Here is a 288,358-nt window from a genome sequence, read left to right as displayed (position 1 = left end):
CCTTACCCATATTCTCCTTTCTTTCTATCTTAGAAAATTAGCGACCAAAACATTAAACTACGGTATTCATTTTTCGTGATGTATCTACTACACTTTAAAACCATGCATACATACATCTTGGGACAATAGCAACTTCAATTCATTTATGCTTTTAATTCTACTGCAATTGTGGTTCAGATGCAAATTTATGTTGGAATGCATTTCTATTTGTTAGATACACGTCTCATTGAACTCAATGCTGGCGATCAAGTTTTCACTGATTTTTTTTCAATATTCAATTTATTTTTACACACAAATACAAGTTTAATACAGAGAATAACATAAAGAATACATTCAAACAACAACAACAATACACATTAAAACAAAATAAAAAGAAAGTGGTGCAAAAAAAAGGATGGAAGATTGAAGGGTTTTTCCAACTATGGATATTCTTGTACTAGGAAAACAAATTGGACTCAAATTCAAAAGTGAATGAAACATAACCTTCTTTTTGGACTAGTCTATGAATTGAAATTTGGGGAAGAAACAGTTTTGGGCTGTGTCTGTTGGTCCTTCTCCAATCATTTTAATGAATTATGTCTTGAGTATTATTGAATGAATAAATGAATAAGTAGTGTATTTGTTGTAAGTATAGTAGTTATTGTTCGACAACAACAATAAAGATTAATTGATTAAAGTCTTCCTATGCCAGCATTGCCATTTTGTAAAAAAATGATTTGTACAATTTATAAAATTTGTACTAGTGTTTTTGAGAATAAAAATTATCCTCATTCATGGGTTGAAATTGTAATTAATTGTGATTAATTCTTATTGTTTCAGGTGCAGATGTTGCAGCAGCAGATGAACGTCCTGGCCGATAACCAGACTCATAGCGATGAGAGGTACACCCGAGCCAAGCAGGACAATGCGGCCCTTCAGGCCAGGTCAGTTACACTAAAATATAAAATCAAAACTACTTCCAACTTGGTGCGATATGCGGAGCAGAGAAAAGTAGGGATCAGGGGCGGCCATGTTGGGAATCTGCAGATTGTGCTCAGTGGTCAGAATGTGTTTAGCCACTCACATATTGAACGTAACAGAGTGAACGTCCGTGACGTCATTTCGCTCTCACTAGCAGCCGACATTATGTTTCCCCATTGAAGGAGCGAAATTCAAATTCACTCCAGTATCCTAAGGAAGCATTCAAGTATAAAGCATTACTGTATTATGACAACATATTAATGAAATAAATATTTCTATCCTATAATTCCATTCTAATCTATATTAAAGATTGGACTAGAACCATGATTGTACGATCAATCATTCATTAAGATACAGTTATCTCGAATGAATGATCTCTGTCAAATTGGCTCTAGAAAACACATCGTCAATCTAGATATCAAATAAAGATATACTTTTTGAAAACTTGAAACCTTCAAACACTAACTTTGAACCTCCGTCACTCAGCATAGCAAACTTATTACCACTGTTTTTATTCTCACTCATGGCGACACACTGAAAGAGTCAATATGTGCTAATTATCGAAAGTTGATGGGGTGTTGTGGTTTTGACAAACAGTAATAATAATAATAATAATAATATCGAGTGACCTGGCTGGCACAGGTCTGGTGTCAGAGTTTTCAGGTCGCAACTGATCAATTTCAGGGCCTCTGACATGACCTAACGACTGCTTTTTAGGCAGCCGGGACCGACGGCTTAACGTGTCCATCCGAAACACGGGAGTGGCCCGAGATAAATATACCGTGACAAACAGTGGAATTCCCGGTCGTTAATCGGTTCAACATACTGTCAGAGCTGGAAAATCCATGTATTCATGATTTAAAAATTCGTTACAAGTCGAGATAAATCAATGGAACACTTTTAGATCCGAATAGGAAGGAATGGTGTTATAAAGCAGATGGTTAGCAGTATATAATGATACCGTTATCACATCGACAGAGAGAGCGGGACAAATAATGTGACTAGCAGTGATGACGTCACGGCGTAAACCGTGTACGTGTGTATAGGAGCCATGCATCACTCCCATTTGACCGCTGGGCGCAATCGGTGTATGTCCAAGAAAAGTAGGGACACAGAGGCGGTGATGTTGCCGTGCTAAAGTGGACAGCGTTCTGTAGTCTTTAATGGGTGTTCAACAACTCATGATACGCATACCTAGTTTCCTCACTGAAAGCACTGCATCGACTGAGTTTGATCGTCAACTTGGCAACCGCATTTTTCTTATATAACTCTATTCATTACTGTAATTGGCTGATCTGATTCTCCATCTCCTTCCATTTCTCTGCTCCATACCCCTCCAAGTAGGAGGTTGTTTCAATTTTACTATAATTTCTATTAATATAATTCATGTAATTTTTATTACATCAATTAATTCGATTCCACAATTGATTTTTCTCAATTCTACATCTTTTACTAACCTCAATGAACTGTAGATACAAAACTTGTATGGTACCGTGTTTCAGCGGGTCGCAACTCTCATAAAATATATATTTGAACCTATTTGAATTTAAAATGAAAGAACAGTGATCAAACGCCTCTTCCAAGAGCTGAAATTATTCATAAATCTTTTTTGTTGTCATGAGTTTTTGAACTCATTGTCATTTAATATTGTTTCAGATCCAGCATGCTTGATGCTTTCATTCTTTTTTTATCAGTTGTTTTTATAATTTCTGGGTGTGTATTTTTGTATAGTTTAGGTTATATAAAGGGAGACAATTTTATTATTCGGTTTTATTTTTTAGTGTTTATGTTTGTTTTAAGAATATTTTTTAATTATTATACCTGATATTATTTGTTTTTCATTCACCGTCTTTCGTTCATTTGTACTTTCTCATATAATATCAGGGACTTGCAATTTATTTTGTTACTTCTACTATAATTATTTTGTTTCAAGTGCAAATTGATGTTAGAATGTATTCATGGGTTGAAATTTTACTACAATATTGATCTACGAATTCTAGTCTAGAATTCATTTCCTCAACATTCTTTGCTACAGACTGAACTATGTAAGAGTTCTACTTATTCTACATTACTTTTCATATCAAACGGCTTGCGATAGAATAATATTGACAAGTGATTAATTACATATTAATTATCAAATTGAGAAGTGGTACGAATATACAGTAATCTATAGTGAGGTACACGTTATAATGGCAGTATTCGATTAACATTAGTGTTGCTATCCTTGTCTATCATTTGACAAAACAGATACCGCTATCCCTTTTTAGCTCCACGAGGTTGCCAGATCGTTTCATAACAATGTAGAAAAAATTAATTAGCAAAATATTTGATCTCAATTATTATTGAAGTTCATTATTCAATCACTTGGAAATATATATTATTTATTGATGAATAAAATAAAATTTATTATTTTAAATAAGAATGAACAGTCAATAACACCGGTATCACCTATCTTCTATAGAAAACAGTGGTAAGGCAGAGAATCAGCAATGATGTTTCCCCTTCTTTCTCCACTGCCATTATAACGTGGACTTCACTATAGAATTCAATTGTTTCACTTTTTCTTAACAGTTTTTGCTACAGACTGAACTTTGTAACAGTTCCATTAGGTACATTTTGTATGATTGATATGTTCATATCAAACGCGTAGCGCTAGAATAATATTGACAAGTAATTATTTACAATTTTACATATTTGTTATCAAACTGAACAATGGTAAATGATCATATAATAATCTAGGCATCCAGGCATTCATGCTCACTATAATAGTGTATTTATTACATGTTGTATTATTGTCCTTATCAAACGTCTAGCGCTAGAGATATATTGACAAGTGTCTATTCACAATTTGTTATCAGATTGAAATCAAATTCAATTGATATCAATTTGTTATCAAATTTTAAATGATCATACAGTAGTCTAGGCATCCAGGCATTTATGCTCACTATAATTGTGTACTAAGTTTTCATTGGTGTTAAGTTTTTGTATTGGTTTTTTAATATTGTGTTATGTTTTTGTTGTACAGGATTGTTATGCTTGAGGAGCAGCTGAGAGAGGTGGAACTGAGGTCTGAGGAGAAGTTGGCTGAGGAGGAGAGGAGGCATAGGGAGCTGGTGGCCCGTGTAGATAGGGAGAAGCAACTTCAAGTCGAGAACTGTGCCATAAGGTTTGTATTGCAACTCAACTTGATACTTTTTTGAATTTAATTCAAATATTTTTTTATTCATTCAAGTATTTACAATGTGAACATGAAAAAAACTCAATATTACGGAATTCCTCCACAAAGACTAAACGTCTGCGTGTGGAGGAAAGTTCCATAGACAACACAAGCAGTCAATTATTTCCGTAACTGGTAATTTCATGCTCTGTATATTGTAAAAAAACGGAAAATAAATTGATTTGATTTTTTTCACAACATGAAATAATTATAATAGAAAAGATAAGCTTCAGAATAAAATAATGATAATAATGGATTAAATACAAATTCATATAATAGTAAAATAACAAATAATACTTAATTAAGAAATAAAAAATAAAAGAATAATATTAATTAAATAATTTTAATTATAAGGATTGATCTTATTTCTGTACTATACTATAGTGAGGTCCACGTTATAATGGCAGTGGAGGAAGATAGAAGATCAACGTTGCCGATCCTCGGTCTTGCCAATGCCGTCTATAGACAATAGTTGATACATGTTTATTGCTGTAATATTAACTGTTCATTCTTATTTAAATAATCAATTATATTTTATTAAGCAAGATATTATATTCTTCAATTATTGCATAATTAATTTTTACAATAAATATGAAATATTTTGTTGATTGATTATTAATTCCACATTGTTGAAAGAGAAAGACGATCTGGCAGCAGAGCAAAGCGAGAAAGAGATAGCGCTATCCGCTTTGTTGAATGATAGACAGGGATAGCAATACCATTGCTAATCAAACACTGCCATTATAACGTGGACCTCACTATAGCTATATTGAAGCTTCGATCTAGTGATAAAAATTTTGAGGAGGATCTTTTACTATTTATCATTTGATAGCAGTCTGAAGGCAGCTTACTGGAATGTAAAAAATGAATGTTTCTTACTTGTATGGACTGGTGTGCGATAAATAAATAAATAATGGATTACGAATTATTCTTTATTGATTCATACAATAAATACATCATCAAAATGATAGGGAGAGAAAAAAATAAGGTAACCTTGTGCTATTCCTCTCCCAAATTTAGATAAGGTTACACATAGTCCAAAATAGATTAAGTCTTGTAGTTGTTCACTTCACAAAATTTTCAATCCTTAATAATTATTTTCACAGAGTAGATTTTCAAATTTAGATGCTTCAAAACCAAACATAGAAGAAATATTTCACAATAAAATAGGAAATATTCACATATTAAAGAAATAATTTTGCAGTGCCAAAATACAAACTGCGATTTGATCGCATATTGTTGATAGATCTTGTGCCAATTGGCAAGTCTAAGCGCATAATCGACATGCACTCAATATTCCTATTGGCACACTCTAAGCCTTTGTGTCTTCAGCTATTCATCATCTCTCCATTGATCCATGAAAGCATCACTATAATAAAGGAAAGAACTGGCTTATACACGTACGTGATTGGAAAATTATGTTTGACGCATCATCACGTCTGAACTACTGGACTGATTAACTTGAAATTCGGAATATACATTCTTAATTAACCTAGAATGATTATAGGCATATTTTCAATTCTTCAAGATTTCATTACGTTAAGTTTTGCTAGTCACAAATAAATAGAAATGTTTGTACTGTATTTTCATTCATCCTTTCTTTATCACCTAGGCTTAAAATACTTGTAGAATTTTGCCTTTGTAAAAAAATTATAATAAATACAGAGTAATATTATAATGTAAATTAGTTTAATCTATTGCTCTAAATTATTGTACTGATTTGGTTTAGGATAGTTAGTTTATTTTTGTTTGTATGTTGACAGTTTATGAATAAATTTCATTTATAAAATAGAATTATAGTACCCTTTGAAATTGATAAAATACTAGAATAGTATACAAATATTTATTTATTAATTTCAAAGGGTACTATAATTATATTTGACCGAGCGAAGTGAGGTCTAAGTCTCAAATCGACGGTTTGGCATTTCTCTTAATGTTTATATGTTATAATTATGTTGCGCATTTACGGCGAAACGCGGTAATAGATTTTCATGAAATTTGAAAGATATGTTCCTTTTTAAATTGCGCGTCGACGTATATACAAGGTTTTTGGAAATTTTACATTTCAAGGATAATATAAAAGGAAAAAGGAGCCTCCTTCATACGCCAATATTAGAGTAAAAATCAGACTATTATTCATCATAAATCAGCTGTTTAGTGGACCATAATACTACCCGTTCAAAAACATCGAACATCTTGAAAATTATCTTTCCATCAACGTTGAAGACAGTTGCAGCCAGACCTGATAACAGCGCTCACACTCACATTCCGGGACGACACTCACGGTACGATAGGACAGAAAGCTCTATGTTATTTAGGATTTTTCTAGACATTTTAAATTGATAATTCATTTATTATTTTTTGAAAAACATAACAACAGGTCAATGTAACTTACTGAGCGCGAGGTCTACTGTTCACAGAACTACTAGTTCATAAATAAAATAAAGTAGCCCTGCATTCATACATTTCAAGAATAGATTTCAATTTAAAATTTTTTGAAATAACATTTATTTTTGAATCAGGTTGCAGACGCTGGAGCTGGAGAACAACAGCCTGCGAGACGAGACAGGTCGCTGGCGCAATCAGCTGGAGAAGATGCGACTGGACAAGTCGCGAGTCGAGGATCAGCTGATTGAGGCGGAGGCCAGTGTGACGTCACTCAGAGACGAAATCGCCGCCGTTCGCGAACAAGAACGCAAACTGCGCGAGCAAGCTGCTGCTAGTCAAATAGTCAGTCAATCACTCACGAACAATATTAAATTTAGAATAGAATAGAATGACTTATTTGTTGAGGTGGCGAAGTTTGGACAGTAATGTCCACTCTACCACTTAACCACGTACATTCAATTACATTGAAAGTAGCCAGAGTGGGATCCACGTTATAAATGTATTGGAAATGATGGACGACAGGGTTGTCGATTCTCAGTACCACCACCGCATCTATATTAGATATATATATATATGATTTAAGTTAGTCCAGTATACTTGGAACATCTAATCATTCAAATAAAAGTAGGTATTAAAAATCAATTGATTCATTAAAGTGTATTCATTCAACTTCCAACGGTACGCACACTAGGTACCGTACTTTTACAAATATAAAAAGCAATACTTTCCTTACCTATGGTAGTAGGGCAAGGAAGTAAAAAAAACACACTATGCAATACTTTTATTGTTGATTCTTGTTAAAGATCAATTCCATTTCTAATATGTTTTTAATTTGTCAAAAAATCTAAGTTTTCAAGATCTAGTAGTACATTTTCATAATTGAAATAAAATATTTTGGTAGTTCATTATGTTTCTTCATAGTCAACAAACGTGTTGGCAAACTAAGGAGGTAGAAAAAGATGGAGCTATCTGCTTTGTTGAATGTCAGACAATGATAGCAAACCAATATGAGTCAGATGCTGACTTTATAACGTGAAAATCACTTTAGAACTATAACTGGGTATCTATAGCTATATCTATGATATGCGACCTAAGATATTGATCGTAGATTGCTCTCTCTGTGTAGAAGGGCCCTTACACTTCTAGTGTTTAGTCTGATTTTGTTGACGCACACTGTTTTTTAAAAAATAATACAAAATAATTTTCGAAAATAATACAATCAAAAACCCAATTTTTCCGTTTATCCGAAGAAAGATTTTTCACAGTTCGATAAAAGGGTTGTATGAAAAATTAATCGATTCATTCATGTGTATTTATTTATTCAACTTCCATCGGTACAAACTATTTTTACTAATAGATATTCAATAGTAAAATAATATAGTAGTATAATGCTATAATATAATAATATAATAATATACAATATAAGTTCTTGCTTAGTTCAACTATAGAGAAAGACAGCTTAAGAAGATATATCATTGTCACAGAAGAAGGAACTCTTTATGTTCTTTCCTTTGTGACCATGGTATAGAATAGGGCGTTTGTGTTGAAAATTTCATTGTCATTTCAAGCCGATTATTGTCGATTACTGTCGACTACTGCTGATCATATGAGAACGTCTCAGTATGGGAGACTACCTGCATCACATAGCTTCACGAAAAAGTGAACTAACTGCTTGAACAAACAATGAAATTTGGGACACAGACGCCCTCTATCATTTATTTATTTATTTATTCTTACAAAAATCTAGGAGTGCAACAGGCATAACAGCCCAAACGCACTCATGAATACAAGAAATACATTATTAAAAATTATTCATGGGATGTCTTCCTTTGACATTTGACGTGTCATATACTGCGGGATCGTTTGCTCCCTTAATGCAGTTCAGTAATTGTGACGAACAAGAAAAGTCTAGTAAAGTATAGTATTTTTCTGTGGTTCAACTTAGTTATTTGTTACCGTGGGATAGCTTCTTATTATATGTATTCTTTATTGCTCAACTTAGTTGCTTAGTTTTAAATGTGTTATGTTGGCAGCTTGTAGAAGAACTGAGCTCAGAAGTGGAAAGACTGCAAAGTGAGAAAGCGAATGCCGAGATGTTGGCAGAACTGAACAGGATACCCTCCAGCGAGCCGTCACCCCTCCAAGCGCAGTTGGAGGCCCTGCGCCATCAACACAAAAGTAATTGTCTCACTTATTTATTCATTAATTTATTCTCATTTCATAAACTGAGTTCTCTATTTAGCCTACTTTATAATTTTCATCACTTTCATCTCCAGTGTAGGTAGGACCTTCTTCTGTAATATTTAGAAGGTATCCACTTTCTTGGTAAGGGCTACTCAAAGTTAGTAGACAGACTGGCTACTAACGTTAAGGGCTACTCATATTTTACATAAAAATTGAAAATACCCTTTTCCAATTGTATTTTGTCTCTCACACTATGTTTCAACTTCTGTAATTTTCAAGTGATGAGTAAAATAAGGTTCAGAATGTTTCTGGTAAATAATTCACGAGACGATACAACCTGTTTAATTATTTGATTTGATTAAATTTTCTTCCTGGAGACTCTTGAAAGAGTATAGGAAATCGTCAAGAAGGACTATTTATCAAAAAATAAAAGAATACAAATAAACATATGTACATCACATTCTACAATGTACATTACAATTTAACCCACCCAAAAGCCTCATTCTCCATCCATAAATTCTTGAATACTGTAGTATACCCCGTTTGCTAGATATTTTTTCAATAGATTTTTGAAAATATCTTTATTCTCATTTTCTCTCAAAGCTGACGGCAGCTTAATATCATAAATTTGATACCCAATATAAGAAGGCTTTTTCTCATAATGAGCAGTCCTGTGGTATTGTGCAGAAAATTTACTTTTATTTCTTGTGTCATAATTATGTATGTCGCAGTTTCTTATAAATTCTTTATCTCTTATATACATAATTACTTCGAAAATGTACAGTACAGGCACAGTTAGTAGTCCTAGATCTTTAAAATACTCTCTGCAGGACTCTAATGGCTTAAGACCTTTTAATGCTCCCATAGCTCTCTTTTGCATTCTAAAAACTCTATCTAAATTTTTGAGACTGGAGCCTCCCCATACCATACCAGAAGAAACGGCTCAAACTTGATCAAAGTCCTGCTTTCTGCTCTGCTTGGCAATGATAGAATTCCATTCGTTCTATTCTAAGTCTTTAATGTGTGAAAACTATCATGAGAACAAATTGTATTTCTGCCGAGTAGAAATTGGAAAAAAGAAGGTTGCAGAAGCAAATTCCTTGGGAGTATGTGCTTCTTACAGCGACTCTTTAAATTCTTTGTAAAGCTGTAATAGTTTAGTGTTTGAAAAGTTGCTGTCTTCTCCACATTCTATTACTGGGTATTTATTAATGATTGATTTTATTGTCTTGCTTACCTAAAAATTATTCTTTGAATACTCTTTCACAATGTTCTGATTAGTTCTAAAGGTTCCAATTTTTTTATTTTCCATTTTCTTTCATTTTCAACTCTTCAAGAAGTTCGAGTCTTTGTAAAATTGATGTCTTTTCCACATACTGCTGTATTACTATTTATTGATGAATATCGGGGCACCGAGCTTCGCTCGTTATTTTTATTTATTGATAGACAGAATACAATTCTCTAAAATGATCGTGTTTATATTTCACAGATGGCTAATGTCATCTTATGAATTTCGGGGATGCGATATTTTGATTTTTCACATACTCACTCGCTCACTCACTTTTTTACCATCCACAGCTGTCTCAGCCAAGGATGAATTATCCTTTTAATGTCGTTCAGCGAGTTTTCCCAAGGATGAGACCTAGTGTAATCGAATTTTTATATCATAAACCTACTATGTTACAAATTTCGTGAGAATCGTTAGAACCGTTTTCGAGATCCTTGAACATAAATAACCAAATATGAATATAAAAATACAGAAGTTGCTCGCTTAATATGATAGGATTGATAGGTTTGATTCACTGAAAAAGGGTTCTTGGAATACTTTTTCACAAAGCTCTTATTGGCTCTAAAGGTTCTAATTTATTTATTTCTGATTTTCTTTTATTTCTAGCTCTTCAAGAAGCTCACGAAGAACTACAGGCACTTGTTATCACAAAGAGTGTGGAAGAAGGTCGTCATTTACTCACAAATGCCGGTCCAAATAGCTTAGCAGCCGAGCTACAATTCGAGGCCATGTCTCAGGATGCTGTGAGTTTTTCATTTCAAATTAATTCCAGTATTATGAAAAATTATTGCATTTAATTTGAATATGTGGTTGCACCGTATGTGTATTGAGATAAATGTTGTGTGTACATACAGTAATACACATTAATTGAATAATAAGAGAGCACGCTATAACATGATTGGCTGGAATTTGATTGTTGAACAAAATAATGCTTTAAATTGATAGTTTTGTTGGTTGTTTTATGAATAGTGTAAATTCATTTAGGCACTTCAATGTTAATTTAATTTAATTGCTGAATACATCATTATTATTCACCCCTCCCCAATGTTTTGTTACAAGCAGGGTACTATAATTCTATTTTATAAATAAAAATAAGTTGGTAGCCCTGAATTCATACATTTTAAGAAGATATGTTACAAACCGTATCTTTTCTGTCTTGTCTATGGTTATAATGTAATAGTATATTTCGCACCTAGAGCAGAAAATGAGATTTTTCCAGCTCGAAATCGGTTTTCAAGTCCGAGGCCGTAGGCCGAGGACTAGAAAAGATTGAGAGCTGGAAAAACATTTTTGCCCGTGGTGCGAACGATATTTTTCGCCACACCACAGGCATTGCTGACAAAATAAATAAAGAATACAAAATAAAGAATACTCGTTAAGCTATCGTACCTATCTCTTGATTTTAGTGGTAGAAGATTTGCAGTCAGGATTTCAGATTCTTTTAAAATTTCACTTGGAATACCACAGTCATCTTCAAGCATTTTTAAAAATTCGGAATGCACTAATCAACAATAAATAATTGAATAAAACTGGTTGCGAAGCGAATTAGTTTGATTCGAAACTGGAACTGAAATCATGGCAACTTCAGCTGATGATAAAAGTGGACACTCGCCCGATCTAGCGGATGACTTATTAACTACTTCCATGAGCGGCTGGAAAGAGACAACTTTCTGGCCTAGACCGGAAAAGAAACCCTTTTCTGACGTCGTCTGCAAACAAGGTCTTTCAGATCTACGTAGGGACTGGAAAACAGCTGCTTTCTGTGCAGTGTGGCGAAAAGTATATTACACATTATAGGTAATGGAGTTGATTTTTATATTTATAGGCTGCTATACTCCAGTTTTTTTGTTACTTTATATCTCAAGTCTAGATTCAATGACTTACATCTATTAGTTTGTCTAATGCGTGTTGGCACAGTTCAAACTGATTGCAGTGCGTATCTCAATTAAATACCAATTCTGAATACTTGATTCTTAATCACTCATCCATGCCATCTTATGTCTTTAAGGGTGTGCAAAGGCTGAAAATAAACTTTCTACTCGTGATATTTTTCAAAGTTTTTCGATTTGTATATCATTAAGCTATCAAAATGAAAAAGTTTTCTCAGGAAAACATTTTTTCCGATCATTACTTTTTGAGATATGAGCGCCTGAAGTTTGAATTCTGTAAGATATAAATCCATGAGACTTAGAGGATGGATTCTCCATGGTATTGTTGATCTAGTGAAACAAAAATTCTCCAAAAATATCAATTTTTGAAAAAGTTATTCAATTTACCAAAAATAATCAACAAGAAGTTATTTTCGGCTATTTTTAGTAAATTGAATAACTATCTTGAAAATGGATATTTCAGAAATTTTTTGTTTTACTAGATCAACAATACCATGAAGAATCCATCCTCTAAATCTCATGGATTTATCTCTCACCGAATTTGAAATGTTCTGTTCCAAAAATTCAAATTTCAGGCGCTCATATCTCAAAAAGTAGTGATCGGAAAAAAATGTTTTCCTTGGAAAACTTTTTCATTTTGATAGCTTAATGATATACAAATCGAAAAACTTTGAAAAATATCACGAGTAGAAAGTTTATTTTCAGCCTTTGCACATTCTTAAAAAGTACATGCCTTGAAATTATTAAAGTTCAATATACTTAATCCTAGTGTATTGTAGACTCGATCTATCATAGTAGATTATATTCCTGCGGATTCAGTATCTAATTTTACAGTTTTCAATTCCTCAAGAATTGAGGAGTTATTTCAAGTATCTCAATCATATTGCTCATGAATTTTATTATGGAAATATCCAGTTTTATTAATTAAGGAATTATTTCAAGTATGTCAATAATTATTTTTCATGAATTTTATAATGGAAATATCCAGTTTTATTAATTAAGGAATTATTTCAAGTATCTCAATAATTATTTTTCATGAATTCTATAAAGGAAATATCCAGTTTTATTACTGAAATGTATTCTCAGCTTCATTTCAATCAAACTAAAGATCCCTCAACTTATTATCAACAAAAAGTATTTTAATTAAATCATTCAATTTGTTTTTCATCAAGCTCATTCAATTCAATTTATTAGCCATTTTATAAAATAATATTTACAAGTTCATTACTTTGAGAATTCCACGGTTGAAACTAGTCATATTAGTGTAATTGCCTGAAGCATTGTGTATTAACATTTTTACTCAATGGCATATTTATTCCCATGTTTATAAGTACGTTTGTGTAATTAGTATTTTGCACCGTAATCCAAAAAGTATTTCATTTTATGTGTTTTATATTATTAATACATAATATCTTGCAATTTTATTATGTATCTACCTAATACCATAATTTATGAAAATTTCAAAACAACTTCCAACAAGAGACAATGCCCACTTAACTCACTTAGTGAAATTAATTCACTCCTACGCCGTAATAGAGAGTTAAAGTAGATAATTGGTTTAATATATGATTAGAATAATTTATTATAACTAATGAACTACTCAACTAATGAAACTAATAATGAAAGAACGGGAAGATTTTTATAGCAGAAATCTGTCACAAGATCTTTATATCACTAACCAGTAATTAAAATTGCATGATCATCTGCCTAGCCATGAATGGATTAGTTGAATTATTTCAAGTTTTAAATAGATGGTTTTGTCATGAAATTTTTTTAAATTGCAGCAACATTTCATCTTATGAAGATAGAGCTTTCCTCATGACTATGCTTTCTATTATGAAAACTTATTTTATTTATTAGTGTTTTATTAAATTTCTTAATTATTTATTCCAATGTCAATGAAAGAAACGTTAGCCTGAACCCTTATTTATTCTAATACAATAATTTACTCGTGTAATAATTATTTTATTGATTATTGTAAATCTGGTCTGAAATAGCGAAATCTCATCTTATAAGTGTCAAGGAACTTAAGGGGTGATAACTCCTCATATTCTTCTCATAGCAGGATTTAACAATCCATAATATTATAATAAAGGAAAGAATTGGCTTATACACGTACGGGATAGGAAATTCACGAATGACGCATCATCACGTCTGAACTACTGGACTGAATAACATGAAATTTTGCATATAGATTCTTAATTTACCGAGGATGTATATACAGGGTCTGTATAATAAGTAACCGGACTGACCTCAGGAAATTTTTTATTGGCAAAATATGTACAATTTTTCTTTAGATATCTTCATAGTAGTCCCCATTGAAGTCGATAACACGCTGATACCGGATTTTCCAATCGCTGAACGCTCCCTGGAAGTCGGCAACCTCTATGATGTCTAGAGCCCTCGTCGTAGCACATTGAACATTTTCCAGAGTCCCGAACCGCGTCCCCTTAAGTTGTCTCTTGATCTTAGGGAACAAAACAAAGTCTGGTGGTGCCATATCCGGGCTTTAAGGAGGATGTAGCAACGTTACCCTCGACTGTTTGGCCAACTGCTCGGTGACGAGCAGACAGGTGTGCGACGGAGCATTGTCGTGATGGAGGATCCACGAATCGGCAATCCCCGGACGGACTTGATGAACCCGGGCGGTTAGTCGACGGAGCACCTCTCTGTAGTACTGGCCGTTTACAGTTTGGCCGGGTGGATGAAAGCGTGAACTTACAGTCACGTGTCAAACCCTTTGTGAACGGCCAGTACAACAGAGAGGTGCTCCGTCGACTAGCCACCCGGGTTCATCGAGTCCGTGCGGGGATTGCCGATTCGTGGATCCTCCATCACGACAATGCTCCGTCGCACACCTGTCTGCTCGTCACCGAGCAGTTGTCCCAACAGCTGAAGGTAACGTTGCCACATCCTCCTTACAGCCCGGATATGGCACCACACCACCAGACTTCTTTTTGTTCCCCAAGATCAAGAGACAACTTAAGGGGACGCGGTTCGGGACTGTGGAAAACGTTCAACTTGCTACAACGAGGGCTCTAGACAGCATAGAGGTTGCCGACTTCCAGGGAGCGTTCAGGGATTGAAAAGTCCGGTATCAGCGTGTTATCGACTTCAATGGGGACTACTATGAAGATATCTAAAGAAAAATTGTACATATTTTGCCAATAAAAAATTTCCTGAGGTCAGTCCGGTTACTTATTATACAGACCCTGTAGGTCTATTTTAAATTCTTCAGGATTTCAGTAGGAAGGTTTTCAGTTTGTCAAGTTTTTAGTTAGACCAAGTTTCAAATTGATGAATCTGGATCCTATTACTTCAAATTCCACATTATTCATGTATTATTTGTAATTGACTGGGAAGAGCATGACTGAAAGAATTTTTATGACCCAGATTATGCAGTTCTGCACTATTTATGAACAATCTGTTCATTAAGATGTATTTTTTCAGCTTGGAGAAAGGGCTCATGATGATCAGAAGGTATGCCTAATATTGGTGCTCATTGGCTGGTAGAATAGCAATTATTTATTTAGTAATTTTAAATTGTCTTCTCTTTCTCCTCTACCTCAACTTCTTTCAATTCAAATCCAGTTATTTGTCACAGTATGATAAAATGGGCATGTTGGGTTACTATTCAATATTTTAACTGCTAGCTGTTTCTATCTTGAAACAACTTTTGAAAAATACTAAATTAAACGTTTCCGTTGAACTCTTTTCTCAATTTAATAGATTGTGAAAGATCTCCTTTTAATGGTGGCGGTGAACTTACTTGCTACATTATGGACAGGTTTCCGAGCTCGGGATTTAGGTAAGTTCTAGACTTTAAACAGATGGAGTCAGAAAATTGGCTTTCCAAAACGGGGCGTAGTCGCAGTTTTTATGATAATCTTTATTTTCTCATTTCTATAATTGGAAACGTTTTCCCTTGACGAAATGAAACATTCCTAATAATTCAAAATAGCTGAAACTCTACACTTTATTTTATTTTGTGTTCAATTTTCAAGTTTTTTGAAATTTAATTTAAACGTGACTTTGACTATGACTATGACTACGCCCCGTTTCGGAAAGCCAATTTTCTGACTCCAGCTGCTTAAAGTCTAGAACTCAGCTAAATCCTGAGCTCGGAAACCGGCCCTAAATTTTCCAAGCAGGATGAATTACATTTAAATAGTGCCTCACTAGGATATTCGTTACACTTGGGTAAAAGAACTAGACTACAGTATTGGGAATTCCTCTACCATCAAACTCCAATTTTGTAATAAACTTCTACTTTTAGGTATACTTTCTAAACGAATGTAACTTATTATTCATTTTTAGCCATTGTTGAACAAGTTTTTGTTAGAAGTTTTGTACTGCAAAACATTTTCTCTTTGAATGATTGGTTTGCATACTGGCTAATGAATGCAAATGTGAATTGGAGAACTCAATATGCTGAATTAAACTCTTTGGAATTCTCTCAGAATTAGTCATTTATGTAGTTCTCTATATAAAAAAATTTAAAGCTTCTATCACTTTCAAGCATGCTGTAATATCAATTGTTGATGCATGATTCTAGCACCAAGCCACCTGCTATACGCATGTTTTAATAATAAATTATGTATCTCCAATTCATACACCGAAGCGTTCATTTTGTGTTATGTATATCAAATGCAAAGTGTTTTCCGCATGCATTTATATATTAAAATCTTGAACATAATTCATTATCCTGCAATAAAATGCTACAGTAGTTGGAAGAACTTTCACTCTATTATTTTGATAATGAAGAATTTTGTTGGATTGTTAAGAATTTTATTTTGGAGATAGAATGTTCTTCAAGCCAATAATCCAAAATCAAATACGGTAGTATTATATCTAAATGTATATTTAGATAGCCTAGATATAAGAGAGCTTTATTAATGTCAAATAAATTTACAATAAATTGAAAGAAATACACTTGGCCTGATCTGTGACCGTCAGCCAAAAATCAAGCAGTGATTGTTACTTTTCCCCTTTATCAATTATTGATAAATTTATTTTCTCTAATCATACCATTATTTTTCATATTCTCTGGTTCTTATCCAAGACTTAGGTAACTTATCCATTTCTTTAGGTGACGACTCAATCATTTTCTTAGATTAAATTTAAGTCTTAAGTCTTAAATTTATCACAACCACCAATTTATTTTAATGTCATTGATTTATTTTATATGGATACTTGATAGATTCAATCAATCATTTTATTCAATTACAAAATTACAAAATTGGTCCCGCTAAACCTAAAAAGATTTTACAGCAGGTGCCTACAAATAATAAAATAGAATGATTTGCTAACTTTAAACAATAAACTAAGAAGAACATATTTTTATGATAAATGGGAGTATAGAGATTTGAAACGGAATAAGAGGTATTATGTAGTCTAAGGATTTTAATAGGGTTAATGGAAAAAGGGGGTATTATTTTCATCAGAATTACTAGAGCTACTTGATAAAATTACTAGTAGGCCTACCCTCTATTCTTTTTCCAAAGACACGACCGGTTTCAGCCAATTATGCCATTATCAAGAGTTATGTGTTTACATGAAATATGTTTAAATAGCTCAAACTTCAAGTATGTTTTCTCCAATTCAGATAACCACTACCACAATATAACCTCCACTACAATAAAAAACGATGACTCAATAGTATAGCTGAATACAATAAAACACCGAGATGCATTCTCAGATATTTATTAGACATCATGCTATTGTTATATTGGAGGAACTTGTCTATTCTCTAGTTTTTTCCATGAAGAACGGCAGAACGCAATTATGCACAGATATTTTTCTGAAATTGCACCGGCTGAAAAACCTACGGGTTTAGCAGGACTGTAGGACTGCAGGAGACCGTATTACTGTTGAACGTTTTCCAATAAATTGATTGATTGATGAGCCCAGGAAGCTAAGGCCAGCTAGTGTTTGACTCTACTGAGAAATCATATTTGACAGGATATTTTGTGTAGTAAAGAAATAAAAAATGAAAATCCAAGTACCCTTTTTTAAATTGTTTATCTACGGCATGCTTCGGCCTTGATGCCATTATCAAGTAACTTGATTGTTTTCATTTTTATTTCTATCCAAGTATAGCCCTAACGAAAAAAGATCATTTTCTGTAGTATGTATATCTCATCTTGTACTCGAATTTTGAGTTCAATTTTTGTTACTTGTGTTTGTAATTGTACGAATTTAGGTTGATGATATTTGTTGGTGATTTCAGATGCGCACCGCACTGAAAGAAGCGCAAGAAGTGAACACGCAGCTGCGGTCCTACATTGACGGAATTCTGCTGCTAATCGTTGACAACTGTCCGCGTCTTCTAGAAATCAAAACGCCCCCACCGCCCCCCGCTCATTGACCAACTGCTGCTGCAACACTATCATAGCCAACCGCACGACAATAGTCCGATGGTAATTGGAACAGATGAGTGCAACGTTGTCAAATAAGAGTTGATCAACGTTGGCCATAGCTGATTATAAATGAGAATTTATAAATATTTTCATAATAAATTATTCAAGAATAATACACCTGACGAACACCACATACGCCAGTTACATCACTACCTCCGTAAACAAAGCCATAGAGCATACTGGTGACGTCAGCACAGGTAGGGCTCCTACACAAATAAAAAAATGTTGATTTTAGCTAATCTATATCAGCTAGTGTTTTTATTGATGTAGGAGCCCCCTTCTACCTGTGCTGACTTTACCATAGCCACCTCTAATACAAGGCCGCAGCCTACGATATTGCAACGTCGCAGCGTAGGCCTACAATCTAATACATGATTGGATCTTTTTCACCGATCATGTATTAGAATCTAGGCCTACACTGCGACGTTGCAATATCGTAGGCTGCGGCCTTGTATTAGAGGTGGCTACGATGTTACCATCAACCACCTCTGGCTTTGCACTATGCACTATGGCTTTGTTTACGGAGGTAGTGATTACCCACACATCAATTTTTGGACGTTCGATTTTCTGCCGTCCTTGAATTCTACCTGATTAAACGGAACTTGACAAACATAGGCTGTTTGACATCATCTGTTTAATCTAAAAGGATTTATAGGGACGGCAAAAAATCGATGTGTGTGTCACTGGCTTCATACACATCGATTTTTGGACGTACGATGTTTTGCCGTCTTTATAGATTCCATTAGATTAAACAGATGGTGTTTGTCAATTATGTTCAATCTGGTAGATTTCATAAAGACGAATCGATATGTGTGTAACTGGCTTGATGGTGCGGGGTGAGGAGGTTCTCAGCCGTTCCAATATCCATCTGACTATTTTCGTGCGGTTGACTTCAGTGTCTTCTGTCAATATTGCATTTCGATTGAACACTTCTGACTGCAAGAGATTTATATTTTGTTTAAACAATCGTAACTTCCAAGCAATCGCTTACTATTAAGTCTATTAGTTATGTGGGATTCAATGTAGGATAATTTGTATGATTTATGAGAATGACTCTCAAATGAAATGAAAGGAGCTGCTCAATGGAAATAATACCATTCTGTTGAGGGGATTCAGTGTGGAATAATTTATAAGAATGACTCTAAAATCTTATGAAAAGAGTTAGGCCTACTCAATGTATTAATACCCTGAATAGGTACTCTGAGATTTGAAATCGAATATCATAGAATTGATACCGTAACATGAAAACGCTGTAGGAAATTGTTTTGAGATAATTAAGTTAGTACAGTAATATTGAATTGCCTATCTAAATTAGTAGAATTTTTTTTTAATCTGTCAGAGTTACAGGAAACATCTAAAAAACTATGAACATGAAATTTTAGAGAACAACTTGTAGGCTACCAGAATAGATTTGATTCATTGAATTTTTTAAATGAATAAACATCACAGAGAATTTTCGGCTTTGTGATAAAATCTTTTGTTTTGAATTTTGATTAGTCAAGGATGGTTTGAATTGTACGAAACTATTTACAGTACATTGATTTTTTGAACTACCTTACTATCCGTCGAAGTGAGAGAACGTGTAGTGAAAAGACTTTTACAGTCGCAAAAAAATATTAATTTGAAATTGTAATGATAAATTTAATATATCATTGAACTGATTGATGAGTAATTCAGTCTTCTGAAATTCGAAGCAGGAAATAAATCATGTTTTTTTTTTAAGGAATGTGAGAGAAATTTGGAAAATGTTTAAAGCTAGTTTGATAGATTTTCAAGGTACAAATAATACCTAAAAATATTACTTTTTCAACTAGAAATTGAAATGGTTAAATCAAAAGTGTTGAGCATGAAGTGTCTCTGTCGTGCAGAAATAATTTGATGCTATTCTAATTGAATGTACTTAGTAGTTTTCTTTTAAACACTGTACATCTCTCCCTTTTATTCAGATGATACTTATGTGCATTTAGCTTCATAAGGGGAGAATATTCTGCAAGTCTAATTGATTATACGTTTATCAATAAAAATAGAAGCACTTTTCCACCAGATATCAAAGAAAACGACTGCTATCTCAATTAATACAATTAGTTCAATTTTTGAACGATATCAGAAGTCGCTTCTTAAAATGAATGTGTTATATTGCCTGGAGAACAAATATATTGTGTATTTGTATTATGATTAGCATATTTTTATTTTATTTTTTGTACAAAGTAGATTTGAATGTATATATTAGATGAAATACATGTACATTAAACTGAAATTTTAGCTATTTTTAATATTTGAATTATCACAACTAATGCCTGAAACATATTGTTACCTAATTATTAAGGGTTGAATATCGAAGTGTAAGCTGATTTTGTCAGTTGAGAATTCGACAATGTGACTTTCACTGAGTTTATACAGATGTTGTATTCGTTTGAAATTATTCTATTTATTTTATAATATACAATAAATGTGTCCTGTTCGTATTTTTGTCTGCTTACCTTACCTTGAACAGTATAATGATTAGATTAACAGATTTGTTCTGTTTTAAATTAATATAATCAGGAGTTCATAATTATTATTATTATCGTTATTTCGGATTGAGAAAAATCTTCATACCAAATTGACTGCACTGCATTTTACATATAATTACAGGTCAAATCCTTTTCATGGGCTGAAGTGAGTTTTTCTGTCAAGTTCTGATCTCCATTTTCAATTTTAGAGCCTAGGTAAGGTAATAAATAATATTACTCACTACTCTAATATATTGAAACGTTGATAAATACCTTTTAAGTAAATACTAGTAGTTCTGTGAACAGTAGACCTCACGCAGTATTCTCATCCACAAGTACCAGATTTCAACTGTTTCAAATGTTAACAAACTCAGTTCACGTTTGAATTTGTATTTCATATGATATAATTCATCCAGTTCCGTGATGATCTTCGTATCTGATGAAAATTAATTTTTTAGAATCAAATATTATAATTTCTCCAGCATCATTTAGTTTATTTGTTTATTTTCATTCACCTATTAAATTAGTTTTTTCGAATGTGAGAATATTGATACTGATGGGCACGCATAATAATACCATGACTGCAAAACAAAATATTGAAACCAATGACCTTAAAGCTGCGATTAGACCAAATTTATTTAAAAAATGTTAATAACTCAATCCTTTTAGATTATATCAGATTGAACATAACTTATCATACACATGATGAACATATGTGTTTGTCAACTTCCGTTCAATCTAATAGAATCTATAAGGATTAAGTTATAACCATTTTGTTAACAACTTTGGTGTAAACCCAGCTTAAAGATGCATACCTCTTGATTGAAACTATAGACCTTATACAAATACAGTAATAGACTGGCTTCTCCACACATCTGTATAATCACTTGTCAGCTGATTTATGATGAATAATTATAGTCTGATTTTTACTCTAATATTGGCGTATGAAGGAGGCTCCTTTTTCCTTTTATATTATCCTTGAAATGCAAAATTTCCAAAAACCTTGTATATACGTCAACGCGCAATTTAAAAAGGAACATACCTGTCAAATTTCATGAAAATCTATGACCGCGTTTCGCCGTAAATGCGCAGCATAATTATAAACATATAAACATTAAGAGAAATGCCAAACCGTCGACTTGAATCTTAGACCTCACTTCGTTCGGTCAACAAGATTATCTGTCTAAAGGCCGTTTGCGCAGTAAAAGCGGATTTAATCCAGTTTGAATTGATATTTGGTTGAAGCTTGCACTGTGCAAACGTGCACAAATCTCAAAGATTTGGTTGATAGAGGCACTTCCTCCGAAAACAAAGCCTTAGTGCGTTCCGGTGACGTCAGCACAGGTATGAAGGGCTCCTACACCAATAAAAACACTAGCTTATATAGATCAGCTGCAATCAACAATTTTTCTGGGCTCCTACACCAAATAAAAATATGTTGATTTCAGCTGATCTATATCAGCTAGTGTTTTTATTGGTGTAGGAGCCCTACCTGTGCTGACGTTACCATCAACCACCTGACATGCATTATGGCTTTGTTTACGGAGGTAGTGATAGAGGTTGACCTAACAAGTGGTGTGCTATAATAAGAGACGTTTCGCTACAATACAGGGTGAGTTATTCACTGAAACATAAAATCATACCTCCACTCTCAGATCAGAAAAATCACTCATCTTCAAATGCTTATAACTCAAGAATAGGAGTGAATTTGGCCAATGTGATGACATATTATTGTTCCTCTCGTCAAATACTATCATTCCTGAGAGTTTGAGCTATTTTAATTTTTGACCACTTTTGCAAAATCCATGATGTATATTCATGGATTTCATGAAAAAAAAAAACAAATCTCCCATATTTGTTTGATATCCGGGCTATGGATAAAGGTTGACCTAACAAGTGTTGTGCTATATAATATGAGACGTTTCACTACAGTACAGGGTGAGTTAACAGATTCTTGAAAGGCTTCAACTTTGAACTTATCAAGTTTGGAGCATTGAAGCATTTATTGGCCGAGCGAAGTGAGGTCTAAGATTCAAGTCGATGGTTTGGCATTTCTCTTAATGTTTATATGTTGCGCATTTACGGCGAAACGCGGTAATAGATTTTCATGAAATTTGATAGGTATATGTTACTCTTTTAATTGCGCGTAGACGTATATACAAGTTTTTTAGAAATTTTGCATTTCAAGGGTAATATAATTGGAAAAAGGAGCCTCCTTCATACGCAAATATTAGAGTAAAAATCTGGTGTGGCGCACTCACACAACTTTCCTTGCCGTTATGAAAATTTATCACCTGACGCTAGTGTTCCCGCGCATCTCAAGTTTACTATTTAAAGATTTGAGCCAGCTGGTAACAGGGCAATAACGCTGGAGACACACATGAGGTCTGCTATCTCTTCATAGTGAATGATTTAATAGAATCAACAATGATTTGCAATTGCATAATCACATTTTCTCGAATTTAAAGCTTATTTTCAATTTTAGGTGAAAATGTTACTGAACATTAATTGTAGAGATTTTCATGCTCAATCTATTCCACTTGATTTTTTTCGTTTCAATTGTATCTGAAGCCTGATAATTGGGAATCTATCTGCATTGATGGGGCGAAGCTCCTGAAATTTTCACAGATATGGGACTTGTGGCAGTTGATAGAGCTTATCGATGACTATTTTAGGTATGAATTTAATCAAAATCGTTGGAGCCGTTTCCGAGAAAATTACGAAAACCCCTGTCTTTGACAACATTTTCGCCATTTTAGCCGCCATCTTGAATTGTATTTGATCGAAATTGTTCGTGTCGGATCCTTATAGTGAAAGGACCTTAAGTTCCAAATTTCAAGTCATTCCGTTAATTAGGAGATGAGATATCGTGTACACAGACGCACATACACTCACACATACACACACACACACACACACACACACACACACACACACACACACACATACAGACCAATACCCAAAAACCAGTTTTTTGGACTCAGGGGCCCTTGAAACGTATAGAAATTTAGAAATTGGGGTACCTTAATTTTTTTCAGAAAGCAATACTTTCCTTACCTATGGTAATAGGGCAAGGAAAGTAAAAATCAGACTTCAGAATTATTCATCATAAATCAGCTGACACGTGATTACACAGATGTGTGGAAAAGCCAGTCTATTGCTGTACTTCCATAAGGTCTATGTGGATGAGAATACTGCGTGAGGTCTACTGTTCACAGAACTACTAGTAAGAGTATATCACATTGGATAAACATATGTGCAAGTGCACGCGTGCAGTGAGAAACAAAATCTGGATAGAGCCATCGAAACACCCACACTGAGCGCGTGCACTTGCTGGTGGCGTTCAGTGTGAGCAGCAACATACAAATTACATCGTGTATCCATTGCTCTTTCCACATTTTTTCCTCATTATGCACGCGTGATCTCGCCTGCACTTGTACATACGAGCATCGAATTTGATCATACCCTCAAGTGTTATGCGGTTACCCTCAAAAAAAGTTCAGGATGGCTCTTATTTATTAGCAAGGCTACGAGATATGAAAGGAATAAGAAATTTACTGTTGCGGATTTTGGCGTAATCGATGGATGATAAATATAATATTGAGCTAATGTATCGCTTGGTATGCGAAAGTGGTATGAAAATTTGCACTCATTAGATGGAGTAGGAATTACCAATGAGAAGCTCTCTGTATGTAGGCTAAAATTTCGGCACCAAACATAATAAAGCAATCTCAGTTTTTCATTTGAAGGAAATACTGTTTGTAACATTATTATGTTTCTTTACAATAAAGTTTGATTGAATTCCTGTTATGGAATTGATTGTAATGTTAGTAAAAAGGAGGCGCTAGAACACTTATTTTATAGGTCCAGTTGTACAAAAGCCTAATGAATATTTAAAACATGATTAAATGCCACGAAAATTAATCTTTGAGAAGCATTTCAAAAAAGCTCTCTCTTTTTAAGCCCCAGCATTTTAATATATCATGAATATTAATTAACCTAACAAGTCTTTTTTGCAACCGGATTGACAGTAATCCGCCAAGGAATTTTTATTCTGTTATTAAGATACAGATACTACGTGATAGCAAGCCAACTTCTGCTAACAACTCAATAAAAAGTGAATATAGTTTTGATAAGCTCTATAAAAAATCTGGCGTGGCGCACTCACACAACTTTCCTTGCCATTATGAAAATTTATCACCTGACGCTAGTGTTCCCGCGCATCTCAAGTCTGCTATTCTAGATCCAAGCCAGCTGGTGACAGCACTATAACAATGGAGACACACGAGGTCTGCTATCTCTTCTTAGTGATTGATTTGATATAGAATCAACAGTTGCCAACAGTTTGCAATTAAAATAATAACATTTTCTCGAATTTCGAGCTTATTTTAAATTTTAGGTGAAACTGTTACTGAACATTAATTGTAGAGATTTTCATGCTCAATCTTTTCCAATCTTGAATTTTTCTGTTTAAATTGTATCTGAAGCCTGATAATTGGGAATCTAAAATCAAACTTTGCATAGATGGGGTGGAGCTCCTGGAATTTTTACAGATATGAGACTTGTGGCAGTTGATGGAGCTTATCAATGACTTTTCTAGGTATGAATTTGATCAAAATCGTTGGAGCCGTTTTCGAGAGAATTGCAAAAAACCCTGTTTTTGACAACATTTTCGTCATTTTAGCCGCCATTTCGAATTGCATCAAATCGAAATTGTTCGTGTCGAATACTTATATCGTAAGGATCTTGAGTTCCAAATTTCAAGTCATTCCGTTATTTGGGAAATGAGATATCGTGTACACAGACGCACATACACTCATACACACACACACACACATATAGAGTTATAGACCAATACCCAAAAACCACTTTTTTGGACTCACGGGACCTTGAAACGTATAGAAATTTAGAAGTTGGGGTACCTTCATTTTTCTCGGAAAGCAATACTTTCCTTACCTATGGTAATAGGGCAAGGAAAGTAAAATGCTTATTTTGAGATTTACACAGTCATGTTGAATACTGCAATATTATTTTCTTTGATAACTGAAGAATTTGAAATGTGGCGGGTACTAAGCTACTTTTCTTAAAAATCCAGTAGTGGCGCTAATGCTCTGTTTGTTACTCTGTCAGCAAACGAACAAATTCTGTATTATGAAACAAAGAATCAATTTCGAATTCGATAAAGATGAAAAAATTCTAATTTTATTAGTATTTAATTTAGAATTATTTACTGAATAATTTATTTTCCAAAAAGGTGAATATCATATGTTGCTGTTGGCCAACCTTTTTGCTGGAAGCCGCAAACTGATTCTATGTTTTTTGTTCGTTATCAGAGCAAGTTGAATTTTTCTCATGTTATTTTGAATTATTAATTTAAATAATCTTTAAAGCCAGTTAGTATTTTGCAAGTTAATAAAACTGTTTCCATAAGAGAACTTAGCAGGTAAATATATCTTACAATATAACCTCATTTATTAGACCAAATTTATCTAAGCTTGTGCTAACTTGAAAGTTAACCTGTTGAGTCTTGTTGAAATAATTTTGTAAACTTTTCGTAATTAATTATTTTTATTATAATAAATTATATAATATTACTTTTATCTGTAGCTTCATGAAATTTAACTGTTTAATTCATGCTTTATGAAAAATCATACCCGGACAAGATTTTGTCAACTATAAGACAGTATTAGCATTTTAGCTAAACTGTGGTGAACGTGGTAATTTGGTCTCAAAATAATTTTATTTTTGTTATCAATTCAGTACTGAAATTTGATAGTACTGATTAAATTTGCTCCACCTACTTTGATATGTGTAATTGAGTAGATAATATTCAATGGCCCGGTTGCACAAAAGTTATATTTTTACCGTGATTAATTCTCTACGAGAACCGATTAGAGAAGGCCTTAAATTTTCTCTAGCCGCTCGCACAGTTAGATATATACTGAAAAAATAGAAATGGAATATTAAAATTTTATTACTAGTGCTATTTTTTTTTGCATTTTTTCTAATCTCAATGAACTTTGTTTTTCTTCCAGGATAAGTTAATAGTAAGTACCTGTTTACTACACAGAGTATAGGCCTAATTTGAAAAATGACTGGTCTAATCAACACTGCTGCATTGAACACAATCAACTTGCTAGAAAGTGAACAATTGGCAACCATCAAGAACGCTTTGAGAAAATTGAATGAAGCTCATAAATCCTACTTGCTTTCGGAAAAAATCAATGAGGCTCTTGTCGATTTATTGGAAGGTAATGAATTGAATGAGGAAATTTCAAGCAAACTGAGGTCTGTTCTGTGTTCACCTTCAGATTTGTTAGCAGTTGATAGAGATGAAGAGAATGATACGTGTTCTATCCTAGGACTTTCAACAAATATTTCCCATGTAGAAAGAGATGAAGAGAGTGATACGCGTTGTATCCTAGGACTTTCAACAAATATTTCCCATGTAGAAAGTAATAGGCTCAATATTGCAGAAGACTCACAACTGTTCGAAAAAGTTCACAATAAACTTTTATCTTGGTGTTCGCATGGTCAGACTCTTGAAAAGGTTCTACGACAACGTGAGTATAATATTTTATATAACTATAAAAATGGCTTATTCACATAACTTAATCAGATTTTTAAGAAACTGTTACTTTGACTTGTATGGTTAAACTCAATTGGAATCAAATCAACTCAAGCAAACAATGAAATATAGAGTTTCCCAGCAACATTTTTCTTAAAAAACGTATTTCAATGACAACTTGCTGTTACAAAACAATACCTACTAAGAACTTAATAGTATTTCAATGACAACTGCTGTTACAAACCAATACCTACTTGTAAAATAATAGTAATAGTATTGTACAAACTCTGGTTTCAATTGTAAAAATTGAATTAAGATGAAGTTGTACATTCAATCTTATACTAATTCTATGGATTTTACCAAATCAATCCATCAAATACATTGCCCACACCTAATCTATTCATTAGAATTAAATTTATTCAAATCTTATTGTAACCTAAAATGCTGCCCAAATGTATTTTATATTTGCATGTGACATATGTATATGGTAGCCCACCTTATAAGTTTCAGAAGAGACTTTTCTCTAAATGGGTTGATGTGTTCAGACTTCTCCTATCTACTACATGTATAACATAATAAATTATACCATCAAATTACGTTTCATCTTCAAGTCGTTGGATAATTATAATTTAAAATTCATTGCATAAAAAGTTTAACTTGAAACTAAGCCAGCATTTTTTGTAATCTACAAAATTTGAGTCTGGCAAAATTTAATGTGGCATGGCGATTCAACCATAGCTTTAAAATTGCTCAGAGAAATCTAAAAACTTCAGAAATAATTTATGTAATAATAATTGGCTTATACTCGTAAGGGATAGGAAAAAATTACGAATGACGCATTATAACGTCTGAACTACTGGTCTGAGTGAATATAAACGCCCTATAGCATGGGATATCTTCTTCTGCTATCTTTTATCTGTGATAGTAAGCTGTGAAAGGGATTAGGGAAGTCCTTTTCATTAGCTTGATAAACGATTAAAATTGTCAAAATAAACAAAGATCCTTAGAAATTACTCCACATTAATTAATTAATTTATTTACTCCATACATGGAATAATAATGGTCGGAGAGACTTTGAAATCAAAGCACCAAATCAGTAGAGACCTATTTAAAAACATCGTAATGAACGAATCAGTCACAAAAGAGAACAACTCGGAGAATGAATAAACAATAATTTATTATTAATTTATGTAATCAATGAAATACTTCATACTTCTCTCCTTAGTCATGACCAGATAACTGGATTGACTGTGTCAGAAAATGGACCTGACTTAGTCCTTGTCGTAGAGTCCTTATCCTAATTGGCTTATACACGTAAGGGATAGGAAAAATTCACGAATGACGCATCATAAGGTCTAAACTACTGGACTGATTAACTTGACATTTTGCTTATAGTTTCTCAGTATGGTTATAGGTCTATTTCAAATTCTTCAAGATTAAAGTAGGTCAAGTTTTTAAATAGATCCTGGGTAGCACGGTTTACCTGCTAGTATTGTATAAACTTTGAAAATGTTGTCTTAGTAAAACTTAACTCTATAGGATTTGAATTTAATGCCATTTTCTTTAAAATAATTCTACATTCACTTACAAATCTAATCTAATTCTATACTCAGTTACAAATATAATCTATACTCTGTGCAGAATTACTTCAGACTTGGGATGGACATGCGCAGTAGAGAATGCATACAGCGGGAGGGATAGAGAGGCGCGATGTTGCCGTTTTGAAGCGGCCAGCGTTCTCCAACCTCTAGTGACTGTTCATGTGCTCATGCTACACATGCGAAGTGTCCTGTCTGAAAGCAGTCAGACAACTGACAAATTGGCAACTGCGATTCTACCTATGACTCTATTAATCACTGGAATAGGCTTATATCCCTCCATTTCTCTTTGCTGAATATTCATCCAGGTCTGAAGTAACTTTGTACGGACTTTAATAAGAAATGTAATCGAGTTGTTTGTTATTTGTAGTTGGCCTATCAGATTACCTGGACCAGCCAGGGGAAGCGTTGCTCAGCGACAATCAGTCCCAGGTGTTGAAATTGCGCCGCGATCTGAGTCAGCTGATCGATCGCAGAGTGGCGCTCACCCAAGAACTGCAGTCGATGATGCAGATCCAAGATGATGCCTTTGTCGATGATCTGCCGACAAGTGAAGACACGGCTCCTCCGTCCACAATGACTGTCAACCAAGTCATCGCTAGAGCAAGGTCAGCAAGATTAAATAATGTTCGTATTAGTTTAGCATAAGTACAGTGAGGTACACATTATAATGGCAGTGAAGAAAGATAGGAGAAAACGTTGCCGATCCTCTGTATTGTCAATGCCTTCTATAGACGGTAGTTGAAACAGGTTTATTGATGTAATATCAACGGTTCATTCTCGCTTAAAATAATCATTTATATTTTATTTATCAAGAAATTATATTTTTTAATGATTTCCTAATGAATTTTCATAAATAAGATAGTTGAAACTCTACATAGTTGAAACGATCTGGCAACAATGAGAAAGAGATAGCGCTATCCGCTTGTATGAAAGACAAGGATAGCAATACCATTGCTAATCAAACATTGCCATCATAACGTGGACTTCACTATAGTTATCCCATAAAATAGATCGTTTATGTTTCAATTTTGTAGCCGATTTTTTGCCAAATCAAGACGATTACTTTCCACTATCATAGAGAGAAAAGATAGCATTAGATATCCGATGGTAGTTAATGTTCCAATTTTAAAGCCGATTTTTGTCAACAAGCAGATTACTGTAGACGACTGTTTATTATTACTGTTTTGGCCGGGTGAGAGTGTAAGAACGGCACTGTATGAGAGATTACCAGCGTCACAAAACTACTAGGATTATCGGCTTGATTAATATCGAAATTTAGAACATAAAAGCCCTATACCATGGGATATCTTCTTTTCCTATCTTTTTTCTATGCTACTGTATACTGTTTTGGACGGGTGAGAGTGTTATGCCGCATCTATATTATTATTCGTCCAATTTACCACCCACAAAAGGGGAATTTGGATATGTCAATAATTTATTCAAATCAAGTCCTATTTCAATCATTTTTGATAGCAAAAATACTTGAAAATATACTTAATAATACTGAGCAACTCATCTCGTAATGTGCATCAAATTTATCAATATTGAGACTGCACAGATGCTCTAAGGGTAACCGTCCACTGGAACAGTATTCAACCGATCTGTTCGGCCGTTGGATCGGACGAATCTGCCGGCCGTTAATTTGGCCGAATATGGTCGCCCATTGGAACTGTTTACGTCAGTCTATTGAGTTAACTACTATCATAGCCACCAAACTTTTGTGCATAAACAATGATTATATTGAGATTTTGAAAATTGAATAAACAAATATCCACTAAATTAGTTATTCATCATTAAGCAATCGTTGTTCATAGATTCCTTTGAACATTACGACGATGATATCTTTGTCTCGCATATCCCACAATGGAACATGCTCTTGAACCAAACTTATCAACTTCTCATTGTCCATAGTTACAACTTTATAAAACAGAACAACTTGAAAAAACAAAGACAAACAAGACTGTGAAACAAATTCAGGTTAGTAACACTTTGTTGTCTCAGCTCGACTAGTTAGTCGGCCCGATAGAGTCGGAAAATCCCATTCAATTCGGATCGAAAAATTGATCGGCCGGAGACGGCCGTATGAACGTATTGCAATGGACGAGCATCTATTCCTTTCTTTGTTGGAGGATCATTCGGTCACGTTCGGTAGTTTTCGGCCGGTGCTAGTTCGGACGAAAACGGTTCACTAGTTCGGACTAGTGGACGGCCCACCTTAAGCTGCTCCTTCATCAATACTCTTGGCAATACTGTTGGCCAAGTAAGATTCCTTACTAAGGTCAGCCCTGGCAAACCACCCATCCACACACTGGCGCTGGTCGACATTGGCCTTCATTGGGCCAACATGAAGATACGGCATTAGAACGGCACAATATCAGAGACTACCAGCGTCACATAGCTTTACGAAAAAGAACTACTAGGATTATCGGCTTGAGTTAACATTGCAATTTGGAACACATAAACGCTCTTTACCATGTCTCTTTATCTTCTTATGCTATCTTTTCTCTTGGTTTTATTTCGTCAAAAAACACTACATAATCAAGCAATGCTTGGTCGTATATGACATGCCAGGAATTTGAGCTTGATCGATTGTAGATGGTTCAGAATAGATTTCAAATTAAGGAAGAATAAAGTTGAGCTGGGGGCCACACTTGTCATGCAGTGTCCTGATCCTACCCATGTCTGATATTTCTGACACATGACGGACATGTGTGACATCATAGAGAAAAGATAGCATAAGAAGATATCTCATGGTAAAGGTTGTTCGAAATTTCAAGGCGATTACTGTCGACTCACCTACTTAGGCCCGCCGCTAAGTACACCCACGACCCACGCTAATCCACGTTCAAGGTCAAGCGAAGCCACATGCTGGGTTGAAAGAAAGAATGGCTCAAAGCTAAGTCAATGGAAAAAGTGTCATTCTAGAAATGAATAATTCCAAAGCATAATATAAGAAGGAGAAGGGTTTTGGAAAGGGGGTCCCTTTTCGTCACCTCCTAAGACAAGCAAGGATACTGTGGGTGTATTCTGGTTTTCAACAAATTATTGAGTACGATGGTCGACTCAAAGCCCCAACCCATAGGGGGCTTATATTAGCTAAGAGTTTCACGCTGCGTTAAGCCGCTTTGAAACCACTTGAATAAATTTATAATTATTTTTTTATATAAAATAAAATATGAATCATAGGTAATGAAACCATAAACTTTACATTTTGCAGCAAATGAAAACATGAACAACTATAGGAAAATGAAACTATGAACATCACATTTTACTTCAAATAAAAACATGAACAATTATAGGAAATGAAACCATGAACATTACATTTTGCAGTGAACTTGAACGCAAAACCGAATCATGGGTAGCCGGCCTAGATGTGGACATGGGTGTGGCGTTGAAGAAGCTGCATCAAATGCTGGATGAGGAATTCGAAGCCAAGGAGTTGACACGCAAACGACTCGCCGCGAAATTGGCCGCCTACAAACAGCTGGAGGAGGAGACTGACTTCGCCAGCATTCTCAAAAACTACTTGAAAGCGAAGAGTGCTGCCTCAAGGTGGAAGTGGACCCTTGATGAACTGAAGACATCGTCTGAAATTAATATGTGATCATCCGCCAACATTCTCAAAAACTACGAGAAAGCGAAGAGTACCACCTTAAGATGGTAGTGGACCCTTTATGAATTGAAAACATCGTCTGAGTCTATTATGTGATCTTCGCTTAACTAATAGACTTTGTAAACTGAGATTGGATACAAACTGGGCTGGATTGTTGCATTGTAAACTGAGATTGGATTTAAACTGGGTTGGATTGTTGCATTGTAAACTGAGATTGGATTCAAACTGGGCTGGATTGTTGCATTGTAAACTGAGATTGGATTTAAACTGGGCTGGATTGTTGCACTGTAAGCAACTGGAGTTAGCATCATTACCTATTTATTTTAACTCGGCAGTCATAAGTCATATCTTAAGCATACCTTGATTACATAGTGGTGCATTGTTCTATAAATTAGATTGACCTGAAGTAAGCATAGTTAGCTATCTATTTATTTTAACTAGGCAGTCTATATCTTGATTAAGCAAACCTTAAGTAAATGCATTGTTCTAGAAATTACTTACAGAACAACTTGCGTTAGTTCAGTTGCATAATAATTTTTTCAAGCAATATAGGAATGATTGCTCTTCTGCAAAGTATACACTATTTTTAGCAATTCATAGAAGATTGCATTACTGCAAAGTCTACACAATTTTTGTTAAGCAATCTAGGAAGGAGGCTGGTGTAAATCTGCTATGCGGGAAAAAATCGTAGGGTAATATACCTTCCGTTAAAACCATAAACTGAGTAGAAAAATCCAATTTAAAATGATGAAAACTTGGAATTGATTAGATGAAATAAATATTTTTCGGGGGATTTTATAGCACCTAGTTTAAGAACTAATAAGCTATTCTTTTTTTGACTTACATTCATAAGAATATTGTTTGTGAAGGTAAAACCCATAGGTTATTATTATTATTTATTGTTTTTGAAGGGACGGATTCAAGTATCCAAAAGTTCAAAGTACCCCACACGTCAACCGAAGCTTATTGTGTTCCCAAGTAGTATGTTAGTTAGGCAAACCAATACCTGTGTCCTTTACAAGAACCAGGAGTTTTTCCCTATACTAACATCCCATTCATCACCTGGTTGCTTGTCGCAATCCAGTGTGATATGCTTGGTACTCTCTTCAGACTGATTAGTTCTCGTGACCTACGTGAGTTCCACTCCTGGCCTTCTTTCAAGGTCCTTCCGCTGAGGAAGGGGTGGCCAAGTTGCCTCTAGGGCGCCCGGCCACCGTTGACTCAGCCTCTTGACCAACATTTGTGCAAGGAGTTTCACCCATCTCTAGTTTCTTAGGTTTTTTTTTGCCCCTCCGAAACTTCGCAGGGTCAAAAGCCTCACCTCTCCCAATAAGTTTTGCCTAAATGGCCGCGCTTTTTTGAGCAGTGGTGAGTTTTGGCCTCTACACCCACAAACTCGGGACCTACGTGAGTTCCACTCCTAGCCTTTTCGTAGGCCCTTCCGCTGTGAGAGGGGACGCCAAACTGCCTCCAGGGCACCTAGTCACCCTCGAATCAGCCTCTTGACCCGCATTTGTGCCTGGATTTTCACCCATCTCTGGTCTCTTGGGTTTCTCTTTTTTCCCTCCGAAGCTGCTCTGATGGGGCAGATCCCTTGGGTTTGAAAGCAAGGCATCTTCTGGAGTTGCCTTGGAGCCCCTTTTAGTCGCCTCCTACGGATAATACTGTGGATGAATTCTGGTTTTCAACACATTCTTGAGTACGATGTTCGACTCCCCCAACCCACAGGGGGTAAACCCATTGGTTAAGTCTTCTATTTTGGTCAAGGATCAGATTAAAGGTTATTTTTCCCATAGAAAGATACAGTATTCTGCTTTTGCACTTCCATTTGAACACTTAAGCACTAAATTAATTCGTGTGGCTTTCTGCGTTGAAGTCTTCTTACATTCTTACATTGAGGAACCAATTTTGATGATACTAGTGTTTCATTTCATCAATTTTCTCAACATCTTCGTCGTTGTTGAATGATAAAATAATCATAATATCAGGTGGCTCCTTAGTTCTATATTCCAGTTTATTTATAGAATTCAATATTTCAAATCCTCTTAGGTCAGCTATATTGCTTTCTAGTTCACTAGTACTTGGCAGCTTCTTGGTCATCACGCTCATTGGTCTCGTTTGTTTGTTTTCATACGACACGAGTGTGACAAGGTTCATTCAACCATTCTGGTAGTATCTTTAAACTCTTTTTCCGCGGTAAAGTTAATTTTCAGTGAGTTTCCAGTCAATAATTTGAAGCTAAAATTTTCTTTTTTTGTAATTTTGTCCTATATCCCCGTATATTATCTGAAATGATTTAACATACTCAATTATGACTGAGGGAAGATGTAGAATCTTTTCATGTATAGTTCTCAATTTTTCTGTTTCATTCTGTTGACTGTTGGATTAAACCTCCACACTGTTTTTGAAGAGCAAAATATGAAGAATTCATTGGAGGAGAGTTTAAGAGTTTTAAAACTTGTTAAATAGTTACGGTATATAAAATATTCATATTTTATAAATTGTTTTTACTGTTTTCATGTGTAATGAACAGTCATAAACTGGCCACGAGCTGTTACAGTTACAATTTACAATGAGTGATTACAGATGAATGAGTGATTTTTTTTTTTCAATAAAACGTGCTAAGTTTGACACTTAATATAATTGAGCCAAAGTGTGGCATCACAATAACATTTCAAAACAGACCAAGATACGAATTTTCAATTCAAATCAGTCTGTCCTCCTTTACGGGTGCGAGACGTGGAAGGTTACAGCTGAAATCAGTAAAAGAATCCAGGTCTTCATCAACCGGTGCTTGCGAAAGATTGAACGTGTTTGGTGGCCAAATGTAATTTCAAATGAGGAGCTCTGGCACAATACAGGACAGACACCCATAGACATTGAGATCAGAAAGAGGAAATGGAGGTGGATAGGCCATACTTTGAGGAAAAGAGAGGGAGCAATTGAAAAGGATGCCTTGCAGTGGAATCCCCAGGGAAAGAGAGAAAAAGAGGAAGGCCAAGGATTTCATGGAGGCGAACAATAGACAGCGAGCTTGGGAAGGTGAAGAAGACATGGCGAGAGGTGAAAAGAATGGCGGAGGATAGAGATGGATGGCGGTTATTCGTGGATGCCCTATGCTCCAACCGGAGTTACAGGAAAGTGTGGCATCATCAAATTTAATCTTGAAACTAGTCAATTTCAGGACGACGAGAGAATTTGATTTAAGGATTAAAAACTGCGCTATAAAATCCGTTAAAGACATTAAAGTACTCGGAATAATTATAGATTCCGAGCTCTCCTGGAAGCCTCATTTGGCATACTTGAAAGGAAGACTGAATTTGGGCAATTTTTGCTATTAGAAATTTAAAATCACTTCTTAAAAGAGAAACTCTCAGAGAAGTATTTTTTGCAATATTTCAGTCCCTCTTGTCGTATTGGGTTGTTTTCTGGGGCAATTCGAGTGGTATTATCGAGATATTCAGACATCAGAAATGGGCGTTAAGAGTAGCCTAATAGCAGGAGAATCAATATGAAATAGTTGTTGGCCACTTTTTAAGGAATTTAAAATCCTACCATTGCCTAGCCTATACATCCTTGAAACTATATGTTTCATAAAAAAATAGAGATGTTTCATAAAAAAATAGATCTCATTCAATACGGGAGCATTATTTCATAATTATGAGACAAGATACAGGCGAAACTTGAGGGACGATGCCCATCATACGGCTCTATATGAGCGAGGTGTAAAAAACTCTGGTATAAGATTATATAATATATTACCATGTCGTCTGAAGGAAATCACAGGTAGGGAGTTTAGAGCTCAATTGAAAAGCGAATTACTGGATATATCTCAATATTCAAGGGGAGAATTAATTGCTCATTATGAGCAACGTTTGGGAAGTTGAGATAAAAAATATTAAAATATGATTAGTTAGATAATGGACTTGAATTTTGACGAATCCGCATGCCCCCTCCATGGGCGGTCAATGGACGATTGATAAATAATAATAATAATGGGCATGACTCAAGGATAGTCTGCACCTCGTCATAATCACAGAGTGGTGAATCAGCAAAGCCCTGACGGTGGATGTCAGACACCTAGTAGCAAAAAATAGAAAGAAAAATAAAAATCTCAGTACCCTTTTGATTAAATAATTCAAAAAGGGTACTGAGATTTTCATTTTTCTTTCTATTTTTATTACAAGTAGCCCTATACAGAAAAGAAATGAATACCTAGTAGCAATCTTGTTCATCAATCTCTATATTGTTCACCAATAATGAATCCCAAGCTTCTGACCATTTTTGATTGACTGCTGATAGAAAGTCCGGAAGTACATGGTCGTAGATTGGTAGAAAGTCCGAAAGTACGTGGTCGTAGATTGGTAGTTGTAGTTATCGTAGGGGGAGTAGCAGTTCATGTTGACTCTGAGGTACGCGACCCTCCGAACCCCGAGCCGGTCAGAGCCCCTTGCAATTGACAGGTCGCGGCAAGCTGCTGGCATCTTCTGTGATCTGTCAAAAGCATTTGATTGTGTAAATCACGAGCTCCTGCTAAAAAATAAGCTTTTATGGAGTAGCGGGTACTGCTCTTAAACGGATTGCATCTTATCTTCATAGTAGACAACAATGTGTAAGAGATAGATCATCTAAAAGAACATCTTCATTTAGAAAAGTCCCAAACGGAGTACCTCATGGTTCTGTCCTGGGACCCTTGCTTTTTTTAGTGTTTATTAATGATCTATCTAAGGCATCACCTGACAAAATTAATTACCGTATGTATGCTGATGATACAACTACCTTATCATCAGACTCTAATGAGATAACACTAGCAAACAAATTAAAGTAATGGCAGAATGGTTTGAAGCGAATGGCCTCACTTTGAACCATAATAAAACACATTTGATCCAATTCACAGCAACCCGTAGTTTAGCAGCTATAAATAGAACTCAACTTCCAACAATAGAAGACCGGTTAGCATCATCCTCATCAATTAAATTCTTAGGTCTAATTATAGATCAGAGTTTCTCTTAGAAAGAACATATTCAATACTTAACAAAAAAATTGAACCGTGCCTATTTTGTCATACTAACACTATCTCACTCTCTTGACAGAAACACCCTTTTGGCAGTTTATTATGCTTATGCCTATTCCCACTTGAGCTATGGGACAATTTTTTGGGGGAATTCAGTTGATAGCCACAAAATTATCATTATCCAGAAGAAGATATTAAGAGTGATTTGTGGATTATGAGCAAGAGACTCTTGTAAAATGTATTTTTAAAGACCTTGACATTCTTACACTGCCTTCTATACTTATATAGTTTTTGTTAAACTAAACATTCATCAATTTCACTTGTGCACAAATAACCATGAGTACAATACGCGTCATGGAAACCTGATTGCCTACCCAATTCATAGGCGCACATTCATGGAAAAAACTCCCTTTTACGCCGGAATGAGATTTTACAATAAACTACCAGCAGCCATCAGAGACATAAATTTTTCAAAAAAGCAGTCAGAAAATTTCTAATTGAAAAATCCGTGTACCGTACTCCATTTCACAATTTTAATTTAGTAGAATAGATATATAGACAATATAAACAATTATTTTGTATACATTAAGGCATTATATGTATAATCTTGCATTTTTTATTATTATTTTACTTGACAATACTGTATAGTAATTATATAATAATTTAGATTTAGTAGTATTGACCAGTCACCAGTCATATGAGTGAAACTCAAAAACTTGATGTAATGTGACAATGAATAAATAAATAAAAAGTGCTTCCCCTATCTTTCACCCCCTGCACTGACTGTCCCCTCCTTGCCTTCTTTCTTCTTCCCCTTACATTTTTCCAACTGCTTTGCTTCCCTCCCTTTTTCCTGAAGAATATCGTCCTTGGAATAATCTCGAACTTTGGTTGGTTGGGAGTTGAAACGCTCAGGAAGAATGTATTTCACTTTTTGTGTAGTTGAGAAGTTGATATTGTGGTAATTATTCATATTGAATGAAAAAGACTAAGAAATTGTCAAAAAACCGTTGATTTATTGATAATTAGAAAGACCGGTTTCGGTTATTACACCATTGTCAATCTCTGATAAACTCTGAAGAATGTATTTCGATGATCGGTTCCCTTATGAGTTATTACATGCCAGCTATTGCTTGCCAGTTTTGGTAGCAAATCTTGTCCGGTTTCGTTGATTTCTTCATAAATACTGTTGGATGCATCCTGATGGTTGGTGATCTGTTGGGCTATTAGGATGAACTCCTTTGCAGTAGCTCTAAATTTGGAATACCTTGCAATGGCTTGGAAGTTGAGTAATGCTCCGTTAATACCATTTGAAGTTTCGATAGTTTGTTTCTACATCAGTTTGTTCAGAATCTGAAATTGCAGTTTGTGCTGATTGTTGTTAACGATGAAATTGTTAATATCGATGCAAATGCTATTGATATGAGTTGTTAGTTTTTTACTGGAAATGGAGTTGTAGGTCGACATCAAGAAGTACTCTTGAGTTTGCTCATGCCGTTGGTTGGGATACTGTGAGCATTGATAAGGGTCAACGTGTGCCCAATTATTGCTCAGTCTACTGTCTGTGGGTGACGCAGTACTCTTTTGATGGTGGCTGATTGGGGTCAGTTGAATACCCCCTTTTAAGAGCATGCTTCATTTGTTGATGATCTTCTTCATTCTCTTTTGGCTGGCTCATAATCCACTTCTATCAATTACACGGTGCATCTCATTGAAGAATTGCTACTACTTTGAATGCTATCACTCTCTTCGACAAAAATCCTCTACATAAAGACACAACTTTAGATTCAACCTTGGTTGCTATTTTTGTTACTTGTGACGCTTTAAACTGCTGATAACAGATTGCAGGTTCCACTGATTCGGCCGATCATCGCCTTCGAGATTTACAGCACATGTCTGAACATTTGCTGCAAAGAATTTCGGTTCAGTGTTGATGTTCAAGTTGCTATTTTCATCTTCATTGTTAGAGCAGTCATCTCTTGATTACAATTGTATTGGATTTTTAGGATTTGTTTTTCACAATAGATGCATTCTGCTCCACTACAAATATCGACTAAAATGTCTCATTCAACCGGATTTGTAGAGCTAGTTTGGAAACTTTTCGTTTTCTGCCATCTCGTGCTGGTCTGTATCTATTCTTCTAACCTTTCTGGTTTCCTTCACTTCTGATAGAGCTTGTACCAATTCCTGTTGTTTTTCGAGGTTAACATCATTATATTCTGTTTTATTTTAGCCATTGGTCCCACTTCATGGTTATCCTATCTCCGCTGTGTTATCCTGTTCACAGATTCTGACTCTGTCATTTCTACTCATAAATTCATAGAAGCAGAGTACCTTTTCTCCCTCTTTAAATTTGTTCAAATTTCCACCAATGATCGATTCACACCTCCACTATCATTTTGATGTTTTGTTATCCTATCTAAGTGATGTATTATACATCATATCGACATGAGTTCTTTTCTGAAACAAATATTCAAGAAACGATTTTTCAATTTTTATCCTTGTTTTATCCAACTAACTTATTTTACCGCAGTTCCAACACTTGTCATAGTTTTGAATCGTTCTTAAAGTTTGCGCTACTCATCCCTTAGTAATAAAAATACATCAATAAATTTAACAATTCTAATTTCTCTATAAAATATTCTATGTACATAATATCTAGACTTGTAACTAAACAGTATAGCTTGAATATAAAGTGCTGGTTGCAAAAATGCTGGTTAAATTTTAATCGCGATTAATTTCACGAAAATCAATCAGAGAAGCCTACTTTTTGAAAAAACCTTCACTGATTGGTTCTCGTGAAATTAACCATGATTAAAATTTAACTGGCTTTTGTGCAACCGAGCCAAAATCTTACAGAAGCATGCGGATAGTTGATGAAATTTCAAGTGCTTGAGCAGTTGATAAAAATAATTAAATATTGTTGTAATAAATAATTATTTTTTATCAAACATGAAATAAATTAGAAAGTTAACCTCATTGTTTGGACATTAATTTAGACAAGTGTAATCAACAATTATTTCTAGATTCAATAATACAAAAGTATGGAAGTGCATAAATGTAACTTGAAGATCTTCATTAAACCAAAAACCTGTAAAAGGGTTATAATATAGTGATCGATCAATAGTTATTTGTATACCTAGTGGTACGTTGCTGCACCAAAAATAAAACAACAGAACCTTCTAAGAGCTAAATCACAAGTTAAGGAAAGAAGAAAAGTTAAGAGAAGAGGTACCAGCAAGGAACCGAGCAGCTCCCAAACTGGTTCTTCAAATCCAAGAAGACATTTTAAAGCCGATATTTGTAGTAGGGAAGAATGCACCTATTGATGAGAGACCTATCCTATAGATCCATTGTAATCGAGAGATGACTGTTCTAAGATTAATATTGAAAATAGCAATTTGAACATCAACATTGAACAAGAATTCTATGCAGAAAATGATCAAACATATTCTATAAATCTTGAAGGCGATATGCTGAAGCAACGGGCATCGTGCTGATCACAATAGAACCTGCACTCTGTTATCAGCAGTTGAAAAACAATACAAATAACAAAAATATGGCAATCAAGGTTAAATCTGGAGATGTGTCATCATGTGCTGGATTTCTGTCAGAGAAAGTGATATGGTAGCATTCACAGTAGAAGGAATTCTACAATGAAATGCACCGTGCAATTAACATAAATGGATGATATGCAAGCCAAAAGAGATCGAAGAAGAAAATCAGCAAATGAAGCATGCTCTTGAAAGGAGGTATCCTACCGACCCCAATCAGCCACCATCAAAAGAGTATGCATGAATGTCCAGCGTCACCCGCAGACCAATAATCGGGCACACTTTGTCCCTTGTCAATGCTCACAGTATCTCAATCAACGCCATGAGCAAACTTGAAGAGTACTTCTCGATGTCGATCTACTACTCCACTTACAGCAACAAGCCAACAACTCATATCAATAGCATTTTAATCGTTATTAGCAATTTCATCGTTATAACAATCAGGGGCCTGTTTCATAAAACCCTTGTAATACAGGACTTATAAATTTAAATTTACAATACTGTAAAATTATGTTTCATAAAAATAATTCTACACTTGTAAAATCACCTGTAATATTCGCTTGTATTACAGTTCCTTTATTTTGAATTAATGTTTTCATTGGCCAGCAAGCCTAATATAATATTTGAACAAAGTGCTACCTACTTAAAATGTTTTAGTGGAAAATCCACATTATCAAATTTCTGACGATGGACAGATTGCATTCATGCTGGAAAATAACTTTGTTAATGATAAATAGTTGAGAAATTATAATAACTACTTAACTTACATAACTTATTATAACAGTTATGTAAGTAGTAATGTTTCAAAAAAGTTAATTATCAAATGTTAATAATTAAATTAACGACATTAATTGAACTTGTTCAATAAAAAAAAAATTGAACATTATAGACGTACATTTTCTGAATATTTTCAATAACACTTTATTGAGGAAAGCTTAATCTAAACCGTTCATAATATTGATATGTTTCCTGCATCATTGTAAGAAATTCTGTCCTGGAAAATTCTTGGCCTACGAATAATAACATAGTCATCTTTACCAGAACTAGAACTACTACCTTCATCCATTTTAACACGTTGCCTTTTAAACAAAATGTCGCTTTTCAAGATTCTACCTACACTTGTAAAAGCTTTAGGATGGTTTAAACAATGATAAAATATTCAACATCTTACAGGTCCAGTAATACAGGAAGTTTCTTTTTATGATACACAACTATGATAAAGTCCTGTATTATTCACTTGTAATACAGGCAAATGTCTTGTAAATTGTTTTACAGGGGAAATTGTTTATGAAACACAAACTTCTAAATTCTACCTGTAATACAGGAACTTCTCCTGAATTGCAGGACTTGTAACTTTTATGAAACAGGCCCCAGCACAGAATGCAATATCAGATCCTTAACGAATCTTCAGATGGAATTACCGGAGCATTACCCAACTTCTAAGCCATTGAAAGCTATTCCAAATTTAGAGCTACTGTTAGAGAGTTCATACCAATAGCCTAACAAATCAACAACTTCCAGGATTCATTCAATAGTAATTATGAAGAAATCATTGGAACCGGAAAAGATATGCTACCAAAACTGGCACGCAATAGCTGGCATATAATAACACAAGGAAACGGATCATGGAATTACATCCTTCATGAGCGGTTCAACTCACTACCAACCAAAATTCGAGATTATTCTAAGGATGATGTTTTCCATCTCTTCATTATGAACAAATATCAAAAGTGGCGGCGCCACTGATACTGTATCAAATATAATATGGAATGTTACGCTATATTTTTTAAATATAAGTCTTGTTTTACAGTTTCTTTTTTATTTATTATCCCAACAAACTCTTATTTTTTATCATATTCCCCATCCACTTCTAACATTCCACAAACTCATGCTTTCCTTTTCTCCCTCTTGAAAGACCACTACTTTAGTTTGAGTAACATTTATCTCATAGAAAGTATCGACTTCTCATTTTTACTTTCCTTTCCCTATTACCATAGGTAAGGAAAGTATTGCTTTCCGAAAAAAATTAAGGTACCCCAATTTCTATACGTTTCAAGGTCCCCTGAGTCCGAAAAAGTGGTTTTTGGGTATTGGTCTGTATGTGTGTGTGTATGAGTGTATGTGCGTCTGTGTACTCGATATCTCATCTCCCAGTTAACGGACGAATGACTTGAAATTTGGAACGTAAGGTCCTATAAGGATCCGACACGAACCATTTCGATCAAATGCAATCCAAGATGGCGGCTAAAATGGCGAAAATGTTAGATTTTCTCGAAAACGGCTCCAACGATTTTGATCAAATTTAAACCTGGAATAGTCATTGATAAGCTCTATCAACTGCAACAAGTCCTATATTTGTAAAAAAATTCAGGAGCTTTGCCCCATCTATGCAAAGTTTGATTTTAGATTCTTCATTATTCATATACAATATAAACAAAAAATTTCAAGTGGAAAAGATTGAGCATGAAAATCTCTGCAATTAATGTCCAGTAACATTTCCACCTAGAATTGAAAATAAGCTTGAAATCCGAGAAAATGTGATTATTAAATTGCAAACTGTTGGCAACTGTTGGTTGTATTAAATCATTCACTACGAAGAGATAGCAGATATAGTGTGTTTCCAGCGTTATTGACCTATCACCAGCTGTCTCATATCTTTGAATAGTAGACTTGAGATGCGCGAGTACACTAGCGTCAGGTGATCAATTTTCTTAACGGCAAGGAAAGTTGTGTGAGTGTGCCACACCAGATTTTCAATTATAGAATAGGCCTCAAATTCAGAGTGACCATATTGCAATGTATTTTTGAATAATACAATGACAACTAAGCCCAATGCAACTGAACTTTAGCTGCTTCTTCCACTTTTATTATAGTAATTTCAACTAGCATAGGCCCACTCACAGGAGTATCATGTTACACCTTGCCAACTGAAGATTGGCTCAGCGTTCTGTAACGCATCTAGACTTTGAAAGAAAATTAAAATTACTATTGTTAAGTGAAAGAAGTGCTTCATAAAGTTAAGTAATTACTAATCGTTCAAGTTGGATGAAATGAGCCAATATGAGGAGACGTGTGTCAAATGGCTCCTCTTGAATAATGGTTCTCTGAAAATTAGAAAAAAACTACAAGTCAATATCTAACCTTGGAAGAAAATATAAAATTATTGGTGATTACTGATGAAATAAAATTTGAAAACAATGGGATTAAAAAGTTTTATTTAAAAAGCTTGAGAAGTAAAATTTCATATCATTGATCAAATAATCGCAAATAGATGTTTCCCAATGGTATATTGTTTACAAATGAATATTTCAAACACTTGAGTGTCATGAATGGTTTTTGGTAGTTCTACAGGGTGTCTGATAAGTCACTCCCAGCTATAATTTTTTTATCTATGAATCAATTTTGTTAGAACTACTTTTGTTAGATAGAGCACTCCTTGAGGTTGTGTTCAACACCAATTTTCATTTGTTTCAGTTTAAAAATGCCCCCTCTCTTGACTGTGGAAGAACGAATCAAAATAGCAGCTCGTCATGGGGATCTGTGGTGCGAGTACAAAGGTGGTGGAGGGCTGAACGAGGGATGCAAAAACACTGAGATCTTTCTTAATAATCGTTGCAACAGAGTTGTATGTAAAGACCACTTTCACGAGATCCTTGACGCAGTGATTCCTTAGGGCTCCTCATGAACTCTGTCAACATTCTCTGCTGTCCTTGACGTTCATGGTCTTCCTGATCGTCGTGCATCTGCGACACGCCCTGTTGTTAGTAATTTGGGATGGGAATTTTTAACTGTTTTTGCATCCAGTGTTGCTTGGATCCCTCGTTCAGCACTCCATCACCTTTGTACTCGCACCACAGATCCCCAGATCTCATGACGAGCTGCTATGTTGGCTCGTTCTTCCACAGTCAAGAGAGGGGGCATTTTTAAACTGAAACAAATGAAAATTGGTGTTAAACACAACCTCAAGGAGTTCTCTATCTAACAAGAGTAGTTCTAACAAATTGGTTCATAAATAAAGAAATTATAGCTGTATAAAAATAGGGAGTGACTTATCAGACACCCTGTATATGCTGTTTATTTACAGGCATATTTGATGAAGTAGAAAAGTTGGACTAAAATGTAACATTTTTGAGGAATAATTCAAGATGTACAATGTGACATTGTCCACGGTATTTAGAAGTATTCCTAGAAATTGAGGTGTTTGAAAAATCATGCACTGTAGCCATGTTGTTATTAAACTATAATTCGGAAATCAGAACAGTTTTTTTAATATATCAAATATTCAGCCGAACAATTAGCAATAAGTATTCATTTATGCGACAACACGACGACATCAGAATATCTTTGGTTGTCTAGTAACTAATAACAGGCAAACTTCTAGGATTGTTCTGAATGGTTCACCCAAAAGCGAGCTCATCTAAGAATGTTTTTTTTCTAAAATCATTGGTAGTTATTAGTGTATTCAAGTATATCCCTTATTAAAACCCCAAATGCTCTCTTCAAACTGTGAACTATAGTGAGGTCCACGTTATAATGGCAGTGAAAAAAGATAGAAGAACAGCGTTACCGATTATTTGCCTTGCCACTGTCTTCTATAGAGGAAGATGGCTGATATTTGATGTAATTAATATAACTCTTCAATAATCAATACATTTTATTCGTAAAGAAAAAGTATTTTTGGAAAAATATCTTCTTAATTGATATTTCTACATTGTTGACGTACGATCTGGCAACTTGACGGAGCTAGAAAAGGTTGGCTCTATCTGCTTTGTCAAATGATAAACAAGGATAGCAACACCAATGTTAATCAAATACTGTCATTATAAAGAACATCGCTATAGTTGATAGTTAATCATTCAACAATAATAATAATTATTAGTTTCCCCGATTTTTCGGTGAAATACAAAAAAAAATGTCCTTTATTGTTGAGGATTAAGTTGAATTATTATTATTTTCCCTGTTTTTTCGGTGAAATACAAAAAAATGTCCTTTATTATTAAGGGTTAATAGTTAAATTTGCCTGGTTATTCGATGAAATATAAAAAATACTAATTTTTAATAATAATTCAAATTTATTCCACACACATACATCGATCTATAGTAAAATAAAGGAAGGAACTTACGAACTAATGAATTAATTAACTTGCAATTTTACAAAAAGATTCTAAATTCATCGAGAATGGATACAGGCATATTGTTCATTCTTATTAATCAATAATTATAATATTTCAATCATCTAACACAGTTATTCAATTTGTGATACAACTATGCCCAATCAATTACTTTTTTCTATTGTAGATCATAAAAGTTGTCAATAACAATGTGTATATAAGTAGAACTATAAATCTCTATTCAATCTCTATATTAGTGCTTTCAACAGACCCTTGCGGGTAACACCCGATCGTCATATTATATAAAAATAAAAAATCAATAAACAATTTTATATGAATAATGTTACTTTTCTTGAAGTATAACGATTAATAATAATTATTAAACTAAAATCAAAATTAAATGCTGCGAATCACCCCAAAGATTTCTGCAACTGCAAATACTGATAACAGCTAGATGGAAATTCATTATTTTGAATATAAATTCATTAGCATTTGAATAATTGCAATATCTCAGTAATTACCATCTGTAGTACAAAGATTGTATAAAGATTGTTGACTATGGAATAATACATTTATTAGGTTTCCAGGAGAATGTCTACTGTTCTTGAAGAATATGACTGTACTAAAGATTGTTGATTATTGAATAATAAATAATTAGTTGTCCAGTAAAATGTGGCATATCGCTAGGGATTGGTGGCTGGGAGGGAGGTGGCAGACCCCTTATCAACTAGTTGCTTAGTAGTGAGTTGCTGCATTTCGAGCTGGCTCTGGGCGATATCTGCCAACGCTGACTGCACCTGAATAAAAAATTTCATTTGCTGTAAAACTTTTCAAAAAAGCGATAAGCATCGTCAACAATTACGAAAAAATACTTTAAAAACTAACATAATACAACTTATTTTGTAGATAAAGATTATAATAATTTCACATGTCTGATAAAAGGGAAAAACTCTTCAGTAGAATAGAAATGTAGATGTTTTGTTAGTGATATTTTAGTCCAGTCACTAAATACATTGGTGCTTGCAATTTATATTGTAGTACTGATTTTTTAATATATTATTTGGATACATGAGAGAAGTTCAGAACCTCAAGGATGAGGTGGTTTGGGCATGTACAGCGACGGGAGGAGGATTATGTTGGACGAAGAGTGCAGAATTTGGTTTTGGATGGTGTGAGAGGACGAGGTAGATCTAGGATGAGGTGGGGAGATAGAATAGCGGCTGACTTGCGGGAGAGTGGTTGGAGGAGAGAGGAAGCATTGGATAGGGCTTTGTGGAGAGGCAGACTAAGAGGAAGGAATGCCGACCCCATTTAAATGGTATGAGGCACAGCCAAAGAAGAAGAAGAAGAAGAAGAGAAGTTCAGAACCAATTTCTTCATGCAAAATTTCCTTGTGCTAGATACAGAGTGGCCCAAAAACCTCGTATTTTCGGTGCATTTTACAGTTTTCAGCTATTTCTGCCAAATCCAGTAATGGGAAATCTATATGAGATAGAGCACTATTCCTGATCTCAGATTGTAGAGCACAAAAATACGCCCAGAGGGATTTTGAATTATACATCTAAATGGTAACAATCGAAGATATTGTTGATCAAAAAATAAAATTTATTAGAATTATTTTTTTTTCAATTTTACTCATTTTTGAAAAATCATAACTCAGTACTCATTGGAGATAGAGAGTTCCGCATGATCTCATTTTATTCAGAATTTTATAAACTAAAAAAAGGGCTGGAGAAAATTTTTCTGTTCGATTACTGGATTTGGCTTAATTTGCTGGATTGGCCCAGAAGAAGAATTTGAATAATAATAAATTTTATTTCCATTAATATACAAATAACCAATCTAATCAATAAAAATGTACATAATATTCAAAAATACAATACATGAAATTTACTAGAAATATAAAAAATAAATTGCATTTTTTTCAGAAATTAGCCTACTCAACTATGGGAAGAAACCCATGTACTAGAGATGCGAATGTATAATTGCTTTTTTCCTACAGTTACCATTGAATATGAAAAGTGGGTAATTATGGGTAAAATTCTCTGAAATCCATAATTTATTTAAAATTGAATAATAATAATAATGTAGTAAATGAATGAAGGCGGCACTCATGTGGTGGCTGTCGCTGTCATCGTTGTCCACTGCCATATTATAACGTGCACCACAGTCACTGTTACCAACTTAATTTTGATTTTGCTGCACTGGTGCTCCATATAACCTACTAACTATTTTGCGTTGTCGTGCTGCAAATCTGGAGTACGCAAAGTATTACTTTGCGCACTAGAGCGGAAAAGTGATTCTTTGCGGCCTGCAATCAGTGCAGAAATGCTCACTTTTCAAGGTATCTGTAGGAAAAAGTAATGTGAAATACGTGCGCAAAGTTCCTCTGCTGCACTCAAGAAGCCATTCCGCCCTCGCCTACGGCTCGGGCGTAAACGTTTCTTTCGGTGCAGCAAACTGTCACTTTGCGCATTAGTTGCACAAATAACTATTATGGCAAATTAATTAATTACAATTCTGTTGGAGACCGACCTGTTCCAAGAGCACCTCTCCCCGCCTGACCACCTCCTCGAGGCGCTCGGCCGCCTCCTGGTTCTCCTGTTCCAGCAGACGCAGACTGGCAATCTGCAACTCGGTCGACGAATCGTCGTTCGGCAACGACTCAATGATCACATCGATGTCCTTCGCCGTGCGAGCGATCAGCGTCGCGAACAGAGTCGCGTAGTCGTCCTGCTGGTTGGATTGGCTGTTCTGATTGGATTGACTGTTCTGATTGGCGGTCGTAGCGCCGCCGCTGCTGGGCGTGCTGCCACCCGCGTTACCGCCACGATCGAAACCGGAGAATTTGCTCGGAGTCGAGAACTGCTGGAGGATTCCGATGCTGTTGCAAAAGTACTCGGCTTGCTGGTTGATCAGATCTTGTAGTTGGGTTAGTCGGTCAGCCATATTTTATCTGCAACAGAGAAATTGAATTCTCAACAATATAGGTCTACATAAAATACAAGTGCATAACATGCTTAAGCCAGTTACCCACACATCGATTTTTGGACGTACGATTTTTTGCCGTCTTTATAAATTCTATTAGATTAAACAGATGATGTTTGTCAAGTTCCTTTTAACCTGATAGAATTCATAAGGTCGGCTAAAAATCGAACGTCCAAAAATTGATGTGTGTGTGACTATAAAAATGTATGTACTATAAAAATGAAACACATTCATATGTTAAAGTAATAAAAGTAGCCTAAAGCCAGTTACACGCAGATCGATTTTTTCCGCCCTTATAAATTCTATTTTTTTTCAAGATTCAAGATTTCTTTATTGCAGAAAGCATTATTTGTACAAATGCATCGTCATAAATCAAACATGATAAATACAAAGTATTTGAATTGAATTTATTGCCAAAAATTTACAAATAAATTTTTCTACAATATAATTATTACTAGAACTAGAGTATACAATACAAATACAACTTGAGTATAACAATATTATCTATACTCAAGTTATTAGCTTATCCTATACTATTAAACGAAAAACTTCTGTTTATATGTTTGTATTTAACCGGATCTCGAAAACGGCTCTAATGATTCTCACAAAATTCAAAACATAGTAGGTTTATAATATAAAGATTCGATTGCACTAGGTCTCATCCCTCGGAAAACTCGCTGAAGGACATTAAAAGGATAATTATTATTCATCCTTGGAAAAACAGATAATAATTATTTCGTCGTCTGTTGGTGATGGAAGTGAGTGAGCGAGTTCATGTGTGTGGGACTGTGTCAAAATTATGACTCAGCTGTTGAACTTTTGTAATCATTCAATCAGGTACTTAGTGCCGGTTGCAAAAAAGCCGGGTTATTTTAAATCCTGATTAATTCCAGTAGATCAATCTTTTTTAAATGGTCTTCTCTGATTTGGTTCACGTGAAGTTTATCAGGATTAAAATTCAACCGGCTTTTGTGCAACTGGGCCTTCGTGAGGGAAATTCTTGCATTCCTCTGGGAATTAATCTAAATTTACTGTTATCAGATAGAACATTTCTGTATGAATGTTATTATAATTTCTTCTTTCGTAATAAATGTTTTATGCTCTTGTACTCCAAAGCGAAGCTCGGTCCCCGATATTTAATATAATATTATATTAAAAGATGATTTCAAACAGATGATGTGTGACAAGTCCCGTTTAATCTGATAGAATTCATAAGGACGGCAAAAAATCGATGTGTATGTAACTTGCTTAGGGTGTGATCGCATTGAATGCGTACAGTTTATGTGCAAGTGTACGTCAGATTCTAAGTGAGCCGAAAAACAAAATCTGGAAAGTGCGATACAAACATGTTGTGACGTGTATGCAGCTGCTTTGCGTGTTTTGGATGGACAAGTTATGCCGTCGGTCCCAGCTGCTTAAAAATAGTCGTTGTCATGTAAGGAGCCCTGAAATTGATCAGGTGCGACCTGAAAACTGTGACACCAGACCTGAGCCAGCCAGGTCACTCGATATTTGTATTATTATTAGCTGCTCACACTGAACGCAACCAGTATACGTTCAGTCTGTGAGTGTTCCTATCGTTTATTCCATAGTTTGATTCTCATCCAAGCATGCACTTGCACATACACGCATCGAATTTGATCACACTCCTACACTATATAAATGGAAAGATAACAAATTCCTTTGCTAAAGTTATTATAGTAGGTAGCCTAATAGTGAAATGCTTTATACACTCAAAAATAATTTATAATCGCCCAGAGTGTACCTATATAATGTAGGAAGTATAAATGTTGTGTTTTCTAGCTCCAAATTTTGAGAAATTAACTCAAACATTTACTAATTTCAGGTGATTTGAGTGTTATATTTTGTTCATCAAACATCAAAATTTAAAATTCTTCACAAATAATATATAATCGCCCAGAGTGTAGGCATACATAATTTTTATAATGTAGGTAGTATAAATGTTGTGTTTTCTAGCTCCAAATTTTGAGTAGTCAACTCAAACATTTACTAATTCGAGGTGATTTGAGTGTTATATTTTGTTCATCAAACATCAAAATTTAAAATTCTTCACAAATAATTTATAATCGCCCTGAGTGTAGGCCTACATAATGTGTATAATGTAGGTAGTATAAATGTTGTGTTTTCTAGCTCCAAATTTTGAGAAATTAACTCAAACATTTACTAATTTCAGGTGATTTGTTCATCAAACATCAAAATTTAAAATTCTTAGTTTATGTTGTTTTTTATTGAAAATGGACTAAATCTAGGAGAAGTTCTAGAAGATACCCATAAAGGTAGAAGAAGTTATAGGGAGGTACCCCTATTTTTGACTTTTTGTAATCTGGATTTGGGAGAGAAATTATACAAGGTATCCTTAGTTTTTCACACCCGATCTGTACTTTTTGTGAAAATAAAATAAATCAATAATATATATTAAAGCTGCAAATGACCAAAAAATGTGTTGCCAATACTTATTATTCCCTGGTAAAATTCACCTTAAAGTCAGTTATAGAGGGCACACTGGAGACCATAAGAAAGCCTTCAAACCTAGAAAACTCTACCACCCTGGAACTCCCTAAATTGTTAGGACTAATCTTGGGGAGCTGAACAAATTAGACTCTATTGAATTTTTTGTGCGAAGCTGATTTAAATGTGTACAAAAAAATAGGGACTCCCAGTGGGGTTTCCTGTGGCCTCCAGTGTGCCCTATAACTGATATTTCGGGAGGGGGTTTTTCCAGGGAACAAGCAGTATTGGCTGTGATTTTTTGATATTTGCAGTCCCCATCTCTAACCCTTGTGCTTAAGGTATAAGGGTGGTTTGAAAGCGGATTTTTTTGCTAACACGCTTATATCTTGGAAAAACAGAGTTCCACCGACATATGGCTACCCTACCCAAACCCATACAAAAATTAAGCTTGATAAATGCCTTAAAAGTTTTGTGGATTTTTGTGATGTCTCCAATATTTTTCAAGATGTCCGCCCTTGAAAGTATGATATTTTTTGATAATTTTTCCATTCAATTTCTTTCTCTTTCAGGGCTTATAACTACCCAATAATGTACTGAAAAATACTTCTCCTAGAAGTGAGACAGATGTTGGAGTGATTAATGACTTTTTAAGTATAATAATTACTGTAAAAGCTGAAGAGGTCAAGACTGTACTTGGCTCAAAGTTAGACAAGACAAGCACCCGAAGGAAATGAGTGGGCCTATAGTGAGGTCCTAATGGCAGTGTTTGATTAGAAATGGTATTGCTATCCTTGTCTATCATTCAACAAAGCGGATAGCGCTATCTCTTTCTCGCTTTGCTCTGTTGCCAGATCGTCTTTTAACAATGTAGAATTGATAATTAATTAACAAAATATTCCATTTCAATTATGTAAATTCATTATGAAATTATTAAAAAATATAATTTATTGCTTAATAAAATATAATTGATTATTTTAAACGAGAGGAACAGTTAATATTACATCAATAAACCTGTATCTGCTATACCGTCTATAGAAGCATCTATCTATCTTCTCGTCTATAAGAATCTCTAGACCGTCTATACTTAGCATTGACAAAAGACGGAGGATCGGCAACGTTTTTCTCCTATATTTCTCCACTGCCATTATAAAGTGGACCTCACTATAGGTGCAGAGGCTCCAACATTTTGGACAAAAAATATCATCTTATATTTTCTCATTACTTAGAAAGTATTCCACAGTTCTTGGCTTAATCATAACCAATCATAAGCTCGATATGCCACTTCATTGGCATTTTCATTTGCAATAATAATGTATGACACAGAAAATCGGTTATAGATGGTTCAGTCACGAGAAAATCTTCAAATTGCAGCGGCGTCATGGGAAACTATAGCCCGTACAAATTTACTTAAGACTTGGAGGAATATGCAGCGCAGAGAAGTGGAGGGAGATCAGCCAATTACAGTGATTAATAGAGTCATAGGTAGAAGCGCAGTTGCCAATTTGTCAGTTGTCTGACTGCTTTCGGACAGGAAACTTCGCATGTGTAGCATGAGCACATGAACAGTCACTAGAAGTTGGAGATCGCTGGCCGCTTCAAAACGGCAACATCGCGCCTCTGTATCCCTCCCGCTGTATGCTTTCTCTGCTGCGCATGTCCATCCCAAGTCTGAAGTAATTCTGCACAGAGTATAGCTTTTTCCCGTAACTGAACCATCTGCAGTAGACAGTGTACATTCTATTTATACTGTACTAATTGTAATTGTTATACTTATCAAACCTCACCGTTCAAGTTACCACTGTTCCTTCTGGTCCATAAACTGGAAATTTATATGATGTTGAGTAGCTTTGAAGCAGATTTCAAAGACCGAGTTGTATCCTCTTCCTGAAATGCCAATCGAACAAGCCACTATAAAAGGTCTACTGTAAATATTGTAGGCCCACTAGCTTATGTCATAGAGAAACATTAGCGTAAGTAGATATCCCATGGTATAAGGAATTTATGTCGCAACTTTTACTGTTATCTCAAGCCGATTACTCTTGATTATTGTCGAATTTTACTGGTTTTTTGGGGTGAGAGTGTATGAACGGCACAATATGAGAGACTACCAGCGTCATAAAGCTTCACAGGAAAGAACTACGTGGACTATCAGCTTGAGATAACAGTAAAAGTTGCGACATAAACGCCCTATACCATGGGATATCTACTTATGCTATTGTTTCTCTATGCTTATGTTAATATTATCAGATTTTCAGTATAAAAATACTGTGCTTAGTTTACCAAGTAAGTTTCTTGAGTGGAAATAACTCATACTATTTTTGTTATTACTGTAAATAGAACGACAAGCAATCGAATTTCTTCAATAAATTTAATCACCTACTGTGACGAGATCTTTCTGTAATTAATAAATTCATTCATTGGTGAAATTTGACTGCTGGTCGTTCAATTTAATAACAGAAAAGTGATTTAATAGTAAGCAGTTCGTGATGGAAAACAACATTGAAGGACTCAAATTGATTTGTCTCTTTAGTGGAAATGACTCGTATTCATTAGTCTCTTCAGTGGAAATAACTCATATTCATATTTGAAAACAAAAGAAGATTCAGGTGAATTTCAAAAAGATTGAAGGCTTTGAAATGAACAGCTCAGCTGCCTTAATCTTTTTGGAATTTTCATATAAAATTCAATCTGTTTTCAAATTTTAAAAAGGTAAATCCACATCAATCTCCTGTCAATATAATAACAAACAAAGATTGATTGATTGGCTCAGAAAAATGGAAAACGTTGAGTTGGGTGGACATTACATTGGGTGGATGATAAGGTGCGTACAGATATACGCGCCACGAAAATGAGCAATTCACTTTTAATCAGCTGATTATATCTGTATTTTTACAGAAACGGTAAGATACAGATATAAAAAGCTTGGCATCAGCTGATTAAAAGTGAATTGCTCATGTTCGCGGCGCCTAATTCGCACCTTTACATTGACGTTGTCGATACATGTATTTATTAATGGCAATAAAAAATATTTGATTTGACACATGGTGAAGCGGCAAAGGTAGCTTCAAGCTTGAGAGAGCTGCATTTAATGCGATGGTGTTAAATAGTGGACCACTATGTAAGCCACCATTTAAATACATGTATTACATTCAACACTCTCAATCTTGAAGCTACCTTCGCAGCTCCACCATGATACCTATCATCCATAACCAAATAGTCGGTCACGGTATTTAGATGAAAATAAAAATCTTCTTCTATATACCGTGGAGTCGGTTACATGAATGAGATTAAACAGCAGCTTGAAAAACAGAAACTTGGCTAATATTCATGTCTTAAAATAATTATAGAGGTTTGAATGTCTAATTTTTTTTTTTTTTAAACAGCAGCTTGAAAAACAGAAACTTGGCTAATTCATATCTTAAAATAATTATAGAGGTTTGAATGTCTCATATACGTTTTCATGATTCTTTTATGAGACATTTTTCAAATGCAGTATCAAGTTTATTTTGTTTGACATCTGTTCTTGATCCCATATACCAGAGTTGATTCAATGAGAATTGCAACATAATAAAAGTTATCAAGTACCCTTTTTATTTCATCAAATCACTAGTTTCAACTCATTAGGCCCAATTCACACTTGACTGACGTGGCGGTGGAGTGGCACTGATTTTTTGCCACTAACACGTCACTCGCATTTAAATATATATGGTCCACTTTAGCCACGCCACTTCTGTTTTCATTGAACCATACATGTTTACATGAGAGTTGAAAAAGTCATCCCCACGCCACCGCCATATGTCACTTCAGTGTGAATTGGGCCTCAAATCAGAGCCATTTTCAAGTATAAATGATAACTTTTAGGGCCGGTTTCCGAGCTCGGGATTTAGCTAAGTTCAAGACATTAAACAGTTGGAGTCAGAAAATTGGCTTTCCGAAACGGGGCGTAGTCGCAGTTTTTATGATAATCTTTATTTTCTCATTTCTATAATTGGAAACGTTTTTCCTTGACGAAATGAAACATTCCTAAATAATTCAAAATAGCTGAAACTTTACACTATTTTCTCTTTATTTGTGTTCAATTTTCTAGTTTTTCGAAATTTAATTTAAACGTGGACTGCGACTACGCCCCGTTTCGGAAAGCCAATTTTCTGGCTCCAGCTGTTTAAAGTCTAGAGCTTGGCTAAATCCCGAGCTCGGAAACCGGCCCTTAGGGCCGTTTGCACAGTCAAAGCTTAAACTGAATTTAATCAGCTGTTGGCTTAAACTCAAAATGAAACACATTATAACATACGATACTTGATACGGATTTAATCCAGTTTAAAATGGAATTTAGTTTAAACTGTCACTGTGCAAACGGCCCTTAGTGTTTCAATAATTTTAGTATCCCAGTAGAGAAAAGTGAATATTCAATTAGGATATATTTTATTTTGAAAAAAAAAACGATCAGGAGATATCGTATGTTACTTATTAATCTTGCAATGAATCTTCTAAGCATTGTTTAAAAATCTTCATATTTCAAAACTTTCAATATGAATCTTTGAAGCATTGTTTAAAAATCTTCATATTTCAAAAAATCAATTTTATGAGCGAAATCTACCACTTTTCTCTTGTTTGATGCAATTAATGTAATTTTCTTGACAGAAAAAGTTTATAACATTCAACAAAACTATGTAATGAGATAATTGAAGAATTTACTTGTGTTAATCAGAGATTATCAATAGAGTCTACAAAATATTATAAATTTATTGACTTTCTTGTAAAGTAAAAATCAAGTTATGGCGACATATTTTTAGTACCAGACTAAAAAAATAGCAAGTATTTTTCTACTAAAAAATACATTTGCTCACACAAGTAAATTCACCAATTCAAAATTACAGAGTTCTTTTGGATGAAACTTTTCTAAATATGTACACAACTAACTTTTCATTCATGGTTCAGAAAAACTTAACAAATTACTACTTTCAAACACAATCCCAGAAATAACGCATGCTAGTAAGTAGTGTACAATAATTCAACTTGTTTGTATATTACTGAAGGAGTGGAATGGCAATGCTTATCTAATCTGATATTAAGATGAAAAATGGAGTCACCTCTAAATTTTTTAAAATTTAATATTGAAGTTGGACTCGACTTATTTTTGTCTATTACCAAGCTTAGAAAAACGATAAGCTCTCTGACAAGAGTGAAAAAGATCCTGTTTTATGTTTCTGTAAGATTTTATTCTTAATTCCGTAATAAATGAAACACAAAACGCAACAATTCAGTGTACCAAGTTCATCTTTTTTATTGGACATTCTTTATAAAAACTACATCAGAAAGTACAAAAGTATTAAGAAAACTTACGATATTATTACATTTTGTACATCTAAGATTTTTGAATTATATGAAGTATCAAAATATTGGTGCTATCATTGAAATAGTGAATTTACGGTAGTTTTCCAGAATATTTTCACAAATAGAACTGTCCCTTGTGAACACAAATTATTTTAAAACACAATTTGAGAGCTAATCTAGATACAAGATATAAAATACTAAAAATCAAAGTAATCTAAAAAGTAATTTTTATTCTAAAAAATTAAAATATTTTAAAGCTTTATTGCTTGAAGCGCTTAGCTAAAAATAATAAATTTAATACCTAGAAGCACTAATTATTCACTAAATTAGATAGAAATTAAAAAATTGAACAAAATATTGGAAGAATTTTGATCAAAGATAATCTAACTGCAAAGAATGGATAGCTTACATTTGAATAGAACTAATTACTGAAACCTACAGAAAATAGGGAAAATTGTGGCCGATTGAATAGTTCATTGGAAATTTCAGGGAATTGAACACACTATTCGTGATTTCTTTAGAATTCATATTTTGAATAAAACCTGGTAAAAATTTAGATGGCACTTAAATTTCAAGTAAAAGTATCTTGGCATTGTAAAATTATATACTGCCCAAAGAGCATATTATTTTTAAATAAAAATGTGGATTTGATCCAATAAATTGATAAGATATTACTTATATAAGTTTCTCATAGAAATAGAGATCAAAATTCTAAAACAATTTATAAATATACATGACGATTCTAATCCAATAAGGCAGTGATTTTATTTTTTATATATATGGTGGGATTTGACACTAACAGAATAAGATGATAAAATTAAAATTAAGAGATAGATCAGTTACCTTACATTCTAAGTTATGATAAAATCAGGGTATGGTATTTACATTGGATGCACATATAATTTATGTGCAAGTGCTCGTGATATCATGCATTACCAAGCGCGCAGATTGCGCGTTCACATTGTACGCAACCAGCAATTGCACACATTCAATGTGAGTTCCTATAGTTCCTACAGCTCTTTAGGCCTACAGATTTTCCTACTCATCTGAGAGCCTTATCTTGCATGATCTCACATGCACTTGCGTGCATCCAATGTGATCATACCCAAAGTTTCAATATTGAACTTGGAGAAGTAAAGTATAGACACATATTATTGGCCTCTGCAACAAACTATTTTCTTGAATCTAAAAAATCTTGAATAAATCTTATTAAAAATTAAGCAAAGCTAACAAAAGAAAAATTTGCCAAAAATGAGTCTATTGAGTTTGACAATAATCATGGAGAAATTAAAAATTAGTTTACCTCTAAGGCATAAATGATTACATATTACATGTCATTTGAACACCTTTCAATCAGTTCTGATTACGACCGTGAGACTTAATAAGATAAAATATCAATGCCAAAAAATATTTATAGTAGAAAATTAATATCAAGTCTTAATAATCTTAGATATGGTACTTTGATAAAAAGTTTCTCCAGAATAGTAATTCATCTTAGCCTATTTATTTTAAAGGAAGTACATTTAGAAATAGCTTGAGGATTTAAAGTTGATTTTTCACATATTTCCTACAGAGATTTACATAGAAAATGTAACAGCTTATCTTCATTGATAATCCTAACATAACGTCCAACACCTGAGAAGGATAACACATTCAGTGAGTATGATTGATGATTGTATTTTCTAGTACAAATTATAGTGACAAAGCTTATTTAGATTCAATGGGTAAACTAAGATTCATTGTGAGTCAGGTTGTCTCGTCGACTTGCAAAATGTGAATCTGAAAAAATAATTAATTCATGTTGGGACTCTCTCAAAGTATCCTCTAGCATTTGGGCAATATTATCTCATCAGTACTTCTTCTAGTAATAGTTTAATATACCATGAAATAATAAAAAACTGATAAAGAAAGTAAACCATATATCATTCGACGTGAAGACCATTTATATTAACAAAAATTTATTGCTTTAGTTATGAAGTAGCTTTAGTTATGAAGTAGCAACGTGATTTATTGAGTTTCAGAGCTATACTAACTACAAATAATTCCAAGATATACCTATTTAGGAGTATGATTTGTGTTTTCAATACTTTGGATGATCATGAATTCTGGAAACATTGTACACAATTGAAACAGTACTTATTCTATGATGAAGTATTGCAATTTAGAATTGATTAAAACATTTATGCCATAAGTGTATTGCCTAATGCAAGCTTTCAGCTGCCGTGATACAAAAAAATAATTTATCAATCAAGACTCACGTCACTATCATCGTTCTGGTTGTCTGTAATGATTTTTGGCACAAAAGACTTGTCTAAGATCATTCCATGCTCGATCAAGAAGTTCTCAACATCACTTGCTTCAAACTCTTCTCCGAGGTCGTCAGTAACTCTGACAAAGTTGCCAACCATCTGCCCAGCCTTGTAGATTAACAACGCTGGAACTCCATCGGATTTGAAGTGACTGCTCATACCAGCTGAAGACCCCACCAGTTTGCAGAACTTGATCTGATTGTACTCATCGCTCAATGTAACCAAACACTTATTCATATTTTTACAGCTTCTTAGGCGGTCTTCGTAAATATGAACAATGACAGTTACCGATTTACTCTCGTTATCAACTGCTTCCAGAAATTCATCCCCGTTATTCAAATGGATCAATTTTCCGAAAATTGGAAGTTTTGCTTTTTCCGACAGCATTTCAGCCATTCTTTGCTTACGATACTGCGCGATGAATTCATCGTCGAGTAGCTCAGAAAGTTCCTTATCAGCGTCCTCTTCCTTTTGATTGTCAAGATCTGATTTGCAAGTGATTGAAAGTTTTTTCATTAGATTGAGCCGCGCCCTAGCATCTTCTTCCCTTTTTTCAGTTTCCATTTGCTTGAATCGTTGCCAATCCTTGATGACACCCTTGGGGCCCGTGTTGGAAGAGACTCCATCCCATTTCGTGAGATTCTTGCAAGCTTCATTAGACGCCGCAGACCCACCCGACGCTTCATCACAGACTCCCTCGGCATCCGATTCACCACCACCATCATCACTACTACTATCACAGTAATAATGTTTTTTCTCACCTAAAATCTTATCTTCCAAGCTGGCCATTACGATTTACAAAAATTAGATAACCAGACAAAATAACAGTAATATTGCAAACAAGTCAAATGTATTGTACACTATGCCATACCTAATCTAGTGATGTGGATTATATTTACTTTTGTCGATGTATTCGTGGTATTTAATGATCCTCCTTCAAAATGAAATGTTTAAAACTTGAGTCTTTTCATTAAAAATGTCTTAAATTTTCACAAAATAACCAAAAAACACAAAATTTATAAACAAACTGTGTCGAACAGCTGACTAAATTCAACGACGGCCATCTTGTGTAGGTTTGCCAACATCACGGAATAACGGTATAATTTTCATTATTTTTCTTATTTTCATATTTTATTTGAATTTAGATTGGATGTAAAAAATAATTCATTCTTCATGAGAACTAATAGGAAAGTTATTCATAAAAGAATTTCCTAGATGAAAGATTATTATTATTATTATTCTTGAAATATAAATTTTCTTGAACCTTTGTTACATTGATCATATGGACACAATCACATCAATTGGTGGCACTGGCATTGGCAGAACAACAGAATTGTGATATTGTGATAGTGGCCTGCTGGAAGAGGTTGATCTTCTTTATTCTCAATTATAGATATGGGAGACGATAAAGAAGAAAAGAAACCACTTTTAAGTCAAGAAACCAGGAGCTATGCACCTAGAGAAGGTAATATTTTAGAATAATAATTCTAACACTTTCCTCTGTATTTCTTTGACCGGCCAAACTTCATTGTCAGTTTCCTCAGAAACCTATTATGTAAAGCCCAGATGATCACTTCTAATTAACTTATTTACGTCTCTTCCTTTTCTTGAAGATTCATGAATTGAATTAAGAAATCTCTTTATTGAATTTTAATATTTAAAGGTTAATTATAATCTCTAGTTCATTGTACTAACTTACTAAACTATTTTTTCATGTAATTAAATTTCAAGTTCATAAAGACATCAAGTCATGTATTACAAAAAATTGACATCCATAACTGTAAAAACTAATAAGTATCCAATTATGTTTAACCCCAGGTGCCATAATAGTTGTAATTCCATTAAATTTGCCTTATTCAAATGAAAAACTCATATCAAAACAAACAGGATCATAATCTAATCCATTACTTGCGGACACAATGAAAAAGACCCCAAAAAATAAAGATCCCACTATCTGTACTAATCAACATTATAATTAACCAAGTACTCCAATATGTAATCAACCAAGAAGTTGAGCTAGTTTATCTTCTAGGATTAATAACTCTGGATATTCTAGACATAGGCTAAATATTGAAGTCATAATAAAGATATTCTATTCATAAACTGACAATAAAAGGAAAATGCCTATAGTTATATTATTGTTTGATGATGATTCACTTGTTTCTATAAGTGGTTTTATTAAATAATATTGGTACTCACAAATTGGTGGTAATCAAAAGTCGATAGTTTTATTATCTTTACGGTATTGACATTGTTTGAGTTACACAATCTTAACATTTTAACATGAACTTTGTTTTATATCTTACTGCCGTAGCAGTTCCATTTTCCGTATTATTCTAGTGAAATGTTTGTAAGAATTATGAATCTCAAAAAGTTGAATCCACTTCCAATATTTTTTGTGGAAAAAAAATGTTGCCTAGTATCATGAAGAGTTGTAGTTATACCATAATATAAATTGAAGAAGGAATTAAAAACCTCGTTAGTTATTAAACTATCATAAGTCCACTAATGTTGCCCTTCTCACGCTCTGAAATTTATTTAAACAGCTGATAAAGTTATGCAGCTTTGGCCACAATTTTTGCTTGTTGAAAGAACTTTTTATCAAAATGTGAAATAAAGTACCTATTAAAGCTGGATCTGCAGACAACAGAGACAGTAAAAATATAAAATTCACCATAACTTCGAATTAATATATTATTTCTACTCACTGAGAGAATAAGCCAATTGACACTTGTGGGAATTAATTTTACATGTCACTGTTGTGTGTGAATGCAACTCCAACCATTTTTATTATGCTATGAAACATCTTATGTTTTGAAGATCCAGGTATGCTGTTCTTGATAAAGATGTGGTACTGGTAAATAAGTAAAAAGGAGACCTTTTGCAGGTGACTTTGTGTTTGCTGGTCGACCAGTTGCTTTTCTGGCGATGCCTGTCCCCTCGTCCCTGCATTAAATGCAATAGTTACCCAATATGCAATTTCTCAATCAAGGACCAGATTCCTGGGTAGACCAAAGATCGCGTCTTACTTGATACTTGTAGTTATCCCACTGGAAACGTTGCAGCGTCGTGGTCGTCACTTTGTAGATACTCTTCTACCGAGTAGTATGGATTGGCTAACAGATAGCTCTTGAATGCTCTCTTGAATCTGTCCTCTCTCTTTATGCTACTAACTTACTTAAATTTTGTAATTTTTACCAGCCGTCCATTACTGTGTGAATTGCCTGTCCCATTTCTTGGGGGGGGGGGGGTGATTGGGGGCTGTGTACACTTCAATAATTATTGTGAAACGGTATCTATCATAGATACAGTTTTGAGCTCCAATAATGGTAGTTGTAATAAATATTTTTTTCGGTCCATCTTGAAGAAGAGGTATGGTTCATAATACCATATACTTGAATGCACCAGTCAAATTATAAACAGAGTGTCAGCAATTTTCAATGTCCCACTTTCTGGAGATTTTCTCCTAATTGAAACCGTTTTGGATTCGTATTTGATGTTAAAATCAGACAATAATGAAACCAGTTTGAGTACACCAATCACAGAGTAATGAATGTAATTACATTCTATAGTGAGGTCCACGTTATAATGGCAGTGTTTTATTAGCAATGGTATTGCTATCCTTGTCTATCATTCAACAAAACGGATAGCGCTATCTCTTTCTCGCTCTGCTCTGTTGCCAAATCGTCTTTCAACAATGTAGAATTAATAATTAATTAACAAAATATTTCATCTTAATTATGAAAATGCATTATGAAATTATTGAAAAATATAATTTCATGCTTAATAAAATATAATTGATTATTTTAAACTGGATTGAACAGTTAATATTACATCAATAAACCTGTATCAGCTAATAATTAATTAACAAAATATTTCATCTTAATCATGAAAATGCATTAAGAAATTATTGAAAAATATAATTTCTTGCTTAATAAAATATAATTGATTATTTTAAACTGGAATTAACAGTTAACATTACTAATATTATTATTATTTATTTAATAAATAATAATTATTGTTATTTGCCTATTATGTTATTTTGTGTAACAAAGTTTTTATTTATATGAATACTTTGATTGTCTATCTTGCTTAACTTTGTTTTGACATTTATCATTGTTTTGTATTATATTTGAAATGGCAAATAAAAATTTGATTTGATTTGATTTGATTACATCAATAAACCTGTATCAGCTACCGTCTATAGAAGGCAATCAATCAATCATTTATTTCTTTCCAAAACATACATGAAAAAGTCAAAAAGGCAATGACAAGACGGAGGTTCGGCAACTTTGTTCTATCTTCCCCTTACTGCCATTATAACGTGGACCTCACTATATACTCTCTGACAACAATCAGTAATGGGGCTTAGAGCCGAGGCCAAATTCAAATAATGATGAATGTATGTAAATAATAATAATTCGAGTATTTTGTTGGTAGTAGATAAGGCAAGATAAAGAACTATAAAATTCTTATTCGTTACGAATCAATTATATATGACTCATTGTCTCTTTTCTCTCATTAGCTATTAAATTTTTAGATTAGTTGATCAGTTGCCATTGTCATTGATTGAAAAATGTTGCTTCAGCGTGCTTTTTAATATAATTTTACATTTTTGTGTGAAGTTTTAGTTAATAAACAACTTGTTATTAAGTGAGTGTAGTGTCGAGTTTAATCGAGTGTTTGCGTGCTTAATGGATACTGCTCATGGTAAAGATTATTTTCTGTTCCAATACCTTTGTGGCTTGTAACCTAATTCTATCCTAACTCGTTGAAGTGATGGTATCCATCCAAAATACTACTTCAGAGATTTATTCTTCCTTACAGTACTAGTAAATCCAACATAATTTTCAATTTTTCAGTAGAAGTATTTGTATTAGTCTGTGACAATTGTTTTGCCTCGATGTTATGACGTCATCAGACTGATTAGATGCCTTGAAATCTATTTTCTCAGTGTGAACTGAGTGTTGTAAGGTTGATAAGGTTCCATTAAACTCTATCAAATCAACATATGAACTGATTAACAAGATTGTATGTTTCATTTATTTCATTTATTCATAGACAATAAATGCAGGTAAAAACAACAGTCATGTTTCTTTCCTTCGTCAATTTACTACCAATTTTAAACCCAACGCACAACCATCTACTCTCCAACCACACTCATCATAACTCTCAATTCAATTCATACCTTGAAGTAGGGTTTACTCTGTTTCTAGTGATGGAAGTCTGATGATGTCTTCACACTATAGTGAGGTCCACGTTATAATGGCAGTGTTTGATTAGCAACGGTATTGCTATCCTTGTCTATCATTTAACCAAGCGGATGGCGCTATCTCTCTCGCTTTGCTCTGTTGCCAGATTGTCTTTCAACAATGTAGAATTTTAAATATAAATTCTACAATTAATTGTAGTTGTTGCAATTGTAGTTACAGTTGTAATTGTTGCATTTAATTGTAGAATTAATAATTATAATTCTACATTGTTGAAAGACGATCTGGCAACAGAGCAATGTGAGAGAGATAGCGCTGTCCGCTTTGTGGAATGATAGATATGTTGAATGATTAATTATTGATCAACAAAATATTTTATCTTAATTATATGAATTCATTGACAAATATAATTTATTGCTTAATAAAATATAATTGATTATTTAAAACGAGAATGAACAGTTAATATCACACCAATAAACCTGTATCAGCTACCATCTATAGAAGGCATTGACAAGACAGAGGATCGCCAACGTTGTTCTCCTATCTTTCTCCACTGCCATTATAACGTGGACCTCACTATAGAAGGCGAAATGATGGTTACCCACATTGAGTAAAATACTTTAGTGAAATAAATTTTAACTCAAAAGTTTAAAATTATATGTTACATTTAATCTGATTTTCACCTTCTCCACACGTACAGTAGGTACAGTATTTCTTTGAAATTAATTTTAAAGATTGTTGTATTCTATAATAATTTCATGAGTCCTAAGCAAATCGATATTTTTTAAATTCAATGCATGATGAATTTAAGACTGTTCCCACGTAAAGTATATTTTGGGATTAGCCTATTGTCCTCCCCCGATCATTATAATCCTATTATATTAAGCGAGCAATTTCTGTATGTTTATATGTTTATATTTGGTTATTCATGTTCAACGGATCTCGTAAACGGCTTTAACAATTTTCACAAAATTTGGAACATAGTAGGTTTATGATATAAAATTAGATTGCACTGGGTCTCATCCCTGGAAAAACTCGATGAATGACATGAAAAGGATAACAATTATTCATCCTTGATTATTCATCCTTATTCATCCCTGGAAAAACTCGATGAAGGACATGAAAAGTATAACAATTATTCATCCTTGGAAAAACAGATGATAATTTCGTCGTCTGTCGAAACAGAAGATGCGTGTGTGGGAGAGAAACATAATTATTTCAGGCTGTGTAATCAATCAGCGAGAAATATAATCTATAAATTTTAATTAACTTGATCAAAATAATCTGATTTGTTGACTTGACATGATAATCATTCTAAACTAGAGTATATCATAATTTTCAAAGTTAATCATTATTTGACAATTTTAAGTGATTAGTGAGTTTGTAAATAATCTAAATTAGAACTTTTTTGTTTTTACATGTTTGGACTAGAAATTGAACCTGAATTCAAGTGTATAAAACGTAACCTACTTTCTGAACTATTTATATTGTATAAATCAAAATTCTGGGAAGAAACAGTTTTGGGCTGTGCCTGTTAGTCCTTCCCTATAATTTTAAAGAATTGTGTTTTGTTTATCAATAGTTTATAAATAAATTACGAGCAAAGCTTGGTGCCCCGATATTAGTAAATAATTTGTGGCTATATTATAAAAACAATCAGTGTTCTTGTAAAATGATAATGAGTTTATATTTAACCGTATATAAGCTTCGAATTGACATAAGTTTTCTTGAATGGAATAATTAAGATACATTAGATGACAGGAAATACTTCAAGGTCTTCGAAAAATTAATTTATTCATTAAAAGAATCAACCCTATAGAATGTGCATTGTACATGTACACCAAATTTTTATTAGGAAATATAAATTATGACGTGATAACTTTTATTTTATATCAATTATCCACTCTAGTATTCTTCTTCAATTTATATCATGATAATTATGATTGTTTTACGTATCCATTTGTGATAAATTCTTTAGTAGCATCAATAGAATAAGTTTCACATCTGTGCAATCAGACAGAGATCGAGCCAAGAAACGACAAAGAAGGTTTTTTACTGAGAGACTATGTTAAGACATTGATAATGGTTGTTATTCTTATATCAGAGTTGCTCGGAGTGTTTTGCTATGCCTTCAACAGGTATGCCAAAGCAGTACGTGGTCGTCTGTTATATTGCTATCAATTATGTGTTTTCGGTCGTTATTGTTATCTCCTTATTCTATTTTATTTTGGCTCGGAAATCGGTACCTATAACTTATAATAATGATGATGGTGAAGATGATAGCGAGGAGACATGCGAAGGTATGCAACAAATATAATAGACTTTGGTATCAAAGTTTCAGTTTCCATTGTGAATTTTGTAGGAAATGAAATAAGGTTGACAGCTTTTTAAAATGTGCTTCTCTCCCTCAGTAAATTATATTGCAAGTTGTTTTATTCAATTTGAATCTTATAATAGATGTCAAATTATTAATTGATAACCTAATAAAAGTAATAAATATCTGGAGTGTAAAAGCATAGAAAATTTGTAGCGAAAGATTGCAATTTATAGTTTATTTATTCATTTTTTCAGTCGTACAATTATTTTTACAGTTATATGAGGAGGCACAACAGGCTTATGCCCAAAACTGTTCTTTTTCAAATTTATAATACAGTCCAAATCAAAATCTAGCTTAAGCTACTATCACTCATCAAAACAACAATTTATTCACACTTCAAAAAACAAGCACATCATCAATAATTACAAATAGATATACTGTGAATTTGATTTAGAAGCTCTTGTAAAATGATAATGAGTTTATATTTAACCGTATATAAGCTTCGAATTGACATAAGTTTCTTGAATGGAATATTTAAGATACATTAGATGACAGGAAATACTTCAAGGTCTTCGTAAAATTAATTAATTCATTAAAAGAATCAACCCTATAGAATGTGCATTGTACATGTACACCAAATTTTTATTAGGAAATATAAATTATGACGTGATAACTTTTTTATATAAATTATCCACTCTAATAGTATTTATTCTCTTCAATTTATATGATGATAATTATGATTGTTTTACGGATCCGTTTGTGATAGATTCTTTAGTAGCATCAATAGAATAAGTTTCACATCTGTGCAATCAGACAGAGATCGAGCCAAGAAACGACAAAGAAGGTTTTTTACTGAGAGACTATGTTAAGACATTGATAATAATTGTTATTCTTATATCAGAGTTGCTCGGAGTGTTTTGCTATGCCTTCAACAGGTATGCCAAAGCAGTACGTGGTCGTCTGTTACATTGCTATCAATTATGTGTTTTCGGTCGTTATTGTTATCTCCTTATTCTATTTTATTTTGGCTCGGAAATCGGTACCTATAACTTATAATAATGATGGTGGTGAAGATAATAGCGAGGAGACATGCGAAGGTATGAAACAAATATAATAGACTTTGGTATCAAAGTTTCAGTTCCCATTGTGAATTTTGTAGGAAATGAAGTAAGGTTGACATAATTTTTAAATATGATTTTCTCCATCAGTAAATTATACTGCAAGTTGTTTTATTCAATCTTCTCATCACCAGTGTTGCAAGGAAGGCACTATACCAGAGACATTTCAATCATTTAGCACCAAAATTATATAATCTACTTCCTGCAAACTTTAAAAAGATTAATCATCCTAGAAAGTTGAAAACAATAGTACACAATTGGTTGATGAGCAAAGGAAGACAGTACATAGAAAACATTATTTCAAATAACAACTAACCACCTAATGACTTACTAAACACTAACTAATCATAATACGCACAAAAAACTAACAAAATCTACTCTAGAACATGGTACGCCATAGTGGAGTAGGTCAATTTCCACACAGAAAAAACTAACAAGTAGAGGACACATTATAAGAATTTTTTGTAACTAACTATTGTATGTAATATTGTAATGAATCTAATTTTTTGTGTAATTGATGTTGCAGTTTTAGTTTTTGGGAAATAAACATTTATTTATTTATTTGAATCTCATAATAGATGCCAAATTATTAATTGATAACCTAATATAAGTAATAAATATTGGGAGACCGAGCTTTGCTCTGGAGTGTAAAAGCATAGAAAATTTGTAACGAAAGATTGCAATTTATACTTTTTTATTCATTTTTTTCAGTCGTACAATTATTTTTACAGTTATATGAGGAGGCACAACAGGCTTATGCCCAAAACTGTCCTTTTTCAGATTTATACTACAGCCCAAATCAAAATCTAGGTTAAGCTAGTTTCACTCATCAAAATAACAATTTATTCACACTTCAAAAAACAAACGCATCATCAATTTCAAATAGGTATACTATGAATTTGATTTAGAATGATATACTATGTTTGCTACAATATTTGTTAATATACTATGTACTATTCTACACTAACAGCATCTAGTTACTATCTTGGACTTTCTGAAGTAAACATGTTTTCTAAAAAAAAGAGAAATAAACGAAAATAATTTTTTCTTGCTAAATTTTTATTCTCGTGAAATCAGCTGAATGATCCCACACATGCACTCGTTCACTCACGGTATCGACAGACGACAAAATTTCCAGCTGTTTTCCAAGGACGTTTTTATCCCTTTAATGTCCTTCAGCGAGTTATCCCAGGGTTGAGACCTCGTGTAATCGAATTTTCATATCATAAACCTACTATGTTCCAAATTTCGTGAGAATCGCTAGATCCGTTTTCGAGATCCGGTCACATTCAGATAATTATATATATAAACATAAAAACATCTAAACAGAAATTGCTCGTTTAATAGTATAGGATATAGGATAATGATTTATTATGAAGAATCATCTTTGAATTCTTTCAATAATGAATGAATAATTTCATAAGAAAAAACATTTCAAACTATTTTTTCTTTGTAGTAAAGGAGGATAGGCTACGTTGCGTGAATATTGTAGGCTTTCAAGTCTGTATAATATTTGTCTAATTATTATTTTTATCGCGTATTCAAATACTATATTTCAAATAATGTACGTTCATTGGCTTTGGAATGCGTTTTAACTTTTGGTAGGTTTCAAGAACGTTTTCAAAAAATGTATCTCAATATTTTAAAATGTCTGTTGCTAGTAACAGAGGAGATATACACAAGCCTCGTAACCTATTACGTAATTCTTGTTTATTAAAAAATGAATAGCATACCACTTTTTCTTATTTTTTTAATGGAAACCTGATTGCCTGATTATCGTGTACATTTATTTTGTTTTTCTTTTTGAATTTATCCGTTTTTCACGTTTGTGAATAATTGATAGTTGATGGATGCGTCGTTGAAAAGGAAATATTGTTTATTACTTTATTAAATTTCACATTTAAAGGAAGGTCTAAAAAATTTCTTCACTGTTCAATATTGTTTTGATTCCCTTTTGTAAAATGCCGAATATAGCTGAATTGAACATGATCAAGGCATTAGCATAAATTCAACCTAAGTTTGAAAATTACCATGTCCATCCATCGTTTAGCTTGCAAATTAATTAATTTATTGTTGAAATACGGAATCATCTACTTAATTTCCATAAAAGAGTCCTTCAATAATATGCAAGCTATCTCTCTTCTCTAGCTAAGGTGATTAGTAATGAATTATGTTTATTTTGTTTGCTCGTTCAGTAATTAAAGTGGACATTGACCTGTACAGATTTATATTGAAGATGCATTGAATTACTCTAATACTATTAGGCCTCTTTTAACAAATTATCAAGTTCCAAAACATTTATTCAAATTTCGTTGATATTTCAGCTTTCAATTTTAAATGTATTTAAAAGAATCCTTTCTTTGATTCAAATCGATTCTTTGAGTGATCTTATAGAACTTCATAAGTGTTAGTGTAGATTGAAATTGTTTCCATGTTTATCACATGAAACTGAAACGTTTATAGTAGTTTTACTAATCATGTTGCTTAAATTATACACTTGACATTACAATTATAAATATGTATGCTGCATAGTAATGTCATTAAATTAAACTGCATTTCCTAGTTTCCCTTCAAATCCTTGCCTTCGCAAGGATCCTTCAATCTTACAAATGGTTTTTAAAATTAAATCTGAGCAACAAATGTACTTCTGTTTTATTGCAAATTCAATGTGTTTATTATTGCACTTACATGTGCAACTTTTCAATTTGAATACCTTAGCTTGAGACATTGAGACAATTAATAAATACACTTTTCTACTGAGGATAATATTTAATAACATAAGTCCCAGATCTGGATGTGAGTGAAGTAATATCTCATAGGTAGTGTATTTATTTTACAGTTTTGAGTACTATACTAAGTAGAAGGAATTTTGTTATCAATTCGGATCTTAATCTTTCCAAATTCAAAATTAATTGTTTCAAGTGTTTGTGTTTTGTTTCAATGTGGAAATTAGTGAAGATTGGAAAGTCGCACATAACCTTTATGGACAATTTATTTTATGAAATTGGGATGAAAAGAAGTTTTGGACTGTAGTCTGTTTCTTTGTCCTTAAGTTGATTGTAAATGATAAATAAATAAGATAAATATGTCCAAGGTTTTAGGTGGGTTCCAAACCTCAGTGGTTTGTATGATACTTTAGCTGTGGTGAATTTTTAAGACTTTAATTTAGCCTATCCTATATAGGAGAAAAATTGATAAATTTTAAGGCTAACATTTCAAATATGAAGTATTAATGTGACTTATGCCAAGTATATTTGATATAGGCCTATAAGTGCAATACATTTATCATAGCCTATTCTATGTAGGAGAAAAATTGATAAATTTCAGGCTAACCTTTCAAATATGAAGTATTAATGTGACTTATCCAAGTATATTTGATATAGGCCTTTAAGTGCAAGACATTTATCAAGTGTTGACTTGAAGGTAATTCTATTTCATGGACGAAATAGACAAATATAGGCAATAAATTTATTTATAGACAAATTACAATCATCATACTACTAGTATCAAGCTATCAACACGTTTTAATAAGCGACTTTATGCTAATCTGACGGGAGATGCCATAAAATTGTTCAAATTGAAATTCAGAAATTTGCATCACTGTTTTATGAGGTAGATTATTACTGTAGCAGTCTCCATTGTTATGCTAACGACTCAGCAGCTATTTGATTCACTTTTTTCAAGTCTGAGTACCTAGTTGAGAATTTTTGGCTGGCAGTGAACATACGTTTGGGCCGGTATTTGTGACTACATGCTTTTGAAGATCAGTAAGTTATGTGCATAACTGTGTCGTTTACACTGTAGTTTATTATTACATGTATAATAATAATTAATTATTATTATTATTATTATTATTACATGTATGCTTATATTGAAGTCAATAATTTATTATTGAAAATTCTATTATTTACAAAGTGAACGAAAATAACGTCTATTTTTACTTTCCTTGCCCTATTACCATAGGTAAGGAAAGTATTGCTTTCCGAAAAAATTAAGGTACCCAAATTTCTATAAGTTTCAATGTCCCCTGAGTCCAAAAAAGTGGTTTTTGGGTATTGGTCTGTATGGTGTGTGTGTGTGTGTGTGTGTGTGTGTGTGTGTGTGTGTGTGTGTGTGTGTGTATGAGTGTATGTGCGTCTGTGTACACGCGATAACAAAAAAACGAATGCTTTCAGGAAATTAAAACCTTTGTAGTTCTGGCTAGGTTTTATTAGATACACTAAATAATCATGAGTTGAACGTCAATTGAAAAGCATATATTCAATGTAATTAATAATTTTAAAGACAATATAAAATAGGTAGTACAGTGAAATGAAACAGACACTGTATTCAAGAACGTAATTGACAATGGCTTAGACTAACTTTAAATGATAGATCAATAAGTCTGATATGATAAATGTAAAATACAAATACTTGCAATACTTCCAAAAATATTGGTAAAAAGTTGTGTCTACAAATGGGAATCGCGACTTTAGAATAAATAATTCCAAGTAAACCCTGAAAAGGTCAAATAATAATTAAACAAACAAGGCAATTGAACAAATAATGAAAAATGCTGATAATGATTCAAAATTGATACAGAATACTTATCAAATGCATGAAGAGCATGAGATCCAATCTTGAATTGGATGGGCAGTACATCGAGACCCCCTCGATGATACCGGACGATGGTGGAGACCTGGATGGACCCACGAAGTGGAGCGGACCAGAGCGAGCTACCGGAGCTGGACTGGACGGCGAGCCATGAAGAGCGGCGACTTGGATGACCCGCAAGCAGGACAAGAATCAATCCGAGCGACAGACTCCGGACTGGAATGGTGACGAATCAGGATAGCCAAACAGCGATGGCTCAGTGGTGATGACACAGGAACGGCGGCGACACAGCGATGAGTGGGTAATGTCAGGTTAACTAATGTCAGTGCAATACGGGCAAGACTGACACAATGACGGTGTGACACAGTTGAGATATGCAACACATAAACTTGAAAGTAACGTAGCTGAAGATTCACTGAATTTGAATTGAATGAACCGTCCAAAAGTTAGGCACGGTGAATGAAGTGCAAAGTTAATTGAGTTGGCTACGGCCAAAAATCACAACACTGATGCTAAGTGAATGTCTGAATAGACAACCATCCAATGCTTGGCATGGTGAATGAAATGTAACAAATGTTCGTAGATCACTAAAAGAACTGGTTGAAACTGATACACCATCTACGGGGTAGACATGAAAATTGCTAATACTTCGATCTAGCAATGAATGATTAGGTAGCTAGTTGACTAACCTAACAAAACGGATACAGAGCAGAACGTCTGACTGCACCGTGAAATGATGAGAGTGTGATCTTGGAATGCAAGCAACACACCAGTAATAATGTCCCGAGACCAGAATTACTTCAATGAAACGATGAATGCGAAATTGGGCCTCAAGCCTTACCACAAAATGCCTACCGCAAATGAATGTTCAGTTCAATCATATAACTTTTTGCTGAATGTTGAATGTTCTGGAAACTTGATTTTCATAATCAGTAATATGAAATGATTTGAGTTCTCACACTGAGAAGTGAATAAATTTAAATTGAAGATAAAAATTTGAAGCACTCGTGACGAATGAAACGTGTTGGAACATACCAAATACTGATGATTGAAGATATTCACAAACTACGAACCGAAAATACTGAAACTTTATCGAAGCACTGGAAGAAACATTCTACGTTGAATAAACATGAATTTAAAACTTGAGAATTGAAAATTTTGAATTGAAAGCGACGAAAATTGAAGAACGAAAAAGCTGATGTGAACTGTTACGCCATTGCTGTGTGAAGAAGGAAACAGGAAAATGCATGCACGAATCGCGCTGCAAGAAGCCACGCATAGCACGTCGATGAAAAATATGCTAAAAAACGTCTAGACACGGTAGGAAATACTCCAAAATAATATTAAATAATACCAAATGTACAATAAATTAATGTACAAATGTAGCATGACAAAAACTGATGTAATCCGTGAACTGCAGAAAACACAGTGAAAGTGGACCGATGACAAAGTGACTTGAGCACTAACGCGACAAGTTGGACAAGAACACAATGCATAGTGCGAAATCTGACATCCTTTAACAAATTATCAAGTTCCAAAACATTATTCAAATTCGTTGATATTCACTTTTCATTTTAAATGTATTTAAAAATTCCTTTCTTTGATCCAAATTGATTTAAGATCTTTAAGTGATCTTACAGACCTTCATATCAAGTGTTAGTGTAGATTGAAATTGGCTCCATTTTCTATCACATGAAACTGAAACGTTTTAGTAGTTGTACTAAGCACGTTGCTTAAATTATTTATACACTTGACATTACAATTATAAATAATATTTATGCTGTTTAGTAAAATCATTAAATTACATTAAACTGCATTTCCTAGTTTCCCTTCAAATCCTTGCGTTGGGAAGGATCCTTTAATCTTGCAAATGTTTTTTGTTTTTCTAATTAAATCTGAATAACAAATTTACTTCTATTTTATTGCAAATCCAATGTGTTTATTATTGCACTTACATGTGAAACTTTTGAATACCTTAGCTTGAGACATTGAACCAATTAATAAATACACTTTTCTACTGAGGATAATATTTAATAACATAAGTCCCAGATCTGGATGTGAGTGAAGTAATACTCCATAGGTAGTGCATTTATTTACAGTTTTGAGTACTTATACTAGTAGAAGGAATTTGTGTATCATTCGGATCTTAATATTTCCAAATTCAAAATTAATTGTTTCACGTGTTTTTTTGTTTTTTCAATGTGGAAGTTAGTGAAGAATTGGAAAGTCGCACATATTTGGACAATTTATTTTATGAAATTGGGATGAAAAGAAGTTTTGAACTGTAGTCTGTTTCTTTGCCTTTAAGTTGATTGTAAATGATGAATAAATAAATAAGATAGATATGTCCAAGGTTTTAGGTGGGTTCCAAACCTCAGTGGTTTGTATGATACTTTAGCTGTGGCAAATTTTTATGACTTGAATTTAGCCTATTCTATATAGGAGAAAAATTGATAAATTTCAGGCTAACCTTTCAAATATGAAGTATTAATGTGACTTATGCCAAGTATATTTGATATAGGCCTATAAGTGCAATAAATTTATCATAGCCTATTCTATATAGGAGAAAAATTGATAAATTTCAGGCTAACCTTTCAAATATGAAGTATTAATGTGACTTATGCCAAGTATATTTGATATAGGCCTTTAAGTGCAAGACATGTATCAAGTGTTGACTTGAAGGTAAATTCTATCTCATGGACGAAATAGACAAATATAGGCAATAAATTTAATTTATAGACAAATTACAATCATCATACTACTAGTCTCAAGCCATCAACACGTTTTAATAAGCGACTTTATGCTAATCTGACGGGAGATGCCATAAAATTGTTCAAATTAAAATTCAGAAATTTGCATCACTGTTTTATGAGGTAGATTATTACTGTAGCAGTCTCCATTGTTATGCTAACGACACAGCAGCTATTTGATTCACTTTTTCAAGTCTGAGTACCTAGTTGAGAATTTTTGACTGGCAGTGAACATACGTTTGGGCCGGTATTTGTGACTACATGCTTTTAAAGATCAGTAAGTTATGTGCATAACTGTGTCGTCTACACTGTAGTTTATTATTAAATTTATGCTTATATTGAAGTCAATAATTTATTATTGAAAATTCTATTATTTACAAAAGTGACCGAAAATAACGTCTATTTTTACTTTCCTTGCCCTATTACCATAGGTAAGGAAAGTATTGCTTTCCGAAAAAAATTAAGGTACCCAAATTTCTAAATGTTTCAAGGTCCCCTGAGTCCAAAAAGTGGTTTTTGGGTATTGGTCTGTGTGTGTGTGTGTGTGTGTGTGTGTGTGTGTGTGTGTGTGTGTGTATGAGTGTATGTGCGTCTGTGTACACGATATCTCATCTCCCAATTAACGGAATGACTTGAAATTTGGAACTTAAGGTCCTTTCACTATAAGGATCCGACACGAACAATTTCGATCAAATGCAATTCAAGATGGCGGCTAAAATGGCGAAAATGTTGTCAAAAACAGGGTTTTTCGTGATTTTCTCGGAAACGGCTACAACGATTTTGATCAAATTCATACCTAAAATAGTCATCGATAAGCTCTATCAACTGCCACAAGTCCCATATCTGTAAAAATTTCAGGAGCTCCGTCCCATCAATGCAGATAGATTCCCAATTATCAGGCTTCAGATACAATTGAAACAAAAAAAAATCAAGTGGAGTAGATTGAGCATGAAAATCTCTACAATTAATGTTCAGTAACATTTTCACCTAAAATTGAAAATAAGCTTTAAATTCGAGAAAATGTGATTATTCAATTGCAAATTAATGTTGATTCTATTAAATCATTCACTATGAAGAGATAGCAGACCTCATGTGTGTCTCCAGCGTTATTGCCCTGTCACCAGCTGGCTCAAATATTTGAATAGTAGACTTGAGATGCGCGGGAACACTAGCGTCAGGTGATCAATTTTCATAACGGCAAGGAAAGTTGTGTGAGTGCGCCACACCAGATTTTTACATCTATGTAAACAAACAAACCGAAGCTGCAATACAATATAATGATTTTTACTCTTTAAACTTTCACTTTTCTATTTGTAGAAAAGGTAAATTTCAAGAAAAGTTTAAAATTTTTAGAAAAATGCAATTTACTCTCATTTACTACTCGGCAACAAAAATGCCATTACTTTATTTATATTTATTTATACATTGATACATAGGTTACAATATCATTCTCAACTATGAATGATTGTGAAAGGAATAACAGGCCTATTTGATTTTATAGGAGCATTCCCATTCATTTTATAAGAGGAAATCACTTTACATGTTTGTTTAATACTCGAGAAAACTCGATTCTGTTGATTTCAATGCAGATTGTTGGGTTAAGTGAGTTCTGTTAGGCTATAGGAACATTATGTTCTATTGAAGTTCATGGGAACATCACTAGTGTTTATCAAATAGCCTAATCATTTTTCATAAATATAGTTGCAACTCGAGAAAATATTCTAACTCTATTCTCTGCTATTTGTGTTCATTCAACTTAACTTCAATGTATTGTATTTCTATATAGGTAACCTAATGTTTTTAGTTTTTTGTCTACTATCATTAATATAGTAATAGTGATAAGTATAGCTAATAAGTAAAATAGCTAATAGTGAAGTTGTGTTTCTTTTCTGGCTCAAAATTTTGCAAAATTACTCGAAAATTTCCAATTTATAGAGTAAAATATTTTTGTTTTTGATCAGTTTTTAAATGAGATAAATAAGATCAGTTTTTCAATGAGATAAAAAAATAAATGAATAAATAAATAAATCAACGATCTATAATACTAACTACATAATACTGTTAGTATAAAATATATAGATCGTTGACTATCATAGCTATATAATCACTTTGAACACTGAAAACTATTTTAAAATATAGAGAAAATATTTTATCTCTATTCTACTATTTGTGTACATTCCACTTCACTTCAATGTATTGTATTTCTATATAGGTAATGTTTTTCGTTTTTGTCTACTATCATAGCTATATAGTAACTTTGAACACTGAAAACTATATACAGTCACTTTATTAACACTGAAAACCCCCAATGGAATTTTTTTAAACCAAGCCCCTATTTAAAATTTACATCTGTTATCGTTCAAAAACCTTTGTTTCTTTAATACAAAAAATCTGGTGTAACGCACTCACACAACTTTCTTTGCCGTTATGAAAATTGATCACCTGACGCTAGTGTTCCCGTGCATCTCAAGTCTAATGTGCGAAATAAAATTACCTTTAACATGAAGAGGAGAAATCCATTTCTCCCTCCACAGTTTGTAACATAGTCACAGACGGACATCCTGAGCACAATTGGATGCGCCGTGTCATTTCGCTTCAGGTTCTTGTGATGAACACATCTCCATAACATACACAAACGTATCACTTTGGAACATTGCCAGTGGAGGGGAGCGAAGCGTTACAAAGCTCTCTCACACAGACACAAAAGAAGGAGAATGCTGTTAGGTAGTGGGAGAGATTAGTGGAGGATAGAGCATCGGACCTCTCCGTCTTTGAGAAAGAGCCGTGTTAAAAGAAATTTATCTCACACTTTAGTATTCAAAGATTTGAGCGAGCTGGTAACAGGGCAATAACGCTGGAGACACACGAGGTCTGCTATCTCTTCATAGTGAATCATTTAATAGAATCAACAGTTGCCAACAGTTTGCAATTGGATAATCACATTTTCTCGAATTTCGAGCTTATTTTTAATTTTAGGTGAAAATGTTACTGAACATTAATTGTAGAGATTCTCATGCTCAATCTAATCAAAATGTTTTGTTTAAATTGTATCTGAAGCCTGATAATTGAGAATCTAAAATCAAACTTTGCATAGATGGTGCGGAGCTCCTGAAAGTTTTACACATATGGGACTTGTGTCAGATGGTAGAGCTTATCGATGACTATTTCAGGCATAACTTAAATCAAAATCGTTGGAGCCGTTTTCGAGAAAATCGCGAAAAACCCTGTTTTTGACAACATTTTTACCATTTTAGACGCCATGTTGAATCGCATTTGATCGAAATTGTTCGTGTCGGATCCCTATTTTGTATGGACCTCACATTCCAAATTTCAAGTCATTCCGTCAATTGGGAGTTGAGATATCGGGTACACAGACGCACATACACTCATAAGGTGCGTACAGACTTTCGCTCTGCTCCGCAACCGAACTTCACTCCAGCAGAGCGATTGATGATCGACCGGGGAGCAACGTATAGAAATTTAGAAATTGGGGTACCTTAATTTTTTTCGGAAAGCAATACTTTCCTTACCTATGGTAATAGGGCAAGGAAAGTAAAAATTATTATCAACTTCAAACGAGTCGAGTAAAGTTACTTACTTACTGCCATGGCCATACAAATCTAAGTAGATATTTAGCCGCACCAACAAAGCCCCTCCACCTCTCTCGATTCTCCGCGCTCTTCTCGGTTGTTCCAATTCTCTCCATATCGGCCTTCATTTGACTCCATCATTTCCGTCGTGGTCTTCCTCTCGGTCGTCGTCCTTCTGGATTTCTTTTCAACACTTGATTGAGATTGCTGTCCTCTTTTCTTCTCAAAACATGCCCAGCCCATCTGATCATTCTAAACTTGAACTCGCATACTACATCTGGCTCCCTATAAAGGTCTCGAAGTTCGAGTAAAGTTAATGCTATAAAATGTTCAACAATAAACTATTTCGAGTTTGAAAGATTTTGAAAGGTTGATGTGATCTTGACGTTGTTTTCGATGTTTTTATCAATAAACTGTTTGAATTTAAAAGATTTTGTAAAGGTTAATGTGATTTTGACCTTGTTTTTGATGTTTTAACAATAAACTGTTTGAATTTAAAAGATTTTGTGAAGGTTAATGTGATTTTGACGTTGTTTTTGATGTTTTAACAATAAACTGTTTGAATTTAAAAGATTTTGTGAAGGTTAATGTGATTTTAACGTTGTTTTTGATGTTTTTAACAATAAACTGTTTGAATTTAAAAGATTTTGTGAAGGTTAATGTGATATTGACGTTGCTTTTGATGTTTTAACAATAAACTGTTTGAATTTAAAAGATTTTGTGAAGGTTAATGTGATTTTGACGTTGTTTTTGATGTTTTAACAATAAATTGTTTTGAATACAAATGATTTTGTGAAGGTTGATGTGATTTTGACTTTGTTTCTAACAATAAACTGTTTGGATTTGAAAGATTTTGTAAAGGTTGATGTGATTTTGACGTTGCTTTCGATGTTTTTAACTTTTTGTTCAACCTAACCTAACCTATTCCTGTTTAAGGTGGGGTGGCGACGGTGTCGCCAGTGGGCCCCGATGAGCTGCCTCCCCCCTACCAGGCGGCCACTGCCGGGGCGGGGCCCAAGGTCACGTGTCGTGTCTGCCAGAGCTGATCGACGTCACCAGCAAGAAAGACCAGCACGTGGTTAAGTGCAATCGCTGCAATGAGGCCACTGTATGTACACACTAATAACACTTCATTCACATACATTCATTCATCTATTTACTATAGTGAGGTCCACGTTATAATGGCAGTGTTTGATTAGCAATAGTATTGCTCAGGGTGTCCACGCGGCGGGAAAACGGGAAATCCGGGAATTGTACGTGAATTCATTTGGGCGGGAACTATCCTTGTCTATGATTCAAAAAAGCAGATAGCGCTATCTCTTTCTCGCTTTGTTCTGTTGCCAGATCGTCTTCTAACAATGTAGAATTAATAATTAATCAACAAAATATTTCATCTTAATAAATAATTAGAATTCATTATGAAATCATTGAAAAATATAATTGATTATTTTAAACGAGAATGAACAGTTAATATTACATCTATATACATGTATCAGCTACCGTCTATAGAAAGCATTGACAAGACAGAGGATCGGCAATGTTGTTCTGTTATCTTTCTCCACTGCCATTATAACGTGGACTTCACTATAGCAGGTAACCCAAGGGTCTAATTGAAAACTTGACCCACTGAAATCTTGAAGAATTTAAGTAGGCTTATAACCATCCTCGGTAAATTAAAAATTGATATGCAAAATTTCAAGTTAATCAGTCCAGTAGTTCAGACGTAAAGATGCGTCATTCGTGAATTTCCTATCCCGTACGTATATAAGCCAATTATTTCCTTTATCATATTAGGCCTATAAAGAGTGGGTGAAAAGTCCGAGAACGGCTTAATATCTTTCACAAAGTAATTTGATGGTGGGTGTGATTGGGGATCGTACTCAAATTAAAAATACTACTTTACTATGACTTCAAAAGATTTTGTGAAGGTTAATGTGATTTTGACGTTGTTTTTGATGTTTTAACAATAAACTGTTTGAATTTAAAAGATTTTGTGAAGGTTAATGTGATTTTAACGTTGTTTTTGATGTTTTAACAATAAACTGTTTGAATTTAAAAGATTTTGTGAAGGTTAATGTGATATTGACGTTGCTTTTGATGTTTTTAACAATAAACTGTTTGAATTTAAAAGATTTTGTGAAGGTTAATGTGATATTGACGTTGTTTTTGATGTTTTAACAATAAATTATTTTGAATACAAATGATTTTGTGAAGGTCGATGTGATTTTGACTTTGTTTCTAACAATGAACTGTTTGGATTTGAAAGTTTTTGTAAAGGTTGATGTGATTTTGACGTTGCTTTCGATGTTTTTAACTTTTTGTTCAACCTAACCTAACCTATTCCTGTTTAAGGTGGGGTGGCGACGGTGTCGCCAGTGGGCCCCGATGAGCTGCCTCCCCCCTACCAGGCGGCCACTGCCGGGGCGGGGCCCAAGGTCACGTGTCGTGTCTGCCAGGAGCTGATCGACGTCACCAGCAAGAAAGACCAGCACGTGGTTAAGTGCAATCGCTGCAATGAGGCCACTGTATGTACACACTAATAACACTTCATTCACATACATTCATTCATCTATTTACTATAGTGAGGTCCACGTTATAATGACAGTGTTTGATTAGCAATAGTATTGCTCAGGGTGTCCACGCGGCGGGAAAACCGGGAAATCCGGGAATTGTACGTGAATTTCATTTGGGCGGGAACTATCCTTGTCTATGATTCAAAAAAGCAGATAGCGCTATCTCTTTCTCGCTTTGTTCTCTTGCCATGTCGTCTTCTAACAATGTAGAATTAATAATTAATCAACATAATATTTCATCTTAATAAATAATTAGAATTCATTATGAAATTATTGAAAAATATAATTGATTATTTTAAACGAGAATGAAGAGTTAATATTACATCTATATACATGTATCAGCTACCGTCTGTAGAAAGCATTGACAAGACAGAGGATCGGCAATGTTGTTCTGTTATCTTTCTCTACTGCCATTATAACGTGGACCTCACTATAGCAGGTAACCCATGCTCCGCAATGGTCTAATTGAAAGCTTGACCCACTGAAATCTTGAAGAATTTATTTAGTCTTATAGCCATCCTCGGCAAATTAAGAATTAATATGCAAAGTTTCAAGTTAATCAGTCCAGTAGTTCAGACGTAAAGATGCGTCATTCGTGAATTTCCTATCCCGTAATAATAAGCCAATTATTTCATTTATCATATTAGGCCTATAAAGAGTGGGTGAAAAGTCCGAGAACGGCTTAATATCTTTCACAAAGTAATTTGATGGTGGGTGTGATTGGGGATCGTACTCAAATTAAAAATACTACTTTACTATGACTTCAAAAATCTGGTCCGCCATCTTGGATCCGCCATATTGAATGCAACTTTATTTTTTTAAATAGAAAGGAGGTCATGCGATATATGATTTCGATACGAAATTTCAAATGAGAATGAATGGTGAAAACCGGACATCGATATCTCAAACCGTTCAGAAGATATTCACATTATCAATCAATACTGTTCAAAGCAGAAAGGAGAGAAAAAGTCTGAGAACGGCTTAATATCTCATACACAAAGGTTATTTGACGGAGGGTGTGATTGAGGATCCTACTCAACTTGAAAATACTACTTTATTATTATATTACTTTTGTATACTTGTGACAATGACCAATGTTTATTGTAAACCAAATGGTAATAAATATATTATTTATTTATTTATGACTTCAATAATCTGGTCCGCCATCTTGGATCCGCCATATTGATATTAAGCCGTTTTCAGACTTTTCTCTCTCCTTTCTGCTTTGAATAGTATTTATTAATAATGTGAATATCTTCTAAACGGTTCGAGATATCGATATGCGGTTTTCGTCATTCATTTCCTCTTGAAATTTCGTATCGAAATCTTGTATCGCATGACTACCTTCCTATTTAAAAAAATAAAGTTGCATTCAATATGGCGGATCCAAGATGGCATACCAGATAATTGAAGTCATAATAAAGTAGTATTTTCAAGTTGAGGATCCTCAATCACACCCACCGTCAAATAACCTGTGTGTATGAGGTATTAAGCCGTTCTCAGACTTTTCACCCACTCTGTATACTTACAACAGCAACTTTCTAGACGTGTTTTAAGCGTAGGTGATGACGAGGGGATGAATGATTCATGATGATTTCATGAATATAGAAAAGAGATGAAGGTTATGTACTATGTGTCACATACATTTTCAAAAACCACTCACTAAAGTGAGGTCTACGTTATAATGGTAGTATTTTATTAACATCGGTGTTGCTATCCTTGTCTTTCATTCGACACAGCAGGTAGTGCTATCCTCCACCACCTCCGCACTGTTCTCAGATCGTGTTGCAACAATGTAGAAATATAATTAATTAACTGAATATTTAATTTCAATTATGAAAATTTATCATAAAATCATTGAAAAATATGTTCAAAATATAATTGATTATTTTAAACAAGAATTAACAGTCAATATTTCATCGGATATACCGGTATCAACTATTCTCTTGAGAAGGTAGCGGCAAGGCAGAGAATCGGCAACACTATCTTCATATCTTTCACCACTGCCATTATAACTCACTAAATCTATCCCTCCACAATATGAGGGGAAATATAAAGTTTAATATTACATTATCAAGTGTAAGGCTAGGGGCTCACCAGTTAGTCAAGACAAGACAAGACAAGACATGATCAGACACGTTTAGTCACAATACTTCACATTGTTGCTTATGACGCAACTCACACTGATTAGTCATTGCAATTAGACATGTATTCATAAGCAACTATGTGAAGTATTGTGACTAAACGTGTCTGATCATGTCTTGACTCGTCTCGTCTTGACTAACTGATGTGCGCCTAGCCGTTTCACTTTTCTAATTATTCAAGATTAGAAATTCTTGGGCCCGGTTGCACAAAAGCTGGCCAAATTTTTATTGTGATTAATTTCACAAGAACCAATCAGAGAACCTTATTTTTCGATTGACTCTCGTGAAATCAATCACAATTAAAACTCGACCAGCTTTTGTGCAACCGGCAGTTATTATAATAAACATTTGGGGTCTATAAATTCTCTTGGTTATAATGAGAACTGTTACCATAACCTCACTTGTACTATTATATCAAAAGAAATCGGGTGAGAAACAGTTTTGAGATAATCCTATTGATTCTCTCCCAATCATTTATATGATTATAATAATGCATGTGTTTACTTTCCTTGCCCTATTATCATAGGTAAGGAAAGTATTGCTTTCCGAAAAAAATATTATGGTACCCCAATTTCTAAATTTCTATACGTTTCAAGGTCCCCTGAGTCCAAAAAAGTTGTTTTTGGGTATTGGTCTGCATGTGTGTGTATGAGTGTATGTGCGTCTGTGTACACGAATGACTTGAAATTTGGAACTTAAGGTCCTTACAATATAAGGATCCGACACGAACAATTTCGATCTGATGCAATTCAAGATGGCGGATAAAATGGTGTCAAAAACCGGGTTTTTCGCGATTTTCTCGAAAACGGCTCCAACGATTTTGATCAAATTCATACCTAAAATAGTAATTGATAAGCTCTATTATAGAGAAACAATAGCGTAAGTAGATATCCCATGGTATAGGGAGTAATCGACTTGAGTTAACAGTAAAAGTTACGACATAAACTCCCTATACCAAGGGATATCTACTTACGCTATTGTTTCTCTATGGCTCTAACAACTGCCTAAAGTCCCATATCTGTAAAAATTTTAGGAGCTCCGCCCCATCTATGCAAAGTTTGATTTTAGATTCCCAATTATCAGGCTTTAGATACAATTTAAACAAAAAATTCCAAGTGGAAAAGATTGTGCATGAAAATCTCTTCAATTAATGTTCAGTAACATTTTCACCTAAAATTGAAAATAAGTTCGAAATTCGAGAAAATGTTATTATTTCAATTACAAACTGTTGGTAACTGTTGATTCTATTAAATCATTCACTATGAAGAGATAGCAAACTTCGTGTGTCTCCAGCGTTATTGTCCTGTCACCAGCTGGCTTGGATCTTTGAATAGTAGACTTGAAGATGCGCGGGAACACTAGCGTCAGGTGATACATTTTCATAACGGCAAGGAAAGTTGTGTGAGTGCGCCACACCAGATTTTTGTGAATAAATATCAGTTGAGAAAACAGTTTTTTTTGTCACATCCACATTTATTAGACTTGTATTCAGGACTGCAGTTTCGTATTGAAACCAACACATCTTCAGCTGTAGTGCAGTCCTGTGTAAGAGTCTAAGGGGCCCTACACACCTACAGATTTGGCTCGCGGATTTGGCCTGTCTTGGCTCGTGTCCTTGAACGACTCTGAACAAAATCACTACACACTATAGTATGGTCCACGTTATAATGGCAGTGGATAAAGATAGAAGAATAGCGATGCCAATTCTCTGCATTAATTGATTATATTTCTACACCGTCAAAAACATAATTGTCATCGTTGTGGACCTAGAAAAGGATAGTACCACCGGCGTTGTCGAATGATAGACAAGGATAGCAAAACCGAAGTTGATCAAATACTGTCATTATAACGTGGACCTCACCATAGTAGTAAGCAATGCGAGCCCGGCCTGCCGTATTTTTCAAGGTTATCCTCTCCACCAAAATCTAAATTGTCCAATAATGGAGATAGAGGAATTTTGATTTCAGATTTGAATCCAGCTACCCCAAATTCTTTAAAGCGTAAGTCCCATTTTCGAAAATACCCAAAAACAAGGGAGTTTAAATTAAAAACATGGCTGTTTTTAATATAGCTTTCTATTAAAGACTTTCTAATATGCCGTTCGGCAAGGACTCAGAGGAGTTATCCTTTCATTGCCTTCAAGATGTTTAATAAGCTGCCAGAGTGGGTCAAGGATAGTGGAAGTGATAGACAGTTCCGAGCAGTTTTGAAATCACTCTTGGTGGAGTATCCATTCTATAGCGTGAGTGAATCCATTCTAGAGTGAATTTCTTGATAGGTGAGATGACATTTTAAAACTTTTTTTTGTGACATGTTTTTTAAACCCTGACACAGTCAATCCAGCAGCGCTGGTCAATGACCTAGAATAAAACTAAACTAAACTAAAACTATTACCATAGTAAAAACGTACTAGGTTAATGAGATAATAATTTTTTTGCTCATAAAGGGAAAGTTTTTAGAAGTGTTTGAACACTCAAAAGTTTAGGTCTGAACATGAACATTTTTAAAACTTTTTTTTAAATTTTAAACTTTGAAAAGATGAATCCAAATATGAAATCAGAAAATCAATAATCAACTATGAATATGAAAAGAGTTGGATATGAATTCAACTCTGACCATTTTCACTTCCATTTCCTCCTTATTGTTATCTCTTATCTGTCTCTCTCTCTCTCTACACACACACACACACACACACACACACACACACACCCACACACCCACACTTACTCTCTCTGACGGATGACGAATGTGAATTCAGTAAGCTTTTTGAGGTCTGCTGAAGTGCAGTTTCATTAACAGATCTTTCAACGCAACTTAAAAGTAATTGTGCTTCATTTGTAGTTTCTTTTTATATATGTTTTACTTTTATTCTTCATCTCTTCTCCCTGTCGCCTTATTTTTCTCTATCCTCTCTTCCTCCTGGATAGAGCTTTCTGCTATCTTATAATTATAACAATTAATCTGTCATTTTCCAATTATCTACTAATTTCTGTTTTTCTTAATTGCATTAATACCATTTTGTTCATGTTACTATCGTTTATTTTGTTTAATTATCTGGATGTATATTTTGTAATGCTGTTTTTGTGCAATGGGTCTGTCGAGACCTAGCACACCATCAATAAAATCAATCAATCAATCTCTCTTTCCCACACAGACGCACACCAACTCTTAATTCACACAGCGTAGCAGTAGATAGAGAATTGAACCCTCTATACTTGAAATATTGTAAAGCCTCAACCAGCTCCCAATAAGTACGGTATAGAACTCTTTACATCTTATGTAGGATAGTATTTAAAATACTATGACAATTCATTGATCGAAAAAGGTTGTCATACTCAATATTAACCTGTTAAAAATAGAGTCAAAAAAGTTGTGATTGAATTTCAGCTTCCTCAATAAAATTTCCCACAAGTAAACAAAAATAATATTATAAAAAAAGTTCATTTTTATCATATTTTCTGAAACTTCGAAATTTTATCGTATACATCAATATGTGTATCATATGTTGAAAAATTTCAAGTATCAAGTGAAAAATTTCAACTATCTTGGTAGTTCATTTTTATTGAATAACAATTTGAAATATGTTTATTCTACAGCTAATAAAATTTTTTGGGAAACACTGGTATTATTATTTTACAGTACTAGTACTTTCTTGCTATAAGTTCAACCAAATTCTTTATAGAAATAGAATTCTTCATTAATAACATTAAAGTGCTCACAGAGTTTTCATTTTCGACTATTTTAGAGCTCCCGCGAACCATTTTACTAATTCGAGGGCGCTAAATCCGAATCTGAAATCAAAATTTTGCTATCTCGATTTTAAGGCGATTTAGATTTTTGGTAACTACACGCGCTCGGCCGGGAGAGCCTACACACTCACGGATTTCGCCCGAGCCGAGCCGAGCCAGTAGCCCTGGACGGATTTGGCTCGGCTCGGCTCGGCTCGGCCTGGCTCGGCTCGCAATTAATCGCCTGCACACTCACGGATTACGCTCGAGCCGAGCCAAGACAGGCCAAATCAGCGAGCCAAATCCGTAGGTGTGTAGGGCCCTTGATAATATGGATGTGACAAAAATAGAAATGTGGTTTTTTAATTATGGAAAAATTCCACAATATCAATTCTTATTCAACACATTTTATCATTAAATATCAGTTGTTTGAAGGCTTACAAAATAACATTGAAAATTGGAAAGCTTTGACATTCGAGGTTATATAATAAAACAATTGAAACACCATTATGTTTCAAACACCATAGTGTTTCAATTGTTTTATTATATATTCAATGTAATTGCCTGTTTTGTAATTGTCATCCAATAAATAAAGAAGATTTGTTGTGTGTGTGTTTCAGCCAATAAAGAACGCGCCACCGGGCAAGAAGTATGTACGCTGTCCGTGCAACTGTCTGCTGATCTGCAAGAGCACATCGCAGCGAATCGCGTGTCCCCGCCCCGACTGCAAGCAGATCATCAACCTGGCGCCCAGTCCGGTCACACCGCCTGTGCCCTCGCTGCCCGGCATGTGCCGCGTCTCCTGTGTGCACTGTCACGACACCTTCCTCTTCAACACACTGCAGAACGCGCTTGCTCGCTGTCCGCACTGTCAGAAAGTGTAAGTCGCCGAAATTAGCAACAAATAAGCTCAAGTTGTCACTCTCTCACACACTACATAACAGATTCCTCGTCCACACTGTCAGAAAGTGGAAGTCGCCGAAATTGTCGAAAAATAGGCTCAAGTTGTCACTCTTTCACACTGTATAACCGATTGCTCGTTGTCCGCACTATTAGAAAGTGTAAGTCGCCGAAATTGTCAGAAAATAATCTTATGTTTCCACTCAACTTACTGCAGAACGCGTTTGCCCTCTGTCCGCACTTTCAGAATGTGTATGTCGCCGAAATTAGCATCTAATAGGCTCAAGTTTTCACTCTTCCACACTTTACAGAACGCGCTTGCTCGCTGCCCGCACTGTCAGAAAGTGTAAGTCGCCGAAATTAGCAACAAATAAGCTCAAGTTGTAACTCTTTCACACACTGTGCTTGCTCGCTGTCGCACTGACAGAAAGTGTACGTCGCCGAAATTGTCAGAAAATAATCTTATGTTTTCACTCAACTTACTGCAGAACGCGCTTGCCCTCTGTCCGCACTTTCAGAAAGTGTATGTCGCCGAAATTAGCATCTAATAGGCTCAAGTTTTCACTCTTCCACACTTTACAGAACGCGCTTGCTCGCTGTCCGCACTGTCAGAAAGTGTAAGTCGCCGAAATTAGCAACAAATAAGCTCAAGTTGTCACTCTTTCACACACTGCGCTTGCTCGTTGTCCGCACTTTCAGAAAGTGTAAGTCGTCAATTCTCAATTCTTGAGGTATGAATCGTTTCTCCTTATATGTGACAATCACAAATTGCAATCTTTAAATATGAATCGTTTCTCTTAATAAGTGACATTTACAAATTGCAATTCTTGAATTATTAATCTTTCCTTCTGATATGTAACATTTACAAATTACAATTCTTGAAGTATGGATCGTTTCTCTTAATATGTGACATTTACAAATTGCAATTCTTGAAATATGAATAGCTTCTCCTAAATATGTGACATTTATAAATTACAATTCTTGAAGTATGAATCGTTTCTCTTGATATGTGACATTAAGGCTCAACTCACACTAGCTCGACTCAAATAGTTCGACTCCAGTCGAGGATACTCTCGACCTTACGACGTTTTTGCTCATTGTCACTACTTCAGTTCCATGCTACTCAATTTCTAAACTTACTTTATCATAAATATAAGATCCAATTCGTCACTACTTCGCATGTAACAAATGTTATATTATTATTAATATATTGTCTTATCTAATTCTTATTATTGTCTTATCTAAAATTATAAAACATCACTTTCATAAAACATAACCTCACTTTCATTAAAAATACATGGTACTAAGCAACTCAAGTCGAGGCTGGATCAACATGTCGAGTCGACGCTCGACTCAGTCTCACAGTCGTGAGGTCGCGGAGACTAGAATCGACTGGTCTGAGTGTGGCCATTTGAAACCACATGCTGCGTCGAGAAGGTGGAGTCTCAGTCTCTTCTCGACTTGAGTCGCGTAAGTGTGAGTTGAGCCTTTATTATTGTTTATTGTTTTTAAGGGACGGATTCAAGGATCCAAAGGTACAAGGAACCCCAAACGTCAACCGAAGCTTATTGTGTTCCCAAGTAGTATGTTAGTTAGGCAAACCAATACCTATATCCTTTACAAGAACCAGGAGTTTTTCCCTATACTAACATTCCATTCATCACCTGGTTGCAATCCTTGTCGCTATCCAGTGTGATATGCTTGGCAGTCTCTTCAGACTGATTAGTACTCGTGGTCTACGTGAGTTCCACTCCTGGCCTTCTTTGTAGGTCCTTCCGCTGAGGAAGGGGCGTCCAAGTTTCCTCCAGGGTGCCCGGCCATCCTTGACTCAGCCTCTTGACCCACATTTGTGTCTGGGTTTTCACCCATCACTGGTCTTTTGAGTTTTTTCTTTTTGCTCCTCCGAAACTTCGCAGGGTCAAAAGAGGAGGTCTCACCTCCTCCAATAAGTTTTGCCTAAATGGCCGCCCTTCTTTGAGCAGTGGTAAGTTTTGGCCTCTCCACCCACAAACTCGTGACCTCTGTGAGTTCCACTTCTGGCCTTTTTGTAGATCCTTCCGCTGAGAGAGGGGACGCCACACTGCCTCTAGGGCGCCCGGCCACCCTCGACTCAGTCTCTTGACCCACATTTGTGCCTGGAGTTTCGCCCATCTCTGGTCTCTTATATTTTTACAGATGGAATCAAATAGAGAATGCATTTATTCAAATGCTACTGGTTGGCCTCTATGGCTTCGTATAAAATGAGCGCTGCTATCCAGAGATTGTCAGTTTGGTGTAAGGGTAAGCATTCCTGACTGGCAACCGTGCCAGTTGCCAATTGTACCAATTGTGCCAATTGTGGGTACCGTGTACCCACATTAAATGTGGCACAAATTTTGTGCCTGGAGTTTCGCCCATCTCTGGTCTCTTGGGTTTATCTTTTTGCCGCTCCGAAACTGCCCTGATGAGGTTTGAAGTCAAGGCAACTTCTGGAGTTGCCTTGAGGTCCATTTTAGTCGCCTCCTACGACAAGCATGAATGTAGGTGAATTCTGGTTTTCAACACATTCTTGAGTACGATGATCGACTCAAAGCTCCCCCAACCCACAGGGGGTGACTGTTGAGCCTTACAAATTGCAATTCTTGAAGTATGAATCGTTTCTCCTAATATGTGACATTTATATAACACAAATTACTATTTTTACTATTACTATTTAACAGAAATTAATTCTTGAAGTATGAATCGTTTCTCCTAATATGTGACATTTATATTACACAAATTACTATTTTTACTATTACTATTTAACACAAATTAATTCTTGAAGTATGAATCGTTTCTCCTAATATGTGACATTTATACAACACAAATTACTACTTTTTAATTGCAGGTCATCGGTTGGGCCGGACTTCTCTCGAGGCCGCGGCATCGCTTTCCTGCTCGTTGCAATCGTCTTCTTGTTGATTGGAGCTGGCGTCACCATGCTAACGTATCGGTACGCAGCTCAGAAGGGAGGCACCTATTTCGTTTATATTGGTGAGTTGCACACAAGCTCTTTATTTATCATCTCTTCCCTAACAATTCTAATGTTTTTAAGTAATAATAATAAGTTTTTATTTCGACAAAATTTACAAATTTCTTTTACAAAAAATTGCAAGTGGAAAAGATTGAACATGAAAATCTGTACAATAATTAATGTCCAGTAACATTTTCACCTAAAATTCAAAATAAGCTCGAAATTCGAGAAAATAAGATTATTCAATTATTGCGAACTGTTGGCAACTGTTGATTCGATTAAATCATTCACTATGAAAAGATAGCAGACCTCGTGTGTCTCCAGCGTTATTGTGCTGTCACCAGCTGGCTCAGATCTTTCAATAGTAGACTTGAGATGCGCGTGAACACTAGCGTCAGTTGATCAATTTTCATAACGGCAAGGAAAGTTGTGTGAGTGCGCCACACCAGATTTTTTGTCATAAAGAATCCATAGGATGAAGGTAAGATGCATTGCGCATAAAGACAAGCGAACAGAATTTTGGGCGAGTCATTTAATAATCACCAGCCGTAAGATAGCTAAGTGTATTCCTGACCCCATTGCCGAAGAACGCGGAAGTTAGTGAAAATTCAGAACTCCGACTGGAATTATGCTTGTTGACCACCTCCTGCTCCCAAGACATGACAGTATTCATTAGGTACAGTAAAGTGTACCTTTTTATTAGGGGATTGGTCTTTTGATGTACGATTACAGTTCATTTTCAGGATTGAATTTCAAGTTACCTCTTCTACACTAAGGACGGAATTCAGTATGCCTTGAAACGCGTTTAGGTACAACAAAGACGTTGTAAACAACGAAATACTGTGGAAAAACTCTTATGTTTTCTAAAAATAGAAGCTGTATTCAATTTGAATATGTTCTCATCTTCATTATTTATATACTAGCTGTCAGGCTCGCTTCGCTCCTAGCCAGGGGGCGGCTCCGCCCCCTTGACCCCCGACTGGATCGTCCAAAATGAGATCCACTCCTGGCCTTTTTGTATTCCGGATTCTTCCGCTGAGAGAGGGGATGCAAACTGCCTCTAGGGCGCCCGACCACCCTCGTCTCTTGACCCACATTTGTGCCTGGAGTTTCGCCCATCTCTGCTCTCTTGGGTTTTTCTTTTTGCCGCTCCGAAACTGCCCTGATGAGGTTTGAAGGCAAGGCAACTTCTGGAGTTGCCTTGAGGTCCATTTTAGTTGCCTCCTACGACAAGCATGGATGTAGGTGAATTCTGGTTTTCAACACATTCTTGAGTACGATGATCGACTCAAAGCTCCCCCAACCCACAGGTGGTGACTGTTGAGCCTTACAAATTGCAATTCTTGAAGTATGAATCGTTTCTCCTAATATGTGACATTTATACAACACAAATTACTATTTTTTAATTGCAGGTCATCGGTTGGGCCGGACTTCTCTCGAGGCCGTGGCATCGCTTTCCTGCTCGTTGCAATCGTCTTTTTGTTGATTGGAGCTGGCGTGACCATGCTAACGTATCGGTACGCAGCTCAGAAGGGAGGCACCTATTTCGTTTATATTGGTGAGTTGCACACAAGCTCTTTATTTATCATCTCTTCCCTCACAATTATAATGTTTTTAAAGTAATAATAATAAGTTTTTATTTCGACAAAAAACAACAAAATTTACAGACTTCTTTAACGGTATATAATACAACATAGCATCAATATTGCGCATACAGTACAAAGTGGATATATCTATATCTTCTAGTCTGTAAAACATATAGCGATTGGAATACTATTTCGGATACAGCCATAATAATAACCTAAGCTACATTTCGTGATTGTTGAAAAACAATCAGGTAACATTGGGGAGCTAGAAAAACATAGCGTGAAAGCATAGCATAGTAAAGTGAAGATAGAATAAAATAAACAATACTAATGACAACTTTGTTAACAAATGAATACGAATATCTTACTTCTAACAATTGTAAGGTAATAATTTAGGGCCGGTTTCCGAGCTCGGGATTTAGCTAAGTTCTAGACTTTAACTGGCTTTAAACTCTGGAGTCAGAAAATTGGCTTTCCAAGTCAGAGCGTTAACGTAGTTGAGGACTTAAATAGACTCTGGAGTTTAGAGATCATGTTAGACCCTGGAGTTTATAATTATGCTTTCTGAGTGAAGAGCTTATAAGTCCAGGACTTGAATTAGATTCTCGCCTCTTTCTGAGTCAAGGATTTATCAAAAATCGTTAAGTCCAGGACTTGAAACAGCGTGATTTTAAACCCTCGACTGGGGTAGGGTTTAAATTCAAGTTCTAGACTTAACTGAGCAAACACAATTCAGTTATTGTTTTGGAGTAGATAAAAAGGCAAATAGATGTCATGGAATACCTAAATTATTTGGATTAGTCCATCTAAATTCATAATTTATAGTTTGCAAGTTTATTTTGGTATAAAGTTCTTCATTATATTATGCTTAAAAAACTAACCTTATTTTATGACTGTATGACATAACCTAGAAATGTTCAAGGAAAATAATACAAAGATTGCCTTGGAATGGCAATCATCACATCTCCTAATGTGAATATTATTAATCAATGGCATATTCAACATAATAATAATATAACAATAATAAATTATTATTCCAGTTTTTTCAAAACATACTAAAATTTTATTCCAAAATCAATGGCAAGGATCAATGATAACGTAAAATGAAATGCTTATTTTTTATTCATATTTCAAAAGGTTAGGTTTGCTTTGAATTTATAGATCTACACAATACAAAGAAATCGAAACGTATTTTGACAAAATGATTCACAAAACAGTTTGGAGAGCATTTCAATTATCCCGCTGCAATCAGCTGTTTTGCTAAAGGCCTAATGCCAACAATACAACAGCAAAATATTGAGAATTTCCCTCATGTTTACTGCCTTAAAGTCCTGGACTCAAGTAAGTCGAGAACTCAATAGACCCAGGAGTTTAAAACATAAACCCGTGACTCAGAAAGTTGATTTAAACCCGAGAGCTTATTTCAGTCCTGGACTCTGTAAGTCCAGAACTTATAGATCCCGAGCTCGGAAACCGGTCCTTAGAGTTGAATCTTGTTGTACTGTGCAGCAAAAGTACACCATGATAATTAATATACGAAATAATATACTGTATGCAAATAACCTTGATAGCAAGGTCACGTCGGCATTACAGGAGCATCATTGAACAGAAATAAATAAAGTTCTTCAATGTAAGCATAAAAGTAATAAAAAAGTTTTACAATCTAAAATCTGGTTTAGCAACCGGATAAAAATAGTATAAAAATAAAGGCATTTATCTACAGTGAGGTCCACGTTGTAATGGCATTATTGGATTAGCATTGGTGTTGCTTTCATGGTCTATCATCTGACAAAGCAGAGAGCGCTATGTTTTTCTAGCTCCCCAATGTTACCAGATTGTTTTTCAACAATCACGAAATGTAGCTTAGGTTATTATGGCTGTAACCGAAATAGTATTCCAATCGCAATATGTTTTTACACACTGGAAGATATAGATATATCCACGGTATTTAGATGAAAACGGTAGTGGTCATGAAATGTGTGCGCATGGCCAGCCAGCTAGATTGCGTTATCGCCACCAACCGAGGTTTTCAACACCTATTTGGCAATTTAAGAAACTTATTTGCTAAAAACAGATGATTAGATATAAAATGACGTCAGCTACACCGGAAATTTAGCACAAACATGCGCGTGACACCTACCGTCTTCTTCTATATACCGTGGATATATCCACTTCATTAGATTTCTGTTACAGTGAGGTTCACGTTATAATGGCAGAATTTGATCAACATTGGTGTTGCTATCCTTGACGAAAATTGAAATTGCTAGACTCTGATATCGTACGAAATTTGTAGTATTTTTTATCTCATTTCTAATTTTCCACGCCAGCCCCGTGAGTCGCAAATGCTCAAGGCGATTATATAAATTAAGTATCGGATATCATAGAAATGATTCAATTCAAACTCTGGACTATTTGAAATCAAATATCCAATTAAAGACTTTTAACAGAATTAAACGTTAAACTGTGATTTTCTGTGAAAATTGTTGATTTTTAGTGTGCAATATATTGCAATTTGTTATTAATTTCTAGCTATTTATTTTCCCGTGTTTTGGCAAACCCACAAGGTATAGTTATAAGTTGAGCAATGATCTCCTTGAATTATATAATATTCTTGGCTGTTGGAGTCTACCGAATTTTCTTGACCTTGTTGATGCATTTGCAAACGCTACAGCATACAATCACCTGTGATTGGAATTATTTTGGAATTTGTATTGAATTTTATGAGGTCTGTGTGATCGAGACACCTCACGCCGGTCTGTTGCATTAAATTAGTATTTGAATCTACAAGATCAGCCGACAGCAAGTTCAGGCGTGGAGTGACCCCTCCTCCCAGACTGATTACACCGATCTCACATTCAATTCATTTTTTACTTTCCTTGCCCTATTACCATAGGTAAGGAAAGTATTGCTTTCCCAAAAAAAATTAAGGTACCCCAATTTCTAAATTTCTATACGTTTCAAGGTCCCCTGAGTCCAAAAAAGTGGTTTTTGGGTATTGGTCTGTATGTGAGTGTGCGTGTGTGTGTGTGTGTGTGTGTGTGTGTGTGTGTGTGTGTGTATGTTTGTATATGTATAGGTGCGTACAGATATACGCGCCTCGAACATGATTAATTGACTTTTAATCATCTGACTATAGCTGTATTTTTACAGAAACGGTAAGATACAGATTTAAAAGCTTGGCATCAGCTAATTAAAAGTGAAGTGCTCATGTTCGCGGCGCGTAAATCTGTACGCACATTATGAGTATAATGTGAGTCTGTGTACACGATATCTCATCTCCCAATTAACGGATTTGAAATTTGGAACTTGAAGTCCTTACAATATAAGGATCCGACAATTCGAACAATTTCGATCAAATGCAATTCAAAATGGCGAAAATGTTGTCAAAACAGAGTTTTTTTGTTAAAATTGTATCTGAAGCCTGATAATTGGGAATCTAAAATCAAACTTTGCATAGATGGGGCGGAGCTCCTGAAATTTTTACAGATATGGGACTTGTGGCAGTTGATAGAGCTTATTAATGACTATTTTAGGTATAAATTTGATCAAAATCGTTGGAGCCGTTTTCGAGAAAATCGCGAAAAACTCTGTTTTTGACAACATTTTCGCCATTTTAGCCGCCTTTTTGAATTGCATTTGATCGAAATTGTTCGAATTGTCGGATCCTTATATTGTAAGGACTTCAAGTTCCAAATTTCAAATCCGTTAATTGGGAGATGAGATATGGTGTACACAGACACTTTCGCGATTTTCTCGAAAACGGCTCCAACGATTTTGATCAAATTTATACCTAAAATAGTCATTAATAAGCTCTATCAACTGCCACAAGTCCCATATCTGTAAAAATTTCAGGAGCTCCGCCCCATCTATGCAAATTTGATTTTAGATTCCCAATTATCAGGCTTCAGATACAATTTTAACAAAAAAATTCAAGTGGAGAAGATTGAGCATGAAAATCTCTACAATTAATGTTCAGTAACATTTTCACCTAAAATTGAAAATAAGCTCGAAATTCGAGAAAATAATATTATTCCATTTCAAACTGTTGGCAACTGTTGATTCTATTGAATCATTCACTATGAAAATATAGCAGACCTCGTGTGTCTCCAGCGTTATTGTGCTGTCACCAGCTGGCTCAGATCTTTCAATAGTAGACTTGAGATGCGCGTGTACACTAGCGTCAGTTGATCAATTTTCATAACGGCAAGGAAAGTTGTGTGCGTGCGCCACAACAGATTACATAAAGAGATCTCGTCATAAAGAATCCATAGGATGAAGGTAAGATGCATTGCGCATAAAGACAAGCGAACAGAATTTTGGGCGAGTCATTTAATCACCAGCCATAAGATAGCTAAGTGTATTCCTGACCATTGTTCCATTGCCGAATCGCGCGGAAGTTAGTGACAATTCAGAACTCCGACTGGAATTATGCGTGTTGACCTCTTGCTCCCAAGATATGACAATATTCATTAGGTACGGTAAAGTGTACCTTTTTATTTTAGGACGCAATCCAGTATGCCTTGAAACGCGTTTAGGTACAACAAAGACGTTGTAAACAACGAAATACTGTGGAAAAACTCTTATGTTCTCTAAAAATAATATGTTAGAAGCTGTATTCAATTTGAATATGTCCTCATTATTTATATACTAGCTGTCAGGCTCGCTTCGCACCTAGCCAGGGGGCTCCGCCCCCTTGACTCCCGACTGGATCGTCCAAAAATGAGATCAGCGGGCTCGCTTCGCTCGCCAAAAACGCTGGTAAAAACTCCTGTTACTATATCGGCGTATCTTTGGCGAACAAAATTCTTCCATCTCAACTAAACCTGTGGACTGAAATTTGTTTTAATATATTCCATCAATTATTGAAAAAGCTGAGAAAACGCATAAAAGCTGAGAAAAACGTTGATTTTGGTCGTATCTTTGATGGAATATTAAAGTCACCTCATCACAATATTTTTAGACCCTAGCTAAACCTCTGTACCAAATTTGAACTTTGGAAAAATAACTGAGAAAACGCAAAAAACTCTAATTTTGGGCGTATCTTTGGCGTTATTTCAAATTTCATTTTAACCCCCCTCCCCTCTTTTCGCCACCCGCTCTATTGCGTATCAAACGTGTGATATTATTATATCCTCATTTTTAGTATTATCAGTGAGGAATAGGTTAGATCTCTATTGCTATTATTAATTTTAATCGACATCACCCAATAACCTGTATGTACATTATGCGTTAGTATTTTATTGTAATCGATACATTATGCCTTATCTAGTGGTTTGTTGGATACAATGTAAAGAAAATATTTCAAAATAATAACATAAATTTTATCGAACTACGTTTATTTTTCTTGATCTATATTTTTTAGTGATAAACTCTGGGCAGCAACAAATTATTGTCTGGCATTATTATTCTGTTAGAATAGTAATTATTCTTTTAAACATCATTATCATTCAATGGTTATTCTGTTTCCAGATTTTTATATATGATTACTATTATTATGTTCTTTTTGAATATCAATTTATATTATTTTCATATTATAAAATGAAGTGTAATTAAATATTTTCTATATCTGTTTAAATATTCGAGTTTTAATGACTTAACTAGCCTCCTCCTTGGATGATAAGAGAGTGTCCAATTCAATTGAGTTGACATTAGAAATATTTATGAAGAATGGGAGTACTTTAGACTTGGGGATGCTTGTCAAAAACGGAATCCAGATAATTATATCATTCTGTTGTTTGAAATCTAAAATTTCTCAGCAAAAATATGGCACTACATTTGCTAATTTAATAACTAATTTATTACTATTTTTGTCAAACGGCAGTATATACCATCTGAGTATAAACTGAGTTGGATCAGCTAGTAGTTTGAACTATTTGAGTTACTGTATAAGCATTTGAAGATGAGTGATTTATCTGATCTGAGTCAAGGTAAGATTTTATGTTTCAGTGAATAAAACATCCTGTATTGTAGCGAATCGTCTCATATTATAGCACAACACTTGTTAGGTCAACCTCTATCCATAGCCCGGATATCAACCAAATCTGGGAGATTTGCATTTTTTATAAAATCCATGAATCATCATGGATTTTTGCAAAAATGGTGAAAAATTAAAATCGCTCAAACTCTCAGGAATAATAGTAATTGACGAGAGGAACAATAATATGTCATCACATTGGCGAAATTCACTCCTATTCTTGAGTTATAAGCATTTGAAAATGAGTGATTTTTCTGATCTGAGAGTGGAGGTGAGATTTTATGTTTCAGTGAATAACTCACCTGTATTGTAGCGAAACGTCTCATATTATTGCGCAACACTTGTTAGGTCAACCTCTATTCACAGCCCGAAAATCTGCCAAATCTGGGAGATTCGCATTTTTCATGATATCCATGAAATTGACCATGACATCCATTATTTTTTGTGAAAAATAAAAATCAGTCGAACTTCGTGACCTTATGCTCATTGATGTGAGAAACACGAATCTGAGTTAAGTCATGAGTAAATCATGAGAAATTTGAATTTCCTGCTCAAATAGTATAAATCATGAGAAATTTGAATTTCCCGCTCAAATAGTATAAATCATAAGAAATTTGAATTTCCCGCTCAAATAGTATAAATCATGAGAAATTTGAATTTCCCGCTAATCATAAGAAATTTGAATTTCCCGCTCAAATCGCTGCTCATTTGCATATTAGAAATGACCAGATTTCTACCAGGGCATCAGAAACATGCAAGAGGTACACAAACTAGATCAGTGTTGCGGGTTGCCTATGCTTGCATTGGAAGGCGTTGAAAAAACCCTGCTACCTCTTCAAGTGTTCTGAATCCCTGGTACAGAATTAAAACCAACTAAAATACTACCAGGGCAACAGAAACATGCAAGAGGTACTGACTGATTTGAGCGAATCATATTTGCAAAATTTCTTACAGTTCAGGAGATATGCCCATTTAAAAATTTCATGTTTGCAGCTTTATAACTCATCCTATATAGTCGCTGGGGGTGCCAAATTTGGCTTCGACATTTCTCAGGTCGAGCTTTATCTATGTTGCAAATATCAGCCAAATCTGAGATACTTCTTTTACTGTTTCAAAACGCACGATGTAGTCCATGGTTTTTATAAATTGTTTGTGGAAAATAAAAATCGCTCTTACTCAGTGTTCTTATGGCCTTTGATGTGAGAAACATGAATCTGGAATCAGATTTTCAAAATTCCTTACCGTTCAGGAGATATGACCATTTGAAAATTTTATGTTTGCAGCTTCATAACTCACTCTGTATAGTAGCTGGGGGTGCAAAATTTGGCTCCGACATTTCTGAGGTCCTTCTTCATCTATGTTGCAAATTTCAGCGAATGAAACATCATGGATTTTTGCAAAAATGGTACAAAATCAAACTCTTAGGAATGATAGTACTTGACGACAGGAACAATATAATAGGTCATAATATTGGCGAAATTCACTTCTATTCTTGAGTTACAAGCATTTGAAGGTGAGTGATTTTTCTGATCTGAGAGTGGAGGTAATATTTTATGTTTCAGTGAATAACTCACCCTGTATTGTAGTGAAACGTCTCACATTATATTTGCTCATAATAATAATGATCTTCAACACTTCTTGGATGACTTCAAATATATTATGTTGGCGTAAGTTATACCATAATGAAGAGGTATATAAATACAATGGAAAAATAAAAAGAAACAATGTAACCAGAAAATATACTTTATTTAGTAAATAATAAAAAATTATAATATTTGGATCATTTATTCACCTACAATGAAGGATACATAACCGTAAATACTACACAATTAAACACCAAAACACACAAGAATAATGCAAATTTTTATAATTAAAGCTGCGTTTACATTGGAGTTAATAACATTTTCTTTTGGCTACTAGTTTTGTTATCAACAAAGTTTGTAACTTTATACTCACCCTGTGTTCACGTGTTAGGCCCGCCGCAAAGTAGACCCACGCTAATCCACGAAAAGCAACCCACGCCGTGGGATGTTTTGTAAACCATTGCTAGGCTTCTCTAGACATCTGTGTAATACATGCAATGAATAATCCATTTGTCAGCTGATTGATTAAGAATAATTCTATAGCAATGGTTTACAAAACATATCCCACGGCGTGGGTTGCTTTTATTTATTTATTTATTATTTTACAAAGGCGACTTCCTAGAAGTATTTTAAGCCTAGGTGATGATGATGATTGTGATGAATAATAATACAATGAAGGTGGAGTTATGAATTATTAAAAATAATGGATTAACGTGGATTAACGTGGGTCTACTTTTTAGCCCAAGTCTGCTGCTTTAGTAGGAACACTGGCGCGCTCTTTGTTGCAGGATATTGGCGAGGGGGTTGCGGGGAAGATAGGAATCTGTTAGCTAATGCGCTAAAAGAGGCTATCAACTTTTGTTATTAACATAACACATTTCCTTTGATCTTTACCGACTCTCCATGGATAACATAAATCTTGTTAATAACAAGGAATTTGATGTTATTAACTTTTGTTAAGAGAAATTGTTGACGATTCAGTCAAATTTGACTTTTTGTTAATATCTCGTGTTATTAGCTCCGGTGTAAGCGCAGCTTAAGATGCTAATGCAAATAATTGAAAACCACACCACGTTTTTGACGATATTGAAGACGAGTGCTATATAAGTTACCTATTCTAATCATATTACTTATGAATATGTCTTTTTCATAAAGGATTGGCGAGCTAGCTTTAATAATTTTACTATTACTAAAAATAAAATAATAGCTTCAACATATTACAAAGATTTGGAGTGATATAATGAAGTGAATGCTAATACAGAATGGTGACTGCTCTTATAATATAGTAGTCATCAAAGTTTCTTCAACCGATTCTAAATATAATTCTCACAGGAAGAGAGTGGATCATAATATAAAGTGATTCTAATGTTGTGATGTTGAAATGTTATTCTGCACCGTAAGAGTCGTTTGACCTGTATGAAATAGGAAATAGCTAAAAGAGATAATAGCTCATCGAAACTGATTAATTGGAATTATAAAAATTTCTACAGTTATAGAAAAAGGTGTACAAGATTTTGAAAAGAGCAAGGTATTGGCTTATGAAGAATACATACAATGTAGTATAATAAATTGTCAGTAGGCCGGTAGACTCAGTTAAGAAACTGAGGCCCGGTTGTACAAAAGCCGGTTGAATTTTAATTGTGATTAATTTCACGAAAATCAATAAGAGAAGGTGTTCTTGAAAAGAAGGCTTCTCTGATTGGTTCTAAAGGAATTAATCACGGATAAATTTTAACCGGCTTTTGTGCAACCGGCACTGAGAGTCTTTAGATTAGATTTCTTTATTTATGTATGTTACAATATTGTAACAATATTGTAATATGTTCTCTTTATAGAGAAGTCTGGAATGTAGGAGAAAATGAATAATTCCGAACTTCAAGTACCGTACCGTAAGTTAACTATCAAAGTAATAGGCCTAGTAATTATAATAAAGTACAAAAACTATATTCAATCAGAAAGTCCTCAATATCAATAAGAGATTGGCTTTTAATATCAGTCTATTAATAATTTCAATGAGTTCGAAGATAGTTGTCTTTAAATTTTACTGTCTTTCATATTAATGAAGCCTAAAATAACATATATTCTTAGTACAAAATACATTATAATTAACAAAGTTTACACAAAAACATAATTAAAAGTGCCTATCTAACAAGGGGTTTACATGAATTCAATAACAATAAACTCAATCAAATCGCTATTAGGTCTCAAAAGGTGTCTTAAGTATCGAATTTATTTAGGCCATTTCTGAGGAATATTGCTATTTCCGTAGCAGTTAAGAGAAGACTGGTACCGAACGAATGAGAAAACAAGACTGATTTTTTGAAAACCAGCAATTTTCCAATATTTCTGCATAGAAAGTTTTTTTTTAGAATAGAATAGAATTTATTATTTCTCATAAACAAGTTGAAAGAAACTTTTCAAATGGGCAGCACCAGGCTTACAAATTATCTATCTTGTAAATCTATTTTATTTATAAATGATAAACAGGTAACATTGAATAGCAAGAGGAGCAAACGATGATGAGATATTCAAAGATTAATGTTGGTAATTGCACATTTTACAAAAATGTATTCTATTATTTATTCCATTTCATCCACTGCCTCCTACAAAAGGCTTTTTGTGTAGTTGAGAAGTTGATATTGTGGTAATTATTCAATCCTACAAAAGGGGTGTATAGATTTGTAAAAATGTATACCACAAGAAAATGTGTGCTATCCTCTCTTAAACCTCCAATTGAGGTTTGTAATATTCATTGAACTCCTCCACTGAATATGCACCAATAGCTCCCTTCTGAATTGAATTTAAATTTCCTCCATGATAATGCTTTCAAGTGAGATGGCAACAGGTTGTACATTCGAATACCTGAGCTCCGTACACCTCGTTCATACATGCTACTCCGGTGCGCATCCTCTCTCAAGTTACTTCTGTATCTGGTCGAGTATCTATGAAATGCTTCACTTGTGTTAAATTCGTGAATAAGTTTTCTTATGAAGCAGATTGTTTCAAAAATATATATGCTTGGGAGTGGAAGAATTTCAAGATCTCTGAAGTAGGGCCGACAACTTGTACGTATTGATTCCCTATAGTTTGTGTAAAATAAGTTGAGACTTGGCCCACCATCCCAAGAAATTACAGGGTTGCCAATTCGTGTAAAATTGCAACTTTCTCAAATTTCCAATTCAACGTCAGAATTGGATGTAGAATATCATCCCCGATATCCTAGTAGTGCTAGAAAAGTTTCAGGATTGAAGGATCAAAAGGAAATTTAACTTTTGTGATAAAATTGGAAACATCGCAAGAATTTACAAGTCTTGTTGCCAACCGTGGTTTTGGAGAACAGCTGATTACAAGCGTTTCACAATAGCAAAATTGTAAACTTGTAGTTACAATGAATTTCTACAAGTTTACAAGTGATTTGCTTGTTACGAACAAGTGATTTTGCCAGAATTTCCCCAGAAAATAATTCCGTAGGTTATGAATGAGTGGAACAGAGGGAAATAAACGTATCTAACAGCAGTCGAATCCAGGGAAGCTGTTAGGTTTCTAGCTACACTAATAAATAGCTAACCCAACAGAGCTTCAAGCAAATTCATTGAATACATATTCAGAAATTTGTTCTTATCATTTACGGTAACTTTGATAATACATATTGAAAAGATAACCGGAAGTCATTTCATGTAGGAAGAGTTTACATTTTAAAGAGAGATCAGTCTTTAGATTCTTTTATAGTACCGTAAGCAATATATATGGATAGAAATATAATTTAGAAAATGTTGATCAAGAATATACAGGTAGTACCTACATGAATTACATTACAATAGTATATCTATTGAAGACGAGCCAATAAAGTTCTATTTTCAAATATTGTATTACATTATAACTACCTACAAACTATTAGTTAATTTCCAAAATAATGTTTTACAATACTAGAAATAAGTATACTGAGTAGGTTCTGAATAATATGAAGAATATTATAAGGACGGAGTTGAATTGAAATATTTGCTATTATAATCGAATAAAATGTTCATGACACAGTAGGCCTAATCTAGGACAATCTATGAATTTTGTATTTCGTAGGATATAAGATGTAAAGGATATAATGCAATTTAAAAATATGTCATTTATAATAATTTAAGTATTGTATGAAATCTTCAAATAAAATGAAGAATAGGTACCAAGTGATGTGAGTAAAAGTAAGTAAGGCATGCCTGTTTTAATTATCAATGATAATAATTATAGATAAACATAAAAATATTCAACAAGTTGTAAACCAGTTTCAAGATAATTATTATTTTAATAATTCAGGATCAATTAACTTGAGGTGCGCTGATTCAAGATAGCTGATCCCGGTAATATGAAATCATAATTGTTTACACAATTCGGTTACATGTTTTTCGATGACAACGAATAATATAAAAATAAATTGTATGAAAAATCAATTAGATGCACTCAAATTAACAGATGCCAGTATATAATAGCACATAATTAAAGCGACATCACTGTTTTACAGTAATAAAACTCTACAGTAAAATGTTATTTGAAATAGTTGTTATTTCACAAAATGTAAATACTATTAAATATGAATCTTGAAAGACTAATAAGCTTGTGCTTTTTGAATAAAATTTCTAACACCCGAGATTATAATAGATAGAATATAAATATGATCAGATATATAAAATAGCATCCCATGTTGGCGTTAGTAAGCCATTATTATTAATTTCAAAGTGCAATACAAATATATAGTTTTAAAATAGAGGTGAATATTGAATACAAGTCTTTTTTTATTAGCAAGACAAGACAGCACATGAATTAAAATAATATTAAATTGTTTTAATATTATTATGACATACACACACTCCAACAATATTAACTGATATATGGATAGATTAACAATCCTTATTATCAATTCAAGTGATAGTAATAAGAATATAATAACGTTACCCTAAATAGCAAACCTCCTAACTCCACTTTTTTGTCAAGTTGACTTTTTGATGCCAACCTATGAAAGAAAAAAATCTCTCCAACATGCTTCAAACCTCTTAACTCAAATATTTTCTGTTAATTTGGTTTTCAATATAAAGCAAACCTCTCAACTCCCAGGTTTTTTTGTGCTCCTGAAAAATTTGTGATTTTGGAGTTATGAGTTATGCTAATCAGGGTAACGATAAACTACATGCAATTCATTTCTATATTGATTTGAATATGGCCCAAGTTTCAATGATAACGTTATGATCAATACAATGATCAAGAATAAAAAAGACTGCACATAGAAATATTACGGTATAAGTATATAATATCATTATTGGTTATAAGTTTCATAAAATGTGATGATCAATAGATAAATGTGATTAAACAAACAATTATAAAATATCAAGAAGTCAACAATTTAGATTATGTATTAGAAGAGAAATTTCTAGTATATTTGAAAAAGTTGGAGAATATTATTTTTTTGAACAACATCTGACTATTCCTAATCAATTCCTGAAGACAGAGGACGGTTATGATTTAAATATTGAAATATTATTATTTTAATGATTTAAATTATTTTTCAATTTCCAAGTCACAGCTAATGATAGGGTGATGGATGTAGAAATAAGAATTGAACTACAAATAGAATCATTACAAGATAATCCGTAGGAAAGATGCAATTTGCGGAGCAATCTTGAACTGTTTTTGGAATGTGTCACCAACAATTGAGGTAGTTTTAGCACTACTAGGATGATAGATGGACGACAGAAAGCATCAATAGATTATCTGCAAGAATGATTCAATTTGAAAAGCTGCCATTTGTAAACTGCCATTGGAATGAAGATATGTCTCCAAGAATCGAGATGGTTTTGACACTTTTACAATGATAGCTGGAGGAATGAAGATTACGACAGAAAAATGCAATTAGCAGGAACGTTTCAATTTGGAAAGCAATGTTGAACTGTTATTGGAATGTACCAAAATGAACGAGTATTCCGCCAACAGTAAATTAAGATGCTGTTGACAGGAATTCAATGAGATTACGACAAAATGATTCAATAAGCAGGAACGTTTGAATTTGGAAAGTATGGCAGTTAATGATTAACTTTTATTGGAATGTACAGAATATGTCAACAATTAAGGCTGTGCAAAGGCTAAAAATAAACTTTCTACTGGTGATATTTTTCAAAGTTTATCGATATGTATATTATCAAGCTATCAAAATAAAAAAGTTTTCTCAGAAAAACATTTTTATCCGATAATTACTTTTTGAGATACGAGCGCCCAAGGTTTAAATTTTTGGGACAAAACATTTCAAATTTGGTAAGAGATATATCCATGAGGATAAATTCTTCATGGTATTATTGATTGAATAAAATTTCTCTGAAAATATCATTTTTTGAGAAAGTTATTCAATTTACAAAAAATGAACAAAAATAAATTTTAGTTGAGAAATCGTTGTCCATTTTCAGTAAATTGAATAACTTTCTCAAAAATTGCTATTTTCAATTTTTTTGTTTTTTTTTACAATCAACAATACCATGAAGAATTTATCCTCTAAATCTCATGGATTTATCTCTTACCGAATTTGAAATGTTCTGTCCCAAAAATTTAAACTTTAGGCGTTCATATCTCAAAAATTAATGATTGGAAAAAAATGTTTTCCTGAGAAAACTCTTTCATTCTGATAGCTTGATAATATAAACCACTTCACTTTAGGCGTTCATATCTGAAAAAGTAATGATTGGAAAAAAATGTTTTCCTGAGAAAACTCTTTCTTTCTGATAGCTTGATAATATAAACCACTTCACTTTAGGCGTTCATATCTCAAAAAGTAATGATTGGAAAAAATTTTTCCTGAGAAAATTTTTTCATTTTGATAGCTTGATAATATACAAATTGAAAAACTTTAAAGAATATCACCAGTAGAAAGTTTATTTTTAGTCTTTGTACAGCCTTAAGATGCTGGTGTTGACACTAGTGCTAATATCAGCTGTTATTGGAATGTAACCGACTGAAAAAATATCTCGCCAACAATTAAGATGCTGGTGTTGACCTTAGACCATTTATAGAATAGACACGCTGGGAAGCCTAACCTCTGAAGCCAACATCTAACTGCCAAATCCGCCCACCTTGACGTCACAACCAAGCTAACAACAATGCATTGAATATCAACAATGTAAGTTAAACCCCACAAACACCTACACAACAAACTTTTGTGACGTCAAGGTGGGCGGATTTGGCAGTTAGATGTTGGCTTCATCGACTTTCAGTATGAATATACAATGGGCCGTGTCTAATCTATAACTGGTCTAAGGTGTTGACACTAGTGCTAATTTCAGCTGTTATTGCAATGTAACCGACTGAAAAAATATGTCTCCAACAATTAAGATACTGGTGTTGACACTAGTGCTAATATCAGCTGTTATTGCAATGTAACTGACTGAACAAATATGTCGCCAACAATTAAGATGGTGTTGACGCGACTGTAGTCGGCGCGATGCGTGAAGGCCATGATAGTGTTTCCGTTGTTGGAGAGCAGGAAGGCCTCGTCCTGGCACTTGATGGTGAGCCGGAAGTGTTGACCGGCGAAGAAGTAGGAGTCGCGACTTGCAAACTGCTCACTGCCCCACTCGTCACTGATCCACGAGTTGCTCAGAATGGTGCAGCAGCCTCGGTTCGGCTTCTCGCGGAAGCGTGCATTAACGTGCAGATTGATCACTGGATGCGGACAGTTCAGTTTGCCCCGCTGAAGATTCACGTAAAACCTGCCAATGCAAATAATACAGTGATACGACCCAAATGCATTGTGGGAATGTTAATTCTCCAAATATAATCCTATTATATTAAGCGAGCAATTTCTCTCTCTCTCTCTCTCTCTCTCTATATATATATATATATATATATATATATCTATATATATTTATTTATTAATGTATTTGGGTATTTGGTTATTTGGGTATGTATTTATGTCCAACGAATATCGAAAACGGCTCTAACGATTTTCACGAAATTTGGAACATAGTAGGTTTATAACATAAAAATTCGATTGCACTAGGTCTCATCCCTGGGAAAACTCGCTGAAGGACATGAAAAGGATAATAATTATTCATCCTTGGAAAAACAGCTGAGACTTTCGTTGTCTATCGGTAATGGAAGATGCAAGTGCGTGTGTGGGACTGAGGCAGAATTATTTTCAGCTGTTGAACTATTGCAATCAATCAGCTTATCTCACAAGAAATATTATCTGGCAAGAAATTTTTATCCACTTGATCAAAATATTTGATTTGTTGACATGACCAACGATATGATTTTATTAAATATCCATTATTTTTTCATTTATATTAACAAAATTGTAGATGCTTTATTCATAGTATATCATTCTAAATTAAAGTATATAAAAATTTTCAAAGTTAATTATTATTTTACAGTTTTATGTGATTTCTGTTTTCAAATGTTTGGACTGAAAATTCAGTTATTCTGATTTACCTGAATTCAAGTGTATGGAACATAACCTACTTTTTGGACTATGGTGTGTAAATCAAAATTCGGGGAAAAACAGTTTTAGGCTGTGTCTGTTTGTCCTTCCCCAATCATTTTAAAGAATTGCGTTCTGTTCATCAATTAAATAAATATAAACTAGTAGTTCTGTGAACAGTAGACCTCACGCAGTATTCTCATCCACAAGTACCTGATTTTTATTCTAATATTGGCTCCTTTTTCCTTTTATATTATCCTTGAAATGCAAAATTTCCAAAAACCTTTTATATACGTCGACGCGCAATTAAAAAAGAAACATACCTGTCAAATTTCATGAAAATCTATTACCGCGTTTCGCCGTAAATGCGCAAAATATAAACATTTAAACATTAAGAGAAATGCCAAACACGGTTTCTGATGCTGGCAGCAGCTTTCTGTTTGTCAAGTTTTCACTGAATCAAGTATCAAGTTTGTCAAGTTTTCGGTTCATCAAGTTTTCAGTAGGTACGTAAATAATTCAGTTTGTCAAGTTTTCAGTAGTCCAATTTAATATTTCGTTAGGTTTTCATTACAACATAATATTAGTTAATTTACAATTCACAAGTTTGTATTCACGCCTTAAGCACACCGGTATGAATAGCATGATGGCGACTGTTTCAACTGTATAAGACTGCAAACCTGCATCACTTAAGTCCGTGAGATATCACTTTCAACATGAAGAAGAGAAACCAATTTCTCCTTCCACAGTTTGTAGCATAGACAGAGATGGTCATCCTGCGCACATTTGGATGCGCCGTGTCATTTCACTTTACGTTCTTGTGATGAACACATCTCCATAATCACACACCCCAATATACCTGCTAACCAGCAAACAATTTTGGAACAATGCCAGGCAATGGAGGGGAAACACGTTAGAATGCTGCTAGATAGTGTGAGTGATTATTTGAGGATAGAGAATCGGACCTCTCAGTCTTTGAGAAAGAGCCATGTTAAAAGTAATATTTCACGGACTTTAATTAATGTCACTAACATTCCGGATTTCGCCGTAACTTGACCTTAGTAGCTGACCAGCTGGCCTTTTTCACCTGAAGCTGGGACATCAAATTCAAGGCCAACGCACACATCAATAGACAGACATACGGAGAAAAAATTGAACGTCTGCATGTAGACGTGAAAAGACAGAAGGACAACCTACAAAATTCGAGCAACATTCGAACACCTAAGGAGGGACTGTTCATGATCGTTCTCAAGAATTTGAAAATATAAAAATAAATGCCTCAGATTGTTAAACGGGTTGACGAATTTAGAAAAAATCGACATGATTTTGTTCACCTTAAAATAGAGGTGATTTATGTTTGAGAAATAGAACACCCAAAAAAACAAAACGTAAAAGCTGAAATACCAATCATCGCATTTCTAATTGTTCAACAAAATATTTATTCATTTAAAAAGCAGTTAATTTTTTCTTATTCTTTTTGTGTAGTTGAGAAGTTGATATTGTGGTAATTATTCATATTAAATAAAAAGACTAAGAAATTGTCAAAAACCACAGATTTTATTGAAAGTTAGAAAGACCGGTTTCGGTTGTTACACCATTTTATCTCTGATAAACTCTGATATCAGTTAATATTTTTATTCAACTTAGAGTTTAATAGTTATTTTAGTATTTATATCAAGTTGTTAAAGGTTAATGACTTGATAATATTTTTATGAATGTGTACTTGCCTTACGCTAATAGTTAATAGAAAAGAGATTGCTGACGGCTCCTGCTATTTATATATTGGATTTAGCAATCTTCGTTTTTAAAAATAGACGAATGTATGAGGAGAACCAGGTGAGTCATCCCCATAATACACGATTTAGAAGTTTTGTTTACCCACATCACAGACTAAGCCTGCTGGAGAGTGGCCCGTTTTATATGGGAATGAAAATATTTAATTCAATCCCATCTCACATAAGAGAAATTGATGGCTTGAAGGAGTTCAAAAAAACACGCAGGGAATTCCTTATTGTATTGTGTCCGTACAGGTTAGCAGACTTCATTGTTGAATAATGTTTGATTGATGTATGTTATGTGGGATCTGTTATGTTGAAATATGAGGGATGGTAGATATTAGATTACTTTGACGTGTCATATACTGCGGGATCGTTGCTCCCTTAATGCAGTTTAATAATTGTGACGAACAAGAAAAGTAAAGTAAAGTAAAGATAGTGTAATAATAAAACTCTAGTTGGACAGTTATGATAGTAAACGAGGCATGTCAGTCGAATCGTACTCATCACTGGTATTTAGAGTAAGACAGTCCAAGCTGTCCTATTCCTTCTAGTCGATATTCCTTCTATAGAATAACAATCTAATCATATTAATCAGTAGCACAGTATACATACAGTATGGAAACTCGGCTAGTACCCTGGCGCAAAAATCCGCCATCTTGTTAGGAAGTTCCGCATTGTAATAGTATTAATGGGAGGTTCGGATCACTTTACTGATCCGGATCAATTGATCTCGTTCACTGCCGCGAGCCAATCAGAAGACCAGGATTGGAACTTCCTAAGGTCACGTGACGTGTCATGTCAGTCGAATCGTACTCATCACTGGTATTTAGAGCAAGACAAGATTTGTTGACTAGTATTTGTGTCATGTAAAAAGCATTAGTTTGATTGACAGTTTCCATTCTGTACCTATTCTGTGTCAGTAGTCCAAGACTCAACTCACACTACCTCGAATCAAATCGTACGACTTCAGTCGAGGATACTCCAGTTTCTAGACCTTACGACTATTTTTCTCATTGTAACTACTTCAGTACCATGCTACTCCATTTATAACCTCACACTATTAAAAATATGAGATCCAATTCGTCACTTCAGCGCATGTAACACATTTTATAATAATCATTATGAATATATTGTCACATCTAATTCTTATTATTGTCTTTATCTAAAATGATAAATCATAACTTTCATAAAACATAACCTCACTTTCATTAAAAATGCACGGTACTATGCAACTCAAGTCGAGGCTCGACCAACATGTCGAGTCAACGCTCGACTCAGTCTCACAGTCGTGAGGTCGCGGGGACTAGAATCGACTGGTCTGAGTGTCACCATTTGAAAACACATGCTGCGTCGCGAAGAGACTAGAGTCGCAGTCTCTTCTCGACTTGAGTCGCGTAAGTGTGAGTTGAATCTAAATATAGTATTCAGATATAAATTAGAAAAATTCAACTCACGAATGTGGAAGGAGTTTCACTCTGCCAATGATTTCGATTTCAGTTCCGGCACTAATTTTATTATCTAATGATATAACCAGAGGAGTGACCTGAAACAAATATTTCAGAATTAATATAAAACAAGACTAAATAGTATTATTGTTGATATCATAGATAGCATTTTAAGTAGTCTATTTTACTACTGTAATATTATTTTGTGTCATGAACAGTTTGATGGCTATACAGGTCACTGTACTGTATTGTTCAATTATTAAACAATAATTTTATTTCAAATTATTTTGTAAATGTGCTTTAGTAATTTACACTTAATTACATTTAAATTTCACATTCATGAACAAGATAAAAATAAAATACTACATCGTGGCCAGCCGCGATGGATCGGATATGCCAGAAATCATATTCAAAATGTAATGCCACAAGATTATCTTTCCATTAAAAACAATTATGTCAATCAAATAATCCATTGTTGTTTTATTGCAATTTAAAAATCTATACCTATAAAAAACACCCGTTAGTTACCAACTTATAAAATTCTGATGAGATTTACTTACTGATCAACATTTCTGAAAAATTATTGTATAGATTACTAAAAAAAGATGGAATATAGCTTCCTCACAGGTTTAAGGTGTTCACTAATAAATATTTTGGTAATATTTCAACTTATTTGGTTCAAGGGTGGTTTTCAAGGATTTGAAGTTCAGCTTCTAGCGGAAGCTAATCTCTCAAGATAATCTTGTAATATTTTTGTGATATGAATATCAATACCAAAACAGTTAAAACTATAATCTAGGGTAGGTAGTGCACCTTTTTAATACAGAATCCTATTACTTGAATAGTGTATGTAATTTAGTGGTTTAGCGGTTTTGTGTTTTGTTTCAGTTTTTTATATGTTTGGACTTTTTAACATCAAAATGAACTTTATTCCGAAGTGAAAAGTTTAAATTTAGAGTATTGTGCTCACTATAACCTTAGTGTCCGGTTTCCCATTAGGGAACTTTGGAATATTATATACGGCGAGGTGGAACTACCATTGGGTCTCCCCACCATTCAAAGCCATACGCTAATAATAATAATAATAATAATAATAATAATAATAATGTAATTTAGTCTATAGTGAGGTCCTCGTTATAATGGCAGTGTTTGATTAGCAATGGTATTGCTATCCTTGTCTATCATTCAACAAAGCGGATAGCGCTATCTCTTTCTCGATTTGCCCTGTTGCCAGATCGTCTTTTAACAATGTAGAATTAATAATTAGTTAACAAAATATTTTATCTTAATTATGAAAATTCATTATGAAATTATTGAAAAATATAATTTTTTGCTTAATAAAATATAATTGATAGTTTCAAACAAGAATGAACCGTTAATATTACATCAATATCCTCTATCAGCTTCCGTCTATAGAAGGCATTGACAAGACAGAAGTTCGGCAACGTTGTTCTTCTTTCTTTCTCCACTGCCATTATAACGTGGACCTCACTATAGGATGACGACGGCACGCCAATTCTAACTTCAAGTAATATAATATTATTACTAGTGTCATTAATAATAGTCTTGAAAGATATTCTTTATTATCATATGCCGTACTGAGTGTTATCGAATTTCTCAACATAAAACATTAATTTCCTATCAACAGAGTAAGATAAACAATCATTCTCCTGCATGATAGTTACGGCAATAATATCAACTGATGTAATTTATCTCTCACAATGGTCATAAAACCTATACATTATTTACTCTCATTGTTAGAATCGCCTTATCAGATTCTTTTTAATCATACGAAACCAATATGCAACATTTTTCATGTGGGTAATAAATTTATAACTGTCACTTTTTATGTGCCTTAATTTTCTGAGAGCTCATGGGTTTGATAACTTGTACAGCATTATACATAAGAGACTATAGTGAGATCCACGTTATAATGGCAGTGGAGAAAGATACGAGAAGAAGGTTGCCGATCCTCTGTCCAGTCAATGCCTTCTATAGACGGTAGCTGATACAGGTTTATTGATGTGATATTAATTGTTCATTCTCGTTCAAAATATTCAATTATAATTTTATTAACCACGAAATTATATTTTTCAATAATTTTAAAATGAATTTTCATTACTAAAATGAAATCAAATCAAATCAAATCAAATCATTTATTTCGCCATTTAAAAAAAACAATCACAAACAAAGAGCAAATCAAATATGATGAACAATAAATTTAAACAAAATACAAGTGTTAACCTAAAAATAAGAAAATCATAATACAAAATCATAAATATCTCTTTACGTATGTATATATAATTTACGTATTATATATGGCATCACCAGCAAAAGAATAAACTTTGCCCGCTGGTGACCGTTGCAAATCGAAAATAGTATAATAATATTAAAAAAAACCTCATCATTGAGTCATTTCTGAGAATGAAGAAAAGAGAAAAGTAAATAAATTATAAGGGATACAATAAATTTTAATTTAAATAAGGTTCTCTATTGAAGTGAAATATTTTGTTTATTAATTCTAAATTGTTAACGGACGATCTGGCAGCAGATCAAAGCGAGAGAGAGATCGCGATATCCGCTTTGTTGAATGATAGACAATGGTAGGAATATCATTGCTAATCAAACACTGCCATTATAACGTGGATCTAACTATAGACTAAATTACATACACATCGGCTTCTATTTAAGTAACTTATCTTAATAAGCGGGTTTGTTTAATAAACTGTAGAAGCATAATATGTGCACTATTGAACTTATCTATTATTGAGTAACGATATCTGCAGTCATTTTTCTTACATAACAAGCTGAATTTACTTATTATTAATTCTACATTGTTAACGGACGATCTGGCAACAGATCAAAGCGAGAAAGAGATCGCGATATCCGCTTTGTTGAATGATAGACAAGGATAGCAATACCACTGCTAATTAAACACTGCCATTATAACGTGGACCTCACTATAGACTAAATTACATACACATCGGCTTCTATTTAAGTAACTCATCTGAATAAACGGGTTTGTTTAATAAACAGTAGAAGCATAATATGATTGTGCACTATTGAGCTTATCTATTATTGAATAACGATATCTGCAGTCATTTTTCTTACATAACAAGCTGAGTTTACTTACACAGTCCAATGGATCTGAGCTGAGCGATTTGGTTCTGCAGTTGGAAATTGACAAGAAATGTGATTTTGGCAGTAGAGTATTCGACAATTCAGATGGGTAAATTTTGCTCGAAACGCACACTATTTTTTGTAATGTTAAATTTCCAAAAATCTCAATTCTGTTCAGATCGAATAGGGGATATCGATATGAGAAGGCACAGTAATGTAAGCCGTTCACAGCAACCTGCAATGCAATCAATAGATGGTTATTATTTTTCTATTGAAATATAGTTATATTATTGGAATAGTATATTGAATGAAAAGATAAATACTGTTAACATGAAATCATAATTATATATGAATAGAAACTAGGCCTAGGCTTATATTAGTTTCTTGAAAGTGAATGATGAGCCTATAAAATTACAAACCTTTAAAAATAATAAGCTAGCTGAACCATCAATATTCAACCGTCTCAACCTTTCATAATTTTATATTTTATTTCTTTATCATTTCTACAAATATCGGGAGAGAGAAACTAAGTATACTCCTTGTACTATTTCTCTCCCCAAATTTAGATAACATTTTAAAAGTCCCAAATAGGGTTATGATTCCAGTCTTCTAAAATTTACGAGTAGTCCATTTTTACTCAAAAACAAAGAAAACTGAAAATTTTTAATTTTGACGGATGAAAAACTGGATAAAACGCACAAAAATTACACTCGAATGACCATTAATTGAAAAATGTTTAAATTTTGATAGAAGAATTATAGAATATCATATCTAATGGAATAGTTAGGTTGAACATTGAATTGTATTCCGATTTAAATAAAAAATAATGTTATCTACGAAATTAGATTCCCAAAAAAAACGTTAATTCCAATTACTTTGATCACTATAAATCTGCACCTGCAGAAAAAGCGAAAAAATAAAATAAAGAGAAAAGATAGTATATAAAGTATGTTAAAATGAAAATAAAGTTTGTTAGGAATTCGATAAACAAATTGATTGATTAACTATAAAAGAGTTTCTCAGGTCTGCAGCAACTCCTCCATGCGTACAGGGAAGATTCCCTTGCATGAGAGTATTTTTGTCAAAAGAACATAATTTGTATAATATTCATAATTGTATTATTAATTATTATTAGTTTAGACTTTGGATGATTGAGTATTATTTTGTATACGTTGTTTTTTGGCAATAAAGTTTATTATTATATAGGCCTAGAACTCTATATTTTTTGATTGGGTATAACATTTTTTAAACTGTTTGACTAGAGCTTAATTTCTATTGAATCTGTTTGATTTATATTAAATTTTCAAAAATATTCCTTCCAGGTTTCCATTTGAAGAATTATCAAGACAATTCCCTACAACCTATGCTACTAGCTACTATAGAATTAAGTATCCTGGAATATTTTGACTGAAGTCAACTTTTTTAATGGGTAATTTTTGATCGAAATCAGTGTAGCCTACAAATAAATAATCTGGGCACAAGAAAAATGTAAGAAATTGTGAATGCTGAATTTTTAAAAGCTGGTGATTAACTTACAAAGAAGAGTTTATAGATAAAAATATAATACCATGAATTCATTATGAGTTGCGAAAATTTCTACGCAGAATTTGTCTCCTCTTGAAAACGGAAATCGGCAGTAAGACTGAGCTTCTTCGATACCCCATTTTCCATCAATCTTGGAGTTCCTTGCAATATACTGTTGATCGAATCTTGGATTAAAGTGGAAGCCAATGTCCAATTGTTTTGAGATGATCCGGCATATATTCACCGTGAAACTGCAAAATAAAGCAACAAATAGTTATTAGTCATGCGCCCAGTATAAAAATATACAATATAAATGAATCACTCAGTACGTCAAAAAGTTTGTTATAAGTTTCAAAAACGTGATTGTCTCTACTTTGATGAACAAAGTGATCGTTTAGAATCGACACCATTATATGACATAAGTATAGTATATCTGAACAATACAACTAAAGATAGATAAATCGACACCATTATATGACATGAGTAGGCCTATCTTTGGGATAAAAATATATCTGAACAATACTAAAGATAGATAAATCGACACCATTATATGACCTGAGTAGGCCTATCTTTATGATAAAAATATATCTTAACAATACTAAAGATAGATAATTATGACTAATTTCAAGTTTCTCTTGTTGTACAAATAATCCATAAATCTTGCAATCATTTCATTACATCTTCATTCATTTATTGACAATAATTTATTACAAAATTCTTGATGAACCAGCAGGCATTTGCCCAAAACTGGTTCTATCCCTAATTTAAAATAATATAAGCAGTCTAGTATTATATTTCGTATATTATATTATTTATATCCATGTGATAACGTTGGTAGCCTTTTTAATGTATCGGTTTCTACATTAAACTCTTGGCGCAACAAATCCGGCCTTGTTGGCATTGGTGGAAGGTGAATAAAGGTCTTCAATGTTGTTTTCCATCACGAAATGCTTATTATTAAATCACATTTTGATATGAGAAAAAACGACTAGCAGTCAGATATTTTACAATAAATGAATTAATCACTCAATGTGACAAAGAGATCTTTCGGCAGGTCCACCGATCTTCTTGGTTGTCAACCAAGTAAATAAAGGTATTACATATTACCTTGATAGCGTCTTTAAACTACAAAAAGACAGTTTGATGGAGTAAGAGATGCATTCATGATAAATACAGCTGTGTTTCACAAATGCTTCTTAAAAACCCATGTTATATTTAATATGATGATGTCGACAAGCATTTCATCTATAATCTTTTAAAAATTAAATAAATAAAGCGAAAACATAATTTGAGGAGATCAATTGGAGAATATGCTGAGGCCCGCTTGCAATAATGGGGTACAGTAACATGAAAAGCGTTATTAACATTGAATGTTACTCTCTTTGAGATAGATGAATACATGAATTTAATCCTATAGTAGTGCGAATGAGGTTTAAAGATAGGGTTTGGATAATAATGTTCAATCAACTAGGGTACGATACAAGGCAAGGTGAAAACATCTCTACGCGCCACATCTATACTCTGTGCAAAATAACTTCTGACTTGGGATGGACATGCACAGCAGAGAAGGCATACAGCGGCAGGGATGTTGCCGTTGTGTACCGGCCAGAGTTCTCTAATTTCCAGTGAGTGTTCAAGCGCTCATGTTAAACTTGGGAAGCTTTCTCTCTGCAATCACAGACTCGACTGACTCTAATCGGCAAATTGACAACTGCGCTTCCATCGATGACTCTATCCATCACTGTAATTGGCTGATCTCCCTCAATTTCTCTGCGCCGTAAATTCCTCCAAGTCTGAAGTAATTCTGTACGGAGTATAAGCCAGTGAGCGGCCGGCCTTGCAATCAAAGGCGCCAACCAAGAAATACCAATCAACTACAGGCAAGAAGACAAACACAGCTGTTATTATTGAGAATATAGCATGCAGAATCAGATGCGTTTATTGCTGTATAAAGAGAAACAAAATAGAATATTATTTTTCTTAAAAAATATCTTGTTTTATATAAATGGCAAGGCTTTGAACAAACCTGAAGGCATCTGAGTGTTGATAGGAAATGACATTGGGTAATACGGCACGGCAGAACATCCGAAAGGATCTCTCTGCCGATAAAAGCCATAAGAATAAATAAATATATAAATAGTGAGTTCTTTATGTTGGACTCCACGCTGGTGAGTTCATATTTCTGAATTTTTTGTTGTGACTAGCTATTATTAGTTTTCTATTTATTCTTATTTTTTCATTTATCCTTGCTGCTTTTGTGATCACATTATGAACCTAAAATACTAAATAAATAAATATGAAGAATTATTCAAATCAGGTTAAAATGTTATGATTAAAACGTACGTTCACTCTGTTCAGCCTGAACCACGGTCTAGCTTCACAGGTCAGCATAATTGCTGGAGGAAGCCAGCTTGAGGCTCAGAATCTAACAGGATGTGCATGAACGAGGCTAAGACACAACATTTTCTGTGCACCTTGAAGCGTAGTCCACTTTCCTTTGGTGAGCCCGAAGTTAAACTTCTTGGATTTATGGTGGAAGCCTCCCTGTCATGGGATCAACATGTGGATATGGTCTGTAATCGACTCTCCAAGGTAATCTACCTGATGCAGAAGTTGAGAAACATTGTCACAGAATAGATACAGAATGGAAACTGTCAATCAAACGCCTATCTAACCAATGCTTTTTACATGGCACAAATACTAGACACGTTATCATGACAAGGAACAGTGTAGGCCCCAGCACCGATCCCTGAGGAACACCAAAAGTCACCGGAAGTGTCCGGGAGTCCGCACCACTGAGGGAGACAAGCTGCTTTCTAACAAGATGGCGGATTTTTGCGCCAGGGTACTAGCCAAGTTTCCATACTGTATGTATACTGTGACATTGTACCTAAAAGTTATCTGGTTACTGCATATCATGCCCTTTTCCATAGTCACGTCAATTATGGAATTGTAAACTGGGGTCACACAAGCAGTTGTGAGAGGATTCTCCTTCTTCAAAAAAGTAGTGCGCATCGTAATGTCATCTCTACCTCTGGAACATTGCCGGCCACTTTTTGTAAGTTTGAGGATTCTTAGTGTCTTCATCCAATACTTACTCAGTATCTTGACACTCCTGAAGGGTCGGATTCATACGCTGCAAGCAAGTGGTCAATTCCATGATCACAGCAGGAGGCGAAATGGCATTAACCTTTCTTACTCAAGACTGACTGAATCACATAGCAGTTATCCTATTTGCACACTGAAGATATTCAATAGACTTCCCCAGTGTATTTGTGAATTGGAAGAAAATTCATTCAGGAAAGTACTGCGAGATAAACTGATTAGCCTCCCAACCTACTCTACTTTGTGGGTCAAGTGGAAGAGGGGAATTTTGTCTCAACTACGCCCACATCACTTTTATTGTAAAGTGTAAAAATTTTAAAATGAATAAAAGATATTGTAAAAATGAATAAAAGTCACTTATCTATCTATCTATCTACTCATTAGGTGATGAGGAGATCACAAGAGTTTTATTTGGCATGCCATCTTCAGTGTTTATAACTTATTTTTTTAATGACGAAATCTATCCAGCACAATCTGATCAAGGATTGATGGAGAATATTGAATAGGTGTTTATCTTCCTTATTCGGAGTTGTCTGCAATAATTATTTATTTTATAACGTGTGGCTACAAATTTAAAAGAGGTAGCTATTTTTATGTGAAGTTCAGCTTTTGAAATCTTTAAAAACAATAACAAAAATGTGTTTTTATCATATCTTCTAAATAGGTATTGCACGGTTTGGATGTTTTAAGAAATACGGAATAATTCCAGTCCTCATTAGCCGCCACGGCAAGGGTAACTTCATAGTTGGCCTAATATTGAAATATTAGGGTAACTTCATAGTTGGCCTAATATTGAAATATCAAAACAGGGAATACATCGATACAGCCTATTAACCTTCCGGCAGTCGCGCTGTTGTAAAAAGTACAACAGTGTCAGGTTTATTGCTGCACAAAACTATTGAATGGGGTGGTGTCAGTGAATGAGTCACCTATGCATTCCAAAACTTTCCCCCCATCACTCCACTGAGTTGCAGTATCAACCGAGCAATGGTCTTTAGGTGCCATTTAGTCGTGACAGTGCATAAGTCGCACTGTGCATAAGATAGGGAAATACTGTATACGGGGACTGTAAACGAACCTATAGCACATAATTGATGGCTTTGCTAGATGTACCTTATTGGCCTATGAAGTAATCATCCAAATGTTCATAGGCGTGAAATAATCCAAGAAGATGAAAAAAGTAATTATACAATTAATTAATATGTTTTGACAGTATACAGAGTACCGTACATAACACTTTGAAAATTGGATGTTGTACAAAATACAACACGCGACTGCTCGTGTGATTAAGTAGGGCGCGACTACCGGAGTGTTAATGATATCGTCAATATATTTCTATACTGATTAAATTGGGTTAGGCTACATGAAAAAAGAATCATTCATCAACAAATGAACTTTTGAAGTATTCACCTTTTTAAGCTACATGCCAATTCAAAGTCTGACCAGTCTATATTATTACCGGTAATCAAATTAAAGTAAAAGTGTCAATGTCAACTTAAACATCTAACTGGCGAGTTATAAAAATGTATACCTTATCTGTAGTTTTATCGACAAAAATTATTTATTACACAACTTTTCTACATTTCTTAGACAAAAAAGGGTTTAGAAATGTTAAAAGTAAATAATAAGTTAATTGAAAAGATTATTACATAATCAAAAACTAACAGAGTGACTTACCGGATTATGCACAACCCATTCATCTTTTTCTCGCTTTTCAGTGTTGTTATCGGAAGCAGTACTTTCATTACCATCAAAAATTAATGTTTGTTTGTCAATATCTTCAGTAGACAAGTCTTCGCCGTACATTTTTAATTTGCTACGTTTTACATTGCTACTAGCTTCACATCCACAATAAAAATGAGGCGCTCGATCATCCTCATTGCCGCCACAGCAACACTTACATAAGTTCCAACGCGCAGACATTCTGCACATGATAAACAAAAGTGCAACTTATTCAAATGTATTCTGAAAACCTGTTTCAAGTTTGGACATTTTATTAATTTTTTGGGACAATACTCAAGCTTGAAAGAAAAATAAGATTGATTCTCAGTTCTAGGAACTAATTAATAAAACAGTTTAGATAAAGGATTGATAAGTTTTATAAAATACGGTAATTGAAAAGTTCAATTTCATAAAATTTGTTTCAAAAGCAATTTTCAAACGCTAATATTGATTCGTGATATCATTCAAGCCTGTATCATATGTCAATAAGGAAATGTGAAAGTTTATGTTTACGTAGGAAAGACAAATTACCGAACAGTTTCTAACCCAAATCTGTTTTTAGTGAACGCGGGATGCACAAAGACAAACTATTAATAAATCATGATAATGTGATAAGATATGCTAGATGATAACGCATCGATGTATCACACCCTTTTTTAATCCCCACCAATTGAGTTTCTGAAATATAACATCAAAAGTTACTACAACCTCACTAAACGTAATCGAAAGTCGAAGCACTCCACTGTCACTTCAAATAACAACAAACAGGCATTTCATGTCTGTTTCTCAGCTGGTTGTAGCAATCAGCTGATAGCAGCAGAAAGAAAGAAGAGAGATGGGTGTTGGCCGGATGACCGCCAACATTTCAATTTTTTCTTGACATTTCAGATTTAATAAAATGTTATGGAAATAAACAATCAATCCAAATTTATGGTAAGACGAATTCATTTCATATCTTGGCATAATTTTTTTAGTTTATATCATCTGTTGTCTGTTGTTAAAAAGTCAATAGGTATAATAGGTATACACTTATCTGGTGTTGATTACTGTGTTATATTTTTCTTGGTTATGGCCAATTATTGAGTACTAGGCCTACTCTATTTATTATGATTATCTTTAACTTTTCTTTTCTAACAACTTTTGGTACTTTTTTCTATTATCACACCATCAGCAAAATTTGCTACACTTGATACGAACTTTGACAACTTGGCAGACACACACACACCTGTGGCTTGCCTGATTGCAAAACTTGTTTAGTGGAAGAGCCTTTGAAGGCTAAAGTCCAGGTCTAATGCCATTATATGTGTACATTTTTGATTGGAATCGATTAAGTATGTTACTTTGATCACAAAAAAATATATGGCGGCCACGCCGGCCACTCATAAATTAAAAAAAAATAGTTTTACTAACCTTACTTTGTTGAAGACTACACACTTCTAGACCTACAATAACGCCGGTTAGGAATCAAGTTGAGTTATGTCTATTTGTGTTTCAATGGTAAAAGAGTAGGTTAGGGGGTTAAGTGTTTGGTTTGAGATTGAAATAATTATGCTGGAAAGGGGTTAGAGACCAGGTTGAGGAATGTTTATTAATGTTTCAAAGGTAAAGGGTAGGTTAGGGTTTTGCTTTTAAATGGCATTAGTATGCTGGAAGGGGTTAGGGACTATCAATAAGAACTGTATTGACTATCAATAGTTTAAAAATCAACATGGCTGACTCATTGTTGGTTAAATGCATGCAAAATTGTGCTGCTTTGTCCTTCATTTATTTTGGAAACAGTAGTGACTGCCGTTTAATTTTTGGGATCAAAAAACATAAAAAAATTTTGATGACAGGAATAATGGCACAGGACCTCGAGTTACGCCCATTTGATAATAATTATTATTAGAAACTTGGTGCCGGTTAAATTTTAACCGTGATTCTACGTGAACCAATCAGAGAAGCCGTCTTATCAAAAAGGCCTCTGATTGGTTCTCATGAATTTAATCACGGCTAAAATTTAACCAGCCTTTGTGCAACCAGGCATTACCTATTTAAAAAAAATATATTCCAAAAGAGGGTGAGTTGTGTGGGAGGCGTTGCATCTGATGGAACAAGTTCCCATAATTGTTTGCCCTAAAAGCTGTAATTATTGCCGTCAAGAGACTCTCTTCTTGTAGTCACCTAGTGTTCTAAACTCTAGAATCTAAAACATGCCTTCATGACAAACATAGACATATTGCAGAAATCCTGGCAGCCACATTTTGGCTGCTGGTTGGATGCCGAGTCCGACGACCACGCTGTTAGGTCTTGGGCAGGCGGCAGTGGCAGGTGACGGAGTGAGCGATTGCCTGTGTGACCTGGTTGTTGCCTGGCTGGCTGCCTAGTCTAAAAGTGGTTCAATGTATTTATTGTAAAAAGCTTTGAAATTTCATCTTCCCATTGCTATGAAAATTATTATTTATTAATTTTGAATGAGAAATAGGCCTAAACTCATTATTATAAAACGATTGGTAACGAAAAATCAGGCGTAGCTCTTAAGCTCAACTCACACTTACGCGACTCAGGTCGAGAAGAGACTCGACTCTAGTCGAGAGCATGTGTTTCCAAATGGTGACACTTAGATCAGACGATTCTAGTCTCCGCGACTGTCACCATTTGAAAATACATGCTCTCGACTAGAGTCGAGTCTCTTCTCAACCTGAGTTGCGTAAGTGCGAGTTGAGCCTTACCATTTCATTCTCGAATTTTTATTGAAAGAAAGGATTTGGTTCTTATATCAAGTTACGATATAGCTGAATTTTAACAAAAGCCAGTAAAATATGTATACACTAATAAGGCACAGCTAACTTATATAGTTCTAGATTAGTAGTTGACAGATAAGAACAACATTATTTTGCCTTTTGTCAGAAGTCATAAAACATTCATGACTCTGAAGCTTTGCTTTATCTTTTCTCAGATTGTGGCATGAATGTCATCGTCTGATGAGTGGAGAAAATTCAGTATTATAGATCTCCATGAAAAAAGTGCACAATGAGTTCGGATCGAATCAAATGGAAAATCAATACCAAAGATCACAAGTTAGTTCACTTCGATGAAGATTCCGAAAAAACATGGAAGGGGCCTTTCCATTTCATCCAAGGCGCAGATTCGCAATTTGGTTTGATTGATAGATACATTTTGAAACTCCCCAATCCTAAATGGGAGAAAGAAATTGCACTTTGCGAAGAAGCTGTCAGGAAAGTTAATGCAATTCGACCAAAACCAAAGTTCTTCGTCATTTGCGGAGATTTGTGTGATGCTGTACCAGGTATTTATTGTTCCATTTACTAATTTTTTTGTAGGCCAGCATCCTTTGTTTACTATTAAAACACCAAGATGTAGTTAGTCAACTCTCAAATTGTGTTTGGTACATCTCAAAAATGTTACCACACTAAACACAATGTCAGAAATCTTGTTACCATTGACCAAAATACAATATTTTAAAATCTGTGAGAGTATATTTCAAAAAACTATTGTTTTCTAGTGAGGTAAGTTGACATCATAATTACCTTTAGAATATTACTACAGTGAATTTAAAACATTAGAGCAATGGTCGCCAAACTGATGAGCCTGTGAGCTAGAATAGCATTTATAAATCATCTTCTAGTGAGCTACCAACGAATATTAGACTGAAGAAAGTAAGGTACGCACAATGAAATTTTCTCACTTTTATTGTCTATAAAGATACTTTTCTAGTAATATTGAAATCTACTTATATCATAGCAAAAAGTATAACAAAAGTTAAAATGTACATTTCAATGAGAGCAGTGGAACTCTTTTTGGTCATCAAGTATTTTCTTGATGTTTGGAGTGTATACGTTGTAGCCGCCATTCTGATGCAGTTGTGATCGATTTTTTATGAATTTCATACTTGAAAAAAATGCTTCACACAAGTAGGTAGAGCTGAACATAGCTTTCAACCTGAATGCAACTTGAATAATATTTGAAAACTTTTCTTTGGAGACTTGAGGCCAAATATTGATTGCCAACCCAAGCATTTCTGTCAGCTACCAAAAACTACCCCACGAGCTACCGGTAGCTTGCGATCGACTGTTTGGCGACCACTACATTAGAGGATACCAAAATCATATTTTGCCAAGAAAATTTGTGATACAAATTGGCGGACGTTCGTTCACATAAACAAAAACATGGCAAATTCTTAATGATTTCCTCTTCCAAGTTGTGATTCCATTGTGTTTTAATCATGTCCTTTTATATAAGAGATTCTCTGTGCCGGTTGCACAAAAGCCGAGAGATTGGTTAAGCGAGATAATGTGAGATTAGCGGTATGCAGAATCATGAAGCACGGCTCCACCAACACAACAACGTCGAGACAATCTAGCTGCTAGACAACGGAGGATTGGTGCGGAGGCTCAAAAGGAGGAAGCCATTTGAATTTATTAGTGTAGTGAAAGTGGTTTCAAGTGAAAAAGCAGAGCAGTGATTGAGTGTAACAATCATGACTATGTAAACGGAGGGGGTTTGTTTCTTCTCTTCTATATTTTTGCTAAAGTTTACTGCTATCAATTCATCTACCGGTATTTGAATCCTTGATTGATTGGGAGCTTTTAGTGGATTCGTTCATTCAAATGCACAGATTATCAACATTGTCACATATTCTAGCAAACATAGTAACTACGAGCCAGGAACTTCAATGAAAAATACTTTTTAAAATTCAACCTCAGGTTTATTGAACTCATTGACGAATCAATAGAAATCATGTCAAATTTTCAAACAGAGTTACTCAGAAAAAGAAGGAATATTCAATTTCAATCTATACATTTTGGGAACCTGCTAACTTGCTGCAACTAAATTCGGGCCTCGGTCATTCTATGTACTAAATTTCAAGTTAAATAAAAACAACAGTTTGGCACTCACCATTTCAACAATTTCAAATTTTACTTTTGAGACCACTTAATCCAAAACTCAATAAACTCAGACGTAATGAAACTCAATACACTCAACTTAAATTCACGCACACAACTAACCTTTTAATTTTACATCTACTGATTCTATCAATTTTAGATTACTATACAAACTACAACAAAAGTACTGATAATGAAAAACTTTTCAATTTGTCCCTCTGGATGGGCAACAGACCCATTCAGAGGACCGAGGTTCACGCAACGTTACATGATTTTCCGTTCACGTTTCTATACTAACTGTGGCCCTTTCACTGAAAATTGTTCCCCCACCACGAGCGTTGAGCATAACTTCCAGTGGAAAAGCCAAAGCTGCAAAAAGGTCAATGCTGGTACAACCTTCAAATACAGTGGCTTTTTCGACATGAAATTGAAACTGCATTTGAAAAATGCACGAAAATTGCTTTAGTTTTGACTACTAAGCAACAAGTTAGCAAATTCAAACAAGGCAGAGTCAATTCTCACACTAAAAACGCAGGGTTCAACATACAGTTAGAATCAAAGTTCATTTCAGTTCAAAAACCTGAAAAATAATATAAGATACACAAAAACAACTACAATAATACCCACTCAATATTCACACTATTACAACTAGATAGCAATAGTATGTTGAAAAAAAACTTAATTAGGGACTAAAAACAATACTAGATGATAATAATATTCATTATTTATTGTGATATGACTTTTGTGGATGGTAGAGGCCACAAGATATAACATGAACCTCAACTCCTCAAGCGGTGAAAGAGTGGCTGGCGTGGTAGGGGGATGATTGGTTCTCGTGTTGACCACGATTAAAATTTAACCGGCTTTTGTGCAACCGGCACAGAAAATCCGTCTTTTTAAAATCCTTCTCTGATTGGTTATCGTAAAATTAATCACGATTAAAATTTAACCAGCTTTTGTGCAACCGGCACAGAGAATCTCTGATATAGAAGGATGATTAAAACACTATTATGGTGGATAATACAGGCTCGAGATATAACATGAACCTTCGACTTTCACCACATGGGGATCAACTCTCACCTGCGCACAGGATTTTCCTTGTAGGTGTATTGGATTCTAATATTTTTGCTGAATTTTTTGTGTATATTTTTTGTTTTGAAGAACCAATAAAGAATTTTTGATTGATTGAAACTCTTATTTTTTTAGGGTGGGGGTAGAGTTTGATCAGTTTGTTCCCGGCAAACGGTACTTTCTTTTCGAACAGACTGTACACTGGCCATGTGCATGCAAAGTGAGAGAGGAAGATGTGTGAGAGAGACATTCCAACCCCTACATCCTTACCAAGCCAGCCACTCTTTCATCGTTTGAGTGGTTGAGGCTCATGTTACATCTCGTGGCCTCTACCAACCACAAAAGTCATATCACCAAATCACAATAAAAAAATATTATTATTATCATCTTAGTATTGTTTCTGAGGTCCACGTTATAATGGCAGTGTTTGATTAGCAATGGTATTGCTATCCTTGTCTATCATTCAACAAAGCGGATAGTACTATCTCTTTCTCGCTTTGCTCTGTTGCCAGATCGTCATTTAACAATGTAGAATTAATAATTAACAAAATATTTCATCTTAATTATGAAAATTCATTATCAAATTATTGAAAAATATAATGTCTTGCTTAATAAAATATGATTGATTATTTTAAATTCAAAGCTGATCATTATTTGACAATTTCAAGTGATTAGTGAGTGTTATTTTGTTATTCTATTTGGTTTGTATATAATCTAAATTATATATTTTTTTTCAAATGTTTGAACAGAAAATTGAACCTGAATTCAAGTGTATGGAACATAACCTACTTTCTGGACTATTTATAGTGTATAAATCAAAATTATTAGGGAAAGAAACAGTTTTGGGCTGTGCCTGTTAGTACTTCCCCGATCATTTTAAAGAATTGTGTTCGGTTTATCAAAAGTCAATAAATAAATAACGAGCAAAGCTCGGTGCCCCGATATTGATTATTTTAAACGAGAATGAACCGTTAATATTACATCAATAAACCTGTAACAGCTACCGTGTATAGAAGGCATTGACAAGACAGAGGATCGGCAACGTTTTTCTCCTATCTTTCTCCACTGCCATTATAACGTGGACCTCACTTTAGTCCCTTATTAAATTAGTGATAACACTATTGTTCACTTTCAATATTTTGTATATTCTATGAAAATGTATATTCAATGATAAATTAATTTCTATTAAAATTTTCAGTTGTTAGTCCAGAGCTGAGAAAACAACAAGAAGAGACCTTTGCCGAGATTTTTAGTAAAGTGGACAAGGAAATACCAGTTGTCTGCGTTTGTGGAAATCATGACTGCGGTGATCAGCCAACCGTACAAAGTGTGAATCAGTGAGTCTTCTTCAGTTTATTTGTATCAATAGAATTATTGACCTGATGCACACTGATCTCAGTTTGCTCCAATGGAAACAATGAGAAATTGTTTTAGCTTTAGATAATCACCGTCTATATAAAAAATATAGACTACTAGCAGGTAACCCGTGCTCCGCAAGGGTCTATTTTAAAACTTGACAAACTGAAAACTTGACCGAGTGGAATCTTGAAGAGATTGAAGTAGGCCTAGAATCTCGTACGTGTATGAGACAGTTCTTTCCTATATTATAGTATTTATAAAGTGTTCTTCAACTTGGTACTAACATAAAAATCTGGTGTGGCGCACTCACACAACTTTCCTTGCCGTTATGAAAATTGATCACTGACGCTAGTGTTCCCGCGCATCTCAAGTCTACTATTCGAATATTTGAGCCAGCTGGTGACAGGGCAATAACGCTGGAGACACACATGAGGTCTGCTATCTCTTCATAGTGAATGATTTAATAGAATCAACAATAATTTGCAATTGAATAATCACATTTTCTCGAATTTAAAGCTTATTTTCAATTTTAGGTGAAAATGTTACTGAACATTAATTGTAGAGATTTTCATGCTCAATCTACTCCAATCTACTCAATCTACTTGATTTTTTTTGTTTCAATTGTATCTGAAGCCTGATAATTGGGAATCTATCTGCATTGATGGGGCGGAGCTCCTGAAATTTTTACAGATCTGGGACTTGTGGCAGTTGATAGAGCTTATCGATGACTATTTTAGGTATGAATTTGATCAAAATCGTTGGAGCCGTTTCCGAGAAAATCACGAAAAACCCTGTTTTTGACAACATTTTCGCCATTTTAGCCGCCATCTTGAATTGCATTTGATCGAAATTGTTCGTGTCGGATCCTTATAGTGAAAGGACCTTGAGTTCCAAATTTCAAGTCATTCCGTTAATTGGGAGATGAGATATCGTGTACACAGACGCACATACACTCATACACACACACACACACATACAGACCAATACCCAAAAACCAGTTTTTTGGACTCAGGGGACCTTGAAACGTATAGAAATTTAGAAATTGGGGTACCTTAATTTTTTTCGGAAAGCAATACTTTCCTTACCTATGGTAATAGGGCAAGGAAAGTAATAAAGTGACCGAACTCAAATCTTGTTTAGAAACCATCCTCAACTTAACGCCAACCTGACAAAATTGGACTGGTTATTAATTTAGTTGCCAATTTTAACCATCTGTTTCGAAGAAGTAGTCTTTCTAGATTATAGTTCTATATAACATAAATGGTATGTACATTTCAATTATGGTTATATTCATGTCCCATCAATGAAATTTGAACATTAATTCTGAAAAATCTAGAAGAAAAATTGAAATTTGGGCTTCGAGGAGCACGAGATTGATATTTTTAGAATATGTGCAAAATTTGGAGATCCTGTTTTTCCGGTAGGCAATCCACAAGTTGACATGTTTTGATGCGAACAAACACAACCCTACTCTCTCTTATTATGTGGAATATACAACAATAATGAACAAGGGGTTGTATTCCGGAGTTGCTCTTGAGGAAGTAAAGCCTCATAACATGTAATTGAGTAAATAGTATGACACTCCTATCAAACAAATTAAAATGCCTATCAAACACTATGAAATAAATTTGTTTCATCATATTTCAGATACAGAAACTCATTTGGAGATGACTATTTTTCGTTTTGGGTTGGAGGAGTACTATTTATTGTGATCAATTCGCAATATTATGCAGACGGTTCTCTTGTCGAACAACTGGTTGCCGAGCAAGAGCTTTGGATTGACGAGCAACTCGCTTTGTCCAAGAATTCCAAGCATGGCGCAATCCTGTTCCAGCATATTCCTTGGTTTTTGGACGATGTAGAAGCCAAAGACTTGGGCTATTTCGCTATACCATACGATACCCGCAAAAGAATGCTCGATAAATTGGTTGCTGGAGGTGATTTATTTTTTGTATTTTCATATTAATTCCATCTCTCTATTTGATTTTATCATAATAGTATTTTATTTAGAAATTAAGATCCTAATGTTTAATTTATTCTCCACCACAGTCGACTGACTGAATAATTGTCAGATTAATGCTTCATCCAAAAATGGTGACCTGGGGTGAGAAAACCATGATCAACTGATCATACAAGGTGCGCCAGAGAAACTTACTTATTTGAAAGGTCAATACAAACAAAAGTATTTTAGTTATTGTTTTAATCTTTTTTCATATGAGAATACAATATCCCATTTTTTCCATGCAGTCTTGAAAATAACATTAATGGTGACCCCTATAGCGCATACACTGATGAACTCGATTTTTGAAATTTGTATCCACTCGTTGCAGTATATCAATATTTATTGATTGATCGTTGCAGTATATCAAATATTTATTGTATTTTCATATTAATTTCGTCTCTCTATTTGATTTTATCATAATAGTATTTATTTAGAAATTAAGATCCTAATGTTTAATTTATTCCCCACCACAGTCGACTGACTGAATAATTGTCAGATTAATGCTTCACCCAAAAATGGTGCCCTGGGGGGAGCAAACCATGATCAACTGATCATACAAAGTGCGCCAGAGAAACTTACTTATTTGAAAGGTCAATACAAACAAAAGTACTTTAGTTATTGTTTTAATATGAGAATACAATATCCCATTTTTTCCATGCAGTCTTGAAAATGACATCAATGGTGACCCCTATAGCGCATACACTGATGAACTCGATTTTTGAAATTTGTATCCACTCGTTGCAGTATATCAATCGGTATGTTGGCAATGGCGTCGCGAATGTTATTCTTGAGGTGTACTATGGTCCGTGGTCGATCGACATAAACCAGGTATTTCAAATAACCCCAAAAAGTTTAGCATTGAGGAAACGCATGTGGAAATGAGTCTCGTCACTGAAAAAAATGACCGCGCCTCTTCAGGCAGGTTGTCAATCAGCATATTACATGCATTTTGACGGGTAGCCTAGCAAAATCGCGTTCTTGTGACAAACAACAGCCAATTTATAGTGATGAAATTGAAGGTCTTCATGGAAAATTCGTCAAACATTGGAGTCAGAAATTGTCATAGCAGCTGCGTGTTTGCGAGCCGAACGCCGGGGAGAACGCACAACTGACTGCCTCACTCTTTCGATATTTCCTGGAGTTATGATGGTTCGTTGAAGTCCATTTCTGGGTTTAGCGACACTTCCACACTCCCGAAATAAGTTAACCCACGACAGAATCGAATTACGGCCAGGAAGGAGTCTGTGAATCAAAACCAGGAATTTCAAATCAAGCGCGGAAGGCACATTGCATAGCAACAACAAGTGATCGACCATTAGAAAAGAAGCTCTCAACTGCGAAGGCCCGCTGCTCTCTAGACCAGAGCATGATGGCTACTTACTTAAGGAAGGATAAATTTGGGAACTTCCCGTTGCGCCCCATCCTGCCACTCTACTCGACTGAATTTGTTCATATAAGTAAGTTTCTCTGGCGCACCTTGTACAACGTGGAATATATATCGTACTATTTTTCTTTTGTCGTAGATAATTTTCCTTTGAATATATTCACAAATATGAACTTTGACACATACGAATCTCTTGCTGTTATTATTAATAATTGATATTTACACTGTACATATATCAATATGTGTTGACTGTACTGAAAGATACAATTGACTCTATCACTGCCCATAAGATAACGTCTCAAAGATTGTTTAAATAGAAATTCAAAGATTATTTCAATATACATAATAGAATTAGTCTACTCAAACATCAAGGGAATTCAGCCAATGCTCACTAATCAAAGCATGAATACATGAAAAATTTTCAAGTGTATATTGGAAGAATTTATTGTAGTTATTTTGCTCTGATGTCTATGCTTTAGAAGGGAATTAAGTTTAAGCATGATATAACATTTTGAATTTCCAGTTTTGGTCATTAACCACTCTATTTTTTACCTCTGCAGGTGTCAAGTACGTATTTTGTGGCCATTACCACCGCAATTCAGGAGGCATGTACAACGGACTTGAAGTTATTGTGACATCAGCAATTGGAGGACAATTGGGAACTGATAAATCTGGATTTAGAATTGTCAAAGTGAACGAAGAACAAGTGAGCCATAGATATTATGGCCTAGAAGAAGTACCGAAGGATGTACAATAAACTTTCTTACAAACATTTGAAACAACATACATAAAGAGTTTTAGTCAAATAAATATGAATAAATGAATATAATATATTGCCCGCTTCCCGAGTGAATGATGAATCTAATCTATTTCAAATTTTGTCGACAATTCATTTTCTTAAGTAAACCCTTCAGTAAAATTATGTACCCTTCAGTATCCATATTTCAAAGTTTCAATTGACTGATTGAATTTTGTGATATTTATGCCTTCCTGAAAACATAGGATTCAACGATTTGAATCAATACAATGATAACTGAAGTGAAATGTTTCCAGTAATGGTAGTGCTATTTTTCGGAATGCAAAGTGTCAGAGGTGAGTAGGTGCATACTCTTGAAGACTTTTGATACCCGAAATTCCAATAGAAGAGAAACTTGATACTATTTTACAGAGGACAATACCCTACCACACGTACCGAAAAATAACGGTCAACCATTATTAATAATTAATATGTACACTGTAAATATATCATCAATTTGTGTTGACTGTACTAAAAGATACAATTTACTTGATCACTGCTCATAAGATAACATCTCAAAGATTGTTTCAATAGAAATTCAAAGATTATTGGTCCGTAAGGAAACATATAGAAAATACAATAACCATAATTATTTAGAATACCGTAGGTAAAACACATATTTTTAATATTCCATATGTTGTGTTTTCTGTTTCGAATAAAATTAAAAAAATTTGTATGGAGAATTTTAGATTTGTTTCAAATTACAGTTCCACAAATCAATATATTCGTTACAGTCGGCACAAGTGCCCAAGGGCCCGGCCACACAGGGAGCGATCTGCGATCCTATATCTTTCTCCTTCTAATACATTCTGATTGCAGATCACTTTCTTTTTGTGACCTCTCTCAAATTAGAATTGGATATGCCGTCACCAATATAAAGCCTCCGACGCTTTCCTGTCCCATGAATTTAACACCAATAATCCACTAGACTTCTACAGATGGATTCAAACTGTATAATTAAAATTACAAGTCTGGCATCGACAAACATTATACAAAACACAAGCATTGATCTTCAAAATCGATATCATTGATTTTAGTACATACTAATTCCATTGTCGAACACAATGAATATAATGATTATGTTCCAGATTCTGAGTCCGTCATTGATACGTGTTATATAAATAAATATATAAGGAAACTTTCCTTTCAATATAAAACTTTGTTAGCAATAGCATCGACAGGTCACAGTGTGTAAACGTCCTGCTAGGTCAGCGAAATAGTCTGGCGAAAGCTCTCAACGTGTGCGATAATCCTTTGCTATTTTCAGAGCTGAAAACAAAAAAGTCACAATTAGATACTTCAGAATAGTATTTGTACAACTTGTATGCAAAACCGGGCATTGCCAAAAAATGAGATAGAATTTGCTCATCAGTTGGCAAATCGAGTTTTGCAAAAAGTTTGCACATCAGTTCCACTCACTATTTTCCCAAAAACTAATGTTATTATCTATCACCTCTATATTATTATTGAATAATATGGTACTGACATCGACTGAATCCGTTCGCTTTGTGCACGGCAAGCAGAAATCAGCTATTTGCGTACCTAGTCTAGTAACTAATTTCACATTACCTTGGAAGCACCTTGACGTTTCAAAGGAAACATTCGTTTTATAAATACATACATTCATATTATATTCATTCACATATATCATTATATATCATATATATCATTATCATTCATATACAGGGTGATTCACGAGGATATGCGGTAACTTTGAGAGCTCATTCAATATGTAAAAATAATGAAAAAAACTTATATAAACATAGGTCCGGAAATGTTTCGTTAGCGAGTTATACAGGGTTAAAGATTTCGCCTGGATTTCAGTTCCGCTGAGTAAATGAAGACTCTCTGAAATTCTGGGAAGTTAAATTTAGGGGCAAATGCCATTGTTTCTAATGGTTTTTTACCTGAAAAATTGATTAGAACAGGTCCCAGAACTGTAAGATGAGTAGTATTTGAGTAATCCAGTGTAAAATGCAAAAACATTGAGTAAAAAAACACAATTTTTACATTTGGCCAGCAATCGCTTTGTTATTTTACCAATAAACTGATCAAATTTCAGAACAAAACTTGTAGAAAATTTAATTCTAAACAAAACGGTATGATTAAAGTATACAGAAAGTGAACAGATAATCGATTAAAGGAAGTTTTATTGAAAACTGTAATGTGAATTTATGCAATAAAATTACAGTAAATGCTCAAAAATGTTGCCATTAACTTCAATGCATATTTCTGCTCGTTTAAGAATTGCTCTTGTTGCTTTTCGTAGTTCTACGGGGCTCTCCTTTAACTGCACAAAGGCTTCATTAATTCGATCAAGTAACGCCTCACGGGAATTTACTTTGACCTCGTAAACATGATCTTTCATCCATCCCCATATGCAGAAGTCCAATGGCGTATGATCTGGTGACCTTGGTGGCCAGTGTATAGGACCACCACGACCGATCCATTTATTTGGGAACTGATGATTTAGATAGGTGGAAACATCATTTGAAAAATGTGGCGGTGCGCCATCATGCTGGAAGTACATCTTGCGTCGCGTTGCAAGAGGAACATCTTCCAGCAATGTCGGTAATTCTTCTTGAAGAAACTTTAAGTACGCCTGGCCTGTTAAGCGCTCTAGAAAAATAAACGGTCCAATTAGCTTATCATCAATAACACCACACCATACATTAATGTTAAAACGGTATTGAAAGTTACGTTCAATTGTTGCATGAGGGTTCTCTTCTGCCCATGAATGTTGGTTTCGTAAATTGTTGATACCATCACGAGTGAACTGTGACTCATCGGTAGATAAAATGTACTTGAAGAGTTGACGATGATTGACTAACCAATTGCAGTACTCCAAGCGATGTTCATTGTCTCCTGGTTGTAAATGCTGTACTTTTTGTTTATGGTAGGGATAAAGGTTGTTCTTATTAAGTGTTCTCCAAACTTTACTTTGCGAAACCCTAAACCGCTTTGAAATACGTCTTGTACTAATACCTGGACTACGTTCAACAGCAGCAATAATGTTTTCTTCTACATTAACATCATGTTGGCGAGGGCGGTCAGACTGGATCTTTACGCTTGGAAGTGATCCTGTTTCCCGTAACGTACGAAATGTAGAAATAATGGTTCTAGCATTTGGAATTCTACGATAAGGGTAACGTTGTCTGTATTCTTCCACAGCGATTGTAGCATTGCCTTCACATACACCGTAAATAAACACCATATCGGCGTATTCTTCAGTTGAAAATAAGTATGGCATTACTACTCCAACAATTTAATAATTACTATGGACAAAACAATGCTAACACGGACTAAAATTCAATACGACGAACAGAACAATACACACGTGGACTAAAACTCAGTTGTTACCTCTCAAGGAATTAAAATTCTACATTTCAAATCACATCATTGTTGATCAGCTGTTATTGTAGTGCCAACTTATGAAAAACAAATTATCCGCTCAACATGTGTATTTTTTTTATTATTTATGTTTGTTGTTTATGTTTTGTAGTTTGGCTATACATTAGCTATACATTTCGGGGATGAGATATTTTGATTCTCGTAGAACATGTGCTCGATACCAGCATGTGTTCAGTGCATTTACAATGAATGAAATTCATCGGATTTATCGGGATCGGCTTATCGGTTTATTGCGATGCATTAGTTTATCAAGTTTTTTAAGGGTTAATCTGAAATTATAATAGTATAACATTGTCCACTAACGCTTTTCCAGCTTATTAACTTTTTCGTGTCACGTTTTTAGATTCATGAAAAACTTTCAACTTCATTTTATTCATAAAAGTTGAATGAACTTAAAATATTTAAGAACATCATTAGAATCGGTGATTCATTCGCTATAAGTATGGAAAATTTCAAAGTTCTAGGTCAATCTTGAGGAGATTAAACGACGATATATTTCAAGATACAGTGAATAAAATGTATGCTCAGTGTGGTTACTCTAGAACATTTTTACTACACGTGACGTCACGCTGGCGTTCCCCCCACCACTTTGAATCATACACCTGTGAGTGATCAACCTTTTGTCTACTAACGTTGACTGACATCGACTGGATTCGTTCGCTTTGTGTACGGCAAGCAGAAATCAGCTATTTGCGTACCTAGTCTAGTAACTAATTTCATATTACCTTGGAAGCACCTTGACGTTTCAAAGGAAACATTCATTTTATAAATACAACATATATTCAATATATACAGGAATTTTGATTCATAGGGCCGGTTTCCGAGCTCGGGATTCAACTAAGTTCTAGACTTTACACAGCTGGAGTCAGAAAATTGGCTTTCCGAAACGGGGCGTAGTCGCAGTCCACGTTTAAATTAAATTTCGAAAAACTAGAAAATTGAATACAAAATAAAAAACAAAGAGAAAATAGTGTAAAGTTTCAGCTATTTTCAATTATTTAGGAATGTTTCATTTCGTCAAGGAAAAACGTTCCCAATTATAGAAATGAGAAAATAAAGATTAATAAAATCTGCGACTACGCCCTGTTTTGGAAAGTCAATTTCCTGACTCCAGCTGTTTAAAGTCTAGAACTTAGCTAAATCCCGAGCTCAGAAACCGGTCCATAATCTATTTAATCCAGCAAAATTTCCATATTATTCCATAGATATGATTTAATTTATAATCCACCCAATTGATTATTTTTTGTGTACCCAAAGATGAATGGTTCGATAAATAGAATAGAATAGTAAGGTTTTATGTAGAATAGCAGACAATAGTTATTTGTATATCTAGAGTGAAAAGTGCTGTTTTTTCTCCCTGAGGGAAAAGTTTGAAGCCCGAGGCAAAGCCGAGGGAAACAATTTTCCTGATGGAGAAAAAACATTTTTCACTCGTGATATACACAACATTTTTCCTCCACCTACATTTTTATAAAAACTGCAAATAAAATAATTTTTAAAAACGTATGTGACCAAACAATGTGTTACAACATAATCTAAAAAGTGAACAGAAACAGCTGGCTTGTAATCACAGTTCTCCTCCGACAGCACTATCTGTCGGCTAAAGTTGTAACAACAATGACAGCCACAACTACAGCTATGATGAAGTTCCCGTTTCAAATTTGATTAGTTAATAAGTAATATTCGTTGGCTGGTATTTTGAATAACATGGATTAAAAGAAAAAAATATAATTTTTTTCTAGTATAGTGATATGAAGTTTGTACATAAATTTTATATATCGATCAAATGTCTGGTTGAGGTATTGAATTTAGTTGGTCTAATGACTACTCTATATGCTTCCTCATCTGAGCTTAGACCTTCTGACCTATTCCAAATGTACGTTTTTAAAATAGAGATGCTTCCCATGTTATTTTAATGGAGTCACTTTTACTCCCTAGGGAGTTTTTCTGTTTTTTTAGTACCGAGAGCGAAAAAGTGACACTTTAGTGTCATGTTTCAGGGAGTAAAGTAAGTACTTTTGACAGTAGGAGGAGGAAAAGAAACAAGACACATGTATTATAAATTGTAAACCAATGTTTCAATTTGATAAACTTCAATTTCTCTCTCTCAAAAAAACTTGAAAACCGATATCCTTCACTACACAAAAAAAACTGACATCATACAACCGTATTATGGAGATTGCTTAGTTTCATTTCAATTTATTATCCTTTACCTTAAACATGTTTGGTGGAATTCTTCCAATTGTGCTGGAGTGGCAGTTACACATCCACTTGAATTTTGCATTGGTAAATTTTTTAAAGCTTCTTCCAGCCATCTACCAAGACTCTGCAAGAAAATAACAAATTATTTAAAATTATAAATACTTGCAAAGCTTCATAGAGTAAATCATTTCTTCAAACTAAATGAAAAAATCTGGTGTGGCGCACTCACACAACTTTCCTTGCCGTTATGAAAATTGATCACCTGACGCTAGTGTTCCCGTGTATCTCAAGTCTACTATTCAAAGATTTGAGCCAGCTGGTGACAGGGCAATAACGCTGGAGACACACATGAGGTCTGCTATCTCTTCATAGTGAATGATTCAATAGAATCAACAATAATTTGCAATTGAATAATCACATTTTCTCGAATTTAAAGCTTATTTTCAATTTTAGGTGAAAATGTTACTGAACATTAATTGTAGAGATTTTCATGCTCAATCTACTCCACTTGATTTTTTTTGTTCCAATTGTATCTGAAGCCTGATAATTGGGATTCTATCTGCATTGATGGGGCGGAGCTCCTGAAATTTTTACAGATATGTGACTTGTGGCAGTTGATAGAGCTTATCGATGGCTATTTTAGGTATGAATTTGATCAAAATCGTTGGAGCCGTTTCCGAGAAAATCACGAAAAACCCTGTTTTTGACAACATTTTCGCCATTTTAGCCGCCATCTTGAATTGCATTTTATCGAAATTGTTCGTGTCGGATCCTTATAGTGAAAGGACCTTAAGTTCCAAATTTCAAGTCATTCCGTTAACTGGGAGATGAGATATCGTGTACACAGACGCACATACACTCATACACACAGACCAATACCCAAAAACCAGTTTTTTGGACTCAGGGGACCTTCAAACGTATAGAAATTTAGAAATTGGGATACCTTAATTTTTTTCGGAAAGCAATACTTTCCTTACCTATGGTAATAGGGCAAGGAAAGTAAAATCACATTAATACCAAGAAAATAATTTCTAACGTGTTTCCATTTCAAAGTTTCATTTCATGTTCAAAACAATGTAAAACGCAGATAAATGTTCAAGAAGTCAAAAACTTGATGGAAACTGTCACGAAACCATTTCTCTGAGTAGCAATTCCACAAAATGATAATTTATAAATATAACAATTTTATTATAAATAATAACCATGTTATTTCTCTTGCAATGACAAGGGTCATGAATTGGGAATTTGGTGGTGATTTAGTATTCAGTACTGAAATTCGAGAGGAAGCAAACAGCTAGAGAAAATCTTTGGTGGGCCGTCCACTGGAACCGATTTCGTCCGAACTAGCATCGGCCGAAAACTACCGAACTCGTCCGAACAATCCTTCAACAAAGAAAGCTATAGATGCTCGTCCATTGCAACAGTTTCTTACGTCCGTGCACGGCCGATTAAGTTTTCGATCCGAATTGAATGGGATTTTCCGGCTCTATCCGGCCGAAGTCGAGCTGAGACAACATCATCCTAACCTCAAAAATGTTTCAGTCTTGTCTGTTTTTGTTTATTGAACTTGTTCTGTTTTATAAAATTTTAACTATGGACAATGAAAAGTTGATAAGTTTGGTTGAAGAGCATGTTCCATTGTGGGATATGCGAGACAAAAGATATCATCGTCGTGATGTTCAAAGGAATCTTTAGACAAACATTACTGAACAAATAGGATCTGAAGGTAAGATTATTGTAATGAATTTTTGTAATTATTGTAAATATTGTAATGAACTAATTTAGTGGATATTTGTTTACTCAATTTTCAAAATCTCAATATAATCATTGTTATGAAAAATGATGGTGGCTATGATAGTAGTTAATTCAATATTTTATTCAATATTCAATAGTTCAGCCAACTACTGCACTAGACTGACATAAACGGTTCCAATGGACGACCATATTCGGCCGAATTAACGGCCTGCAGATTCGTCCCATCCAACGGCCGAACGGATCGGTTGAATACGGTTCCAGTGGACGGCTACCCTCAAGTCACGTATCGCTTCTTACAGCGACCAAACTATAGTATGCCTCCCAGACTGAAGAACTTGCAACTTTCAGGATATTGACCACTTATTTATAGCTGCAAGAAAATATATTGACAAAGAGCTACAGTTTTGAATCCGGCCAGGCCCGCGCCACGTCTCCGTATGCATCGGACCATTTGTATACATAGCAGTGGCATGGGAGTGACAAAAGTCCGCGCCACGTCCGATCTATGTGAATTGGGTCTTAAGGAGATTCAACAATAAACGGTTTTATTATAAGGAGCTTATACACAACTATAATACAAGCCTAACATTTAATATGAAGCTACAGGTTGAACGGAGCTAGGACAATTGGTTTGTTTTTTTTAGATTGATTTCTACAATTATACAGATTCGATGCCTAGTGAGATCGGACTCACAATACAATGTGATACCAAATTGTACTGAACTCAAAGATTAAGGAAACTGACCTCTCTGTCGTTTATTAAAAGCTCCATTATGACATCGGCCACGTCACTCAACATGTATGATTGCAGCGAGAACACGCACGCTTGCATCAGATTATTCACCAATGCTTGCCCATGCTTCTGTATCAACTCTTTGATTAACGCTGATCTCACAACAAAGTCTTCGTTTGTCTGAAAAACAGTAATAATATTTATCAAAAGAATTTTTACTATTAAAAGCTTACAATAATGAATCACTGATTCAGCTAAGTTCTAGACTTTCAACAGCTGGAATCAGAAAACTGGATTTCCGAAACAGGGCGTAGTCGCAGTCCACGTTTAAATCAAATTTCGAAAAACTAGAAAATTGAACACCAAATAAAATAAAGAGAAAATAGTGAAGTTTTCAGTTATTTTGAATTATTTAGGAATGTTTCATTTCGTCAAGGAAAAACGTTTCCAATAAATTATAGAAATGAGAAAATGAAGATTATCATAAAAACTGCGACTACATTTCTGCGACTACGACTGCGTTTCGGAAAGCGAATTTTCTGACTCCAGCTGTTTAAAGTTTAGAACTTGGCTAAGTCCCGAGCTCGGAAACCGGCCCTTAATGTTAAATGAAAGTAATTATGTATTGCCATATTAATAAGCACTATTATTTTATTATCCAGAAATGCTGAATTAGTTGTATTTTTATGATGGCGTATATTCTTTAATAACAATAACCTTAATTATATTCATCTGCCAGCAAGTGTGGGGATACTTGAGATATGGGGATATCCAATTTTCTTCTGTTTTCATGAATGAATAAAAATTGCTACTTAAACTTACAATAAAACAATATTTTTATTGTTTACAGTTGTGATTTAATACAAGCAATTAGCTACCGGTATTTCAAGTGAAATTTTTAGTATAAAGTTCAAAAGTTTTCACAGTTTAAGTTCTGTAATATTAACAAAATAAAGTTCCAGTTGCACAAAGGTCTGTTTTATTTCAACTATAATTAAATGACAGTTAATCAGAGAAGCGGAAGACGTCTTTAATTGTTACTTAATCATGTTAAAATTTTACATGCTATGTGCAACCGAGCCTAAACACCTTTGTCATCTATGGTGGGGTCCACGCTATAATGACAGTTTTTGATTAGCAATAATATTGCTATCCTTATCTATCATTCAACAAAGCGGATAGCGCTATCTCTTTCTCGCTTTGCTCTGTTGCCAGATCGTCTTTTAACAATGTTGAATTTTGGATTAATTACCAAAATATTTAATTTTGATTATAAAAATTCATTATGAAATTATTGGAAAATATAATTTATTGATTAATAAAATATAATCGAATATTCAAAACAAGGAAAAATATTCGAAATAAAATAAATAAATAGAATGAAGTCAATATTACATCAATAATCAACCTGTATCAGCAACCGTCTATATAAGGCATTGACAAGACAGAGGATCGGTAACCTTGATTTTCTATCTTTCTCCACTGCCATTATAACGTAGACCTCACTATAGTATAAAATTTTCAATTTTTTAATAACAACCGTATTTTTCTGAAATTTTCCATTACATTGGATTACAGTATCGAACAGTCTACAGAAAAACTTCAACCTGCAAAAAAATGTGTTGACGCGAATTCACTCCTAATGTCGGGGCACCGAGCTTCGCTCGTTATTTTTATTTATTGATAAACAGAACACAATTCTCTAAAATGATCGTGCTTATATTTACAGCTGGCTATACGTCAGCTTATGAGTTTCGGGGATGCGATATTTTGATTTAGCACTGAATCACTCGCTCACTTTTTACTATCCACAGGCGAAGAAAGTCTCAGCTGTTTCAGCCAAGGATGAATTATCCTTTTAATGTCGTTCAGCGAGTTTTCCCAAGGATGAGACGTAGTGCAATCGAAATTTTATATCAGAAACCTACCATGTTCCAAATTTCGTGAAAATCGTTAGAGCCGTTTTCGAGATCCGTTGAACATAAATAACCAGATATAAAAATAACCAGACAAAAAAAATATAAACAGATATACAGAAATTGCTCGCTTAATATAATAGGATTGTGGGTGGTGCTGAAATGATCAAAGCTACAAACTGACTCCTCCCACTTGAGACATGACAACATTCACTTACTTCTTTGGTTCTTCCGCAGTGCACGAGATCATAGAAGAACTTCATGACTGATGCATTTGCATCTTTATGGTCAAGAGATGTAGCAAGTAGTGCACACTGCAGAATGGCATTCAGCGACGGAGAGTTCAGAAAAACAACAGGCGCATTCTGAAGAAACCTAACAAAACAAAAAAATTTCCAAATTAAATCCCACACTTGAGAAAAGCCAATTTATTGACAAATAAAATCCACCTACTGAAAATCAAGCACATACATACGATGCTTATCTATAAATAAAAATATAAATCTGAGTACCCTTTTTAAATTAGTTTTTATTCATATTCAAAAGTAGCCCTAAAGAAAAAATACAATTAGATGCTTATCTAATATTTAAAAAACTGATAGCTTCATCACATCTGCCATCTTGCTGTGATTGGCTCTCGATCATATTGTGTATTATGATTTTTGACTGTTTATAATTGTCAGGATCAATTGCATTTCAAGTTTGGATAAAAAACAATTCATTTCATATTGATAGATTGATAAAATGCAATTCAACAATATTAAGGACAATTAATCCGATAGATCGTCTGTAGAATTCTAATAGCCATGATCAACCGGCGTTTATTATTTATTTATTTGTTGATACAATTACAAATCATATGAATATTATTATTGAATTATAATAGATAATATAATATTATCTATTGAATTAGCCATAGATTATACAATCATATCCTTGTATATGTTACCGGCAAAGTATGAAATCCAGGTATTGTATAGAATGCCTAGACATTCTATACAATGACTAGCGGTTTTGGGCAAAGTGTGAAATGGAATAAAAATTACACTAATTTTAGCACTTTGCCTAGGCATTGTATATAGTGGCTAGGCATTTTATAGAATGCCTAAAGGGTCAGTGGGCAAAGTATGAAATATCGAAATATTGTTCAGAACATTGTTTATTGGCTAATGTACAAAGTTACATTAATAAAGTTGTTTATTATACAAAAACCAAGAAATATTTAAATTATGAGTTGAAACTTTTACAGTTTATAAAAAATTAATATCTAAATTAATTTTAGAATTTACTTTCATTTCCAATTATTATTTGTTACAGCAGGGAAGAGCGCTATGACACTTTGAATTACACTGTCTATTGTTTTTCACACAAGCACATTTTTTTGTTTGGCATTTTGTTTTACAGGTGCATTTTACAAAACCTTGGCCACTTCCACATGTCCAGAACGAAGTCCAGTTTCCAGCTCCGGAACATCTTCAGCTCTGATAAAGTTGTTCTTGCAAACAGTAAATTGGGACCTTGAGTATTTCAAAATACCGTTTTTAGTACCCAGCTTATAAAAACCATCTTCTGTGACTTCCATTACTACAGCTAAGACATTTCTTAAATCACCTTTTCCCTTATCAACTTCTGGGATTGGAACACAAACAGTGGATCCATTAGCAGCTGGCGGAAACTTTTGGTCTGAAAGAGTTTTCATTTTTTTCGCTTGTTTTTCGAGATGCTCTTTTGACCTTTTCCTTTCATTAGCGATATTTTCTTTGCTGCAACACAATGGACATAATAATGTTTCTTCAGTGTTTCCAACACTGTCATCATTGTTGTCCTTGTTCACCTGGACTAAATTACCACAAGAAATATGAATATCGCAAAGACACATAGCACACCTATGTTTTTCATTCACACTCAGGGAACAGATATTACACGTGTTTTGGGTATCAGATGGGATTTCGTCGTTTGTTGTCAAGTTTGTCTCATCGGTTGTGTGCTTATTATGAACATGTTCAGCTTCTGACGCTGTATCATTTTTTTCTGAAGATGACATGGCGTCAGTGTTCATGTTATGTGGTGAATCTCCTAGTGATGTCTTCAAGTCATTTGTCACTCTCTCTAAGTCTTCTTCACTCAGGATGGTGTCTAATATTTCTTGCGGAAGAGAAGATGTGTGAGGCCTACTTTTACCTTGCAACCAAATAGAGCCTTGTAGGGGTTCTTTTAATTCCAGAGTGAAAGGCCCTATTTTTCATGAGCTGAACAAACTTCAACCCTTCACTCCAATGGTTTGTTTGTTCATCCTGCATCCATGTTGATAACATATTTTCGATATCTTGGTTTGCACGCTCAACACTACCCTGACTTTGAGAATGACGTGGCTTACCATGGACAATTTTTAACAAAGGCCAATACTCTTTTAAACTGGATACTATTTTGTTTGAAAATTCCCTTCCATTGTCTGACTGCAAAATAGATGGTGCTCCAATCATAGTAAAAATATCAACGAGGTTGTAAGCTACTTCTTCTGCAGTTTTGGTTTTGAGTGGCTTTAGAATCACAAATTTAGTCAAATGATCCTGGTATACCATTATGAACTTAAAATCCCTGTCCGGTTGTGATTGGAAATCTATTAAATCCACCTGACAACGAGAGTTAAACTCAGATGAAATTATTGGCTTGACTACGAGTCCTTTCTTAGAACCCTTCTGCTTCTTTTGGCATAGCTCGCACAAACTATTATACAGATCAATATCATGACGTGTAACATTTTTGTACTTGTTATTTATCTCCTTTAACATTCTATCTCTTCCTCCATGACCAATAGACAAATGGGTTTCATGGAGGATAGAAAAAAGATCATAGTCGTGGACGTAAAACTTTACAGAATTATCTCCAGGTCTCAACGGATAAATTAGTTTTTTAACATTTTCGACTATCATTACGTCATACCTATTTAGTAACCAGTAGTCACGAGGCTCCTTTTTTTGCTTATTCTTTGCGTCTTGGACTTCTAACACTAGTTTTTCATAGTCATCTTCAGTTAAACACACACAATTTTTGGCACTGCCTTCGCGCAACTTGACTAGCTCAGCCATAAACCGATTCTTCATCGTTGACAGCCGATCAACAGCAACAGAATCCGTTTGCTCCATAGCGATAAACAATATAGTAGGAGAGTAATGTCACTATACACTGACACTATACAGTACGTCCGCACAACACAGCAGTAGCTTTGGGACTGAGGCTAGGCGTGCGAAGAGTGGCAACACAGCAGTAAACACGTTGAGACTTGAAACAGTAGTGTTTTCATACTTTGCCTGATGCGCCTGCGGGCATTCTATAGAATGACTAGGCAAAGTATATAATGCGCGATATTTCATACTTTACCTGCCCCGGTTTAGGCATTGTATATAATGCCTAGTCATTCTATACAATGCCTGATTTCGTACTTTGCCGGTAACATATATATTAAACATACAAGGATTCATTTATTTCATGATATGAAATAATGCAATCGACCAAAATTATGATTTCGTAAAATCGATAGTCAAATTTATCAAGTCACATAAATGTTAAAAAATATTAATGATCAATTAATTACCATAGAGAAAAAATAGCATAAGAAGATATTTCATGGTAAGGTCGTTTATGTTCCAAATTTCAAGTCGATTACTATCGTGTAATGTCGATATTTTTGTTTTGGCCAGGTGAGTGTTAGGCCCGCCGCAAAGTAGACCCACGCTAATCCACGAAAAGCAACCCACGCCGTGGATGTTTTGTAAACCATTGCTAGGCTTCTCTAGACATCTGTGTAATACATGCAATGAATAATCCACTTGTCAGCTGATTGATTATGAATAATTCTATACAAAGACGTTAAAGAGATATAGACCTACAATGCCTATGCCTTCCCAATGATAGCTCTTACTTGAAATTGAAGGCCGCTAATGAGGTATTTAGCACGAGATATTATATCTATATATTTGTAATATTATAGAATACAAAGGCATTAGTATTAATAATCTTATGGGTTGCCCCCTCAATGGCCGATTTCAATTCCAAGTACGAGACTAGCGCTGCATAGATAGATAGATAGATACATTTCTCGATCCATGAGACATCTATAGATGCATGAGATCACGTCAAAATATTAAACACATACATAATAGAGTACTAGTCAAATTATTATGCCTTTATGGTTTCAATGGTTTTATAGCATTACAGGTCCATGCTGGATTCAGGAAGCTGAAAAAACTCGTCAACATGATAGAAGGGGTTAGCGCAGAGCCACGTGTGTAGAGTTTTTTGAACTCTATGGTTCTCATGTCTCTAAACTTGAGGGGTAATTTATTAAATAAACGTCTACCCATTATCAGATGGCTGGACCTTAGCCTTTCCAGACGGACAAAAGGAATGTCGATGTCATGACTATGTCGAGTATTAATCCCATGAACGTTCGATCTACATTGGAGCGTTTCTCTATACTTATGAGTGTGAACAAGGCTACTGAATATATACAGATTCACTACCGTAAGAATGCCTAGCTCAACAAAAAGTGGCTTACAGTGGGCTATTCTATCGGCTCTACTCATTATTCTGATAGCTCTCTTCTGCATTATTAATACCTCTCCAATCCTGGTAGCATTACCCCAGAACACCAGACCATACCACAGAACCGACTGGAACAGAGCAAAATATGAAGACTTTACATATTCAAAAGGCACACATGACATCAAACGCAGTAAGAGGAAGTTCACTCGAGACAACCTATCTAAAACCGTATCAATATGAGGAGCCCAAGACAGATCGTTATCCACCGTCAGTCCAAGAAATCTGGCCTTATTAGAAATCGAGGGGTCGCTCACATATGGTCTTAAACTGAAGACAACTGTCTGTGTCTTGGCTTGGTTTAATAGAAAACCATTAGCCGCAAACCAATCAGAAACCTGTGTCATTGCATTAATGGCCCCTTCACCAACTGTCAGAATATCACGACCAGTATTTATCAGAGTAGTGTCGTCTGCATAAATATATGTATTGGCATCCACATTATAAGGTAAGTCATTCACAGCTACCAAAAAAAGCAGAGGCCCAAGAATGGAGCCCTGAGGAACTCCACATTCAACACTCACTGTAGGTGACCATTTTCCATGAACCTCAACCGTCTGTTTCCTGTTACAAAGGTAGGAGCAAATCAAATTTAGAGCTGTACCCTGGATGCCGAAGAATTTCAGTTTCTCAATCAGAATCCTGTGACTGACACAATCAAATGCCCGACTCAAGTCACAAAAGGTACCCCAGGCAAAACCCTTCTTCTCAAATTCATTGAGTATGTCCGTGACAAGAGCATCAATGGCATTGGTTGTTGATCTACCCCTACGAAAACCATATTGGGAGCCCGTGAAGATGCCCTTGTTCTCAAGAAAAAAACTCAGCTGCTCCGAAACAATACACTCAAAAACCTTGGCCAAGACAGGTATGAGCGATATTGGCCGGTAGTCTGCTGGATCCTCTCTGTTACCCTTCTTGAAAATCGGACACACTCGGGCAATCTTGAGGAAATCCGGAAACACTCCTTCTCTGAGGCAGGCATTAATGCACACTGACAACGGCCCAGCAACCCACTCACCAATTTCCTTCATAAGAGAGTTGGAGAAATCATAAAAGTCCCTAGATCTTGATGATTTTAGATTCCTTATTACTCTACTTACATCCTCAGGAGTGATGAGCTTCCAATTGAAGCTAGCAGTGGAGACAGGGCAACTACTTAAAAGCTCTCCAAAAGAGACATCAGTCTGCCTAATCCCTCTTCTTATTTCTCCCACACAATGTGCAAAAAACTGTGCAAAGGTATCTGGATGGATTGGAGCTATGTTCCTCCTACTTTTTCCAGGCCTCAGTTTGTTTATGATTGACCAGGCTGCTCTGCATTTATTAGATGAGTTGTCTATCACTCTGCAGTTATAATTCAGCTTTGCCACTCTAATTGCCTCTCTGTACCTCCCCTTCATGACCCTATAATCGCAACCAGCCTGAAGCGTACCCAAGACCTTGAAAGAATCATAGGCTGACATTAAATTAAGACGCATTGATGCAAGCTCCATAGTGAACCATGAGTTCTTACTTTTCTTTGATCTTAGAGTGTTGGAAATTCGTCTTGTACTTGAATGCCCTTTAGGACATGCAATGTCAAAATGATACATCAAAGTACTGAAAAACTTATAAAAAACTGCAGAAGATGGTAAACTATGACTGGAGCTCATATAATCCTCATCCAGACCCAATTCCAAATTCCAATCAATCCTGGATATGCAGTACTTGAAATGTTCAACATTACCAGCCGAAATACACCTGAAAGTTTTGACTGAGGCATCCCCCTTTGCACCTGGTTCCGAGGTCTCCACCATGTCACGCAGTTCAAATTTGACAGCATCATGATCTGAGTAGAGGAAAGGGAGTATGTCAGATCTAACATCACCCAAACAAGCGTTGGAGAAAACATTGTCCAGGCATGCCAGATTACGAGTGGGTTTTGAATTACAACAATAGAAATCAAACTGACGAAGCAAATTGACGAAATCCCTAGAAGTCTTTTGATTTCTCAAAATGTCAAAATGAGCATTCAAGTCACCCCCAAGAACAATCCTGTACTTACACCACCCAGAGAGAAAAAATCGTAGTATCTCTTCCAGCTTTTCCAAAAACAGGCCAGGATCACTGTCAGGAGTGCGGTACAAAGAGACCACTATCAACTTATGCGACTGAACACGCACTGCACATGCCTCTATGTGCCTTTCAACACAGAATTGAGACACCTCTATTTGCTGACAAGTTATGTGATCAGCACAGAAGATCAGTGTACCTCCGTGTGATCTTTCCTCTCTAGCATAAAAGGATGCCAACTTATAACCGGGGATGACACACTGCTCTCTGCCCGAACTGCTAAGCCAATGCTCTGACACACAGACAAAATCAAAACCATTATGTCCTGAACAGAAATCCTCCAACAACTCAAATTTTCCTGCAATTCCCTGGATATTTAGGAACAATAACCCCAACCACAACTCCCCCAAACCCGAAACTGACCCATCCAGCAGCCCAATGTCACTCAGGTTATCACTGGGCGATGAGCACCGACCCCCAAAAAATCACCCGCATCAACATTGGAAGATCCTTCATGATTCAGCGAATTAGACAAAAGAACATGGTCCACATTACCCTGTCCGGAGGAACAGATTTGAGGCTTTAATTTATCCATATCAGCACTGCTGATGACTGCAAGCATTTCTTCAACCAATTTCAATTTTTCCCTTTTTGTTAAGATGCAGACCATGTGCAGTGTGTAGAGATCTATAGTATGTCCACAAATTCAGGATGCTGATTGAATAATCAGGGTAAAAAGCAGGAATATTACGGATGATTCTGTTCACTCTTTTGATTGCAACATTAGTCAGTGAGCCTTCATCCAAGTCATACCTATAAGGTACAGTTGTGAGAATGATATTTGCATGTCGAAAACTATTAACAACTCTCATCAGCCTCTCAATGAATCTATCAGCACAATCCTGAGATAAAATATTGAAATCAAAGCTATTTGACCCCCCCACCAATATAACAAAGTCACCAGGTTCTGTGTCCCTAATCTCCTTTTCTGATAGCATTTCATCCATCACCACCTCCAGAGGAGCACCAGGAGCAACGTGGGAAAATATCTCATAATACGATCTGGTATCCTTGGACAATTTTTCTCTTAGAATCTTATTCAGGCCTCTCCCATGACTATCCGACCATATTCGAATACCAGGATCCCTTTTAGGTAAACCAGCACAAGTCCCTCCAGCAGTTACCGATCCAAGTCCCTTCTTTAAACTTTCCAGCCGCACAAGAACTCCCTTGACTCTCTCCAACTCATCTCCCAACACTATGATCTGATCCCTCAAAGTTGTGTTCTCCTCAACCAAGAGATCCAGCTGTTGCTTACTCATACCCGAGGGCAAATTTTTGCAAACTTCTAATTTCTCATCCTGAGCGATCAGGAGTCTCTCCTCTGTCTCCGTAGAGATGCTCCTGCTACCCCTAGTCATCTCCGTAAAAGTCTGAGAACTATTGTCCTTCATCTGCCTGTCTGTGAGTTCCATTATTCTTAAATCATTCACAATTGACCTATCAATGGCGGCGCTCCATTGTTCCTTAAGTCTCTGATTATCCACTATCAAATTATTTCTCTCGATAGTGAGTCTCTCAATCAAACTAAAACATCCGCAACCTCTATCAGCAACATAAACTGAAACCTCAGACATACTCTCATTACTCTCACCAACAGTGAGAGAGTCACAGTTAGAGATACGCTCAGGTCGCTCTCCGCACATATTACTTGGTGTCGAGCACACTAAATTATTAGATGATTCATTTAAATCAAGTAACTGAACCTTCGAAGTATGACAGTGATCATTTAGCTTAAGAACTACCTTTTTCACTTGTTTATCAGTTATAATCTGTGCTTTGCATGATATATTGAGACATCTCCATGTAAGATCACCGTTAGCTTTTTGAACTCCTATTCTATAATCAAACCCGCCGTGAGATAGTTTAGGATGTCTTTTATTGGTGAGACCGAGCAACATGTTCTCCATACCTGCCCACTAATGTTCAGAATGAGTGCCTGTTGCCTGAGTTGAGCTCGAAAAAATAATGTATTACTATTACTAGCAAATTATATTAATAATTATTCAGCAAATTACTATTATATTTTATTTATCTATTAATCTAATTAAAATTGTAATTCATTTATTTATTTTCAACTGACAGCAGTGAGAGAAAATATGTCATCTGCTCTATAGAAGAAGGGAAAAGCTTATAATTCGCCTTTTGAATAACCCCAATATAATATCTATCGGCTTTGCAATTAGAGATAGCGAGAATATTTCCAACCGTCTACAATTTTGGGTGAATCGATAAAAGAAAGATAAATGTCTGTTAAGTTCGTATCGCAGAAGTCTGATATGGAATTACATGATGTATCTCTAACAAGATAAAAGTAGTTACTGATTGGTTCAACACGATAATTCACCTATGGTCTCACAATAAAACAAGTCAGAATTCCTCCAGCCCCCAGCTCCTACCTCATTTACTTATCTTAGGCGCACTTAAAAAGTGTAAAAGTCCCGTTGTTTCTGAATAATCGCGCGTGCTCCGTCCACCAGCAGAGCAAGCCCGACCACCAAATCCAGAGCAAAGTTGTGCCAGGTTCACAGATACCACCGCAGCACAATATTTGCAAGGATTACAACATTCAAAATAAAATATAATTCGCCTTTCAGAATAATAATGAGCTATAGTTTTTTGCTACACAGCCCAAAAATTGCTGATTGAGTTTAATTTACAATCAATGATGCAGAAACAGGGTGCATGCAAGGAAGTCCGACCAATGCGAGTATCAGGTGAAAAAGTATTATCAGATAATCCTTCCTGCAGGAGATAAATGAAACTGATGTTATGAGTAGTAGGAAAAAAATATCACAATTAAACCCAATAGCTACGAAATTGGTAGGCCCAACTGAAACACTTTAATCCCAGTTCAAGATCTATAGAAGTTTATTGAACTATATTATTATTTTATTTGATTGAGAACGTTAATTACAGTATCTGATATGTGCAGGCTGGATAATTATTGGAATGTTTATATAAATATTGAGTCAAATAAGTTCAATTCAATTTATGTTAAATGCCAGAGGTTAAGGTTATTAACAGAGGTCTAACTCAAATATGAGCTATATACTTAATTTAATATTTACCTAATTTATGCCTATATTTTTCTCAAATGTTTTCTGTTACGGAAGTCACTGACTGCCTACGATTCACGTTATTAGTTGTGATATTTATACTATAAGAGAAATAAGCTTCCAGTGATTATGTATTAGTGCTTTAAATTATTATTTGTTAATAATCATTAGTTAGCTAAAGTGTAAATAAATTAATATTCAAGTTTTAAATTTTGAAATTAGTTAGGTTAGGAATCAACTTGTTTTTCGAAACGAAAGCAAGCAGTATATAATCTTATCTGAACAGTGAGAGAGCTCAATCCAACGCAACCGTCCGGCACCACGGCTAATCTCCAACTGAGTCAAGTCTCATGAGTCTATGCATCTTTAAGGTCTTTGATTCTATAGCAATGGATTACAAAATATCCCACGGCTTGGGTTGCTTTTCGTGGATTAGCGTGGGTCTACTTTGCGGCGGGCCTTAGGCCCGTATGCAGACACTCTGTTCAAACGGAGAAATGTCAGCTGTTCGTTTAAACCCCGTATGAAACACAATGCTATATTTTCTTTATGTTATTACTTACCTAGAACATAATCTGAAGAAATCCTCAACAGTGTCAGGATGATTTTTCAGACCATTGTTCTCTTGTAGAAGAGTGAATGTTGGAGTGATGAAAGCTTGCATCATATTGTCAAGGCCTTCGATACAGCCAGGTTCATTGGCGAATTCGGTCACGAGTACGGATCCAAGGTAAAGGAAACAACTATGCTGGTATTGGTTATACAGTGACAAGATCTAGAAAATAACAAATTAATAATATATGTTTAATGTCTCAAATAGTAAAATGATATATATCAGAGAAAAACAAAGAGGGTTCAATACTCAATTCACTCAAAACATCTCTACAATCATTTTCAGGAGAAATCCTATCCTATAGGCCTAAATAAATAGAATAAAAGAGAAAAAATCTGGTGTGGTACACTCACACAACTTTCCTTGCTCATTGAACTATTTAACATTTTACATCTATTTTCGCTTAAAAACCTTTCCCCTTATTTTGATCAAATATTTCTCTTGTAAAAAAACATCCACGGAACAAAGTGCCCGTTTTATAACCCTACCTTAAAATTTCCAATATAGTTCGCTAAATAAACCTAAGCCTCAATATCAAACGAGAATAATTTAGGAGAAAAACATAATGACGATTGACGGCAACATATTTGCAACTACGATCAAACTACTGTATATGTGTATATACAATTGTTTTCAGAGTACTTTTTCCTTTATGTAAATATTGTGAAATTCGATGTTTTTTTTGAAATTCGTCAAAACAGCTGTTCTACAGATGAAATATCTTGACTATGACTGTGTTCTTTTTATAAACTGCTCTACCTACCCACGGTATATGGAAGAAGAAAAAGTAAAAACCGTGTTCCTACCTACCTCATGCACGAGAAGGAGGTTACAAAGTCCAATTCTCAAGGATTGGGTGGACCCCCATTAGTACCCCAGGAAAAAGACTCATGTCAGTTGATAGAGCTAATAAATAACTATACAGGGTATGGATTTGAAAAAAATCGTTAGAGCCGTTTTTGAGAAAATCGTGAAAAACATGGTTTTTTAGTAATTATCCGCCATTTTTCTCAAGAATATTACGGAGCTCCTGCAATTTTCACAGAAATGAGACTCATGTCAGTTGATAGGGCTTATAAATAGCTATCCATGGTATAAATTTGAAGAAAATCGTTAGAGCCGTTTTCGAGAAAACCGTGAAAAACATGGCTTTTTAGTCATTATCCGCCATTTTTCTCAAGAATATTACGGAGCTCCTGAAATTTTCCCAGAAATGAAACTCATGCCAGTTGATAGGGCTTATCTATGGTATAAATTTGAAGAAAATCGTTGGAGCCGTTTTCGAGAAAACCGTGAAAAACATGGTTTTTTAGTAATTATCCGCCATTTTTCTCAATAATATTACGGAGCTCCTGAAATTTTCCCTGAGATGAGACTCATTTCAGTTGATAGGGCTTATAAATAGCTATCTATGGTATAAATTTGAAGAAAATCGTTAGAGCCATTTTCGAGAAAAACGTGAAAAACATGGTTTTTTAGTAATTATCCGCCATTTTTTCCGCCATCTTGAATTGAATTTTATTGAATTTCTTATTGTCGGGTCCTCATGGTATAAGGACCTTAAGTTTAAAATTTCAAGTCAATCGGTTAATTAGGAATGGAGTTATCGTGTTCACAGACATACACACACACACACATACACACACACACATACACACACACAGACCAATACCCAAAAATCATGTTTTTGGACTCAGGGGACCTTGAAACGTATAGAAAACTTGAAATTGATTCATAAAAAGACATATTTACAAAATAATAGTGTAACAATAATAAATATAAAGAATATACTCCCTGCGTGGATGATTCGTTCGTTTGCAGGGAGGAGTCGAACTAAATCAGACAGTTAAAATACACTGGTTTGAATCAAGGAAATTATTATACTTGAACATAGTTTGGAACCGAAAGTAACATATGAAAAAAATATTTATATGATTTGTATAAACATACAAATGATAATAATAAATATCAGCTCCACGGCGCTCAAGTGTTTCACTCGCGAGTCATAACTTTATTTTAATATTGTGTGGGGAAAAAACATAATAATACGGATCAATATGTGGAATAATATGCTGGCATTTTCAAAGGAAATATTCATCTATAAGGCGAATTTAGGAGAGCCTGCGAAGCCTCTGCTCCAATGTAGAGCAGCCACCTGCTCAATCTACGCTTGTATACGGCAACAATAGCAAAAGTATGGGATGAGCACTGTCGGTCCCGGCTGAAGTATGACAGTCGTGAGGCCCATTGACGGCTTAAATTATATATTCAGGCGGTGGGACCTTCCCGAAAGGGACTCCCCACCAACAAAAGCCATACGAATTTACTTTTTTAGCAAAAGTATACCAATTAGAACCGGTTATAATCATGTGATGGAATTGTATATACTTTATTGAAAAAAAAGTTCAACAATCGGAAACAAATCGAAGAAGCAAAATGTCTCAAGTTGATTTTTAAGGCAATTCTAGAACACTAGATAGGTGAATTGTGCTTTACTATTAGTACAGCCTACAGTACTATCATGATACTCCATACTATAATCAATTCATAAAAAGAGAGACAACAATAACATAGAGTTTGTGCTTGTGTGAGTATAAAAATTATGACTCAGATCCGCTTTTGATTTTTCGACTCGTCAACATCAGTTTACAATGCTTACATTTACACTGAATCATATAATGCGATATACAGTTCGGCTCATGACAAGGATGTTAGGTGGCTATTGTAAATCGGTCTTGCTTTACTCTCGCACACGCAACTTTGTTTACATTGTCTCTCGGCTCCCAGAACCAAGTATAGTGTCATGCTATTACTCCATACAATATTATATATTATAATAATCGACAATATTATAATAAGGAGTGGCCGAAGTCGAGTGGATTAGATGCTGGCTTTGAAATCCAGAGGCCCGGGTTCGAATCCCAGCCCGGGCAAGATATTTTTCTCGGGTCACTCCCGTGTTTCGGATGGACACGTTAAATCGTCGGTCCCGGCTGCCTAAAAAGCAGTAGTTAGGTGATGTCAGAGGCCCTGAAATTGATCAGTTCCTGAAAACTCTGACTCCAGACCTGAGCCAGCCAGCCTACTCGATATTATTATATAATAATCGACAAACTATACCAGTCTCACATTTGAATATAGTGTTCCCTAGAAGTAGATGGTTGATTCTTTCTTGTTTTGGGCGTGAGCATGTTTTGCCTTTCCTCATGTCTTTCCTTAAGTATTTGTTCAAAATGTGATATAAATATATAAATATTACACTCAAGATTAATGTACATTAGTAATTTGTAAATACTATTGAAGAAATAAATGAAGCAAACATCTTCAAGATATGAATCAACTATTCTTTCTTCGGAATAGTTGATTCATATTCATATCTTGAAGATATTTGCTTCATTTATTTCTTCAACGGTATTTCCAAATTACTAATCTACATTAATATTGTGTTCAATATTTATCTATTATCGTATTAGTTCAGTAACATAGTGGCAACTGTAATTATTGCAGGTAAATTCATAATGTGAACTGGAAGTGACCAACAGAATAAGATCGGCAAATAAAAGCTTTTATGCATGCAATAAACTGCTTAGCTCATGACTCCTCTCACATACATCAAAACTAAGACTATACAAATCCATCATTAGACCAGTACTACTATATGATTCAGAAACATGAATACTGAATAAAAAAGAAGAAAAAAGACCATTGTTTTTGAAAACAAGATTCTTCGAAAATTTTTTGGCCCAACACCAGAGAACGGAGTTTGGAGAATCAAGCACAACTATGAACTACGCCAATTATTCAATGAAGCAGACATATTGGGTGAGATTAAGAGCAGAAGGTTACGGTGGACGGGACACATTCTGAGCAAAGACGAAAGCGCTCTGACAAGCAGTGTACTGAGGAATAAACCTATAGGAAGGAGACCAGCTGAAAGGCCAAAAACTAGATGGTGCGACCAGGTCCGGAAAGATATGAGGAGGATGGGCCTAAAAGAGGAGGACGCGGGTGACCGAATCTTCTGGAGAGGCTTAGTTGATGAGGCTAAGTACCGACTGGGGTACGAGTGGCCACCGCAGTGAAGTAAGTAAGCAAAGTAAATTGATAATGTGAAAATTGTAGCATCTTATGATAATACCTGTTTAACAATTGGCTCCAGCAGATGAGCGCTCTGCCTTCCAACGCAGCGGATAGCAAACTTGACCACTCGGCCACATCTCTCCATAGTTCTCACATCGGGCAGATACTTGTTGAATGTCGCCGACAAAACTGGCCACATCTATTCACAAACACAAACAAACAGATACAGTGTAAATAGGCCTACAATGCTGAATAATTGTTCCACTACCTCCGCAAAACCATAAAGCATTCTGGTGACGTCAGCACATGTAGGGCTCTTACTTACACCAATAAAAATTTGTTGATTTCAGAACATCTATATCAGCTAGTTTTTTTTATTGGTGTAGGACCCTTTGCTGATGTTACCATCAACCACCTGTCATGCACTATGGCTTTGTTTGCGGAGGTAGTGATTGTTCACGTCACCTATAGAAGAGCTTTTCAGGGTTTTAATCAAACTTTCCTTGTATACCCAACCTAGTCAATTTTTAATGCAATCTAAAATTTACATTATAAGATGATCGGATATATACATTGGAAGATGATGGTCTCAAGATAATTATCAATCTCATACTGTCGTAACTCAGGAGTTGTATAATAGAAAATGTTTTCCACATTACTCAATGTATTATATTGGAAGAATAAGATTTCATTCATAGTTTGAAGAATAAATTTCATTTACAGTTTTCCATTTTCAATTTAGTAATTTCACGTGGATAATGGTGGAGAAGTTGATACAAAAATACCACGAAGGAGGGCTGCGCTGCAAGCCCATGGGGAAGTATACTCACCGTATTTTCAATTTTCAGATTAATTCGCATCAATCTTACATAATATATACTGTATTAAGTTTTGCTTGAATAAGAAACATAGATAAATGAATCATTTATGTTGATTTGTCATATAACGATTCATGCTGACACCAATTTCAATACCATTTAAGAGATTTAAGGCAAACGCACACAGCAACAGACTGAGGAAAAATCCCTCCTCAGGTGTTCAAGTGTTGCAACCTTAGACCAGTTATAGAATGGACACGCTGGGAAGTCTAGCCTCTGAAGCCAACATCTACTGCCATATTGCCCTATCGTGACGTCAGCATCGGTTAGAAAACTTTCAAATTGTTTCTATTTCAGACGAAAGTAAATTATTATTTATGAAAATGGTAAACTCACACTGCGCTCCCGCTGAAATAGACACAATCTGCTATGGAAAACAATGTAAACAAACTATACATAAAAGTTTTCTATACGATGATGACGCCACGATTTGGCGATATGGGAGTAGATGTTGGCTTCATCGACTTTAAGTATGAAATGGGCCGTGTCTATTCTATAACTGGTCTAAGGTTGCAACGCACAAAGACATCCGTCTGATTACATTATGATCACTCACGTCTTCATGCAGACGTTTGATTTTTATCAATCAGTCTATCTGCATACTCGTACGTCTGTCTACAGATATATGCCTTTAGTATGATGGGATGCATTTGATCATGCATCAAAAAGTCCTCAACTAGTCCAAACAGAAGATTAAAAAAAATCTAAACACAATTTAAAATTCCATGAAAGTAGATTTCATGCTTTTCAAAAGCAAACTACAATCAAATTCGAATTGAATAACTATGTTGAGCAACCATAAGTAATAAAATTAATACAAGATTACCAATAACATGGTAAAAATAGTGAGTTCAAATGTTTGCTACCCACAGCAGATCCACTAAAATTTGTTCATCATATTATATAGCCTTAGGCTCAACTCTCACTTACGCGACTCAGGATGTGTTTTCAAATGGTGACACTCAGATCAGTCGACTCTAGTCTCTGCGACCTCGCAACTGTGAGACTGAGTCGAACGTCGACTCGACATGTTGGTTGAGCCTCGATTTGAGTTGCGTCAGACCGTGCATTTTCAATGAAAGTAAGGATATTTTTGATGGAAGTGATGTTTTATCATTTCAGATAAGACAATAATAAAAATTAGATAAGACAATATATTCATAATAATTATAAAATTTGTTACATATGCTAAGTAGTGACGAATTAGATCTTATATTTTCAATAAAGTAATGTTATTTTCAATAAAGTAGCATGGAACTGAAGTAGTGACAATGAGCAAGAAAGTCGTAAGGTCGAGAGACTGGAGTATCCTCGACTGGAATCTTACGATTTGAGTCGAGGTAGTGTGAGTTGAGCCTTAGAGCCTGTTAACATGACAGCGATTTACGCTCGGTTGTCGCGCGATTGACCAACCGAGCGGTTGCCAGGTATAGGGAAACACATGGGGCCGTACACATGCATCGCTCGGTTTTAGTAGTCGCCGGCGACTCGCGGCGGTTGTAATCTCAGACTTAACCGAGGGCAATCGCTCATGAATCGCTGTCATGTGTACGAGACTGGCAAATCGAGCGATTTGCCAACCGCGTAAGTCGCTGTCATGTGAACAAGCTCTTAGTGAAAGGAGATGATTTTTTCCCTGGTACTGTGTAAAAGATTATACAAACAAATATAATTACTATATAGCCAAACAAATATAATTTAAAAAATAACCAAGATGTTGTTTGATATAGCTGAATTTACCTCAGTGACTACTCCTACACAAGGATGTGTGGCACCATTGAGCACGTTGGTTTGTGTGAACCTGAATACAGTTGCCAACCTATCCAGCCATAGGGTAGGATCAGTCTTTGTTCCACGCTCAATTTTAACATCGGTCTGAAAAATATAATGCCTAGTATTATCTCACAGAATATCATACTTTCAATACAGATTACTTCAAAAAAATATTTATTCATTAATACATTGATAGATACAATATAATTCTAAACTATGAATGATTGGGAAAGGAACAACAAGCTTCTAAATTCCCAAATTTAGATAGAAATTATCCAAAAATATGTTATGTTTACACTTCATGATTTTTGTTCAACTCTGAGTCCAAAATATTACCCTCAATCATTTATAATCTATGCTATTTGTGTAGCTAAGATATTAATTTATTTATTGTATAGAACAGTATAATCATGACTATTGGAGGAAAACTAGGCTGAGCCTGTACCATTTCGCTCCCAAATTTTGATAAAAAGTTAATGTTCAAAGTATTATTAGGTTACGAAATCACACATCACTGCTTCCCCCTTTAATTTTTGGTAAATAGTTATTGCTAACAATATTGACTCACAGTCCTCCCCTCCCGCCGAAATAATTGTCTAGAGTCGCTTATATGAATAATAACATCATTATTCAAAAAAAATATCGTTTTTAAGATGGATTTTTCAAGCCATGATTTATGAAAAACGCTAGATTCACTCTTGAATTTATTATATTAACTTTCAAGTATTTAAGCAGTGATTTTGCATAAACTACACTGGAAATTTGAAAGTAAGGTTAGTTGAGTTCAACTTGAAATAATTGGTGGTAAACCGCTTGTTTTCATCGTCGAAAAACGTTTCTTTCATTGACATTGGAATGAAAATTAAGAGCCGGGTTTCGAGCTTAGACTTTAGACTTTAAACAGACTCTAGACTTACTAGACTTTAAAAGCAGCTGGAGTCAGAAAATTGGGTTTCCGAGACGGGGCGTAGCCGCAGTTTTTACAAGAATCTTCATTCTCACATTTCTATAATTGGAAACGTTTTTCCTTGACGAAATGAAACATTCCTAAATAATTAAAAATCGCTAAAACTTTACACTATTTTCTCTTTATTTTTTTTTATTTTGAATTTTCTAGTTTTTCGAAATTCAATTTTAAAGTGGACTACGACTACGCCCCGTTTCGGAAAGCCAATTTTCTCACTCCAGCTGTTTTTAAAGTCTAGAGTCTACAACTTAGCTGAATTCCAAGCTCGGAAACCGGCCCTATAATTATTTTATTGAATTTTATTAGAACTAACTTTTATTTCATATTGAACAACAATAAAAACTGTATTTCAAACAAATTAATATTATTGAATAAATAATATCAGTGTAAAAAATAATATAATACCATAGAAGTATGTGTAATTCTTGCAATAGGCCTACCTCAAGAAGCATTGCAAGTGGATTAGCTTGCAACCAACAAATCTCCTTCATAGATTGATGAAGCTGCTCAGGAGGCATTTTCCCAAGAATCATAGACACACCTGAAAAATAATAGCAACAATTGGGTAAAAATAATATAATTTTCAAGTGTTATTGGAATCTAATACTAATACTAATTCAACTAATGTATTGCACAAAGTTAGAGAGACGTTTTTATGGACTTTGACGTTTACTTACTAAAGCCCGTTTCCATCAAGCTCGGTCAAGCATTTCAAGATGGTCAAATCGCCTACGCTTTACAACGAGTGCACTGAACATATTGCGTACGTTCTGGGAACATTAAATTGTTCCAGTTCCAATCGTAAATTGTCCCATCACGTGACTGGTGCCGATCACGTAACTGGTTGTTCCCATGGAACACCACTTCAGATCTTCGGTTCAAGGTTTTGGCGCGCACTTTTGAAATTAATTTCAACCAAAAAGTGTCGTAGAGTAAATGCGTAAATTAACAAAGGCAGTAGTGTATTATCATAATAATTATTTCAATTATTACATTAATTTTATGATTTAAAGCAATAGTACAAATTCAAATCAAGTAGCTGGTGCTGGTGCATGCAAATATTCTATAACAGATATGTTGGTCATAACAGATCGAAGAAAACTTTCTAGATTCTAGGTTGGCTATGTTGTAAATGGAAACATTTTATTATCAGTGCCATTTAAATCATAATGTTGGACGTAAGTCGACATCTTGGTTGGAGTTGGTTCTAAAATGAATGGAGAAACCAGAAGATAGGTTGTTTTGCCTGAGCATGCGCAGAGAAGCAAGTAGACTACAATTCAATCGACCAATGAGAGCTCTTCAAATTGGAACTGTTACAATTTACCACGCTTCGACTGTGGGCAGGAATTTGTTACTGAAACAAGTTTCTGGTACAGAATCTGTCAACATTGTTCCCATGGTCGCAGAACTTTTTACCGGGTAAATTTTGAATCGGACAATTTACCAAATTTCATGTACCCAGAACGGGCCCAATATTTCTATGGTGTTAGCTTCTATCTAATTCCAGTGCACTCATATAAAGCGTAATCAGTTTGGCCATGTTCAAACTTATTAACCGAGCTTGGTGAAACCGGACGTAAGAAGGATTATTAAATTTCAATGATCAAATGTTCAATGAATTCAAAATACCATGATAGAGCTAATCAAGTTCAAGACGCTCACTCGAAATTTTGCTAGCTACTCCTTTAAATAGATCAATTATCAAGACATCCTACAAATACAATTATCAATAATCCTAGAAATACTAAAAACTCCCATATAGGCATACATCCGATTAAAATCATGTCTTGTATTGATAGTCCCAAAACGCGGTTTCATGGATGGAATTGTTTCAACACTCTAACCGAAACATGGTCAGAACTGACCTAAACCGAAACATCCGGTCTCACAGACCGGGTTTTGTTTAAAGTGTTATATTTGATATATTTTCTACTAAATATGAATTTAAATATTTCTCATTGGTAAATTCCAATTATAGTAAAGTATAATATAGATTTCAGTTGCAAATTGAGTGATGGAAGAATAGAAAAAAATTGGAAACATTGATATTTAATAAATGTATAATGTTGGATGTAAGAAAATAATAAAATAAAATATTGTTACCAAGAAACTTGTTTGAGCAAACGTTTTCAGTCTCCAGATATTTTATTGGCAAGAGAAGTTCATAGATAACTATAGTGGTCGGAATCATCTATTTCGTCAAGTGAATGTTTATTTTGTGACACTTCATTGTGAAGCATCCTATTGATACAAGTTCCAAAGGCTGGAGCTTGTATGGTTGATAACTCATCCATTGTCATCAATTTTCCTAAACCAACGTTTTCTAAATTACAAAAATTAGTTTTCCAAATAGAACATGTCAATAAAATACCGAAATGATGAAGAGAAAAACATTGAATGCTCAAAATATCTGTTAGTCGAAACAACCGGTATTCTAGACCAGTAAAAAATTAACGTTATCCGAAAGATCCGGTAGCTGAGACCGGTACGTTTTCAATAGATTGATGTTTACTTGATAACCGTGAGTTGGGGACTGACGAGCATTGTTGGAGAATGTTGAGGAATAGTGGGGGAGAAGGTATTAGAGCAGGCAGCAATTTTTTATCCACACTTTTGCCACTATAGAAAAAAATATTTTGCCTCCGGTCTCACAGACCGGTGTTTCGGTTCAAGTGTAAATTTATATGGAAGGTAAAAATAAATTAAATTCGTATGGCTTTTGTTGGTGGGGAGTCCCTTGCGGGAAGGTCCCACCGCCTGAATATATAATTTAAGCCGTCAATGGGCCTTACGACTGCCATACTTCAGCCGGGACCGACAGTTTAACGTGCCCATCCGAAGGAAGGTGAAGAGATGTGACAGCATTCTTGGGACTGTATTTTTGCTCCATGAGCTTTTAGTGTTCAACCTAATCATCACATGCAGTTTATTCCTAAGGGTATGGCCGGCCACAGTTGGTAAGGTAAGGTGGGTTGCTGCTAAGGTAACTAGTAGTTCTGTGAACAGTAGACCTCGCGCAGTTATAAACCGCAGCCTCCTCTTATACTGTCCATCAGAGTAAATCCTGTCTATATGTCGTGTCGGCGAGATTTCGGTGTGAAAACGGCTAATGGCTGTTGGGGTTGGTGTATAAAAAATGCTAACATCAAAAGTCAATCTCCTTCAAGACATAATGGCAAAAGGACAGCCCGAGTTCAAAGCAGAGAAAGTTCGAGAGACAATACTATGTTATTTTAGTTATTAATTGCATGCGTTATTGCACGCAATCAATAGTTCATTTAATAGTGCATGCGTGATGGCATGCAATTTATAATCCACTCGACAGCTGATTTATGATGAATAATTCTATAGTTTGATTTTTACTCTAATATTAGCTTATGAAGGATGCTCCTTTTTCTTTTTATATTATCCTTAAAATGCAAAATTTCCTATAAAACCATCTTGATAAACCAATGCATTTCAATAAACCGATCCCGATAATCCAATGCTTTGCATTATTCATATAAATGCACTGAACATATGCTGGTATCGAGCTCATCTTCTACGAGAATCGAAATATCTCATCCCCGAATTCACAAGCTGATGTATAGATAAACTACAAAATATAAACACGACCTAGAAGATGGAGAAACCTTAAGGGTTTGAAAAGGGTTTTGCTCAAGCAAACGACGGATCGTTTGGTTCAAGCAAAATACGGATGTAAAATTGCGTCCACACGCATCCGTCTTATGTCGTCCGTTTTCCTATTTTTGATATTGTTTGATATGGCTCATTGAGTATGAATTGTATACGGTTGACATATATCCGGTAGATGAGTAATAATTATATGGTATTTTTTCTCTGATTCAACTGGATAATGCTATATTTAACAACATAATGACAAAAATATTACTGTTAATCGCTAAATGGCTTTGTTTACATGTCATATCTCGAGACACAGTGATTGAAATTTTGTAGATAGTATTCTTATCAACAATATAGTACATATTAATATATCATTATAGTAAATCATAATATCAACATCACATTCTGAGAGTATTATGAGAATCAAGAAATAAAAAAAGGTTAAAAGGCGTTTTATACAATCGATAAAAAAAACTTGCTTATTTTCAAGTACTCGCGAGGCATTTTATTAATTTGAGGACGCAGAATCCGAATCTGAAATCACAATTTCTCTATCTCCATTTTTACGCGATTTAGGTTTTGGTGGATAGGCAAAAGACGGAAGGTTTGATGGAAAAAGATTCCCGGCCGATACATTTCAAGTTTGACGACTTAAGCTTGAAGACCCATCCGTTTTACCGCCCAACGCAACGACTTACATGCTCCGACTTTTGCTTGAGCAGAAGACTGAAGCTAAAACTTGAGCGTCTGGACGGGCCTTAAAGCATAAACAGAAAGCTTGCATGTCAGAACATGTTTACGTGTTATATAATTCGACTATACGTCACCGTATGATTTTCAAGTATGCTATATTCTGCCTACTTTGTACTACAGCCTACGTCACGGCTGCAGTTGCCCCACTCCAAACGCATGTCAACTCAAATAGATGAGTGACCAACCTTGTGTCTACTAACTTTGAGAGTGACTGACCTTTTAGGAGGCCATTAGCAGCTTCATTGGATATGGAGAATGTGTCGAGCGACTGGATTATCTGGACAATGCCGTTGAAATGCACATCCATGTGCTTACAGCAGGCGCTGCATATCGACTGCAGGGCGGTGGCTGCAGCAGACGCCAGCTTCGGTTGTTGCAGGCAATATAGCAGGAAATTCAGGACCGGTTCTGAACAAAATCAACAATATCATTGGAAAAACAATAAGTAGATTTCAAATAACACCTTTTGCAATACTATTTCAATTCCAAGATAAAGAAAAGAACAATAACAATAAAAAACCAAAAAGAAAGAAAAACAATAAGTAGATTTCAAATAACACCTTTTGCAATATGATTTCAATTTCAAGCTAAAGAAAAGAACAATAACAATAAAAAACAATAAGTAAATTTCAAATAACACCTTTTGCAAATATGATTTCAATTCCAAGCTAAAGAAAAGAGCAAATCAATCTGAATTCTATTTCTCTGGTTAAAAATAAAATAGAAATAGTCCCAACAGCTTTTAATAAATAAAAAAAAAACTTTTTAAAACAAAACTGTTTTAATCAATCAAGATGAACTCCCATTCAACGATTTCATTGATTTTTCACCATTTACTACAACATCAACCTAGCACAGGTCTCAGACTGATGTGTATAAGATCCCCAATACCAAGTTATTATTAGATCCCAACTTATTAGTAGATTAGATTTAGAATTATTTCATTACCTTCAATTTCGCACATCTGCGATTGAGAGATTTATCAAGTCTGCGGAAATGATAGTTCGGCAAGGTTGTCAATCTTTAATTCATCACCGCCATCTATAGTAATTAGCTGTGATCCGGTATTATTGTTTATTGTTTTTGAAGGGACTGATTCAAGGATCCAAAGGTTCAAAGAACCCCACACGTCAACCGAAGCTTATTGTGTTCCCAAGTAGTATGTTAGTTAGGCAAACCAATACCTATGTACTTTACAAGAACCAGGAGTTTTTCCCTATGCTAACATCCCATTCATCACCTGGTTGCAATCCTTGTCGCAATCCAGTGTGATATGCTTGGCAGTCTCTTCAGACTGATTAGTCCTCGTGATCTACATGAGTTCCACTCCTGGCCTTCTTTGTAGGTCCTTCCGCTGAGGAAGGGGCGGCCAAGTTGCCTCTAGGGCGCCCGGCCACCCTTGACTCAGCCTCTTGACACACATTTGTGCCTGGTTTTCCCCCATCACTGGTCTCTTGGGTTTTTTCTTTTTTCCCCTTCGAAACTTCGCAGGATCAAAAGCCTCACCTCACCCAAGAAGTTTTGCCTAAATGGCCGCCCTTCTTTGAGCAGTGGTGAGTTTTGGCCTCTCCACCCACAAACTCGTGACCTACGGGAGTTCCACTCCTGGTCTTTTTGTAGGTCCCTCCGCTGAGAGAGGGGACGCCAAACTGCCTCTAGGGCGCCCGGCCACCCTCGACTCAGCCTCTTGACCCACATTTGTGCCTGGAGTTTCACCCATCTCTGGACTGTTGGGTCTTTCTTTTTGCCCCTCCGAAACTCTGCATGGTCAAAAGCCTCACCTCTCCCAAGAAGTTTTGCCTGAATGGCCGCCCTTCTTTGAGCAGTGGTGAGTTTTGGCATCAGTTATAGTCTATTGAATGAACGTTATAGAAATTTGAATTGACTTACCAAGCGATTGTGGGTGTTTTTCTATCCATTCACAAAGTTCCCCCAACAATAGTAGAGAAGTGTAACGGACAGCGATATGCGTTTGTTGTGGAAGATTCAAAATCGCTTCAACCACTTTAGGCACTACTTCATTTTCTTCGCTGTAAATGATAATTACATTGTTCATCATAATAAGTGAATAAAATGAATCAATAAAAATTGCAATCACAAAAAGTAAATTCTCAATTTTGATTAATCATTATAAAAATACTGATTATTATCCTATTTTACCCACACAGGTTTTAACCTTGCACTATATTGTTCTAAAAATGTTTCAATTCTGAAGACAAATTAAATTAATTTAGCGACGGTCACCCATCCAAGAGCAGTCACTGTCACTTGCTCTTGCGAATCAGCCTCACCGCTCTCACCGCACCTGAAGTTTATTAGCTTGGTACATAATCAACCACATACAAAAGGTAAAGAGCGCTTGGTACTTGAATTGAACGGGTAACCTCTTGAGGTCAGTTCCAGTATCTGACAGTTATGAGCTTAAAAAATCCCTTAAGTTCAGAACCCAACTGAAACCGTAATGCGCAGGTCACACCAAACTCGCTCCCGCGGCGGTAGCGAATTTAAAAAACTCGCTTTCCATGTTATTAAATTGAGCAGGCCACACCGAGCTCACTCCCGCAGAGGGAGAACCTCGGCGGTAGTTTCACTTCGCCGTGCCAGGCGAACTTTTGAAACATCTGCTGGTGGTACTACCGCCGAGGTAGCGAGCTCGGTCAGGCCTGCACAGTTGAGTAACATGGAAAGAGAGTTTTAAAAGTTCGCCTTCGGTAGCGCATGCGCAGGATACCGAGACTCACACGTGACAATGAGTCATTCGCATGTCTACAGCGACGCCAAATTTTGTGTTGGAGTTGAAATTGAGCTGTTGTCATTTCGTGTTGTCTTCCAATAATACATTCATTTTCAATGGAGAGCCTAATTGATAAAATGAGGAAACGACCAATATTATGGGATTTTAAAAGCGATAACTATAAAGATGGTACGAGAAAAGATAGAGTGGGACGAGATTTTCAAAATATTGCAAAAAGAAAGTAAGTACTACCGTCCGCTAGCGGACGATTTTTGGTGTGGCCTGAACTACCACCGCGGGAGCGTGCTCGCTACCTCTAGCAGACGTTGGTGTGGCCAGTGCTTAAGTCATTCCATCTATTACCATAAATTTCAGCAGAAACTTCAGATAATGAGGAATAGATTTTAAATAAAAAGACTAAGAAATTGTAAAAAACCACAGATTTATTGATTGACTATGGTGTAACAACCGAAACCGGTCTTTCTAACTATCAATTATAAATCTGTGGTTTCAATTTCTTAGTCTTTTTATTTAATATGAATAATTAACACAATATCAACTTCTCAACTACACAAAAAGAGAAATCGATTTACTCAAATTGATGACATTTTTAGCGACTTCATCTTCAAGAGTACTTCCATCACTCTCAAAAGAAACGTCTCTGTTAATTAGCAATTGCATTACTCAAGTTTAGATGAAGAAAGCTTTTTGCAACTTCAGCCCCTACAGTGAGGTCCACGTTATAATGGCAGTGGAGAAAGATCGGAGAAAAACGTTGCTTATCCTCTGTCTTGTCAATGCCTTCTATAGAGGATAGCTTATACCGGCATATCTAATGTAGGCATAATATCAACTGTTCATTCCTGTTTATCAATTGTATTTTATTCGACAAGAAAATATTATTTCTATGGCGAGATACACGTTATAATGGCAGTGGAGAAAGATAGGAGAACAGCTTTGCCGATTCTCTGCCTTTTATCTTGCCATTGCCTTCTATATAGGATAGCTGATACCGGTATATCCAATGTAATATTAACTGTTCATTCCAGTTTAAAATAATCAATTTTATTTTATTCGACAAGAAAATATATTTTCAAATGATTAAATAATGAAGTTTCATACTTGAGACTAAATATTGTGTTAATTAATTATCTTTCTAAAGGGAGAGGCATAATAATTTCCTCAAATGTGAGAGCAGATGACGTCACAAATGTCTCAACTGGTGGTAGAATTTTCAACATCTCTGGCGAAATACGCTGTCACGTACGCACGTCGACAGTTCCCAACCGACCTATATACAGGTTTATTGATGTAATATTAACTGTTCATTCTCGTATAAAATAATCAATTATATTTTATTAAGCAAGAAATTATATTCTCTAATAATTTCATAATTAATTATTATTAAATATTTTGTCAATTATCAATTCTACATTGTTATAAGACGATTTGGCAACAGAGCAAAGCGAGAAAGAGATAGCGCTATCCGCTTTGTTGAATGGTAGACAAGGATAGCAATACCATTGCTAATCAAACACTGCCATTATAACGTGGACCTCACTACAGTACTCTAGTGAGTTCGATGAACATGTTAGCAATTGAGAGAGAGATACTTACGGAAGAACATTTTTGGCAACAGCTTGCATTATAAAAAGATTAGCTTCAGAGGACTCCCACGTCACATTTTGTTCTTGTAAGCTCATAAACATCTGTCTGAAGCAATTTGAAGAGCCGACAATGAAAACTACATCCTTAATCAATTCGGAAACTTTGACTCGAAAGTCGGAAAAATCGTCACCATCTTCTAGCAATCCTTCCTGAAATGTCATTAAATTTATTTAATCGGTAAAATTTCAACAGGTTATTACAAATTCAAGTATAAAACATAAAATAATTTCGATTAGTTTTTTTCATTAATACCTTTGTAATCTTTGTGAAGCTCATGACAAAAATTACAAAGTTGTGAATTTGTTAAGTTGAAAACTCTTGAACTAAAGGTTCAGTAACCCATTCTTCCATTCTGAGGTCTTCTAGTTTATACGATGCCAATTGGCGAGACAGTTGTCTTTGGACAATTGTCATCACGTGGTTGCGGATTGTCGGAGGCCAGGCCAGTTAAACGAGAAGATGTTTGTACGCGGCCAACAATTGGCACGTCAGTTGACAGCTAAACATGTCCGAGTTTTCGTCATCTGTTGTGACTGAACAGCTGAACTTGCTAAATAAAGACAGCGCTACTGGCCTACACCGTTCACACGGCGTCAATTGAGATTCCGAGTGGTGGGGCCCAATTGACTGTCCATGGTCTACTCCCGGAGACAGTTGAATTTCGGGCCAATTGTCGGGACAGCTGGCAAGAAAACTGCCCGAAGACAATAATTTCATGCTAGTCAGTTGCCTAATGACAATTGTCTCGCCAATTGGCATCGTATAAACTAGGCTTTATAGACTAACCGGAAGCACAAAGTGTCTTGGATCATAGAGAAAAGATAGCATAAGAAGATATCCCACGGAATAGGTCATTTATATTCCATATTTCATGCCGATTTTTGTTAACTCATACCGTTTACTGTCGACTACTGTCTATTATTACTGTTTTGGCCGGGTGAGAGTGTAAGAACGGCACAGTATGAGAGACTACCAGCGTCATATAGGTTCACGAAAAGAGCTACTAGGACTTGTGTTAACGTCGAGCGCTTAGCTCTATGGACAAACTAATTCCGCTAGATCGCTCCAGCTGTACTATTAACTTGCTGCCCGAGCATAGCAGGCGTAAAACCGTGCTTTAAAGGTACACATAACAGCGGCTATTATTGTGTCTATAAAAGGAGTTTAAGCATCAACTTTATTCATCAAGAACAGCGCTACAAGTTGATATGAATTTGAAGTCTATAGAACAAACATTGAATGTGAAAAAGGAGTTTAAAATGCATAAAAAATTTTTTCAGATTTTCAAAAACAAAGTTGACGTAATTTTTGCTATATTGAAGAGGAGACTTGCATATTTTTCTCAATTTTTTGTGACCAGTAGTTTTTGTAGGGTATGTGTACCATCTGCCTCAAAAAAGTGACTTTTGAAGCCCTATTGTTAATTAACAGAAGCTGATAAAAATATTTCAATTGCATAGATTATGTCCTAAGAACCTGTCCAATAGATTAGAAAAAGAAAAAAAATGTTTTTGAAAAATAAAATTATTGAATGCACAACCTTAACAGTGAAGAATTTGGAAGATAAACGCGATAAAGGGTTAACTTGTGTTAGGCTTGTGTTAAAATTGGAGATTTGGACGATAAACGCCCTATACCGTGGTATATCTTCTTATGCTATCTTTTCTCTATGCTTGGATGTTTGGGCAACATCAGTTTCACTTAACGTATATTATCAATTATTACTGTTTGATTATATTATTTTTAAAATTTTAAATAATTATTTTTTAAATAATTCACCTATTATTCAATATTAATTCACGTTTTTTTAATCGGACATGAAGTTCTATCGTTCTTCCAGTGATTCACCCGTGATAAATTTGTATCTTACATTGAAGTTCATTATTTCTAAATACTTGGGTGTTCGTTCAATAGTGAACGTTCAATAGTTAATAGTGAGATGAAAACTATCTTTTATTGGCCTCTTTTGCTGTTACACAATTCACACAACAGATTTTCTGACAAATCGTAAATAAAACAATCATCAAATTAGTTACAATAACGAGGAGTATTCTCCCATTAATTTGAGAAAAAAAAACGAAAACCCCTCAAATCTTTGGCTAAGCACACACCAGTTAGTCAAGACAAGACATGATCAGACACGTTTAGTCACAATACTTCACATTGTTGCTTATGACGCAACTCACACTGATTAGTCATTGAAATTGGACATGTCTTTATAAGCAACTATGTGAAGTATTGTGACTTGTCTTGACTAACTGGTGAGTGCCTAGCCTTAGAATGCATAATTTTTAGCAATATGGAAAACATACAAATAATGTACTTTTTCAAACTTATTTATATTCAAGCTGCATAAATATTATTAATCATTAAAAAGTCATAATTCGATTGCCTTAAATATTTCAGTTAGCAACAATTCGTATCTTAAATACAGGGTGAGCATAAAGTCTTGCCCTGATTTTAAAAATTTATTACAGTATAAATTGACATATCAATTTGATATGACAATTTTCAATATTCGTTTGACATATAAATTTATATCTGGCGCTGGATTTTAAAAATTTATTACAGTATAAATTGACATATCAATTTGATATGACAATTTTCAATATTCGTTTGACATATAAATTTATATCTGGCGCTGTTACATAGGTTAGTATTAGTAGATTTTCTTTAATATCACTTACGTTAGTAAACTTCAACGTGTGCCCCCTTGGTAGCCCGGAGAATGTCGAAGCGGTATTCCATTCTCGCCAGGCCTGCCACTTCTAGGAAGATCTTCAACGCTGCCTGTTTCTTTGAACCTGTCAGACCATCGCTTTATTGATTTAACATCAGGAGGGCTGCGTCCATAAGAAGCCCGAAAATTACGCTGAACACTGATGGGCGATTTTGTTTCGTGAAACCAAAGCACACATTGTGCTTTTTCCTGCTTCGACGCCATTTTGACCGCAACTAACGTGAACTAACAGACAGCGTCATTGTTTAGGACCACTAGCGCCATCTATTGGTCAAACTTTGTTTGTGATGTTGTCAAAAAAAACTAGCTGTTTAGGGTTTTTCAGTCAAAAAAAAAACTACTAACACTAACCTATGTAACAGCGCCAGATTTAAATTATTATGTCAAACGGTTATTCTGTAATAAATTTTTAAAATCACGGCAAAACTTTATGCTCACTCTGTATATTCAATTAAAAATTGAAAATTTTGTACTTACATGATCAGGCTCTATTTGGCAATGTTTACATAGCGATTTGATTAGTCGTTCAATATATGGTTTGAATAGATGAGTTAACGGATCATTATTTTTTTGATAAAGTTCTTCTGATAGTCTATACCACAGATTAAAAGTTATTGCAGCTACCTGTGAAAAAATTTACTGTATTAAATTCAAACCTAATGAAAAATAACACATTTGAATTAATACAATTTTACATTGAAACATAACACTCTATAGGTAACAACTTCTATGGTTCGGCTTTTAACATACTTATTAAATCCAATAATACCATTGAACCTAGATTAAATGGTTCATTGGATTTAATAAAAGTCATAGAAACTTATAGATGAAAGCTATCTTACTTTAAAGCGGTATAGCTATATTTTAACAGCTCTATAGCTAGTAGCTGTTTGATTTGAGAAATTTTATCAACTTCAAAATCAAGGCTGTTTAATATTATTTGTCAAAAAGCAAAGTAGTTGGTTCACTATTTTTTGCGAGACACTCCGTCAGTGAAAAGTTTTGCGATAATTACTATATGGTGATTATGACTATCAGTACGTATCAGAATGATAATTATAGTTTCATGACTGGATCAATACGATGATTCGTCATCCAAATTAATCATTCATATTACAGCTCCACGTGGTAAAACTATTTATTTTTCCGCTGAAAGTGCATTAGTTTGATTAAAGTGCTGCATCATTGTCATTCATATCATTATTAATATGAATGCAATATTAAGCCGTGTCCAGAATGAACAAATGTTCGACAAACATGTTTGTTGAAAAAGTTTGGGCAAATTTTATTATGTTTGGCAAACAATGTTTTCACGTGGCCAGTGTGGACGCGTCACCAAACAAAATATTTGTAAGTGGAAAGAACAGGCTTTATGTTTTACAGCTGTCAACACTGAAAATGTTTGGAAAACAGTAATTTTTTGTTTGACGAACAATGATTGTCCAAACTTTTTAAAATGTTTGTCCCTGAGCCCCTCAACAAACATGTTTGCCGAACATGTATGTCGAACATCTGTTCAGTGTGGACACGGCTTTAGTTATTAAAATTATTCTATTGGTGATTGTCACCTGGTCATATGGGACATATATATGAATCATATATTTATATAATATTGATCAGGATTTTAGTTTTAAATTGGAAAAGTTTAATGAACAGTGTTTTTGTCTTTGAACAATCTTTGTCATCGACAGAAGCAGTGTTTATTTCATTTGTTGTCAAAATGTAGCTTCTCTTTTGTTTTTATTAACAAACGTGCCGCTTGTGCGACTGATAAAAATATGTACTTGAAATGGCTTTCATGTTTGGCATTGACTGAGTTATAATTTAATACCCAAAATTTTACTTTTGGAGTGTGAGAGTGTGTGTGAGCTCGTTCGATAGGACTGAAAGTTAAATCCGGCTGATCCAGTGAAAAAGGCTAGATTTCGGTTCGTTTAATAGTACTGTTATTCTGTCACAGATCGGGCAGTATAAAAATAATTGTATTGTTAAGGGAGACGGGTTCTGAGCCTATTCATTGGTTCAGTTAATATTTGTTCTTTTAAAATACTAAAGTCGCGAAATACCAGTGGATGCCAAAGTGGGAAGCTATTTCAAAAAGGTAGGTGACTACTGAATCATTTGTTCTTAAATTTTCATAGCCACAAACATTGAATCATCATTAGCAGCAAGCGAGTGTTTTCCCCATTAATTCATATCAAATATTTTTTTATAATCAAATTAATCTTGTCTTGTTCAAATGTATATATGTTAAAGAGTCATTAATTAAAGTTCTAGTTATTCTGTTCTTTTTTTGTTATCATAGTTTTTTCCCCTTACATATTTGGTGTAGGCACATCGTGCTTACATATTTTGGTGGAGACTTCTCCCGCCGTTCCACATCTTGCTTACATGATGTACTATTAATTATTCAGATATTTGTTTTTTATGGGAAAAATAACATAATTTCGATAATTACTATTGGAATAAAAATGCTCTGGATAAAACTCACCTCATAATCATGGTGACCAACACAGATCAAGACTATATCTAAAATTTTTACAGAGAAATGAAGTTCATTCGAATTACTTGCGCTAACTATTTTTTCTAAGAACGTTTCTGCCAATTCAGTAAAAACTCTACAATAGTTAATGGATCTGAAAATAAAAAAGACATGAGTTAAAAATTAACTGAGAAAATCAATACAATATTCAAAACATTGTGTATTTAAGTAGCTTATTTACAACCAAGTTGTAGAAAGTGGAATTTGCTATTTCATTATAAATTTAATTGATACTTTTCTATGTGTATTCAATCAAATTATGAATTTATAATGGGAAAAAATAATTGAGTTATTAGATGGATTCATTAGTTAAAAATATTCAACGTAATTTTACATTGCAACCACTTTTAGGTAGTCATTTTCTGACAACTTATTTAATTAATTTGAAGAAGTTACAATTATTATAATGCCATTAGTCCAGCCAATGAATGCTCAAAAAAGGGTATAGAGGGAAGGGTTTTGGAAGGAGGAGAAGAGGAGAGGAGAGGAGAGGGAAGAAAGTTTGGAAGACAATTTTTGACCCTGTAGTTCTGTTTAAGGTAGTAAGTAGGTAAATTATAGAAAGTCCCCACCCCTACCTCCTATGCTAATAGGGTGGGGGTGATTCAAAGGTACCATCTTTTGGTTTTTCGCATATAACTCGAAAACTATGCATCTTACGGACATGCCTATTCTATACAAAATTAAAGCTTACATAATTTTCTACAATATTGATCCTACAACTTTTTCTATATCTCTTTTACTCTTCGAGATATCCGCTCTTGAAGGTGACATAATTTTCAGGAAATTATGTAAGCTTTAATTTTGTATAGAATAGTCATATCCGTAAGATGCATAGTCAGAGTTATAGGCGAGTAACAGAAAAACGGTACCTTTGAACCACACCCACTCTATTAGTACAGGGGGTAGGAGTGGGGACTTTTGATGTTTACCTCCTTATTACCCTAAACAGAACTGCGGGGTCAAAAATTTTCTTCCAAACTTTTCCCTCTATAACCCATCGTTGACTGGACTAAATAGTGACAAAGTGGCATTCAAGTGATCAACAATTTCCTATTATTTTACAGTAAAGTTATTTTGCAATGCAGTGTTTTTTCAATACTCAGTGCAAAACTGCACAATATTTTCAACAATTGAATTCACGATGCATTTCAGGAATGAACTGAGAAGAAAACAACCTATAGTGAGGTCAACGTTATAATGGCAGTGTTTGATAAGCAATGGTATTACTATCCTTGCCTACCATTCAACAAAGCGAAGAGCACTATCTCTTTCTCGCTTTGCTCTGTTGCCAGATCGTCTTTCAACAATGTAGAATTAATAATTAATTGACAAAATATTTCATCTTAATTATGAAAATTCATAATGAATTTATTGAAAAATATAATTTCTTGCTTAATAAAATATAATTCATTATTTTAAACGAGAATGAACCGTTAATATTACATCAATAAACCTGTATCAGCTACTGTCTATAGATGGTAAATTAACAAGACAGAGGAGACAGTTAAATTAACTTTGACAAGACAGAGGATCGGCAACGTTTTTCTCCTATCTTTCTCCACTGCCATTATAACGTGGACCTCACTATAGTTTTGGACTACGATTCTATTGTATCCAAATTCGGGAAATTAAGGAACCGTTTCGAGTAAACCCTGATGTTTCTCTCCCATTAATAGGGTTGTGATGAAAAAACCTAGAGTATTCACTCTGCCCTTGATAGAGCAATCAATAAATCGATCAATGCTATGATCTGACTTGAAAATTTGTGAAAACCAACACCTCCCCTCTCATCCACATAACTGAATAATATATTATCGAATACAGTTTTTTTTTTAAATCTGATAATTGGGGAAAATACAAAAAATAAAGCCTAACTTACCATTCAAGATTGATTCCGTCATAGTATTCAACATATAACATTCTTTCTTTAATTAAGATTGATTGATTAGCTGCCTTAATAAAAACCTAGGAGGGCAAAGTTAGGACGCAGCCGGCCCTTTTCTTACACTTAACTCTCAAATCTCATATTCTAATCTCTGATTCTTATCATACTGAGTAATATTCAACAGTCTTGGCGGGCTAAGCATTTTTGCACTCACAAGCATTTTCAAATAACTATTCCCAAATTGTCCATAAAACTAATTTGATTAACACTAATTCAACGCACTTAAATCACACTGAAGTTGATTTGATGAGGCAAATTTCACACATATCACTCACTATTATATCGTGCACACAAATTATAATTGACTAAGCATTCTAGGTTAGTTCTAGAACGAAAGCTGGTGTCCCTTAAGCAGTGAGTCAGCCGTTCCTATGTTGCCATTTTCTCTGTAGGGATTGCAGTGCTGAACGTAGGATTTTCAATGTGGCAACACTGCCAACAGTGTGGTCCACGCACTAGACTAGTAAAGCCAGCTCAGAGCTCACCCAGACTGCTACCGAGTTCTACACTCTCTTCACTGTTTGTCAAGTAAAAACAAAATACGTAAATATAAAATATACTGAGATTATTGAATTTTAATAAATTTATTATAAAAATGATTAGGTTAATTGCCAGAAAGAAAGTGATCGCGCTGCCATCAAGATCAACTGTGTATATTGTAATGTATGGAGTCAGTAGAGCTGGATTCGCACACGAAAGTGAACAGTGAAAATATAATTTTCCTACAGTTACGTTGAAAAGTGGCCATTGCTGCACTGATTACAGAACGCAAAGAATCACTTTTCCGCTCTAGTGCGGGAAAAATTTTTCTGCACTCCAGATTTGCAACATGGCAACGCAAAATACTTGGTAGGTTATATGGAGCAACAGTGCAGCAAAATCAAAATGAAGTTGGTAACAGTGACTGCTGTGGCTGCTATAGTGAGCAGAGGTGCAACGAAGCACAACGCGCTAATTATTATTCATTATATATTATAACCAAGGACAACGAGGACTTTAGGATTTTAGGATTAAGGTTTTTATCAATAATAAAATTACACAGAAAAACATTTGATGCATTTCAGGCAATTTTACCCATAATTACCCACTTTTCATATTCAATGGTAACTGTAGGAAAAACTTAATGTGAAATACGTGCACAAAGTTCCTCTGCTGCACTCAAGAAACCATTCCGCCCTCGCCTTTCTTTCGGTGCAGCAAACTGTCACTTTGCGCACTAGTTGCACAAATAACTATTTCACTGTTCACTGTCGTGTGCGATATTTGTGTACTATTCCCACTCAGCCATCTAAACTTATGGGAATTATATTTTCACTGTTCATTGTCACTGTTGCATGCGAATCTAACTTGAATAAGTAAATAATCTTATCATCTTATTCGAGCCCCGCCTCTGGCAATGATTATGAAATTATTTAATGGAATAACAAACACATGAATGGAAGTGGGTTTGAGCGCCGCCCTAATGAATCGACCTATGTCTATCAATAATTAATGAATAAATGAATTGAAAAAGAAAGGAAAATAAGAAAATAGCTTACTTTTCCAAATCTTCGTGAGCAACGGACATGTGATAAGCTTGTTCCAAACTAACGACGCCCTGGAACAATTGCGCTTCCAATGATTGCTGATTATTGTTGTCCTCCAGGCTTTGAAGCAGTGCGCAGACGCAATCCGAGGCCGCTTCATGCAGTTTATTCTCAGACTGCAATCATAGCGACAAATACACGTTTAGTGGCCGGTACATAAATAGCATCATTACATCTCCATCAGAATTGGGCGAGTAAAGATTAAGTTTTCCAATGCTGCAGTAAAAGTACGATTGAAATAGTGAGAACTCTATTTCTCTCATAATAATTGGGACACTGGATGCCAATATATTACTTCTAGTTTAAAATGGATGACTGACTATATAATAAAAAAATTTAACAAACTAAACATACTTGATACATTATAAAATAAGACGTTTTACCTTATGCTACAAAATGAAAATCCACTTGTTTATGGACAACTACACTTACGTGTTTTTTAATAACGTTTGAAGGTCAATTGCTGACCCTTTCACGACAAAAGTAAGCTCAAGTAAGGCTCAACTCACACTTACGCGACTCAGGTCGAGAAGAGACTGCGAATCTAGTCTCTTCTCGACGCAGCATGTGTTTTCAAATGGTGACACTCAGACCAGTCGACTCTAGTCTCCGCGACCTCGCTACTGTGAGACTGAGTCGAGCATCGACTTGACATGTTGGTCGAGCCTCGACTCGACATGTTGGTCGAGCCTCGACTTAGATTGTCTTAGTTCCGTGCATTTTCAATGAAAGTGTGATTATGTTTCATGAAAGTGATGTTTTAGCATTTTAGATAAGACAATAATGGTCGAGCCTCGATTTAAGTTGCATGTGTACCATGCATACTATGTGTACTATCATAGCCACCTCTAATACAAGGCTGCGGCCTACGATATTGCAACGTCGCAGTGTAGACCTAGAATCTAATACATGATTGGTGAAAAAGATTTTTAAAAATACCAGCTGATCTTTTTCACCAATCATGTTTTAGATTCTAGACCTACACTGCGACTTTGCAATATCCTAGGCCGCGTATTAGAGGTGGCTATGGTACTATTCTTCTGCATAGTACCATGCATATTTAATAAAAGTGAGGTTATGTTAGATGAGAGTGATGTTTTATCATTTTAGATAACACAATAATAAGAATCTTATAAGACAATATATTCATAATAATTATTATAAATGTTTTTACATGCTAAGTAGTGACGAATTGGATCTTATATTTTCAATAAAGTAAGGTTAGAAAATGGAGTAGCAACAATGAGCAAGAAAGTCGTAAGGTCGAGAGACTATAGTCTCCTCGACTGGAGACGTACGATTTTAGTCGAGCCAGTATGAGTTGAGCCCAAGACTAAGTGGTACAAATGCATCAACGAGAATTCAGAAACCCGTTGAAATGTATTCAATATTGGGTTTGGGAGTAAAATTTTAGTAAAAAGCTCAACAATTGCAATATTTCAAATAGCAATATTATAGCATTCTATGGAAAACTTACCTGATGATTCGCTAATACGTGGAAAGCGTTTGCTACAACGAGATTATCGGCAATTTCTGGTAACGTAATTCCATGAACAGAGACCCATGATGTGAAACACCGCAAAATTCGCATTTGAATAAGTGTGTTGTCGCCCTGATTTACGAGACAGGCTTTCTGTAAATTCAAATAAATTGAAATATAAGATTCCAACGTTACAAGTTAATAAATTTTCTATAGTGGGGTCCAAGTTATAATGGCAGTGGAGAAAGATAGTGGAACAGTGTTGCTGATTCTTAACCTTACCACTGCCTTCTATAGAAGATAGCTGATACCGGTGTATCTGATGTAAAATTTATTTATTTATAGAATAAGACTGAAATAATCAATTATAAATCAAACTGAGTAATAGAAATATCATTATACAATATAATACCACTAATTTTAGTGAATACAATAATTAAGTTGATTATCAAACTTGAAAAAAACATTTGAGAATGGAGAGAACATTTTTTAACAAAATTTAGGTGAATTTAAGCATGTTCTATAGTGAGGTCCACGTTATGAAAGTGGAGAAAGATAGAGGACCAGGGTTGCCGATTCTTTACCTTGCCACTGCCTTCTATAAAAGATATCTGATACCAGTATAACTGATGTAATAATATATTAACTGTTCATAAACAATTATATTTTACTTGAAAAGGATTTTTTTTCACTGGGATGTTTGTGTACAGGTTTAAAATGTCAAAGGAACAGAGTGTAGAGTTATAAGGTATATCTAAGTCCTTTATTTTTTCAATGAGGTCTGTGCTGTTCTTCAGATGTGTTGGGCTGTCAATGCTAATATGCTGTCTTAGTAGTTTGTGTTGAGTGTTGATGAAGGGCCTAGTGTCCGAAAGCGCTACACTAATGTAAGTAGAAGCTAATAGCTTTTATTTATACAGGGTGTTTCAGAAGTAGTGTCGAGAATTTTAGGGTATTGTACCTGGATGCTAGGAGACTACAAATGTCATATTTGAAGTGTCCAAAACTCAGCGGTTATCCTTATAGCTGCCATTTTGTTTTTTTCACTTAAAAATTTTTATCTCAAGAACGAAATGTTGTATTGATCTGAAATTTGGCATGAATATTTATGCTATAAAGACTCAACTATAAAAAATAAAAAAAAATTTTTCGTTGAAATTTTTCAAAATGGCGGCCATTTTAAATTTTTGATGGCGAATATCTCGAAAACCGTCCATTTTACAGAAAATTTACAAGAGACAAAAAAGTTAGCAAATTTTTTCACGATTCCAATGATACCTGATTTATTAAGATTGGTCAAAGAATAACAGAGAAATTAATTTTTTTCGTACTGCATGCATGACCACTTTTCACCATTTAAAGATCAATATTAATTTTTTTTATAATTTAATGAAAACCGTTCTTATTACAGAAATATACAAGAATAACTTTCCTCCAAATTTTATTTTACATTGAAAAATATTAATTTCACTCAAATCGGTTCACTGATACTAATGCAGCAATTGCTCAAAATGCCGTCCTTCAACTTGATTACACAGTCTGCACCTTTCAATCATGGACCGTCGAACTGCTATAAAATCATTTTCATCATCTTGAATGGCACCTGCTGCAGCAACCACTCTTGCCACAAGGTCTTCTTCGTTTTCTACTGGCGTGCTGTAAACAAGGTCTTTCATATGGCCCCAGAAAAAAAAATCTAAAGGGTTGAGGTCAGGTGAACGTGCGGGCCACGGTACTGGTCCACCCCGCCCAATCCACCGCTGACGATAGGTCATGTTCAGAAAGTCCGTAACAACATTTCCGAAATGAGCAGGGGCACCATCATGTTGAAACCAAATATTATATCTGTTTGCAAGAGGCACATCTTCCAAAAGTTCTGGTAGTATGTCTCTTAAAAAAGTAATGTACGTGGGAGAATTCAGACGATTAGGAAGAATGTATGGTCCAATCACGCGATTACCTAAGATGTGAAACACCGCAAAATTAGCATTTGAATAAGTGTGTTGTCGCCCTGATTCACGAGACAGGCTTTCTGTAAATTCAAATAAATTGAAATATAAGATTCCAACGTTGCAAGTTGATCAATTTTCTACAGTGAGGTCCACGTTATAATGGCAGTGGAGAAAGATAGTAGAACAGCGTTGCTGATTCTTTACCTTGCCACTGCCTTCTATAGAAGATAGCTGATACCGGTATATCTGATGTAAAATAATCCATTAAAATGTAAAATAAATCAAATAGAGTAATAGAAATATTAAAAGTATTCAACCAATCAAGACATAACAGGAATCGGCTTGGGCCATTTCTGGAATGTGGTGGGAAGAATTACCAAGTAGTTGACAATTTCACGTACTTGGGAAGTTGTGTGACCAATTGTAATGAGGAGCAAAAAGAAATTGAAAAACGTATCCTTGCCGCCAATCGCAAATTTTTCTCATTACTGAGCATATTTAAGAATAAAAATGTACACCGGATATGTAAAATGAGGCTCTATAAGAGTATAATAAGAACGGTGGTTTGCTACGGTAGTGAAGCTTGGACTATCACAGCCAGAACAGCAGGTATCTTGGATGTGTTTGAGAGAAAAAAACCTGAGAAGAATTATGGACCGGTTTGCGAGGATGAACAATGGCGCATACGTACGAATGCTGTATTGAAAGAGCTTTATGCAGAGCCCCAATTATCGGCCCACATAAAATTGATGCGCCTCCGATGGGCAGGGCATGTGCAAAGAATGCCTGAAACACGAGTGCCAAGGAAAGTGTTAGTTGGTCAGCCTGGAGGAAGACGACCTGTAGGGAGACCAAGGCAGCGATGGGAGGATAGAGTTCAGAAGGATGCTAATGAAATGTTACAATTGAGGGGATGGAAGAGAGCGGCGTTAGATAAATGGATGGAGGCGTATTTTGGTTGAAGACAGAGCCCGATTTGGGCTGTAGCGCCATTGGAGAGAGAGAGAGAATAGAAATATTATTATACAATATAATATCACTAATTTTAGTGAATTCAATAATTAAGTTAATTATCAAACCTGAAAAATACATTTGAGAATGGAGAGTGCATTTTAGAACAAACTTTAGTTGAATTTAAGCATGTTCTATAGTGAGGTCCACGTTATGACAGTGGAGAAAGATAGAGGACCAGCGTTGCCGATTCTTTGCCTTGTTACTGCCTTCTATAGGAGATATCTGATACCAGTATATCTGATGTAATAATAATATATCAACTGTTCATAAACAATTATATTTTAATTGTAAAGAAAATATATTCTTCAATGATTGAACGATAAACTTTATAATTGAATTGAATTATTTTTATAACGAATACTATTTATACATTGTTAAAAAAAATACGGCAACATTACGGAGCTAGAAAAGGATAGCGCTATCTGCTTTGTGGAATGATAGACAAGGATAGCAACACCAATGTTGATAAAATAATGCCATTATAACGTGGATCTCACAGTAGAAAGTGAAAGATTTACTCAAGTGTAGATGTAATGTGAAAAAAATGCAAGTATTTTTGAATCGAAAGAGACAATCCAAAGAAAGTAACAGTATTGGAGTAAGAGGGTAGTGGCGCACTCAGTGACAGTGAAAATATGATTCCTACGAGTTCTAATCGGACTATTCCCACACAGCCCAGCTAAGTGAGTACAAGTAATAACATTATAACTTATGGAAATTATATTTTCACTGGTGTGAGCAAATCCAGCTCAACTCTTTTAGTTTCAGAGCGGGATGCACAGATCGATTGAAAATAGATATAACTGTGAAAATAACTGGATAAATGTTTGCATTATTATCCTATTATATTAAGCAAGCAATTTCTGTATATATTTATTTATCCGCGTATTTATTTATGTCCAACCGATCTCTAAAACGGCTCTAACGATTTTCTACTGGCGTGCTGTAAACAAGGTCTTTCATATGGCCCCAGAAAAAAAAATCTAAAGGTTGAGGTCAGGTGAACGTGCGGGCCACGGTACTGGTCCACCCCGCCCAATCCACCGCTGACGATAGGTCATGTTCAGAAAGTCCGTAACAACATTTCCGAAATGAGCAGGGGCACCATCATGTTGAAACCAAATATTATATCTGTTTGCAAGAGGCACATCTTCCAAAAGTTCTGGTAGTATGTCTCTTAAAAAAGTAATGTACGTGGGAGAATTCAGACGATTAGGAAGAATGTATGGTCCAATCACGCGATTACCTAAGATACCCGTCCAAACATTCAGCGAAAATCTATGCTGATAACCACGCACTTTGACCTCATGAGGATTGTCTAAGGCCCAGACGTGACTGTTGCGAGAGTTGAAGATTCCTTCTCTTGTAAAGCTGGACTCATCGGTAAATAACACATTTTCTAGAAAATTTGGTTGGATAATGTCTTGCTGAAGAAACCAACGGGCACAGTTTACTCTTGGCTCATAGTCGCGTTCAACCAATGAGTGAACTTTTTGAAAGCGGAAGGGGTGAAGTCTTCCCTTGTTTAGTACACGCCACACAGAAGAAGCACTTGAATTGATTTGCTTTGCAACTGCTCTCGTACTCGTTCTAGGATTGAAATCGAATTTCTGCAATACTTCCTCTTCAAAAGCAACATTTCGAACTGCTCGAGGCCTACCAGCAATTACCCTGTTCCGTTCAAATGAACCAACTTCTCTCAGCCGATTGTGAGTTCTTGTGAACACCTTGTCAGAAGGGAGACGGCGGTTTGGAAATGCAGCTGCATACATTCTTCTTGCTTCGGTCGCATTGCCAGAGCTGCTCCATACATGAAGTGAATATCGGTGTACTCCAGCGAACTAAATTCCATTACAATAATTAAAAATTTGTGTAGAAGCAACGTAAGAAAATATTGAAACTGGAAATTTAAGATAGAAATAAGACCTAGGAAACGTGAGACTAAGAAATAGGAAGCACTACATCTGGTTCTTTACTTTTAATGAAACAACAATACTTTTACAAGACAAACATTATCATCTGAAAACCATCGTAAACCATCGAAAAAAATTAATTTCTCTGTTATTCTTTGACCAATCTTAATAAATCAGGTATCATTGGAATCGTGAAAAAATTTGCTAACTTTTTTGTCTCTTGTAAATTTTCTGTAAAATGGACGGTTTTCGAGATATTCGCCATCAAAAATTTAAAATGGCCGCCTTTTGGAAAATTTCAACGAAAAAATTTTTTTTTATTTTTTATAGTCGAGTCTTTATAGCATAAATATTCATGCCAAATTTCAGATCAATACAACATTTCGTTCTTGAGATAAAAATTTTTAAGTGAAAAAAACAAAATGGCAGCTATAAGGATAACCGCTGAGTTTTGGACACTTCAAATATGACATTTGTAGTCTCCTAGCATCCAGGTACAATACCCTAAAATTCTCGACACTACTTCTGAAACACCCTGTATAAATACCTAACTGCTATGTCGTAATTAATTGTTCAAAAATGAAATATAACTGTTTAAAATTGGGTCATTCTTTTTGAAACTCCAGTTATTTTCACTGTTCATTGTCACTGTTATGAGCGAATCCAGCTCAACTCTTTTAGTTTCAGAGCGGGATGAACAGATCGATTGAAAATAGATATAACTGTGAAAATAAATGGATAAATATTAGAACTATTATTTAGTATAGAAGAGAGGAAAATTGACTGAAACTTACCAAGTAGTCAGATACAGGAGTAACACATGTTCTCAATTCCTGTAGGATATCATGTCTGCGATTCGATCCTAGTCTAAGAGTTCGAGAGTTCACCTCCTCGGGTAGTACGGTCAATATTTCTAGTAAGGGGAGGAGATTTGTCAATCCAAATTTGTTTATCAAATCTAATACTGGTTTCTGCCAGGAGGTCATTTGTAGAACCAGGTCAGCCAACGCCACACATAACTGCAACAATAGGTATTCGCTCAACAAAAGTACATTCTCGAATTTGACACTTGAAAATATGTCATCCTGCAAGTAAATCAACTATGGGCCGCCGGTTACCGAATCGGGATTTAGCTAAGTTCTGGACTTTAAACAGCTGTAGTCTGAAACGGGGCGTAGTCGCAGTAAAACGACTAACGATAAATTTAATTTTAATTTAAAATTAATTTAAATTTGATTTAACCTAATATTTTAAATTAAATTTCGAAAAACTAGAAAACTGAGCACAGAATAAAATAAAGAGAAAATAGTGTAAAGTTTCAGTTATTTTGAATTATTTAGTAATGTTTCATTTCGTCAAGGAAAATTATTATCCAATTATAGAAATGAGAAAATAAAGATTATAATAAAAACTGCGACCACGCCCCGTCTCGGAAAGCCAATTTTCTGACTGCAGCTGTTCAAAGTCTAAAACTTAGCTGAATCCCGAGCTCGGAAACCGGCCCTCGAAAGCGTTGTTTCAACGTGAATTCAAACTACAGTAGGCTACGTATGAGGTCTATAGAAAATTTCAGGTCAGATCTGCTCGGTAATCTATTATTCAAGAGAAAGCTATATTTTTTGTCACACAACAAAAGTGGTTATACAACATAATAATTGATATGCCATCTCATTTATCTATTTTCTGTATAGGGCTACTTGTAATATAAATATAAAGAAAAATAAAAATCTCAGTACCCTTTTTGAAATATTTTATCACAACATGAAAATGGCATAAATGTCCGAAACATGTGATAAAATATTTCAAAAAGGGTACTGAGATTTTTATTTTTCTTTATATTTATAATAATTGATAATTTGAAATTATGAGGAAATCCAAGAAATATAATGAAGAAAATGCTTTCTATCTTTGTGTTGTTGTGATGGTGATATTTCTACTTGGTAAAATTTATTTATTCAAGAAAATGTTACTTTAGGTCTCAATTTCTGACAGTTAGATTCAGTGGTGGACTTGACCAGGTTCCAAGCTGTCTTACATAATTTATTAGAGTGAAAAGTAAATTCGTATGTCTTTTGTTGGAGGAGAGTCCCTTGCGGGAAGGTCCCACCGCCTGAAATATATAATTTGAGCCGTCAATGGGACTTACGACTGTCATACTTCAGCCGGGACCGACAATTGAACGTGCCCATCCGATAACACGGGAGTGATCTGGTTAAAAAACTTTTGGTTGTGAGAGGGTTCGAACCCGGGATCTCTATGCTGCTACGCAAGTTCTCTATCCACTAGACCACGGATCACTCCATTTATTAGAGTAATTGCAGTGAATTGATGTGTGAGAAAATATGTGTCATACCTGAGTAACAATGACTGAACTTGTTGATTCAGTAACTTTGGAAATGTGTTCCAGAAGTGAGTCACGTAACGATCCATGAGATTCGAGTGGAAGTTCATGGAATGAGTATTGAATCTTGGTGCGCATTGTTTGCGCAGCAAAATAGCACGACTCGACATCTCCCTGTCTGTGCAATAGTTCATCTGCTATTTTCCAAGCACAAACCTGAAAAATCAGTACGTATGTTTTGTTATTTACACGTTTGTAGTCAGTATAACCATAGATAAAATATAGAATAAGAAGATATCCCTTTGTATAGGATATGTACTAAAGTTAAAGAACATTGCTGTCGACTACTGTCTGTTATTAGTGTTTTGTTGGGGAGAAAGTGTAAGAACGGCACAGTATGAGAAACTAACAGCATCACATAACTTCACCAAAAACAACTACTAGGAATATCGGCTTGAAATTTGAAACATAACGGTCTTTTACCATCGGATAAATTCTCTTATGCTATCTTTTCTCTATGACACAACATAATATATAGAGCCTGGATAACAAATATTTGTTTTTGCAAATTAAGTAAATCGTCAGGAAATCAAAAAAAATTAAAAATTTAATAAAATCTCTCTTGTAAGCTTCATAGAAATACCATAATTTCATGTTAATGGAATGGATGTAGAGACAGGTACCATGATACCATGGTAGAGACAGGTATAGCTACCATGGTGGAGACAGGTATAGCTACGATGGTAGAGACAGGTATAGATACCATGAGTGTAGGAGGAAAGTAGATTTTCATCAACCAAAATTACAATAATTTTGAAGTGCCAAGGATTGAGTTAACTTAACATGTTTATAGTTATGTCTGACTACAGTACACATACATGTCCAGAGATCTGAATTGACTGTAACTGCTGGACCTGGCTTGGTTCTTGTCGTAGAAGATGACATTATGAATTATTTATTTATTCATTTATTTATACATTGATACATACAATATCATTCTCAATTATGAATGATTGGAAAAGGAACAACAGGCTTAAAGCCCAAAACTGTTCATTTCCCAAATTTAAATAGAAATTGTGCAAAAATAGGTTTATTATTTTATATTAAATTATGTCAAGAAACACTGATTCACGTTTGGTAACGTGACATTAGATTAAACTTGATTTTTTCGGATGGAGGGCTGAGTCTTATTTTACTTTTATAACTTATTTTATACAGACTACAGAATCTGAATGTGGTGAGGACTGCTCCACGTACACCATAATAATTGGCTGGTTCTAGAGGAGAACGTTGTGTGACAAACTCAAAGTCCTAGCTCATGTATTATACAAAATTCTTCTTTTTCTTTTGTGTGAATTTGTTTTACTTTCTGTTCTGACTGCCCATTTTTGTGGACTTGTTGGTTTTTTTCTTGACGTGTTATCTTATGGACATACCCTGGCGGCATGTCAGTGTTATGAACAGAACCATTATTATTATTCAGTTTATCAGTAATGTTAGGTTATTATTGAATATAGTGCTACATTCGATATTTCCAATATCTATAAAATGGACACTACATACAACTGTCTCCTAAATAATAATTAAATAATTATGTAAATGATAAGGAAATATTATCAAAGATGACTAATTCATGACAATAATACTGACTATAAGCAAGTAGGTTATCTATGACTACGGTATATTGAGTATAACAGCCTAACCTATGATTTTAATATCATAAATTGTTGTTTATCAATAAAGAGTTGTTACCGTACCAAAACAATTTATAAAAAATTATTTTTTAGGCAATCATAACAAAAAAGTAAGGTATTTAAATTATAACTAAATAAACCCAATCCAAAGTTCAACAGAAAATCAACACCACATCTAGCACATGTCTAATTGAGTATAATATACACACAGTTTCCTTTCAATTATACATTATTTTTATTGATGATGATACTAAGAATAAATTTAAGATAAAAAGACTTACCGATTTTTGAAGTTCTCCAAGCCACAAAGATGCTTTTTCTTTTTCAGTAGTATCTGGATTGTGATACAAGGTATGAACTGCTTGGTAAACAGTTTCTATGCTAGGGATGTTTTCCATTACGGATAAAAATATAATTATCTCTACTTCATTAAAGAAACAAAGATTATTAATTGAGGATAGACTCCTCAATTAAGTTCAATTATTAAGTTATGCCGGGAAATTAGATTTTAATTAACCAACTCCATGTTGATTGAATCTGTTTGTCGTAAACAGGTTTGCCATCTGTGATCTGTCTAGTCCCACTGAAAAGTAAAAACTAAAGTCACCCTCCCGATTTAATATATGTTTGCAAATCAAGAAAGATTATATTTACTTGTTAAAAAATCAATAAAATTTGTTTCATGAATGATAAATATGAATCACTGAGTCCGTGTAATTATTGTCTTCTATATTTTTCAAGATTTTTTTATTTATTCGAGAAGTCTAAGTGGGTTGACGACAAACTGGGTCATTACTGAGCAGCATTCAAATCAGTGCGGGAAATTCAAAAATATAAAAATCTTGCTCGACAATCTTGGATTGAGAAATAACATTTAAATTCATTCTGTCAGAAATACTGTATATATATCTTGCTGAGAAACATGTAGCAAGGACTAATACTAACAGGTATCTAAATTACACAACCTTTGCAAAGCTAATGACAGTCACAAGTCGTACAGGTTTTAATAATTGCATTCAGAAAAAAAACATGTTAATTTTATAAAAAAGAGGAACTTTTTACAGTTTCCTTTAAAGTTTACTGTGACCAGCTCACATACAATGTACAAAGGATGCTACTCACAAGATATATGGTAGCTTATTACTGCCACCACACACACCATAGAATAATCTGTAGAAACAATACGGTACCGGTACCAATTTTATCCATTTTATGGCCTCGGGCTGTGGTGTCTATTAAATAAATCGGTGTTGAGTGAAGAGATTGCCTGACTTGTTCATTTGCTGTCTTTGCTTAATACACTCAAAATACCTCACTTGACCGTGGTTCAATTTAACAGACGTAGGTATAAAATTTTGTATTCATGGCGAGGTGTCCTCTACCATAACTAAAACAGCCAACACACAGGGACAATAGTAGCTGCCTGGAGAACGCAGAATAAGACAAATGTCCAGAACTAGAATGTGCATGACATCTCCAATTCCGCATACCCGCGAGGCAGCTAGTGGAAGCTACTATATTGTCTCTGTGTGCAGGCTGCACAAGATCAGAAAACCCCAACAACAGGATTATCTCCTGCAAAGATGATGACCCGTTAAAGAAAAGTATGTATCTTAAATTAAAACGTGATTGAATGACGGAATCTAACAAAACCAATAATGAGAAAAGCGTACGATGTCATGAATCATCGGTTTAAATTAATTGACGTACGTGCAACCAAGCTAAAGGTAGCCAATGCCCATTGACAAGTTATAGAATTAGGCCCAGGCCACATTAAGCGTTTTTCAGGCGACAATACTATCAGTCAATCGGAGAGATTCCGGCCCTGCCGACTCTTAATACGGTCTGACCCTTATCAATTGGCTTTGTGGTCAATAGGGTGGTCATGATGATCTGTCAATAAGTTTAGATCCATGCGCCAGCTACTGCCGTTGTAAGGTTTACCACTTTAAAAGCCGAACTCCTCTAAATACAATATTGTTTGGTTTATCCTACAGTATTTCAAAAATGAGGAAGTGTAACTACCGTTTAGGTCTCTCTAGGTAATAATGGAAACATTTTCTGATGTCTATTTAAAAGTTAATAACTGTAAAATGTTGAGATAAATGACAAAATTATATATTCACTATATGCTAGGTAGCCGGAATTTACCAAAAGGTTGATGATCTCAACCTGGAAGCATTTTGTATCTGAAAAAAGGTTCACTACCTAGTAAATAAATATTAATTTGAATTATTTTCAACACTTGAGGTCTTCTGTGTCAGATTTAAACCAACTTCTAATTTTTGATACATCATTAAATTTCCACGAATGAGGAGGTATTCCAGAAGGCGTTTAAAATACGGCTTAATTTCACAATTTCGTCAATTACTGTTCTAAATCTATGACCATTGATAAGAGCAGGAAAGCTGTGAACGAGACATTATATATCAACTGCCTAAAAATAAAGAAGCATTGAGTTGAAAATACTTTTATTCAACTATGAACCAAAATAAAATGCAGAAAAGTGAATTGCACACCGAAATACATCGACTCTTTAACAATATCCACCTTCATCGCTCATAAAAGAATGAATAATCGGTTAAACGCAGTAATTAGGAGTAAAGTAGAGTGTAAATAAGACTTCTGTTGACCGGATTTTTCCAGAATATTTTATAAGTTGATGACATGTATTTATGCGATAATAAATTCTCTATAACTGAATTACTGATGTTTAAATTAATGTGACTATCGGAATTGAATAATTATTCTCCCTCGATATAATTTGTAATAATATTATTTTAGAAACATCCACACTACATTTACACTATTAAATGAATTACACAGCTCATATTTGTCATTATAACGTTTTTTATAAATGAATTTCAAAAAAAGAAAGAGTTCACAATTTCATAATACATATATAAAAATATATACGAGTTACAGGGAGAGAATATTAAACACATTAAACTTTATTCGTAATACACATCATCAGAGGAAATAATGTTTAAAGATAGCTAGTTCGAAGGTTATCTAACTGCAAACAGGCTATGACAATATTAAGATCACTCTCACAGAGTGTGAAAACAATTTCATCAAACAAAATACTTCATCGCTTGATCATTTCAAGGAAGATTAAATTGAGAAGAAATTGAAAGTTAGGAGAGTAGTGTACAAATATAAGTTATTCTGTCATTCATGAAATCATATTAAAGGGTCATAAATGATGAAGAATGTTGCCAGGTGGCTCACAAGCGAGATTGAGGGTTTAGAGCCTCAATGATGCTGGAGAGATGGTACTGTTACCAGGAGCCACTGACAGTTCCCCCCCTCCTTGACCTGTCTCTCGTTTCGGACTCTGAAATTCAATTGCAAACAATTAGATAGAAAAAATGAAGATCTTCAAGATATTTTAATAAAGATACTCACTCCCAGCGGACAGGGTTTCCTTGCTGGGTAGCCGCCATAGGAATATAATTGAAAGGAGAAATATTTCAATAAACTTAATAATAGTATATTCAAGTTTTGAGTTTTGGCATTGCTTGTATTATTATTCATGTTTTATTTTGGATCTTACTTCTAATTGATTTGAAATCTAGGTTATATCATAGAGAAACAATAGCGTAAGTAGATATCCCATGGTATAGGGCGTTTATGTCGCAACTTTCACTGTTATCTCAAGCCGATTACTGTAGATTTTTACTGTTTTGGCCGGGTGAGAGTGTATGAATGGCACAATATGAGAGACTGCCAGCGTCACATAGCTTTATGGGAAAGAACTACGTGGACTATCGGCTTGAGATAACAGAAAAAGTTACGACATTAACACCCTATACCATGGGATATCTACTTATGCTATTGTTTCTCTATGGTTATATGCTTCTTTTATTGAAATTTATATATTGTTTTGTTCAAATGACAAATAAATTGATTTGATTTGAGGAAAAAAAAACAATAAATAATACGGGGTAATGAAATAATCTTGTGTTTAACAAAAATGAAGCGACTATTATAGTGAAGTTTATATATTATAATGGCAGCAGAGAAAGAAAGGAGAACAGCGATGCCGATCTCTGCCTTGCCTGTTTTCTATAGAGGATAGCTGATACCGGTTTATCTGATGGAATATTAACGGATCATTCTTGTTAATTATCAATAATTATTTTTTATTCGTCAATACAATAAATTCTTTAATCATTTAATAACGATTTTTCATAATTGAGATTGAATATTTTGTCAATTATGCTCCTACATTGTTGAAAAACGAGTTTAAAGATGGTCTGGCAACGTTGCAGAGGTCGTAAAGGATAGCGCCATCTGTTTTGTCAAATGATAAACAAGGATAACAACACACATGTTAATCAAATACTGCCGTTATAACGTGGACCTCAACTTAGTTGGCTTACTTATAAAATCTTCAAACTGGAAAGCGCAAGAAAACGGGAGATTTTGATGTTACAGTTTGCAGCACTGCAAAGTCGGCAGTTGTTCAAAATTTTGCACAGTTGATGTAAAGTAACACATTGCCATTAGTAATCATAGATCATTGGACTGGTGTGGAGCGTGCCAAAAACTTTGATAGCATTTTATAAAAATGGAGAAAACATTTTGTCAGAATTTAAAATTCAAATTAATTTTATGACGTGTCCTTGTGGAGATATGACAAGGTGCACCGCAAACGTCCAGCAACAGTTCATACACTGAAGCAGAACATTGAAAAGAAAAACAGTGTCATTACATCAAATACGTTTAGTTTTCTATACTATCATCCCAGAATTTTCATAAGAGAATGTGAACGCTAAATGAGAGTAAGTACTAATATATCTAATATCATTTTAAAAAAGTAGGTACTTGGAGAGACGCTTTTGGAAACTTGATTATATAGTGACTTCCACGTTTTAACAATTTGGACCTAAATTCAAGAGTGAATGAAACAAAACCTTCTTTTTGAACATAATATATGAATCGAAATCCGGCGAAGGAACAGTTTTGGGCTGTGCCTGTTGGTCCTTCTCCAGTCATTTTAACGATTTGTGTTTTGTGTATCGTTGAATAGATAACTAAATAAATAAATAATGACAGTATTCATCAATTAACAATGGTGTTCCTATCATTGTCTCTCATTTGACAAAGCAGATAGCGATATACATTTCTAGCTCCGCAAAGTTGCCAGATAGTTTTTTCAACAATGAAAAACTACAATTCCTTAACAAAATATTCCATCTCAATTATGAATATGTATTATTTAGTCATTGAAAAATCCATTTTCATGACGAATAAAATATGATTGATTATTTGTAACAAGAATGAACAGTTTATATTACATAAGATATAACGGTATTAGCTATTATCAATAATAGAAGGCAGTGGCTGCCTTCAAAGGTCGGCAACATTGTTGCACTATCTTTCTCAATTATCATCATAACGTAGACCTCACTACAGGAACATAAATTACCATTGAATTGAAAAATTCCATTTCGTTTATAATTTGCTAGTTTTAATAATTCATTTATGAAAATGACATTACTTCAAATTTTCCGTTTTCTTGTGCCACACGGAATAATACACAACTTGCAAAACTGATGACAGTCACTATAAACGTTGTACTCGACCAAATTCAAAGCAGCTCAAAGTGAAGCTTTGCATTGTTGCTTCAAACAAGTACTCATAAATTTTCGTCTCAATTCTCCTGAAATTGATAAAATTTGGACAGTAAGTTGAGCGAATAACAAAAGCTGAAAAAACAGGCTCTATTGTATCAGTCATTTGGAAGAAGAGATCGCGGACGTCCCAGGTTGATTTGGAAGCAGAGGTTCAAAAAAGACAGTAATAACTGAAAGGGAGAAGTATTAGATGATTTAGAAAATAGTAAAGTTGACGTAAATTCACTGCGCCTGGCCGTGGGTTCAAATCCCGCTCGGGTAATAGATTTGATCATCTCAATTATTACTCAGACACAAGCAAAAGCTTAAGGGGACAGCATACAGCAAAAAATTTAAAGAAAACTAGCGTTGACATAAAAAATAAAGGCCCGGTTGCACAACAGCCGGTTAAATTTTAAACGTGATTAATTTCACGAGAACCAATCAGACAAGGCGTTTTTGAAAAGACGGTTAAATTTCAACCGTGATTAATTTCAACGGTTAAAATTTAACCGGCTGTTGTGCAACCGGCACAAAGTGTTGTTTTACGGATCAAATTAATTAGAATCAACTCACTTTTACATGGATTTGGTTTTTCAACATAGCCGCTCGTAGGATAAGCATACGGGTTCTTCGTTGATATTCTTTCCCTACTGTTATCGATTTTTCGAATGTTGTGCTGCGTTGATCGACATCCTTTGCGTACAATATCTGAAAAAATCATCAATAGTCAATACAAAGATTTGCAGAAAAACATGAGACAATACTACATCAACATAGGTGAATCCAGCTACTCAACGTATATGGATTGAGAAGAGGAAGCAATCCAGCTAGCTACTCAACCTATATGGATTGAGAAGACTTCAACGCAGAGTGCCGCACCAATTACTTACTAATAGCCTATTAATAAACATGAGCACACATAGCGAAAATCTTCGCCTTGACAACAAATAAAAAAGTCATTCTATAATCACGAAATAGGCTAAACTTGCGAATAACACATTTAGTATAAAATTTACGGAAAATTAGGTTGAAGAATGATGTGATACATTGAAGCATGATGATGAGTACAGTTAGATCATTAAAATAAAGCTCAATGTAAACTAAAATTGATAATGGTTATTAAAAAAAATATTGATTAATGTCATGTAATCTAACCAATAAATACCCCATCCTTAGGGTGTGATCACATTGACTGCGTATATGTGCAAGTGTACGTCAGATGATGCATGAAAAAAACATAATAATATACTAATTTGGCGAAACCAGCAAAACTACAGTTTGAGTGCCGGTGACGAATACCAAAACAGAAAACGATACTATTACTTCCAATAGAAAAACTTCTATTCAACATGGTAAGCTAAACTATAATATTATAACTATACAATTCAATCAAGGTGAAAGTGGGGAAAACACATATTTATACTGTATGTAAGTCTGATGGCAATACTAGAAAAAAAATCAAATTGTGTTGTGAATTAGGTGAAAACATTTTTGTTTATTAATCCAATCTATTATTTTTTTATTACTTGATTTAGTGATGCTATCTATAATTAAATTTTCGGGTAACAGGTTGATCAATTTATTTACTACATAGGGGAACTGTCTACGGCATACTATTAGGTCTGTCCTGGAAACACGGTAGTTTGATGGCGATCTGAAATTGTAAGCTGGAATGTATGGAGTGAATGTATTTTTGGATCTATTGATATTAAGTATTAATTTTTATATAGAGTTGTCTCACGGTCATAACTGGGAATTCTTCATAAAGTAAGTGATATCACTTGAAAATGGCATAAATGACCGAAACATGTTGTGATAAAATATTTTAAAAAAAGGGTACTGAGATTTTTATTTTCTTTATATTTATATTACAAGTAGCCCTATACAGGAAAGAGATAAATAAGTGACTGTGATATCGTCTCGGCTTTTGGAGAGCAGCTTTTAGTATGTGCCTCTGAATCACCCCTATTTTATTGAAATGAGTGTCAAAGGCACCCCCAAACCCTTATACCATACTGAAATATGGATTGGGCATAAGCTGAATAGACTAACTAGTTAGACTAATAGACTGAATAGACTAATAGATTAACATCAATAACTTTAAATCTCCAACACTACTCTGTAGAATTTATAAACAATATATCCCATTTTTTTTACACATATCAATATGTGCATTCCACTTCGATCTATTGAAAAACCTAGATATTTAACTTCTCTCACGTTTATCAGTGATTGACATATACAGTCCCTAACAACAAAATCTGAGTTTGACGGACTACTCCTCACAGTCAAACACTACTACTCCTCACTTTAGCACAGTCAAACAAAATCAAATTAGGCGAAAAACAGAATCTGGAAAGAGCCATTGAAACACTTTGTGATTTTCATGCAGCTTCTCACACTGAACGCAACCAGCAAGTGCAATCGTTCATTGTGAGTTTTCCTATTGCTGTTTCCAGATTTTGTATCTCACCTGCATGCTTGGTCATGCAAAAACAAGCTTGCACTTGCACATAAACGCATCCAATCACACCCTTATTTGCATCATTCGAATTACATAGATGCCACATCATACAAGTACAATATAGCCGATTTCAATAAACTCCTTAATCTATCAATTAAACTAAAGAAGTGAATCAAACAATTTTTTGGCTAAAAAGGTAGGAGGAGCTTTCAATAAAGCGTTCTTTATAGAACAAAATAGTATTATTTTATATAAATAGTGTGATTTCATAACCTAATAATACTTTGGACAACATTAAATTTTCAGCAAAATTTGGGAGAGAAATGGTTCAGGCTCAGCCTATTATTTAAATATTAATGGTATTTGAAGTGAGTGTACCTTATTGTGGGAGTCAATTCTTGCTTGTATTTGCCCATCCAGAATGAGTTGCATGAGTTCATCTTCAAGCGCAGAAACGGATGTGTTTAGAGCTTCTGCCATTTTTCGCATGTCAGCTGACAGGTACGGACTAGCAATACATAAGAAATAAGCACAATTAAACACATCATAAAGTGATATACTAATATTTAATTAGTTCTATCAAAAGTGATAGTGTTTACACAACCAACTAAAGGTTTCATGAATAGGACCCCAAATGACACAGAATAAACACACTATCACGTTGTCCGAATAAAAGTTTTTCCATTGCAATAGAGAGTATAGTTTCATAGCAGTAACTGGGAGTATATGTCAATTAGGCTTTTCAATTGTCTTACCAAAAATGAGAAAACAATGGAAATATATAATGTATAAGAATTATTTTATACTAATTTTAATGACAGTTTTCATGTTTTATTTCGCATGATCTGAATATTGTTCTATGCTACTGCTCTAAATTATACTGACGTTGTTGTGGCAATTTGTGTTTTGACAATAAATCATTTGATTTGAATAAATTTCAATTTCAACTGTTGAAAGTGAAACAACCCTTGTGTAGTAGAATTTTCAAATGCCTTATCTCAATAGGAATAGGCCTAGTTAATATTTATGCCAGGATTTTTCAAAATCAAGACAGCTAATATTAAAACTGATGTGCAGTAAAACCAAGATATATTAATTTAGTCTATTCTCAACTTGAACGAAATAATGAATAAAAATGTAATAAACACTCACCTAAAATACTGTATCAATGCTCGATTCCTTATCTGTGTGTACAGCGTATTTACATGAGGTGCAATGTACATATCGAGGAACAAGTTGTCCTGTGAATGAAAATTGATTCTATCACAATTGGGAATTTTATCACAATCTCCTCATTAACAAATAATCTGATTAAAATATTAATCTCCCTATATCAACAAGAAAACCACTTCAAGTTTTTAATTAGACCCTTGCGGAGCACGGGTTACCTGCTAGTATAAAAATAAAAATATAACGGTTCAACCAAAATTGAAATAATTAATATAATATTGTTTTAAAATTACAGGGATTAGTCAATTGGTGACAATTTTGTTCAAGAAGGCAATTGTGAAACGCGAAAAAATAATTATTATTTAACGAGAATCCTAAATAAATGCTGTAAATCACCCCGAAGACTTTTGCTACTGCAGACATTGACAACAGGGTTAACAGCTCGATGGAAATTCGATGAGAACTACTATCCAAAAATTAGTTGCCAGCCCGGGAATCGAACCCGATACCTCCCAATTGCTAGTCAGGAATGCTTACCCTTACACCAAACTGACAATCTCTGGATAGCAGCACTCATTTTATACGAAGCCACAGCGGCCAACCAGGTTACAGATGAAATTTAATAGAGAATGCATTTATTCAAATGCTAATTAGCACTAATTAGCATTTGAATAAATGCATTCTCTATTGAATTCCTTCTGTAACCTGGTTGGCTGCTGTGGCTTCGTATAAAATGAGTGCTGCTATCCAGAGATTGTCAGTTTGGTGTAAGGGTAAGCATTCCTGACTAGCAATTGGAAGGTACCGGGTTCGATTCCCGGGCTGGCAACTAATTTTTGGATAGTAGTTCTCATCGAATTTCCATCTAGCTGTTAACCCTGTTGTCAATGTCTGCAGTAGCAGAAGTCTTCGGGGTGATTTACAGCATTTATTTAGGATTCTCGTTAAATAATAATTATATATTAATTAGAATTTGAATAAATGCATTCTTTATTAAATTCCATCTGTAAGCGAAATAAATTTGTTTACTGCATCTTTTTCGAAATATTATTGAAATTTCAAGTTTGAGGTTGTAGTCTAACTCAGTAACAGTAGATGCAAGAGTGAATATAGAGAAAATGTTAGTAAAGCGAGAAGGAAATCTCCAGAGAGCAAGTTTTGTTGGAGCTGGATCAGTTAGAATTTAAAATATCGGGGGACCAAGCTTCGCTCTGGAGTACAAAAACACAGAAAATTTATAACGAAAGAGGAAATTATAATATTTATAGTTTATATTTAGAATGATACGATAATATGATTAAGGGACGGTTTCTGAGCTCGGAATTTAGCTTAGTTCTAGACTTTAAACAGCTGGAGTCAGAAAAATGGTTTTTCGAAACTGGGTATATCGTAGTTTTCATGATAATCTTTATTTCCTCATTTCTATAATTGGAAACGTTTTTGCTTTACGAAATGAACCATTCCTGAATAATTCAAAGTAGCTGAATTTACACTATTTTCTCTTCAATTTTCTAGAAATTTAATTTAAACGTGGACTACGACCACGCCCCGTTTCGGAAAGCCAATTTTCTGATTCCAGCTGTTTAAAGTCTAGAACTTAGCTAAATCCCGACCTATTATATATTATCGGCCCTAAATGATATAACAATATTAAATTTGTTAATATAACATGTACTATTCTTCATTAATAGCCTAGCATCTAGTTACTATTTTGGACTTTTTGAAGTAAAGATGTATGATGACGTAAATATGTTGATCACGTCCAACGTTAGTAGACAGAAGGTTGATCACTCACAGGTGAAAGATTCGAAGTGGTGGGGGAAACGCCAGCGTGACGTCACGTGTAGTAAAAAAGTGATAGAGTAACCACACTGAGCATACAGTTTATTCACTGTATCTTCAAATACATCGTCGTTTAATCCCCTCAAGATTGACCTAGAACTTAAAAATTCTCCATACTTATAGCGATTGAATCACTGATTCTAATGATGTTGTTAAATACTTCAAGTTCATTCAACTTGTATGAATAAAGTTAAGTTGAAAGTTTTTCAAGAATCTAAAAACGTGACACGAAAACGTTAATAAGCTGGAAAAGCGTTAGTAGACAACGTTATACTATTATAATTTCGGATTAACCCATAAAAAATCTTGATAAACCAATGCATTGCAATAATCCGATAAACCGATTCCAATAAATCCGAAGAATTTCATTCATATAAATGCACTGAACATAATTATGCTGGTATCGAGCACATGTTCTACGAGAATCAAAATATCTCATCCCCGAAATTCACAAGCTGATGTATAGCCAAACTACAAAATATAAACACGACCTAGAAGATGAAGAAACCTTAAGGATTTGAAACGGAAGGTTAGGAGGTGGGGTTTTTGCTTTTATATGGCAAAATACTTGTATTATTCAAATGTTTTGATAATTATTGTAAAGCAGATCTTGCATGTCAGAAAATGTTTGTGTTATATAATTTGACTATACGTCACCGTATGATTCTCAAGAATGCGATATTCTGCCTACTCTGTACTACAGCCTACGTCACGACTGCAGTTCCCCCACTCCAATTGCATTTCAACTAAAATACTATAGATGAGTGACCAACCTTCTGTCTACTAACTTTGGATCACGTCAATCAATTTCTTGCCGGATAATATTTGTCGTGAGAATCAGCTGATTGGATGCAATAGTTCAACAACTGAGGCATAATTTTGTCTCACATCCATACACTCACTTCCATTATCGACAGACGACGCAATTTTCAGCTGTTTTTCCAAGGATACATTTTATCCTTTTAATGTCCTTCAGCGAGTTATCCCAGAGATGAGATCTAGTGCAATCAAATTTTTATATCATAAACCTACTATGTTCCAAATTTCGTGAGAATCGTTAGAGCCGTTTTCGAGGTCCGGTGACATACATACATATAAACTGAAATTGCTCGTTCAATATTATAATCATATTTAAATTTAAATATTCTAACCTTTGCAAAAACGCGTTATTTAGTGCATAACAGCGAGAAAATAGTAACACGGGAACATCAACTATGACAACTCACCAGGAAGGATATGATAAACCAATACTTCAACATGCATGAATCATAAACTGCACTTCTTCCAGGACATCATGGATATAATTAGTTGTATTGGAGATAGTATATTATAAGAATAATTACCTTTATTTCATCCAAGAGCTTCAGACAGGAGGCATATTTTGATTCGTAGAATTTGAAAATGATATCTCTCAACTGAGGTTCCAATTCTAAGAATAATTTGAATGAACTGGAAAAAATAAAAATAAATTAACTTCAAGAACAAAATAACAGACAAAACCGTTGCTTGAAATATTCTATAGTCCGAGAGATATTACTTTTTACACGGCTCTCTCTCGAAGACAGAGAGGCCGATGCTCTTCACTGATCACTCCCACTACCTAACAGCATTCTCCCTACTTTTGTGTCAGCATCCAATTGTGCGCAGCATGCTTACTCCTCTCCACTCACCTCTCTGTCCATTTTATAAACTGTGGAAAGAGAAACTGGTTTCGCCTCTTCATGTTAAAAGTAATAACTCTCGGTCTGTAGAAAATATTTATCCAGAAATGAATCAAACACTAATTTTTATTCATTATTAGTAGGCTTTCAAAATCCGTAATTTTTTCTGTCGAAGTTTGTTCTACAACAAACACAACTCTGTGAATTTGAAACAAATGATTTGTACGAGTATTGTAAAAAGAGATACAGTTTGTAAAGTACATTTAAAAATTTGTAATTTCCAATAGAAGTATGTATCTAAATCAACTTTAAGGCGAACGCACACAGCAACCGACATACGGAGAGAAATCAAACGTCTGCATACAGGTGTGACCAGACATAATGCACACAGACGAACGTCTGTGTCCGTTGCAACATTTGAACATCAGGGGAGGGATTTTTCCTCCGTCTGTCTTCATAATACGTCCATCTGCTGCTGTGTGCATTCGCTTTTAGACCGATAAAAAGATTCCTAGGAAACAATGTTAATCTGAACAGATAATATTTTGAAAATGATGAAAGTGAACTTTTAAAGGATCCTCTAAAAATGTATTTCAAACGAAATATTAGCGAGGTACTTTTATATATATTGAATGTCATAAAAAGTGATAAATAGTAATTCTATAGCCCGGTTGCACAAAAGCCGGTTAAATTTTAATCATGATTAGAATATAGAATAGAAAATAATATTATTGTCCTTAATACACAATTACATCAGATAATAAACACTTTACATTTTATCCAATGAAGTAGTAGCATGCAGTAATATTCTTTCTATGGTTGACAAAAATTGGCATGGCCGAAGCAGTCAGCCAGAGTTGTTAGATAAAGATAATAGTTTTCCGTAACTAATCAAGATTGATAAACTTCAGTCATTGATTCCGGTACTCTATACAAGAATGGTTATAAGCCTTCCTCATCATAGATGAACTATAATTGAAAACAACGTTTATTCTCATTTACATAACAAGATAATCGTTATTAATTTAACGAGAACCAATCAAAGAAGTTTTTTTCGAATAGATGACTTATCTACTTATAAATGTCTCTCAAGGAGGTACCTTCATATCGTCCCCATATTTACAATATTACAAATTTTCTAACAATTAATTATAAGAAATCGGTCAACTGACAGAAAAATGGAATATGCAGTAGGCAATTTAGACCATGAATCGTCTCTGAAATGATTCTAAATAACATGGGTATGTTGGTGACAATGACAGGAGGTTGCTAATAATGTTTTTCATGAAAAGTGGATTCAATGTTATGGCGGCTTGTTATGCCTATGCAGAATGTTTATGCTCACAAGTCGGTTTCCGATCTCATACTAAAGCGAAAACAAGAGCTGACTAACTAAGCTGTGATGTCTCCGGCCGGTTCGGTAGGGCTAGAAACTATTCATCTATGAAACAGGGAAATATTGTGTTGAAAAGGGAAGAAATGGTACAATCAAGTGAGAAGTTTTCTTCAATCAATAAATACAGTAGCCTATGATTTGGAGCGGCTCAGACGTTTCAAGGTTCACCGCTGACAAATCTTGTCCTCTATCGATAGCATTCCAACGATACCATTCATTTAATACAGCACATTTTAGAGTGGCACAATTTATATTCAATTTATATTAAAAATCTTATCAAAAATCGTTACACATACGTTCCTGCGCCTTGTTTCAAAGAACTTGTATACCAAATTTCATCCAAATCGGACAATAACTGCTACTTTAACTGCGGTACAAACAAACAAACAGACAAAAGCCAATTGAGTCGAAACTAAGACCTCAGCTTCGCTTCGGTCAACTAAATAAAAATAAAATACAGTGAAACTCTCACTAGAGTCTCTTACTGCTAATGATAATATTATGTACTTGAATTAAATAACTGTACTATAAAGCATGATTTTATTGGCTCGAGAAATTGATCACGATTGGAATTTAACCAGCTTTAGTGCAACCGGTTGTTAAGTGTACGAGTCGAATGCTTCAACTTACCTGCTAAATATGACATTTTTTTGTAATTCGGATCTATCGAAAGTTGCTAGCGCGCAAAGTCCTCCATACATAGCTATATTGTTAGGTGATATTAATTCGGGGTAATCGCAGGAGTCGAAATTCGCCTGAAGAAAGTGCTTAGCGGCTGTTTTGTATTTTTTCGTTGCCAGCTCTGCTAGTCCAGCTGCACACTTCAGTTTCGTTCGAATAGTTTGGTTTGTCTCCTTATTCTGAAAAAATAAATTAACACAACAATAATTAATAAAAGCAAAAATTAACAACGAACAGCGACCGTTTCGATTAACTTTTATAAATACGAAGCTTGATTAACTTATATGTAAGACTGAATTTATCTCTTGATAAACTGGTAGTAGATGATTAATTGCTATCATTGGTAGTAGATAAAAAGTAGATGCTTCAAATCAAGGCTAAATGCGACTATTAGTAAGTAAAAGACAATAAAAAGGCTATCATTGCCAAGTGAGTTTGGAATGAATTTGTAAAGGCCTAAGTACTGCAATTAGCCTACTAAGTTTCAAAATTCAAAATTTTACGAGTTTAAGATGATTGTGACTACGATTATGAAAAAAAATATGATTATAATGAATGTCAGATGCTATGTGTAATTGCTTCTATTGTGTAGCCTACTGTCATTATTTAGAGATAATAATAATAATAATAATTGTTTGGATATTATGTGATGTTATTCAATCACATGATAACTGTTTGATAACTGATTTATAATAAATTGTTTACTTAGTTTAGTTTTTGTTATCAACGTGAATAAAGAAGGTTTCATCAAATGATTAAGTATTTATTAAGATATATTAAACAGTAAATATCGAGTCGATATAATAGAATATCGAGTAGCCTGGCTGGCTCAGGTCTGGTGTCAGTTTTCAGGTCGCAACTGATTAATTTCAGGACCTCTGACATGACCTAACCACAGAATAGGTACAGAATGGAAACTTGTAATCTAACCAATGCTTTTTACATGACGCTAATACTAGACACGTCACGTGACTTTAGGAAGTTCCAATCCTGGTCTTCTGATTGGCTCGTGGCAGTGAACGAGATAAATTGATCCGAATCATTAAAGTGATCCGAACCTACCATCAATACTATTACAATGCGGCGCTTTCTAACAAGATGGCGGATTTTTGCGTCAGGGTACTAGCCAAGTTTCCATATTGTATGTATACTGTGACCTAACGACTGCTTTTTAGACAGCGGAGACCGACGAATTAACGTGTTCATCCGAAACACGGATTTTATTTAGAGATAGAATTCAATGAAATAATTATTTATGTTTATAATATTGAGAAACTTACTTCTGAGAAGTCAGGTGTTGATTCCGCTTTGTTGACGTAGCTAAGAACATGAGACCAGTTCTGGAGATACACACTCACCTGTTGAATTTAACAATTTCATTACATCATAAAGAAATCGTATGCAAGCAACAGCAAATTAATATAATTACACTCCAGATAACAATATTGACAATTAGTTACATTTAACACGATTGGACATACTTTAAAATGTTCAAGGAAATTTACTATTATAGTATCAATATAATTCTTAGGCTCAACTCACAATTCGGCGATTCAAGTCGAGAAGAGACTGCGACTCTAGTCTCTTCTCGACGCAGCATGTGTTTTCAAATGGTAACACTCAGACCAGTCGATTCTAGTCTACGCGACTTCACGATTGTGAGACAGACTCGACATGTTGGTCGAGCCTCGACTAAGAGTTGCTTAGTACTGTCCACCGCTCATAACTTGGCTTCTGAGGTCTAAGGCGTAGGGGGGAAATTAACGAGTGGCTCCATGTTGTTGACGACTCAGTAGTGTGACTACAAACCCTAAACAGCACCTGACCGGAGTAAACGTCGAAATGTTGTGTTATTTTTTCATTAAGTTAGTAGCTAGCCGTTTTAAAATAGTTATTGAAATAGTTATAGCGATTTATTAAATTAAGTAACTTAACCATTATCCCTATTATATTGTCGTAAAATCCATCCTTTTTAGTACATCTTATAATAAGTCTAAGCCAAGTGATATTCAGAAAAAACAATGATTTTTTAGTTTCATCGATAAAGTTGAATTCTGAGTTGGAAGTTGAATTTAATCTTAAACTCTATTATTTTATGTAACGACTAAAAACGTTAGGATGTAATTTTACTCATAGATCGCTGGTTAAATTACAAATTTGGTGGGATGGAAATTGCTCAATTACATTTGGCGAAGACAGATAGACCACAGGGTTTGTGTACTCGCTACCTGGCTCTCCAGTGCCATATGTCACGCCTAAAACTAGATCGACTGCATTCCTTCCAGAGGCCAAGTTACGAGCGGTGTACAGTACCGTGCATTTTCAATGAAAGTGAGGTTATGTTTCATGAAAGTGATGTTTCAACATTTTAGATAAGACAATAATACGAATTAGATAAGACAATATATTCATAATAATTATTATAAAATTTGTTACATGCAAATTAGTGGCGAATTAGATCTTATATTTTTAATAAAATATGGTTAGAAATGGAGTAGCATGGAACTGAAGTAGTGACAATGAGCTAGAAAGTCGTAAGGTCGAGAGACTGGAGTATCCTCGACTGGAATCGTACGATTCGAGTCGAGGTAGTGTGAGTTGAGCCCAAGTTATAAATAACGGAGACGTTCCTGAGTTGTGTTTGGAGCAACATACCTTAATTACATTAAGACACATGTTAACTACATGCTTTCCACTAGTACAATAGTCTCTAGCTCTTGAATAGCACTTCAAGGCATTCGATAAATCGCCACAGTCGAGGTGATGGTCGCCGAGGTCGTCGTTGCCTCTGCGAATGCTCTCCTTGATCGAGTTGCTCTTGTAATTTTTCAAATCCAAGTCGAGCTTCTCCAGCTTGAGTGCGCCTTTTTGTTCTTGTTCTCTACCCATACCATGTCCATGGTCGGCAGGTCCTGAATTCCACCTCCAGCGATATCCGGTAGCGACACCGTACTGAAAGTTCAAATTCAATCATAAATAATATTGATTTATCAATGGTGAAAATAAATTGAACAGGAAATATGTTTATTTAGAATCATGTACAGATACATATAGTGAGGTCCACGTCATAATGGCAGTGGAGAAAGATAGTAGACAACGTTGCCGATCCTCTGTCTTATCAATGCCTTCTAAAGACGGTAGCTGATACAGGTTTATTGATGTAATATTAACCGTTCATTCTCGTTTATAATAATTAGCCTAATTATAATTTATTAAGCGAGAAATTATATTTTTCAATAATTTCATAATGAATTTTTATAGTTAAGATGAACCAATAATAACCAATAACCAATAATAACCAATTATAATAACCAATTAATAATTACCATTAATAACCAATTATATTTTATCAAGCAAGAATTATATTTTATAATAATTTAATAATGAATTTACATAATTAAGATGAAATATTTTGTTAATTAATTATTAATTCAACATTGTTAAAGGACGATCTGGCAACATATCAAAGCGAGAAAGAGATAGCGCTATCCGCTTTGTTGAATGATAGACAAGGATAGCAATATCATTGCTAATCAAACACTGCCATATAACGTTGACCTCACTATAGTAGATATCACTATTGAATCACTTTAAGATCACCTTATAATATTCAAGTTATCATAAATACTTATACATTAAGGTATGATTGCACAAACGCCTGTTAAATTTCAACCATGAATAAATGCCAATGGAACCAATCAGAAAACGTTTTGAATAGAAGACTCCTCTGATTAATAATTCTCGTGGAATTTAATGACGGTTGAAATTCAACAGGTTTTTGTGGATTCGTTCCTAAAACTTTTGCGAAGCTAATGGCATTTAATAATGGAACAATTTACATGCGTTTTATTCATTGGGCCCGTTCTGTATACATGGGATGTGGTAAATTGTCCGATTCACAATTTACCAGGTAAAAGTTCCGCGTTCCATGGGAAGAGTTTTGAGAGATTCTGTACCAGAACCAGTTCCATTTCCAAATTCCTGCCCCACAGTCGAAGCGTGGTAAATTGTCCGGCCTGGATAGTTCCAACTATCTGAGCTCTCATTGGTCGATTATTGTAGTCTCCTTGCTTCTCTGCTCATGCGCTGATAGTTTGTTTGTTTATCATAGCATAGCCATAGAACACATAACCATCAATATGATGTTTGATAACCGTTCATTGAATGAATTTCTCTCTATAGAAAATTAGAGTAATGGAATAAAAGAAATGCACACTTTTCTAGACGGTAAGTTTGTAAAACAGCCTTTCTTCATTCACACAGCTAGTAAACGATACAATTTGGTGTGAATCAACTTTGTAAGTGCGTGCCAAAGCTTGAACCAACGATTTTGAAATGGCGTTCCATGGGAAAATTTTGCACTAGTCACGTAATGAAACAGTTAACGATTGGAACTGGAACAATTTACTGTACACAGAACGTACACATTGTTTCAGTTTTATAAAAAATAGACGCACAGGTGCACCAAGTGTTACTGCAAGACTTGTAGGTTCAAAAAATTGAGATATTATCAATAAATTATTATTGAAAATTAAACTAAATCTAAGGAAGCGTTCCAATAAATTATTTCAAATAGATTCTGAACGGAGAATCAACATTTTCTCACCTCATTACATCCTGCAGTTTTCTATGCAGCTGTTGATACAACATGACATTGAATGTATCCATGACTGCAGAAATAGCCATTTTCAAAGCATCTATCCTCAATGAAGGACAGTGATCTGAAATATATATGAGTCTGTACAGCTTGGCCAGTCCTGTGTAGCTGTTGGCGTAGGTTTCCAAATCCTGTAACAATAAATTCAAACTATGAACAAAATGTTTGAAATTAGTGCAACTCAGAATAGCTGACTCTTAAAAGAATATCAAATTAAGACTCCAAGTGAGAGTGGAATAATAAATAATATAAACAAATAAAAAAACAGTTGTGCTGAAATACAGTAGTGGGAAGGTATAGCATATTAATAAAATAGAATTTTAGTACCCTTTAAAATTAATAAAATATTAAAAAACAAGAATCCAAATATTATGCGTTGAGTATGTCTTGATGGTCATACCCTACAAACCCTGGGCCCGAAGACCCAGCAGATAGCATGTCATGTAAGTGACAAACGCCATTTAATAGAATATAATAGATATTACTAGAATAGATGTACATAATTGAAATATCCTAATACATGGACTTGACAGATGAACCAAGACGACCAAGGTCCAAACCTCACGAAGCGTTTTTTCATGCGTTTTCAGACGAGTCGCAGGGCAGGAAATTCTCCGATTGGCTGATTCCTGAATGCCAACCCAATCAGCTGGTTTTCAGCCAATCGGATAACTTCATACCCTGCCGACTCGTTCGCCGCCAATGCAAAAACGCTTGAAAAAAGCTTAATTTGGCTTGGAACTAAGGATTTGCATTTTTCAGTCTTGTTAGCACTACCTGACCGTGGGTTCGAATCCCGCCGGTAAGCATAGACGTTTGATCATCAGAAGAGGAGAATAAGTCAGAAGAGGAGAATAATCAAATCTGAAAAAGGTTTCAGCACCCAACCCTCCAGGAAGAAGACCCCATGGGAGACCCGTAACTGGTAATAGATGATTATATCTTGGTTAACTGGTAGTAGTTGATTATTATATCTTGTTAACTGGTAGTAGATGATTATTATCTCTTGGTAAACTGGTAGTAGATGATTATTATCTCTTGGTAACTGGTAATAGATGATTATTATATATTGGTTAACTGGTAGTAGATGATTATTATCGCTTGATAAACTGGTTGTAGATGATTATTATCACTTGGTTAACTGTTAGTAGATGATTATTATCTCTTGGATACTGGTAATAGATGATTATTATCTCTTGGTAACTGGTAATAGATGATTATTATCGCTTGATAAACTGGTAGTAGATGATTATTATCACTTGGTTAACTGTTAGTAGATGATTATTATCTCTTGGTAACTGGTAATAGATGATTATTATCTCTTGGTAACTGGTAATAGATGATTATTATCGCTTGATAAACTGGTAGTAGATGATTATTATCACTTGGTTAACTGTTAGTAGATGATTATTATCTCTTGGTAACTGGTAATAGATGATTATTATATCTTGGTTAACTGGTAGTAGATGATTATTATATCTTGGTAAACTGGTAGTAGATGATTATTATCTCTTGGTAAACTGGTAGTAGATGATTATTATCTCTTGGTAACTGGTAATAGATGATTATTATATCTTGGTTAACTGGTAGTAGATGATTATTATCTCTTGGTAAACTGGTAGTAGATGATTATTATATCTTGGTTAACTGGTAGTAGATGATTATCTTTTGGTAAACTGGTAGTAAACCTATGTAAACCTTGGTAAACCTATCATTGCCAAGGTAGTTTGGAATAAATTTTTAAAAGCCCAAGTACTAGAATTCAAAATATTACAAGTTTATGAAGATTGTGAGAATGAGTTGAAGACAACTTATATACATAAGCAGTAAAATCATTAATACAATCCCCGAACAGTATAAAATTTGCGAAAATGACTAAAAAAGGATATTAACACCTGGATCAAATGCAATTACTTTTTCTCTCTATGAGATGATTCTCTTCAAAGTTTACTCTTCTGACTTGTGTGCTTGCTTATTCTGCAATCCTTTGTAATTCATCTAGTATTACAATTTTCTTTTAACACCTGGTCTATCGGTTTATTTTTTCCATCCTTCCCTTTATTATTCTTCCCCCATCCCATCCTCTAATATCTACCGTCTATTTACTTTTCCTGATACCTATTTCACCTTCTCAAAGATTGATGGTTTTCCTAGTACATGGATATCCATAGTTGAAAAACCCCTTCAATCTTCCATCCTTTTTTTGCACCACTTTCTTTTTATTTTGTTTTGTTTTAATGTGTATTGTTGTTGTTGTTGTTTGCATGTATTATTTTTGTTATTCTCTGTATTAAACGTGTATGTGTGTGTAAAGATGAATTGATTGATTGTGAAAAAATGATTATAATGAATGTCAGATGTTATGTGTGATTGCTTTATTGTGTACTGTCATTACTTAGTGATAATAATAATAATAATAATATCGAGTGACCTGGCTGGCTCAGGTCTGGTGTCAGAGTTTTCAGGTCGCACCTGATCAATTTCAGGGCCTCTGACATGACCTAACGACTGCTTTTTAGGCAGCCGGGATTGACGATAAACGTGTCCATCCGAAGCACGGATTTTATTTAGAGATAACAACAACAATATTTTGTTGGTGGAGAGTCCCTGACGGAAGTTCCATCTCGCCTGAATATTTCATTCATGTCCTCAATGGGCCTTATGACTAACCATACTTCAGCTGGGACCGTCAATATAACGTGCCCATTCGATAACACAGGAGTGACCTGTTCAAAAACGTCCCGAGATCTCTATGTTGCTAGGCAAGCACTCTATCTATCCACTAGACCACGGATCACTCCGTGAAAAAAATTTAGAGATAAAATTCAATAAAAAAAAGTATGTTTATATTATTGAGAAACTTACTTCTGAGAAGTCTGGTGTTGATTCAGCTTTGTTGACGTAGCTAAGAACATGAGACCAGTTCTGGAGATACACACTCACCTGTTGAATTTGACAATTTCATTACATCATAAAGAAATCGTATGCAAGCAACAGCAAATTAATATGATTACACTCCAAATACCGAACAATATTGACAATAATTAGTTACTTTAACACAATTGGACACACATTGAAATTTTCAAGAAAATTTACTGTTATAGTATCAATATAATTCTTAGGCTCAACTCACAATTACGAGATTCAAGTCGAGAAGAGACTGCGACTCTAGTCTCTTCTCTAGTTTCTAAGAGACTAGAGTCGCAGTCTCTGTTCTCGACGCAGCATGTATTTTCAAATGGTGACACTCAGACCATTCGATTCTAGTCTCTGCGACCTTACGACTGTGAGACTGAGTTGAGCGTCGACTCGACAATCATGTTGTTCGAGCCTCGACTTGAGTAGCATAGTAACATGCATTTTTAATGAAAGTGAGGTTATGTTGTATGAAAGTGATGTTTCATCATTTTAGATAAGACAATAATAAGAATTAGATAAGACAATATATTCATAATAATCGTTATAAAATTTGTTACATGCTAAGTAGTGACGAATTAAATCTTATATTTTTAATAATGTGAGGTTAGAAATATTGAGTAGCATGGAACTGAAGTAGTGTCAATGAGCAAGAAAGTCGTAAGGTCGAGAGACTAGAGTCGTGCGATTTGAGTCGAGATAGTGTGAGTTGAGCCTATAAATTATAATTATTGTTAGAATGAACTACAGTAATTTCAATTTTATCATTAAACTACTGTAGTTCATTCTAACAATAAATATCTTTGCTAAGAAATCTTTCACAATTCAACTTTACTGCAAATAGGAACAAGTGCTAAAAATAGATTTTCCTAAACGAATGAAAGCAATAATGAGGCCAATTATTACGAATGATAACATTAATAAATTCACCCGATGATACGAATCTCTAGGGACCAAGAGAAAAATGGTTGTATCAGGGTACCTCTTTAAGAGGCAACATTCAATTTGAGCGTTTAATAAGTCAAGTGCATTAAAAAATAATTATTTCAAATAAAGAGTGTGATATTAAGAAAAATTAATTCTTTTGAGGCTTGTTAGATTGAGGGTTTTCTGTAATTATTTTCACATGCATACGAGCTTCTGAATAAAATGGTGTATTTACAAAATATGGTTTATGAGTTGAAAAATCGCTTTCGTATGGTTCGAAGTCCACCTAAAACTGCAAGTCCACTAATCATCATCTTCTCATTATCCACGCACAAGCGTGGAGCTCATATGAACATCACCCTCAGCGAAAATAAATAAGTTTTTGTTCTACAATTCAAGACAACATAAACAGCACCGTAATATGCGTTATGTTCAAGCACTAGAACTATAGTGAGGTCCACGTTATAATGGCATTGGAGAAGGATAGGAGAATAGCGTTGTCGATTCTCTACCTTGCCACTGCCTTCTATAGATGATAGCAAATACCGGAATATCTTATGTAATATTAACTGTTCATTCTTGTTAAAAATAATCGATTAGGTTATATGAATCGTCAAGAAAATATATTCTTCAATGATTAATAATACATTTCATTATAGATTAAATATTTTGTTAAACTTGAGTAGCATAGTAACGTGCATTTTTAAAGAAAGTGAGGTTATGCTTTATGAAAGTGATGTTTCGTCATTTTAGATAGACAATAATAAGAATTAGATAAGACAATATATTCATAATAATCGTTATAAAATTTGTTACATGCTAAGTAGTGACGAATTAAATCTTATATTCTTAATAAATCTTAAATTTTTTTTAATCTTATATTTTTTTATCTTATATTTTTTTAATAATGTGAGGTTAGAAATATTGAGTAGCATGGAACTGAAGTAGTGACAATGAGCTAGAAAGTCGTAAGGTCGAGAGACTGGAGTATCCTCGACTGGAGTCGTACGATTCGAGTCGAGGTAGTGTGAGTTGAGCCTAAGTTATAAATAACGAAGACGTTGCTAAGTGGTGTTTGGAGCAACATACCTTAATTACATTAAGACACATGTTTACGACATGCTTTCCACTAGTACAATAGTCTCTAGCTCTTGAATAGCACTTCAAGGCATTCGATAAATCGCCACAGTCGAGGTGATGGTCGCCGAGGTCGTCGTTGCCTCTGCGAATGCTCTCCTTGATCGAGTTGCTCTTGTAATTTTTCAAATCCAAGTCGAGCTTCTCCAGCTTGAGTGCGCCCTTTTTGTTCTTGTTCTCCACCCATACCATGTCCATGGTCGGCAGGTCCTGAATTCCACCTCCGGCGATATCCGGTAGCGACACCGTACTGAAAGTTCAATTTCAATCATAAAATATTGATTTATATCAATGGTAAAAATACATTGAACTGAAAATATGTTTATTCAGAATCATGTACAGATACATAGGAATAGTGTCAATATTCATTAAGACGAACAAAACATAAAAAACAATAATTCAAAACAGCCATAAAACTTCAGTCAGATCTGTAAACTCTTGAAGGGATTATAATAATCATTATTATATATGAGGTCCACGTTATAATGACAGTATTTAATTAACAATGCACTTGCTATCCTTGTCTATCATTCAACAAAGCAGATAGCGCTATCTCTTTCTCGCTTTGCTTTGTGTCGCTTGAATAGTGTCAATATTTATTAAGACGAACAAAACATAAAAAACAATAATTGAAAACAGCCATAAAACTTCAGTCAGATCTGTAAACTCTTGAAGGGATTATAATATATAATGAGGTCCACGTTATAATGACAGTATTTAATTAACAATGCTCTTGCTATCCTTGTCTATCATTCAACAAAGCAGATAGCGCTATCTCTTTCTCGCTTTGCTTTGTTGCCAGATAGCCCTTACTATTTCTTATAAATATTTTCAGAGTATATTTCGTGAAACTGATGTTTCAACATTTTAGATAAGACAATAATACGAATTAGATAAGACAATATATTCATAATAATTATTATAAATTTGTTACATGCAAATTAGTGGCGAATTAGATCTTATATTTTTAATAAAATATGGTTAGAAATGGAGTAGCATGGAACTGAAGTAGTGACAATGAGCTAGAAAGTCGTAAGGTCGAGAGACTGGAGTATCCTCGACTGGAATCGTACGATTCGAGTCGAGGTAGTGTGAGTTGAGCCCAAGTTATAAATAACGGAGACGTTCCTGAGTTGTGTTTGGAGCAACATACCTTAATTACATTAAGACACATGTTAACTACATGCTTTCCACTAGTACAATAGTCTCTAGCTCTTGAATAGCACTTCAAGGCATTCGATAAATCGCCACAGTCGAGGTGATGGTCGCCGAGGTCGTCGTTGCCTCTGCGAATGCTCTCCTTGATCGAGTTGCTCTTGTAATTTTTCAAATCCAAGTCGAGCTTCTCCAGCTTGAGTGCGCCCTTTTTGTTCTTGTTCTCTACCCATACCATGTCCATGGTCGGCAGGTCCTGAATTCCACCTCCAGCGATATCCGGTAGCGACACCGTACTGAAAGTTCAAATTCAATCATAAATAATATTGATTTATCAATGGTGAAAATAAATTGAACAGGAAATATGTTTATTTAGAATCATGTACAGATACATATAGTGAGGTCCACGTCATAATGGCAGTGGAGAAAGATAGTAGACAACGTTGCCGATCCTCTGTCTTATCAATGCCTTCTAAAGACGGTAGCTGATACAGGTTTATTGATGTAATATTAACCGTTCATTCTCGTTTACAATAATTAGCCTAATTATAATTTATTAAGCGAGAAATTATATTTTTCAATAATTTCATAATGAATTTTTATAGTTAAGATGAACCAATAATAACCAATAACCAATAATAACCAATTATAATAACCAATTAATAATTACCATTAATAACCAATTATATTTTATCAAGCAAGAAATTATATTTTATAATAATTTAATAATGAATTTACATAATTAAGATGAAATATTTTGTTAATTAATTATTAATTCAACATTGTTAAAGGACGATCTGGCAACATATCAAAGCGAGAAAGAGATAGCGCTATCCGCTTTGTTGAATGATAGACAAGGATAGCAATATCATTGCTAATCAAACACTGCCATATAACGTTGACCTCACTATAGTAGATATCACTATTGAATCACTTTAAGATCACCTTATAATATTCAAGTTATCATAAATACTTATACATTAAGGTATGATTGCACAAACGCCTGTTAAATTTCAACCATGAATAAATGCCAATGGAACCAATCAGAAAACGTTTTGAATAGAAGACTCCTCTGATTAATAATTCTCGTGGAATTTAATGACGGTTGAAATTCAACAGGTTTTTGTGGATTCGTTCCTAAAACTTTTGCGAAGCTAATGGCATTTAATAATGGAACAATTTACATGCGTTTTATTCATTGGGCCCGTTCTGTATACATGGGATGTGGTAAATTGTCCGATTCACAATTTACCAGGTAAAAAGTTCCGCGTTCCATGGGAAGAGTTTTGAGAGATTCTGTACCAGAAACCAGTTCCATTTCCAAATTCCTGCCCCACAGTCGAAGCGTGGTAAATTGTCCGGCCTGGATAGTTCCAACTATCTGAGCTCTCATTGGTCAATTATTGTAGTCTGCTTGCTTCTCTACGCATGCGCTGATAGTTTGTTTACAATAGCATAGCCATAGAATACATAACCAACAATATGATGTTTGATAACCATTCATTAAATGGATTTTTCTCTATAGAAAATTAGAGTAATGGAATAAAAGAAATGCACACTTTTCTAGACGGTAAGTTTGTAAAACAGCCTTTCTTCATTCACACAGCTAGTAAACGATACAATTTGGTGTGAATCAACTTTGTAAGTGCGTGCCAAAAGCTTGAACCAACGATTTTGAAATGGCGTTCCATGGGAAAATTTTGCACTAGTCACGTAATGAAACAGTTAACGATTGGAACTGGAACAATTTACTGTACACAGAACGTACACATTGTTTCAGTTTTATAAAAAATAGACGCACAGGTGCACCAAGTGTTACTGCAAGACTTGTAGGTTCAAAAAATTGAGATATTATCAATAAATTATTATTGAAAATTAAACTAAATCTAAGGAAGCGTTCCAATAAATTATTTCAAATAGATTCTGAACGGAGAATCAACATTTTCTCACCTCATTACATCCTGCAGTTTTCTATGCAGCTGTTGATACAACATGACATTGAATGTATCCATGACTGCAGAAATAGCCATTTTCAAAGCATCTATCCTCAATGAAGGACAGTGATCTGAAATATATATGAGTCTGTACAGCTTGGCCAGTCCATAGCATGTCATGTAAGTGACAAACGCCCTTTTAATAGAATATAATAGATATTACTAGAATAGATGTACATAATTGAAATATTCTAATACATGGACTTGACAGATGAACCAAGACGACCAAGGTCCAAACCTCACGAAGCGTTTTTTCATGCGTTTTCAGACGAGTCGCAGGGCAGGAAATTCTCCGATTGGCTGATTCCTGAATGCCAACCCAATCAGCTGGTTTTCAGCCAATCGGATAACTTCATACCCTGCCGACTCGTTCGCCGCCAATGCAAAAACGCTTGAAAAAAGCTTAATTTGGCTTGGAACGAAGGATTTGCATCTTTCAGTCTTGCTAGCACTACCTGACCGTGGGTTCGAATCCCGCTGGTAAGCATGGACGTTTGATCATCAGAAGAGGAGAATAAGTCAGAAGAGGAGAATAATCAAATCTGAAAAAGGTTTCAGCACCCAACCCTCCAGGAAGAAGACCCCATGGGAGACCCGGACACAGATGGTGGCAACAGGTTAAGACTGACATAGGCTAGAAGATGCTGAGGAACGAACTACGTGGAGACAGTTCGTTGGTGCGGCCGAATATCAACTTAGATTGTAGATAGTAAGTAAAGAAGCATTGTTCACAGTAAAGCTTTATGGTGTAGTTCACCTAGCAGAATTATATTCCATCTAAATCTTTATAAAATCTTTATATATAAAAGCGAAATGGCAGTCACTCACTCGCAGAACTAAAAATCTACCGGACCAAAAACGTTCAAATTTGGTAGGTATGTTCAGTTGACCCTTTAGAGGCGCACTAAGAAATATTTTGGCAATATTTCAACTCTAAGGGTGGTTTTTAAGGTTTAAAGTTCGTCTTTTAGCATGTATATTCTTCTTATTCTCTTAATTATAATTGAAAAATGTCCATACCAGAATGTTAATATAGAACTATAATCTAGAGAGATTACCTCTTCGAAACAGTTGTTGAATTGGCAACTAAATTAATAATTTTGTCAGGTTGGCATTAAGTTGACTTTGTTAGGTTGGCACCAAGTTGAAGATAGAAATGCATTTATCGCGGAAAAATTGACTGGGCACTGCTACTTCAATCAGAACTATTCCTGGGAATATTATATTACTAGCCGTCAGGCTCGCCACGCTCGCCATATCTGTTTAGCGAGACGTTTAGTCTGGACCCCCGACTGGATCGTCCTAACAAATGATAAAAATGCTCAAAGGAAAAATGCAGGCGAGCGAAGCGAGCCTGCTGATTCCATTCTCGGATAATTCAGTCGGGGGTCCAGGGGGCGGAGCTTGACGGCTAGTACGTTTATATAACTCGACTTGAAGAAATGTTTTGATAACATTATTTACCGCCGGAAACATTTCCATCACATACAATTCAAGTAAAAGATTTCAATAATATCAAATACCAGAATCTTACTACAACATGTAAAAAAAGTAATTGAACCAAACTAATTGAATGTAAAATGTTAATAACAGAAAAAATCTTATACTGCTAACTATCATTACCAGAGTTGGATTTTCGACTAGGTAGGGATCTTCCTCGGTGTTATCATTATCTTCTGGCGGAATATCCACCACCATAGGCTCGGCAGCATTCTGAAATCAATAATAATTTATGAAACAAGTTCACTACCATAATTAGAGAAACGGTGAACATATTTTCAACAATTATACAAGTAAGCATCACCCTCTCAATAGGAGGGTTGGAGTAGTTGGAGTAGAACCACCTGTTCTCTTGAAAGCAGTGGAAAACCAAGCGGAATAGTTGAAGTAGCAACTTCATATTATTATACTAATATCGGGGACCGAGCTTTGCTCTGGAGTACAAAGGCATGAACAAATTATTACGAAAGAAGAAATCATAATAAAATTCATACAGAAATGTTCCATCTAATCACAGTAAATTGAAATTTTGAGAATTGAGATTAATTCCCAGAGGAATGCAAAAATTTCCCTCACAAAGGCCCAGTTGCACTAAAGCCGGTTAAATTTTAATCCTGATTAACTTCACGTGAACCAAATCAGAGAAGACCATTTCAAAAAGATGGATCTACTGGAATTAATCAGGATTGAAAATAACCCGGCTTTTTGCAACCGGCACTAAGTACCTCATTGAATGATTACAAAAGTTAAACAGCTGAGTCATAATTTTGATACAGTCTCACACACATGAACTCGCTCACTCACTTCCATCACCAAAAGACGACGAAATAATTGTTATCAGCTGTTTTTCCAAGGGTGAATAATAATTATCCTTTTAATGTCCTTCAGCGAGTTTTCCCAGGGATGAGATCTAGTGCAATCGAATCTTTATATTAAAAACCTACTATGTTCTGAATTTCGTAAGAATCGTTAAGAGCCGTTTTCGAAATCCATTAAACATAAATAACCAGATATAAAAATAACGTTTAATAGTATAGGATTAATAATCCAGCTGATCTGTGATTTGTTGAAAGAGGGTAGTGTGTTCCTAAATCTGACAAGGAAATAAGAAATTACATTAAATCCCGAAGACAATAATTATTCTGAAAAAAAACAATTAAAAAATCATGCTATAAGAAGAAATTATGCGATTCTCATTGCTCCAACAATTATTATTTGCAAGTAAAGATCTGGAAATTGAGATCATTGATAAGAAGTTTATAATTTGTAGCACTCTCGATTTCTACTCAAAAACTAAGCTATAATGAATAATGATTAACGGCATAACTTTATTAAGCGTTTTTTCAGGCAACAGCCCAATCACCTAATAGGAGAGCTTCCTGTCATGCCGACTCTAAAACGCCTGAAAAACGTTCAATATGCTCTGGCCCGTTCTTCGGATTAAGACAAATATTTCTAAAAGCTATTTGATAGTTTTATGACACATGCTTTTGACATATACATTATATTTATGAGTATTCTTACAATAAATGTATATTTCAATCAAGTATGGTAGGTCAATAGCTGTGGAATATCCTAGAGCCTTATCATAATCACACCTTTTTTACGGATAACATATGTAATATATAATTAACATCCAATAATAAACTAAATTGGGTTCAAGCTAAGTAACTATTTTTCAATGGAAAAACACCAGGTTTAAAAAAATAAATTTGGAATTAAATGGATGTAGGCTACAAAATTTAATCAATTTTGTAAAAATTCATAAACATTGAGGGGTCTTATTAAACTTAATTTTTTACTACTATAGGTATCCGTTCACTTTAAATCATACGTAATTTTTACATAAATAGGCCTATATAAAATTATCATAGTTCTCATATTAAGCTCTAGTGAGATTTACGCTTTCGGCTTCCAAGTCATAAATTTCATAGGTGAGCATTGGTCTCGTTTCCTTTACACCTGCTTTTTTATCCATTTAATAAGCGATAAAGGCTGATTAACACAAGTTTACTTCTATAAAAACCTAAATACAAAAATGTAATTCTTGTAGCCCGTAACCTAAGCTGAAAGCTATGCAAAAATAAAGTCATATTGACTGAGATATAATTGGGAAAACTGGTTTTCAAATGCGTCGTTGAAATTCCTGATAGATCAATATGTAAATTAATTTAAAAATATTATTATTAGTTATCAAAGTTTATATTCATAAAAAGATGCATTGCATTTGCAAACATCACAATGAAAGTAAGGTTAAGGGAAATTACCTGCAACATTACAGCTAAGTTTGGAGGTAGGGGCATTCTCCTCTACACTCACGCCACAATTTCACTCCCTGGGACGGAAAAGTAGAATTAATACAATTTAAATAAACTATTTAAAATCGAAATTGTTTAAATATTTCTTCCAAACTCCGGTGAGGAGCACGGAGCGTACGGAAAACAGAAGCTCTGATCAAATAGTTCGTCGCTGATTACTAGATATCGTTGTTCGTTAGCAGAGAAAGATAAGAAACGAATAATTTCATATATTTTGAGAACATTATTTAGGATCTGGATTTTGTAAAAATATGTTTGATAATTGTATTTTACAAATTTTGAAAGTCTTATCCAAAATAAAATAATAAATTATCCAACAACCAACATGAATAACAAAGTCTGGTTTGGGAGTACAAGTGGGTCGACGACAACCTATGACAAATTGGATAACGACCGACTGGGTCATATTCCTGAGTAGTCCCAGTCTGCCGTGCACTTGAGTCACGAACGCCTAAAAATTTAATAACATTTAATTATATCTATTGATAATAGTTTTATGAAATAATTTTTGTAGAAATAAACTAGCAGTTCCTGTACTTTAATGTATATGATCTAGTTTAGAACAGTAGCATACTTTTATTGTTTGTAAAGATTTTTTTGACATATTAATAAATTTATTTTATTTTATTCAATTAGGTACTATACCTTCAATTGCTTCCTGAGCGGGATCAAGCCTAATCCGTTCCTGGCTACTGGCGCGGTAAGTTTTTCAAGTTTCTAATAATTAGTGTAAGTTTTACAATCATACAAGTTTCCTCACCTCAAGAATGCAACTAGGCTACACAGTTATTCTGGTTTGCTAGTATTATGAGTCTTGATTTCTTTGAAGATGCTCAGTTTAGTTTCAGAACTGGGACATCCTCAACACATCAGGCAGTAGAAAAAGTGGTTTACTCCATAATGATTGATTCTTTATCACAAATGACAATGTATGCCAGTTCTTGCAAGACCCACTGCATACTAACAATACATTTTAATTAAAACAAATGAAAAAAATAACGTACGGTATTCAGATCAGAGAATAAATATGTAGGTGAGTAGATAACTTCTAGAAACAAAGAATAGAACCTAATTGTTATAATATACAAAATAGAAGTAAGAATACACCTAAAATTCTATCAATACTAAGTCAAAAAATGTGAGTGTTTTTCACTTAAAAGTTTTATTAAATACGTTAGTAATAATACAAGTAAATAAAATGACGTTTCTAAACAGATACACATACACGCTCAACGAAAACCATTGATAATAATAATGGAGTTTTATTGATTGCACTGGTATTTTACACTTTTAAAATGTGCAAAAAATAATAAGTCATCCGACATTAAAACAATAGTTGTTCATGGAGTTCTACACTAATTTATTTAGGCCACCTGTATTTCATTGACTTGAATGATTTGTCATCTACAATGCTGGTAGACTTGAGCAGCGGTTTTATGCGTGTGAATTTCTTGCTTGGGCGTGTGTAATGGGAAGTGCGAGAGTGATTCATGAGATGATCAAACGTCCACGCCTATTCGACGGGATTCTAACCCGCGACCAAGTAGCAATAGCAGACTGAAGGGTGCAACGCCTTAGTCATCTCGATTATCCTGGCCGGTTTCTCAGTGGTCGCGCTGATAAGCCATCGCTTAGTATTATTTAAAAACACAATATAAGAACATGAAGTACCGTTTATTTAAAATATTTTATAAATATTTCTGTGGGTAGATGACACAAGTTGATAAGTCACATTTTTGACCATATTGAGTTATGCATATGGTTGTGTTCAGAAAAATTAGATCTATAAGATGGTATAACTAAATATGTTGTACCTTTTTAAATAGCTGAGATATAGACCTTGCTTAAGCCTGATACTGCATTTTCTTCCAAACCCAAGTTGACAAATATTGATAAGTACATATATCTCAACACTCTTCTACCGGTTTGTATTATAATCCAATTATCAAAAGATGACAAAATTTGATAAGTGTATGTACTGGTAGGCTATTATAAAATCTGAAAATCAATAACCCATATTGAGAACTACATAACCCATACAACTTTGCAAACAGTTCAAGTTTGGTTAACTTGATCAATACTTGTAAATAATATCAATTAATTTTTAAAAAATATATTCAAATTTCTATAAAATCGATTTTTAAGATATTCCCTATACTGTTACATTGTGATTTGAAACATTTGGCAGATGGCAAAACATGATATCTCTGTCATCACTTGCAAAAATTCTCAATAGTTAATTTAAATAAATTGTTTTATCCCTTGATATTTAAATAGTCGAGGATCAGCTGATTATATTAGTGTAAAATGGGTAAGACTATTTAAATAGTCGAGGATCATCTGATTATATTAGTGTAAAATGGGTAAGAAAAAATATTATAGATAATGTTTGCAGCTATGCCAAACTTTCAAATTGCTCTCCTGAAAAGTTTACAAATCATGACTTATCAGCTTGTGTCATCTACCCACAGATTTCAAAAGAACAAAATAGTTTTGGCTTTAGGCCATCAAGCTATCGCATAGATATGTTAAGATGTTAAGAATCATACCCCTGATACTCCCAAAAATCGAGCATACATAGAAATGTGTCATTTTATACCCTAGATCTGATAAATAGATTAAATAGCATCCACTGCCCACCTAATCTGGGGGATCTGGAACTTGTCAAAAAATCTAAATGGTCGAACAGAATAGACATGCAGCCTGCAGTAACAAAAACAAGACACAGGAAAATAAAACATTTAACAATTCATGTAGAGTAATGATCAATGTACTCTTCCTTTGTGTAGAAAGCACTCTTGGAGAAATCTATTTTTAATTTAGTTCTAAACTCGCGTTCATTCATATTCTTTATGGAATCTGGTAAAATATTATTCACTGTAATTGGATGCCAGAGCTTCTGACGCCTCTCTAATAGAAAGTGGAGCGATGCATATCATCTCTCAAGTGTTTATTTCTGGTATTATGAAAATGAATATCATCACCACAAGTAAAGTAACATTGATTTCTCTTAACAAAACAAAAGGCCTTCAGAATGTAGACACTAGGTAAAGGATGAATTTTAAGACTTTTGAATGGGGTCTACAGCTATTCCTTTGTGACTCCCCAACCATTACCCTAATAGCCCATTTTTAAATCCTGAAAACTTCAACAGAGTCAGATGAACTACCCAAGAAAACTATTCCATAAGACAGTAATGAGTGAAAAAGACCTCTCTAGGGGATTCCAGATTGAGAAATTGTTTTAATGACCTTAACATAGCCACCTCTAATACAAGGCCCTGGCCTACGATATTGTAACGTCGCAGTGTAGGCCTAAAATCTAATACATGATTGGTGAAAACGATCAGCTGGTATTTTTTAAAATCTTTTTCACCAATCATGTTATAGATTCTAGGCCAACGCGGCGACGTTGAAATATTGTAGACCAGGGCCTTGTATTAGAGGTGGCTATGCCTTAACGCATATAGACAATTTCAAAATCTGGAATCCCTTAGAGAGATCTATCTTGAAGTCAAATGAAACCAGCTTTCATGTCTACATAAGCTTTCAGCTTGTGTGTGGGATGACATGATCAAATATTCATCCCCCTCGCGGAATTCGGACCCACGACCAGGCGGAGCGAAGCAGGCTGAAGTTACCCTAGACGATTCGGCCACGCCAGCCGGCAATTTCAGTACATAAATGTGAAATTCATCAAGAATTCCAAATTGTTTTGTCAAATCACACTACACATCTCCAATAATAGACACAATTTTCTTTCAATCACTGTTCAGGATTGTGAGCTTAAGATGTTTGTTAAAATATACAATAATTCCGATGTAAAATGTCCAACAACTGTAGGAAATTGATTGTTTTTGAAGAGTTATTGTGGTATTTCTCCATAATGAAAAAATAAGACACAGATGTTGTCAATACCACTTTCATTTTGTTTTCACAAAAGGACCATGGTTTCGGGGCTACACCTGCCCCATCCTCAGACTGGTAACCAGTCTAGCTGAGGATGGGGCTGGTGTAGCTCCCAAACCATAACCAGTCTAGCTGAGGATGGGACAGGTGTAGCCCCGAAACCATGGTTCTTCTGTAAAAACAAAATTCAAGTGGTATTGACAACCAACGTCTGTGTCTCATGTTTTCAACTGTAGGAAACTTGAACCATCAAGAAGGAATTTGAAAAATCGATAAACCTTCTTCTTCTTTTTTCCTTTCTCTCTGCCCCGCTTGTGCCTCACAGCGTCGGGGTAGCCTCGGACCACCGCCTCCAGTTGTCCCGATCCACAGCTAGCCTCCGCATCTGCCCCACCGTCTTTCCTCTCCCGATCTTATGTGCTCTTCATACGAGTACCTGGGCCGTCCTCTCTTCCTCCTACTACTCACAACCACATTTGCATATTGTTTGGCTTTCCGTTCATAATCCATCCTCTGTATATGACCCCACCATCCTAATTGTCTCTTATCTATAACTTCTTTTATATCCTTCATTCCAATTTCCTCCCTGATCCGTTCACTTCTTATTCTATCTTTCAACGTTCTTCCCGCCGTTCTTCTGTGGCACTTCATTGCAACTGCCCTAATTCTGCTCATTTGCTGTGATTTTAAGGGCCAACTTTCCACTCCGTATAAAACTATAGGCTCTATGATGCTTTTGTATACACCATTCTTCACTGTGGTACTCACTTCTTTCTTTCCAAAAATACATTCTCTTGTACCATAGAAAGCCCGACTAGCTTTAGAGATTCTATTTCTTATTTCTTTATCCAATTTTCAATCTTCATTAACGACTGTTCCCAGATACTCATATGATTCCACCTGTTCCATCCGATGCCCCTCCACTTCAATCACCACTCTTTCTCCCTCATTTCCATTCACCACCATCACTTTACTCTTATTTACATTCAATTCCATTCCTTTCCTCTTTATTTCCTCATTCCACTCAGTTACAGCTTCTTTCAATTTTCTTTCTGAGTCTGCAATCAGCACTATGTCATCAGCAAACAACATGGCTTGAACCAAGATTGGCCTCAAGTTGCAACGACCCACCATTGTTCTTTCTGTCCTCCGCTTGCAAATCTTATGTATTTCGTCCATTATGACAATAAAAAGTAATGGACTCAAGCTGTCGCCCTGCTTTATTCCCTTTTTTATTCGCAAAGGTCTTGAAACGTGTCCACAAACTCTAACCACTGCAAATACCTGATTGTACACACTTTTTATTGCGCGCTGTAATTTAAGAGGAACATTTTTCGCAGTCAGTGCTTCCCATACTACTTCTATCGATAAACTTTCACTTATAAAATCAGGAATATTGGCAGAATGAATTAAATTCATAGTATATTCAAACGTCTCGAGTATTTATAATTTGATGCTTAATACACTATACATTGTAAATGTTTCAATTTAGTGTCAAACACTAAAATGAGTATTGTAAGATTTTTTATATAGAGGAGCTCCTTACCTAAGTAGTTACTTCAGTTTTAAGTGGTTTTACTACAAATGAAAAGCGTTTATAAAAGTATACGGCATTTCAATTACTAAGTGTTTTTTTTACAATTTTACAGAAGAAATTTGAATTTAGAACATCTAACTAAATAAAAGGAAGAGTTTAGAGATTTTCAATTGAATCTATTTACAAAATGTATTAATTTGTTTTGAAAAGAATACTAGACTGAAGTTGATAATGTCAATCGCATGAGCCGTCAGGCCAGCCATCACGCCACCTGGCATTCACTTGTTTGCAATCAAACTGCGGCTTTCCGATGCGCTTGTTCACATTGTTGTGCACCCAACACAGCCACTGCGAAAGTGCAGTCTGGCTTTGCACCATCGGAGGACTTGCTTTCAACCTGCAACAATCAATACAAAGTAGAATTATTATTTCATTTATTAATACAATAACAAATTATATAGCAATGAATGAGAGAGAGCAACAGGCTCAGCCCAAAAATGCTCCTCTCAAAAATTTTATAAACATTAACATTTTCAAAAGATATAGGTTACATTTCACTTTCAATAAGTCCAATGTTTTCTCCAAAAACTATAGGTAGTGATGTCCACGTTTTAATTATTATTATATTTTTGTTGTGTGAAGCCACAAAATCTGAGCGGTGCTCAAGTGGCATACAACATGTCATTTTTAGAATGGAGTCACATGAATGCTCTAAAACACTCCTCAATGGTATAAGGACAAGCCTCTACCAGTGTCCTAATTATCTTTTAAACAAATAACTTATAGCTGCTACACAGCCTTATATCCTCGGGAATGCAATTAAACACTTGAGTCCTGAATAATACGGTCCCTTTTCGAGAAGAGTCAGTCTATGGATAGGGAACTGGAATAATCCTGTATTTTTACCTCGTGTTTCATAAGTATGACAAATTCGGTTAGCATTAAAAATATTTTTGTTTTTGAACACAAACGAAACAGCTTCAAGGAAGTATATCGCTGGAACTGTGAGTAGTCGGAGTGCCTTGAATATGGTCTTACAGGAGAAAGATGGACCCACTCCCCCAGAATCCGAAGTGCTTTTTTCTGCATTTTTAAGTTTGTGTTCAAATGAATTCTTCCAGCCCCCCAAAACAAAATACTAAATCTAATAAGTGGAAGAAAATACCCATGGTAAACCTTTAGAGCTGTCTTGAGATTTGAATTCGACTTAACAGTGCTTAATGGCAGTGGAGAAAGATAGAAGTAAAACGTTGCCGAACCTCTTTCTTGTCAATGCCTTCTATAGACGGTAGCTGATACAGGTTTATTGATGTAATATTAACTGTTCATTCTCGTTTAAAATAATAAATTATATTTTATTAAGCAAGAAATGATATTTTTTAATAATCTCATAATGGATATTTACATAATTAAGATGAGATATTTTGTTAGTGAATAATTAATTCTTCATTGTTAAAAGACGATCTGGCAACAGAGCAAAGCGAGAAAGAGATAGCGCTATCCGCTTTGTTGAATGAAATACAAGGATAGCAATTGCTAATCAAACACTGCCATTATAACAAGAACCTCACTATAGAAATTACTGAGTTATTTTACACCATAAAGAAAAGATAGCATAAGAAGATATTCCATGGTATATTTATTTATAAATTCAATGATACACAAAACACAATTCATTGAAATGATTGAGGAAGGACCAACAGGCACAGCCCATAACTGTTCCTTCCCCGAATTTTGATTCATTTACTAGTCCAAAAAGTAGGTTATGTTTAATTCATTTATGAATTTGGGTCCAATTTTCAATAAAAACACGTCTTTAAAATCATGTTTTTGGACTCAGCGGACCTTGAAACGTATAGTAAACTTGAAATTAGTGTACCTTAATTTTTTTGGAAAGCAACAGAATAGGGCAATGGAAGTAACAAGACATTTTGGTTTCAGATTGTTTAAAAAACACAGTCAGCTTTCGGAAGCCGAAGCGAGTGGACGTGTTTTGTGAAATTCATGTAATTATTCTAAAAGTATACCATCAAACTGTTGTGTCAGTGAAAACGGCATTGCCGAATTGTGAGTGAGTGTGTGTGTGCGTGCGCGCGCGCGTTGGCAGCAACTATGACTGTAGCCGAGTTCGGATATTGCTGCTTCGGTGAGTGCTGAATCGGTAATTCTATTGTGAGAACTGAACTATCGTAACTATGAACGGTGACGATAATACAACTATTATTACTATAACTGAAGAAAATAAACCTGTCTCCTACAAGGTTCGAACTGATAAAATTCAATCAGAATGCGAAAAATTTTTATTTAAAGCTTGGAACGAAGCTAATACAAAATTCCAGCAATCAGAAAAAATAAGTTCTGAACTTAAAATTCAACTTGAACAGCTTCAAACTAGATTATCAGCGTTAGAGTCTAAATCTAATAATGAAGAAAAAAATACGGACAATTATCAAACCGATGAAGAAGAATTGTCTACTGAAACAGAATGGATTCGTCAAAAGCAAAGAAAGAGGAAGAGAGAACAATCTGACTCACCTCCAACACAATCATCCAATGAGCAGAAAGTGAGTTCACGTAGAGAAACTGAACTAAAAGAGAATGCTGAACCAAAAAAAACTCCTAGTATCAAACAAGTTAAGAGACCTCCTCCAATAATACTCTACAACATCCAAGACTATCAAGTAGTGTATAAGATTTTGAATGAAAAAATAAAAGACTCTTATAAGATCTCACACTATTGAATAATGGTAGCTTAAAACTCAACGTTGAATCTGAGGATAATTATAGACTAGCTACATCATTGCTGAATGACAAAAAATGAATTGGTCTTCGTTTGAAAACAAGCAAACGAGACCCATTAGAGTAATAGTGAAGAAGTTGCACAGCACTTGCAATCCACAGGAAATAAAAGAGGAACTTCAGGAAAAAGGATTTAAAATTTGGACGTGGTAAACATTCTTAAATGGAAAACAAAAGAACCACTCCCAATATTCATGTTAACTTTTGAAAACACAGAGAGCATAAATAGAATTTATGAAATATGTGTAATTATGGGTATGAAGGTTGAAGTAGTCCCCCTGAAAAAATCGAAATTTCTACCGCAATGTAAAAATTGTCAAACCTGGGGACACACTAAAAAATACTGCCAGAAGGAGCCTAGGTGCGTGAAATGCGCTGGTCCCCACATCACTATCAACTGTACTAAGAGTAAAGAAGTTAAGCCTAAATGCTACAATTGTGGGATGGAGCACCCTGCTAATTATAGAGGATGTGTTGTAGCACAAGAGTTGCAGGCACTTCGAAATAAGAAAAAAGCAATAAAATCTATTTCGTCAGTCAACAAAAGAAACGATCCTATTGTGCCACAGAGAGCTGTAATAAATGACAGTAGAGTTAAGGAGAACCAGAGTTATGCTGATAAGCTGAAAAATAAAGTACCTATCAACAGTAACGAAAAGTCAAGTCTTCAAGATTACAACTTGAGTAAAGATTTGGAACTGAGCATTACAACTCAACTTAAATTGATTCTTGAGAAACTAGTTGTGCAAGAAGGCCTCAATAAATCAATTTTAAGTAGGTTAGAAAAACTGGAAATATTTCAGTTCCAGAAGTCATTCACAAGAAGCATGGAAAATAGATTCAAAATTATGACTTGGAATGCTAATGGATTACTACAGCACAAAGATGATCTATTAGCAATTCTAATTGAGCATAAAATAGATGCCTGTCTCATTTCCGAAACTCATTTCACCAAAGAATCCTACTTTAAAATTAGAGGGTACAAAACGTACCATGCCATACATCCCAACAACAGCGCTAGAGGCGGAAGTGCGGTTATTGTAAGAGAAGAGCTAAACCATCACGAGTTCAAGAAGATAGAATTGCAGGAGTTCCAGTCGATTTCAATCAAAGTCAAACTTATCGGTAGACCATCTGGTACGATCACAATTGGAGCCGTCTACTGTCCACCACGATTTAATTTGAAGAAGATAGAATATATTGATTTCCTAAGCAACTTCACAGGGAAATTTATCATAGGAGGAGACTTCAATTCAAAGAATACACAATGGGGGTCCCGACTGACCACAACTAAAGGAAAGGAGCTATTACTGGCTGTTAATGAATACCACTGCGATGTTCACTCAACAAGGAAACCAACTTACTGGCCAACAGACAAAACAAAAATTCCAGACCTGATAGATTTTTTCATCACAAAAAATATTTCACCAAACTGTGTTGAAGTTGAAGAAAAATTTGATCTCAACTCTGACCATTCGCCAATAGTTTTGACAATGCACAGTGCAGCTGTTAAAAAAGAAATGCCACCTAGACTCATCAACAGGTACACAGATTTAGAAACTTTTAAAAATATGATAGACTCTAGAATAGACTTGAACACATCTCTGCAAACTATAGATGAACTAGAAACTGAAGTCCAGGAGTTTGTAATCAATATCCAACAATGTGCCTGGGAAAATACACCACTACTTCAAAGCAGGATTTTCAAAGGTAATTGCTATCCTGTAGCGGTAAGAGAGTTGATAGAAAAAAGAAGAAGAACAAGAAGATCATGGCAATCAACAAGAAATCCAAGAATTAAAACAGAACTTAATAGAATTACTAATGAACTGAGAAAGATGATACAGGATGTAAAACAACATGATATCAATAAATACTTAGAAGAGTTAACCAATGAGTCTACTACAAATTTTTCATTATGGAGATCAACCAGGAAACTGAAGAGACCTCTTGAACAAGTTACACCGATAAGGAAGAATCAAGATTGCTGGGCAAGGAGCAATAAAGAGAAAGCCGATTTGTTTGCTGATCATCTGGAAAAGGTTTTCTCACCTCATGAGGAAACAATTATAGATGAGAATCCTCATCATCTTGGAGCAGGAGTTATCACTCCAACATCGCCAAGGGAGGTAGAATATGAGATTAAAAATTTGAGCAGAAAGAAAACGCCAGGTTTCGACTTAATAACTGGAGAGATTCTACAGGAGCTCCCAAGAAAAGCAATTGTGAAGCTATGCCATCTCTTCAACGCTTCATTCCGATTGAAATATGTGCCAAGTTTCTGGAAGGTAGCCGATGTCATCATGATACCAAAACCTGGAAAGCCACCACATGATGTAACCTCGTATAGGCCAATTTCACTACTGCCAGTAATATCAAAATTATTTGAGAAACTTCTACTGAAAAGATTAAAGCCTTATCTGGACGATAATGGATTAATACCAACCCATCAATTCGGATTTCGAGATAAACATAGTACAATAGATCAGGTGCACAGAATAACAAATATTATTGAAAATACATTGGAGGAAAAGAAAGTTTGCTCTGCAATTTTCCTTGATGTAGCACAGGCTTTCGACAAAGTATGGCATTCAGGATTGTGCTACAAAATGAACCAGTTCTTACCAACAGAATACAGTCTGATACTGAAATCATATCTTCAAGACCGTTATTTCAGGATAAAACAAGATGATGCTTTTTCATCTCTCAGAGAAATCAGGGCTGGAGTTCCTCAAGGAAGTGTGCTGGGTCCCCTCTTGTACCTCCTATACACATCTGATATACCTCAACCCGAAAACGTAACAGTAGCAACATTTGCTGATGACACAGCAGTTTTATCAGTTGGTGAAACTGTTGAAGTTTCTACAGAGAAATTGCAGGTGGCAGTCAACAGAATCAATGTTTGGACAAAACACTGGCTTATAAAATTGAATGAAGCAAAATCAGTTCAAGTCAACTTTACAAACAGAAGAGTTCAATATATCCCCTTAACACTCAATGGGAATATTGTACCCTACTCCAACACTGCAAAGTATCTAGGCATGACGCTGGATGCCAAGCTTAGATGGAAGGAGCATGTGAAGAAGAAAAGAGAACAACTTGGCATAAAATTCAAGAAAATGTACTGGCTACTTGGGAGGACATCAAAGTTGTCAAATTATAACAAATTGCTTCTCTACAAGCAGATTCTCAAGCCGGTGTGGACCTACGGAATTCAACTCTGGGGCTGCACCCGACCATCCAATATCGACATCATCCAGCGCTTCCAGAACAAAGTACTCAGAAGTTGTGTAGACGCTCCTTGGTACATCAGGAACTCTGATCTCCACCGCGACCTGGGAGTGGCGACAGTCATCAGTGAAATCCAAAGATTTGCAGAAAAACATGAGAAAAGACTTCATCAACATGTGAACGTGGAAGCAATCCAGCTGCTCAACGTGCATGGAGTAAGAAGACTGCAACGCAGAAAGCCACACGAATTAGTTTAGTGCTAAAGTGTTCAATTGGAAGTGCAAAGGCAGAATACTGTATCCTTTTATGCTAAAAATAATCTTTATTTAATCCTTGACCAATATAGAAGGCTTAACCAATGGGTTTTACCTTCACAAACAATATTCTTATCAATTTATGTCAAAATAGAATAGCTTATTAGTCTTTAACTAGGTGCTATAAAAATCAAAAAAAAAAAAAAAAAAAAAAAAAAAAAAAAAAAAAAAAAAAAAAAAAAAAAAAAAAAAAAAAAAAAAAAAAAAAAAAAAAAAAAAAAAAAAAAAAAAAAAAAAAAAAAAAAAAAAAAAAAAAAAAAAAAAAAAAAAAAAAAAAAAAAAAAAAAAAAAAAAAAAAAAAAAAAAAAAAAAAAAAAAAAAAAAAAAAAAAAAAAAAAAAAAAAAAAAAAAAAAAAAAAAAAAAAAAAAAAAAAAAAAAAAAAAAAAAAAAAAAAAAAAAAAAAAAATCTCGCAAAATCGGATTGAAATCTGAGAAATACTTTCAACTACTATGAATATGGAACTTACTGTTTCCTCAAGTGGCTAGCACAAGCTTCACATGGGTAAAATCTTGAGAAGAGAGTGAAAAAATTTGTCATATCCGTTTGCTGTTGACTGCTTGGCTGGTCTGGATAGTAGGCTGCCATAGTATGGAGGAATGCCCATGTTTTCGAACCTGAAACAGTAAAATACTTCATTAAAAATTGCATGGTTGCCTGTAAAGTCGGTATACGGGCGAAAGTTTTACGTGACAACGACTTTGAGTGGTAAAATAATTCATGTGAATATTCATTTGTATAGTAGGAAGAAGGATGAAATAATAGTAACAATTTAAAACATTTATTTATACAAAGAATTATATTGAAAACATTAATTTATACAAAGAATCTCGCACTGAACCACAACATTGTGATTACTACAACATAACCTATTCACTTATGCATGATTATGTGATTATGCATTATTGTGATTACTACAACATAACCTATTCACTTATTCACCTAAGCAGGCGCAGTCGCAGGAGATTGCTTGCGGCGCCTGCTCAGGTTGACTGCTCCGTTTCACTCTCTCTCCAGGTGAGTGCCTTCGGCTGCTGTGTTGCTCGCCACTGCTCCTATTCGTGCTCTTTCCAGACGACCGTGAACGAACGCTCTCACTCGCTCTCATTGTGAGCGCATAACGTGGGAACGTAACGCAGTTTCTTGAAGTGTCACCCGGCAAACCAATTTATAAGACGTTGTCACGTCAAAAATTACTATTCCATATTCATTTTCTGATTCATATGGAATTATATTCTACTCATTGTGAGAAAATAATTAAAAATATATCAAGCGTTAAGGATCAACTCACACGCAACTCAGGTCGAGAAGAGACTCGACTCTAGTCGAGAGCATGTGTTTCCAAATGGTGACACTCAGACCAGTCGATTCTAGTCTCCGCGACATCACCATTTGAAAACACATGCTCTCGACTAGAGTCGAGTCTCTTCTCAACCTGAGTCGCGTAAATGTGAGTTTAGCCAATCTCAAAAGATTTTTGAATTAATTTGAAATCCTTTTTCGTATTTTTCAAATACTATTTTATTTACTCAACTATAAATTCTGTCTATCTATAACTTGCAAAACTTTGGCGTTAACCGTTGACGGATAATAACATATCTTCATCACTTTCACTTATTCCATTGACCTTAAGTATGTGTATTTAATAAAACAGTCATAGTTAGGCTACTCATTAGAAGCCTACGTAGTAGGTCATAGTTAGGCTACGTACAGAACAGAAATTTTTACACAGCTACACCATAATTACCCAACTAGACATATGTTAAATTTTGGATTTAATACACCTAGAGCTACCTTTACATCGGTCGATAACAGCCCATTTCGTATCGCTCACCTACTCCATCGCAATCTTCCAATTACAATAAAAGAGGCTGAGGGATGCAGTGTTGCAAACTACAAAAAATAAGATAGTAACATGGTTGCTTTGTATTGGTCGGGAGGCATCAGAAGCCCTCATGTTTATTGTTTATTGTTTTGATTCAAGGATCCAAAGGTTCAAAGAACCGAAACTGTCCTGATGGGGCAGATCCGGTGGGTTTGAAGGCAAAGCAACTTCTGGAGTTGCCTTGAGGTCCATTTTAGTCGCTTCCTACGACAAGCATGGATACTGTGGGTGAATTCTGGTTTTCAAAACATTCTTGAGTACGATGATCGACTCAAAGCTCCCCCAACCCACAGGGGGCAAGCCCTCATAAAGTCGCCTTATGTGTAGATCCTGATACATTCCAATATGCAAACTCTGTTAACTCCGTTACTGTGATGCAGCATTCTGAACATTATAAGTAATTTAAAAACTTTAGGAGATACTCCAACATAATACTATAGTAATCTTTAATAAAAAAACCACGATATCATGCTCTGTTTATAAAAAAATTAAACTATTTATGATTTATATTTCTTTATCTTTATCCATTCTTTAAAGATATTTCATATCTTTATCTTTATTGTAATAATTGTAAGTAAGAATAATATTAAGACAGAATTATTTAGGATTTTTCATTTTACAGTTATTATAGATAATAATCCTTTCCCCACACACGGACCAATAGTCTATGTGGGGAAATATTTATTTCCTGAAAATATGGATTGAATTGTAATGTAAATGTTTTATTAATGTATTTATGTTGATGGAAATAAATTGAATTGAATCATTCACGAAGCATAAAACCGTTGACCTGATACATAATTTTCTCAAGACGTTTTATCTGTGCTAGTACTAATGAATGGTAAAAAAATAACAGTGGAAAGTCTTTTACACACCCAATTGGTCTCGATCCAATGGACAATCCTCTGGAACTTTCCTGGCACCACTCTGAAATATTAAAAGTCATCAAATTAGGCAGAAACAAACACAAAATAAGAATATAATGACAAAACAAAACACATTAATCGCTATCCATTCAAATACACAACAAAAATGTACAATACATTTAATAATCAACTCATCTAGATTACCGGTACCATAGTTATAAATTTATCCAGATCAAGGCATCGATAAAATTCAAACATTATTGAATACCCTCCTAGACCCGGAATCTACAACACGCGGCCATATTGTGTCTTGTTGAGAGGTTTAATTACTTTCTATTAGTCAACCAGATAACGTGTTATGGAAAATAGTGTAGCATAATAGTATAGTGTAACCTATTTAAATATCATAAATATAATAATATAACGCCCGATTTCATATCAATATGATTATGATCAACATTGGTGGTGTCATGACCTGACGTCTTTTTATAGTCCTGGTTGCATTAATTTGTAATTGTCCAGCTGATTTATGATTTAAAATTATATTACTACAATTTTTTCTTATGCACATTCAATGTTATCCTGTTATATCACAAAAACGAATTAGTCATTTTCGTTGGCCAACGAACTATTATAATGGTTTGAAGTATTGTGTGTTGAAAATTTGTAGTTGATTGATGAAAGCATTCAAAAGTTATCGTCGAACATACAAACAAACGCACAAGTCAAATCTAAAGTCAAAAGTAGGAACTAGCTACTTCAATTATAGGATTGGTGTGAACGTTCATTATAGAATTATTCTTTATATGTAAATCATTGTAAATCACAAGATGGGAAATTTTAAAATGAAGAGTAGACATACACTATTCTATACTGAATGGTACTCAATTCAAGATTGATAAATAATGAACAATAAATTTATTGCCAAATACAATAAATATTTTTACAAATAAAAATAATCATTAAAAATACAATAGTTTTTGGCGTGACTGGAAAAAGTACTAATAAGTAATACTAACTGATAGAGAGCTCAGCAATAATGTAACAAAAATTGATATGGTATACTTCATACCAGGAGTAACCGCTTGTCCGAGGCCATACTGCAAAGTCCAAACAATCCACAATATTCTTCATACATTGCAAAAGGAAAAGAAAAATAGTTTAAAATAAAATTGCAAAAGAGTCAAAGATTGATACAAATAAGCTACATATTTGAAAAAATTATAAAACTAATTTTGAATTTTTATCATATCAAATTGGACTAATCATTCTCGCTAAGGCCAGGCTGAGTTGCAAAAGTCGCATTAAAATTTATGGAAATTACAATCATTTTTACAGTGACTGTTTTCAGTCACAGTTCTGTAATCTAAATATTATATAATCAAAAAAGAGTATCATAAGCAAAATTATTGCTTAAGAATCTAAGAAATATTGTATTGTCTTATTGGTTATGAATGATTGAAAAAAATTAATTTCAATACTGATGCTAAATTTTTATATAAGCCCAAAAAATAATAAATCCAACAGTAGTATTTTTCTATTATTTAGATAATTTTTTAATATTAACCGCTGCCAATCATTCTCAAGTTTTTATTTTCAGAAGAGAATACATTGAATAATGAAAATATATGAAGTTATAAAATTTATAGAGATGCATTTTACTAAAAACCGTATTTGTTGTATTTTTAAAAATAAAATTTGAAGTAATATTCAATCATCTTCGTGCCGGTTGCACAAAAGCCTGTTAAGCTTTAATCTTGATTAAATGCTAAGAAAACCAACCAGAGAAGACTTTTTTGAAATGAAAACTTCTTTGAAAAAAATTGTTTTTTAGAATCACAATCAAAATTTAACAGGTTAAGCACTAAAATAATTTAATATTAGGCCTACTTTGTTTTTTAAACTACAACAAATACGGTTTTAAAAAAGCTCTACTATAAATTAAATATGGTAACTTTACACCAAATATTTTGATTATTCAGTGTATTTTTTTCTTAAAATAAAAACTGAAGAATGATTGGCAGCAATACTTTCTAGTACGATGTATAGTGATTTATTGCTCGAAGATATAATTATCAGAGGTTAAATATAATCTATTTACTTACATTATTATAGCCAAAACAACGGACAGAATAATATACATCAGAAAAAACTGATGTTTAAAATGTTCTTATTTAAGAAACATTCCTGATTGTATTGTAAAATTTTAAAAGACATGACAAATATTACTAAAATTTAACCACAAAAGAAATACTGAAATATCATTGATGTTGAAAATGTAAATTACCAGCTGCAGAAGCATGCAAACATGTAGAAACAATCACATGTTCTACTTGTAGGTATGTAGTGAGAGAGATTTTAGTCATAGTAATTAAAATTAATATTGAGCGCCGTTTAATTTTTGTGATTTTGTGCTCAAAATAACATATTAAATCGATCCCAACCAAAAATTTGATAATAGGTATGTTGGCACTGGACGTGCACTTACACCAAGACTTTTTAAAAAGAAGACTTCTTTGAAAAAAATTGTTTTTTAGAATCACAATAAAAATTTGTCACAAACCGGTTATTGTGCAACAGGCACTAAAGTAATTTAATATTAGGCCTACTTTGTTTTTTAAAATACAACAAATACGTTTTTAAAAGAGCTCTACTATACATTAAATATAGTAACTTTACAACAAATATTTTGATTATTCAGTGTATTTTCTTCTAAAATAAAAACTGAAGAATGATTAGCAGCATTACTTTCTAGTACGATGTATAGTGATTTATTGCTCGAAGATATAATTATCAGAGGTTAAATATAATCTATTTACTCACATTATTATAGCCAAAACAACAGACAGAATAATATACATCAGAAAAAACTGATGTTTGAAATGTTCTTATTTAAGAAACATTCCTGATTGTATTGTAAAATTTTAAAATACATGACAAATATTACTAAAATTTAACCACAAAAGAAATACTAAAATATCATTGATGTTGAAAATGTAAATTACCAGCTGCAGAAGCATGCAAACATGTAGAAACAATCACATGTTCTACTTGTAGGTATGTAGTGAGAGAGATTTTAGTCATAGTAATTAAAATTACTATTGAAATATTGTTTTACTGGAGATAAATAAGCACATTTTTATGAACAGACTTATCTATTATGAATATTATAAATAGGCTTGATCGTGTACGGAGAGGAGTTACAAAAAATCAATGATAAATACAGTACTGTATATTATACTCAACAGATGTGAAACTATTCTAAAGCTGGGTTTACACCAAAGTTATTAACAAAATGTTAATAATAACTATGGTGTAAACGCAGCTTAAGATATTAACTTACAACTTATCCTTTTTCTTCATTTAACACCTACACTTGTAATATTGATGGCGTCATGCAGGACCTCCTAAATACCTCTAAGTATTTAGGAGGTCCTGCGTCATGCCATGAATAAAATACAAAGAAGAACTAAAAACACTAATTGATCAAAATGGCAGTGATTAAACTCTAATCGAAAATAAAATAATTATTATCATTCATGGCCTTGCTCTTCAACTTAATGGCACTTGAGCAAGAAAGCATTTGAGACAGGTCATCATTCAGAAATTTGTGGACATCGTAATAATCCCTGGTTCTCAGGAAACCGGTCCCAACTCTCTCGAGCACGCTGAGGTCCAACTGCTTCACCCTTGCAGGCAGCCTGTTGAAGTAGCGTAGAGCTGAACTCCTATAGCATACCCGCAATCTCTATAGGCGCATCTCATATACGTCAAATAGCTCTCGATGCCTAGTGTTGCGGTGATGCACATCTGTCCGAGTTAACAAATTTTGTTGATTCTTCTTATTCCTTTTTCTTCATCAATGACCAGTGAACTGGATAGATGGCGTCATGAAATTACTTCTAAGTGGCAGGTCAGGCTATGTTGTCCTTGTGTGCATCAAAATATTCACTCATGGTGTAGAATGGGTTATTCTTCAGCCACGTCACTATTTTAATTCTAAAGTCACTTCCTTGCATATTCCTCACATTGACGGGTAGATCGTCGAACTAGCGAAGGGCAAAAATGGAGAAAGAGTCCTTCTTCTTACTTGTTCTGCAGCGTGGAATATCCATTGCAAGCCTCCTCCTTGTATTATATCTGTGCAGACTTGACTGCTCCTCTCGGTGTCCTTGACATGCAGCAAACTGAAGAGTATGTACTGGTTGTAGATCGTGAGGTTGCCCAGTCGCACAAAGATGAGTCGACAGTGCTCACGATACCCCACTGAGGTGATCACTCGAAGTTCCTTCTTCTGGAGCATCAGCACACTCTTGCAGCCCGCCGCATGTCCCCACAGCAAGAGTCCATACAGAAGATGGAAATGGAAGAGAACATGATAGACCATAATATCAAGTCCTTCCGGCTGAGGAGGGTCCTCAGTCTGCTCAAAAGATAGACCACCCGCGCCAGCCTGGAACAAACTCCCTCAATCTGCCCTGCCCATGATCACTTTCCTAGGAATCCTAGGAGCTTCACATCAGCCTGGTGGGAAGAGTCAGCGAGGCTACGGAATCCACAGACCAGTGGTTGGGTCTTTCTCTCATTTAGGCAGAGTCTATTTTCTGTAAACCACTGTTTGGCACTGCTAAAAACTCTCTGTGCATGTTCAGCCTGTTCTACCGTCTGCCCCTTGAGTAGATTGTGGCGTTATCCGCAAACATTAAGACAGGTCCATAAGGCACAAGATCATTTATCGCGACCAAGAAGGGCAGAGGGCCAATCACTGATCCCTGCGACGTGCATGAGGCAGAAAAGGAAGAAGTGGCTGACTACTGTTAGAATACTCAGCCTAATAAAAATGGGCTTGCAATGAGCAAGATGTTTGCTTGCAGTAATGATCCTGACAGCCCGTTTTTGCAGCTTCATAACCTTGGCTGAATGACCCTAGATGAGTAGACCGTAGGAGATATTTATTATGGCAGTGGAAAAGGGCATGATACACCATCACCAGATATGCCTCCGTTACACTTTGTAATAACAAATAACAAGAGAATAGTTTTTGAAATTGGAAAACTTTAGTATGTTTTCCATTTGCAATCGGGGGAAGAACTCAAAATTAACAAAGATAAGATGTCAAAATGAATAAAGAATTGACAAATTTTGACTAGTAAGTCCCCCTGGGTAAAGAATTTGCTATCAGGATATTGATTCTTATTTACAGCTTAATCAATTCTAGAAGAAGATAATAAAACAAATGGCTACAATACAAATGTTTTCATAAATTTTTTCACATGTCATTTATACCTTCTCGGTATAACTTTATTGACCGATCAAAGTGAGGTCTGAGATTCAAGTCGACGGTTTTGCATTTCTCTTCATGTATTTATGTTTATATGTTCCGCAATTACGGCAAAACGCGGCAAAAGATTTTCATGAAATTTGACAGGTATGTATGTACCTTTTTGAATTGCGCGTCGACGTATATAAGGTTTTTATGAAATTTTGCATTTTAAGGGTAATATAAAAGGAAAAGGATATGCCGTCAATATTACCGTAGAAATCAGATAAGAGAATTATTCATTATAATCAGCTGTCGAGTGGATTATTAATTGAATGCAATGAAGGAACTTCACTGTTCACTTTTCTTCCAATCTGATGAGCTTGAATAAAAAATAAAGTAACTGCCTAAAATACTAATGAGGTTTTGCTAATCCCAACACTTACAAAGCACCACTGGCTCAAGCAGGCAGTCAGCTATTAAAATCTTATTGTAATAGATTTTTCGTTAAATTTAGTCTTGGAACTAGAATCGATTGGCTTGAGTGTCACCATTTGGAAACACATGCTATCGACTAGTGTCGAGTCTCTTCTCGACCTGAGTCGCGTAAGTGTGCCTAACTAAATCTGACCTTCTCTGTGTAACCATGATATTACTTCAATATTTTTAATATTTATTAATTGAACGAGTGTAGCGTGTTCTTACTCATGTCTAGAGCCTCAAGTCGTTGTCTGTTTTGGGTTTTATTGTGCGTTTGTTCGACGATTACTCTTTATCTGTTTGTTCGAACAGATATTCTTTCAACGACTACACAGGTCAAGTTTAGTAATCAACGAAATTGACTCACTTCTGCATTCTTTTTGAGGATATAACAAGATAGGCTAAGTGCATTGAAAGTGCATAAGAAAAGAAATGTAGTGACTTATAGGCCGGTTACGCACTGGCCGGTTGAGCTCTGTAACCGGCCATAATCCAGCTGACTAACAATAAGTGTTTGAGAATATTATCACAGACTGACTGTCGTTAATGCGTCAACACGTGATTTCAGCAGTCTGTCTTGAATTTTGTTTCTGACCTTTCTACACATACTAGTTAACTATCTATAACTATAGTACTATGAGACTACATGAGTTCTATGGGATAATTAATGAAAGTTTTTCCTTTCATGATTAGGCTACTCTGCTTTTTCCCATTAGTGGAATTCAAAATCAATACAATAGTTTATAAGCAGGTTTTCAGCCAATTTTTCACTAGTTTTACTCAGTTATTGAGCGAGCGTAGAGGGGGATGTATACTTACTAGCTACAAAGGGGCATGGGGGTTCTTCCCCGGATAATGTTTAAAAATATGTTATTTTTACCTTATCTAGTACTTTATAAGTACAAGAAGCTACCAAATAAAATATTATATAGTAGTGTTTAGCATGGGTCTTATTTTAGTATTTGATCTATTGAGTTATCTGCTACAAGCCCTCTGTGAGTTGGAGAAGCTTTGAGTCGAACATCGTACTCAAGAATTTGTTGAAAACCAAAATACACCCAAATTATCCCTGCTTGTCGTAGGAGGCGACTAAAAGGGACCCCCTTTCCAAAGCCTTTCTTAATATTCTTTGGAACTTTTCATTTCTAAAATTAAACTTTTTCCATTGACTTAGCTTTGTGCCATTCTTTCTTTCATTTTCTATCTGTCGGCCTTCCGTGGTCATATTTTTATTTTTTCTTAGGCCAACCCAGGGTATGATGTGGTCCGTGCTGATGGATGATGCTTTTATATGGTGTCTCTAAAGATGCCTGCAGGATATCAGGCGCCCTCCTGTATTATTTTGCCTTGGCTGGACATGCGGGGCTCTGTCTGGGTTGACTCCATTTCCCCAGCTGTTCATGGGAACCACATAAACAAACCAATCCCCAAGGCAACTCCAGAAGTTGCCTTGCCTTCAAATCCATCTTGATCTGCCCCATCAGGGCAGGTTCCTAAATCTGAAATGGGTGCTTCAGGAGCGCAGGAGGTTCTGTTTCACTCTTATGTATAGGCTATCAACAAAACAAAAGGCTTCTACTGATCACAACATGGATGACGTAAGCTCAATCACACCATCCCAACTGGAGAGTTAGGATGAGCTTCTCAGACCACTGCTCAAGGAAGGGTGGCCTTTCAGGCAAAACTCCATGGTAGAGGTGATGCTATTGACCCTGCAGAGTTACGGGGGGAGGGGGCAAAAGAAAAACAAGATACCAGAGATGAGTGAAACTCCAGGCACAAATATGTAGGGCAAGAGGCTGAGTCGAGGGTGACCAGGTGCAATTTGGCGACCCCTCCCTCAGCGGAAGGACCTACAAAGAAGACCACGAGTGGAACTCACGTAGTCACAAGAGCCAGTCAGTCTTAAGAGACTGCTAAGCATATCACACTGGATTGCGCGAGACTAGGGGCAAGAAGAAGAGCTCTGTTTGGCTGCAAGCAACCAGGTGATGAATAGGACATTAGTATAGGGAAAAACTCATGGATCTTGTAAAGGACACAGGTATTGGTTTGCGCAACTAACGTACTTGGAACACGATAAGGTCCGGTTGACGTATGGGGTTCTTTGAACCTTAGAATCCGTCCCTTCAAACATAACATAGCATATCTGCTACAAGACACCATAAAACTTCAAGTTATGCTTGCTATATAAATAGTCACTAAAAGTTCAAATAGTCCTGAAACTGTAGTCTGAATGATTTCTTATTAAAAAGCTAATAAGTGATGGATATGTCCATACGTCTATCGGTTCACTAACATATATAGGTACTCATCAACTATGCATATTGGTTAATGCATAGGGCTAAGCTTATGATGTACATGTGCAGCGTTAAATAATGATGCAATCCATCAATCTCTTTACATAGCATAGAAACTAGTAAATTTTTTCATATCAAAATTTAAAACCAAGAGATGGATTGATTCGTTACAAATTATGAACAAGAAAATAAATAATAATTACTAGGGTGGGCTATGCAAGATTGCACAACAAGAAGCAGAGACGCCTAACCATGAGAGGAAAAGCTTTCATTCCAATGAAAAAAGAACTTACCAAATTAGAATTTCCTTCAGATTGTTTCTGAGAATCTTTATCACCTTGCAGCTTTGCCCATGACTTGAAATCAGTACATGTTCTACATGGTTTTTTACCAGGCTGAGGTAGTGGAGTAGTAGTTTGGTTATCTATATCGTTGTAGTAATCGAATCCTGGACGAGACGGCATTTTTTAGAATATAATGAACTTGGTTAATATTACTAATACAACAATAATTCTTTAAAATAGGACCGCAATGAGATATAAAGTTAAATCTACAACTCCTGACAACAGATACAGATAGAAATCAAAAAGGAATCTGAATCTGAAAGACTGAAACATAACATAACCTACAAATTATAATCAGCTTGATAACAACTATACAGGCTGGCGAACTGTACTTTATCATAATTTTGTGAGTTATATCACTATGATAGATATTTCCAATATTTTTCCATCAAATTGAATAAATCTAATAAATTGATCATTATTGTTCTAAAGAATGACACCACTTTTATGACCTATCACAGTGCTATCACATTCTATCTCAATGCAACAAGTAAAAAAATCTAAATTGCAGGAGTAAAAATTAGACAATAATCGATTGTTTGAGAAGTATTCTATAAGAGCACAGAGAAGAAAGTCCTTCTACTTTGTGATAAGAGTCAGTAATATTTTATTTTTGTTGAATGTTGTTGAATTTACTTTCAAAATGAATATTGATTGAGTAGATTTATTAGTAATTCACCCTAATTTTAATATCAATAGGCCTACTAAACTTTTATATAATTTTGGTGTTCTTTTTTTTGAAAGATAAACAACAATTCAGGAAAAATTTCAAGATATTCAGAAAAATAAGATGATTTTCAAAGAAAAGTTACCAAAAATTATTTTCATTGTCAATTTTTAAAGTTTTTAACAAAAAAAATGTATTAAATTAGGTACTGTGGTAATATGAGTCAAATTTGTTGGATAAAGAACATTCATTTTGAGTGTATTTTCCCCATATTTCCACAGACTATCTTGGAAAATGTGAAAATTCTTTTTGACAACGCGAGTAAATTTCAAAACTCTGAATCCCATTCTATTTTTGTCAAAAACTCAACTCTTGAACTTGCGAGAAGTTGCATTTTCAGGTTCCAATATGCATTTGTCTTTTCATGAGCGTTACTACTCAAATAGTTATTTGTGCAACTAGTGCGCAAAGTGACAGTTTGCTGCACCGAAAGAAACGTTTACGCCCGAGCCGTAGGCGAGGGCGGAATGGTTTCTTGAGTGCAGCAGAGGAACTTTGCGCACGTATTTCACATTAAGTTTTCCTACAGTTACCATTGAATATGAAAAGTGGGTAATTATGGGTAAAATTGCCTGAAATGCATCAAATGTTTTTCTGTGTAATTTTATTATTGATAAAAACCTTAATTATTGTCAAATTGAATAAAAATGTTGTCCTTGGTTATAATATCTAATACTAATAATTAGCGCGTTGTGCTTCGTTGCACCTCTGTTCACTATAGCAGCCCAGTCACTGTTACCAACTTCATTTTGATTTTGCTGCACTGTTGCTCCATATAACCTACTAAGTATTTTGCGTTGCCATGTTGCAAATCTGGAGTGCAGAAAAAATTTTTCCTACAGATACCCTGAAAAGTGACAATTTGTGCACTGATTGCAGGCTGCAAAGAATCACTTTTCCGCACTAGTGCGCAAAGTGAGTACTTTGCGTACTCCAGATTTGCAGCATGACAACGCAAAATAGTTAGTAGGTTATATGGAGCACCAGTGCAGCAAAATCAAAATTAAGTTGGTAACAGTGAGTGGGCTGCTATAGTGAGCAGAAGTGCAACGAAGCACAACGTGCTAATTATTAAGTAGATATTATAATGGAGGACAACGACAGCACAGTGCCACCACAGCACACACCACACAGCTGCCCCCCGCCATTCAAACACTACTACATTATTCAGGCAATTTTACCCATAATTACCCACTTTTCATATTCAATGGTAACTGTAGGAAAAATTTAATGTGAAATATGTGCGCAAAGTTCGTTTGCTGCACTCAAGAAACCATTCCGCCCTCGCCTACAGCTCGGGCGTAAACGTTTCTTTCGATGCAGCAAACTGTCACTTTGCGCACTAGTTGCACAATAGTTATTTGTGCAACTAGTGCGCAAAGTGACAGTTTGCTGCATCGAAAGAAACGTTTACGCCCGAGCCGTAGGCGAGGGCGGAATGGTTTCTTGAGTGCAGCAAACGAACTTTGCGCACGTATTTCACATTAAATTTTTCCTACAGTTACCATTGAATATGAAAAGTGGGTAATTATGGGTAAAATTGCCTGAATAATGTAGTAGTGTTTGAATGGAGGGGGGCAGCTGTGTGGTGTGTGCTGTGGTGGCACTGTGCTGTCGTTGTCCTTGGTTATAATATATAATGTAATAATTAGCGCGTTGTGCTTCGTTGCACCTCTGCTCACTATAGCAGCCACAGCAGTCACTGTTACCAACTTAATTTTGATTTTGCTGCACTGGTGCTCCATATAACCTACTAACTATTTTGCGTTGTCATGCTGCAAATCTGGAGTACGCAAAGTACTCACTTTGCGCACTAGTGCGGAAAAGTGATTCTTTGCAGCCTGCAATCAGTGCACAAATGGTCACTTTTCAGGGTATCTGTAGGAAAATAACTATTCCCGCACTAGAGCGGAAAAGTGATTCTTTGCGTTCTGTAATCAGTGCAGCAATGGCCACTTTTCAACGTAACTGTAGGAAAAGAATATTTCTGTATAATAAAGTCTATAATAGTCAAAGTGTTAAGTACCCCCCCCCCTACCATAATTGGTATTATTAACTACAAAATGTCGTTAGTAGTAATTTATTTTAACATTGCTAACCGCTTTTTAGTGGAATATCAAGGACACAGACTGCGTTGAACCCTCTCACCCATTGGGCACCCCTCTGTAATAAGGAAGTGTATTTTTTTACTATTATATAGCCTAATATATATCTTTAAATTTCAATTAATTACTTAAGCTCAATGCTGTGTATGCTGCTTAGTGTTACCGTATTCATAATGCACGCTATACCTATAGTGAGGTCAACGTTTATAGTGACCAAGTGACGGTGAAAAAAGATAGGAGAGCAACGTTGCAGATTCTCTGCCTTGTCACTGCCTTCTATAGAGGATAGCTGATACCAGTACATCTGATGAATAATACTAAACTTGTTGAAAAGAAGATTTTAACTTGTTGCATTCTTGTTGAATATTAATCAATTATTTTTAATTCGTCAAGTTATATTTATCAATGATTAAATACCGTAATAAATTGTCATATCGTTTTTACAAAAGTTTCAATGGACCTCATTATAACAGCGAAGAGGATTGGAAGAAGTGACAATTCTTCTTATTTTAATCCTACCAGTTATACCTGACCTATTATAAGAGTAATATATAGGCTTCCTACCTACATCAAAACTATTCAATCCATAAAATTATTTACATCCTATGTACAAATATTTAAAAACACGATATCATACTTGTTCGTTGAAAATCAAGTACCGGTACCGGTATCCAGGTATATATTGTCGACCCATTATCGTGAGTTGTTATCATTTTAGAGACGGAAGTGTGTTTGAGATAAGAGGTTCAATAATAAAATCAATTTCCCTCTAAATATGTTACTTGAGTGAGATTGCCTGCTTTGCTTCTAACACGTTTTATAGGTAGGTAGGCTACTGTATTACGGAAAATGATAGAAGTTCAGTGAACATTCGCTACCTATTTCTAAAAATCTCAATACCGGTATCGTAAGTACTAACTAATTCTTTGTCATCTATTTAGGAACAAAAATGAAAATAATTATTGTCTGATAGAATTTTTAAATCAATTCATCATCACTCGTACAATAATAGAAGAAGCAATATGCATATTATAGACATCTACTTGCCTGCCGGCTACCATCTTTAATCCATTAATTCCTGCACTTATCCACTACAAATATTAGATTCGAGATGATAATACCATGAAGCAGGATCGTTAAATGAATATATGGATGAACGCCATTTATAAACTCATAAATCTCAACTTATCTTATTAGCTTATCAGGAACAGCTTCTCCAATCTTCTCAGTTTCTCAATTCTAATAATGAAATGACAACAAATATAAACTAATTTCTTTTCAATGCATGCTTCATTATTTTTAAAGTGTAAACCGTTTTCTTATTGGATAGTGATCAAGAAATAAATTATTGTTGAAGTGAAAGAATAGTTAATTATTGAACACTTTTAAAATATCAGTACATAGGTAATTTTGTTAGTTACAATAATATTTCTGTTCTAATTTATTTTATACAAAAGCAGTGTATTGTAGTACTAGAAATACAGGAACTCCATTCAATATTACCAGATTATATTATTATGAAACCAAATTTATTTTTAATATCAAGATGTGAAGGACTTTGATAAATCTGTAGAGAAGTTTTTTTTTTGTAAAAACACTATTCAAACTTTACTTCATTTACAACTCCAGAAACACCTAGCTTTACCTTATATTTATTTTTTAACTAGCTGGCCCGGCGAACTTCGTACCGCCAAATAGTTTAATGCATCTCATGACAAACTTTCTGAGGAGGCGCGATGCGGCATTTTATTTATATAGATAATTTTCCAACCTCTAAATAAATAATTTATCAAAAATCAATTAATTCTGAACACCGAAGACAGCACAACTATTCGAAACAAAGCAATGTCTTTAGAGCATGTAAGTCTTTAACCTGAGGCCGCACTGCTGGATGGTTACACACAGAACAGTCATTTTGTTTTTAGTCGGGGCGTTTAGAATAAAATACATGGGCGGTTAAGGAGCAGCACACACTCTTGTCTACTATCTACCGACGGCTGTTGTATGACGCAATGATTTTAACAGCTGATTTTTATTTCTGTGTGTGGCCAGCTCACAAATCTTCTCCCATAAGGATTGTATGTAAACTTTGAAGAACCGTAGAAAAGAGTCCTGAAGTCGGATTATAAATTTGATACAACATAAACCTGGTCCTGAACATAACGAGCACAACTAAAAAAATTATCAAATTCGATGCACACATAAAAATGTTATTGAAAGTCAACATTTGAGGCTCAATTTTTATTTATATAGATAATTCAAAAATACATATGAGAACACAAGGAATGACATCCCATGATTGCTCTCTTAACACATGAACAAATGAACAATGAATATACAGTGTAATACAGTTTCAGCAAATTATTAATAATAATTATTCATTGTTGGTCGGTTCGAATAATAGATGTTTTACATAAAACAATAGGCAAATTCCATTTAAAGATTCTTATAAAACCATCATGTATAAAGAGTGTATTCAAATTTCATTTAATATAATTTTTTCCTGGTTTCTCTCTTAAATATAGTAATTTCTCTGTCAATAAATTAGTCAAATCAACTAGTACATGCAAAAACACTGCCTATCATAGTTAAAGAAGACCGTAACAAGATAATCATAAAGCATTACAGGTAGAAATAATAGGTGTCAAGAATTATATTTAATAACCATTAATTACCCTTATCCTCTCGCATCAAAATTACCTAATTTTAATAATTGTAAGTTATACCGTGTAGCTAACAACTTACTGTTTCCGAAGTTATGAATGAAATTGACATGATAAAGTGAAGTCTGACTGGACTTCGATGGTGATAATATAATATTATAATTCTTTTCTTTTTGAGAAAATACAGATTTTTCAAAGTCATACACATCTTGATATAAAAATTAACTTGGTTTCGTATTATAATCTAGTATGATCTAACAATTTATTTATTCACAATTTTACAATGGAAGTAACAGGTACTTTTGAAATTCCAGTAATTTTTAGTACCGTACTGCAATATAAAGCTTTTTTTATCAAATAAATTCAAACAGAAATTGAAACAAAATTATAAGGTACCTTCATTGTTTGATATATATTCTCACATTTCATAAAATCTTTTCACTTTTATGGGATACCCTATTTTAACTTGAAAATCGCCAAAGTAGGTTGAAAATAGTCGTTGAAATGTTTTAATAAAAGGGTAGCCTACTACAAGTTTTATATTGTTTCTATTAATGCTCACATTTTTTTATCATATCCTTTGTCTCATTTGATAATGATAAGTTTATGTTAATGTGAATTCTCCTTATTCTATTTCCAGTTTTCTTCAAAAAAGCAAATAGAATGTTGGCTTCTAATGAAGCAGGGGTGGTATCAGTAGCGGTGCAAGTGGGCAATATCTCCACTCTTTTCAAATTCGATCACGGTGAGGCACTGCAATCCATTATAGAAAGCATATGCAAAGAGGGAGGATTGTCTTTTGTCAAGAACAGATATGCACTGCAATTCATCAGGAAACAAGGCGATCCATTTCTAGCGGCCAGATTTGTAACTGAAGAGAATCGCCACAACATAATCGACGGAACTGAGCTGAAGCTAGTGTACTCTGCTAAGGAGTTGGGCCGCATGATACTGGATAATTTGAAAACGAACGGCGACCTAGACTGGGCTCTGGAAAAGCTGTCTGGTCACATTGCCGACCCTGTATTTGCGTCAGTTGTTCAAGGCCCTTGTTATATACTAGTCAACCGACTCTTCAGTGAAGAGAGCCTCCCGCCTAAGCTCCTCTATTACTGTTTGAAATTCATCCTCGGCTTGCTGAAGCTGAACTATCTGAAAGAAATTGATGAAACTCTTGTGAAGCTGTTGGCGGACATATTATGCAACCGGAAAAATATTGGGGTCAGTGTTATAGAAAAAACGTTGTTGATTTTGGAGTGTATAGCTAAAACTCAGTACAATCAGTTGAAGGAATCTGTAGATTTTGAGGATCTCCTTTACTATTTAAAATCCTTCGAATCATCGAATATAAAGAGAAGTGCACTGGCACTAATCAACGCACTTGCTGCCAACTGTCCAATCCCTGAAGAGAAAAAAGACATGCTGATGATAATGAATACGAAGAGATTCAGGAGTACCATCAACTCCTCGGTTCTCTTCACAGGTTACATCCTTGGCAATGACTTGAAAGAGCAGTTGGCCATCTACCAATCCTTGATACTCAGTTTGAACAAAGAGTTATTTGAAAAGGCTGATATATCTCTCAACAAACTGCCTGATCTGTTGCCTATTAAAAGGTATTCAACTTTGGAAATTTCAGCAGCAAAAGGCACTGATAATGACGCGCGTCGTCGGTCTGCAGAGTCATGCACGCAGACTATTGACAGAGCCAACGTCAAATGGAAAGACAATGTCGAACTTCTCAACAAACGACTTGATTTCCTCAAAGTGGTCAACAACGATATTTGGTCTCAGCCGGTCAACACATCCCTCAGTAAACTCGTTTATAACTGCTTAGTGTATTTCCATAAGAACTACAATAGAGCGTACAGTTTCATTCTACTTGCTGAAGGTATTGACAATTTTATTAGAATAAGCGACCGGGTGGCCAATATGATAGCCAAAGATATTTTGAATGTTGGAGAGCCACCAAAACCGAACAGTACGACATTTTATCTGTTAGTTTTCTCAACTTTCTTGGACGATACTGTTGAAGAGCCAGCTTTGATTGAGGAGTTGTTCTCACAAGCTATGCTGCATGGTGAACGAACAAAGAGAGAAATGAAGGTCAAAACACTGGATGACTATGAAAAGGTAACGTATCAGTATCACAGAGTTAGTCAAGAAAAAAATATTTTCTCTTTTTGTCTGTGTTCAGGGTTGGAAATTTTGAATTAACATTAAAGGCTTAGTGCCGGTTGCACAACATTAATTCCACGAGAACCAATCACAGAAGCCGTCCATTTAAAAACGATTTCTCTGATTGGTTCTCGTGAAATTAATCACCGTTAAAATTTAACCGGCTGTTGTGCAACCGGGCCTTAATATTGAGACAGTACCTCTCTAAAGTGAGGTCCACGATATAGTGGCAGTGGAGAAAGAAAGGATAACAGCGTAGCCGATTCTCTGCCTTGCCACTGCTTTCTATAGAGCTGATAGGCCTACCGGTATATCTGATTATTGTTATATCAACTGTTCATTCTTGTTTAAAATAATGAATTATATTCTATTCGTTATGAAAATATATTTTTTCAATTATTAAATAATAAAATTTCATAATTGAGAAGGAATATTTTGTCAATTAGTAATATTTCTACATTGCAATAAAGATGGTCTGGCAAATTTGCAGAGGAAAAAGGATAGCGCTATCTGCTTTGTTGAATAATAGACAAGAATAGCAACACCAACGCTAATCAAATTCTGTCCCTCACTATAGAGAGGTACTGTCTCAATATTAAGCCTAATGTTAATTGAAAAATTTCTACCCAGAACACAGTAGAAAAAAAATATTCAAGAAGTAGAAATAGAATAGAATATTCAAGAAATAGTCAAGAAGTTGTATAGTACTCAATAATACATAAGTATTATACGGTAACTTATTTCTAGGCTACCTAGCTTGATAAAATATTATTTCTGAAAAATTAAAAACATAGGTACGTTAGTTTATTGTGATTGCCTCTAGCACCTTAATGCTATAAAAAGATAAAATTAAATTGAGTAGAGTAATTTACAATATTAGAGTTGTGGCGTTGTGGGTTTAAGCAATACCTACTATTACTTAGTAACAGTAGGTATTGGTTTAAGGCTGTTAAAAGGCTAAAAATAAACTTTCTACTGATGATATTTTTTAAAGTTTTTCGATCTGTATATCATCAAGCTATCAAAATGAAAAAAATTTCTCAGGAAGAATTTTGTTCCGATCATTAGCCTACTTTTTAAAATATGAGCGCCTAAAGTTTAAGTTTTTGAGACAGAGCATTTCAAATTCTGTAAGAGATAAATCCATGAGATTTAAAGTATAGATTCTTTATGGTATTGTTGATCTAGTTAAACAGAAAATTTTCTGAATATATCAGTTTTTGAGAAAGTTATTCAATTTACTAAAAATGGCCAAAAATAACTAATAGTTGAGTCTTATGAAAATATCAGTTTTTGAGAAAGTTATTCAATGTACTAAAAATGACCAAAATAACTAATACTTGAGTCATTTTTTGGTAAATTGAATAACTTTCTCAAAAATTGATATTTTCTGTTTTACTAGATCAACAATACCATAGAGAATATATCCTCTAAATCTCAAGGATTTATCTATTAATGTTCTGTCCCAAAAATTTAAACTTCAGGCGCTCATATCTCAAAAAGTAATGATCGGGAAAAATTTTTCCTGAGAAAACTTTTTCATTTTGATAGCTTGATGATATACAAATCGAAAAACGTTGAAAAATATCACCAGTAGAAAGTTTATTTTTAGTCTTTGCACAGTCTTATTAGACGAGTGTAATTACTCTAAAACTTTAGTTATTATTAAAAAAATATATAAAATGGAGTGATCCGTGGTCTCGTGGATAGAGTGCTTGCGTAGCAGCAAAGAGAGATCCCGTGTTCATACCCTCTCACAACCAAAAGTTTTTTAACAAGATCATTCCCGTGTTATCGGATGGGCACGTTAAATTGTCGGTCCCGGCTGAAGTATGACAGTCGTAAGGCCCATTGACGGCTCAAATTATATATTCAGGCAGTGGAACCGTCCCGCGAGGGAATCCCCACCAACAAAAGCCATACGAATTTACTTTTTTACTTTTTGAAAAAATAGGTACGGTAGTAAAAAATACGGTATGAAATTAGTAAATAAATTTTACTCGTCTCAACAAGAATATTATTGGATTGCTTGCAGGTATTTAAAATCACAAAACAGAAATTGATACTAGCGCTACGCCAAACGTTTCCGGAGTCGAGAACTTTTGAAGAACTCCAGCTCGCTCTGTCAGGAATATCCTATTCTAAAGCAAGCGAAGGCATTCTCAAAGAAACTGAAAGTAAAAGGAATAGATTCTATAAGACATCACCAGCCATTTCCGATTTGAAAGCCTCTCTACGAGGCAGTCTTATCGAATTAATTAAGACTCAACGCATGCAATACATCAAGGAGAGGACTCAATTCTTAGATCTGCAAGAGAAACAGTCCGGAAAGCAGGTAAATAATCAGAAATTGTCAAAATTTTTTCAAACTCAAATAAAGTTCACTGCATGGCTAATTTTGGCTATTAAGTTCACACACAATATATAATATAATTTCCCAATCAAATAATATGACGACAATTTGGTATTTTATTACCATAAAAATAATAGAATGTGAACAATTCATAGCTCACAACAGGCGTGATGTGTTATAGAATAGAACCTTTCTACCAAGATTTATTAAATATTAATTTATTTCAAGACATTTATTATGATGGTTTGCATTGTTTTGAGACAATTATTGTCTCAAGGTAATTTTGAAGACACTATTAATTTTTGTTTCCAAAATTAATGTACAGTATGCCTACGGCACAAATGTCATGAAAATCGACCTACCTAAACAGGTAAATATTATAAAACAAATATAGATTCAAAAATAAATCATGATAGCTAATAGCCAAGTTACTGGTGAATGAAAACATCCATATAAATTGACCTATTAACAAATATGTTATAAAATTTATTCCACAATTAAATAAATAATGAAGATTAAAACTGAAGTTTTGTATAAATAAAACTTTATTCAATATCAAGACAACATACACATTATTGTGTTGTTATAAATCCATGAATATTAATTTTTCTGACTACAGTATTCCGTTTTCATTATAAATAATCACAATCTGATTTGTTTTCAGAAAGAGAAAAACTATTTGTATGCTCAGCTCTCTCAGAGTGGTTACAAGATACTCTACACAAAAGATCCTGAAATAAATGAACCTGATAAAATGTCATGTATGTTCGTCAAGCATATCAAGTCTATTGTGACTCATGTAAAGAAAACTGTGTAAGTTTAATTATAAATCTTTCCATAAAATACCTAAAATTAATTATCTAGAGTAACGCATTTATCGATACTAAAGATATACTACTGATAAAGCATATCAAGTCTATTGTGACTCATGCAAAGAAAACAGTGTAAGAACTGTGTAATCTTTGAAGTTGAGAAAAAAGTGCTGGAGTGACAAGATTTTCTCGATTGAAGTTTGCTTGAATGATTGAACCGATTGAAGATCTATCCCTTAACTTTCATTGATTTGATTCCAAGAATTTTGGTATTTATGTTAATATCATATTCAATCTTTGAAAAAGTAACATTTTTAACTACCAATTGTTTCATTCCGGAAAATATTGGAGAGTCTCCTTTTAAATAATCCCATATATTCTTTTTATGAGTTCATTCATCTGCCTGTTTCGGATTATTTTTAGACCAAAGTTTGTTTATTATGTCATTTCTCTTGTTTGAGGTCTGCTTTTATTAATTCTGATACTAGTGCATAAGATTATTATTATTAATTAGGTCTGTTTCTATCAATTCTCATAGTGCCAATTTCATTTTTTGTAATGTTCGTTTTTACTTTCCTTGCCCTATTACCATAGGTAAGGAAAGTATTGCTTTCCGAAAAAAATTAAGGTACCCCAATTTCTGAATTTCTATACGTTTAAGGTCCCCTGAGTCCAAAAAAGTGGTTTTTGGGTATTGGTGTGTGTGTGTGTGTGTGTGTGTGTGGTGTGTGTGTGTGTGTGTGTATGAGTGTATGTGCGTCTGTGTACACGATATCTCATCTCCCAATTAACGGAATGACTTGAAATTCGGAACTTAAGGTCCTTACACTATAAGGATCCGTCACGAACAATTTCGATCAAATGCGATTTAAGATGGCGGCTAAAATGGCGAAAATTTTGTCAAAAACAGGGGTTTTCACGATTTTCTCGAAAATGGCTCCAACGATTTTGATTAAAATAGTCATTGATAAGCTATATCAACTGCCACAAGTCCCATATCTGTAAAAATTTCAGGAGTTCCGCCCCATCTATGCCAAAGTTTGATCTTAGATCTTCAATTATCAGGTCTCAGATATAATTTAAACGAAAAATTTCGAGTGGAAAAGATTGAGCATGGTAATCTCTTCAATTAATGTTCTGTAACATTTTCACTTAAAATTGAAAATAAGCTTGAAATTTGAGAAAATTTAATTATTCAATTGCAAACTGTTGGCAACTGTTGATTCTATTAAATCATTCACTATGAAGAGATAGCAGATCTCGTGTGTATCCAGCGTTATCGACCTGTCACCAGCTGGCTGAGATCTTTGACTTGGATGCGCGTTTGCACTAGCGTCAGGTGATCAATTTTCATAACGGCAAGGAAAGTTGTGTGAGTGCGCCACACCATATTTTTTTGTTTTTTTGTTATAGTATTAATGACGTTTATCGACTTGTTATATTTTTATTGACGTTTCCTATTGCATTGTTATTGATTTAATGGAATAAAAGTATTCTTATTCATATACATTGTAAATCACTTTTGATTTCAAGTCTGTCTTTAAGAGTCAACTAAGGTTTCCTTTCCTCATACCATTTAGCGAGCTTGTAAGAGGCAAGTACCTTTATGTTCTATCCAATAACTTTGTGTAGTATTGCAGTTTTAAAATGAGACACACAAGAGCCGGACGTTTTTTAAACGTAATTTGATGTATTTCACATATCTATAAATAAATAAATATTGAGGCATTTCCGCATCAAGGTCCTCTAATTACTGATATAATCTCTCATCATAGCTCGTACTCGAGCTAAGAACAACGATTCATTAAAAAAATATATTGACCCTCTTCAACGTGTAGAATATTCGTTTATGAGTCTCTTATTTTCTCATATTTATTAAACCATTTTCCAGCAATCAGAGCAGTCAAAATGCCGAAGTTATGTCCACAATCACTCTCACACTTCTCCCAACAACAAACGACATAAAACCATTGAATCTCATCACCCAAAGCCAGGAAGTTGCAGATTACTGGAATGACGCTATCAATTGTCTGAAAGGTAAATAGAAAGTATAATCTATAGAAGTGTAAAATAGAAGAATCCACTCAAACAATTCTCTAAAAAAGAATTTGTCACCCGTCCTCTACCCCAACCCTATTGAATAGTCTTGTGTGGAAACTAAAATTTGTGAAGTTTTTTTAAAAGCTTTCAGTAAGAAAATGTTCTGATATTAATAAGAAGCCCGCCTCCCATTGCAATACTTAATGATAGTAAGTATTCAAACGGTTTGGTAAAAAAGCAATGATATACATAAATGAAAAACCCGCCTCCCTTATTATTTATTTATTTATACGTGGATACAATAACAAATCATATAAATATGATTGGGAAGGAACAACAGGCTTGGCCCAAAACTATTCCATTCCCAAATCCCTTCATTATGAGTTTACATTTTCCATAAGACTTTGAAAATGCGCTTCATAGATTCAAAGGTGTTTGTTTACTTTTACTTTCTAGATCATAGTAAAATTCTTAAACATTTTTTCGTTAGTTCCTTTACTCATACAATAATGCGAAGAAATACTGGAAACCATGGACAAAGATTCCCTGATGAAAAGGGCGCAATGCCAAAAAATTGTACGAATAAGAAGTGAAATGAAATTGTTGTAATTGATACTTCCATAGAATTGACTGATTTTTAGACGTTGGGAATCAACATCGAAATAAATTTTGGAAGATGTTTTGGTGGAGGGCGAGGGCGCTTGTTAGCTCAAACACTGATGCCCCGTTTCACCAACCTTGGTCAAGGCATTTGAACATGGCTAAAGTCTATCAGCTGGTCAAATCAGGAATAATTCGTTCCACCAACACCAGTTAAGTTTGACCACGGTCAAACCAATGGTTAAGTTTGACTGCCGCTGAACAAGCGATCAAATTATTTGAACACGGTCAAAAGACTGGTTCAATCAATTTCCTTGCTTGTTTGTGGGTTATGTTTTTGACGCTATGAAAAATTTAAAAGTTTTTAGTGCGATTGATTTTTGTAGTAAGTTATTTATTAGGTTCGTTCTCGGAATCTTTTAATTAGTAAATTATTAAAGTATAGAAAATAAGGGAAGATTTTGAAAAAGATTTGCTTTACTCTTTTATTAGGTACACAGTTGTAGGCCTATGCTAGTCAATCCTTACATCGACCAATGTATCTCATTAGAATTGGAATGTTCTTTTGTTCATAAAAAAATTGTCAAAATTGATAGTGATTGGAAATCTCTTTATACGATAGTATTCAATTAATATTTGAAATATTATTATAGATGTGTGACTATACAAAACGTCTGTTCCAGGGTCGTATATAAGAAGGGGGCCTAGGGGGCCCGCCCCGAAATAATGAATATGAAGAAAAATCAGTATAGTAATTACAGAAAAAATAGAGTAATCTAAATTTTTGACGGCCTGACGGTAAAGTGAAAAGGGCATTCAGCGCAAATTACCCTCTGAATATGAGCAGCAAAACTGATATTAAGTATCATGATGTGCTACCATATTTATTACTATATTAGCATTTAATTGCATTTTCGTTTAATAATAATTATTGATTCATTAGCATTTGAATAATTTCAATATCTCAGTAATTTTCATCCATCAAAATCAGATGTAGCCAATAGCAAGCCAGCAAACATGTTGGCCAACTTCAGAAAAGTACAGCTACAAGAGTTGACCATGTTCAGATTTGACCGACGGAGTTTTGATCAATCCCGAGGTTGGTGGAACAGTTGTATGTTTGAACGAGTGATCAAATTTTGACATTGGTCTAACTGACCATGGCTAGGCTATATTTGATCAAGGTTGGTGAAACGGGGCATGAAAGTTTTAGTTCTGGAAGTTTACCATCTTTCCCATAAGTGGTTTTTAAGTGGGCGCCCTCGCCCTCCACCAAAATATCTTCCAAATTTTATTTCGATGTTGATTTCCAACGTCTAAAAATCAGTCAATTTTATGAAAGTATGAATTACAACAATTTCATCTCACTTCTTATACATAACATTTTTTGCCATGGTGCCCTTTTCAGAGAATCTTTGTCATAGAATTTCAATGAAGAGGTTATTGAATATTTTGAATTTGAGTACTACAATACCGGCAATTTGATCTTGATCATTTTGCACTGAAGTCGAATCCCATTTGTTCTTATCTTAAATATTATTTGTTTATATTTCTATTTGTATTACAATATATTTGTTTTATATTGAGTACTTTCATAATAATGAATTGTTTTTTCAAACTCAAGGAAACAAAATGAAGAGCGATTCTCTGAGAAGAGAGCTGAAAATACTTTTGGATATGGAACTAGAAATTCGTCTATTGGATTTGAATTGCATTGAATTATCCATACCCAATGAAGCCCCACCTTTGCCACCATCTCCTCCCAACTATGATTTTCATTTGCAAGCCGACGATGAAAATGAAAGCCACTGTTGAAACAATATAGTAAAATATATAAATAAGCTACATTGTTGAAACAATAAAAAAAATATGCAATAAGCAAGTATTGTAATAAAACAAAATGTTTTTATCAATTTATGATTCATAAAATAGAATTATTATAGTACCCTTTGAAATGAATAAAATAATATATTCAGAATACAAATTATAATAACTTATGATTGTCTATTCCACAACTTTAAAACATTAAGCTTCGTTTACACCAAAGTTATTAACAAAATGTTAATCAAGACTAAATGAAAGCACAGTGAATTCAATGATGAAAATTGTTTGAAGACTGACAAGTACCGTATGTAGATTATTTCAATGATTATTTTTCACTGATCGATGATCAATGATCAATAATAATGATCAATGATCAATGATAATGTATTCAGAGAAAGAAGGGATACACGATTAGTCTCTACTCGTAAAGACCAATCAGTGTTGAAGTTTAGAAACATTGAATTGAAATGGAATCGATAGCGTTTCAAGAAATGTGATAATATTTTGATAAATAGAGTTTAATTTTGATTTCTCCATCTCATTCTTATACTTCCATACTTATTTGAAATAGCATTGAAATAGTCTACATATTAGAATAAAAGTTTTAAATGTAATAGACGGATCAATGATTCTTTGGACACAATAATAATAATCATAAACGTAGGCCTACTTATCAGTCAGTCTTACTGTATTAACAACAATAATATCATAAGGAACAAATACTATATCTATACTATTTTCAAGAAAAAGGATAGATTTGCAATAAATCGGACTTATTTACAATATTTTATATAGACTTCTAATTAAGTTTCATAGCCCAATCTTTAGGGTCGTAATACACAATAAACAGTATCTTACATTAATAAGAATCATAATCATAGTATTCAACCTGTCGATCAATTTATTATTGATGCCTTATTACAATCTAAATTTCCCTAGTTGTCAATAAGGCACAACAAATTTTAGTAGGTTCGTGGAATAATAAGACATTTTTCATAATTACAAGAAATATTTTCATAATTTTTATAAATCACAATTGAAAATAGCAATGAAATTACAGAGTGTACTCTCCACCAATTTGATTAAAAATCAATGTAAATTGTTGAATATACAGACAATAAATTTACAAATCTGATAAAAAATTTTACAAATCTGGCAAAGATTTAAGAAAAGTACAAGAAATACAAAAGTGATAAAAAGCATGAACTTCTTAAGTTTGAATTCATTCTTCAATGAGAATGAAGTTTGATGTAATGAGATCATATTTTTTTAGAGAAATAATCTGAATAAATTGAAAAACAATCACATTTGATACATTATAGATAAGATTCTCGTAACATGACACATTGTAATGAATGAATGGATAATCAATCAAAAATCTATTATAGTGGGTTTTCCTACTTGTATATTTATGGAATTCATAAACAACGATAGTTTTGACAAACAGATCTCTTTTATGATAGAAATAAATAATAATTATGCAAAAAGACAATATATTATTAAGAATGATCCAGTGAAATGTTTAGCTCTTCAAGATTAATATAGTCTAAAAAGAGTGAAATTAACATAGAACACTGAAATACACTTATCGTATTTTAAACACACCAAGATAACTTGAAAAATGGAATATCTAATACATCTTTAGAATTGTTGTGAATTTCATCTATATATGTTGATTGATATTATGCCTAGGCCTATAAATTGTGTGTTAAGCCAGCACATATGTATTTATAACTCATTGTATTGCATATCCATACATTTCCACTATTAATCCCAAACTAAAGTTTTAAAACACTTAGTGCCGGTTGCACAAAAGCCGGTTAAATTTTAACCGTGATTAATTCCACTATTAAAATTTAACCGGCTTTTGTGCAACCGGGCCTAATGATGTGACAAATGCACTTACTATAAGCAGTCTGACTGCTAATAGTGAGTACATATTTATAGATAGAAATACAATATTTACTCTGTAATAGAAAATTCTGTAAAGGTTTCTAAACCGATCCAATTTTATTAATTGGGCGATTTTCTAACTCGGGAAAGCAGAACTCAGAGGATAGTAATAAATAGAAGTATAATTCAAGTATAATAATTAGAGAAACTGTGCTATTTTGAACGAAACCACTATTATTTTTTTTATGGAAATTGACTTCCATTAGGCAATTTATGAACTCAATTCATAGAATACTTCTCATTGCAATTTCCCATTTTAAAGTAAAGGAGAAGATTGACTAGTTAATCGCTTTCGACGATTTTTTATTCATCTCTTTGCTTTTCAGTCTGGAATTTCACAATAATTTATAGAATCAAATTAAAATGGCTTCCGCTCTCAACTTATTTTCCTAATAAACTGGAATTTCACAATAATTTATAGGATCAAATTAAAATGGCTTCCGCTCTCAACTTATTTTCCCAATAAAATGATTGGGAAGAGAAAATAATTTGAGAGAGTAAAATGGAAGAGATTGGCAAATGTACAGTCAAACTTCAAATTTTTAAATACAATAGAATATAATATCAAGTACCCACACAACACTGTGTTGTGATAAAATAAAAGAGTACTTATTATATTATATTGTAATTCAATACTTTCAGTAGCCCTGAAAATAAAAGTTACTATTCAATAATCTTGACAATATTGATAAATTTATAACAGCATGCACATCCTATCATGCTTGTTAATAAACACCTCACTCCGCATTAAGTTCACTATGATAATGAAACAATATGGTACCGGTATAGCATCTATGCAGGTCGTTCTTCATAAGCTGCGTACAGACTTATGCGCCACGAACACGTGCATTCATATGATATTAAGCTTATCATATCTGTATCTTTCTGTACACATACGAATTTTATCAGCTGATGAAAAGCAAAATTGCTGTTGGAGTAAAAGTCTGTTCGCAGCTTTATAAAGGTTCGTACAAATTCACGCGCCGCTAACACGAGCAATTCACTTTCAATCAGCTGATGTCAAGCTTTTTATATCTGTATCTAACCGTTTCTGTATAAATACAGATATGATAATCTGATGAGAAGTGAATTGCTCGTGTTCGCGGCGCTTAAATCTGTACGCACCTCAACACACCTCGAATCTACCAATCGACTGACGATAAATTTACAATATAATTCAATATTTACAAGACAGTCTTCCTGATCCTGAGAGTGTCAACATTCTGCTGAACTTCCAATCTACATTTGAAGAGATGTCAAATATCTCCTCCGCTCCTTGCGTCAAAATGAAACAGGATCAAACGACGCCAAGTGAAGATATTATTTTGATTAGTTGTGGAGTTCAGTTGGTTAGTTACTGGACTCCGGGAATTCTGACTCATGTGTCGTCAGAGTCTGATGGGACGTCAAGGGCGGTGTGTAGGGTGACTGATACGCCACGATTCACGCTGACCGCCGGGTAAAACACTCCGTAGAGGTCGTGGAAAGCAATCGGACCCTGTATCAATACAAAAAAAAGTGTTCACAAAATGATCAACTGTTTTTACAAATTATTAAAAGAACCATAACATTTAGGTGGGCCGTCCACTGGAACCCATTTCATCCGAACTAGCATCGGCCGAAAACTACCGAACGATCCCCCAACAAAGAAAGCTATAGATGCTCGTCCATTGCAACAGGTTCATACGTCCGTGCACGGCCGTCTCCGGCCGATCAAGTTTTCGATCCGAATTGAATGGGATTTTCCGGCTCCATCCGGACAAAGTCGAGCTGATGAGACAACATCATCCTAACTTCAAAATTGTTTCACAGTCTTGTCTGTTTTTGTTATTCTAACTTGTTCTGTTTTATAAAGTTTTAACTATGGACAATGTAAAGTTGATAAGTTTGGTTCAAGAGCATGCTCCATTGTAGGATATGCGAGACAAAAGATATTATCGTCGAGATATTCAAAGGAATCTGTGGACAAAGATTGCTGAACAAATAGAATCTGAAGGTAAGATTATTGTAATGAAACACTTATTAAAATGGGCTGCTTTTAAATTAATAAAACAAAATAAATCTTATTTTTAAGTTTTTTTAAGAATAAAGGGTGCTATAAGATTTATTTTGTTTTATTTATTGTAATGAATAACTAATTCAGTGAATATTTGTAAATTCAATTCTAAAATCTCAATATAATCATTGTTTATGAAAAATGTTGGTGGCTATGATAGTAGTTAATTCAATAATTGGCAACCAGCCAACTACTGAACTAGATTGACGTAAACGGTTCCAATGGACGACCATATTCGGCCGAATTAACGGCCGGCAGATTCGTCCGATCCAACAGCCGAACAGATCGGTTGAATACGGTTCCAGTGGACGGTTATACCCTAAATTACAGTACCATCAAAATTTGATGGTAACCCATCATATTTAATACTATAAAAAGTACCTACGGTGAGGCCCACAATCTCGAGGGATAGCAGCCCCATTGCTATCCGACAGTGGAGAAAGATAGCAGAAAAGTGTTGCCGATTCTCTGCCTTCTACAGAGGATACCAATTTATATAATATGTAAGCTTAATATTAACTGTAAATAAACAATTATATTTTATTCGTCTACTTTCAGTAAAAAGTATATTACTTCATCACATTTTATCATAATTCACTACATCAACAAAAATAATTATGAAACAATAAATGGAATAGAATAATGAATGAAAGCAGACAAAAAGTAGTCAATCGTTGTTTGAAAATATTACAACATATCTAACAGTTTGAACAATTGTTGACTTTTTCTGGTCAGTTATTGATAAATGAAACGTTATTCAAATGGCAATTATTTATTTGCATTTTCATTCGTTTACAATATTAATTACAACATGTGTAGAATTTCTGCATTGTCATCATATGAGTTTCAACATAATTATATAAATCACAAATTCATAAAATACATAATAGGACACTTAATAAGTTTAGTAACTATTATAAGGCTACACGTTTTTGAATCCAATCAATTTGGATCTAACTTATATTATACTCTTTTAAAATAGGCATGAGCTCTGAAGGATTAGGCCGACCCTCCTACTACTCACACACACAAGCGCAGTCTCGTTTTGTGTGTGTGGGTAAAGGGACGGTCTGTCTACCTGTATACCAGGTAGTATACATAGTATATCAATGGCGCAGGTAGGCCGGGCGTGTGTCCCTACGCGTGGGGGAGCGAGGGTCGGCTTAATATTTCAGCGCTCATGGCAGTCTGGACAGAGTTTAGTACCTTGTGTCTAGATAGGTTGGATCCGAGGGAAGAAAGCGGTCGAAAAAATAAAATAATAATCAAAAGTCATTAATCTAAAAACTCGCGAACCAAATAATATGATTTATTAGTCAAATACTAAAAAATATTCTTCTGAATTGAAATGTGGAATTTAAAACTTTAGTTTCGTTTGGAAGTTTGTTAAAGAATTTAACTACTCTATATATTCTATAGATATCATTATGAAGAAATATAATAATTTATTAAGGATACAGTATATTGTATGGTAACTGACCTGGGGTTCCTCATTGACATAGAAGCTGAGCTGATGCCTCTCCAAGTCCAACAGCACTCCGACCGTCGATCCCTGGTGGATTCCTCCCTCCGTCCTCTGATCATGCACGCTGTCATGCATGAACCACGAGCGCTGCTTGTCTATATACATGCTCCAGCCCTTGTCGTCTTTCCCTAAAACAAACAAACAAACTCTTCACAATTTCGAAATCTATATTGAAATTTAAGCTGCGTTTACACCAAAGTTATGAACAAAATTTTTATTTTTCCGTCCTTATAGATTCTATTAGATTGAACATAACTTATCATACACATGATAAACATATGTGTTTGTCAAACTAATAACAGCCCTTGTCGTCTTTCCCTACAACAATCAAACAAACTCTTCACAATTCGAAATCTATATTGAAATTTAAGCTGCGTTTACACCAACGTTATAAACGAAATGTTTATTTTACCGTCCTTATAGATTCTATTAGATTGAACATAACTTATCATACACATGATAAACATATGTGTTTGTCAAACTAATAACAGCCCTTGTCGTCTTTCCCTACAACAATCAAACAAACTCTTCACAATTTCGAAATCTATATTGAAATTTAAGCTGCGTTTACACCAACATTATAAACAAAATGTTTATTTTCCCGTCCTTATAGATTCTATTAGATTGAACATAACTTATCATACACATGATAAGCGTATGTGTTTGTCAAGCTCTGTTCAATCTAATAGAATCTATAAGGACGGAAAAATGAACAATTTGTTAATAACTTTGGTGTAAACGCAGCTTTATACTTCCATTTTGTGTGGTTTTACCTTCTCTCTTTTGTCAGAAATGAAATTTATTTAGGTCTACCGTGTTACTACTGTTGATGCAGATTGTTGTACATGATGAACTGAGGCAATATCGAGTACAAGGAGGAAACTATTGCAATATCGAACACCTGGGGAGTAATGTTTGTTGCTGTCTATGTTTGCCCATATGGCGGATTAACATACAGAGTGTTTAAAAAAGAACTCCCTAGTTTTAGGTGTAAATTAATGAAAAACTACATCAACAAGTACATACAATGAAAGAGAGAACCTTCAAGTTTTTTTTAACAACAGTACACTTCAACGTGGGATCCATTTGTTGCCCTGCACACGTCGATACGTGTCAAGTTCTCGCCATGTATTACCAACATATCAGCTGTAACTGTCCCAACCGCCGTGACGATTCTTTCCCGTAAATGATTTGTCTCGGATTTTTTCACTGTACATAACATTTTTTATGTGCCTCCAGAAGGAAAAGTCCAGAGGGGTTAAAAGCCGAGACCATTCTTTCACGTAAATGGTTTATGTCTCGGATTTTTTCACTGTACATAACATTTTTTATGTGCCTCCAGAAGAAAAAGTCCAGAGGGGTTAAGTCCGGGCTTCCAAAGCGATTGGGCCAGCTCAACCTATCCACCTTCCCGGAAAGCAAGTGTCGCGAGCCGCGCGCACTTGATTATTGTAATGAGGAGCGGCGCCATCTTGTTGGTGGGTCTGCAACTGCAGGGGGGCCAAACTTAGACAGTTGCTGAATCAAACACCACAAACTAGAATAGTCTATATCACTTTTTACAGATTCTATGACACATGAAAACTAGGGAGTTCTTTTTCAAAACCCGGTAAATCTGAGTGACCGGTGATCGGCAAAGTGAATATATAATTCACATGAGTTCCAATGGGACTACAGTATGTAGCGACTATATAGTCCCATTTGAAATTATTCTCACTTTAGCCGTCACGTTCACTAATACTAATATGTGGGACTTGCCCACACCAACTAAAAGCCATACTTTGTACTGATATGTGTGAATTGGCGTTTACCAAGCATCTGATCCTTGGAGACCTCGAGCCGAGCGACGCCGAAGCTGGGATCGGTGTCTGCGTCGAAGCGGTCAATGGAGAACTCCCAGTAGTGGATGCCGCGTGAGAAGCCGACGCTGGCCAACGCCACACGATGCTCGTAGCCTTCACACGTCACACTCACGTTGTCCTCGGAGAAGCACAGTTCGGGGCCACCCGCCAAGCACGGGTCGAATGTGAACCAAGCAACTGCCCAAAAACAACCAAGAAAATGATCAAGTATGCAAAAAACAGTTCGCAAAATATTCAAACAGATTCAAGTAATACGCAGTATTGAGATACCGTAACGTATGTAAAAGAGATTCCAGTTTGTAAAATATTCAAAGTGATTCGTCTTAGAGATTTAGAGAGATAATTTTTGCATTTTGGGCTTATATATCTATACTATAATATAATAAAATATATTACATATCTATAATATAATAAAAGGAAGAATCATTCAAGAATGACGCATCATCACGTCTGAACTATAGTGAGGTCCATGTTATAATGGCAGTGGAGAAAGATAGCAGAACAACGTTACCGATCCTCTGTCTTGTCAATGCCTTCTATAGACGGTAGCTGATACAGGTTTATTGATGTACTATTAACTGATCATTCTCGTTTAAAATAATCAATTAGATTTTATTAAGCAAAAAATTATATTTTTAAATTATTTCATAATGAATTTTTCTATAGACGGTAGCTGATACAGGTTTATTGATGTAATATTAACTGTTCATTCTCGTTTAAAATAATCAATTGGATTTTATCAAGCAAGAAATTATATTTTTAAATTATTTCATAATGAATTTACATAATTAAGATGAAATATTTTAATCAATTATTAATTCTACATTGTTGAAAGACGATCTGGCAACAGAGCAAAGCGAGAAAGAGACGGCGCTATCCGCTTTGTTGAATGATAGACAAGAATAGCAATACCATTGCTAAACAAACACTGCCATTATAACGTGGACCTCACTATAGAGGATCAACTACTGAGGCCTCCTAGATCTGCCTGTTTCTCGACTTTCTCCTTTGGGAATATCTGCAAAAAAATCGCTAAAATACCTTCACACTAATGATGAGCTAAAGCTCAATATCTAAGATGAAATATCCCGCAAGAGTGTGTTTGACCACATTGGATGCGTGTATATGTGCAAGTGCACGCTTGTTTATGCATGCCTAAGCGTGCAGATTAGGAACAAAATCTGGAAGGAACAATAGGAACACTCACATTTGCACTTGCTGGTTGCGTTCAGTGTGAGCAGCTACATGCAAGTCACAACGTGTTTCAATGGCACTTTACAAATTTTTTTTTCGGCCCATGCATGATCTGACGTGCACTTGCACATAACGCATTCAATGTGATCACACTCCAAAGTTAGTTCTTCTACTAACGTTGATCACACTCTATATAAGGTTGAAAAATTACAGTGCAGTGCTAAAAAAGTCAGCAAACAATATAGAGAAATTGTTCGAAAGTTTACCGATAATTGTGAGAAAAGTTGAGTGTATTGCAGTTATTTTATTTATCTTTTTTCTTATTTATTATAATTGACAATCGAACTTGAAATATAAGAAATAGACAACGTCCAAAACTTCTTATCAACCAATTTTCAAAATAAATGTTCAAATGAGGATTATGTCACACTTTTCACTTCTTCAATAATTTCCACTTTAAACCAAAAAACACATTTTCAGTTTCGAATTTAGAAGATTAATATGGAAGATCAATAAATCATCAAACAAAAATAAAAATATTTGAAAATAATATCAAATTTCACTTGGAACTTTCAACCAATTAATTTTTTTATAATTAAGTACCTATATGGATAGAAATGTTCTTATATAATGGGAAATCAATCGATTAATAATATTTTATTGCCATGAAACACAAAGAGTTGCTACAACGTCAAAGAAATGAGTAAAATAAAATACAACATTCAAAAAGGAATCAATACATAAAAATAGAAAGTAGTAATTATTGGATGTACATCGATAGACCAATTATTTCCAGTGAACTCTTATCTATAGATAACTTTACAAAACTTTTCAAACTTTTCCATATTAGATGATAAATAAATCACCAAACAAAAATAAAAATATTTGAAAATAATATCAAATTTCACTTGAAAATTTCAATCGATTAATTTTTTTATAATTAAGTACCTATATGGATAGAAATGATCTTATATAATGAGAAATCAATCGATTAATAATATTTTATTGCCATGAAACACAAAGAGTTGTTATCATAATAAACTGGTTTATTGAGATTTCATATATAGTGGGGGCCACATCTTCTTAGATCAGGAAATAATCAACCAATATTGCATTAATAGTTTGTAAATAATTTTTGCTTATAAGCTTTTTGTAATAATGTCTATATTTTGAATAAACTCCTCTGGTCGTGTTGTACCCTCGACCAGAGAAATATTATTATTATTGAGATTGAATAGGCTCACCTTCGGCAGTTTGGAGTCCAATAAGTTCACTGTACTCGCCCTCACCAGTGCTATTGAACGCCTTTACCCTTGCGTTGTACATAGAGTTGAAATGGAGACCATCAACAGTGCAAATAGTTTCCTTTCCGCAATACACCTCCTGCAAAATGGGTAAGAAATAAACTTCAAGGCTTTCCATTTTATCATCATGAGATTGATTTCTGTGGAGCTGCAACATAAAAATTATAGATTTCTTTATTGAAAATGGAATCAATGTTTTTATACAGGAGTGCCCTCTTCGAGCACATGGAGGCACTCCCCTAATTTTAGAGAAATTCCGCTTCCCGCCCCCATAAAGAACCCAAAAAATGTCAACGGTAATCATTTTAAAACACTGCTGAGCTTTTTTGAGACAAGATTTCATTTTGAATTTCTCAGTTGCAGTTTGCGTTCTGACTCATTTCATTTTTCAAGGAGGCAGTTTGAGTTCAAACCCCTCTTGTGGGCACCTCTACTGCAATACTGAGAGAGAAATGAATATTCACTCCAAGTTTCCTATAAAATATACTCTTAAAAATGCATATTTTATACTGAAGAGGCGAGGGGCCAACTGGTCGAATAAAACTGAACAATATCAAAGAGCACTGTAATATTTTATTCAAAAATATAATACAGATCTGTTGAATGCATATTGATGTTGTGGAATTCTTCCGTAATTGGAACACACCGATTGTATTGTGAATTCCACTTTCATTATTTTACTTAAAAATCATTACTTTTAATAAATAATTTGAATTGACATACCGTACATACAATCAACGTTTCTCAATTATACAGATTATAAGTGTTTTAAGTGTAATTTATGTTATTACTGTACTTATGTATTATACGTTTAGTTTCACATTATTCTTATTCATGTACAGTGCTATTTTGTTTTTGTACCACTATGGGACTCATTAGACTCAGTGGGAATTGTTAAATTGTATGAATGAATAATAATTATAGTTGAAAATGAGGTACTATCATTGTAAATATTGATGTAGTTACATAGTTTGCATATTTTAAATATTGAACATTATTGAATGTTTGATTCAACATGTGTAAAGCATTATCAATTATTGGGTTGTATAGGACATACAAGGACCTATTATTTCATTCCAACTTATTCAGAAATACAACATAGATAAATTGAAATTTTAATATTTTTTAATCTGAGCAAAGGTGAAATTATTTTTTAAAATAGAATGCTTCTTAATTGGTGTGGTGTGTAACTACTAGGCACTTACAAGTTGTATATAAATACAAGTATAGTAAAATTGCTTTAAATTATCTTGGTTTCATTTTGTTCTCTAATTTTATATGTTATTGATGTAAGGGTTTTTTTCGATAACTTATTCTAGATTATATTTCTTTGACGATGTTCAATTTATTGTTTATTATATTGTTCTGTATGATATACTGTGTTGAATAAATGGATAACTTATCATATAAATTACCTGAGTGCTATATTTTTTATCAAGACTGATCATCAAGAATTGGTGATTAGGCATCCTCATTCAAAACAGAAAGGAGAGATAATCTAGAACCTACAACAGTTCACGGCTGAATAGCTGCTTCGAGTATATGCTGGCATGTAGGTTGAAACTAATTTGTGTTTAATGGGCAGGCTGGCATGTCTCAAAGGCAATAGATGGTTGAATATGCAAGCAGCTCGTCGGATTGCATCCGATTACAAATTAACAATTCAATGAACAATGTATGACTTTACACTGATTGCATTGTAGTTGTAGGGATATTGCATGACTGAATGGAGCCTAGCGCCAGAGATGACAGAAATAATGATCTAGTTTTATTTACTCTATGGTAGCGCTAAAGCTACCAAGTAATAATAATGAATAAAAATGAAGAATAAAAAGCAATAATGAATGAAAGCAGCTAGATTTTCTTGAATCTAGAGAGTTCTAATATCATGGAATGTCAGTTCACAGTTGTAATGTCACATTTCAAGAAGCGTCAACTCAAACCATGCGTTCTTTACAACATCCAAATTACTCATGAAATAAAAGGCAATAATGAATGAAAACAGTTAGAATGAAAGTGTTATTGTGCATTACATTACATTACAAATTACTGATGACATTTCATCATTGAACATCTTTTAAATACAAGGATTTGGCTGTTCATATTTCATTCATTGAATAAAAATCAAAGCTTGGAGAATTTTCAATTTCAGCTGTACAATTTGGGAGATTTGCCACTTGAAAATTACATGAATACTAAAACAATAGTGAGGTCCACGTTATAATGGCAGTGGATAAAGATAGGAGAAAAACGTTGCCGATCCTCTGTCTTGTCAATGCCTTCTATAGACAGTAGTTGATACAGGTTTTTTTATGTAATATTAACTGTTCATTCTTGTTTAAAATAATCAATTAATTTTATTAAGCAAGAAATAATATTTTTCAATAATTTAATAATGAATTTTCATAATTAAGATGGAATATTTTGTTAATTAATTATTATTTCTACATTGTTAAAAGACGATCTGGCAACAGAGCAGAGCGAGAAAGAGATGGCGCTATCCGCTTTGTTGACTGATAGACAAGGATAGCAATACAATTGCTAATCAAACACTGCCATTATAACTTGGACCTCACTATATATAGTTGTGTTTATGTAAAAATGTTTAAAAAGTGTAGGCTAATAGTTATTTCTATATAATAATCAAATTAATTAATATAAAATATATATAATTTCGAATTTCCCAAGATTACTCAAATATTCACATTGTATGGTTAGGAAGTAAATTATTGAACTACCCTTTTATCGCCTGTTACTATTCCGGAAGATTTGATAAATTTACAGTCTTCTGGATAAAAATATGGAAGACATCTACAGTTCCTTTGATTTTGAATCTAATATGGAAATTATCAAATTATGTGATTATCAAATTAAAAGTTATAAAGTTATTAGAGTTCTTTATTAAAGTTATACGTTAATTATCACATTATGGAATTATCAAATTAAAAGTTATACTAATTAACTTGAGTAGGTATTTCTCGATTTCCAATAATTTTACAATTCCTGTGCGTATCAACAAATATTTATTTATAATCACCGCTCTACTCAAATTGCTATTCCAGTTGATACATTTTTTTATTATTATACCAGAAATATTAGTTGAATAGTCAGATTATATAATAAGAATATGATTCACACATACTTAATATTGCCAAATTCTACAGTTTTTTTTTTTGTACAGGACCATGGTTTCGTGACCACACAGGTGACATTTTCAAGCTGACTGACAATATATGAATTTGACAATATATGAATTTGACAATATAGGCCTATGTGTGTTTTTATTTCATTATGGAACGGTTCTACAGCATCGACAGTGACTCGAATTTTTAAGAACATGATTATTTTCCATCCATATCAATTTATTGCTGATCGCTGATGAATGGATGAAAAAATATAGAAACAGAAAATCGAGTTATGTCAAGTGATTTGATGTAGCTGATGGTTCCATTCAACAAATCAACTGCATTCGGCAAATTTGATTCCATATCAATGGAAATGAGGATTTTTTGATTCGATAATAAGCTACTGATCGGGATGAAATTAATTCAAAATCACGAGGATGAAAATAAAATAAAGAAGTACAAGGTGTTACAAGGAAAAGAGAGTACAATAATAATTAAAAGTAGGCTTAGGCAAGTGTCAGTTATAAATAAAAATTAGAAATCTTTACTACACACAGATGGATAGTCTAGTAGGGGGATTCCAAAATATGTTTTATATTGTACCGTATTTCATATTCGTGTATTATGTTTTTTGGAAATAAATTGAAATTGAAAATAAATTGAAATTAATTTAAGTACCCTTTTAAAATTGTTCAATCACGACATGTTTTGGCTATATAATGCTATTATCAATTCATAATGACTTCAAAACAAGTGTCAGTTAATATGGTATGAGCCAGAATCATCAATAGAAGGTACTCAAACACTTGTCGTATGCATATGTGACATGACTCTTGATATTGTAACCCAGCATCATTGAGTGAAGCCGTTCTGTATTTAACCAGTGGACTGGCAGTGATTCATAGGGCTTGAGGCGTTGATAAATAGCTTAATTTACAAACTGGAGACAGCAGAGCAGAGGGTGATGTGTTGTAAGGGAAATAATGTAATCCAATCCGGGGCTATCTCAACCCTCCCTTGCCGATGGGCGAACCAACCCCTTCCTCCGGATATATTTTATCTCGTCCGAGGGTAGATAATCTGACAGCTTGAAGGTTGTATGCATTTCTTATCGTATTTCGAAAACAGTTAACTGATGCAAACTGTCTATGAAATCCGATGCTCAAGAGTGAGACCAATAGGCACCATCTACGTTTAAACGGAAATTGATATGCTGATCTAATGATCAGCTGTTCGTTTAAACCCGGAATTGAACACATAGATAAAATTCTCTTAAGCTGCGTTTACACCAAAGCTATTAAAAAATGTTTATTTTTCCGTCCTTATAGATTCTATTAGATGAACGGAACTTGACAGACACATATGCACATCATGTGTATGATAAGTTATGTTCAATCTAATAGAATCTATAAGGACGGAGAAATAAACATTTTGTTAATAACTTTGGTGTAAACGCAGCTTTAGATAGGCCCGAATTTCAAATTTTGTGTTTCTTTATAATTGAAATTAAATGAAAATATTCTTCACTACTCTGAAGCCCAGAACACTTTATAATATTCTCCTCTGTTTCATTTTAACATTCGAATAGGGAGAAAATATTGAAATCGTGTACAAAGCGGAAAACGTTCTTTTACTTGAAGCTTATGGAACTTAAAAGTCTATCTCCTAAACGGAAGTAGTATTTTTGATGAATAAAATTTCAACTTGAGAGAACACACTACAAATTGGCCATTCATTTTATTACATTGCTTTGCCGGCTCACTTTGCCGGTACCAGAGAATCGACTTCAAATCTAACGACTCGTTATTAATTTGTTTAATTAGAAAACTGAATTTTAGTGAATAAATTGACAAATCCTTATTACCCCTTCCAAATGAGGTCACTGGATGAAAAAACTGTTGAACTAATTATTTTTGAGTAGTATATATATTAAGGAATCTAGAATACTATTATTATGTATTCTACAATTTATTTTAGTATTTTAATGTATTTCTATAAGTTATTTCATGTATTTTAGATATATCTTACTATACACTGATACTTTAAGTCGTAACCCTCAAATCTTCCCCTTATTGTTATAGTTCTTCATTGGAATTCATCATCATCATCAACATCATCATCTTCTTCTTCTCTTTCATGCTTATTATCATCTCTCCATCACCATTTCATGATTATTCTCACCCTCTTTTTCACTTATCTCCACTTTTCAATATCAATTAAAACTTTTTACAAGTAGGTAGTCTACAGATGGAAATTACTGAAATATTACTGATATATTGCATTTATTGCATATTATGGATATTACTGATATATTGCATTTATTCAAATGAAAATGAATTAATAATTGTTATTGAACAAAAATTCAAATTAAATGCTGTAAATCACCCCGAAGATTTCTGCTACTGCAAATATTGACAACAGGGTTAACATCTAGATGGAAATTCATTACGGTACCGTACATTTTTTAATAGTAGCGCTCATCGAATTTTCATCTAGCTGTTGTGAATATTTGCAATAGCATAAGTCTTCGGAGTGATTCACAGCATTTAATTTGGATTTTCGTTCAATAATAATAATTTCTCAATAAGTATTGAGAAATGTACATTTCATGTACTTTTTTCTGACTTTAGATTACTGATTCTAACCTTATCTTGGACTTTGCCACCTATAAATTTGGAAGAAAAATAGCACAAGGACTACCTTATTATTTTATCTGCCAATGTTATTTTGCATTGTGAATAAAAATAATGATAAAAATAAAATAAATAAATAAAATTTTAAATGAATTCTTGACACTAAAATAACGACTTGCAGACTATTTATTAGTTGTGAAAAATATAAAATATTTACTTACTGACTGAAACATGATTCCGAATCGCATGGGATTCATTTTCAACAGTGATGATATTTTTAAAAAATATGAATTGTATTTGAATCTTCTTGTTATATTTGGGGTTTGTATTTTCACTTCCTTAAGCCGTGTTCACATTGAACAAATGTTCGACATACATATTCCGCCAAAATGTTTGTTGAGGAGCTCAGGGACAAACATTTTAAAAAGTTTGGACAATCATTTTTTGTCAAACAAAAATTACTGTTTTTCTAAACATTTTCAGATTAATTGACAGCTGTAAAACATAAAACCTGTTCTTCCCACTTACAAAATATATTGTTTGGTGATGCGTCCACACTGGCCAACATTGTTTGTCAAACATAATAAAATTTGCCCAAACTTTTTCTACAAACATGTTTGTCGAACATTTCTTCAGTGTGGACACGGCTTAACACTCACTCCTCTCTCACTTTTCACTCAGGAAACTGTACTGTTTTTAGCCCTACACTGGTTCGTGCGATAGACTAAAAATTTTACCCCCTTCCGGGTCTTAAGGGAACATATTTGGAGTTTTATCTGTTGTTTCCATTGTAAAATTGTTAATAAATACATAATTCTAGATTCTTTGATTCCAATATACAGCAGCTTTCAGCTGTTATCAAACATGCTCCAATTTTGATTGAATCAGAGCGCTTAATTACATAATTCTAGATTCCTTGATTCCAATCGATTGCAGCTCTCACCTGTTATCAAACATGCTCCAATTTTGATTGAATCAGAGCGCTTGTCAAAATTCCTCATCCAACAGTATAACAGTAATTGTTTGTAGCAAACTTATTATAACTCACCCTGAATTCTCCGCCACTACCGTCATCCAGTTCAAGCACGTAACCCTCGACGTATGAAGTGGGCGGCGGTTGCCAGGCAACGGTAACACTGTTGTTCTCCGCACTACACTCCTCTGGTATGATAGACGGCGAAGTCGGCGCTACAAATCACACAAATACAATATTTAATTGTTGCAAAGAAAATAGAAATATTATCACATTTCTCATCCTTTACTCTTATAAAGAGAGTTCATTATGTCAATGTGCACAGAGTGGGGTTGAATTGTGGGAATGAAATAAATAAAATACGCGGTTCTATTTATTTACATTGCAATATGAGGGCACTAGGGAGAAATACTTTTCTCTTGACACAACCAAAAATTACAATTCTAATATATTAATGTTTCTCAATGAAGTGTGGTCTACAGACTAAACACAATTGACGAACTTGAAACCGTGTCAACGGCATACATTATTTATATATCATTCAAGTGCACAATAACCTACTAAACACTCTGTAAACGATTGGGCATTGTGACCCTGGCTAGTATATGTACATTTTCAGCGATTGTGGTTTTTATTGAAGTGAATGAAAAATATTTTATTAAAAAACATGAATCTCATGAACTTGACACTAGGAAGAAGTTCGATTTGGTAAAACCCGTAATAAGATTGTACAAATCCTACAAGAGCTATAGATATCAACAGTTCGTACTTTTACGATAATAAATTACGGCAATAAATTGCCCTCCGTAATTAGAAACCTTCTTAAAGATGTTTAAGAAAAAGGTGAAGGATATATTAAGAACTGCGGTGTTCTATACCTTAGAGGAATACCTCTAAGGTAACTAAGGTTACCTACTCTAGAACATGGTACGCCATAGTGGAGTAGGTCAATTTCCACACAGAAAAAACTAAACAAGTAGAGGACACATTATAAGAAATTTTTGTAACTAACTATTGTATGTAATATTGTAATTTATCTAATACAGTATTTTGTGTAATTGATGTTGTAGTTTTAGTTTTTTTTTTGGGAAATAAACATTTATTTATTTACCTTTACAGCGAATTTGAGACCATATAAAGAGTCAATTTGTAATCTAGTCTTGATATGCCAATGTTCTTCTGTGTTATGCTGTTTTCATGTTATCTGATGTTTGTTTTATTCTATCTTATGCCGAGATCCATGTATATTTATATATTTGTTGATCAATAAAAACTTTTCTATTCTAAATATATATATTCTTATCCTTTTTTGATTGTAATGAGAGATTTAATTGTATTCTATTGTGAGTGGATGAAATGAAATGAAATGTGACATTCATTTCATTCAAACTGTCGGCACGTTGAACAGGAAGCAATAATGTTATTTCTACATATTTCTGACAGATTGAAGCGATTCTTATCATCGAGGAACTATGGAAAATTACAATCTTATTCTTGAAATTCATCTTTATCATTTTTAATAATACTTAATACAATTTTTCAGTCACCACCTTCAAGTATATCTTTGTTATTATGAATAATGGAGAAGCACTGGTACTTAATATTCAATATAGTAATAAAAGAAGTTAATAAAAACAATATAAAAACCTCGTAGTACCATTTATTATTAAAAACTTTGAAATATTTCAACAGTTTTTGATAAAATTGTTTAATAATAAAGGGTACTACAAGGTTTTTATATTGTTTTTATTAATTTGTACAAAAGTAACCCATGTAAGTGAAGTGTTTTTAATAGAAGAAGCTACATTATGTAGATAAATAGGTACAAGTATAATAGATAAAAAGAGAAAATAATATAGGAGATAATTAGCTATTAACCCATATTCATCCATTGTTAATAGGTTGCCATCTTCATCTATTACGTAAAGATTATCAGTTTTACTAGATGTAGATGTAAAAATAATTAAGGACAGAAGGACTGAAAATTTTGTGAAGTGAACAACTACAAGACTTGACCTATTTCGGATGTGTAACCTTATCTAAATTTGGAAGAGGAATAGTACAAGGTTACCATATTTTTTCTCTCCCTATCATTTTGATAATGTACTTATTGTATGAATCAATAAAGAATAAAGAATCAATCAAAAGATTTTTGTTTTTGATGAAGGAATGAATGTACATAGAATATTCAAAATGTTCAAAGTTAGACAGTTTAAATTCAGTGCAATCTAAGTTCTGTAGAGGGAGGGAGAGGGAAAAGAACTATACTGAGGGAGATACAGCTGAGTAACAATTAGAACTAAGATGGCTAATTTGCAAGCAAATTGAAAGGTACCGTTCCTGAATACAACAAATCATTAGACTTCAGAACTTCTCCGTTTTTCTTCTGACAACAAAACAATCCGCGAAGATGCCGTAACTGACAAAGCTGCTCAAACTTTAGAGATTTCTGCTACGGTGGTTTATGGAAAGTACTGTTCACACAAGAGTTCGCTACATTTAATTTTCTTTACGTTACCCTATTAAAGCACCTAGCCCGACTTGGCTCAAAGTTTCTCTTTGTAAAGCAAGAGGCTAAACTGAACCTTCAAACATGCCTGAGGCTGTATTTCCTCAAAGAGAATGGCAAGATTTCAACTTACAATAGCACAATTAAGCCTGGATCAAAGCATTCAACTCGGAGAATATATTACAGCCAACGTCTACAATGAAACAATATGCATTAATTTTATTTATGGAATTACATTTTATTGTAAGCGGTCAACATCTATGGCTAAACAATGCAATTTGAATGGATTAAGAAAATTAGTAGAATTGATGGTGATGTTGTTTATCTCTCCATAGTAAGAAAACAGAGATTATCTTTCAAGATATTGTCAGGTTAAGAATGTTTCTGTATCCTCATTCCTCAGTACAGCTGATCTGATGATGCGTTGGTAAACGTGAAACCATGGTACTGTTTTAAAGTTTTTAATAAATATTATAAAGTGAAATTTGACAATATCTTTGTTTTCTTATTGATTAAGAAAATCCTTAATTTATCAATAGCGACTGATTGCTGGTTTAAAGAGAGAAAGTAAATGGGTGTGAAACAGGCGAAACAAATAGATCAATCAATCTCTAAGATGAATAAAAAGAGTGAAGCAATTGAAAAAAAAATCATATAGGAGGTTTATGGAAATATGGTGCATTAAAGGAATATTAATACATATATCCGATATGGAGATATGACACAGAACTAGTAGTACCGTAATATTAATAATAAAATAAATAAATAAATGATTATTTCCAAAAAAACTAGAACTACTACATCAATTACAGAAAATAATAGATAGTTTACAATTACATACAATAGTTAGTTTCAGAAATTTCTTATAATGTGTCTTCTACATGCTAAGTGTTTTCTGTGTGGAAATTGGCCTACTCCACTATGGCGTACCATGTTCTAGAGTAGGTTTGCTAGAGTAGGTATTAATATTTTATAAGTTATATTATATGTATAAGTATATTATGTTATTAGATTTATATAATGATAAGAAAAGGTTGATATTTATTGAGCTATAAGAAAAAACTGAATTGGCGAGGGAAATATATTCATGAAATATTGCTAATACTCGTCATTTCAATAAATCACATAAACACTAATTTCTAAAGCGGAAGTTGCAAAACAGTGAAAATTGCCCTGAACAGGAAGAAACGTTTCACTAAGCTAACAAAATGGATAAATACTATTTATCAAGAGTGGAAAGAAAGATCCTCCTGATTTCCCTAGACATTTCATTTGCATTTAAAAGACTTTCCAACGGATTACGCTAATTTTTCAGACCGTTCATGCTTTGTGAAAGGCGCAAGGAACTTGAGACGAGTTCAGATAGGCTATGCTCGATCTCCTCTCAGGAGTGCTTTAGCATACTGAATACATTTTAGAAATATTTTTCTTTTCTCAAGCTTTGATAGGCTATCACACCTTTGGATAACACTTCCTTGGAAATGTGATGTTATTGTTGGTATGTATTCGCAAAGAACTTGTTGAACTCCAGCCTCAATTAGATGATGCCATAACAGCAAACTTGAGATGGCTTCTGATATTATTGGACAAAGGATTAGCGCAGATTTTATGGAACAATGCGTCATCACAGAAACAGCTCTGTAAGAGCTGACTGCTGGTATCATGCTTTACGATCTGAAATAAAACTCTTGAGGCCCTAAATCAGTGCAGAGCAGAGCATCCCCGCGAGGCATTTTGATAACAAAAGTCACTTGCTCGCTTCCACTAGAAATTTTATCGCAATTTCAGGGCGGATATTTCTCGTCCATAAATTTCAACAATCAACTTGATTACTGGCTAGGTTAACCTTTTACGAGTGTTCCTTTTTGTCGTAAATAATCGTTTATGTAGAAGTTTTTCTATTCGATATGATCAGTCTATTAAGCTTATTTTTCAACTTGAATGCACATCATAAAAGTTTGAACTATCGGGCAATCATGCATCTACATATTAGGCTACGTAGAACAAGTGCTGTTTGATGATCGAAGATTTTTTATTGATTGAAATTTCATATTTTTATTACATGTATATCAAAAATGTGAAATTCATTGGTATAGTAACATATTTACAGAAGAAGGGTTTTTATGATGTAGGCTAGAAGATAATATTTTTAAAGCAGAATTTAAAATTTTAGCTATTTAAGAGAATTCAGTGATAGTAACTGCAATACAATTTTTTTTCAACATAAGTATAGGGCCTATTGAAACTTACTTTTAAACAGATACTGTTTCTAAAACTTACAATAGGCTAATTATTTCTCTCTGTATATATGAAATAACTTGAACTATAGTGAGGTCCACGTTATAATGGCAGTGGAGAAAGATAAGAGAACAACGTTGCCGAACCTCTCTCTTGTCAATGCCTTCTATAGACGATACCAGATACAGGTTTATTGATGTAATATTAACTATTCGTTTTTGTTTAAAATAATAAATGACATATTATATCAAGCAATAGAATATATTTTTTATTAATTTCATAATGAATTCACATATCTAAGATGAAATATTTTGTTAATTAATAATTATTAATTGTACATTGTTAAAAGACTATCTGGCAACAGAGCAAAGCGAGAAAGAGATAGCGCCATCCGCTTTGTTGAAAGACAAGGATAGCAATACCATTGCTAATCGAACACTGGCATTATAACGTGAACCTCACTATAGGCTGACTTGAATCTAATAAATTACAAGCAATATTTTTGATAGAACAGAATCGAAAAAGTGTTAGTAATATGCCAGTAAACTAACAGTATAAATAAATTATGCCATTCTAGTTACTACTTAGTATTGTAACAAATTGTGAATAATTCTCCTGTAGGTTTAATCTAGAATTAGCCCTTATTTTGGAACAAGAAATATCAAATAATTTTCATTTATACTTGAGGAACATTTCACAACCAAACAGAAAAAATACAATTGGATAAAAATAAAATAAATCATTTAGAGTTCCTTAGCTGAGCTATAGTGCATATAAACACAGTAGACTGCACTAAGTTTTGATTGATGCTTCATCAAATTCATTCCAAGGCACAAATTTTCAAATTATAATCGAATGTTCATAAATCATAAATTGAAATTCAAATTTAAGTAAACAGTTATAAGGATAGCTCACTGGAGAGTAAAATATGATAAAGAAAAAAATTATGATTCACCAGAAATTCGCTTAGTGAAATTGGAATCCCAATTCCACAAACAACCCCATAACTTTGTTGGGAACTTTTAGGTGAAAGTTCAATAATCCACCGCTCACTTTATTGTTCTGTTTTTTCACAAGCAGAGAGAACCAGAAATAGAACACACTGTTATAGAATTGTTCCTCGGTAACGGTATATGCTAGGCCACGATCTTGAGATATTGGAAAGTTTGTATAATCGATTTTCCAAATAGCCTTGTTTACTTGCGGTCTTTTCCAATAATTCCCAGACTTTGCCCAGAGTATTTCTATCATAACTGGTATTTTTATCAAGGTCAACAATATTGTACGGGAAGGTCTACTGGAATTTTTTTTTTGTTATTCCTGAACAAGCCTGTATTTATGTGTGTCTTTGAAATGAATCTGATCTTGATTTTATTTTATTATTCATATACAATAATTATATTATTGTAGGTAACAACAACTACAGCATGAATATCGATAAGCGCAGAACTTATGCTATAGTGAGGTCCACGTTATAATGGCAGTATTTTATTAACTTTTGTGTTGCTATCCTTGTCTATCATTCGACAAAACACATACCACTATCGTTCTCTAGCTCCACAACGTTGCCAAATCCATTTTTAACAATGTGTGAATATAATTAATCAAGGCAGACAAACGACAACGCTGTCTCCTATCTTTATCTACTGCCATTATAACGTGGACCTCACTATATTTTAGTCACAATATGAAAAATTTATTTGACTTTTGCAAACAATGTGAATATTATATACAATCATTTCAATCTGAATTTTAATTTTAATAAGAACATTAGGATATAATAATTTATCATTGGCATATTCATAAATTGTGCATTGTTGCATTCTGTCTATTTGTATTGAAACTTTTGGCAAATAAATTTGATTTAATTTGAACTAGACCGGGATAGTTTTATCCAATAATCTGCACCAACACTGAACTTTAAAACAACTACACTAATGATGCAAATGACAAGATAGTTAATAATATTCTACATTATGTTCATCAAATCATATAAAAGAAGACATGTAATTACAACAACTATTTATAAAAAGCAAATTGATTAAATTACAACAACTATTTATAAAAAGCAAATTGATTAAATTACAACAGCTATTTATAAAAAGCAAATTGATTAAATTACAACAACTATTTATAAAAAGTAAATTGATTAAATTACAACAACTATTTATAAAAAGCAAATTGATTAAATTACAACTATTTATAAAAAGAAAATTAATTAAATTCCGAAAGCATTAAAAAAATTATTAAATATTAATCAAAACTACAAAACAAAGCTGAGGACATCGGTGGAATTATTTGGGATAGCTACTACAAACATTCACTACTTTTAAGATCATGCAAGGGATGATAGATTTGAATTTATTTAAATTTTGATCAGGGTCATACCTGCTGGTAATCTTTCCTTCCCATCCTCAGCAGCTGAACAAAGGGAAAATGAAATTCACATGAGCAATGTATCCAAATAGTGTATCCATAATAAATTATGATTATAGTGTATCCAAATAATGTATCAATATATTATGATTTTGATGAATGTTGTTTATTTTTCAGATGTAATGTATTCCGTTTAGATTCTATAATAAGATCAATAATCACTACCTATAATTAATATATCTGATATTGACTTTTTATTTACTGAACCAGTATATTAACTAATCATCATATCATTGAGTCACCATGTATAAACCGAATAGCTTTAGTTAATATAGCATGAATAACAATTGAATACGGTACACGTTTCACAAATCACGAAATTCTTTGATGGCTGTGCCAAAACGTTAAGGGCCGGTTTCCGAGCTCGGGATTTAGCTAAGTCCTAGACTTTAAACAGCTGGAGTCAGAAAATTGGTTTTCCAAAACAGGGCGTAGTCACAGTCATTGTCATAGTCACGTTTAAATTAAATTTCGAAAAACTAGAAAATTGAACACAAAATAAGATAAAGAGAAAATAGTGTAAAGTTTCAGCTATTTTGAATTATTTAGGAATGTCTCATTTCGTCAAGGAAAACCGTTTCCAATTATTATAGAAATGAGAAAATTAAAACTATAACTACTGTTATAAAAGCTGCGACTACGCCCCGTTTTGGAAAGCCAATTTTCTGACTCCAGCTGTTCAAAGTCTAGGACTTAGCTAAATCCCGAGCTCGGAAACCGGCCCTAGATTTATTATAATTTACATTTCTCTTATGTATCTTGTATTTTGGCGAAATAAATATTCTATTCTATTCAAAGTTTCCTCTCAGCTATCACAAATCCTAGTCCCATAATAACGGCTAATATTGGTGTTCATTGAGTCCACAACCTACCCTAAGCAGCTTATTCTGACAAAATTTCTGGTATTCATGTCTTCTGTCAAAATAGGTGTTTTCTATCGTCTGTGATTGGAGAAGGGTGAAAACATTGTGGAGCTTCAAGGTTCAAATAATAATAATATCGAGTGACCTGGCTGGCTCAGGTCTGGTGTCAGAGTTTTCAGGTCGCAACTGATCAATTTTAGGGCCTCTGACATGACCTAACGACTGATTAAGATATAGCTTAAAAGATGAGTGTTGAAAATAATCGATGTATTCAAATGGGTCAAAACATACCGCTTCACAATGTGAGACACTATGGTGACATTAGTTAACATTGCATTATTTAACAATTCAATACTTGCATCATTTTCAACACTCTCAAGCTTGGTGCTATCAGAGATGACAGGAATAAATCTTTTAATCTTATAATCTATAGTTTTCTTTATTCTACAGATGGAAATTACTGAGATATTGTAATTATTCAAATGCTAATGAATTAATTACTATTAAACGAAAATCCAAATTAAATGCTGTAATTCACCCCGAAGACTTCTGCTACTGCAAATATTGACAACAGGGTAAACAGCTAGATGGAAATTCGATGAGCGCTACTATTCAAAAATAATAATAAAAAATATTCTGACAAATAATCTTTGAATAGTAGTGCTCATCGAATTTCCATCTAGCTGTTTACCCTGTTGTCAATATTTTCAGTAGCAGAAGTCTTCGGGGTGAATTACAGCATCTAATTTGGATTTTCTAATTAAGCAATAGCAGTAAGAGTTCCTAATGAGAAATTCACTGTTCAATTTTTCAAGTAGTAATTTAGGATGGAAAAAATTAGCTCATTAGTCTTTAGACTAGATGGCTATAGTATTGACCAATAGAAAAAATTTGGATTTTCGTTTAATAGTAATTAAGTTTTCTTTATTCTATGGTGCTATCTTCACTCCACTATGTTCTCAACCGAATACAAATTTCGTATAACTGGGATCCAAGTTGTATCAGTTGGTATAAGCTTCATGAAATAAGATGTGGTACTGTATTTCAAGTTTTATCAACGTTAGAATTTGAATGTTTTCTTAAGGGATGTTAGTAGCTCGTGCAGAGTTTGAGTACAGTGGATGTAGTTTTCCAACGTATTAGCTTTCTACATCACTCACCAACAATAAGCCAAAATCACCACCCACCAAAGGTAAAATTAGGATTGAGTTTGAACTTGAATTTGTTGTACTCACGTTTCATTTGAATAAAGTTGAGCTGATCGATGGCTCTGGCGACTGATTTCTCGTCTAGTGTGAGGTCGCACTGACAGGACACACGAGGCGTTGCCGTCACGTCTTTGTGCCACGTTATATCCACGTTGGCCACTCGGTTTATCAACATTGAACCGATCTGAAAAGAATTCAAGAGATGAGAAAGTTATGAGATATTCAGGAGAGGATGAGAAATGGGAAATGGTTTTTTAAGTAGAAAAATCTGATGAATACCGCAGTTTTATCGACATTATAATTGACTGCATGTCCAGTCTAGTTATACACACATTGATTTTTAAATGTACAATTTTTTACTGTCCTTATAATGATGTGTTCATGTTTGCCAAGTTTCGTTCAATCTGGATGATATCATATAGACGGCAATAAATCGAACGTCCAAAATAGATGTGTGTAACTGGTTTAAACCTATCATGTTACTTGAAACATCAAAATAGTGTTTAATACATCACAGTTCGGAATGGATCAATAAACCATTATCTGTAAGACATACTTTGTAACTATACAGATTTCCTGTACTTTATACAGATAACTAACTATATGAATTTCTTCTGTGCTTTTAGCAAATACCATAGGATAGACAATCTAATCTCTTCTAATCTTGATTGTTTATTCTTTGCTAAAACTGTATTATAAATTAATGGAATATCGTCGTCGTCGTCTCATTCTACTTCATTTCCTACTTCCCCATTTCTTAATTCTACTGCCATTGGTGTCGTCCTTTGTGCAACGTCCAATGAGCGATGATAGCAAGTAGTTCAATATGTGACGGTAAACACATGTTCAGAATGGGAGACTATAGTCCGTACAAAATTACTTCTGACTTGGAGGAATATGCGGCGTAGAGAAATGGAGGGAGATCAGTCAATTACAGTGATTAATAGAGTCATAGATAGAAGCGCAGTTGCCAATTTGTCTGTCGTCTGACTGGTTTTAGACAGGAAACTTCGCATGTGTAGCATGAGCACATGAACAGTCACTAGAAGTTGGAGAACGCTGACCGCTTCAAAACGGCAACATCGCGCCTCTGTATCCCTCCCGCTATGTATGCTTTCTCTGCTGCGCATGTCCATCCCAAGTAAGAAGTAATTTTGTACGGAGTATAATCTCAATCATGAATCATCTCATATAATTGAGATGACGCCATACAATCAGTGACAGTAACGACCATTTTTCAGTATTGCTTGATCAATTTTGCTTCAGATTATCTATGAGGGAGATAATCGAGCTTTAAAAGAGAAATGGATTAACCTCAATGCATTCTGAGGCAGATCATTAAATCACGCAATATCGACGCTATTTTTTGTGTTTTCCTTATTCTCCAAGGTTTAAGAACAAGTGAAATATGAAAGTTTTTACTTTATTCATTTATTTATTTATTTCAATGACAATTACAAATCGTAATTGTAATAAATATAATATGATTGGGAGAAGACAACAGGCATAGCCCAAAACTGTCTTCTCCCAAATTTTTACAAACATAAGTTTCAAAAAATAATAAGGTTAAGATTTCACTTTCACTTCAAAAAGTCCAATTTCCACTTCAAAACTAATGACTAAACTAAAAATTTTGAATTTTGATATTTAAAAACTGATTAAAAACAAAAATATTTCACTCAAATCTCTACAAATTGGAAATTTTTTTGAACAATGCTTAGCAACTGATTACTTGTTTATGGGAGTTGGTAGGTACTGATTCCATTATTATCATCAACATATCGTATTGCGGGTCTACACTTGAGACTACCTATTTACAGCTTGCGCCCTGTAATAAAACTCTTCACCAGAGTTACCGTCGCTTATTGGACTACTTTACCTCTCATCGCTCATTGGACTCGACCTTCTATTCCCATGAATGAAATAATAATAAATTATATTTCCATTAATAAAACAAGCAATAAAATATACAAACAAGCAATCTAATCAATAAAATGTAGATAATATTCAAATATACAATTTATGAAATTTAGTAGAATTATAAATAAATTGCATTTTTTCGGAAATTAACATACCGGTACTCAACTATGGGAAACAAATGTACTAGAGCAGGTGTAGTAGTACATTAAATTTAGAGTGGGGGAGCAAATACATTGGGTAAGTGAGCTCACATATTCGAAAATATGGTTTCTATAATATTATTATGTCTTCCAGTTGTTGTGATCCAGTTTTCAACGGCGCATTTAAATTGTCTTGAGTTTTATATTATTTTTATGTGCACAGGAAGTAAATTGTGGAGTTTTGGTGCTAGGTGGTTGAAGTGTCGTTGGTATGTTGCCTTCCTAACCACGTTCGTGATAAGAATTTCTTGTGTTGTGACAGTGGTTTCTGTTTTGAAAGCTTTCTGGGTTTTTGTGTAGTCTGCAAATAATTCTAGGGAGTAGAGTTGTCTTGCGTCCATCACACCAAACTCATTGTAGAGCTGGTCTGACGGATAACGAGGTGGCTTCTACTTGATTATTTTGATTATTCACTTAGATCTACGCACAGGTTTTACCTTGTAGACTACTCCTTAAACATAGATGAACTCCTTCCTCAAACATAGATGATGTTTGCATGTTATATTTTGTTAATATGTATCAAACTTGTATTGTGTGTGAAATTAATAAATTGAATTGAATTAGTTTTTGCACTTCTATAAGGAGGTCGAGGTGAACGTAGTTTGTTCTTCTCCATCCTACAATTCCCTAGGTAAGCAAAGACTGAACTAAGGAATAGTTATGAATGATACTATATTTTGATATAATAAAACTATGAATGAAATTGGTTGTTACCTGTAGGAAAGCAGCCGAGTCAGTCTCTTTGAGTGCCTCGATGCAGAACTGAATGAGCGAAGTGGTGTGCTGGAGCTTGCAAGTGCACATGGAGACCTGGTCCTTGAGCACTCTCACCTTCATGTCCTTGTCTTGACGAATGTATTCGATCAGCTGTTGGCGACGCTGCTCTATCGCCTGGATTAGAGCGTCACACTGGTTGCTCACCACCTCCTCGAACTCCGAACAATTTTCCTGCAAATCATACAAAATTATCCTATAAGCCTGGTTTTCACTAGTAGAGTTAGTGGTCGAGTTACTGGCATACTAACTCTTCTTTACTTACTTGGTCGAGTAACTGATTTCACTACAATTGAGAATAATAATAAAGTGTGTTGTCTAGTAAACAGAACTAACATTAAAATGTCAATACTTTTTAATAAACTGAAATACTTAAACACTTATTAACACTTCAATAATAAACTAACACTTTTTAATAAATTAATACTTTAATATTAATATTTCAAGTTATTTATTCAATATATTATCTATGCCTATTAAAAAATTATGCAATGCATAAAACTTATTTGTTTTATTCGTATCGAATGTTATAGTATCAAAATTTGTATTTTAATTGTTTTGATTAATAAACTTTGATTTGATTTTACTTTTTAATAAATAACAATACTTCTAAAACTCGATAGCCTACGGCACGACTCTACTCTACTAGCTCGAGACTGTATACATTAGCATAGTAGTGGTAGAGTAGAGTGAGAAGCGGTGGTGGGGGAAGGCAAGTGGTAGAA

General features: G+C 34.4%; 12 protein-coding genes and 1 non-coding gene across 36 annotated transcripts in view; 5 read left to right on the top strand and 8 right to left on the bottom strand.

Annotated features, from left to right (window-relative positions):
• Window positions 1-20,810, top strand: part of LOC111047403 (rab11 family-interacting protein 4-like) — a 297,989-nt gene extending 277,179 nt beyond the window's left edge. For 2 of the 4 annotated variants that reach the window (XM_039429079.1, XM_039429082.1), the window contains 7 exons: window positions 820-923; window positions 3,986-4,126; window positions 6,700-6,907; window positions 8,599-8,743; window positions 10,644-10,780; window positions 15,377-15,406; window positions 18,156-20,810. In XM_039429079.1, the coding sequence (XP_039285013.1) occupies window positions 820-923; window positions 3,986-4,126; window positions 6,700-6,907; window positions 8,599-8,743; window positions 10,644-10,780; window positions 15,377-15,406; window positions 18,156-18,293 (903 nt within the window). In that variant the 3' untranslated portion in view covers window positions 18,294-20,810. The remainder of the gene's footprint in view (window positions 1-819; window positions 924-3,985; window positions 4,127-6,699; window positions 6,908-8,598; window positions 8,744-10,643; window positions 10,781-15,376; window positions 15,407-18,155) is intronic. The other 2 variants (XM_039429081.1, XM_039429083.1) reach the window with 1 other exon arrangement.
• A 5,316-nt stretch (window positions 20,811-26,126) lies between these two features.
• LOC111043646 lies at window positions 26,127-33,376 on the top strand. Its single transcript, XM_022328645.2, has 4 exons — window positions 26,127-26,280; window positions 26,873-27,400; window positions 29,374-29,611; window positions 32,337-33,376. Exons 2-4 carry the CDS (start codon window positions 26,929-26,931, stop codon window positions 32,608-32,610), a joined length of 984 nt encoding a protein of 327 aa, XP_022184337.2. The 5' UTR covers window positions 26,127-26,280; window positions 26,873-26,928; the 3' UTR covers window positions 32,611-33,376.
• Window positions 33,377-45,409: 12,033 nt separating this feature from the next.
• Window positions 45,410-60,489, bottom strand: LOC111043648 (mediator of RNA polymerase II transcription subunit 21). Of its 6 annotated transcripts, none has more exons than XM_039429072.1 (4): window positions 60,301-60,489; window positions 53,538-53,642; window positions 48,834-49,254; window positions 45,410-47,095 (listed from the first exon to the last, which is right to left on the bottom strand). In XM_039429072.1, the coding sequence occupies exons 3-4, from the start codon at window positions 49,245-49,247 to the stop codon at window positions 46,982-46,984; spliced, it is 528 nt and encodes a 175-aa protein (XP_039285006.1). In that variant the 5' UTR covers window positions 49,248-49,254; window positions 53,538-53,642; window positions 60,301-60,489; the 3' UTR covers window positions 45,410-46,981. The 6 variants fall into 6 exon arrangements, with proteins under 6 accessions (XP_039285006.1, XP_039285005.1, XP_039285008.1 ...); XM_039429071.1 differs by having other exon boundaries at window positions 53,543-53,642; XM_039429074.1 differs by having other exon boundaries at window positions 60,273-60,485.
• Window positions 57,018-60,482, bottom strand: LOC111043647 (phosducin-like protein). Its single transcript, XM_022328646.2, has one exon. The coding sequence runs from the start codon at window positions 60,188-60,190 to the stop codon at window positions 59,336-59,338; it is 855 nt and encodes a 284-aa protein (XP_022184338.1). The 5' UTR covers window positions 60,191-60,482; the 3' UTR covers window positions 57,018-59,335.
• A 229-nt stretch (window positions 60,490-60,718) lies between the features above and the next one.
• On the top strand, window positions 60,719-94,984 carry LOC111043649 (type 2 phosphatidylinositol 4,5-bisphosphate 4-phosphatase). Its single transcript, XM_039429582.1, has 6 exons — window positions 60,719-60,866; window positions 81,332-81,504; window positions 88,045-88,304; window positions 91,191-91,388; window positions 92,729-92,874; window positions 94,977-94,984. The coding sequence occupies exons 1-6, from the start codon at window positions 60,797-60,799 to the stop codon at window positions 94,982-94,984; spliced, it is 855 nt and encodes a 284-aa protein (XP_039285516.1). The 5' UTR covers window positions 60,719-60,796.
• Window positions 94,985-107,329: 12,345 nt separating this feature from the next.
• On the bottom strand, window positions 107,330-122,335 carry LOC111043651 (galectin-8). Of its 4 annotated transcripts, none has more exons than XM_039429064.1 (6): window positions 121,555-122,335; window positions 116,816-117,023; window positions 115,262-115,483; window positions 112,138-112,226; window positions 107,833-108,195; window positions 107,330-107,483 (listed from the first exon to the last, which is right to left on the bottom strand). In XM_039429064.1, exons 1-5 carry the CDS (start codon window positions 121,626-121,628, stop codon window positions 107,853-107,855), a joined length of 936 nt encoding a protein of 311 aa, XP_039284998.1. In that variant the 5' UTR covers window positions 121,629-122,335; the 3' UTR covers window positions 107,330-107,483; window positions 107,833-107,852. The 4 variants fall into 4 exon arrangements, 3 of the variants coding, with proteins under 3 accessions (XP_039284998.1, XP_039284999.1, XP_039285000.1); XR_005571426.1 differs by having other exon boundaries at window positions 107,351-107,483; window positions 107,753-108,195; window positions 121,555-122,334; XM_039429065.1 differs by having other exon boundaries at window positions 107,432-108,195; window positions 121,555-121,850; window positions 122,131-122,334.
• Window positions 122,322-133,212, top strand: LOC111043652 (serine/threonine-protein phosphatase CPPED1). 4 transcript variants are annotated; one of them, XM_022328657.2, is made up of 5 exons: window positions 122,322-122,532; window positions 124,538-124,888; window positions 128,755-128,893; window positions 130,563-130,852; window positions 132,862-133,212. In XM_022328657.2, exons 2-5 carry the CDS (start codon window positions 124,612-124,614, stop codon window positions 133,056-133,058), a joined length of 903 nt encoding a protein of 300 aa, XP_022184349.2. In that variant the 5' UTR covers window positions 122,322-122,532; window positions 124,538-124,611; the 3' UTR covers window positions 133,059-133,212. The 4 variants fall into 4 exon arrangements, with proteins under 4 accessions (XP_022184349.2, XP_039285004.1, XP_039285002.1 ...); XM_039429070.1 differs by lacking the exon at window positions 122,322-122,532 and adding an exon at window positions 122,646-122,885; XM_039429068.1 differs by lacking the exon at window positions 122,322-122,532 and adding an exon at window positions 122,658-122,742.
• Window positions 133,213-134,027: 815 nt separating this feature from the next.
• Window positions 134,028-189,783, bottom strand: LOC111043650 (transportin-3). Its single transcript, XM_039429063.1, has 18 exons — window positions 189,475-189,783; window positions 187,512-187,715; window positions 185,953-186,177; window positions 180,277-180,432; window positions 178,752-178,915; window positions 175,215-175,359; window positions 173,201-173,347; window positions 169,933-170,132; window positions 167,472-167,611; window positions 165,798-165,989; window positions 161,642-161,742; window positions 160,202-160,336; window positions 157,642-157,782; window positions 153,454-153,665; window positions 143,333-143,489; window positions 141,211-141,378; window positions 138,722-138,834; window positions 134,028-134,366 (listed from the first exon to the last, which is right to left on the bottom strand). Exons 1-18 carry the CDS (start codon window positions 189,589-189,591, stop codon window positions 134,306-134,308), a joined length of 2,778 nt encoding a protein of 925 aa, XP_039284997.1. The 5' UTR covers window positions 189,592-189,783; the 3' UTR covers window positions 134,028-134,305.
• A 2,047-nt stretch (window positions 189,784-191,830) lies between these two features.
• On the bottom strand, window positions 191,831-220,787 carry LOC111043653 (COP9 signalosome complex subunit 1). The gene is given in 12 exon segments (XM_039429062.1): window positions 191,831-192,530; window positions 195,391-195,525; window positions 197,660-197,789; window positions 198,434-198,522; window positions 201,637-201,742; window positions 203,981-204,210; window positions 205,312-205,389; window positions 206,687-206,895; window positions 206,898-206,983; window positions 208,638-208,819; window positions 218,441-218,530; window positions 220,585-220,787. Coding segments are annotated over 12 exon segments (1,461 nt in total). The 5' UTR covers window positions 220,621-220,787; the 3' UTR covers window positions 191,831-192,440.
• LOC120351731 lies at window positions 209,013-209,153 on the bottom strand. Its single transcript, XR_005571505.1, has one exon. It is a non-coding gene; the product is annotated as a U11 spliceosomal RNA (small nuclear RNA).
• A 5,185-nt stretch (window positions 220,788-225,972) lies between the features above and the next one.
• Window positions 225,973-244,057, bottom strand: LOC111043654 (FAD-linked sulfhydryl oxidase ALR). 9 transcript variants are annotated; one of them, XM_039429060.1, is made up of 5 exons: window positions 237,998-238,183; window positions 236,247-236,302; window positions 235,184-235,235; window positions 232,893-233,040; window positions 225,973-226,477 (listed from the first exon to the last, which is right to left on the bottom strand). In XM_039429060.1, the coding sequence occupies exons 2-5, from the start codon at window positions 236,271-236,273 to the stop codon at window positions 226,315-226,317; spliced, it is 390 nt and encodes a 129-aa protein (XP_039284994.1). In that variant the 5' UTR covers window positions 236,274-236,302; window positions 237,998-238,183; the 3' UTR covers window positions 225,973-226,314. The 9 variants fall into 9 exon arrangements, with proteins under 9 accessions (XP_039284994.1, XP_039284992.1, XP_039284988.1 ...); XM_039429058.1 differs by having other exon boundaries at window positions 236,194-236,274; window positions 237,998-238,172; XM_039429054.1 differs by having other exon boundaries at window positions 236,247-236,274; window positions 237,998-238,164.
• Window positions 244,058-247,144: 3,087 nt separating this feature from the next.
• On the top strand, window positions 247,145-259,026 carry LOC111043656 (engulfment and cell motility protein 1). 2 transcript variants are annotated; one of them, XM_039429051.1, is made up of 6 exons: window positions 247,145-247,213; window positions 249,694-251,186; window positions 253,267-253,566; window positions 254,249-254,397; window positions 256,288-256,433; window positions 258,661-259,026. In XM_039429051.1, exons 2-6 carry the CDS (start codon window positions 249,717-249,719, stop codon window positions 258,849-258,851), a joined length of 2,256 nt encoding a protein of 751 aa, XP_039284985.1. In that variant the 5' UTR covers window positions 247,145-247,213; window positions 249,694-249,716; the 3' UTR covers window positions 258,852-259,026. The 2 variants fall into 2 exon arrangements, with proteins under 2 accessions (XP_039284985.1, XP_022184353.2); XM_022328661.2 differs by having other exon boundaries at window positions 247,152-247,297.
• Window positions 259,027-260,418: 1,392 nt separating this feature from the next.
• Window positions 260,419-287,873, bottom strand: LOC111043657 (E3 ubiquitin-protein ligase TRIM9; the record flags this gene model as incomplete). Its single annotated transcript, XM_039429050.1, has 8 exons — window positions 260,419-262,311; window positions 264,350-264,522; window positions 266,206-266,433; window positions 268,695-268,833; window positions 275,561-275,700; window positions 282,621-282,653; window positions 284,767-284,923; window positions 287,574-287,873. Coding segments are annotated over 8 exons (1,290 nt in total), but the record flags the coding sequence as incomplete, so codon positions are not given.
• Window positions 287,874-288,358: the final 485 nt, after the last annotated feature.

Source organism: Nilaparvata lugens, chromosome 5, assembly GCF_014356525.2.
Source record: "Nilaparvata lugens isolate BPH chromosome 5, ASM1435652v1, whole genome shotgun sequence".
Classification (NCBI taxonomy): Eukaryota; Metazoa; Arthropoda; class Insecta; order Hemiptera; family Delphacidae; genus Nilaparvata; species Nilaparvata lugens.
The sequence above is the reverse complement of the archived record's forward strand: the minus strand, read 5'-3'. Positions and strand labels throughout refer to the sequence as shown.

Coding starts and splice junctions, on each gene's coding strand:
- LOC111043647 (XM_022328646.2), bottom strand. CDS start 60,190: ATGGCCAGCTTGGAAGATAAGATTTTAGGTGAGAAAAAACATTATTAC.
- LOC111043650 (XM_039429063.1), bottom strand. CDS start 189,591: ATGGAAAACATCCCTAGCATAGAAACTGTTTACCAAGCAGTTCATACC. Junction 180,433..185,952: donor CTCCTGTATCTGACTACTTG/GTAAGTTTCAGT, acceptor TTGAATTTACAG/AAAGCCTGTCTCGTAAATCA. Junction 175,360..178,751: donor GCTCACGAAGATTTGGAAAA/GTAAGCTATTTT, acceptor TTTTATTTTCAG/ATCCATTAACTATTGTAGAG.
- LOC111043652 (XM_022328657.2), top strand. CDS start 124,612: ATGAGTTCGGATCGAATCAAATGGAAAATCAATACCAAAGATCACAAG. Junction 124,889..128,754: donor TTTGTGTGATGCTGTACCAG/GTATTTATTGTT, acceptor TAAAATTTTCAG/TTGTTAGTCCAGAGCTGAGA. Junction 128,894..130,562: donor ACCGTACAAAGTGTGAATCA/GTGAGTCTTCTT, acceptor ATCATATTTCAG/ATACAGAAACTCATTTGGAG.
- LOC111043646 (XM_022328645.2), top strand. CDS start 26,929: ATGACTGGTCTAATCAACACTGCTGCATTGAACACAATCAACTTGCTA. Junction 27,401..29,373: donor TGAAAAGGTTCTACGACAAC/GTGAGTATAATA, acceptor TGTTATTTGTAG/TTGGCCTATCAGATTACCTG. Junction 29,612..32,336: donor CAAGTCATCGCTAGAGCAAG/GTCAGCAAGATT, acceptor TACATTTTGCAG/TGAACTTGAACGCAAAACCG.
- LOC111043654 (XM_039429052.1), bottom strand. CDS start 243,678: ATGCCGTCTCGTCCAGGATTCGATTACTACAACGATATAGATAACCAA. Junction 235,236..243,507: donor CTGAAGGAAATTCTAATTTG/GTAAGTTCTTTT, acceptor TTAATATTTCAG/AGTGGTGCCAGGAAAGTTCC. Junction 226,478..232,892: donor GCTAGCCACTTGAGGAAACA/GTAAGTTCCATA, acceptor TGATTGTTGCAG/GTTGAAAGCAAGTCCTCCGA.
- LOC111043648 (XM_039429072.1), bottom strand. CDS start 49,247: ATGGCTGACCGACTAACCCAACTACAAGATCTGATCAACCAGCAAGCC. Junction 47,096..48,833: donor GAGAGGTGCTCTTGGAACAG/GTCGGTCTCCAA, acceptor TTTTTTATTCAG/GTGCAGTCAGCGTTGGCAGA.
- LOC111043649 (XM_039429582.1), top strand. CDS start 60,797: ATGGGAGACGATAAAGAAGAAAAGAAACCACTTTTAAGTCAAGAAACC. Junction 60,867..81,331: donor GAGCTATGCACCTAGAGAAG/GTAATATTTTAG, acceptor TTCCTGTTTAAG/GTGGGGTGGCGACGGTGTCG. Junction 88,305..91,190: donor TGTCCGCACTGTCAGAAAGT/GTAAGTCGCCGA, acceptor TTTTAATTGCAG/GTCATCGGTTGGGCCGGACT.
- LOC111043651 (XM_039429064.1), bottom strand. CDS start 121,628: ATGGTAATGAAAGTACTGCTTCCGATAACAACACTGAAAAGCGAGAAA. Junction 115,484..116,815: donor CAACTCATAATGAATTCATG/GTATTATATTTT, acceptor ATTGCATTGCAG/GTTGCTGTGAACGGCTTACA. Junction 112,227..115,261: donor GCTCAGATCCATTGGACTGT/GTAAGTAAACTC, acceptor TATTTGTTTCAG/GTCACTCCTCTGGTTATATC.
- LOC111043656 (XM_039429051.1), top strand. CDS start 249,717: ATGTTGGCTTCTAATGAAGCAGGGGTGGTATCAGTAGCGGTGCAAGTG. Junction 254,398..256,287: donor ACTCATGTAAAGAAAACTGT/GTAAGTTTAATT, acceptor ACCATTTTCCAG/CAATCAGAGCAGTCAAAATG. Junction 256,434..258,660: donor CGCTATCAATTGTCTGAAAG/GTAAATAGAAAG, acceptor TTCAAACTCAAG/GAAACAAAATGAAGAGCGAT.